The sequence below is a fragment of the Haemorhous mexicanus genome, chromosome 2, assembly GCF_027477595.1.
Source record: "Haemorhous mexicanus isolate bHaeMex1 chromosome 2, bHaeMex1.pri, whole genome shotgun sequence".
In the NCBI taxonomy this organism is placed as follows: domain Eukaryota; kingdom Metazoa; phylum Chordata; class Aves; order Passeriformes; family Fringillidae; genus Haemorhous; species Haemorhous mexicanus.
In genome coordinates, this window is record NC_082342.1 from 61650881 (window position 1) to 61894673 (window position 243793).

The window sequence follows — 243793 nt, forward strand, 5'->3', positions numbered from 1 at the left end:
AGACAACCTCTCAGGGACAGAGATTTATCAAAATCTCAAAGGGTAACTTGAAATATGAGCCTTTTGTAAAACTCTTGGCAGCAGATCCCTGGTTGATGAAGGAGTAGAACCCACGATGTTAACTCTTTATCTCCTCCTCAGTGGTGCACACAGCAACCAAATATTTCAAATATGAAAAAAAATTCCTTTTTTTTACCCTAAACAGTGTAAGCAAAAAAATTATAAAGAATTGGTTTGCATACACACACACAGAACTACTGGGCTCTAAATACTGCTCTCTAAGCAAGAAGTAAGATCATCTGAAGCACACACATGATCACAACTGTGGAAAAATGCAAAACTTAAGGAAGCTAGAATAAAAATTATGTATTTTTTTTACAAAAAAAGCTATTCACAGCAGTTGCATTTACCTGGCAACAGCAGGTAACATGAGATAATTCACAAAAGCACTTTTAAAAGACAGGTCTTTAAACATACAGCTTGACATTGCCAGCACATTTAATAGCTTGCTTTTGACAGGAGCTCGTCAGAAGTTCTGTACTTTACTAGTATCTTCAGTTCCTTTGAAATACTGTAGAAGAAGCAGAACAGAGTCTTGCAATGCAGCATGAGCAGCACAGATAGAAACCTGACAAGCTCAGAAGCCTGAAGGATTCTTTTAATGCCTTTTATAGAATTACCAAGTTGGGCAAGGGAAAAACTTGTCATCTAGTGGACAGGATACACACACAGACCCTAACTTGTGCAACCTGCCTTTAAATTTCTGAAAGATTATTTGCCAGTGGATTGGGGAGGGTTGGAAACCACCAGCCTAAGCAGCAAACCATCTCACGTATAAATTTCATCTTACATGCACATAGTTTTGAGGCACATTTTGGTCAATGTTCTCTCTACAAAATGTTAACCAGTGGTCTCTGTACAAGTTCTTTCTATGCTTCCAGAAGCACCACAGACTCATGTTTATTAGCCCAACATTCATTTATAACCAAATTTTAAAAAACAAGCAAACAAACATACAAAAAATCCAAGAGTCCACTGAGCCACACAAAGAGGTTTTCCTAAATTCTGGTTTCCCCCTATAAAACCCTCATAATGCAAACTTCTAGGTTGTATGAAGGTTTGCTTGAACAACTTCACTCAGGGGAAAGAAAATCAAGTTTACCATCAGATAGATGGTTCTGAAAGTTATTCCTGGTTTTGTCTGTAATGAGAAGCTGTGTAAATGGGGAAAATATTTTTTACTTCCTTGAAAGTTCAGATTTAATCAGAAACATTGGTTCTTCATCTCACACCCAAGTAACTCACTCATCTCACTTCATCTCACACCCAAGTAACTCACTGTCACACTAGCTACCCATTACAGATCTGCATCCCCTCTGCATTCATCCCAGGCAGAATCCACATATTATAAATGCATCATTATATACAATAATAAAAAAAAAATACTGTTTGCACCATGAACACTATATTCTTTCAGATTCTTGACTCACAAACCCTTTTACCCTTTGTGCTCTCTTTTATTCACTTTAATAGATCTCTGAGACTGAGGCCAATCAATGTTTGTCTAGAGAGCAACTCATGTGAAGCTCCCTGACGCTTCAGGCAAAAAATGACAATAGCTGAAAAATCAGCAAAAAGGGTGCATTAATTTTCAAGTCAATAGCTCCACAGTGAACCATCTGCTCCCAGGACTGATCAGTACCACTGAAGAAGGAGGCAGTGAAGGGTGAAACTATTAAAAGAAGCAAACTCATATATCTGCACCCTCTCCAAGACTCCACACCCAAACAAACTTCATGGTCTTTGGCAGTTACTCCCCTTATGGGAACTATTGGGAAAAATCTTGCAGAGGCATAGACTAAAAGGAAAAGGGATGTCACCCCTTCTCTGTTCAAATTCCTGAAGAAACCATGACAGCAGCAGGCAGGGAAGGAGGGAGAGAGCACAAAGCAAGATGTCTCTATGGGATCGTTAAAACAAACACAGAAGTATGTATGTGCCCATCCTCACGGTCAACAGAGTATACACAGGGAGGAAAAGTCTCTGCCTGATGCACATCTGGGCCTGCTGGACAGCTATGCTGATCCTCTCCAACATCCTTAGCTGAAGCAGAGCAAGCCACCCTTCTTACAAGCAGAGATGCCACTGACCTTCCTCTCACTCCAGAGGATCACAGCAGCAGTAAAAACTACCAGCAGTCAAACTGAAGCCGTTCAAACTCAGTTACTAAATTTAAGCAACCACACAACAGGACATAACTGACCAGAGCAGCATGACAGTCCTTTAGAACCACTTAAATCTCTGCAGGCATGAAAAACCTCAGCAGATCTTCCCAGCATGGAACTATGCCAGAAGTGCAAAATGACACTGAGGGCATAGCCGGCTCTCCTCAGCGAGCACATCTAGAAAGACCCTGGCAAGCTCAGGACACACACCCTCCTGGGGGCTGCCCACAGAGGGGCTCCTGTTGCTTCCCACCTGGGAAATATATAGGGAGACTTGCCACCCACAAGCTACTACTCACTTTCAAAACCCTATTCAGGTTGCTAAGTGACAATAAAGTAGTGCAATCTCACACAATTTGCAAACCCCAAGCGCTTAAAGGCAAGGAAATGAATTGTCCAGATCACCATAAATCTCATGCTGCCCATCTAATAAACAAATAAATTCTCATCAAATGTAAAAGCTTGCTGAATTCATTACAATAATGCTAACTCTCCCAAGAGTACAAGCTCAGGTTTTGTTAATGGGCTTTCAGTATCCAAGTGGTGAAATATTCCTAAACAGGGATATTATGCAAACAAAAAACTTAGCTAGAAAAATATTTTTTTTACTCTTTCTTCTTAATTTGGCAATATACTGTGGTAATTCCTACATGGTAAAAGTTTTTTACGTCAACTATGATCTGACTTTATATACAAAATTTTTATGACCCACATCTGACGAGCACTTAAGCACCAGATTAACTTAAAGAAGTAATTAGTCACATAGAAGTGTACAGGGTGACTGAAGTGTTTCAGTATGTGCACAAATGGTGCACTAGAATAAATCTCTTAATTCATTTTAAATAGCATCTAATGCGGTGGTCTTATTTTTAGCCTATCAATGCAATATTTATTTTGGGTCAGCATATTAAGTTTGTTTGCAGTGATAAATGCAGTGTTTAGATTAAGAAAGAATGAGGCTTCTTTTCAGTATGATATAGAGAATATAATTTAAGGATGCCCCCAAGCCAGACTTCTTTTTTTTTTTTTTTTTTTTTTTTTTTTTTTTTTTTTTTTTTGTGCCATTGCTAGCAAATTGAGAGGCATGTCTTGAATTTAGTATTATACAGCTATGGTTACTGCATGTATTTAGTACCCTGTTCTTAGGTTTTTAAAAGAAGATTTTGGAAAATGCAACTGATTTTTTCAAAGCCAGAGGGGAAAGGATAGAACAGCAATGTAAAAAGGTGGCAAACACAAAGGTGAAAGAAAGAGTTCTCTCTCTTGATAAAAGCAAAGTTCAGATACCAAAGTATCAGACCAAACAAAAAGTCCAAACAAAACTAGCCATGCTGTCAACAACTTCAAGCAATGGCTGACATCATTCCTCCTTACTTTACAAATAATAAAAAAATCCCAAAAATTTAATGGCCAACCAGAACAAAATACTGGTCTTGTGGTTCCCTTGCAAGTAAGCTACTGAAGTGCTCTCACAAGACATCAAACTATGTCTTAATTATCCCTGTCAGAGGAAAACAGCCAAAACAGCATGACTACAGAGCATTCTTTTATACCCAAAACTCCATATTCTGAGCATCAATGAATCCACACATTACCTTCTTGCTTTGCTAAGATTCTGAGGTCTACAAACTGGATATACTCTTCTATAGATCCCTTACCAGAAGCATGGCTGGTCAGAGTTCAAAGAAAATGAGAGGAACATTGTTTTAAAAGAAATATATATATATATATATATATATATATATAGCCTTTTAGAGTGTTCCAGAGCAAGAACATTGGTCTAAGCTGCCTTTTACTGTATTCAGCTAGTCAAGAGAATTTCAACACTTCTCTCCAGAAAAAGGCTTTGTGATAGCCAGACAGACTGCTCTTTTAATCACTACTCCAAATACAAAACCACTTTTGGTTTTGTAATTCTAGGTACTCTGCTTTAGATATCCAAAGTAATTTGGCCAGTCCAGCTAGTCATCCAGTAGTCATACAGCAGTCATACAACAGTGTTGCATCCTGCGTTCTGACGTAACTGCTGGAAACAATTCAAGATGTTTGCAATGATCTATATAGCCTTACATGGATAAAGACCCGGCTATAGAATAGTCCTTTCTTGAGCTCTGGCATGGCTGGTCTGTGTCTCCAGGACTCTGCACATGAAGTCCATAAGATAAGGCATCTCTGAAAGGGATTCCCAGTTATTATTTATTCTTGAATAAGTCTCTTTTTTTGCTTCTTAAAAAACAGAAATTCTCCTTAAAGTACAAAATAAACTCAAAGTGTTTCACCCAATCTTTTTCGCAGAAAAGCATTCTCCAGCTCCTTGGAACAAAACATAAAATAATCAAAATCCTGTATTAAAGATGAAAATGTGATTATCTTTTTTCCACCTTCACAGCTCACCCAGGTAGCTAGGAGGAAAAAAAGGGTAATTCATGTTATCTCACAGAACAAAATAACATTAAAACTTTAAAGATTCCAGGGGAAAAAAAAAAAACCACACCATGGAAACAAACACAAAAAAAAACCCCTCAAAAGCATTCTTTGAAGACCTGCTTGCAAATACCTACTGTAAAATGTTACAAGCTCCTCCTTTCTTGTACTTAGCTAGCAATTTAAGCTTTGCCAATACATGCATCACTAAAATGCCTTAGCAGATTTCATTTCAGTTTTATACAAACATGTGTCAGAATTTGGAGTGGTAATGACCACTGTGCCTTAAATAGTGTAACTCTTTCCATTCTAACCCTGCTTTACTTCTACATAGTGTGTTCAGTCATTTTTAAGTTCCCCAAAGTATCATGTCTTTGCCTAAAATTTTCCTTTAATGGACTCTATTTTCAAAGCTTATATAGACACACAGCAATTATGAGAAGCAAAAATATTTCACACCATCTAATGCTACAAACTGGTTTGCTTTGTCCAGGCATACTCTGGAACAGAATAATATATTTCTATATATACACATATCAAAACTTAAATATATTGCCCTGTGCATACATATGTGTGTTGCACATATCAGGAATGCACATTAATGAATATTTCACTTTAAAAATAGGTTAAAGTCCCCAGGATGTGGTGAGAGAAAAAAACTGGCCAGATTTTACAACAGTTGAGGGAAAAAAAAAAGTTGCTGAGATTTACTAAGGATGGATATACAGTACATAAATTTAATTGCAGAATTAAAATAATGGAAAATACGAATACTGAAGAGAGATATCCTGTAGCACCCTTCAGTCTGTTCTGTGAACACTACCAGGTGCCAAGAACTTGAGGACAATTGCTGTGCATTTCCTTGCTAGTGACACTATTCATATTACTGCAGTTGCAGAATTAGTTGCAAAATTACAGCGCATTTTGAAGCTGTGCAGAGTCACACAATCCTAATGCATATAAAGGATCTCCACTGGGGTAAACTTAGCTACCATGGCATTTTCCTGAGAACTTCTAGTGCATTAAAAAAAATCATGTTTCCTTAACCAGACAGGAATGAACCACTACTTAGTTGAGTAAATTGGGAACCATTAAAACAAGGAAAAACAGATCACATTGCAAAGAATGATGCTCATGCATTTGACCACTGGTATCACTCACAGCACTTTACACTTAGGTGAATTAACAAGCTATGGTAAACTGAGAGAAATGTATACCAGAAACAAACAGGAAGTGACTGCTGGGACTTGGCACTGTCAAATGTCACCATATGGAAAAGGTTACAAACTTTTTGAAGGCTCAGTTCCTAAATGGCTGGTGTGAAGGCATATAAAACCACATTGGGGAATTTAATTAATTTACTTTTATTACTCCATAATGATTTAAAATCTCAAAAATATATATATTAATAACTCAGATAAGAAAATTCAAGTAATAATTCTTGCCATTTAACTAAACAACACTATATTATTCCACTAATTATAAGACAGTCTTGCTTCAGAATATCTCCCATGTTACAGCAATTTCATTACTAACAAAAACCACTGGGGGTGAAGGAGAGGAAGAAAGCTTTGTCCCACATACCTTGCAAGTGTATTTATCTTACTCAATACACCACATTTTCTTGCATTTCCTAAATTGTACTTTCTGCTCCAGAATGTCTGCTTCATGCAAAAATAAACACAGGCCAGAGACTTAATGTAGATTTGAGGGCAAAACACATATCCAACAGAGGTTTTGCATTAACTGGATATGGAGCCATCAAAATAGGAAGCTAGGTCAGTGATAAAAGTGCTACTCTTCATATGCAGTTTTTTGCAGAGTACTCAAGACAAGAGTAGGAGCTCTAACCGCGCTCATCTGACAACTATACTTCCAAGTATCCAGGGACTGTTTCATTTATTAATCTTCTGCTGATCCTCAAGGTGAGGAGAATTCAAAGAGAAAAAGTGTGAGCTCTAATTTGAACTTCCCCTTCTTGACACATTTCTGCTGTAAAGAACTGAAGAAAGGCCATCTTTTTAAGGAATGTGCTTTGCACTACAGCAATTAACTTTAAAGCAACTAGAAGCCAGCTGATGACAGGCAGTTTTCAGGCTGTAGCCCCAAGAACTGAAGTCATCTGTTTAAGGAAGGCACTGACTCTGCCTGTCTTAACCAACATCTTTAAAAATGAAGAAGCCAAATTTAACACACACATGGAGAACTTTCCATTACTTCAATCTCCACTGTAACCCTGCTTGTAACCCAGTATCATATATACTACTTCAAAACTGTCTGACTACAGTTTTCCATTGTTATCAAAAATCCAAAATGTATATTCTTAAAATGTTTGTTGGTTTTTTGTTTTTTGTTTTTTTTTTTTTACCGAGATACGTTTTATGAGCTAAATATTCAGGTCTCCCAAAATGAGGGGGAAGGATAAGTAGACATTACAAAACCAAGAGTTGTTTCCATTAGGGATTTTGGCTCAAAAGTGCTCAAACTTCACAAGGGAACCTGTCACCTATTTATTCACTAGTGTTTCCTCCATGGAACACATACAAACCCCACAGATGCAAAAGCTTCCAGGATGACATTTAAAGATACTGGCTTTAATCTCACAGAAGTCCTAATCAGTTTTGGTCCTGATTTCCCTAAAGGTACCTACTGCTACACCCTACAGCCAAGTATGGGGCTTTAGGAAGCAGTTCCTAGTGACAAACAACATGTTGGCCTAAAGAACAGTCCTTTCATCCTTTACACCACTACTTGTTCCCTCCTCCTCAAGTTGGCAGACACAAACTCATGTTGATCTTCAAGTTTTCTGTTTGGGGTAATTAATAGTGGACACATTTTGACACAGATATGCTTTAAAGTATTCTAAAAATTTAAGAGATAGATATGCATAAACTAAAACTGCACCCATAACAGAAGTTACAGTGATTTCCAGCCGCATCACCAGTCTGTTTTTCTTAGCAACTGACTGTAAAAGTAGTTCCACTGAAATCAAGTTAACAGCTTGCTAAGGAAGTTGCTATTCAGGGTGAGTAAGCTATGACAAAACTGGACAACAGTCTTCTAAATAGTCTCCTAAAAAGTTTAAAGAGTCCTCTAAACTGTGAACCAATCATTAGCATATCACAAACAAACAATAAACTTTGGTGTAATTACATCTGCCAATATAGCAGTCTGGCTTTTCATCTTCTCATTCTCTTATTTACCCCCTGTCCTCAGTTAATTATTTAATTGGTTTTATTTAGGAAGAAAAGAGCAAAGAGTAAAAACTGCCTTTGAGAACTACAGATGTTAGAAGTTTTTAGGCTTCTGTTTGTGCTAGTGAAAGGGGTTTGTTCTTGTACATATATTTCATAAATCTTGTTAAACACACATTAAAAAAAATCCACTCCTGAGTGATTCTGTCTGCAAAGTATCACCATATGGTAGCTTTCACAAATGATCAACTGTACCAAAACATCTAAAAATAACATCTTCCTTAACTAAAACAAAAACAATTACCAGCGGAGACTTTTGGGTATAGTTCTGAGCTAAGGAATCGATACCACGTCGCTGAAATGCTTCAAGTAAGTAAATAAGCAACCTCTGGAGAAAAATAGCACAGTCCTAAATGGCCCACAAGCATCAATGATAAATGCAATATACATGCTTTGGGTTCTTTCAAAAGTCTATTCTTAGATGTAAGACAAACCCAATCCATTTAATTAAAACCTTAGCTTACAAACACATCCACCAAGTAAGTGAAGCTTAACAAATCTAATTTGAATGAAAGGGACTAGCTGGGTAAAAGAGCAGCTCCCTGATGTTCCTTGCTCTAGTGGTTTCATGTAACCACTGATCACCAACTACTACAACAGCAAACATACAACACCCTTAAACTAAATGGGAGTTGTCTGTCTAAATATAGCTACTTTTAAATAATGCATTGTGCGTTATAAAATAAAGTGCTACTGAATTATTTAACATGGGTCTCATCTTTAACAATGATATATCACTTTTAATTAAATTGAAAGGAAGATGCTTGTATTTTGAGTTGCATATTATTGTAAATTGCAACCAGTAAAGCAACATTTTAACTCCAATTATGTCAGCAGTCAGTTTTTCCTATATATATCTGATTCACAGAAATAGAACTGGGACTCAAGCTAAGATAAGCAAAAGCAAGACTTGCAGAGCTGTCTTAAATCTTCAGGCGATCCCAGATCAGCATTCATTCACAACCTTCAGATACAGAATATCCCACCCGTCTGTAACAGCTGGCAAGAAGTGGCTGGGATTCCAATCTCACCAACCTGTGTCGATAACATTCATAACAGGCATGTTTTCCTTATGCAAGTATCAAGCTCTTTGACAGCAAACACTCAAATGCACTTAATGTCACTACAGCTAATAAAGGCATAGTGCCCTGTAACTTTTAAAACGTTCCGAAGACACAAAGGGTGTTAAAGCTGAAAGTTTGTGTAGAACTACGTCTCCAACACAAGGCAACAGTTGTATATTATTTACTATAGTAACCTTTCAACCAGGCCTAACATCTGTAAATGCAAAATTAACATTTAGCAACAAAAGGGAATGACACATCTTGCTTAGGAGGTTTCAGGAAAAAACTGCTTTCCACCTCACATAACGGAGTAACATTACTGTTTAATAATCACTGTTTAAAGGTGGCTGCCTTTTGCACGTAGTGCATGGAGCTAAAGCCCAAGGGAAGAACTGCATCAACCGGACAGGACTTCACTAACTACTAACTTTAATGGGTGCTCTGGAGAGGAAACAACACCACATGACCTATTGTGTAGAAATCAAACCCTAAGTGTGATCAGTTCAGGCCTGCATGGAGTCACTTTGCCCTCAAAACAGACACTTACAAGAAAAACCCTGATCGTCACGTCATTGCATCAATAAGCTCTCCCCAAGGGGGTTTTGTGCAGACCCCATCACTGACTGTGGACCACGCTTTGTAGAAAGTCATGGGATCCTTCTACACAGCAAGTCTATTTCATTATGTTTATGCTTTCAAATGTCTGCTTGTTGATTTTACAAGGGGGGGGGGGGAGGAAATTAAATAAATACACCATCCATGAAAAAAGTTAATTCCACTGGGACAACTTCGACAGCCCGAGACTGCCAAAAAAACTGCAATAACCTAAAATTTTGACAGCTGCTTTACGCATCTAGTGCCACGAGCGAGGATGTATAGAAGTTTACTTCTCTTTCCGCGAGGTGCCTTTCAAAGTGGAAGCCGCCTTTCCCTCCTTGGCGGCACACCCGAAGAGGAGCCCGAAGTGCCACCGCGGGCTCGGTGCCTGCCTCTCTGGCGGGGCGCACGGCAGCGGTCCCCGGGACCGGCGGTGAAGTAAAAGGGTGGGCGGCGGGTATGGAAAGTGGTGAGGAAGGGCTCGCTGAGCCAGCCCACCCGCGCCGCAGGGTGGCAGGGCGGGATCCCCGCGGCAGCGGTGCCCGCCGCCGAGGAAGAGGAGCCGGAGGGAAGGAGGGAGGGAGGCAGCCCGCCGCTTCCCCCACACCCAGGACGCCCGGCAGGGCAGGGCGGCTGCCGGGGCAGGCAGCTTCCCCTCCGGCCAAGCGGAGCGCCGCAGCCCCGGGGGGCTCTTCCTGCCAGCCGGGGACAGATGTGGACGCAACAGCTGGACGGGGAGGAGGGGAGAGGAAAGGAAGGAAGAGGCACGGTTGTCTCACAACCCCCCCCTACCGCCACCACCCCCCGCCGCCGCTCCCGGGGATGCGGGCGGGATGCAGCGACCGTCCCCAGCTCCGGGTTAGCCCCGCTTTGGGATGGGGATGGAGAAACCGGCCGTGAAGGCGGCGGGGCTGGCCGGCTCCTGCCCTCCTTACCTTGCTGCGGATCTGGCCCGAGGTGGACACTTTCCGGATGAGTTTCTGGGGGCCCTCGTGCTCCCCTTCGCTGTCCGACGACTCGTCCGCCGGCCCCGCCGCCGCCGCCGGGGGTTGGGGCTGGGGCTGCAGCGGGATCCCGGCGCCGCTCATCCCCGACTCGGCCCCGGCCATCTTCCCGGACTCCTACCGAGAGAAAGCACACGAGCCCGGCTCAGCCAGGGCAGCCGCTGCCGCTCCCCTCCCCGGGGAGGAGGAGGAGGCGGTGCGGGAGGGTGGGGAAAGAGGCGGTGCGGGGGGGCGGGACGGGGGCGGTGGCGGCCGCGACTCTGGCGGAGCGGAGCGGGGCCGCCCGCCTGGCCGCCATCTTCCGCCGCCCCCTCCCACGGGCAGGGGCTGCGGGCCGCGCCGCCCGCCCCCGCCCGCTCCTAGCGACCGGGGCACGGCCACCCGCCGGCGGGCGGAGCCGGGCGGACGGGCCCGGCCCCCTGCGCCCCTGCCGACCGGGAGCGGCCCGGGGCGGCCGCCGGCTGCAGGGGGCGCCGGTGCCGGCCGGGCCGCCCCCGGCAGGAGGGTGCCCGCCCGCAGGTGAGCGCCGGGGCCGGTCCGGCCGGCGAAACAAGAGACGGGGAGCGGGGAGGGTGGCCGGCGTCCCCGCACCTGCCAGGGTTTCCTGGAGTGTCCCGGCGTGGCCGAGAGCGAGCACCGCCCGCCCCCGCCGGGCACCCCCCGTGCGCGCTGTGCCGCACGGTGACACTCGGAGGGTGGCAACGCCGAGTTCCGAGCGCAAGGACGGCGAAAGCGCGCGGGTGGCGTGCGGCACCTTGCCCTGCGCCGGCCGAGGGCTCTGCCCCTCTCTCTTGGGAGCGCAGGGTGTCTCTTCGGGACTTGGACGGACAGCATATGATGCGATGGGCTCCTTATCTGTGTGCTATTCCTCCAGCCAGTCAACCCCATGGTAACTATCCATCAGCGCCGAAGCCTTGGACAGTTTTAGTAAATGCGTCTATCGCTTTCCAGTGATTTTCTCATAATAGCCTAATTTTCTTGTTATTCTGTTCATTTTTGTCTTTGTGGAAGAGCAGCCCTTACTTCTGGGGAAAGAAAGGGTCAGTTTTCCTTTTTCATCTCAGATCTGGCAGCTCACACAATCTCGAAATGTCACCACATGTTCTGAATTGTGGGACTTAGAAATTATTGTGGCTTGTATGTAGTCAGTGTTCAAAATAAGTGTTTAAATCACAGCAATACTAAATAAAACACACAAATCCTAGCTGCATGGACCGGATTAAGCATAAGAAAGCAATCAGTGCTTGTGGCTTCTATATTCCCACAATTCTATTTATATTTCCAGAAAGGGAACTAACATCTCTTAACGTGCTAATATAATGCCGCAGTACCTAAATACAAAGCATTTAATGAGGAAAAGTAAACAACTGTATAACCTATCCTACACTGCAGGCACCTTGCCACAGACTGAATTTCAAATAGTCCAGAGTTTTTATAGTCCAGCCCATTTCTTTTATTGGGGTTTTTATTTCTAGTAGTGTAGGGGAAAGCAATATTTCCATGAAGACTTGGAGTTCTTGTGGCTTAGTTCTGTGTTACTGCAGCAGATACTTCAAATACAGTTCTACTACCCACCTCCACATAGGACGAATTATGGAGTTTATATTTTAAAAAATATCAAAAGTAACATTTAAAATTCAAAATATTGAATTTTAAGGATTCAAAAGTTCTATTTTAAAGGCATTTTGATCAAATTACCTAAATGCTCTGTCAAAATATTAATAAGGCCTAAATCCTAACATTAATACCTCATCTCAAAATGATTGTGAAACTAAGGACTAATTCTGTCTTATCTCACTCTTCACCTGAGAGGGAGTTCTCCATTTTTCAAAACATGCGATCAAACTTGAGCAGGTTCAAGTATGCATTGCTCTCAGTAGGTAAGTTTAGGGCACAGCTAGGAAGAAAGATATTCAAAGCAATGTTTACGGATACTGTGTCTTTCCACCCTCCTTTCTTCCTCTTCCCCATCTGAATTTCGGGAATAGCAAATTATGCCAGAAAATGTCTCACTGTAATTCCTTAATTCTTTTGAAGGTAAATGTCACTTGAATATTGCAAGGGGACAACAAGACATAGTTTCCTAACATATTGCACATAATAGTAACTTGAGAAACGCTTGGTGCTAAAAGGACACAAGCAAGACTGGCTACATTTAATTCAACTGAATTAAATAGTGCTGGCTGAACAATAGTAGTTACTGTTAGAAAAAATACATTTTTTTCAACTTCATTTTTAGAGCTTAACTGTGAGCACTAGTGGCTTCACACTTTCTGCACCATGCAGAAGGCACCATGCATCTTCACCTGGGCTACCTCAGTGTGCTCTTCCTCACTCCTGACTATCCAAACACAGAAGTATGGTTACCAGAAAGAAAGCATTAGCCTTTCACTTCCAAGCAAGTCTCTTTCCTCATGTCTTGGTAAACTTCAGAGTGCTATGAAAAAAACAAAAAGTACTAGGATTGTTCTCTCAGGTTCCTTAATGTGAAGATTTTAGTAGCTATAACCCAAGTCTGCAAATGATAGGAAATGTCCCATGAGAACACTTCAACAAGAATATGAGAACATGGTTTCTGTGAAGCACATGGTAGATTCTGTGAAATTATAGGCTCTAAAGTCTGCAGTTGTTTAATCTGTACAGAGTTCTCCAAAATGGAGACACCAAGTATTAAGCATTGTTGAAAATACACAAGTTACTCACTCATGTTAGCATAGAAAGTTGTTTCTACAAATATATACATTGCCCAGGCACAAAGACAGTTTTAAAGATATCACTATTTCCACTTGTTCTTCTTTTCAAAGGCATTAATCAGGGTCCAGTTCCAGCCTTTACCCAGCTAAAGCTGCCTAAGGTGGCAGTGAAGTTCGCCTCAAGAAGAATTTGCAACTTGACTTCTATCTCTTCATCTCACAGCTGGATTTCTCCCTGGTGATCTGTGTCAGACTCAATATGTGAAATATTGGATAGCACCTTTCAGCCCAGTGACCAAGGCTACAAATACTCTGGCACAAATGGTACCACTTTGGTACCACAAATGGCAAGTTGGACTCGAACAATGTGGGTCTATCTGCAGCCATTAAAAATGCATACAGTATTTGCACGTGCTCTGTCTTTCAGTTAACAGTTTCACACTTCTTAGTAATGACCTTAAATTTCCTAACTGAAGCAAGGGAGTAAAAAGCATAAAGGTTGGCATTTAAAGGAAGATACTCAAACAACAAAAACCAGCTCTGCTGACATCATTTGTGCTACGGCAATTAATATCAGCTGATAAACTGCCCTTTATGCAATACATACACATTTACACTGTGATACTGTATACATTTAATACACATACATACACTGTGAGAACATTTTGACTCAACCACATTGAGCCCCAATAGGACATGTGTCGCTAAAATGCGTATGCAATATAGAAAAAAATCTCAATACACATGCACTCTAGCTGCACTGAAGATTATAGCTTATAATACAGATTACTGCACTATTTGGTTTCAGCCCTAAAACTCATTCCCTTTGTAACAAGCATTTTCACATTCTTTTTTTCTAAGTCACTTTGGCATCTATAAACCGAAGGGTAAGACTTTTCTGTCCTTCATCTCAGAAAGTTTTTCTGAGGGAATTTGAATCAATAGTGTGTCAGGTTAACAATGCATTATTCACCATGTTTAAAAGATTTTATTGAATATTTCCTAATTTTGGTGGTTAGTGATAGTTGATAGCTATGGTTTTTCACTGGGCTTCCTACTCTGAACAAGTTTATTTCAGACCTGCCTGTCTGAACTCCCTCTGCAGATCGAATTAGTGATACTATTCTTTCTTGACTTCCTTACTTAACAAAGAGGAAGCCAAAATATAACAACATGTATCCATACCACTGTTAAAGAAAGTAACTACATCACTTGTGGCTGGTTTGGGATTAGCCCAGAGAATTTTGTAACCTGTAGATTACAATATTAAGGAAACTACTAAACTGTGTTGTATGCTTGGAAGTGAAAAGGTCCAAACCAGGGCAGGTAATAAAAGTGAACAGATGCTTTGTGAATGTGTTAGGACTTATGTATGCATTTCAAAAGGAAGGTAAAGCCAAGACTCAGGTCTCATATAAAATAGGAAAATTGTGTCCAGAACTTTGTAAGTAATGTGTTAAGCCCATTTTTACTACAAAGCCACCAAACCTCCCTTGCAAGAATGCAGGGTGCGCCTTACATTTGAAGTCACTTTTACTTATCTCTGTCATGGGGTTTTACACAACTTATACTGGATTCAGGAAGAGCTTTTCCATTAAAAACAGTGATGTGAGTTAAGGAAAGGACTTCATAGAAATTTGAAGTAGTACACAGACAAATCCAACCCTGATTGGCAAAGGACTTGTCACTGCATTTAATGTCCATAACTTATTTCTCAGAATAGCTATAGGAAGAGCATTTCCCAATAATCTGACAATTTGCATAGGTTATTAACTTGCACAGATTCAAAACCTGCAAAAAATGGTTTTCCCTATCTTATTGCTCTTTGTTTCATGTTTTAAGAGCAGGGGAGAGAGTATACTGTGTTCTCCCTTTCATCATTCAGTTCTTCACCTAAATCTCTCTTCGCTCCCATTATCATAAAATGCCTGCTTATGAGCAGATGGAAAGAACAATGTGGCTCTTGCCACAAAGACCGTGTATTTTACCAGCAGGTTACCAGGTAAAGGATTGAGTGGATCAGCTGAAATTAGAGTCTTGTAAAGGAAATCGGTGGTTAACCTTAAAACTGCATTCATGGATGTACTCTATAACAAATGCAGCAATGAAATGATAAACATGACCCAAATCCTGGCCCTTACTGGGGGAGGGGGGAATGGAGAAAAAAATAAAGATGTGCTCCTTGTTTATCTAAGCCGTGTGCACAGAAGGAAACGGGCTTGGATGCTTCAACCAGGACTCCACATTTCCAAGCGGAGAGGGGCTGCAACCCATCTGCCTCCCGAGTTTCAGCTGAGTTTTGGATGACGGCAGCAATTTAAATGTCACTGTTTAATAGGATAACGCATTCACAGGAATTGACTTCGCTGCCTTCCTCCCACGATGTCTTCATCTCTCCAGGCAAAAATCTCGGGTTTCCCTTGCCTGATCCTTTCAATGTCAGCTCCATGTTACCGGAACACACATACAGCTGTTTTCCCTATCACAGCTGCATCTCCGGCAACAGTTTCGGGGCTTGAGACTGCAGAGGGCAGTGAAGGGGGATGTTCAATTTAACAACAAATATTAGGACTGTAAAAATATATTTGTGAGGGCTGCAAATCCTAGCAAGGAAGGGAGTGAACTTAGTTTGTTGTGGGTATCTCCAGGGCTCCGCTGCTGCTATCCTGAGGGTGCACACACCAAGCCACGCAAAGAATGGGTCTCCCCCGTTTGCTCTTTAAAACTGGGTTTACAAGTAAAACCTGGACCAACCAAACGAGTTAGCAAAACATGGTAGAGCCATCTAAAGGGGAGCTTGGCAGAGGCACAGGTCCATGCTTCATATTGCCTCATCAAGTTCAGGGCCAGAGGCAGCCTAGCCTTGACCTCTTAGATAGCCTGAAATCTCCCAAGCAGCTACCCAAAGCCTATTTTTAGCCCTCCCTGCCTGATGTGTGTGTGTGTGTTTGCACAATGGAGAAAAGCCCAGGAGCGGGACCACACTGCCCTGAAAAGGGAAATCTGATTTTATCGCCTGCTGAGGATGCCGGTGACATGATTTCCTTTGGTTGGAAGGAGGGTCTTAAACAGTTGCTTAAACAAACCGCAAAGGCACCTCACCGCAGCTTTCCTCCTGGCCAGTTTGAGCACTCCCCTCCCTTCGCAGCGACCCAACTTTCCCCACACGGCAGGGTGACAGCAGGGTACCCTCAGCCCCGTCCCGCTTTGCCGCTGCGATGGGAGCAGTTCCCAGCCTAGCTCCAGAAGAAGAAGGGGGGAAAAGTGTGCGTTTCTTTCTGAAAGCTGCCTCCCAACGCTGCTTGGACACGTTGCTTTTGCTGTGCTAAGACAAGGAGTTTAACGGCTTCTACATCCAACCCACTCCCCTCGGCAAAGTTGAAGGCAAGGCTCTCGGTGCTAATCCCAGGCTTTCCACCCGGGCAGTGAAACTCAGAAAGGGCAATGAACTCCCCGTCTCCCAGAGGGACGAGCTCGTCAGCAAATGGCCAGACACGGCGGGGGCGAAAGGCTCCCACCCCCCGCTCCCCGCGGGGAGGGGACGAGCGCCGGCGACAGGGCTCTGTCGTGGAGCGGGGTCGGAAGAAGGGAAGGGGGGGCTGGAGGGCACAGATAAGGATGATAGCCCGACCCCCGGCTGAACAATACAGGCAGGAAAAAGGGTAGGAAACGCCTGTGCAACTGCGAGGCACGCATGTACCTACCAGCTCCTCCCAGGCGGGGCTGCGGGCGCTATAGGAAGGGTACCCATGCTCCTCCATCACCCCGCAGCAGGTCCCCAACCTCCGCGGGGACAGCGCCGACGGGCAGCGGAGCTGGATCCGCCGGGCTGCGCCTCCCTCCCGCCGCTGCCGCTGCTCCGGCTGGCAGCGCTTCCCCGGCGCCGCTCGTCCTCCCCCCACCCCGGCCCCGCTCCTCCCTTTTCTCCCCCGGCTATGTCCAGGCCCCCTCCTCCCTCCCCCCGCCCGGCTCCTTTCCCTCCCACGGCCACCGGGCTCAGCCCCGGCTCCCGGGGGAGCCGGCCTGCAGCTGCCGCGCCGCTCACATCATCGCCGCCCCCCGCACGCCCGCCCGCCGCGCTGTCCCGGCCGCCCGCACGCCCGGCCCCCTCCCGCCCGGGAAGCCCAGCGGATCACGGGCAAATCGCCTTGGGCGTAAGCCGGTGTACGGCCGGCGGGGCCGGCGGGCGAGGGTGCGCTCCGCGGCGAGGGGAGAAAGCCCCTCGGTGCGCGGGGAGCCGCTCCTGCCCCGCGGGGACACGCCGCCTCCCCGGCCCCCCGGCGGCCCCGCGGCCTCGGTGCGGGCCCGGGGCGCGGGGTCTGCGGCCCCCACGGGCCCGGCTGCGTGTTGCGCGTCCCCCGGAGGGAGCATCGCTGCTCCCGCGTCACCCTGCCCCGAGCCGAGCCAGGAGGGGACCGGGGCCAAGGCCCTGGTGCTGGGACAGCCCTCTGGCCCCACTGCTCCGCAAGGGCTCCGAGAGCGCAGTACTGGGCTTTTGACACCCTTTGGATGTTAAATTGAGGGTGAAACGGCACCTCGTTCCCCCTCAGCGGCTCCGGGTCGTCCCACGGGCACGTTAAGACAAACTCCCAGGAGCTGGGACATGGTATAGCCACTGTGGAACAGGCAGCACGTATGTGTAGGCCCAGTCCAACACAGTGGGGTGCTAATCTCCAGGGCCACCACGCCAACCTGATGGAGCAGCAGGATTTCTCTGCCCTCCATTACAGCTTTTTTAATACACAGTGTGTATTCTTCAGCCTTCTCGGTTTACTAGATTCCAGCATCCCCTTGAACACCAATCAAAGCATTACAACCCTTTAAGTGGATGTTGTACCTCCTTTGAACTCACCACTTTCACTCATTTCTTTTCCTCCCTGTTGTTGTGGAATAGCGTGATATGTGAAAAAGTAGAACTGGAGAAGAGAGAAAAAAATGAAGCTTAGTCACCATCCAAAATAATGGTGTTCTTCACTCTGCTTTCAGCCTGCCCTTTTGAATTTGCAGCTACCATGTTTGATTACAACAAGTTATCTCCAGATCATCTACTTGGTAAGTGCAAAAATCGACAAGAAATTGTATTTCACAAGAAAAAATAAAGGAATTTGTATTTGTAGTAGGTTATTTTATGTATTCACATTTTCTTTGTGTTGTAAAGCTTTTTCATACAAAAAAAAAGCACACTGACATCTGAGCTTTAGCTTTTGCAAAATCCATCTATTTACAAAGATGTAGGAGTACTATTGGTGCAAAAAAGATGAATCTACTTATTTACTTATTTAACTAAGGCTATAAAATACTCCCATGAAGTTAAGATGGTGCCACTAAGCCAGGCCCAAAGAGTTGCCAGAGCAGCTCACCTCATTTGAGGAACCAAAACTGCTGCACTTCTTCTAGATGCAGGAAAAGGAACTATTTTTGTTGATAATAAGTTTATCAGCAGTGAGTTGATGAACTGCCTTGATGGTAAGAGCGTAACCTCAAAAGGAGGAAAACAAGATGACTTAGAGCGTTTTGGTTTTTGGAAGGCAGCTTTCTGAAGCTAATGGTGAGCAACAGTTACTCAAGGATGTCTGGTCTCCTTCCCTTTGTTCCCTGAGTGTGAGAGACTGCTGAGGAATGTCATGTTATAAAGGGCTTTACCCTAAGAAGGAGTGTCAAAGTAAGATTAGTCAGCTCCCCTCCTTCCCTCATGATGCACCCATATGATGGTTGTTTACACCTCATGACATCTGGCCTCTTTAGCCTTTGTCATGCTTGAGCTTTGTGGCCAAAGTCACCTGCCATGAAATATATGTCATATATAGTCTCTCACAATCCCTTGCTCACTGAACCACAAAAATCAAGTCTCTTAAAACTCTACGAGTCTTGAAGTTACTTCTTCAGTTCACACACTGTGAACTTACTTACTTCTTCAGTTCACACCCTTTTGCCCTGAAATTCAGATTCTCACTGTGCCTCCAGCCCCCTTTTCTATTTCTTCTGCCCTGAATCTTATACCTGTGACTAGATATGCAATTGTGCTCACCTCATTTCATTCCCTGGAGTTCAAACCTTGGTTTCCAGAAGTGGAAAGCTAGTATAGGCCCCAGAAGATTATAACAACCTATTTAGGTTGGAGGTATATTTCAAGGTCTTGTTGAATACGGACAGGCATCAGTTGCTGCACAGATCCTGCTGGGTCTAAGTGCAACCTATGCAATGCAGTTCAGCACAGCCCTGCCCTTTTGGGCTCCTGAATGCCAAATGTGATTTTTCAGTTCTTTCTGTCAGGGTGACAGATTGCTGTCTTTGCTAAGGAGACCTGCCCTGTGTGATTTCCCTCTGCTCACTGAGTCGAAGAGCACAGTTCCTGATGAGACCGAGGTCTCTCTGCTGCTTGACTGAACTGGTTGAAAATTACAGGCCAAGGATTTTGCTGGAAAATGTAATTCTGTCAAAGCCAACAAAGAACCTAAAGACAGATGTCAGAATCACAGGATCATTGGGGTACTTTTCTTTGTGGGCACACTGCTGCATTTACAGAGGGCCAAGGGAACTGAAGTCAGGCCCAAGGCAAGGATGTGATGACTAATCCTTATGGGGAAGAAAATACCTAAGATGTGTTAGTAAGGGGTAGAGGAGCTGCCTGCTAGAACAAGGAGTGACAACTGTTTCCTTTCCTTCTCCTTGGACTGGGAGAAGAACCCATTGGAGGCAGTTGGAGCAGGAGCAGTGGTTCTCCTCTCAGGTCTACCAAACTGCATCAAAACATCTCCAACATAGCCTGGGGGTCAGGGTCAATTTCATTTCATTCTGATTTTTTGATTTTGTTCCAAGTCATGTTGTTTATTTGGACTATTCGGGTTTTTTTAAAATCTTTTCCAATTTTTTCAACTCAGTCTAGACATTAGGGGTTTGATTTCTGGGTAGTAGTCTACTCTATCTACTGTGTTCAAAGTTGCCTCCTCTCCATCTGTCTCTTTTGTTCCCTGCCCTCACTGACACAGTGAAAACTTGAACAACAAATCAAATGTTTCATTATTAACTTTTTTTTACATGAAGTGAATTGAAAATAGCCTGCATTTTCTAAGCAAAATATTTTGGATATATTGGACACACTTAAATATATGAACTTCAATTCCAGCACTGTGGTTGGAGATTCTCAAGAAGGTCCCCACCACTTAAAGCATTTCCTTTCTCTGGGGGTGGAAAAAGGAGCTTTCAATTTTTTTCCTAAGCTGAGGTAGAGAGACACTAAAATAATGAGCTTTTAAATTTTTTTTTTTGTACTTTCCCACCAGCATTGCATTTAGCATATACAACATAGCAAATATGCACTAATTCTCATCAATTTATGCTAACATGAAACTTTCATCTTTACTTGGCATATAGTATCAAACCTAATTGGAGTAAATTCTTCAACGAAATGTTGTTCTTCATTCTCTTCACTGTAAACATGCCAGGTGGCCTTTTTTTATAATAATTTTGCCAAATATTTGAGGGTATGATTTCATCAACATAGTAGTTGGGTAGTTCCTGCCAGCCAGACAGATAGTAACAACCTGCCCTGGGTCATTAAAATGAAAAATGTATTAAAAGCAGAGCAAAATGTACATACCTCTCTGGTAATCCTTCAGATAGAACTGAAGTTACCAAATGGGTCATTTAAAAAATAAAGGTATATTTTTTCAGTAACATTCTAATAGTTACCTTGAAACCCACTACTTTCTGTTTGTAAGAGCATCTAAACTATCAAACAAATTCTGCATTTCTCCCAGTTTACAGGGCCTACTGCCTAGAACTCACAGTGGCACCTGAGAAAATTTTTCAGCCTACAGTTTTCTTTCATGGACTTCCTCCAAAATGTGCATTCTTCTTCTTAATTATTATTACTCTCATTAATCTAACAACTGCTTCAGCACATAGCTACCTAAAAGCAACAGGATGGTTTTAAACGATTCCCTTGATTTTTGGTTTTTACAAGTGGAAAATTATTTATTCAGCTGGAAGAATTACTTTCTAAATGAAGTGCTTCAGAAAAAAAGAAGTCACTGAGAAAAAAGCCTTGGGAAAAAGTGTTTTACTGGGGCAGCAGCAGAGCCGTGGAAGGGCAATCCACTGTCCCTTCATTTTCCTCCCATTATTTTTATTTCCCCTTCTAAATTCCCCATCCCCCCAACCAGTGTCAGCACCTCCTGCTTGTTCTGCTGGCATGGAGAACCACCTCAACACCTCCTTCTGAGTGCCAGCATCAGGGATTAATGTTGTTGAATGGTATTTTCCTTATGGACTTTATTCTGAGACATCTGGCGGGGGGGCAGAGGGTGTTTTTGTCATCCCACCTCTCTGACTGCTCTGACTTTCTGCTGAAGTCAACAGATACCTTGAAAGCCAAAAGGAAAATTATATGAAAGCACAGATGGCTGTAGGTAGTGCTTGCTCAAACCACTGCTAACCTTCACTAATCACCTCTGTCAGTACTCCTGGCTGAGGCCATGTACTAATTCATTTATTTAAGGATATTGGTGAACCAATATTTTTTTTTCATAAAAACACCTTTGGAAAGAGAATTTCACTCCAATCTCTTAGACCCCTGATGACCAGGACTTTAGATTCTTCCTAGAGGATGTAGTTAGTAAATGACCTAAACCTGCTGCCTGTAATTTGTATCTCATTCCCCATAAATATGTGAAAACCATTCCATGGGTCTTCACTAATAACTTTGGTGGGTTTAAAGGTCATTGTCACACACTTCTACTCTCAACCAACATAGTTTCATTCTCATCATTGACCTCTCAGCTCACACTTCAGAGATGTTGCTTGTGGCTTGTTTGAAATGCAGTGCCCATTGGACATCATGCTCCAGCTGAGGCCTCACCTTAAATAACATCAGCCTGGGTTTGCCCAGGTGTGATGGACGTACTCCTCGATTGATCATCCTGACCATTGATGAGGGCATTCAGACATCCTTCCTGTTTGTGTGTAAAGCAGGACTTCCTCCTGGTGGCATCTTTTTAGATCTGTGAGCACCAGGGAATATTTCAGGTGAAACAGGGTTTCCTAGGAAAATATCACATCAGTTTCAAAAGTTTCAGTGAGTCTATTCCATCCACAGGCCTGATTTGTTTGACATTATTTGTCCTTGAAAAGCCTGTATTAGTTACACCCCTCCCTGTTATCTTTTAAGTAATTAGAAACATTTTATTTTTATTTTGTGGGGAATAGAAGTTTATGTGATGGATCAGTAACTCCCAAGTTCCTTCTTTTGATCCTTTTTTAAAGTTTCATTTCCAAATACAAGACCTGAAATGATTAAACACAGGATGTGTTCTAACCTTGTTTTTACATATGAGCCAAACACCTCTGATGGAGCTTTGCATTTGTGGTTGCCCACTTTGGGATGCCTGGCACAAACTTTTGTATCTGTTACTTTGAACTCATTCAGACCTTGCAGATACAACTTTTTGACAAACATTTATTCTAAAAGAAATAAATAATACTTTAAAATCACGGAAAAATTAATAAATACTACTTCTGAAATGCTCAGAACTAAAGTAGAGGTTTTACTTAAATAATCTCTAAAAAACTAAAGAAAAACAGGAATGGGAGAAAAGAGCTTTGCTTCTAACACTGAAAAAGGAGAAAACAGATGGCAAAATTATTTGTTTGGAAAAAGGAAAGAATTTATCTCACCCAATGGCCTGGCACTTAGATAGAGCCATTTATTTATTGTGTTCTAATAAGCACAGTATTGCTTTCCAATTACAGCAAATCAGTATGTAATGTTCCTACTTTGGTTATTTTTCTTTTATAAGTGTATCAAAGTATATATTGAAATAAAAATTAAAACAAATCTTTTTTTTCTCCAACTCCCCTGCTTAATAGAGGAAAGAGGCAGAATTTTCCCAGAGGAGTTTTATTGCTGGCACAAATCAAAGGAAGAGGCAACTAGATGTGTGAATGTTGTGGGTGAGTATGAATGCATTCATGTAGCCAGTCTGAATAACTAACATGATGGACTCACATCCATGGTCCTGGTCCTCTTTGGAGATTAACTAGGGTACACTGAGACAAATATCATTGTCCTAGCAGAAAAGAAAAAACCTAGAAAACTAGTTCCCCCAAGAGTTGGTGGATGGAGTGCTGAAAACCAGAGTATTTCTGTGGCCAAGCCAGTGAGGTATATGTTTACTTTTAAGGATGCAGTTTGTCCCATTTATTTCACTTCTAGCACATGCTGGAAGAACACAGCCTCAGTGGGGAACCTTGCAAATTGACAGATTTTAGAGGAGAAATATCTGCTCTATAAAGAGGGTATGAAAGAAAGGAAGGAAGGAAGATGACTATGAGAAACAGTAGAGAATGAAGGATGTGCCTGTTTACTTTTCTAAAGTGATACATTTTTCTGACAGTAACAAATAAAATATGTTAGTAACTCCACAAAGACCAATATTAAGCAAAACAGATGCTTTTAGCAATTGAGTCAAGTATAACAAGATTAAAGTGATTCTTACTATAAATCCTGTAATTTAAATTCAATTATCTCAGGACAAATCGCTCCACAAAGTTTTTCATAGATTCTATTAACTTAATGTGGATTTGAAATTCTGGCATTGCTCTAATGGTCTTCCCACATTACTTTCAAGGGATCCCATCCGATGGTTTGTACAGCTATTTTTGCTTTCTAATAAAGAGAGGGTGTAACATGACTTACCAGAAAAGAAAATGAATTTTTGTTACTTTAGCCTTATTTATAAGTTATATTTCTAATTTAAAGAAATAGACTTAATCCACAAAATAGCCAGAGGGAATGGGAGAGAACTCCAAATTAACCTTGGTTAGATATAACCAAACCTAGTTTAGATAAATGAAAAACTAAACAAAAAGCATATTTCTGAATGTTTTAGATTAGAAAAGCTGAAATGTGCGGGGGTGAAGACTGCACATTTAATGGGTCCTGAACATGGACATCATTGTGTCATTAACCACAGACTTTGCATGTGAATAATGTTTGGTTTTAGGGAAAAACATTTTATTGCCTTAGTGAAGATTTGCACAGTTAAATTTTTTTATATTGTTATTACTACAGTGAGGTGTAATGAGCAAGTATGTGCTACTATTAGGGACTTGCAGCTTTAAGGAGTTTATTAATAGAATTTACCAATCTCCATTACTGCCAAATAAAAGCATATTCAGGCATGCAAACTTCTACCCCCACGTTGATATTTTAGGACCAACCATATTCCCTAGGACCTAGTTGGTCCTAAAATCTTACTTCAGAGTGTGGTGAAATAAGACTAGTGAGATTTTTCCGACAGTCGTGGAAATCTCTCGTCACTGGATGGAAGAATTGTGACTGCTGGTGGGTTCTGCCAGCCCAGTCCACAGAGGATGTGGGGCACTGGGAAAGGCAGGTTTGTCCATCCTGCTGGGATGCTGTGCAGCTTGTGAGACAGATCTGTTTGCTCATGTCACTGTGAACAGATCCACCAGGCTGTGAAATACCTGAGGAGCTAAATCTTCCCTTGTGAGGAATGGTGGAGTGAGGCAATGGGGACTAGCAAATACATTTTGACCAGGTGAGTAGCAAAAGGGTAAATTGAGGACAAAGTTGGAAGATGCTTTATGCTCTATGTTCTTCTGTACTACTACAATTTACAAGCAGGTTTTTTTCCTGTGTGAGGTTTGTGAAACTTAGAGGGGGTTTCATGTTTGTGACCTGGTGGGTGAAACTATGCCAGGTGGGAATGTTTGTGGTTTGGATGGAAAAGTACCAGTCTGATGAACCTAGAAGAGACTGAGCAGCTCCTGGTCAGCCAGATTTATTAGGCAACAGTTTCTAAGATGAAAGCATCTGAATCCCATGGAAACAAGCAGAGAAGGAGTTAGAGACAGGCAGGCTTTAAATGATAATACTTGTAGATGTCATGAAGACCAAAGGGATGATAAACCATGAAAATGGCAAATCATTGAAACAAATTTTTTGGATTGGCTTGTGAGGTGAACATAAGCAAATATATTTCTAAACAGAAAAATGCAAAACTTTTTACTGAAATAAAAATTTTGTAGGAAATATACATCTTTATCTGTGGAAGAGTGACCCACATTTCAGCAGTTTGTAGAGAACTGTTTCCCATGGGATGGACTCACGTTGAGGAGTCAGTGGAGAACTGTCTTCTGTGAGGGGCACCTCACACTGGAGCAGAGGAAGAACTCTCCCTGAGCCGTAGCAGGAGCAACATGTGATAAACTGACCCTAATCCCTACTACCTGTCTCTTTGAGTCATTGGGAGAGGAGATAGAACTAGAAAGGAGGGAGGAATGGGAGTAAGGTGTTTTCAAGGTTTATTTTACTTCTTGCTATCTTGCTCTGATTTTGCTAGTAATAAATTAAATTAATATTCCCAATTCAGGTCTGTTTTGCCCATGATGGTATATGGTGAGCAATCTCTCCCTATCCTTACATCAAACCATGAATCCTTCATTATATATATTCTCTCCCTTGCCAAGCTGCAGAGGAGAGTGAGAGTGGCATTGGTGAGTGTCTGGCATCCAGCCAGGGTCAACCCACCATAGCAAGTAAAATGTCCTGTAGCATACATGGTGTTTAATCTTTTCTGACCAGATAATCAGCAGGGAATCTTTTCAGTTTATAATCACAGAAATATGATATATTTTCTCTAGGTTTGGGGAAAAAAATCCATTTTATTAGAGCAAATAAGGGCATACAAATATCCTTATCCTGTCACAAAAGCAATATATTTTATCATTAAAGGAGGTCTGGGTCACAATAAATACCTGAGTACTAAGAATTCTACAGTTGATGCACATTTTCTGCATCTTTCATCTTATTCTCCCAATGATCTCCTAGATAGCAATGATTGAAGCTGTCTTTTTATTAGACATGACAGCTTCCACTGATGAGGGTGTTTGTAATTCTCAGTGAAGAGCAGATGTTAAGATGAAATGTCTTCAGTTCTCTAACCGCAGAGTTGTGGTTTTTGGTAGACTACTCAGACAGTGGTTCTGAGATCATTAAATACCAGCTCTACACAGTTGTACATCATTTAGCAGTACAAATTTGACAAAAATCAGGCAGGATATGATTGCATTTTAGTTGGTTTAGCCAGAGCATACAGCACAGTGTTTATGTTTACTTGACAATTTTATGTTTATTTTATGCTGGCTTCAGGAAAACAGCATGAAGTTAAAGTTGCCTGGACAGAGAATTACTTTCTCCACATTAAATCTACATTAATCTGCTAAGACAAAATTCTCTCTTCAATTTATTGTTAACAAATCAGTGGAATGACTCTGCACCCACATAATGCATTCTTACGATTACAGTGGCTTTGAGATTTGACACTAAATTCCCAAAAAACAGATTCACCGTGTTGTTAAAGCACTGCTTGAGAGCTAAGTTGAACTGAGAGTATAAAGAGAGATACCAAAGAGCAATCTCATTGTGCCTTTACTCCAACAACAAATGGCAAGTCCTGGGATACCTTTGAATTTGCCAGTGATTTCTGAAAAGAAAAAAAGTGGAAAGGAAATTCTTCAGCCATAACAGGAACACTTTCAGGAAAAGAACTAGAGGTAAGAATGATTTACTTTGAACTTGTTCTTTCAAAGTCGTGTGTCTTTAGATGTAGAGCATTATTTGGAAGTGGTTAAATTCCCTCCAGTTTGACCTACATTGAGTTCTGTGGTTTGGGATGGTGCTGTGTGAGCTGGGCACACCAATTAATTTAAAGGATGGTAGTAGTCTTAGTAAATGAATGATGTAAAAGAATGAATAACTTCTTTGTCAACTGGATGAAAAATTTCAGAAACCATAAAGGTGAGTTGGTTGGATGTTGGGTCACAATGTTGATACTATTATTAAAAGCCAAAAGAAGCCGTGGTGACAGAGACCTGCTTTGAAATTAGCTTGGGAGGGAGTGTTCTATAACACCCAGGCAATACAAACACCAGTGCGGTCAGTGTAGGAATGGATTTTGGTGGACTGATTTTTAAGAAAGAATGCTTTGGCCAGTCTGGGATTACAGTATTAGAATTTATCATGTAGGAAACATGAGAAACAAGGACTTAAAAAAGACTGGGCAGATAATGAGCACAGTCTTTGTGGTATAATTCTGGAATGAGACCCCCTTACCTTCATGGAGGCAGATGAACATATCTCCATGATAGCCAGATCAGGTTCTATGTCATTACTCTACATTTTGAAAATTAATTTTAAAAACCTGTTTCAGGGCATGGAATAGCCCAGAAATGGGAGCTTCACCCCTGATTTGCTGAACTTCACACATCTTTTATTATGTGAATCAACAAATGTTGATGTCTTTATGAAGAGTCATTAACCTCAAGGTAGATAGAACAGTAGCATCCCAACTCCTCAAAGCACAAAATTCAGTGCTACTAGATAATCTTTGAAGACCCTTGAAAGCACCACCTAACAAAAATATGCAGGAAGTTTGATGGTCTTTTTCTTCTTTTACTTGAAGATTAAAGAGCTCCATTCTCTTGTAGTTTTGAATGCAGAGTCTCTCATACACTCAAACAGTTCATAGGATAAATCTTGCCTGGTTTTTTTTTGGCTTATTTTCATCCTACATTGAGAAAATACATAGCTAAAAATACTTCAGGATGCTTTCCAGGGAATACCACCCATGTGTCCCTCAAGAGACTCTTCTTTAATGTTCCTTAACCCACATGGTATTCAACATTTCCTGTGACAGACTGTGCCTCCACAAATAAGCTGCACAAGTTCCTAGTATGAGCTGTGCACTGCATACAGTGGAATAATTGCCTTAAAAGAATGTTGAGGCTACAAAACGAAGCAGTCATAGAGGTAGGCAATGCCAAAATTAAGGCAGTCTGTGCAAACTCAATATGGTCCTGTTGTGCAAAAGCTTAGTCTGAGCCAGTGTCTCATCACATGTTTTTATCTCCTGATTCATTCCAGCTACAGGTACATCCAGCTATTCAGTGGATGAGAAACCACTTGGTATTTCTTGATATTAATAATTTTCATCACTCTTCTTAGTGGCTTAATACCTTATACTTGCCATCCAAAAAAACAAAAAAAGAAAAGTCAGTCAGAATGAACATGTGTCACTTGACAAACAAAATTGGCTCTGGTCTTCTCTGCATACTTTCCCTCACTGGTGTGGCAAAGCTGTGTTCAGATCATCTACACTTTAAGGAATTCCCCTGCTGTGTTTTTAAACAACTCCCTTCAAACAAGGCCCTGGTATCCCTAACAGTGGAAAGCATTATTCAACCCGAGCTACAGATGCTACCAGCTGTTTTTCTGCCTCATGAAGTATGCCCGTCACAACTGCCATAGGAAGGAAAACTTGATCCTTACATCAGCAATATCTGTTCTAGAGCTGCATGCCTTAAACTACCAGGTGGAGTTATTTTCTTGGGTGAAGCACAAGAATCACAACACAAATCTTGCTTCTCAATGCATCAAAGCTCTTCAGTGAATGTCCCTCCTTCCATCATCCTTCTTGGCTTCAGACAGCCAAATCCTATAGCACGGGTCCCAGGGAGAAGCAGACTTTCATCTAAATTAAAGTCTGTGTTTTTTCTATGAGCCAGCAACTATCGGTACCAGGATGCAGAAAAACATCCCAACACCCAAACCCTTTGAACAGGGCATGAAAGACATTCTGTTTGAGAAATCAATGGAAAAACAGATGCCTAAATGGGTGCAAAGCAGTGTTGCTGCTATTAATGATGCAATGATTAATGATTCCAAGTATTTGGGATACAGTTAACCCTTTTCATAGACTCATCTAGGCATATAAATAGAACTTGTATGATTTGACTTCCTCCTATGCCACACAAATAGCCTATTTTACATTGGGTTACAACAGATTCAGGGACAAACAAGGCACTGACATGCAGAACTTTGCAGAACCTCCCTTAGCATTAAAATAGGCAAAACATCCCTTCCCCCCTCTCCCAAACCTGCTAGGCTAATGGCAAAAAAAAAAAAAAAAAAAAAAAATAAAATAGCACCATAGCTTCAAGAAGCCTCAGAAACCCTGCTCTGGTTGTTGCAATCTTTCTGTTGGCCTTCGAAGGAGTGAAGCAGCCCTTTCACATGTCTTCTGTGGGAGTGTGAAGAATTCGAGCCCTACCAGCCTATTTTAAGTCCTGTGTCTTTGAGAGAGAGGAAACTTTTTGGAGTTGGGAAGGAGAGCTGTGGGCTTTGCCCTGACCTGGTGTTCTCTACCTAATGAAATTGAATGGGCCTTCTTACTGCAGAAGCTGTAAAATGGTTTCCCTCCCCACCACTATTTTCATAAGCTGGTTGTTTACTATGAGATCAAACATGTTGCTTATTTGTGTCATACTATCTCAGCTCCAACTCCTTTGAAGGTTTACAAAGGTTATCCGCAGTAGTCTGTAGCCTCCACTTTCTTCAGGAGCCTGAGTAATCTGCAGTTACAGGGATAAGACGCCTGATAATTCTCCCACCAAAAAGACAGGGTAAAAGCATGCAGAGCCTGCCTAGTGCTGATAGCAATTTTACACGTTGAATCGTTGAAGCTGAGGAAGCTGCAGCTGCCAAAAAAATGGGAACATTTTTAAATTAAGACACCACACAGACCCAGGAAAATTCTCACTTAGCAAATGAAATGAGGACAAATAGCAAAAGAGAGGTACTTCATCGCTGATTTTAGCAGCTAACTTTCCCTCAAGAGTGCATCAGGCTTCTTTTTTATTTTCTAATCTACTCTCCTGCTGGGTGTAGAAGGGGGAGAGGTGCAAGACCTCAATCATCCATTCAAATCTGGTTCACACCATAGGTGTGCATGGGAAGATCAGTCCCATCACTCCGACCCTTGTTTTGCCATAAAAAGGCAAGATTTCAGCACTCTTCCCCTTCTGTACTCAGGCAGAGCGGCGTCTCCTTTCACACTTCCTCCTGCTTCCATGTAGCTGGTGCTTTTGAATTCTCCAGAGCACAGTATATGACTGAGCTGCTGAGAGTTATCACAGGGGACTGGTACTGCAGTGTAAAAGTGGCCGAGGCATGCAGTTATTCAGCTATATTTATCCGGATGGGAAGGGAAGTGGAAGCAATGAGGAGAGGTATGTTGGCAGAACTGAGCAGCAGGAAGGACACGACATTTCAAAGGAGGCAAAATGCAAATGAGAACCTACTGAAGGCTAGTTAGAGAGAAGGGAAAACAGGACTGAACAGAGAAGGAGTGCATGTATCCAACAGAGACAGTACTGTGGTGCTGTGCTCTGTGCTTCTGCATAGCTTTCCCATCAACAAAGAATTGAAAAGAGTATGTAGGTTTCTTTTTCACATACAGCTTTCTAATTCACTCAACCATACTATTCCTTTCCACCTCAAGTAAAGAAGAGAGTACAAGAAGACCAAAATAAATAAGAAAATAAGAAAGACACACTCTTTCACACTCTAAGGATCGTCAGATGAAATGTATCATTTCTGCAGCTCCATAGAAGGCAATGAAGCTGAAATAACTTCTTCATGCATGGATTACAGTATTGAGTAGTGATTTTTCGGCATCCATAAAATGCAGTGTAAATAGTTTGTGCTTAGTCCTAAGGGTGAGGTGCATTGTTTGTTTACTTCTATTAGATCATGGTTATTCTGAAAACTCAAGGAAATATATTGAAAATTTTAGTACAAATGAGGGAATAATTTTGGGGAAAAAAAAAGTGGAAAAGATTTGCAGAGTGATAAAATGAAAGTTTAAAATTACCTCCATCTGAAGAAAACAGGAAAAATAGTTTAGAAATACACAGTAGAATTGTGCAAGCTCAGGCAGTACAGGAAGAACAAAAAAAAGTTATTATACCCATTTTTATTTGTTCAAGACAGGAGTAAATCAGAGAGACATGAAAGGCAGAAGAGACGTCATGCCAGACAAGTTTCTGATAGATAATGGGCAATCCAAACTTGCTATCTTGTTTTCTTTCTTAGCTTATGTCTAACATCCATCTGCTAGGTTTTCCTGTACATCACACCTACATGGACTCAGTTCTTAGATTTTCTTCCTGAAGGAATAAAAAAAGTTCATTGGGGTGGAGGACAAATGAAAGCCAGTAATCTTTAATATGGAACAGACTTCATATTCAGGTTGTTTCATACAAAGTATCCAAAACAAAAAAAATGAAAAAAATCGGATTAGCAGGATAGAAACATAAACATTGAACACAATAATAACAGATTTAAATTAAACACAAGTGCATAAGGAGGCTAAACCTTTCAGTCACAATCTGTTGCGTTAGTGTAGATACACAGACTGATAAATTCTGTGGTGTCTGGTTCTTAAGGAATAAACGTCACTTTGTGTCCTCTGACAGCATCTGAAGTCAATAAATCCATCTGCTGCCTTTCACGCATGTAGAATGCGTTTTCATCCCCTTCAAGCTATGTTTGTTGGCCAGCTTGCTATAAATAAATGACCTGCACATCAAATTCATATCCTTGAATTTCAGCCACTAATTTAAGTATGCATATTGCAGTTTCTCCCAGGTACAGGAGGAAAGGGGAGCACAAACAGTAGTAGTCCTAAGGTGCTTCCCTTGCCATTATAGGTTGTCAAATGCGATTTTAAATTATTTGACAAATGATAAATAAAGACTGTAGGAGGATACAGTATGGGTAAATGAAGGTGGCATAGAAGGTAATCTTATGCCCCAATGAGTTGCAGCTGGACCAATTACTAAAGATTAGAAGCAGGCCTGATCTTAGCAGGCCACACCTGTAGCCAATAAGAGCAAGTGGTATAAAAGAGTGGATTGGCAGGATCTGGAGTCAGATGACTGCTGTAGGGACCAGGAACAGGCAGTGCTTAGAGCTGCCTGCAGGAAGTATCAAGGAGGTATGAACCTCTGGCGATATGAAGTTCTTGCACTATAATGACATTAGAACACATGCTATCTAAAACAACAAAAGACAGCAGGTAATTTCAACAAGAGCAGTCTATTTTAATTTCTTTTTCATGATACCTTCTCTCAGAGTTCTTGGTAGCACCTCTGTAGACTGAGGGAAATATGGAGAATAACATACTTCTTCTTCCATTAAATTAATGCAACACCTTTATTTCATAAGAGCATGTTAGCTTGTTAAAACTCATCATCATCACACTACACAATAAAACACTTCTTGATGCAGCACAGTACTGTGTTGTCACCCAGCTCACCTAGAAGACAAATTCCATATAAACTCTTTTGTACCTTTTCTTGCTTTGCCTCATCAAAGTTTCCCTTTAAAGATAATACCTGTGAGATGTTAATTGACATATTGTTTCAAAAAATTCTGAAGAAACCTCTTCCATTGAATCAGTCTGAACATACTAAACTATTTTTTTATTATTACCTGTTTGCTTTTTTTCTTTTGATACAAATCATATTTTCTCCCTTTTTTATCTCAGGGAAACTTGAATTTCATTCCAATTTTGAAAAAATTGAAGCCAACCAGATGTCAATAAAGAATGTCCCATCTCATTAAAGACCAAAACTAAGCAGAATTTGTGGTCTTTAATATTTCTCCCTCATGTAATAAGGTTGCTTTTCATCACTTGATGTGAGCATGATTTCCTTTTTAGAATAATGCTATTGCTAAGACACCCACACAACTCCCCTCTTGACTTGCTAAATTTCTAACTTATGTTTTATATCAGGTTGTTTGGCATAGAATCAGACTGTGGAGAGAATATTTTTAAGAGGAAAAAGTGGTCTTCTCAATCAGAAGTACAAGGGCAGTCTGGGTAGACTTGTGCTGCATGACTGAAGTTTTGTCTCTTTGTTTGCATTTTTGGTGAGAACTGAAATATCCTCCACAAGAAATTGTGGATCTCAAGGGAGAAGAGAAGGGAAGAGACTGCAAGCTACTATTCACCAGGATGTTACAAAAATAACTTTCATGTGTTAAGTGGTACGGTGTAGGTGGTGCAATTTGGCATTATCTCGCATTACTACTCGTCTATCACCACACTTTTAAAAACTATCCCTGCCCTTGTCATGGTGTTCACACACAAAGTGATTTCACTTTTTAGTTTCCTGCAAAACAAATCCAGATTTCAAAACAATAGAAGCAGCAGGAGGATTGGACTAACTAATCTTTACAAAATTTGTATACTTTATATATATACATATAAAATGGGATTTCCAAGTTTTTATTTCATAGACACTGATAGAGAATTTCCTATTTTAATAACCTAAAGAATGGATTTGCAAATCTTTACAACAAGGATTTCAAGAAAAGGTAGTAATACAGAACTGAATTTGGAGGTTTAAATTAGATTATTCACAGAATTGGCTATTTTACAAGCTACTCCAGAAAGCAGTAGGCAAAAAGCTCTCATGGAACTTTGTCCTTCCATGACTGGTGTAGCAATATGGGCTCTGGTTACCCAAGCAACTGATCAACAACTGCACCTTGGCTGTAAATGAAATGTTGGGAAGAGATTAAAAAAAGGAAACAGGAAGCAGGGAGATAATTTGAATAGAAAAAAAAAGCCTAGGATCATGAGCAGGCAAGTAGTTTTAGTTTTTCATCAGTACAAGAAAAAGGACTGTATTCTTACAACATGACAGTATAAAGTGGCCTTTAAAGAGATGCCAAGAGAGTTTCAAAGCCCTTACCTATTGAGCCTTACTGAAAATAGCAGTTTCAAGTTATGAAGAGAATATTTTATACAAAACAAAACATGCAGACATTATCCTCTTCTGGCAGTCGGGAAGCTTTTAACCTGAGAAAGTCTAGATTGGTTATCTAGGGCACAGCATACTACTGTGAAAATATAGAGTATTTATTTTAACACTACTGGATAGCACTGGAGTAAAACCTAGGGGTTTTCAACCTTATAATAGTGACTCTCTGATTCAAAAAGACTGGATATACACAATACATTTACTTGAATGTTGTCAAAGGTACAAAGGTTAGGGATACAATTCTATTCTCATTTTACATTCTATTTTGTTTCCAGGGCACAAAGTCTGGATTGATTCTTTTTTTAAACCCTTTTACAGCAGTAAAGTCCATGGGAAACTGTTTTTTACCTTCCACAGTAGAGATCCTCTCACCACTAGGGCTGAGAGATGTAATCCTAGGAAGAGCAAGGTCAGTATGAATCCAACTCCCCAGCACTCCAAGGAGACTAGAGTGGGAAACAAGATAATAACTGAGCAGGTGTGCTGCTTGTGCTGGAGGGTCATGCAGGATGGGAGGCTGGTGAGGGGCTTGGAAGCCCTGTGAGGAATGACTGAGGGCACTGGGGTTGTTTAGCCTGGAGAAAAGGAGACTCAGGGGTGACTTTATCACTCTTTTCAACTTCCTGTAAGGTGGCTGTAGTCAGGTGGGGGTTGGTCTCTCTCTCCAGGCAGCAACTGACAGAATGAGAGGACACGGTCTCAAGCTGTGCCAAGGGAAATATAGGCTGGGTATTAGGAAAAAAATTTTCACAGAAAGAGTCATAAAGTTCTGGAATGGCCTGCCCGGGGAGGTGATGGAGTCACCATCCTTGGATGTGTTCAAAAAAAGCCTGGCTATGGCACTTGGTGCCATAGTTTAGTTGAGGTGTTAGGGCATAGGTTAGACTCGGTGATCTTTAAGGTCCCTTCTAACCTAGTCATTCTGTGACTTCTGTGATTTCTATGAATTTTGTGAATTCTATGAACTGCAAGTAGTGTGGGATGAAGTCTTTAAACTAAAAGCTCACAGAGCAAGTGCAGATATGTGTGCATATTCTATAAGGCATCTGATCCATACCTCCTGGCATGGTAACTGAGAAGTTAGAACAATAAAAAATTAAGATAATAATCAGGGGTTTAAAACTCCACTGATTGAAAGGTGCCTTATCTTTAAAGGGTAGCTTCAGGTCCTAAAGGGATTTGCTGTTATTCTCAAATATCATCACAAATTCCAAAGCAAGCAAGCATACTGTGTTATAACTGTTTTCAGATGACATAAATTTTGCAGGAATGGCAAATACTGCAGAATACAGGTGAGTGAGCCCTCTCAGCTATTTGATAAGCTAACTATGAAAGTTTCAGGGCAGCCATGTGCTAAACAATACTTTGAAGAAAGATGGAAAGCAACTGAGGTCATGGAAGCTAGAGACTCAACATATGCTCTCAGCCTGATCCTCTTAGTAAGGCTGGACACAATCTTTGCTGTATAATAGGAAACTGTATCATCTCTGACACTCGTGCAGCACTCACTACAATATAGCAGCCAGCATTGACGCTGTCCTGAACACTGAATGTCCACTAGACTCACAAAAAAATAATCAAAAGGTTACAAAACAATCAGAATTATTTGTTCCACCATTGAAGTTAGCCTTTATTTCTGCTCATTGGAATTCCTGGCACATTTCTGTGTAGGAAGAAAGACTCCTCTTCAACTAAATCACTATTCCATGTACTGAGAATTAGAAATTGGGATCAAGATACATCAAACTTTTTGTTAGGCAACACTTTAAGAAGATTGAGCGCACTGTGTTATTATTTTACAGTAATGCCTGTTTTTTAGTCTCTTGACTAATATAGGCTCCTGCTATATAGTGGTTTTTTTTTTTTTTGGGGGGGGGGGGTTTTCCCCCTTGTGGGAGGTAGAAGGACCAAGGGGCTCTTTTCTGATAATTTTGTTTTGGTTACAGTTAATGCAAAAGGATCTCCTTGTGTCCCTCTGTGACAAAAAGGTGGGGCCTGTTCCTGAAATTAGTGCTTGTGTGTTTCTTTCCACTTTCATTAATCCAATTATTTTAGTGTGTGTACTTGCAGGCACGTAACCTCAGACTAAGGATTGTCCTGTGAAGGTTTTTGCACAAATTTGACCTGATGCACTGCAAATTCAGAGACAAGAGTTTCCTGCTGAGTATCACTAACCAATTGTCAATTCTTCGATCCAAGACTTCCCATTGTCTCTCTGTAGAACCTAGAATGCTGTTGCAAATCTGATATTAACATTAAAAAGCTGACAATGCCTCAAAGTTAGCCTTGTCCCTTCTGTGAAGATTAGTTCAGAAGTTTTCTTGGGGTTTGGGGGGGGTTTGTTTTCAAACTAAGCACTGAAGGCAAAACTCTCTTCCTTTAAGGAACCCAAAACATGGACCAGACTTCTGCAGATTGTCTGCTCTGAAACTGAGGAAACCTCAGTGCACACACACAAAGTATTGTCAGCTGAGAGCTTGTTTGCAGGATCGTCTGTCCTTTTTAACTCCACTTAATTCTATCACTAAAATAAGGACAACTGGGTCTATTTTTGGGTTTAAATGTAATTTATTATGTAATTGTTGCTCGGTAAATGAGTTTACGTGGGATACAATAATACAGAATTTCAACTGTACTTTAAAGGCTGTCTTGCAAATCACTGTCATGTTTCTACTCGTTTAGGATCAGTGCTGTCAAATATTAACAATATACAGGAAACATGTCCTCCTTTTTCAGGAAATGCTTGTATCATTGAGTCAGTAAAACTTTTTCAGCTTAAGAGAATCAGATTTAAATACCACTTAGAGACATGCCTAACATTTATAAAAACAATAAATATTAGTGGCATATTAAGTGTTTGCTTAAATTCAGAAGCTAACAAATTAACTGCCTCTGTGTTAGTCTTTTTCTTTCCATATACAACATGATATAACAGTTTGATGAAAAATTTGCTATTAAACATTTCTGAAAATATTTTCAGGACATGTATGTTCTGTACAATACAGCAGTTTTGGGTCTTGTGCAATACTGCACATAATATATATCTGTATGTTCTTTGTATATTATGGATGTGCACTCCTTGACAGCGGAGGGAGAAAAAACAACAAATAAAGCTTCTGAAGATAAACAGCATTATTTAATTTTCACCAGCAGAGATCATATTATCTAGTTTTGAATCTTAAACCACTTTATTTAAAATTTAAATTTATTTAAACTGAAAATATATGTGGTATCACTAAACTGATGAAACTTCTGACAGTAACCCTATATCTCCAATTGTCCCCTTTTCCTGCCTTGTAACTAGAGACAGGCTATAGGGTGCAGGCTAGATTCTTTATTACAATTCAGTTTTGCTGGAAGGAAGAGGCTAATGGGAATGTCACACTATTAGGTCCACATGCTGTTCACTCTAGCTGCTTCTTTACCTGTCCTTCTTGATGATTCTGGTCCCATTTTCCACTGACAGTATTCAGTCCATTTATGCTTAGGAAATGATACAAAAAAGAAATAAATAATAACAGTGTTGGATCTAAGGCAGCCAGGGAGCTTTATTTATACTCCTGCCACAGTCTGATGATTGGTGCAATCACATTTATTGCTCTAGCAGGTATTTTCCAGATCTAAACCAGAATATTTTGTGTCCCTGTCTTGCTTTGTAGAATCCCAGCAGTAATTTTCCAGACATTATTTCCATCTTGCATTTTTCTGTCATTTTGCTTCTCTCTCTTCCAGATTATTTCACATATTCTGACATAACCCAAGAAAACAACAGATGGCAACTTCATCCAAGTGGGTGTTATCCACTGGGACTGCAAAACAGGAGCTTGTTTTTCAGTAACTTCCTGCCTTTCAGGTTAAAAGTTGCAGAACTTACTGCGGTGCTCTAATGTGAGTCTCAAATGTGGGTTAGGGTTGGATTGTCTTAGGCAGAGTTAAGTCCGCTGTTTTCAGTAAGATGAGATGGAGCCCTGCCCTCAATCAAGATTTTGAATCCAAACTCACTGTTTAGAAGTGGGATTTCTAATGTGCAATGCATGAGTAGCAGTGATAATGCAGTCCAGCAGAAGAAACAGAGGTAGTATAAAGAAAAGTAGAATGTTGAGAAGTTGTGTGGTTATGTGGGAAACAAAAAACAGTTGGCAGATTAAAAGGCTTGGAAGAGCAGCAGTAAGAGGAGGAAGGGAAGAGAGAAGGAATAAAGAAGGAAAGGAAGGAGGATCAGATAAAGGAGAAAAGTGGTAGAGAGAGAAGGAAGGAAGGAGAGAAGGATGGATATAAAATATAGGTCATATTTAGCCATGCAGTGGTGTCACTGGACTCCTGAGCAAAGTTCTATTTCTTCAAAACTTTAGGTCTTCCAGTTGTGCCAAAAAAACCCAATGAAAAGAAATACTCTAAAAGTTTCAAACAATGAGACACATTTATATTGGATTTCTTTGGATAGAAGTGGGGCAGTTTCTGTATCTTGTCCTGACAAACAAGGAAAGTTTTCCTTCTGCTCCTCAACAAAAAAAATCCTTTTCATCAACAAAGGGAGAGGAGTGCAAGTACTTAGAGCTACATATAGTGATTAGCTATGAATTGGGAAAGTAAGCATAGAAGCATGAGAAAATTTAGCTCAGGTCACAGATGAATTTTCAGCTTTTTTTCTTTTGCTGGGCCTTCTCAGCCCACAGCTTAACCAGGAGACAGCTAATATATGTAATAACTGCTACCAAAGAGAGAGGTATGTATTGTTAAAAATAGTGTCAGAACACAGGAAAAAAACATTGAGAACATAAAAGCAAAAGTAGGGGATAATCTTTAATTCTGTGATAAGGGGGAACTAGAATACAGGGCATGTCTATTGTCACAACTGAAGAGGTTTCAAATGCGTACAAAAAAGACCAAATCAGACAAAGATGTAGGTAGTTAATTGGCTTCACCTCACCTGCCTTTGGGTGTCTAAAGAAACTCATTTGACCTGAGCTAGTGAGGCAAAGTTCCCACTGGAAGGAAACAGATGTTTCAAAGAAACAATTCATCTGAACCATACCTGCCTTAGGTTAAGAGGAAGTGAGTGTCCTTTCAGGCTGTCTGGTTTTTTTCTCTGAGTATAATGTGGAGCTTCTGCTCAAACTTTGGTGATGTTTCTATTTCCTCCAGTTAGAGCAGCACTGGGCAACCCAGGATATGCACTGTCACCGCAGAAAGCATCAATACCTTGTTGAGATGAGGAAGGCTTTTGTACCAGATCCAGGAGGATTGTGGTGAGTGACCCCCAGCCAACACCTGAACACCCACACAGCAACTCATTTATCCCCCTCTCACATGAAACAGGAAATAAACAAGCATCTCTGTAGGTATTGGCACTTGGCCAAGGTTAATCCACCACATAAAGTGGGACTAACCAACTTGGTCAGTCTTGTACTAAAATCCTGTATTTCACCTACTTGTCAGGAGGACTTTGTATGTTGATCAACCTGTTGAATTAAAAGATTGCTAAACAATTGTTTACAAACCCTGGGAGCTATAAAAGCAATCTGAAATACTGCTATCATTAAAGATATTTTGGACTACTCATTTCTTCCATCAAGAAACAGAAAGAATATAAATGATGGCTCTTTCTCATGGGCTTTTTAATAATTAGAAATCTTTACAGAACCAAGCAATAGGGTTGGTAAAATACAGATGTCATATTTTTAGTGGCACAAGTGGTAACACACTTGGCAAGAAACCAAAATTAAATTCCGCATTTCCTGATACTGACAAGGAAGTAGGAGAAGTAAAAATGCCTATTTACTTACACACACACACACACAAAAAAAAAAGTTCGCTATGTTTAGTTGTCTAAACACTTTCCCTGTTTGTTCCACCTAATTTCTTTGATGATTTCAACTGCAATAGTTTCTTCAGTTTGTCTCCCTCTAGTGGATCACCCCTTTTTGTGTGTCAGCAGATACTTTATTTTCAATTTTTAATTTTTCCATCACTGGTATTGTGTGGCTATAATGTTATTATAATAATTGAATAATCTATACACAGCAATTACTCTATTTCATTCCTGATGACTGCATCATTTAAACTTATATTTCTTCCTATTGCCCCAGGTATCAGCTGTCTGGGCTACAATTCATGCAAAGTATTCTCAATTCTCTTCTCATCTTAAAAAATACAATTATACTGTATTGCTTTTTGGTCATTCTTCTGTCTTCTAGATGATTTCAGGCACTGGACAAGTAGAGGCCTATGTAAAGCAGCCTTTTAAGTGGTCTAAATTAAGACCTGGTGAAACAAAATAAAGCTAGGCACAGTTAACTCATGTCACAAATATGGAATGCCTTGTCTAAGCCTCTAGCAAGTATCATCTTTCAGCAACATAGATATATTCTATTGCTTGATGAATATAAGACAATGTGGCCTAGTCTTATTTTTCAAAGAATCCATATGTAATTAGGGGAAGAATATATTTAATTATACCAACATAGAATCTCTCTTGGGCTTATTTGTATCATCTGCAGCATGATCTTAGTGTTTCTGTGGTGGATCAGAGCCCTTCTGTGTTCAACATCTATAAACCACAGCAAAAAGGCTTATTTCCTGCCTCAAAGATCTTACACTACAAAAGAGTGTAAGGGCAGCCAAAAAAGTGGACTTGGCAAAGAGAAGGTGGGAATGGAAGAAGCAAATAAGACCCGATAGTTGAACTATTGCTGAATATTATTAGTGTTAGCACAGGCTGCCAAACATCTTTGTGACTGCTGCATTTTATAGGCAAGGAAAAGGTTTCAGGTTTGCAAACACAGATCTGAAGAAGGAAAATCTCAGGACCACTGGTACTGCTACGTCTGAAGGGGCACAACTCTTCCAGAGTAGAAGTTTCTCCCTGTGAATACATTCAAATTATACTGTTGATTTTCTTTCCTTTTGTCCTCAACCCAGATAATACTGCTGTTCAAGTAGGACATAAAATAGATTTTGTTGTAATTAAGCAATTAGCTGCACAATTAAATCTGAAGTTAGATAAGTTGTGTGAGCTGCTCTTTAAACTACTTGTGAAGTTACACCCAGGTTTATTTGTTCCCTGTTCACTGAACTCCCACCTCCCCTTCTTCAAATTCCTTCTAATACTTATGGGAATAAAAATTAAGAACAATAGCAAGAAATCTCACTGTAAGTTCATGCATACTGAGATACTAAGCCACCACATTTTTACTTGGGCCTGTTCCCTCACATGGCAGTGAGCTGATTCATCTTGCACCAGCTTAGAGAGTGGAGAGAGGAGCTCATACCCATTCCCACTCCCTTTTTTTGTCTACTTGGGAAGGGATTTCAGGGGCTGATCTGGAATGAAAAGCTGCATAAGAGGGCATTAGTACCTTCCCTTCTTACCTGCTGTACTCTCTGCTTCCACAGCACACAACATAGTGGTAATTAGATTGTCAGCTACTGTTTGTGCAATAGAAAACACAGCCAAAGCACTCTCAAGTTTTAACAAAAAAATCCTCTCTCCTGTGAACTTGTGTAATTGTTCTCCTTGGACCGATTCTGCTAACGCCTACCCACTTGAATAACTGTACTCATTCTTTGAAATCAAAGTATGACTGACTAATTGCATGCAAACTGGCTTAAGCCCTTAAATTCTGAGCTTTTGAAGACAAAACTGCATCTGACATGCTTTGTGCTACTCTTGAACTACTTCAGCACACTATGAAGCAAGGAAATAAAAGTAGAAATGGAGGCAAGGCTTTTAAGATGTCCTTAAACTGACCTTCAGAAAGAACCAACAATGAACACTGAGAGAAAATTTGTCAATGAAGAGGAATATTGTCCCAAGTGTAAACAAAAGCTTCAAAATCCCATTTAAGCATTCTTAGAACATTAATCCATTTAAGATATTAGGACAGAAAAAGACCATTGCTGAGGACAGCAAGTGAAATTTTAGATGGGTTTGGTATATCTGTCCTACTCAGACAGATATCATATTTCAATTCTGAAAATAAATTCAGAGGAACTTGAGGTCTTTTCTTATTTAAAAGGCTCCATTGTGGACTTTAAAAGTGTTAATTTTACCATACAGCCACTTATAAAACAAAGGAAAAAATCCACCTCCTAATGTATGAGCTAACAGTGTACAGTTAATCTCCTCATAATTACCATTTTCACATTTCTTTCACTTGTCATAAAATTGAATCTCCCCAGACAGACTGTCTGATAAAATTATATAGCTAGCTACAGTACTTCAAAAAGAACAAGTGAAAGTTTCATAGTCACACACACTGAAATTCTGGTTGACCTAAAAAGAAAGAGGTTTTTGTATCTCCTGCCTCTTCTTTTGGAATCTATCCTTGGTTCATGCGGTAAATGTCTCTAACTTTCAGTTTGAACTATTTCATCTGAACGTAACAGAAAAGTAAAAAAAGAGCTGAAACAACAATCAGATTGTTAAAGGTTTGTCTTTGCCTATTGTATAAAAGATAATGCTGCTGTATTAAAAACACTAAGAGAATTCTAGTGAAGTTGGAGTTTCCCGGGAGGACCTGTGTTAAATAGTCTTGTCCTAAGAAAGTAAAGATCATGCTTCACTTCAGATGTAGACTTAAGAGATGAATGACAAACATCTTCAAGGTCCTTTCTTTTAGAAAGAAAATCCTATCAAGACTGCATGACAGCTGGCTTTTTTTTTTTTTTTTAATTTTTTTCAAAATTTTTAGGCCATTCTTTAAAAAAAGATTTAATCAATTTTCAGTTTAAAATTCCCAAAAAAAGAGTAATGTCATTAATTCTAATTTATATTACACACAAGATATTATATTAATACAACTCTGTGGGATTTCAAATCTCAGACCAGGTCATTTAGAGCTATTTTAAATCTGCATTTTTGTACATGTATAGCCTGTGAAGGTTTTCATTCTGTGTTCATGTAATGCTAATGCAGTCATGACGTGTGGGCCACAATGCCTCATCCCACAGATGACAGCACAGAAGGCACAATTTTGTGTATTTTATTTACATTGACAAGGTCAAAGGGTCAGGGTGCTGACTATGAACTCTTCTGTTAGATGGACCCAGAACATATGCCAGCAGGGAATTCATTGGCAGCTCCCTTAAGCAAGGACTTGGAATATTAATGTCTAAGTGGAACAGTTGGATGCTCACCTCAGCTTTCCTTCTGAAGTAAATATTTCACTGTGTGCCACTCATAGCTCTGCCCTGTGGCCAGCCAGATGTGCTGACAATTTTACATAAAAGTAATGACTACAGAGAGGTGAAAGGTTCAGAAATGAGGCAATAAGTATTTTCACCTTTTGGGAATATGTAAATCCAATAAAAGGCCTCAGGCTCTACTGCACTATTGTAACTTCAGCAGCTGGAGTATGGCAAAGCTGTATTCATTAACAGAAAATATGAGCTTGTGAGATTGCCTCACAGTTTATTGAAACTTAACCTTTGTGATACATGGAATTAGCCTGTGCTTCACAGGGATTATGCTGAATTATAGAGGAGCAACATTATTCCTGCCTTTAGGAAATCTGGCATTTTACTGATGATGTTGGATCAATGGCACATGCCACCAGTGACACTTTGAAGGTTATTCTGTGCAATCTTCTCTAGACAGCAAAAGGCAGTCCATTGAGACATAATCATTAGGAAAAGCAAGTTGTTTATAACTTAGGGGAAAAGGAAACCTACTATTTCAACATGAAAAGGGATAAAGATTTCAGGTAATCATTGATCAGATTTTGCTTAGCTCTTAAGGAATTAACAGCTCTACCAACATTTTGTGGCTGTTTTTGAGCTGTGGGCTGCATCTGGAAAAGCTTTAGAATATAGGCACATAAGACTGGGATGGAACTAGTGTATTTTACCAGATACTACCTGCCCATTATACTAACCAGCTAGGTGTAGAGTTGCATAACACTCCAGTTATAAATTCAAACACTAAATACAAACCAGTGAGGTTTGTTTGACAGATATTTTACACCAGTGTTGAGGTGGGTGAAGAGGATACCAGATTTGTTTTAGAGGATCATGACAGCCAGAAGGACACAGGAAGGACAACAGTAAACATCCATCTGATGCAAGTACAGATAAATCAAGTAAAATATAAGTGAGCTGATACCCTACATTGATGATTAATGTGTATCAGAATAGTGTGGCCAGCAGGACCAGGGCAGGGATTGTCCCTTGTACTCGGCACTGGTGAGGCTGCACCTTGAATCCTGTGTTCAGCTTCAGGCATCCCAGTACAAGAAGGACATTGAGCGTGTCCAGACAAGGGCAACAAAGCTAGTGAAGGGTCTGGAGCAGATGTCTTAGGAGGAGCAGCTGGGGAATATGGGGTTGTTCAGCCCAGAGAAAAGGAAGCTCACGAGTGACCTTATTGCTCTCTACAACTGCCTGAGAGGAGGCCATAGACACATGGGGGCTGGACTGTTCTCCCATGTAACCAGTGATAGAACAAGAGGAAATAGCCTCAGGTTGTGACAGAGGAGGTTTAGTTTGAAAATTAAAAAAAAAAATTCTTTCACAAAGAGCTGACAAGCATTGGAAAAAGCTGTCCAGGGAGGTAGAGGTACTCAAAAGACATGTAGGTGTGGTGCTTAGGGACACAGTTTAATGCTGGACTTGGCAGAGTTGTGTTAACAGATGGATTCAATCCAAAGGTCTTTTCCATCCTAAATTAGTCTATAATTCTAAACACACATCCCTGAGTTCCTCAGACTGTAGTATTCAGCATCCAGGTACTGTCTTCTTCAGGAGGTGAGACAGCAGCAGGATCTCAATGTGTGGATTTTCAGTCTCTCTCTTTTTGAAGGGGTCATTGTCTTTGCTGAAGTGCTAACACCTGAAGTGTTAACACTATGCTAGGTATTCCCTAAATCCATTAGCTCATACATGAGCATTGTTAACGCATGCTAGGCTTTGCCAATCTAAAACCTGTGAAGCCAGTGAAACCCCACTGTCTGGTCATCTTACTAATTCTGTAAGAAAATTTTGTATCAATAGCAACGATAACAATATAGTTATATTAGACACATATTGTTATACATCAACAATTTTGTTATACTTAATGTAACAATACCATTTTAGTATTTAATTCCTGAACATTTGACTTCATGCAGTTCATGCAATTCTGCCATATTAGTTTACTGCAGCATTTTCAGTTTTTCTAGAAGAAAGAAATAACAAAAAGAAATAAAAATTACAGAAATAAAAATTATTAAAAGAAATAACAAGTACAGAAATCAAATAAAAACAACCCTCCTGCCTCAAAGTCCAAGCAACACATCATCAGAAGAGCAGAGATGCCCCTACCACTCAGACAAACACCATGAGTGAACCAGTTGAGTATATTTTCAGTGGATTTCACAACTATTTTTGTAAGCAGAAGAATACTGGGGGTTCCAGTGGTGCTCAGGAGATGTAAAACAGTGGTCACGGTCCTTTCAACCTCTGTCTTAACCTCATCCCTCGTTACTATTGAAAAACACCTGAAAGACAATGCAGTCATTGGTCACAGCCAGCATGGCTTCATGAGAGAAAAGTCCCATTTATAAGACCTAATTTCCTTTCATGACAAGTTAACTCACCTGATTGATCAAGTGAAGCAAGTTGATGTAATATTTTTTTATTTAAGTAAAGCTTTTAATACTGTCTCTCACAGGGTCCTGCTGGATAAAATGTCCAGCTCGCATCTGGATAAACACATCATGCAGTGGGTGAGCAACTGGCTCACAGGCTGGGCACAAAGGGTTGTAGTGAATGGGGTGACATCAGAGTGGTGTCACTAGGGAGGTTCCACAGGGCTCCATCCTTGCCCTCTTCAACTTCTTCACAAATGACTTGGACACAGGACTAGAAGGGATACTAGGCAAGCTCCCAGATGATAAAAAACTGGGAAGAGCTGTTAACTCCCTTGAGGGCAGGGAGGCCCTGCAGAGAGACCTGGACAAATCAGAGGGCTGGGGAATCATCACCCATATTAAGTTTAATAAAGACAGGTGCTGGATTCTGCACGTGGAATGGGGCAACCCTGGATGTACTGACAGACTGGAAAATGAGAGGCTGGAGAGCAGTGCCATGGAAAGGGACATGGGGGTCTTGGTCCATGGCAAGTTGAACATGACTCAGCAGCGCCCTGGCAGCCAGGAGGGCCAACCGTGCCCCGGGGGTATCAGGCACAGCATCACCAGCAGGCAAAGGAGGGGATTGTCCTGCTCTGCTCTGAGCTGGGGTGGCCTCATCTCAAGCGCTGTGTGCAGTTTGGGGTTCCACAATATGTGAGAAACATTAAACACTCTCACATTGGGAGTGTCCAAAGAAGGGTGATAAGGATGGTGAAGGGCCTTGAGGGGAAAATGTATGAGAAGCAGCTGAGGTCACTTGGTCTGTTCAGCCTGGAGGAGACTGAGGGGAGCCCTCGCTGCAGTTACAGCTTCCTCATGAGGAGAAGAGGAAGGACAGGCACTGATCTCTGCTCTGTGGTGACAGTGACAGGACCCCAGGGAATGGCCTGTAGCTGTGTCAGAGGAGGTTTAGGTTGGATATCAGGAAAAGGTTCTTCAGCCAGACAGTTGTTGGGCACTGAACAGGCTCCCCAGAGAAGTGATCACAGCCTGACAGTTAAAAAGTGTCTGGACAACCCTCTCAGGCACATGGGGTGACACGTGGGAATGTCCTGTGTAGGGCAGGTAGTTGGACTTGATGATCCCTGAGAGTCCTTTCCAACTTCGCTTATTTTGTGATTCTGTGATAACTTTTTACTCTCACCCAACATCCATGTAATGGTTTCATGCTCCCCTGCCCCCTTCCCCTTCAGGTTCCTTGCACTTAATTCACCATTTTCTAACTGTCCCTTTAGGCTTGGTTCCTGATCCATCTGCTCTGAAGAAGCACAGAACGTACATCAGTGTCTTTGAAGTGCTCTCTGGTCATGAAGGAGAAATAAAGAGGGGAAAGTCTGGCTCAACCACTGCAGTCTTCTAGAAGATCATCCTTCATATAAACAGAGTATGTTGACCTACCTGTTAAACTATTATATATTTCCCCAGTTTTCAGAAACCCATGATTCACACATACAAAAAAATAAAAAAAGTGTCATGAAAAAGCATCTTTCTGAAACCAGAATGACTCTCTTCGCATCTTAGCAGAACTCTACTCCTTGATCTAAAAGCGAAGTATGGTGAAGTACCTAATTTTAGAACGATTTTCAGGTGGCTAAAACCAGATGTAGATTTATCAGGCAGGACAAAGGTTTTAATCTTTACTCTCCCCTCCACTTTCCAGTAACAACAGGGAAAGCAGTAAGCATTTCCTTCATGTGATGTGGCTGTTCAGCCATGCACCCTTCCCAGTCACGTAGGGGTTAGAGCTGCTCCTGAGTAAAACATTTCTCTTTTCTTTTTTGAAAAGTTGCTAAGCTATTTTTGTTCAAGTTTTCAAAAGAAGTGTTCTGCCTGCGGCAGAAATCCAGCATGAAAAATTTCTGCCCAAATTATTAAAGAATGGTGGAGTAACAAACTACTGAAAACAGATGGAATTTGGCATAAGAAATTACAGATGCCATCACTCATGGCCTTTATACTCTCTAAGCATTTATACTGTAACACATATTCAAATGTGCACTGCCAGTCAGAAGAGTTCTCACTTCTCTTACCTTGCGTTCCTTAAAAAAAACCAAAAAACCAACAGACTTCTGGCTGTAATACTGATCTTCAAGAAATGTACTTCCAAGTAGCTAGAGGCTTTTATGTCAACCTTCCACTCAGCCATCAGGTGGCAAGAACCTCCGTACTTTAATGTTATTATTTCTTACAAAAATCAGTAATGATTTTAACCTTACTCACTGTTTTAGTTCAGTGTAACAGTGCAAACAGCAAAGAAAAAGTCAGAGACAGAGGGGCCTGAACAGATACCAAGAAAGCTAATAGAGTGGATTTTAATAGAGTGGATTTTAATTTCTTGAAGGAAGTTGCCATACAAAGAGATAGCAAAAATCTTTCAACCCTTAACAAGAAAGGTAGTAATGATACACTCTGGGGTGGGAAATCTATCATAAACACCACTTGTAGAATGAATTATAGCACTGACTCTTGCTTATATTATAAGAGTGCAGAGGAAAAAGGTGGATAGTCTAATAATGGATTGGATACAGAGAAAGACATAATGAATGAAAGTCAGTTTAGCAAGAACTAGATGAGACATTTTACATTAGAACCTGCATATATTACTGGTGGACTCATTTATTTTTTATATCAACTTGGATTAAACAAGGGGACAAATTTAGGATTCAAGTCAACAAAGAAACAGCTGTGTATTTCCATTTCTATTTGATTTATATAGTTACAAATCAATGTCATACAAGAGAAGCACCTTCTGGTATATCAAAGACTCACTGGAGTGAATTAGAGTGGCTCCATGGAAATAACAGTTATATTTGTTCAAAATTGATACACAACAAGTCTGTCTCTCTCTACATCTACTATTTAAGGCAGCTACAGCTAATTTGGGAGAACAACTCTAAGTTTTAATCCGAGGAAGCTAATTTTGCCTAACTGAAAAGAAATTATACAGAAGTATCCTCTTGATCTCAGGAAAATTAATGGTAAGGAAGGCCTGCATCCATTAATGGCATGACTTTCTCTGTTAGTATCACCAGATGGAATCCACATCACTAGGGAATTGTATGAATTCTAAGAGACTTCCCTTTTTTATTTCTTCACATTCTCATAGTTTCAAAGGAGTTTAATGTTAGACCTACCCTCTAGACAAAGCTTTAACAGTAAATGAAGACTGACTTACTCCTATTATTGTAGTCCAGCCAGACCATTTCAGTAAAATTCAGGCCTCAGTGCATTCAGTGGGAGATTTCCTACGAAGTTCAGATGAAGCCAGGATTTCATCTCAGCTTCTCTCTTCTGGTGTAGGAGAACTGACTACAACTAGGCAGAGATGATGCATTGTTCTTTATAGTCTGCACCTGTGTCTAATTTAGTCTTGCAGCTAGAACTACTTGACAGCTACTAGAAAGAATAGTCTGGAAACTGTCAACTCAGAGGGATGCTTTTAGAGCTCTCACTCTTTGGAGTAAGTTCTTTTCTGTTTATCAAAGGAAAAGTATTTTTGTTAAGAAACTTGACATTCCAAATAAGAGTGCTGTTAAGTCAGGGAACGAAAATATGAAATTGCTGTTTGTTACCAGTGCTGTAAATCTTGCTGAAAGCCTTCACAAACACACCAGATGCAGACTGCTAAATCCTTCCACTTCATGACAGCATCGAACCACTGACAGAATCACGCTTTCCACAGAGAGGACTGAGCAAGTACCAGATATGCAAATCCTGTATGCATCACTTATGATTAGCAAGTGAGGCGGATGCCATACTCCAGCAATAATTTCATATTGTACAGCCAGATAAAAATTTCACACCTATACAAGAAAAAGCTTGATTCTATGCATCCACACAATTACATTAAATTTTGAGTGCTGTAAGGACTGAGTGTATAACCTAAAAACAGTGCAACATTCAAGTTGTGCATCTAAGTGTTTGTGTACACATGTATACATGCAACAAAATTACCATATCCACAATTATGCACAGAGATAACTATGTTTCCATTATATCTTTCACAGCAACGGTTTGAAAATCAGTAAGTATAGTTTTCTCTAGCTGCAGATGGAAAGTTGGAGGCTGAACTTCAAGCTGAATTTGAAGTTTTGGAAAAGTTGATTAATTCAGAATTTTAAGACAATGCTTTAAAAAGTAAAACATTTTATAGATACATGACTCAGAAAGGGCTGAAATTTAAAGCATTTAGCTTGACAGGTGCATCTACATAAACACACACAGAGGTAAAAGGAGGCTTTGTACATTCACAGTGTGAAATCACTGTAAAAACACTGTGAATCTGTACAAAACTGAAATGTCTCCTTATTTTCAGCATAGGACAAAACCTATTCAGCATTCAGGTGATGCATTTAATCGCTTGCGTATCTGTTGCTATTTATTCTTCTTTATGTAGCTATGACAAAGAGGAAAAATGTAGTCTTCTAATTTAATATCCCAGATTGCTAAGATATATTCATAAACCATTCCATTGTAATTTTGCCTCACTGGCCTTCTAGTCTGTTCCAACAGACCTTCTTGTTATTTAGCCTATCTTTAGCCTCCAGCATTTGTGATCTTCAGCTTAAAGAAATTAGGGCAATATCCATAAAAGGATGTTTCAATTTAGTTTATCCTGCCTTAGACCCAGAAAACAGGTTCACAGACCTATATTAGGTACTAAGAATAGAAATTAGACCTAACCAATACCCTAGCCAACAGGAAATGCTGAAGAGTTGAAATTTTACATCTCATAAGTGTTTAATGCACCTAACATTGAGCTGCAGAAACGTCTAGGACAAGGCAACATTCCTAGTTCCTAATATCTTATGGGGGCTTAGAAGTCTAGGTTGTCTATGTTTAAATTGATGCTTAGCTCCCACTTTAATGACTTTCCTTTGGAATAATTATTCAGTGCTGGAAACATGCAGGAAATGGGAGGTTTACAAGAGAAAAATCCTCCTGGTTGAGAGAGAGCCAAAACCTGAAGTACAGCTAAAGGTGGTGGCTTCATTCTGGCTTCTACTTCCACAAAGGTCCCTCACCATCTTTCTACTGGCGCTGAGAACCAAGTCTCAAATGGATTTTCCTTGGAATTAGGCTTAGTTATCGTGAAAGCTTCAGCCTTCCACAAATTATTCTAAAATTTACTCCTGAGCTTTCACTTAAATCCAAGAGCATTACCTTTAGCTGGAATAAGTCAGTTTTGAAGTCTATTTCTGCAACGTGACCTTTTACAAAAATCTCACATCTAAGCCAAACGTCACTCCAGAGTAACCCAAATTCCTCCTGAAGTACGAAATGCCTGGATCCCGAGAAGGCAGGCGAGGGGAAGCACTGGGGCAGGAGGGCCGTCAGAGACCAGAGGTAGAAAACCTTCGGCGCACGAATCCACCTCGGCCGCCGCTGCCCGCGCCCGGCTCTCCGGGCTGTTTCAAACCTTCCCAGCTGCGGAGTTCAGCCCCCTCGTATAAAAAGAAAACATTCTGTTCTCGCACCCTCCCGAGGGGCCGCCCCGGGCTGTGGGGCCATGGCCCCGCTCCACCAGGTCCCCGCACCCCGCGGCACCGGCCCGCGCCCGCCCGGCCCCGGTTTCCGGCGGGACTTTGTGCGGCTGCGCTTCCCTTCCCCCGCGCTCGGCCGGGCCGCGGCGGTCCCGGTCTCTGTGCCCGGGCTGTGCCCGTCTCCCCGCGGTCTCTATGCCGTCGCGGGTGCTGTGCCTGGGCGGCGGGGCCGGGGGGCCCGCTGCGCGCAGGGTCCGCCTGCTCCTGCGGCAGGTGGTGGGCGGCGGCGCGGCCGCGGCGCGGTACGGCCGCTCCGAGGTCAGGGCGCTGCACAGCTCAGGTAACCCACCCCGGCCCCGGTGTCTCGGCCCCCGCTGCCTCTCCCGGCTGCCCCTGTTCTGGCCACAGCCCCGGCGCTGCCACCGCGCCGTGGGGAGGCCTGGGCAGGTACCAGCCTGGGCTGCGGGCTTGTCCTTGTCAAGGCTGCGCTGCCGCCCCTGTGTCTCATGTTCGTGAGTGCCAGGGCTCCGGAGATGGGCAAGGGAGCTGGCGAAAGGTTTGGATAGCAGGTCCCATGAGGCGTGTCTGAGGGCGCTGGGGCTGTTTAGCTTGGAGAAAAGGAGGCTCGGGGGGAACCTTATCTCTCTCTATAACTCCCTGGAAGGAGGGTGTAGCCAGGTGGGGGTCGATCTCTTCTCCCAAGTAACAACTGACAGGATAAGAGGGCATAGCCTCACGCTGCACCAGGGGTGATTTAGACTGGACTTTAGAAAAGATTTCTTCGCAGGAGGTGTGATTAAGTGTTGTAATGGACTTTTCAGGGACGTGGTGGATTCACCATCCCTGGAGGTGTTTAAGGAGCGTGCCCTCGGTGCCATGGTCAGGTTGGCATGGTGGTGCTTGGTCATAGGTTGGACTCGATGATCTCAGAAGTCTTTTCCAACCTGGCGTGAGGGGAAAGGGCAGAGTTCAGTCACAGGCTTGCAGGGACGCTTACTGTGGCTCGTGATAGTTCCTGGTCCAAGCCCTTCAGCCGCAGTGAGGCAAGGGGCAGCCCTGCAGCTGGTGCCTGTGAGAGCCACCCTGCCCTGCAGAGCGTGTGTCCCATCTCGCCGTGCTTTCTGTTCCTGCCTCGCACGGCTTCCTCTTCCCGCTGGGACAGAGCCGCAGGGCTTGTCTGACTGTGCCGGCAGCGTATGGTAATGAGATAGAGAGTTCACCTTGGGCCTGCAATGACCTGAAATGCCCTGGAATATCCTCTGGTGACCTTTGAGACAGGTGATGGGCCTGTGCCGAGTAGAGGCGGTGTCGGGAAAGGGTGACATATGCTTGTGATAAGTGACACTTCTCAGGATGAATGCCAAAAGCAACAAAACTCCTAAGTACAGAGTGAGTGATGAGTAGTGACCGGCAAGTGATTCTGCTGGGGGAGTACTTGCTCTAGCTCTTAATTACACCCCTTTAATCCCATTTCTCTTCATGTTAATATTTTAAAATCTGTTTAGTAGTTAACCAGTTCATTTCTTTGTTTAGTTTCTGAAAAGTTACTCAAGAAGGAAGTCTTTGAGGGATGGATAGCGATAAAATTCCTTCAAGAATTTGTGAATAGATAATATCTTATTTGTGAAAGGTACTAAAAAGACTAGAGTTATTTTCCATCAAAAAAATTAGCATGAAAGAAAACAAGTTAATAATGATGTGAGTCAAGTAGAACAAACACCTGAAGAAGATAGCTCAGCACTTTTCAGCCCTTTGTCGGGATAAGTAACCTTAAGAAGAAAAAGAAATTTAGCAGTGTAAAATGGTAGCAAATGCAGCTATCATTTCATCACTTTAAATGTGTTGTGGAATGCAGCTGAGTTTAACTCAGTGATATTTGTGAATACACTCTGTATATATGTGAATAATAGGAGTATCCCCAGTTACAATCAATGATGGTAGGAGTTTTGGTAGAAAGATTCTCAAAGCACTAGAGAATCTTGTAGATAATATTAGGGATATTTGCCCTCCCAACACCTGAGACATCTCATTCTTTGTAGTGCTTCCCATTTTGTCTGTGAATTTGGATCAGAAGCTGATTTTATTGAGAATATGAAGCATTTATATACGGTTTACCTGTATGACACTTCTATAGTATTCTATTTTTGGTCACAATTTCACATTGATAACGCATTCTTCATGATCCCAGTTACCTGGTAATCATTACAAGGTTTCATAACATATCTCTTAATCACTTCTACCCCAGGGAGCAGTTATCTGTGTCTGTTTCTCCAATGGTTTCTGCTTGATTACACCTAAGATATCAGGCTCCATTATCAGTTCCATTGTACTCTCTGTCTTACTCTCCATATTTGGGACCTTGATGTTTAGAATACTGGGTTTTTTATTTTGTGGGTGTTTTTTAAATGAATTTTTAAATGCTTGCATGTCGTCTTACAGACCCTAGTATTTTTTAGAGGATACTGAAGTTACAAAGGATGATCTGAAATTTTTTGTGCCATATGTGTTTTGCTATTTCCGTGCAGCTGCTGTAATTACAGTTCTTGTTGTAAGTGGTGTTGAGATTGCATAAATAAATAAACAAAATGTGTCTTAAAAGGCTGGAAGCTGTTAGGAGTCAACTAAACAGCAAATTGTTGTGTAGGCAGTAATTTGGATGTGACATCCCTGCCAGGTCAGGTTTGAAATCCCAAACAGGATTTACTGTCTGTCTTGGTACCTTTTGAGTGTAAGGGAGGAACTGTTGCCTGATGCTGTGCTGGTACATGTGAAGAAGCCATCTTTCTTAGCTTTTCAGCTCAGTCTTTGCAAAGTGAATGTGGCTTGTTGGTTCACTGAGGGCTATGGAGGAGTTGCTAAAGCTGTCAAGTGGTAAAGCTTAAGAGAAGTCTCAAAGTGAAAGAGACTGCAGGACACAAGGGTAATGGGAATGTCTAGGAAGGGTTTGGGGTTGCACAACTTTATTAACGAGAGAAGCAGTTTATAGTAGCAAGTGTTGTAGAAGGCTGTCAGAATAATTTTTAATGTGGGTTTCATGTTTCCTTCTAAAAGACTAAAAAGTATCAAATTTTTGTAGACTTGTGGTGAATTAGTTTAAATGCACTGGATAAAATGGAGCTGGATAAAATGGAGTTCTGTGAAACTCAGTTCACATTCATTTATTTTAATCTATATGTAATATTAATGTTTTTAAAAAGTTGACAGAATACACAATATTGGAGTTGCTGTAAGGGATGACAGGGAACAAAAGCTGAATTGGATGTAAACTGAAGAGCTGGAAAAATAAAAAACATTGCTATTTAGATAGTACAGGCAAAGGAAGGTCTCTTGTGTGCTTTGGGCTCAGTGTACATAAAATAACTTATGCTTTGTCACTTATGTCCACCAATATATGTACTAGCTACATTTGCTGTTTTTCTGTAGCACTGCCTGTTCACTTCCTCTACTTTCCTTATATGAAATTTTTGGTCAGTTCCCCTTCCTAATCAAACTCGTGTTTCTGGCCTAAAAGATCTGAGTAGTACATACAAGTGTATCTGTTAAGTAAAATACAGTCACTTGTGAAAATTGCATCACACTTCAGAATCCTGTAATGTTCATCATTGGTGTACAGGATCTAAAAGATTGGTAAAAGATCTATAATCTGAAAGAAAGCTCTGAATTTGACTGTGTGTTTGTAAGTGTTTTGGGTTTTTTTCCAGGTTTATCATTGTCAAAAGACTAAAGATCTCATTAATGATGGATGTAAATGCTTTCTGGCACATTGCCTTTTCCAATTTTACCTGTGTCATTATCTTTGTTGAGGTTCACTTGTTGACAGCTGAGAGTGTGTTTCTGACAATATTTTTTTTCGCTGGCAAAACCTATTTTTAGAGAGACTTCATTCTTTCTTCTTTCTCATGACATTCCTATAATTGTTCATTGCCTCCGTAGCTGTACTTAGGGGACTGCATTGTGGTGACTGAAATGATTCCAGGGATTTGATTTATGGTGAGCCTTGTGTACGGTTGTTGCGTCAGCACAACTCAGAAGGCAGCAAATGGGGATGGGAATTTTCAAAGCCAGTTGTCTGAAAGTTTGCAGAGTTATGCCTGGGTTATTTCAAATTATTCTAACGTTTAGAAAAGAAAAGGTTCATGGTAAAAAAATAGTGTATTTTATTAGACATGCTGATGTAGCTGGAACAAAGGGGTAAAATGTCAGGTCAGCTTCTGCTGGGCTTCACTTTTGGTATATAGCTGGATGTCAGTAAATAGTTTGAGTGTTAATATTTGCCTGTTGTTTGAAATTTAATTTTTTCTGTTAAACAACTCTTACAGGCCTGATATGTGTTGATGTGTTCTACAAGTTGTGCCCAGCCTAATGTGTAAGATTGAAGTTGTAGCTGCTTGGCATACTCAGGGACTCAGGATAGTTGTAGGGAATGCCATAGCTAATTTTAAAGCTGTTTTGTCAATTTTGGATAGCTTTTCAGTAAATGTGAAATTTCAAAAACATTTATTTTTATTTTCAGTTGCAGATTCTTTTTGACTGAAATTAATTTTTGAAATTATGCTGATGTACTTGTTATCTAAGCTCAGTTTAGAGTAGATAGTCTGTTTTTTTTCCACTGAGCAAAATGTACTTCAGAAACCTTTGTACAGTTTGAAAACACTCTGAGCTAATTTTTCACAAAAGTGGCATTGGCTACAGAAGATTTGAAAGGGAGCACTGGTGATATGGTGGGCATCTGTTACTGTGTGACTAAGAGGAGCTGGTGGATATCACTTTCTACAGACAGCTAGCAGTAACCTCCCACTCATGAGCTTTCATGCTCACAGGGGATTTCAGCCATGCAGACCTCAGCTAGGAGGGCAGTCTGTTATTGTGTGTGCACTCTTGGTACTTCCTAGGCTGTGTTGGTAAAAATTTTGTAACTCAGATGCCAGGGTTAGGGTTATCTCTTCACTTTGTCTGCTGCTTTCAAGTAGGGAAGAGCTGTGACCAGTTTGGTCGCAGGTGGCAGCCTGGATCTCAGTGACTGGAACGTGACTGAGTTTCACGTCTGGAGGAAGGCTGGGAAAGTGAGCAGCAGAATTAGGATCTTGGACTTGAGGACCGCAAACTTTCACTTATTCAGGAGATTGGTAGGTAGAATCCTTTGGATAACAGCCATGAAGATGGAAGGTGCACAGGAGAGCTTGAAAATTTTTAAAGAAAACTGATGGCAGCTCGGAAATGAACCATTCAGCAGTAGCAGAAGGCCTTTTTGGCCAAGCAGGGAACTTCTCAATGACCTAAAACACAAAAGGGGAACATACAAAAGTGCAAGTAAGGACAGACAGCAGGAGTTTTAATAAAAGTGCAATTTGGTATGTAGGGACAAAATCCCTACCATCTTACCAGAGTGCAGACATTTAGTCCAGAAGAACCCTGATAAGCCTGAGAACTGGGACAACAGAAACCTCAGAAAGTTTAAGTCTGAAGATCTGCTAGTGGACTAAAGTGTTTCTAGGAAGAGTCTGGCTGAGTAACAGCTTTGGTGAAAAGGCTGTGGGGTTGCAGTGATGTCTGGTTGAATGCAGCAGGGGAAGAGTTTGACTAGAGTGGCTGTGCAACATCCATCCTTGAAGGTTTTGCGATTCAGTCAGACAGAGCCACAGCTCATCAGGTCTCAACTTGGTAGTAAACTGATGTTGAGGTTGAAGATGACCAGTGTTTCTGCAGTGTTCTGATATTTGATGAAATGGGCAGCTTAACCCCTCTCTCACATAGTAAATGTATTAAGAAGGGATATTCTGGAATTTATCAAGTCTGTGTAAGACCATCATGGTAGGAAACATTTAAAATTGACTTTTTGCCTCATAAGACTTTTGTAATTGAGCAATATCAGACTCCCTACTTTCAGGGTAAACAAATAATAGCTTTTGCTAAATAAAGATTGTATGCTTCCTGCATGGCTGGGTCATAGAATCATAGAACATGCTGAGTTGGAAGGGACCCTCAAGGTTCATTGCATCCAACTCCTGGCCCTGTGCAGGACATCAAAAGAGTCCCACCACATGCTTGAGAGTGTTGTCCAAATGCTTCTTGAGCTCTGTCAACCTTGGTGTTGTGACCACTTCCCTGGTAAGCCTGTTCCAGGATTCGACCACCCTCTGGGTGAAAAGCCTTTTCCTAATATCCAGCATAAATCTCCCTGACACAGCTTCAGGCTATTTCCCCAAGTCTTATCACTGGTCACCAGAGAGCAGAGATCAATGTCAGATAAGATTTCAAATTCATTTTGTTGATCTTTTACTAATGCAGAAAAATGAGTAAAAATGTTTCTCGAGTAAACATTTTGGTTTCATGACACCTTGGACTGTAACCAGTAAAGACACTCATTAGCCAGCCCAAAATAGACAATTGAAAAATCTAATGTTGGCTTCAAACCTGAAAATTAAACAAATAGAAGGTTTAAGAAGAAGGCTGAGTAGAGATTGAATAATATTCAAATTTTAAGTTTGGAACAGTTGTTTTTGGTTTTTTAGAGGGAAAGATTTCTTTTTGCCTATAAAAAACCAGAACTTTACTGGATTTTTTTGGGTAGCTCAGATAGGTTTTGTTGTGTAAACATTTCATCTATTTCAGTCAGCAGCAGCTGTCAGACAGCAGCATCCTGTTGACAGGAGCTGAGCTCCACCTCTACTATGTGTGAAGGCACTGGTGGTCAAGGAACAAACTTAAACCTTGTGAGTGCAGGGAATAGGTTTCTGTCCCTCATATTCATGTCTTTGAGCTTTGAGAGGTTTCCAATACTGATGTGAGGTGCAGAATAGGTAACAGTGTTGCTCAGTGAATGTAATATTTGCAGCCATAAAGACGGCCAATAAGAGCTGCTATGAAATGTAAAAAATAAATAAGTTATAGGGCTGCCTTTTTTTTCCCTCCCCTTAATAGTGTATTTGGCAAAGTTAAGGAAAAAGAATAAACCTGGAAAGTATCATTTCTGTTTCTTCAAAATAAGTCAGCTCTTCAAGGATTAGTAAAAGCTGACACTCTTGTCTGTTTCTTTATGGAAGTGTGCTGGATAAATACCAGTTCAAAGCACATTTTTTTTCCCCTCCTTCACATTAGAATGAAATTAAGACCTGGAAATATACATTTGAATATGATATAGATTTCAGACTTTACTTTAACAGGTGTGTTTTCTCACATGGAAATTATTATTAGCAGAGCTTAGCACCTTCACAGTTTTAATATGTTCTTGCTGTTGCAGGCTCTTGAAACCAGATGGTCTGTGTACAAGTGAATGTGCAGTATACTAAGGAGAGTGTGTTAATCTCGCCTATTTTCAGGACTAAAGAGGCCAGAAGGCAATAAATTCAGCAACCTAAAAACATAATGTTCCTGAAGCTTCATTGTAGTGTCTTACAAAAAAGATAATACAAATATGATTTACATGTGAGATTGGAACTGTTTGTGTTGTATACTCAAAAACCTAAATACAGGTATAGATCTCTTCGGGTTGTTTTCTTTTACAGTAGGATTTCTTAATTTCTTTATTTCAAAATAGCCTTTTAAATGTATTAATTTTATTCTTTTTATATTCATGAGGTTTTTTTACCAGAAAAATGGCAAGTAGAATAAAACTTCTTTCTACTTTCTAAGTTCTTAATGTGTGGTTCTTGATGTGCAGTCTGACCAGTGTTGCTGTAAATAATTTAAACAGCAGTGCCTTTTTCTTTTCAGCATAGAGGAATAAATAGTAGGATTAAGGAATAGTCTCTTCTTGGGAGGTAGAGAGGTGAGGAAGGATAGTTGGTGTGGTACTTACTAGCTGTTAAGATCAGTCAAACCTGCCAAGTGCGTAGTGAGACTGCATGTTCAGGAAGCCTTCTCGCTGAGATTGTAACATCACATCATCCACAGTGGGTCAGAACAAAGGTCTGTCAAACCTACTGTTCCATATTGGCCAACAGTGAGTAGGAGATGCTGGGGGAGAATAAAAGCACAGGGTGTTCTTGCAGGGGTGCCCTGCCAAAGTGCCTTCCCAGCCTCCAGCTGCCTCCTCTGCAGCTCGGGGGCTTGGAGCTGGAGGTGCTGCCTTTCTATTCAGACTGAGTAGAAGAAATAGGCCTGCTTGTCTGAAGAGCTCTTCTCAGTTACTGTAAGAAACAGATACAGACAATAATATTGATTAATAATATTGCTTAATAAAATCTAGGTCTAAAGAAGAGAGCATATCATTCAGTGCTCTGCAATTCCTGGGTAGCTATATGTCCATGTATGCATTTCTGTATTGCCAGAGGTGCAATTCAGACCTGTCTTTTTCAGATGCAGTAGAAAGATCTCATTGCACGTATTGGGGCTTTTTCATATCTCTTTTTTTCCAGACAGTCTCTTCAGGATCGTGTTACTGGTTTCAATCTTTATGTGCTGCCAATTTTTTACCGCTATTGCACAGGCTCTCAAAAGACCTCCTGTGTCTGTATCCTATCTGCCCTGTGAATGGGATGTCCCCTTTACCTTTTGGGTTCTGACCAATGTGGCTCTTGTTTTGTTTCAGCAGCCATGTTTCTTTGTGTATATTATGCACTACTTGTATCCCACTGTTTTCCCCAAAGACTGTGGTATCTAAGGTTACTTTTTTCTCTGTGGGAGACAGGAAAGCAGAAGCACATCTTCATTGCTTGCCCAAGCAAGCCTGATACAGCCTACAAAGTCTCCATCACAAAATCCTGTGGATATAGCTCTTGTCCACAATAGTGTGGGAGTAGCTTGTGGAATGGGTTGGAGTATATGTGGGCAGTTCCATAATTTGCCATGTAGTCAAACAATTTGGGATACATGTGCTCAAATTACGGGTTTTGCTGATTTAACATCACCATTTAACCAAAAAGGCTGTTATCAGTTCCTTGCCAGCTGGTGAAATGCTAGAAAGAGCCTGTCCAGAATGACATCTCTGTTCAAAGGGTTTGGAAATGCAGTGGAAATGGAGTAACAAAACATGAGTTTTTAAACAACAACAGAAGAAACAAATTGAGATGAGAAAATGTAGCCCAGGTGGACGGGCATGATAAGATTAGTGGGCTAATCCTCCCTGTGCTCGTTTAGCTAGGAAAATGGACTTTGCTGTCTTGGTTTATTATTGCTTAAGGTTCTATTAAGCACTGCTAATATTTTTGCTTTTTGGACAGATGCAAGCTGGAGGCAACATTTGTCTCCAGGTAGCAACAAACAATTAAAAGCTGAATACCCTATGTGCTTGGCTCTCACCACATCTTACATATAGTTCTCTCCCAGTCCATTTTTCATGAAAGGGTCCATTTTTTGTAGGGTCCATTGATGTCTGGAATACTTGTGGGATTTTTGAACATGGTTAGATGTGTTGATCAAGAGTTAGCATGATATGGACTGACATAAACACCATGAGAAGTGATGCATTTTTCATTTTTCACCTAGTCAAAACTTGGTTTTGATTTGTTTGATTTTTTTTTTTTTTTCAAGAGAGTGTAGGAAATCAATGAAGGCTTTTCAGTACTGTGCTAATAAACTAGGTAATTGAAATTCTATCCTGTAGGTGATATTATCATCCCAATGTATTGAAAAAGTTTGACATCTTGTTGTTTTGGCATCTTGGCCCTACTGGGTTTTAGAAGACTGTGTATGCATGAAATACTATTTACTATTGAGCTGAGGTGATTTTAGCTAGGAACTAATTAATCATATACTCTTGTCTCATTGCATGTTGGCTGGGGAATTCTGAGAAAATAAACTGTCACTAATTTCTTAGGGATTTGTAAGGCAACCTGCTCTTTTTAGAATGTTATATTGTTCCAGGCTGAGCTAATGAGAAAGATGTCAACTTTTGCAGGAAGCAGTGGGCTCCAAGGGTGTTTTCATCAACATGGAGGTATTTTCATAGAACCATAGATGAATAGAATATACTGAGCTGGAAGGAACCCACAATGATCATCAGCTCTTGGCCCTGCACAGGAATTTGCCCCAAGAATCCCATCACATGCTTGAGAGCATTATGCAAACACTTCCTGAGTTCTGTCAGGCTGTGACCACTTCCCTGGGGAGCCTGTTCCAGTTCCCAGTCATACTCTCAGTTGAAGAGCCTTTCCCTAAATCTCCCAACACAGCTTCATGCCTCCCTGGTCACCAGAGAGAAGAGATCAGTTCTTGACCCTGCCCTTCCCCTCATGAGGAAGCTGCAATGAGGTCTCCTCTCAGTCTCCTCTTTTCCAGGCTGAGCAAGCCATGTGACCTCAGCCACTCTTCATATGGCTTCCCCTCATCCCATCACCATGGGTAGCCCAGATTAAAAAGGTGTGATGGCAAAAACTTGGTGCCCTGCTATGATCCCTATTAGCTGTTCCCCAGTGAGAAAGGGTGAGCTTGGAACTGCAGTAGAAGAAAGGGAGAGGGAGATGATGCTTAGTCAGTAAAATAGTTTTCCTTACTTTAAAACTCAAAGAAATGGGCAAAAACACCGGGATAGCCAAAGACTAGATTTTAGTCCCTGCAGTTCTTGTGTCTATTTTTCAATGACTTTAATTTATGTAAGAGTTCCCAGAGTCAGGACCAGGGCTCTAAAATATTGCAGGACTTTCTTTTGGACTGTGTTTGAATGCTTGAGGCTGGAGAGGGCACAGTGCTCTTTGGTGCATTTGAAATGAAAATTCAGCAAGGGCCAGAAAAGGACAGCTAGACAGCTGCCTAATTCTTAGCTTAGCCCAGCTCTGTTTGGAATCATTCCACTTCTGGGCTCTTGCACAATCAAAGTGTGCTTAGTTCTAGCATGATGAGTGGGAACTGCTTATTTCTGCTTGCCCTGAGAACCAGGGATGGATCCTTGTCTGCCTTTTATATGGCAGTATTGTGTCCCACTTTCTGGCAAGCTGTTGGAGCACTGTATTGCTCCAACTGTATTGTTGCATGAAATTTATTATATTGTATTGCATAAAATGTGGGAACAATCACCAGCTTTGCCAATATTTTAGGGAAGAATAGAGGGCTGATTATTTAGACTCCAGAAGCAATGTAAAGACTCATGTGCAGGCATGTATGTCAGGCTGTGAATCCCAGTCTCTGAATTCTAGTGAAGCCCTTCAATTTAGCAGGAAATCAGCTATAAGCCTTTCTTCATTGCTTCCTGTTTGTTACTGTAGGTGATTCTACTCTGGCTGTTATAAATCTAGTAATTTCCCATGAATTGTATGAGCCATGTCAGAACCTGGGAGGTCTCAGTCCTGTGAGATGAGCAGTAACATTTGGGTATGCTGGAAGAGTACTGCATTTGAGTGTAAAACTAGAGTCACGGCTGACTGAAAGGAGCACTACTGCATGTGTGGGAAGAGTTTTAGTTGCCTCTTTTAATTTGGGCAGGCTGCTTCTCCATCATCTCCATTTCTGCTTCCAGCATTGGTCTTCCAAACTGTTTGGCTTCTTTCATGGTGCTGGCAATAGGCATCTGTAGATTAGGTCCTCTTGGACAGAAGAGGACAAGAGGCAGGTAGGTCTACAAGAGGATTGGATCCCTGTTTGATTTTGTTTGTGGGCTCTGTACTTTCTGCATCTCACTCCTGAGAAAAGCATAAACACCTGAGATAGTTCCAAAACTTGGCCTCAGTTCATGGAAAGGAGACGTAATCAGTGTTGTGGCAAAACTATGCCTCTGTGCAGCAGTCTTACTCCAGCAATCCTCTTCATCCTCACTCATGCACTACAGTGCAGTGGCGGTGGTTTTATCTTCAGCAACAGTAATGGGAAAAATGCCATTTTGCTGGAGTTGTCCTTTTTTCATCATCTTAATACTTGTGAACTCATTTGTGGGACCCAAACTGTTGAAAGAAAATAAACTTTGGTGTTCTTACTAGTCCAAACCTCATTTTCCTGGGTTTTGGGCATTATGCTGTTTTTCAGCGTGACTGCTGCTGTGTCAGTACCTGCCCATTTCTGTACTGCAAACTAGATTTCACTTTTGATTTCCATGAGAAAGTGCACAGGACATGCCCTGCAATTTAATTCAAGCCTGTGGTTGCAGACAGATAGATAAGACAGGCAGGTCCTAGTGAAGAGACCATTATGTAAAATGGCCAGATGCTTTATGTTTGTTGAAACCCAGAGCAAGAAGTGCTTGAGACCCCTCAAACTTTGGAAGGGTGCCAGGTTCTGCAGCCATATAGTCAGAGAGTGCAGGAAGGGCCCACTGGCATGAATATGTTACTTTGTACCTCCAACAAATACTGTTCCAGGCTGCTTAAAAACTCAGGAAAATCATAATTCCTGCAAGTGTTTGTCAGTGATAGCTCTACAGGCAAACATGCTAAAGTTTTAATTTCAGTAAGTCAACAATGGTAGCTGGAATTGTGTTCTACACTGGGCTTGATTTCCATAGCTCCCAACAGCTGCTTAAGGTTCTAAGAGCAGCAATAAAAGAAAAAACAGGAAAAGGTAATATTAATTAAATGTGAATTGTCCAGGTACATGATGTACTGAAAAGCATTAGAGCCTAATTAGTAAACAAAAACACATTGATGCTGCTTTGTGAATGCCTAGTCAGCCTCACCACAGCAGGCCTAAGATTTAAATTTTAAGGACATTAAATATTTAAAAGTATCTAAGTATGTAAGAACTAAAAGACTTATTTTCTTTATTTTAGGTGATACTGTCACTATTGGAGATGTGTCTTTTAAACTCAAAACACCGAAGAACCCAGAACTTGTTCCACAGAACTACAGTAAGGATCTGCTTTCCTTTTGAAGGAGTTTAAAGGCTTTATTAAAAAAAAATTCTATTCCCTCAGTCACCTCCCTGACTTTATTGAAATGATCTAAGAAATATATTTTGAGGAAGCATGCAATTTGGGGGAGGCTGTCTTTTTCATTACTTTATCTCTGGTTCAGCTGGTTGTATAGGAATCTTAACTTTGAATATAACTTATCCCATTGGTCAATGAGACAGTAAGAGAATAATTTCTGCATGTTTAATTATTTTGTTAAAAAAGGTTCTTATTCAGGGATTACTTCTAAAAATAATCTCAAGTTGTTTGGTCATTAACTGTGGCCATTTAGAATTGCCATTCAATTTGATATGATTATACATCCTAGCAGTTTGCAGATGTATGGTGGTTTTTTGCTGTGATATTTAGTATTCCCAGATTATCACATAATTGTTGTCAGCAAACATACAGGTCTTTGTGATCCGTCAAGTTAATGAGAAGTCAGTTGCATAGTCATGAAAAACGCTGTCAAATGGAAAATATGCAGACGACCATGCACGTTAACAACATGCGCACATGTACCTAAAATTGATTCACATTATCTTTTGATACCTTATTACAGACAGCACTGGTTTGCAGCCATCCTTATTTCCTGAGTATTCATGGAGAATACATGCTTCTTGAGCTTTTCCTTTTGCGCCATGGATCACAAGTGAATCACATTTGCATTGTGGCTTTTCTCAGTAGCAGCCAGATGTTTCCTGAAGATCCAAAATGATCAGTTGCCATTTGTTCAGTACTTTCATATTTAGGCTGCTGGATATCCAGAATGCGAGTTAAAAAACATCCATTAACAACTCATTTTTCCATTCAGATAAATCTGCAGACCAAAACTAAGCACGTGTAGCATTTTAAAAGGGTATGCAAGTCTTATACGACTGTTTACACAGAGACAAGCACTGAGAACTAATGACTGTCATTGCACAGTTCTACAGGTGGAAAGGGGGTGTAATCATTGACTTCAAGTGAATTTGCTTTCCAGAATCTTGTCTAAATTCATTACATGGTATTTTGAATCAAGCAAACTCCTGGAGCACTGGTCTTTTTCTTTGTTTTGTTTTGTTTATTTTTCAGAAGGATGGCATTGATGATATCAACAATAGACTTGCCACTGCACAGCTGGCAATATAAAAAGTTTATATTGTTTTTTTAGGTAATAGTGCTGCAGTTCATCAGACAGGCTTTACGTGGTCCTGCTTGAGCAGGAAGGTCGGACGAGCTGACATCAAGAGGTCCCTTCACACCTCAACTGTTTTGTGTTTCTGTGATTTCTGATTTTGTAATAACTGGGGTAGTAGACTCTTAATATCAACATGTTTAGTTAATTGTTTCTTACCTTTATTTTGTCACATAACATTTTGTCTAAAATATTTTCCCTTGGAAAGGTGTAACAGAAATACAGAAACATAGAACAGTTTTGGTTGAAGGTTACATTTAAAGGTCATTTAGTCCAACCCCCCCTGCAAAGAGCAGGGACATCTTCAGCTAGATCAAGTTCTTGAGGGGGCAATATTAAGGGGAAGATTTTGCTTGCTTTGACCATTTACTGGTGTGAAATCTGCCAGTAGTCTGTTGGGCCAGATCACTGATCTGCCTCTGGACTGTGGGCTGATGAATTCACATAACTCAGTAGGCATCAGACTGTCATTTTCCTACCAGGTGATCTGAGGTACCTGAAGTTTCCAGTGTCCTGTGCCAGCCCCTGTTACAGGGTAGCCTATGAGGAAAAGGTTTCTGTTTTAGAGTGTAATGACACATCCCATTCCTCATGAGTTCCCTGGGAATGCAGCCAAACAGTTGAGAAATGTTGCACAGTATTATTACTTTTTACAGCTCCTTAAATAATAGATTTTTGCTTTTCACCGTTTATTTTGTATGCCTTTTCTCTCATTTTGATCATCAAGGACATCAGTTGTCCATGCTAACCCATTTCCTTATTTATAATTTTGGTAGATTGATTTTCTTTCTCATTTTCTGTGCTGTAGCAAATGTGTTAATTATATCAATGCTTTACCACATTTAACAATTTAACAATGTTTTTTCACTATTACATATTTTGTTCAACCTGCACTTTTCAGCAAGTTAAATGTTAGCTCTATGTTACTTTAACATCTCTTTCAGTTCTTTGGACTGAGAATTATGAAAGCATTTGGTAGAACCAAAGGAGAGATTTTTCTATTTAATGACTATAAGAAAAAGTGGTTGAAAACTGATAGTGAAAAAGTTATTAAGCATGGAATTGTACAGAATAATGAGATCTTAGCTAAAATCTGACACCACGTAATAATAATGTTTTTATTACTAACATAAGTCTGATACCAAGTAACAGTAACACTTATTAGAACATATGTATTATTAGTTGTTTCTCTCTCTAAAAAAAAAAAAATTAATAATCTTGACTGAAAGGAGTCTGTGTCATGCTTGAGGTACTGTTGTTACTTAATAATCATGTACTGTAAATAGGCTTACTTAAGGTACAAAATTTTGCTTGTAAACCTAAGTATCAAATGAGTTAAAATTAAGTAAGGTGGAATACTAAGGTATTTCATAGCAGAAAATCTATTTTAAATACTTGAGTGCAGTTTGTTTGTATATTTAAACTTTGGAATCTTTTTAACCCTCAGTGTGTAAGTTCTTTGGTTATCTTACTATGGAGAAGAAAGATATTTTCTGTAGTGGAGTTAAGTAGATTGTATTGACTTCATCATGTGAGATATTTAGAGAGTGTATGTGCATTACTTAACAGATTCTCTTCTTCTTTTAAGAGTACTTCTATTTTTGCTGTGTGAAATGACTGCTGTAGATACAAGTTGTTTTGGTGTAAACCAAATGGAAGTAATTGCATGTTTATATTAATTTATAAACTGAAACATCATCTATTTGGAAAATTTATTGTAGTAGTTAATATTAAATTTAAATTGAAAATGTGCTTACATGATTTCTTTTAAACTAAGTCTAGAAATAAATAGATAATTTGCTTAAGTGGGAAATATCCATGAGAAAGTCTCTGCCATTGTAACTTTTGTAGAGGAGTAAGAGCTAGCAGGAAGTTCATTTACTAGTATTGCATATGATATTGTTTCCTAGCTTATCATTTGTGTGAAGTAAAATGTTTCTTCTTTTGTTCTTCTGCCAGATAAAAGCCTTTTAAAAATGTGGTGATATTGAAAGTGCATATCTATAATTTGCAGCAAATTTTAGATTTATTATAATATATGCTAAACTCAGTATTGTTTTCTAGGCTCAAAAATAGCCTTAAAAATTTGAAAAAATCATTACGCAGTAAAGAATGTAAATGAATTAAGTACTTACAAAACTTTACATTTGTTATTTTGTCACATAACTGATACCAAAATATATTTTTGTGGTACCAAATTAGACTGATTTTTAGCTTCTTTATTGCACCTTATTACATTTTGCAGAAATGGATAGGGTAGGTATTGCTGCTTGCCCTATGTTTCCATGTCTTTGTTTTTCAGGTGTTTTGCTAGGTCCCTAGCAAGTTCTCTACGAAATGCTCCATTTTGTGTGTTAATGTGAAATATTAATTTGTTTTGCTGTTGTTGGCAAATTGCTTTTTCTTGGAAGACTATAATTAAAGGTACATAAAATCTGAGTTCTTTTTCTAAGTGACAAGTAAAAATGAGTCATGCACAGGGGAATTTTATTAATGGGATTTCTGTCATAACTGTGTCTGACACCTTCTAGAAAGAGGGCACTTATTTTTGCACTGCTTGTTCTTTTATCAGTAAAAATAAGCCCTACATTTTGAGAGTCTCACCATGTCTGAAAGCATGATTGTTTTTTTAATTATATTTTGGAGAAACTTTATATGACTTTCTGTGATAGTTTAAACCTAAAATTGAATTGCAAGAGTGCCCTCTTTTTTTGTTAGGGGGGTGGTTCATGGCAGTGTACTGCTTTCCTTAATGGTTTCTGGAAATGTTATGAAAATGACAATGTACTTGACATTTTAGCTATTTATTAATCTTGACAAAACGATTCCCAACAAAGCTCTTCCAGGACATTTTGTTCAATGATGGCAAATACTCATTAGGGCAGGAAAAGGGATGTTCTTCTGCAACAGGGCTTTGCTGCTCTGTGAAGGTGCGAGTGCATTTGAGAGAGTTTACATGCAACTGCATTGAATGTGGAAGATTAATTTCAGTGTAATTTTTGCCAGATGTCCTCAATCTGAGCACCCCCACAGTGTGTGATCAGAAATGATATGTGTGTATACAAGGGATTAAGTCATTAATTTTGTTTGTTGTGATATTTTGAGAAATTATTGTGAGGAATTCAAACAGAATGTTTGTGCGTGTAATAGTCTCTGTCCTCACAGGATTGTATGTGCCACATATTGAAGCTGGGACTGATGTATGTTCAATTTTGCTCTAAGTAGGCTCAGCTTTTCCCTGGAATGTGTGCTCACTCTTTTTTGTGTTAACTTTACATCTGAGTGTCAGAGTGCAACACTTTCTAGAGACAGGTTGTATTGCAGGATCACTGTAATTTCATGCTAACAAACACTTCATTCATTGCATTTCTTCATTCCTAGCCTCAGGGAAGGTGTCTGCTGTCAGAGATGATGACCATTTCAACAGTTTGAGTTTTCATGTAGGCTTCCAACTGTTCTGCTGTTTGGATGTTGCCACCCCATTCTGAAATAGTGGGAATCTGAAATAGTGGGCTTTTTGTCAGTAGAGCTCTGGACATTTTAGATTATTATCCCTATTTTGTCTGTACTGAGTGAGGCACAGGCAAACATGGGGACATGGAAGCCTACAGAGAAGGTCTAGATGGAGCTCAGGGAATTGTTTCCACTGTTCCTTGTGCTTCAAAGCTAGGTCAGCTGACTCCAAACCACTCCTGAGAGATGTTTGTCCTCCTTGTTCTTAAAATGTGTTCATGATGTAGATTTCAGAACTTCTCTGCACATTTTTCTCCAGTAATTAAGGATTCTTTTGTGAAAAAAGCTTGTTGGAATGCTTCATTTAAGTTTTTTTGGGCACGCTTTTAGTTGCCAGGGGTTTATTCTATCTAGCATAGCCTTGATGCAGAGAACTTTTTTTCTTCATGGTGGTTCTGTCTTGCATATTGGAAAACAGTTATTTCTTTTCTAGACTCAATTCAAATATCTTATGATAACTTTTCTTGGTTTTTATCCTAGATTCTCTCATACTTTTTGGTGCTGGCCTGAGCTGTTGTGCTCAAAAGCAGACATGCTATGTCCCTCCAGTTGGAGTCTGAGCTATGGATAACTGCTCTGACTATGTATTTTTCTGAGTAGTACATCCACCTAGGAATATTTTCACTTATTCCATGTTTGTGTCACAGGGAGAAACTTAGTCTTCAGGATCCCATTCAGGGTTTCTTCCAGAAAGCTATTTGGTTTTACATGTTTCCTTTATATTATCTTTTAATTTCTACTCACATGGAGAATATGATTTATCTGTGTAGAATAACACCTTATGTGTAGAACTAACACCTGCCTGTAAAGTAATCAATTCAAAGGAATTGATAAATGAGTTCACAGTCTCATCCAAGAAGTAACTTCCCCTTTTCTAAGCCCCTGCAAAAACTTGCAATTTGTTTCCTTAACACCGCAAGACCAAAATTTTTGGAATGAAGAGTGTTCACATGAAAAATTTATGAGGAAAAATAGTATTCCAGTGAAAACTGTCTGTGGTGTAACCACATTTATAAGACTGAAAACTCTTTGGGTTCTGTGCATCAGCATTAAATGGGAAGAACAGCAATGTTTTATTTGCTAAATGGCAGTAGCTGAAAGCAGACCACATAGCAGTGCCTCCCCTCTGCCTTGGCCATGCTGCCTCTTTCACTCTGTCCTGGCCAACTCACTCTCTTTGCTCATTGTCTTCCAGCCTGAACAAGCTGTGAAATAAGTCTCAGTGAGTTCATTTAAAAAGTAAAATAAAAATTCCCTTTTTGAAATGTATTTATGGTTTTAGACAAAGACCTCCTTCCTTGTCCCTTCTCCCTTAGCTGTGTTTTACAGGTGCTGCTCCCTGTGTTGGATGTACTGCAGACAGCCATGGACAGCTACAGGACCCCTTGGTATTCAGATGAGAGGGACATCTTGTTCCTGTCATTAATTTTTAGCTCTCCTGAAACAAGGAGCCATTTTCAGAATTGGAGCATGCCTTGTAGTGAAAGTTCAGTGAATGCAGAGGTCTTTTTTATTCTGCTGAAATTATGTATATTGATGTTTTTAAGTGCCTGTTGGTTATTACGTGATCAACCAGAGTCATATGGGGACAGGAGTTCTGCTGTATTTTGTACCACATCTGGAATAGGTGTTCTTGGGAAGAATCAGTTCACCCAACTGTCTGAATAGTGGGAAGAGTTACACATCTCCTTCATTTATGAGATTTCTTCTGTAGGTGGGACACAAGGACTTGCCAGCAGATAATGTCTGGTATCTCCAACGAATCTTACAGCTTCAGTGAGTGTGCCAAGAATTCAAGTATGAATGAACTGGAATATTTCTGAGGCTAGCATAGCCATTTCAGTCTTGGCTTTATCAAAAGCTGATTTGTGGATCAAACAAGAGCAGCTGCTGCGTTTGCTTCAAAATCTATCTAAAACATTTTCTACTTTTCTTTTTTTGGGGATTTCTCTGTTCAGCTTCAGCTGCTCACTTTACAGAATGCTTGTGCAGATTCTGCTAGGTGCTGTTCTGCTTATCATTTATTACAAATCAATAGAATGCAATTTTGCTGTCCTTGGTACACAGGAATAGCAAATTGTAGCACCAGCTACTCTCCTGCATGGGCCAGATGATGTCTTAGAGAACCCACTGCAGAGGCTTGCTATGCACCATCCTGCAGATTAAGAATATAGGGCCTGCTATTTAACTGCTGCAAATCAGCAGAGTGCCACTAAACAGATTGTGCAATCCCGATCTGCATTAGATGCTATCTGACTCATCAGGTAATTAATAGAAATTGTTGTAATATACTTGCTGATGCTTTCTTCAAATTTGCCCTGTCTTCTAAAAATGTCGTAAAAAATATTATATGGTACTTGTGGTAAAGTTGATATACAGCTCTTGAATAGAGAGGATTTTTTTTCAAGTCATATTAGAGAAAACCTAAAAGCCTTGCAATGCTGAGAACACAGTACAAGTAGTTCAAAATTATACAATTATATACAAGATACTGTGTTTGTGCATCTGATGTTGCTTTTGAAAAGCATACTGTGCTTTGGAAACTGCAGCACTGACTGCATGTACAAGAAAATGCTACATTATTCTAATTTTAAAAAGACAGCTGGGAAGGTGAAGTAGGTTTAGTATCTGAACAATGTACAGATATTACATGTTAGAACTGAAGGAACTGACAAGTGGAAGCTGCCCTCTTGACAGTTCACCATAGAGAATGCTAGCTTGGAATTGTTGGCATCATTTATAACAGGCTTTCTTTGAGTGAGTTTGCAGATGTCAATGTGCTACTTTGTGATGGAAAACATGTATTATAATTGATCGAGCTGTAATCTGTTTGTGAGGAGAATGATGTGAATGGGGAAGCAAGGACGCCTTTTTCTATGAAATGTATCAATAAGAAATTGTCTTTTGTGACCTTTTCTCAAAAAAAGCAGGACATTCTCACTAAGTTGTATTTTTTATATTGCTATTGCAGAATATATTTGGACTGTTTAAACACAATGATAATATAAGTGCCCTTAAATTCCTTTAGGTTTTTCATGGAGATCACATTCTAAGATTTTACATTTTTTTGAATGTTGTGCACTCGTGTTCTCTTTTACATGATAGCTTTTCTTGCAGATGCTGCTGAACATTCTAAAGTCCTGTTGCTATTTATGGTACTGTTTTGAAGTGTGAGCCAAGTTTTTTTCTTGAGACCATCCTAAAAATGAAAAAGATAGCTACACGTATTAATGAGAATTATGCCAGAGGCATTTGTAGTCAGGCTGTGTCAAAGCTGATTTTGCTGTGCTTCTAGTGCATAAATTTTGACATGAAAGAGTTCCAAGCTTTTTTTTTCCTCTGCAAGCAAAGTATTTTTCTTCTTTTGAGACCAGCTATTGTAGAAATACACTAGAGGCACATTGGCTTCATCCAGGTAGAAGTAAAATCAATGTGAGATCTGTCCTAAAATTTTAATTCTACCTTTAAGATAATTATTTTTCTTTGTGTGGTGCTTTTCAAATTTCCATACCTGTCCAGTAGAAAAGTTTGGACACAGCAGTTATTCTGCTGTTATCTATTACCCTTTATTTCCCAAAGAATATATCTAGTAGGAATTTCCCTAATTTCCTTGAAAATCTTGTAGATAGGAACATGTTATTTGCTGTGAGGAACTGATTTGCACTTGCCCAGCTGTGTGTGGTACAATGTGCATTGCTTTTGGAATACAGTACTTCAGCAATGAAGAAGAAAACATTTTACATTCATATGATCTCACCACACCATATGTGAAAGCTAATCCTGGACACACTAATGACAGTTGTTCAGAAAACAAAACTAGAAAATAAGGAAACCTGAAATGTTGGTTTAACAATTAATCTGACAATCCTAATGCATAGATTGCCCACCTGCATGTGTATACTATTTCTGTTCACATTGGTAGTAAGGATATTGTAAATTTCTGTGGAAGCAGATGATTTCAAATGGATTCCCTGAGTGCCAGAGCAAAAACCAAAACCTTCAGTTAGTTTTTATTAAAATTTTCCTTAATCTCCCTTATGCTTAAACAAAATCTTCCTTGATTCCCACACAGTCCTTTAGTGCTGTTTCTGTAGTCTTACAAAAATGGATTTTAATTGTGGTTTGCAAAGATTCAGCAGTGAACTGAACTCCTTCAGAACCGAGTGGCACTATTGCCTGCCGTCCTTAACTCTGCCCTGCACATGCTGGTTCCTCTGTGTCAGATGTAACACCAGGGCTTGTTTTTGTAAATGTTAGCTTCTAATTGCACCCAGTAATCACACTGAAAAAAGGTGAATAACCAAGTATTAGTTTGGAGATTTCATGGCCTCTTACTCCTTTCTTACTGCATTTCAGCAACCCAGTCACTGCCCTTGAGCCTCCAGTTCAAGCCTTGTCATTGGTCTTGTCACACTGTTCTGAAAGCCGCCATACACACCCATGCATACATAAATCCCCCTCCTGACTTGCCTATGTTCCCCTTCCCTTCCTGCACTAGTGCTTTTTCTCGTGGCTGAGAAAGAGCCAGGCTTTGTTGGGGGAGTATGTGAAGGACTTTTCTGAGGATAGGGTGACGTATGGCAATGAGTGTGGTGTATGGCTCCTTCAGTGTGCTGTTTCTGCATGATACTTTCCAGTGCTGCCAACATTTGTATACATGTGGTAAAAGTGTTAGTTTCATTATCATCAGGTTATTGTTTTTTAAATTAATGCATATGATATTTCTTAATAGAAGTAAATAGATCTGCTTTGATTTTTTTTTTTAATTGTGGTTTTGGAAGCTGTATGGTATAAATGTGGAGATAGGACAAAGTTTGGGTTTGCTTGATAATTTAATTCTGTGATTTATTGTGTCAAAATATAAACAAGAATGCAGTTATCTTTAAAACAAGTAGCAAATTAGGCTTGTCCCTGAACACTAACCTTAGTCTGATGTGATCAGAGTTTTTTGGGGTTTATTTGAGCTTCACAATTTGCAGAAACATTGGGATATAGGCTGGATAAGTATTTCACAAATTATATTTTGGAAATATATTATGTAACTGTATAATGTATTTATATTATATTAACTGATGCTGGGGAGTCCACTCAACATTGAGTAATAAAAACCAGTTTTTATGTTGATCAGTTTAATGTGAAATATAAATCCACAACCTGTTTTTCTGGTTTATGTTGGTTGTTGTTTTTTTGAAGGATGAAGTTGTGCAGAGAAAAAAGAAATAGGTAAGATAGATGTATAAACTTTTATATGTAAGTTAAGTGGTCTAATATAAACTCAGTGTGGAATTCTCTGCTTTTCAGCTGTCCAGATAGGGCAGTATAGCTTTGTGTATTTTCATTTTGGAGATAAGCTCAAAGAAAGTGTTGAATGGCCGGGTATCTAACAGTTCAAAATTAATAACGTGCTCTTATCTTTGTGTTTCAAAGTGACAGAGTCTCTGGCCCAGTCTGTAGTCCACCATTTAAGATGGATAATGCAGAAAGATCTTCTTGGCCAAGATGTCTTTCTTATTGGGCCTCCTGGGCCTCTCCGGAGATCAATTGCCATGCAGTACCTGGTGAGTATGTTGGTTTAAATGTGTTGGAAATATTGTTATTAATGTCAGCCATTCTTATACTAGACAAATGGTAAAAGGTAGTCCTAGAGAATCTTACAGCAAGCTACTTAGGAAGTAAATAGGTTTTTTCATAAACGTGCTTTCCAAAGCTCTGTTTTTGTTGCAGACAAATAGAAAGTACAGACATTTTAATACATGTTTTTCTGCTTAAACTCCAGGGGGAAAAAAAGAGTTGGAAAACTGTGTTACCATATGCTATCACAAATGGAGAAACAGTTTGTTCTCGGCATTATGTATATTAGAAGATTAAGATATCTGCCTTGTGCTATGGACAACAAATCGTTTTTGCTTCATTACATAAAAAAAGAAATGAAGGGAAGGATTTGGGAGAGAAGTGTTCTAAGTAACATTTAGAAGCAGTTGTTCTGAGTGTTTAGAAAGAGTAGATGCGTGTGTGATCCTTTCTTGGAATGTGGGAAGGACTTGCCTACAGCCATCTGCATGAACCATGGCAGCATCATGTATAAAATTTCACATTTGAAAAGTAACTGCCCTTAAATGATCAGGAGGGGGGCAGACATACAAACGATTTGTATGTCTGCCCCAAAAAGTTATGTAGGTAGGACTAGGTCTGCCATGAGCTGTATCTGGAATCAGGTTGAGCAGAGGAAACACAAATGGAGGTGTATAAACAGTTGTCATAAAGATCAGGCATTCCTTTAAAGATCAAAAGATACTAATTCAAAGGCTACCTCCCTGAGGTAAAGTGTAGAGGGGAAAGCTACATGATTCTGAACTTTGTCAAGGAGAGAAAAGGTTTTTTAAGTCAGCAAACCAGATGTGCTACTTGACAGTTTGATGTATTCCTTAAAATAAATGATAATGAGTTTGGAATACCCTAAAAAAAAAAGACTTGGAAAAACACCTGATATTCAGGCATAGGATAGCGAACGTGCCTTGTTATTTATGCCACAGACTCTATGCACTTGAGATCTATTAGAAAGACTGCAGCTTATTGATTCGATGCCAAGCCAAAAATTTATGTGAAGGCTCGTCTTTCCATGTGAGCTGATACATGCTGTGGTGCCTTTAATGAAAATATATAAGCCTGGAAAACTTGTATTTGCTGCTGCTGAAAGCTACCATGCATTCCTTCACAGGGCTAGTTGTTGAAAAATACTCTTTTTTCCCCCTTTAATGAAAAGTAAGTGCAACTATATCTACCTGCAACATAAAGGAATTGGTGGCTTTTGGTAACCCAATAGGCACTGCAAAAGTGGAAAGAAAATCGTTTTAATTGGGTTTTATATCTTTGCTTTATTTTTTTTCATACAACTGTAGTTAAAAGCTGCCTGTTAAGAGGTGTTTTTTAAATCAATGACATCTTTAATTGAGAAATAAGGACTAAGAGCATTTCATTATGAATTTGTTTCCTAAGCAGAATGCAGGATAACCCAGATATGGAAGTAGCAGAAATATATCTGTTATAAATGCATGGGGGAATCGTTTTTATTCCTTTAAGATAGCAAATTCTAAGTATTTCTCACATTGAATCAAAATAAGAAAAACGATAACCCAAGAGTTATCCTATTTTAAATAGCCTATAGTTTTACAGATGCAAAGTGCATCTCATGACAGCCAGGGAAGAGAGGGTAAGAGTAATACAGTTCATCAGTGTACTGGCAGAACATGTGCAGGTAATAAACACAGCTGCATCGCACTATAAGTGTTACTGAACTGTGAGAGTTGAACATTTCAATCTTTTACAGAAAATTTCTGATTTTTATTTGTCATTTGTAGATGTTGGCTGTTTTTCAGAGTCTGGAACCAGAAGATTAACCTACAGGATGTTACAGATGTTCAATGGAAAGAGTATATAGCTCTTTTAGAATAGGTTTGGGGAAAATAAAAGTTTATTGAGCAGAAATTCAAACGATTTGTTTGAGGCAGAACACACTGTTAACATTTTAAAAATCGGAGATATTAGATTTTGTTCAGAGTTATTTCAGATCACTGTGCCGCTGCCTAGAGCTTTTTTGTACAATTATACCATTAGGTGTATTCTTAAAGTTCAGTCACTCGGGTTATAGTGCTATTTTTGCAATAACTTTAGGCTGTTGTCCTCAGGAGCTGACAAAGCGGGAGGTTGAATATATCGCACTGTCAAGGGACACCACAGAAACTGACCTCAAACAGCGCCGAGAGATCCGGGATGGCAGCGCTTTTTATCTTGACCAGGCAAGTTGCAGTCACACACCACCTAGTCATTATTCACAAGTAGTTTGAAGGAAGTCATGGTTTATATTATGAAAAATCAATGTGTTGGATTGTCATGTTTCTAATCCAAGTAGAAAGTCTCATGCACAATGATCTCATTATTGTCATAAATGTTATCTTTACCCAAATCTAAGACTACTTTGTCTCTTAAGAGTACTACAGGGTTGATTTAGACAGACCGTTTTTGGTAAGAGTAAGGTCCATTCTGTGCAAGTTTGATAAGCACTTCCCTTGCTATGTCTTTTCCTCAACATTTTCAGCACATCAGGTGTATTCCCGAAATGAATCTTCTGATCTAGTTTAATTGTGAAAGCATCTAGTTCATGTGTTTTATGACTGCTCTGTGTTGTGAAACCCAAGCACAGTAAAGGGAGACAATTGGGAGATTTGATTTGAAACCTCTCTGCTAACCTGGAATAAAATAATGATTTAAACACTCTTGCCATCTGTATTGCCCCAGTAGCTGATTTGGCACAGCCATAGAGTGACTTGTGTGAGGTAAGATTTCTCTTCATATCAGTGGCATGTTTCCTTTCTGATTATGCAGATAATTACACTCTTCATGTGAAATGTCTGTTTTCATAGACACCTAAAATTTTTGCAGAAGTTAGGTTTCTGGCTAGATTGGATGGGCCAGTTCCTGTGATGTAGTACAAACTTAAAGGAGTTATCTAAAAGAGTTTTTGGTTGGTGATGCTATAGAGGTTAATGATATCACTATCATAAAGGTGTTTCACGAGAGAAAACCGAAAACTTTGTTCTCTCTTTTACAGAAACATTTTTCTCTTTTTTTTTCTTAAATTCCCAATGATCACTTTTTCAGCTTCCAAATTTTCAAGAAACCTTTAAGCAGATTTTCTTGAAACCACAATAAATGGCTTTGAGCAGTGGACAATTCTCAGAATGAAGAATTAACAATTAATCTAAATGTATTTTATTTCAGTTACTTCTAGGACTTCAAATTATTTCATGCTTATCTGGAAATGCAAGGATTGCACAATAGGAGATAATTTGAGCCACTGTACTGTGTTTTAGGGCTGTAAGTGGCTTCTCATTTACCAGAGGACAAGAGCATTTGTGTAGGTTCTGGATTAATTCATGGTCTAATATCACTTCCACACCTGTCTGCTGTTGTGGGCAGCCTTATCCTCACACTTGGTATGGGATAGTCAAGGTAATTGACCCATGGTGTAATAGCACTAGTTAGCTAACATTTGTAAGAGCCACTGCATCAAGGACTGTAAGAAGCTCACTGAGATGTGAGATGGCTTGTTGCTTCTGTATTTGTCTGTAGACTTGGATCCCAGACTTTGATTTGTACAAAGTGAGGCTGTCTCACTCTGTTTTGAGTCATCTCACTCCAGCATGAACACTCTGGGAAGATTTGCTTCTTAAGATCAAGGTCTAAGATAACCACCTTCCTCAGTTAGTTAGAAATTTTCAGTTGAAAGGTTTTTGCCAGAATCCAGCACAGCAGTACTTCAGACCAAGACTTTGCTTTAGCAAAGTATCAAAATACTAAAATCTGTCGGAATCTGTTGCATCTTTCCTGAGTTCATGTTTTACTCATCACATTTATAACCAATGTGTGTTTAAGCTTTGAATGGAACTTAGGAAAAGAAATACTGGGTATTTAGATGAACGCTTTTAAAATACTGGAAATATGAAAGATGAATCTCCTAGATAGTGATGTTCCAGCTGAGGCTTTCTCATCCCGCATTTTTGTTAGATGCATAAAATATGGTACATAGTTACGTTTAGAACCATCATAGCTCTATTTATTCCCTTCTATTATTGAGCTATAAAGTTTTACAGATTACACTGGTGCCTGAATTTCAATGAGTTAATTTAATGATTTTGAAGTTTGCAAATGCTTTACTAATTCAGAGCATTACAGAAGCCTGACACTACTCTTCTTTAAACTGCAAACTATTAACTGAGAACAGTAGGAAGCCCTAACAAAATATTCCCTAAGGACCTTGCTTCAGTTGGCATAGCTGAGACAAAGAAAAGGTGAATTCATGTGAGGGACTGAAGATAGTAGACTCTGCTTTTCAGATTTTTGTACCAGTTTCTTTCCTGTAGAATCTCATGCTTGCTCTTCATGTCACCCCAGAGAAGACAGCAGAGCTTGAAAGTCTGGTTTCCAGGATATCCCATGTCTGAATTCTACAGCTTCAATAAAATCTATCTGTAGTTTAAGATTTATGAGGCTCTTTGTAAGCAATTCATAATATAGTAATGTAGTTATTTTACACTTTGAATAATAATACACTGTAACAAAATCTGGCATCTTGTGACCAGAAAGAACTTTAATTTGGGGGCTCATTGGGTTTGCAGACACAGAAAGGTTTGCAAAGTTGTCTCTGAGTGACTATTAAGATGTTGTAGTTGTTTATAGCTCCACATTTAATAGTGACAGATTAAGTGCTGTAAATTATTATCTCAGAGGTTTCTAAACATCTGCTATATTTTAATATGAAGTTATGGAATATGATTGCAGATAATTAAAATATATTGGAGAAGCAGTCATTTGGAAGCAGTCGTTGAAATTCCATATTGAAATATATATTGAAAGACCAGCATATCAAATATTCTTGCATATCAGTATTTCTTAGTACTTGAGTGAATCAAGTGGGAGAGTTGGAGTTAGGTAGTTAGAAGAGATATCTGATGAAGGCTGAAAAAAAGGGGTTTATTTACCTCAGAAATAGATCATTAAAATAAAGGTAAACATTGAATTGTGAAATTCACTGCCAATTAAAATAATGTAAAATATAGAACTTATGATGAGGTAATGGGAAATCATTTATTTTAATTCATGTACCGACAGCAGAAAATCCTGTTTGCTTGTCTTTACTTTGGGCCATTGATTTTGGCTTTCAGCTGTTAAATCACTGTTAAAAGCCTCAAAATTGTCATTATTGCTGTTACCAGCTAATTAAGTATCCTACGGGTTTTATTCTCTAATTTATTGCATGGGTTAATTATATTGTATATCAAGTAATTAGTTAGAATTATTTTATATTACATAAGTATTCAAATGGCACCTTCAGATTTTACTTTTATTGAGAGAAGACTTGTCTTGCAAAGTGGTTTTCTGCCTCTATAACTCTGACAGTTAAGCTGTCAACTTCATTGAACCAGTAAGATGATTCTAATAGCCTATTGTATTTCCAAAAATTAGGGAACTAGATTTGGTTTGTTTTTTTTTTTTCCCCATTTCTATATAGTTCTGCTTTTTATTTTGTGCGTACAAGTACATAAGTCACATTCCTAGTTGAAATTCTTATTACTGCAGCCTCTTACATTAATAATTATTATATCTAAGGAACTCCTACATTATTTTAATGTAGCAGGTGAATTTGGGAGAGCAGCTAGTCTACTTTGTTAGTGCTTGAGAGGTGTATTGCTCCAGGATTGTGTTGCAAACCACATTGTCCAGAATGCCCGTTTTTGTTTACTCTATATCTTCCAGCATTTACATGAAATGAAGGAAGCTTCCCAGACACAAACCATGTAAGAAAGTGTACAGTCTTTTCTGTTCAAGACACTCAGCTGAGGCTGCAATTAGTAGAAAGATGTCATAAGGTTATGTGCTGAATAATTGAAAGTATGATGTAATGTTTTTGAAGATTTGCTGATTAAGCTGCATCCACTGAGTGGATATATATGTATTTCACTGTCGTTTCTGTCTGTACAAAATTAGACTCTGTTTTGCAGTGTCTTTGAACTATGTGAACATACTCATTTTAGTACAATACTTTTACGTCCCTAACTTCACCAGCATCATAAGTTATACAATGGTAAAATGTAAAATTGATTGTCAAGATACCAGAAGAATAATCTTCTGACATGGCTTGAAACACTTCATGTAGTAAACAATTAAACACCCAAAGTAACAAAAATGACTTCTTAAACTATACTGTCTGTAAAATGAACATAATATGAAATCCCCTGCAGTAGCACTACCCAGTCTGGAGTTTGGCTTCTTTTAATCAAGGCAGATTAGAAAGGGAATTATAAAATAAGATGTGAGATTAATTGAACGAGATGATAATCATATTGGAGAGAGAGACTGTAATATTTGAGAGTGTGTGTGTATACACATATGTATGTCTGTTTGTGTATACGGATAAAAAGCTTTCTATATTTTCTTAAAGACATGTAAGAATGATTCAGCTTTTAACAAAAATTACCCACTGAGTGAAAATTGTGTGATTCTGTGATTTATTAACTTACTGCCTTGGAGGTGGCAGTGGGTTTTTGATGTGCTGGGAGGTTAGCCACAGCCACGTTGTCACAAAGTGTAATTTCATGGACTGACTAATACTGCAGTGTCTGTGTACCTAGAGTAAGAGGTTAGATAGTGAAGTCTGAGGAAAGAAGAGGCAAGCAAGGCACTAAAAGTGTGAGTGTTCCTATTCATTTTCTCAGTTTCTCCTATGAAGAGAAGACAAAGAGGGAAATATTAGGTAGAAATCAACAGTATTAGGATTAAATGAATCTTTGTTGATGTTGACATAATATATCTTATATCTAAAAGAAAAATGCATGTTAAGGAGCTCTGTATGGCAGCCTTTTAACTTGTAGATGTGATTTTGGTGTAATCATTTGCAATACTTCATGCTTCTTAAAGTGTCAACATTCAACTGGATTTGTTAGGCTAGCAGCTCAGACTCTGGTATCTTGTGCAGGGCATATAGATGAATGTCTGTGATGTAATGTGAGGAATATTAGGATCATGTATTTATAATTCCTTATAAAAAGTGTGAGGTTCTTTTTTTTAATTTTTGTATCTGTTACATGTATATTCCACTTCCTTTTCAGCTGTTATTTCCTACTATGGGGAAAGGAGCAATAGTTTGTAATATGTGGGATCATAATATCCATAGGCAATATGGATTTGATGGATGGTGCTCTGCGTCAAAGTGATTTGAGAGTGATACCTAAAAATTATGAAATTAGTTATCTGTCAAGTATTTTTCTTTTTATTTTGCTGCTCATCAGGACAAAAAATTTAAATTGCTCTCCTCCCTTACTCCTGTACAGAAGGTAAACCTTGCCTAGGTTTATTTCTATGTAGGTTTTTTTACTGATAAATCTGTTAAGAACCTCAGTTTGCCTTCTGCTGGGCCTGGTTTCTGGCCATGAGGCAAAACGTTTCACATGCCTGATGTAGCTGTGCTCTCGTACTAAGTTCTTTGGTGTAAAGCAGCTAAAATAGCTGGACTCTGCCAAGGCAGGGACGTAATTCCTTGTAAATAGTTTGCAGGCACTGTTGCAAAAACACCTGACTGTTGTGTTAGGGTAAGGGGTAATGGAAGTAAAACCAGATCGCTTGACATGTGGTACTTCAAAAATGGAAATAAAATTGTGTGGAGGAAGGTGAAATCAGTGACTGGGGAAACAAAAATCAATTACTGAAATGGACTGTTCCAGTTCTTGTCACATTTACATATTTATGCTCTCATCATATGTTCATGCACTTCCTAGGGTTAACTTTTCTAGCCAAGTTTTCTGATTCGAAACTCAAATAAATTGAGGAGTTTGTTTCTTTAGCTGCTTTTCATTCTATGCCATGGTATAGCATCATGAAATAGATGCTCACCAGTTCAGGCTGTTCATCCTCACTGAAACACTAATTCACTATCCTCACAACTGACACTATCCTCACTAATAGTGTTGCTACTGCAGACTGCTGGATTCCCTCTTTGGATTCTAGCTAGCCTGGCTGACAGTACTCCAGTATACTGCAATTTCTCTGTCATTTGTGGGAATTTAAATAAAAAAGGGAGTGGAAAACAGTATCTGCTCTGTAATTTTGCTAAACTCACAAGAGAAAAATAGCTATAAAACATACCCAGGAAACACTTGATTAACTCAGTGGGGAGGTAGGCTGAATAGTGACAATGTAGCCCCCTGGTCCATTACTGAGGGTCTTGAATTAGTTCTTAAGTAACCTTTTTAATTTGACTAATCATTTTAGTTACTATTATATGTCTTTTCATTAAATTTGAACATCACATTTGGAATAAGTGTAACTCAGTATATTTGTGGCCTAAGTTCAAAAATGCAAAACTGTAGCTTATCATCATCTACAAAGTGAAAAATTTTTTTTACAAAAGATAGAATACACTTTTTTGATGGATGGTAGGCCTGTTTGTTGTCTCCTCTTGGAATGGCATTATACATTCATAACTTTTTTATTAAACACATTTTATTTTAAAGAACTAGCATAAGATTTTCAAAATATTTAAGGAAAAAGATATCATTAAGTTTTCATTAATACGTGACATTTTAGCTTTTAAAGTGGCTGAATGTGGCTTTAGTAGACCTTTATCTTACTGCAGTTTTTGCTGATACTTCTGCTTTGGAGAAAGCCTGTTCTCATATTCAGTGATTTACTGGCTGTCCCCGTGGAAGTCCCAGGTGACTGGAAATCGGCAGGTGTGACACCTATCTCTAAGAACAGCGAGTGCAAACTTGTGATTGTAGGATTCTATTACTTCAGTCCAGTAAGTAGTCATCTATTTTAGTGTGGTTCAACAGGCTTCTAGTTTGCTCAACTCATGGGAGAAAACAATAGCTGGGGGATTAAGAAGCTTTAAAGCTGAACAAATACCTTGCAATATAGTCTTTGGTAGAGACATACATATGTGTGTGAATGACATTAGACATATGTAAAAGACAGTAGACGTGTGTTTTACACATATCTTGAAAGTCTAACAAATTAGTTTCCTCAGCAGGGGACAGTAAAAGCTCCTAATATTCCATTCTGCTTCTCTGTCATTTTTTTTCCTGTTATCTTTTACTTATTGGGTAGTTTTAACAATTTAAATTTTAGAGGTTGGATTAATTGTATTTGGCTCATGGCAATGAACTTAGAAGATATCCATTTCCTTTGGGTTTTGTGATATTTGTTAGCATGGTAGGTTACAGGCACTCAAACCTCTCATCTATGGAAGATAGACTGTACCACGTATTTATTAGTTCAAGTTTTGTCAGCCTGCTGCAGCCAGTCACCATTTTGTTAGCTCCAAACCAGCCCAAGTTTTGTGTTGTCTTTACCAGATGGTTGTTCAGGATCTCCTTTCATCATAAGTGACATCTGGACATTAGATTGTTGTGATGTTTATGAGCTACAGAAATTATTGGAAAGAATTGGGTGGATGAGTTTGTGTGGGATATTGTGTGGGTGGTGGGAACAAGATATTCCATTGGAAGGGACATCTGAAACGTAGGCTGCAGATGTAGAGAGTCCTTACCTCATTAGTTCTTGTGTTCACTGAGTTGCTTGTACTGTTGTTTTTCTATGTTCTTATGGTTGCTGTGCATGAGATGTCATTACAGGGATCCAGATTTCAGAGCCAGGGGCAAATCATCATCTAAAAAAACCCTAAAATGTACCTTGAGGTAGCTCCTGTGAAAGACAAAGCCGTTGATTACTGTTGAGCAATTTCCAGCCTTTTAATTATAAAACAATTCTAAAACGTAGTCTGTCCAGCATATTCTGAATGATGCCCAGATTTCAAAAAATGTCCTTTGGAGTTCCCCAAAAACCTCCCTCATAGATTTCAGGACAACCAGAATGTTCTGGTGTGCAATAAGCATTTTCCTGAGAGAAAAGAGCTACCACTTCAGTTCTGGTATGTGAAAACTATACTGTTAAAATTCTTGTGGCTTTACAAACTATTTTGGTAAGCTATGTAAAAATGTCTTCTTTCTCCGATGTTTTTGCATTTCAGCATGTGCATTGTGGTGAGCTTTTTTCTGTCCTTCCTGTTCTGACACTATGTAACTTCATCCATATGTTTGTACACTGTGATTTTTGTCAAAATTGGGGTTTACAGCTTCCTGCATTTGTTGTATTTCGCTCTGCTCACCATAATTCAGCACAGTACAGGAAAGTCAATGAAAAGCTGCCTAGGGTTGTCTTGTTCCTAAGGTGGTTTTTGCCTTTAAACATAATTTTTTTTTTTGGTAGGTGCAATGTGAAACCATTGTAAGGATTCTGCGTAATGTATTTGTTGCATAAAGCCACAACAGACTTTAAAGGAGAGCAGTGCTCTGTGAAGTGTTTCTGCTCCCAGCCTCTGGTAGCTGCAGGTATTCCCTGGAGCAGGTATCCAGGTTACCAGCTTTCCAGAGCTCTGGCAGCACAGGTGGGAGGCAGCAGCATCTGTCCTCTGATGAGCAAAATAGTCCCTTTGCTGCAGTGACAATAAATCTGAAAGTAAACTTAACAAATCCTTCTTGACCTTTTAGCAAGAATTTAATATGTTTAATCTCAGATTTAGCAACAAGGTTACATGATATAAACCCCCCCGTCGAATTTGTGGTTTATGTTAGACATTTAGAGTGAACAAAACTAATGAGAGATGGGGTCAATGCAACTCTCTCTGGGATCTCATTATAGAGTTATGAAGATTTGTTTCTTGGAAGCATTTTTAAAAATATTTTCAGTGACAGATTGCAAACTTATTTTCCTTCCTCTGATTTTTTAAATGCATTTTAGCTCCCATACCAATCCATCAATACACAGCTAAAACTGATGTTTTCAGAGGTTGCCTTATAGTATGCCTTGTTTATTGGAAAAAGTTACTACTCATTACCAACCAGAATGCAGAAATAGTATAAATCAGAGACAGATATTTCAGCTCTTCTGGTCTTAAGTGCAGACTTTATGCTACTTAACGCAAGAACTTCAGAGGCAGATGAAGTGTGCACTTACTTCATTGTATTCTAGAGTACAATTTCCAGTATTCAGGTGTGCTTTGAAGATGGAAGAAAGCACATTAGAGTAAATTAGTGCCCAGGGTGGGTGGTAGTGGTGGTGGTATCATTGTTATGAGGTGTCTTTGATTAAGAAATAAAAAACCATGATTGTGCATTCAACCTTTCCTGAATCTGATTTTTAAGGGTGCATATAGGTAGGCACAGATCAGTTGAAATTTTATTTTCCTGAGAAATAGAATTTCGAATGAAAATTTTGAACAGTTTCCAAGTTCTGTACTTTTTAAAGTTTGATCCCATAAGCTGATGATCAGCAGTCAGCCCAGTGTATGTAGTAAGCTGCTTCTCAGGATTGCAATGCTAATAAAGAGCATTCTCTTTCTCAAAATTAATGATTGTTATACATTTCCTTATATTTGCTGTCTACCCCTACAGCAGATTTTCTTCATATACCAGTTCAAGAGAGAGGTTTTTGTTAGTACTGGAAGCCTGTTACTTCAACACATCCATAGTGTGTGTGTGTGTCTCAACATGAGTCAACAAGATTCTATGGATACTCAAAATATTTTGAAACCATATGAACAGAATGTGTATTTTCCTCTGGCTAGTAAAAATCAGTCATAAACTCTTCATAGACTTATAATATGCAGAATCCAACCAGCTTGGCAAATAAATTGTTTGTTAAAACAAGTTCTGGCTATGTCTCCAAGCTGCATTTAGACAAAATAGCATTTTGTTCATGCCAGGTACTGGACTGTCTGCTGGAGACTCAGGTTTTCTATTCAAGCAGGTTGGAGCAGATTTTTGACATGACCAATGACCTTCCTTGGGAAGAATGTTAGTAGAAAATTTGTTATTTGTACACATTTTATGGGATGAGGAGAGAGGTGATTTTATGTTGCCTTTTAGGTAGTGCATGATGTCCTGAATGAAGAAAAAAATTCATCACTTTTTTTGAAGAATCAGTGGTTCAGTGGAAGAGAAATAATCTGAGGTTTAGTCCTTGTTTAATGAGTTTATTCTAGGTTCCTCGGATACTGATTATGAGGCTAAATATAAAAGTGTTGTCTTTTTAAGAAGGGAACTTGATCTGGAGATCTGTACCAGGATTTACGAATGCTTTTTTTCAGTAATGTTTGCCTGAGTCCAGATTAGATGCATTAATAATTAGGAATTGTTTCCATCATAATAGTGATGTGAAAAGTTTAGTCCCTTTCTAATTTGGCAGTTGTTAGTTATGCTTCTAAATTGCACAGAATCATCTTGATTAGTCTTAATGTTTAGTGTTGTGGTGGTTCAACACCAGACAGAAATTAAACTGCAAATAAGCCTCTCCCCTTTCCCCCTTCCCCCCTCTGGTGAGAGAGGAACAAAGTCCAAGATGTGGGTTGAGATAGCAATTTACAGAAAGCAAACAGCAATGGAGTAAGAAATGCACAGTCAAAGCAGCAATATTAGCAACAAAGGTATAAAAAAAATAAAAAATAGGTGCTTTACACACCAAAGGTTTTCACCACCTCAGCTTAGTTCTGGCTTCCCCAGACAAAGACGAGATGGTGGGTGCTCCCACAGTCAGTGCTTCTTGTCCCTAGCTCCAAGACAATTAAAAGCAGTGATGGACAACCCCCTGAAAACCAGGTCACACTATGCCATGCCACCTGTTCCTAGACAGTTCTGCTGGGACTCTGTTCCATGTGGCACTGCTGCTTTTGGCCAGTCCCTGCCTCTGGGGCTTGGATTGGGCTGAGCTCCTCTCGTCCTAGTTTTTCTGCCACTTCGTTCCCCACGGCCACTTCCCACACTGGCACCACACCTCGCTGGCTCTGCTGAGGTTTGGGTCTGTGCCAGCTCCACTTCCAGACTGCTTTGCCAGGCTCCACTGCACTCAGCTGCTTTCATCACCCAGAGCCACACTCTCCTAAGGGGTGGGAAGGGGAGGGCAGGGTCCTCATGGCCGGTCCTGGCACCCTCTCCTAGAGAGAGAGTGGAGACAGTGTCCCACCCGTGGTGTGTGCTCACCCTTTGCTTCCTCTGAAGCTGCACCTCGTGATGACTCTGTGGTATAGAGCAGCAGCCTGGCCAGCCCGTGTCTCTCTGAGCTCTGACCCCTCTCCGAAACCAGGGCAGGTGTCTTCTGTATCTCCTCAGATGGGTGTCTGAGTCAGTTGTGTGCTTTCAACCCATGCAGCAATTAATTTGTTGTGCTGAACTCATCTTTGTTCCTACTTTATCCATATGCATTTGTCTTTTATATGTCTGCTTTCATATGTAATTTTTTGCCGAGTTATTTTTGTATTCTGGTGCTTCTTCATTATTCTTTTTCATATCTTCCTTCTTTCTCACTGACCTATTTTTTGGCATCTATTGTATTCATCAGCGATTTTCATCTAGCATTATATGACAGGTTCTTCTGTAGGAGTTTATAGGAGACATGCTGGGAAAAGATTTCATTTGTTCTCCCTTTGCAACTGTGCTTGTGTCTGAAATTGTGTTTAGATGTGATAGGAATGCAAAGAAAGGCTCTGGTGCCTCTAAATGTTGCCTGTGCCCAAACCTGCCACATTATTATCAGCTTAAATTTCTGCAAATCAGAAGAAGACTAGAATGCATTGTATTGCAGAGTCTTTTAGTGGGCAGTAATTATGAATATTAGGTATCAAGTGTACTACATGTACTCGAGTTAATGTCATTGTAACAAAGTTGCACAAAATCATCAGCACCAGAGGTTAGTTTTAAATTTTGGCTCCATGTTAAGAAGCAGCCATATAACAATACTGATTATAATATAATCAACCAATAAAGTAGAAAATAAACCATTTTCTAACCCTAAGTTTTCAAAGGATTGTCAAGTTAATGGCTGCATTTTTATTCTGGTTTTGTAGAACACCATACTCAGTCAGGGAATATAATTTTTAATTAAATGAATCCTTTAAATTTTATCACTCTTTAAAAAATCTAATTATTTGTTGCAGTATTTTGCTTTCATCATCCATGTTTGGTTTCAGCACACATTCTCATCAAACTAAACTGATGTACTGAGGATGAATTATGCTGATGCTTATTCAGAAAAATATAAAGGAATACTGGACTTTTTTCTAAATGTCTTAATATGATTGTAAATAGGTAAAGCCCACTTGATTGTATGTTTCCTGTTAAAAATGCTATTCCAGAATTGTTTGGTGGTGTTAAACTACACAAAAAATATTATGTGACATCAACAAGAAAGGATGCGACATATAAATATGTATACAGTGTTTGGTCTAAAATTCTGTAAGGTTTTATATCTTATTCTGTTGGTACAAAATACTGGAACTTCTGTCAGTCCCCATAATAGTTAAGCATTAAAACTCCAGCTCATGAATGTTTTAAAGGTGGTCACACATCACCCTTCCTGATCACTGCTAATGAGAGTCATGTTGATTCTTACAGAAATAAATGTTGTTTTGGGAAAGTTCTTGGAAGAACTTGGATGTTCTTTTTCCACAAAAGAATTGTTTGAATTCGTTATGCAAAGTTTATTTCTATTAAAATGTTGTGGGACTTTATATTTTTTTTGAAGTGTGCAGTTCGTGCAGCTACTGAAGGCAGAATCCTCGTTCTGGAAGGCTTGGAGAAGGCTGAGCGGAATGTCCTGCCAGTGTTGAACAATTTGCTGGAGAATAGGGAAATGCAGCTTGAAGATGGTCGTTTTCTCATGTCTGCAGATCGTTATGACAAACTTTTGCAGGTATGGAAATGCTATTTGAATTTTTTTTTTTTCCTTGTCTTCTTGGTAATGCTGGAATATTGTGAAGGAGAGAGTACTTAGGGAGAAATTGGGGGAAATTTCACCAAGGGGGGAAATTTCACCAAGGTTTCAGTATTTTTTTCCTATGTTGTCTACATATGAAAAAGAGTAGTCCATGTTTACCTTGTATGTTTCTAAAATGTGAAAGCCACAATGTGAGAGCAACTAAAATGTCCTTGTGAAAAGATATTTAAGTTGAAATTGTTGCCATGAAGTTCAGATAATGCTTCAGCATGGCAGTAGCCTTGTTGCAAAACTTTTAAAATATTAGGATACCGAAAGAATGAGGTCAAGATGAATATCTCTATATTCAGTCGGTATATTGGTGCTGTTTTGCCTTTAATTTACAAAAGTATATGAAAACAGCAGTCTAAACTATAGAAAATGGTTAGAGGCTTTTCATTTGATTGGAAATGGATTTCAGTGTCTGCTGTCATTACTGCTTTAAACCATTTTCATTTCTTTGGGCTTTGAGTCCCACTGCTTGGAGGCATACTCTTCAGGCTTTTTTTTTTTTTTTTTGACAGTTTCAGTAGTACTTTGCATCTTAGTTCCATGTACTGTAGTTTCCAGTCACATACCTGTCAGTCTGATACCTGCTTCCTCACCTGCTTCTTCATGTTTCTATTCTGTCACACCTGTGGTTAGGTGTATGATTCAAATCCATGTGGCACAGCAAGAAAATTTACAATAAGCCTTCAGACACTGATGTCCATTGTATTAGGTTGCCAGTTGTGCTGAAGTACCATAAAAAAAAATTTGTAATATTTAATTAGTAGATGCAATTACTGGAAGCATTATTACTATATTTGAAAAACAAGCTTTTAAAATGTAATTGTATTTAAAGAATGAAAATGAGAATTCAAACTAAGATTTGGTTGTAAAACATCTCTCTTCCTTTTAAGCACTTTTCTGATGATTAAATGTTTCAAAATGACTGCCTCAGGCACACTGATAATAGTATATGAATTAAATAAATCTCTTTCTACAACACTAAATCTAATATTGTTGTTTTGTTGTTTGGGGACTATTGTATTATATAAACTAATGTTCAATTTTGCTTCTCCTGTGTGAATAATTACTGAGCATTTAGGTCTGAAGAAAATGTATTCATGTATATTTTCAGGGAGGACTTAACGGTGATGTTGATAGAGAACATTTTTTTTATGTCAAGAATCTTTTGCTTGACATAATACAACATTTAATGTCCTCATGAAGGAGACTAATTCTTTATTATTTCATATAATATAGTAATTTGTGAATGAAGCTTCTAAAATGGAGATTTTAGTTGCCTTTACACTTATAAGATAGGGAAATAAAGAAGAAAAAACCTTGTTCCTTTTAGCACAAAAAACCTTGTTCCTTTTAACACGCTTCTAATGTTTTAGAATAAAATATATGTTGTGGTCAGTTTATTTTCCGTTCTTTGTAAAAAGATTGTTGTATTTGTACATTTTCAGGAGATGTAATGTAAGGTAACATTACAACAGGCACCATCATTTCTAGGGTTTTTGTCACAATGCTACGGGTCTGAAAGCTATACCTAATTAATCATTTTTTCTGTGTTCACTTTGGGAAAACTTATTTTCATCATCCACAGATTTGACCAGTTCAAATCTTTCTACTGAGTGCGTGAAAGACGAGAATGTTCGAGAAATTACCACGTTTAGGCTGAAGGGCTGGGGCTTTTAGTTGAGCTGGAGCTTAGTCATCATAAGTATTTAATGACACAATGTGGGGTTTTTTTCCTCCTATTGCTTTTTTTTAATATATTTAGGAGCATACCAAGTCAGAGTTAGATGCATGGAAGATTGTTCGGGTTAGTGAAGATTTTCGAGTGATAGCCTTGGGCCTGCCAGTGCCTAAATACTCTGGTAACCCTTTGGATCCACCCCTCCGCTCTCGATTTCAAGCAAGAGATGTTTATCATCTGCCCTTTAAGGTGAGTGTGGTAGACTGGATCATTTGTATTGAGTAGAGATAATATTCTGATGTTATGTTTTACTTACTGAAAAAAATTCTTGGGTAACAAATTTATTTTAAGGTGCATTTTTCATATTTTTGTGTCACCTAATAAATTCCTGATATGCAGTCTTATACTTGCCATGGAATGTTGCAGCAGAAAAGTAACTTCCATAGCACAGCCCTAAAAGAAAGAATTTGGTCTTTTTTTTACTCTTTAATAAAATTAATTCTGTGTCAAGGAGTGGAATCCTCATGTCCAAATTAGAGGGAAAGATAGAGAATGCTTCATAACATGACCTGTGACCCACAATATGATGCCAAAATTAATTTACTCTGTGATTTTATGTTCTATTTCCAGGACCATCTTCAGCTGTTATATTCAATTGGATCAAACATTTCCACAGAGAGGTAATTTTTCATAATTAAAAAAAAAATTGAATGGAGAAGCTATGTCCTTTCAGAATTCCATGCTATTTTTGTGTCTCTATCACTGCATAGAGACCAGAAGTGAAGAAATTTTTAATATGTGTGGGCATATTCTCACACAGCTTTTTGTATGCAGCCTTCATGTAATGAATCCTTAGTGCTTTGGAACTGCGGTCACACCTTACTTGTGTGCACTCAGAAGTAGTTTCACCATCTTTTACTATATTTAGCTTTTTATGCTTTAGTATTTTAAATGCAGATAGCATGTATAAAACTCTGTAATTACTTTTTCATATGCAGAATTTCTCAGCTCCTGTCTTTTGCTACAACTCTCTGCTCTCAAGAATCATCTACATTGGGACTTCCAGATTTTCCTTTAGACAGCTTATCGGCTGCAGTTCAGATTTTGGTATGTGCATACACGTGCTATGAAACCATGTGGGTTTAAAATTGCTCAGAATTAGATTTGGTTTATTCATGTTGTTAGAAGAATATTTGAAAAAAATGAATATTTGAAAGAAAAACCTGAAAACACTAAGAATAGTTTGAGGGAGAAAAGTCTCAGATATCTCTGGATAATACTTTAACCAAACATACAGCATAATACTGAAGAACAAAGTATGGTATGACATAAGATTTGAGTTGGTATTAAATGTATCCAAATTTATTATTTTCCCCCCTCTGGTAAATCACCTTACCAGACTTCAGGGCATCTACAGTTTATCTGATGGCACTAAGATAGCAAGTGTAGAGAAACAAAAACCACAACCTGAAAGTGCTTTGTATTTAATGTTACACATGTAAATCAGATTCATTGCATTACAAAGATACCTATTGCTCTCCACTGATACCTTAAAGGACCCGAAACAATTGTGGGCATAGGAAACAGTTAAATTTTGTGAGAGGAAGCCTACACTAGGTCTTTGGGCTGACTGGTGGATGTAGAAGAAACAGAAATGGAGGATTATGTGAAGATGCAGGCTGTGCACTCTCAAAGATGAAGTGCTTCCTGACAGCTAAGTCCAGAGGGAAATAGGAATTGTATATCCACAGAGTTCACAGGTCACGCAGCTCAGGACTAAAGCTGTGTCAGTCTTTCTGCTTTCCTGGAAAGTCCTTTGCCCCTTGGACTTTATAATTACATGGTAAAAAGTCAAAGACTACATGGAAGGTCCTCCTGATGGAAGTCAGGGACATGAGATCTGTATAAAGAGAGAGCGGTTGGTGCCCTTTGGCATGCAGGAAGGTGTGGTCAACCCAGGCAGGTAAAATGCCAGGAGAGTTTCTCAGACCTACTCTCTCAGGTGCAGGTATCTGTAGAAGGAACTCTAGATAGTTCTCTGTTGTCTCATGTGCAGTCATTTTATCTATGTTACTGCTTAGCAGCAGATCACTTCCTACATATATGATTGTATTATAAACATTAAGGTATATCAATTACTTGTGTTACTGTGGTGCTCAATCCACTCAGTTGTGCTGAATACTTACAGACAGAATTTGTTTTCTGAATTAGGGGTCCTGCATTAGATATTAAGAAGTGATGAATATTCAAGTTCAGTGAAATGAAGTAGTATTTAAAGGGCTTTGGGAAAAAGTACTGTTGGATTTTGAAATAAATTGCAACTTTTTATTCTTTGAGCCGCAAAGTGAAAAATTATTTTTAAATGAATGCCAGATGGCTTTCAGAGTAACAGAAAGAAAATGAGCCCTAAGCTATTATCTAAACTATGAAGTGAAGGAAGCATTTTATTTTACATTAGAGAATGTGAACTGTTACTGTTCTATGACAGTGTCTTTTTTAGGTAAATGGAAACTGTTATTTTTAGAATTAGTTTTAATCACTTGGATTTCTAAGCTGTGCTCAGTGATTTTGAGCTACATCATTTTTCCTTTGTATGTTGGGTCAGTGCCATACTCTGCTTCTAGTTTAGTTAGTTTGTTTGAAAGTGTGAAGAGAGTGCATTGTGATGAGTAGTTTCTTATCTTCTGTCATAGAGTCACACAGTCCCAAAACAAAATTTCTTAGTTTGAGAACTCCTGCCTAACAAAAGGGAAATTTATTGTCGGGTCTTCTTCTGAAGAGGCTTATTTTATACATTCCATTGTAATTATTACTAATTGGAGATAATGTGGAGAAATTACATGGTATGTCTTTATATATAGATGAAGGGCTTTTAAAATGCAATAAAGGGCTCCCTGATCCTTGAAGCTGTACATTTACTATAGTGCAATAAATGGTTTATTTTTACTGGGCTTTTTTAATGTGGAACATTATAAATACTGTTACTGCTTATAAATTGAATTACGCATTTCATAAAATATGCATCTCCTGGTTTCATTTCCAAGGAACTCTTCTTTCAGTTGTGTGCTTATGTAAATCCAAGTGTATAACTAAAAATCAGTTAATTTTATTTGAATTGCTTTATTTGCTTTGATGAAGGCTTAAAAAGATAGTGCCAGTCAAATGACTGTTTTCCACTAATGTTACACACAAATAGTCCTTAAAGATTTGCAATTCAGTTTCGAACAATCAATATTTAATCGAGAGAGAGTTTGAAACACCTTGTTTCCACCAGGAAAGGCTTTATGCATAGTGTCTTCAGTAGTCATAAATGCATTTTTCATTCTTTATTGCTGCAGCAAAATAGTCAAATGTGTTTCTAGTTCAGGCAGCAATTGACAAAAGATTTAGTACTTAAATCTAATAGGGAGATAGTAAAAGTACCAAAACACTGGGGTTTTTTTTCCATAGGAAGTGCAAGCATACTTAGTTATTCTTTTCAAAAGAGCACAATTTTAATTAAACTGTTCAGAAGTTTGTAGTTTAAGAAGTTTGTAGTTTAAACTGTTCAGATTTGTTACGTAGAACTGGTACAATATAATAGAATCAAAATTAAATACTATAAATTGCTGTGAATGTGTAGATTATTATTATTGAAATACAGATTTCTTGTCATATATTTTTTTTTCTAGTAGTGCTGTGAAACTCATTTACCTGTGGTGGGATTTGTCTCTCTTGGCTATATTTGTATTTAGGTATTTGAGCCAGTCACTGTAGCTTTCATTTATGGACAGGAAAGAAAATAGATTTTAGAACACAGTTCTAATCTACTTTGGACACTTATCATAATGAATTATACCTGAGAAGTGCCTGTTTCAACATCTAGTCAAATACTGCTTGTAGTGGTCCTTTGTATATTGCCCTTACAGTCTTATTTTAAGTTCAAACCTGTGTGGAATTTTGGGTTAATGGCTGGTGACAGAATGAGCCAATAATTTTTTCAATTTTTTAAAATTTGAATTAGGATTCCTTTCCTATGATGTCAGTCCAGCATGTTATTGACCGGCTTTACCCCTATCATCTTTTCCTTGGAAAGGAAGGCAGGACTGCAGTCAAAGACATGTTAAAAGTAAGTATTGAACAATATATTTATATTATACTTCTAGGGAGTGATGGGTTTTGGCAGTAGTTCTCCTGATTAATGGCATGTCCTGGTTTAGGGCAAATTTTTTGAGGAAATTTTGGAAGTGGTCTTTTCTAGAAGCAAATTCAAGTGGCCCCTCCCCCAACTGGTTTGGGAGGTAAACCTCTGTTGTGAAAAGTGGAAAAAACTGTTTATTTAACAAGCAAAGTACTCACAAACATGGAGAAACAAAAATATGAAACAAATATTGTTTAATATTTTTCTTGCTGTTCTGAAGAGATGGCAAATTCAGAGTCCTTGTATGGGCTGCAGCTCAGCTTGCTCAGTCTCTTATCAGTCCCTCCTGCACTGGAAAAAAACCACTGTGTCCTGGGCCCTGGTGGGCCACAGGTGTGAGCTCTTGGTGTTTTTCTGGGTTTTCAGTCCAGAGCGGGGCTGAACAGTTCCAAGAAAACAAAAAAAACAAACACAGTCTGGGGAACTTCTCTGCCTCAACTAGCTGAAAACTAACTAAAAGCAAAGGAGAGCCCTGTCCCTCTGTCTGTGGTGCAGACAGTGTGTACTGAGAGAGGGGGGAATGTAGGGAGAGTGAAAATGAAGCTTCTGTGCACCCAAACCGTGTGCCACCGCTACCCTCTCCCTTTGCTCTTGGATCTGGTTTTAAAGGTTTAGAACTTATTTCTGGGCTAATCAGATGAATGGGAATACAATTCAGCATCATAAAGTCACCCCAGGACATGGTACTTCATCACTAATGTATAAAAACAGAATCTTTAATAAATTAAATGGCTACATTATTGCTGATGCTCAAAACTTTCGTAACAGTATTTAAAAAAGCCCTCATAAACTAGTTAAGTTAATTATAGTGGAAGGTGAAACCTCTAGGATCTTTGGAATACTTAGACCTTATATACTCATTATATAATAAGTGGTTAATTAATTTGAAGGTAGTTACTTGTATGGATAAGGTAATCAAATGCTTAAGAAATACCTCTGGCATTTGACGTTTAAGAGAAGATTCTAAAAAGACTGTAAATATCACATGTACAAAGTACATTCACTATTGCATGATTATAGATTGTATTAGTCTCTGGATTTGGTCTGTGTAACTTTTTGTTGCTTCTTGTTGGTCAGATCTGTTTTGTCGGTTTGTCCGTGTTTAACAGTAGCTTACAAAGCCTATAATTATGATGGGTTATTTTATTTATCTTTTAAAACTTAAGCTCAGTATTATCTTTCTTTAACTTTTAATATGTTTTTGCAGTTACATATGTTGCTGAAAATTAGCATTAAAGCATTTTAACTAGCTCTTTCAGTCCTGAAAATGAGATGTTATTTCTACATTCATATTTAGAAATAACCAACTTTGTAGCTAGCGAATATTTGATTTCCCTAAAACCAAGCTTATGTGTCAGGGAAATGTTTGCCTGACATCCCTGCTGACACATTCTTTCCCCCTTCTCCCCCCTCTTTTTTGCATTGGAGTTCAGTCCTGTATTCCCTATGTAACTGGGCTGCTCTGCTCTCCTACTTGTCTTCCTCCTTGTTTTGGGATGGACAGTCCTTGCATTTGATTAGGAGGTTGTCCTGAATGACTTCCTAGCTTCTCTGAACCATCAAAGCTGACCCCTGTGGGGTCCTACCTACCACTTCTCTGAATAAGCCAGTATGGCCTGAAGTCCAGGACCTGAAGTCATTTCTCACTTGCCTTTAACTGCTGCACAGGAATTTCCATCTGAATGTGAGGAAGAGCTTCTTTACTGTGTGGGTAACCCAGCACTGGAACCCTGAGAGGTTGCGGGATCTCTGTCACTGGAGATTTTCAAGAACCATATAGACACAATGCTCTGGGATGATCCTGCTTCAGCAGGGAGGTTGGAGCAGATGACCCTCTATGGTCCCTTCCAAACTGACCATTCAGTGGTTCTGTGTCATGCTTTACTTCTACCACAGTTCGGGGTGGTTAAAGTTGCCAGTAAGAACAATCGTCTGTGTGTAAATAGACTTTTATCTTTTAACACAGCAGTAACGGTCACTTCTATTTTAATGTGCCTTTATTTTAAATACTTGGTCATTTTGTTTATTCCTTCAATTCCAAATGGTGAATGTCTTTGTGTTCTACACCATCAGCTTAATTTTCTATTTCTTTTCGTTAACTTTGCGTTGTGTATGTTTTTGCTTCTTGTATAAAACAGATTGATTTGGCTCATAAAATTTTCTTTCTAAATAATAATCTGCTTTTAAGTACCTCTTTCATAGAATTTTCTGTATTCATTTTCCTCTTTTTAAAGAAAGTCTTCCTCACCACTATCTTCACAAACTTACTATATCAAACAAATACATATAATCTTATTTGGAATTTAATTCTATTTGGGCACCACAAATCTTGTTAAGCAATGAACCTTAAGAAATACAGAAAATAACTGGTTGTATTGAGGAACATCTGTTTATAATGATGTTATAATAATAGCAGTTCCAGAACTGTATAAATTTTAATAAGAGATTATTTTTTGCATTCTATAAGAAGGGGGAGGGAGAGGAGTCTAGCAGAAGCAAGATTCCTCTTTCTTATGGGTTTCGTAAGAGTATCCAGGTAATAACTGCTACTGAATTTTTCTTTCTGTGTAAAAGGAAATGCTAGTCTTAACTAGGTGGTAACAAGAATTGAAAAAAACCAAAATATACTGGAAGTGTTTTGACATTGATGGATTAATTTGTGTATTCAATCACTTCTTAACCTCAGCTAACATTTAAAGAAAAAAACCCCAAATTTCAGATAATGGAATGTAAAGTTTAGGTGTCACACTCAGAGGCAGATATGGTGATGTAGTAATATAGTATAACGTACCCTAATTTCAGGATATTTTCCCTTCCAGTCAGCTGTTGGAGCTGAGAAGGGAGATAGCCTGTGATTATGCCAAACAGGTAGTTTTGGCAGCTGTTAGCCGCTGTGCGTGTTTCCTGAAGAGTTCAAATTTTTTGAGCACTGTCTTCGCAAATGTTATCTTCAACTTGGAGAAATCCTTTCCTTATGCACCTTGCTTACTGAGGCAACACCAAGATGTAGGCATTACTTGTAATTCTTATGCTCAGTAATGAAATAATGTGACATATTGACTTATGCCTTCCCTGGGAGGAAAGGTAGTCCTTGGGAGTGTTTGTGGATGAGAAACCTGACGTGACCCAGCAATGTGAGCTTTGAGCACAGAAAGCCAGATATACCCTGGGCTCCATCAAAAGCAGCTTGGCCAGCAGGCTGAGAGAGATTCTGCCCCTCCATTCCCCTCTGGTGAGACCCCACCTGGATTAATGTTAAAGAAAAAAGGATTTCTATCATGCAACTTTTTAATTTGATTCTAATGTAACTCCTTGTTTCAATCTATTTAGCATAAAAAATGCATTTAAGGATAGTGCACTAATCCAGCATCAGCAGTGGTCTTTAGAGGTGTTTAACATACAAAAGCATTTGTACAAATGCTACAGTTTGTAGCACTCATTAGTTCACTAGCTTGCAACAGTCAGGACAAAAGTACTAAAATAAAGCTGCCAGTGATGTGGCTTTGTTTACCCATATTTGAAGTTTCTGCACTTTGGCAACTGTATCAATTTGTATTCTTATTCTTAAAGATGATCCATAACTCAGATGATCTGACAAAGGAAAATATGAGTTGGTTGGAATTTCGGTCTTCAAAATTATTCTGTACTTTCATGAAATACTGGCATAAGAAATTTTGACTAACAGATGAACATTTGAAATATAATTGTAAAAATTATGTTTAAAAGAATTTGTGGTTTTTCTCTGCAAAACTGAGATATGGAGACATCACTGATTTCAAGGAAAACAGCTTCCAGTTAAACATCATCAAACAATAAGCTTGAGCATGTTTCTCACAGCACTGGAGTTTTCTTTTCTCTGAGAGGCAGAGAGGCTTTTCATTTAGGCTAAGCATTTAGGCTAGGTGGGGAATAAGAGGCTTCATATTTTCTATACTTATTTCTTCATTGTGCCATGAGCTTTTGGTATTTTACTCCAGATTTATTGGTTGTTTTGGGTTTACTCTTTTAATTCTCACATGCCTTTTGTGCTCCTTTTTTCACAGTGTTGGAAACACCAACTCTTTGGTTTTATTACCTTCTAATCAGGAGAATTTTTCCATGAGATTTTAGAAAAATACAGAACAGTTTTGTCTTAATAAATGACCAAGTCACTTTTAGCCTATATCCTTTTTTAGCTTCACTCTCAAGCCCTAGAATTTTTCTACTTTTTTTGTGCTTTGATTAATTCTGTGTTTATTGTCTTGATCTTATATCAAATAAAAGTTTTTTTGTTGCCATTACTCATTTTTGTATTACTTCCACACCCACTTTAATCTTACCTGACCTTCTCAATGAAAACTGCTTCCCTACCTCACAGTACATAGGAACACTTGTAAGACTGGAATTCTATTTTGTGTCTAGACAAGAAAGAATTCTTCAGAATTCTTTTCTCTTCTAAGATATTTATGTTGCAAATTTTGTTCTAAGGAAGGATTTGTTTCTCTCTTACTCCTTCCAAAGTATTTTATAATCTTTGGGGCTTTGCATTAATAAATGCTCTTAGTGCCAATACATACCATTGTAGTGGAATCTGTCAGACTTCATATATCAATCCATCCCATCTTGCATTTGCAGTTCCTATTTTGCTCCTTGTGAAGCAGTTCAGTCCTCTGGTTCTTTGGAAAATTGTCTTTCCTTCCCATGCAGAGAATCTCCCAGCCTTTGTATGTCTCTTTTGAATAGCCTAGCTGCCTTGAGGGTTCAGCTGAGTGGTCATCTGCAGCTCTGGCTCATGTTAGCTCCCTGTTCCTTTGACCAGCTGGATTACTGGTGTATTCTTTCCATTTTCCATTTTGAGATCTTGCCAATTGTTAGATGCTTCCAAGTGGTCAGAATTCCTCTTCCTTTTTTCCCTAACTTTTACAGTTTGCCTTTTCTCGTATGTTCTTAGGCATGCAGAACGTGGCCTGCTGATTATGAGCTGCCAAACCACTTCCCTGGTTTTTGGTGACTGGTCTATTCCTTTTGCTTTCCTCTGAGTCAGTGAGGCTGCCTGCTTCTGGCTTTCCAAGTATCTCTCAAACTTTCTGATACTGAATGTGCTCCGTAGTTGTTCTCTCAAACCACAAATTTTTTTTTTTTTTTGCAGCTATCAGCTCAAACATTTTATAGAGGAAGTTGTTTCTGGCTCAGCAGAAGTGTTTAATGTGTTGTACATCCATTTTATGCCACTCTGATTCCATTTCTGCCTATCATAATTCTAAGTGAAGAACTAAGTCAAAGAGACCTGTCTTGGTCTGAAAGCCACAGGCACTTTTATTTGCTGCTCCTGTTCAGGTGTAAGTGTGGTATTTACTAGAGGTGTGAGGTTGTTTAATTACTAGAGTATTCAGTTCAGCAACATCTATGTAATTGCATGTGATAAATTCAAATTAACTTAGTTGAATTGAGTAAATTGTGGAGATTGTGTAAATTCATTAACAATTTGCACATAGACATTCCTCTTTCACTGTCTTGACTTAAAGTCTAAAATGCTACAGAACCCTCAACAACAACAAAGAACAACAAAGAAAATCCCACCAAAACAAAAAAACCCCAACCAATCAAAACAACACCTTAGAAATTTTAAACTCCTAAGACCTTTGTGTGCAAGTTCTGTTGTTGCTGTCTCTAATTCCTTGTTACCCAGCATCCAGCATCTGCTGGTGCAGGTAATCTTGCTCACTCACAGTTATTTTCTCTTGTTAGTAGGGGCTTTAGTGTGCAAGCAGTTGGCAATTTTGTATATAAGCACCCTTGACTCTGTCCAAAATACCATTAAATTATTAAGAATATTGCAATTTATTAATGAAGATAAGGGTGAGAACATTTGGTAGTTGCATTCACGGAATCATAGTTTGAGTGTTTCTTAGGATCATATTTGGAGATAGTACTCAGCAGGCATTCCTGTCCTCTCTTTTTGCCTAAGAATTCAATGGTATCTGAAGTAGACTCAGCTGTTACAATAAGAATATAATTTGGTGCAGCCCTTAACCAAAGCACATTTATCCTAAATATGCGTTTAAACATAGTATTTTTGTAAGCTTTTGCTCCAGAATGGAAATTTTCAAAGTGAAGAAGAGAAAAAGCTTTTGTAGAAATCTGTCTCAGTTTTGTTTTTGAACTTTAATAAGCAGTGCTATGAATCCTAGTAGTAATAATACTATATGCCTTTTAAGAATGATTTTACATTAATGAATTCTGTTTTAAAAGCTCTGATTTCTAAGAATTCTAATGAGCTGGACATACTTGTTTTTCTTTTGTTTACTCAGCTTTCATTCTGTTGAATGAAATTGCTCTATGAATTCAGTAGTTCCAGTTATTAGCTTTTTTTATGCATAAAGTCCCCAATATGACTCTCATTACTGAAGATTTTTTTAAGGTTTTAGTGCTTTCTATGTACAGCAAAAACAAAGAATATAATGCTCAAAAGAGGATTAAGAAAACATATGTCCTGTTTTGACCTTGATATACCCATAACATGCTGAAGGCTTAATTTGTACAGATTGTCCTCAATTTTCATTATATGAGACAGCTAGGAAACTAAGTAAATGCAATGTTTGCTGGTTATTTTTATTGGTAGTCAGATGTTTAAATCTACAATTAGTTATAATGAGCTGCAGAGATAGGTGATTTATTATTGCACATGCTAAAGGCTATGGTTCATTTCTTGTTTTATTTTAGACTGTCAGGCCAAGGCTTGGCAAAGTCACCATGACATTTTCCATTTACATCTGTCACTACAGTCTGAATCAGTATACAATCTCTCTGCTGTGGTTTTAAATGTAAAACATACAGGCCCTCAGGAATGTGAACACAGGTATCTGCAGTAAAAGTTGAAGTAAATGGATTTAGGATTTTGCAAGCAATTAATCATGAATATGCTTCTGGCATTATTTTAGAAGGAGCAGTTCTAAATACCAGAAAGTTGTATTTAATGATTTATTTCCTCACCTGTGAATTTTACAGCGCTTTGAGCTTCAAGATTCAGAAAAACACTTGTTTCCCAGGAAGATTACCAGAGTAGAAAGTGTACATGGAAACAAGCCCTTTAAGGCTGATGTAACTGTCCAAATTGGTGAAAAAGAAGTGACATTCCAGGTATGAATTTATATATTTATCAAGCTATAGCATGGTTTTAAAAAAATACTAACTTGTTTTCATGTCTTCAAGAAGTTGACACACTTGGTAGTAAAAGTCATTTGCACTTAACTTTTTTTTTTTGTAGAGTAACACATGGTATTTATTGGAGACACATTTAGATACTGGAATATTAGTTGATGGATGCACATGATTTTATTTCTAGATAAAGTCATAGTTTCCTCCGTGTGAATCATTACGGTTTGGATGAAAGAAAAAGCCATTCAATTTCTTTTTTTTTCTTCTTTTTTTTTTGGTTTTATTGGATTAGAATAGCAGAGAGTACTTATGATGTTCTTAATGCTGCTGTCCCTTTTTCTTTTTGTAAAAACAATAGTTTGTCTTTGTTTACACTTCAAATAAAATCTAATGAGTGCTTGGTAATGTTCCGACACAGGATGTTGGGAAAATGGAACAAAGTAATCACATCAAATATGATTAGTTTGAGTTTCTTCCAATGAAGTTTATGACCTGCTAGGTGGTGAAATAAGTTCTTACTCAGGAAACAGATGCTGATCTGAGAATTTGAAGTTAATGTTGAATTTGGAGAGTCTAGAGAGTCTGTAGAGAAGGTGATTTGGTGGGAGTCAGAGAGATTATAATAACATTCGTGTGGAATACCGCAAGAGAGTTTGTACCACAACAAAATGAAGAGGAGAATTACAGCAAATGGGAATTTTTCAGGAAGAGTTGACTCTGTAGGAACTTGATTCAATTGTTTTCTAAGCAAAGATTTTTGTTTTCATTTTACATAAAGGTGATACATTCTGAAAGTACTTCTGCAGAATGCCTCTCTTATACTCTCTGAATAGGAGGGCATAAGAAGTTAGCAGATGAAACAGATTCCAGACTAGAGCAGGAAGTGGAAATGTAGAGCAAGAGCCCTGATGTGGTGAACAATTCAATCTTTCCAAAGTTTGGGTCAAAGTAGTTCCTTCAGATTTTCATAATACTAATTTCTCTATCTCTTCCACGTTTCTCTGATGAGCAGTGAATATTGGTGACTTTTTATTATATGTCTCTTTCATGAACAGCCTGAAGTTTTTGCATACCCCAATGCTTTAATCATATTGATTCACATTTTGTTAATTTTTTTCATGAAGAGTGGGTGAAGGAGTTTGTCTATCAGAAATTATGGGGTTTAGTTTTGTGACAGTGACAGTTTAAAGTTTGATGGATGAGACTTATCAGCGAAATATTACAGTAGTTTTGGACAAGCATAACCTAGTTCACACAAATCTTAGAGTTATCACAGTATAGCTTATTTGGTATTTTGATTTACTTTTTTTTCCTTATAGGTTCCAGCTGGAACTGGAATGTTAAAAAATCATTCTCGATCAGATACTTTCATAAGGACTTCCAGCCATAATCAACTGTTGGCAGAAATGATGCAATCTCATATGGTTAAAGATATGTGTTTAATTGGAGGAAAAGTAAGAATTTAAATTTCTATTCTCCCTTCTTCCCCATGATCTTTAGAATGTAATCTAATTAATATTTTTTAACTTTTTAGGGCTGTGGCAAAACAGTTATTGCCAAGGAGTTTGCTGATATACTGGGATACAGCATTGAACCTATCATGCTATACCAAGTAAGGAAGCTATCTGCTGATGATTATGCTTTAAATATGGTCTTAAATAGAGACTTTCTCACAGCACTAAAGGTGTTGGGTGTTTTTGCAAGCCCCAAGCCCTGTCAAGCTTAAGAGCAATGTCATAACCAGTGGTCACTCGGTACTTGTTTGGAAAGAATTATCTGTTGTCTTAACCTCATGGCATAAGCTGAAAAACTACAAGATTTAAAAGTAGAATTAATAATTTGCTTACTTTTCACACAGAGATCACGTGTAAGGTTGTCTCCATAACCCTGAGGAATTAAAGTGCTTAAATAAAATATAAAGCCAAGGGTCTCCTATGACCTTATGAGTCAAAATATCCAAATAGAACAGGATATACAATTCTAAGTAATAATTGGCAATGCTGCAGGAAAACATTAGCATCAGGTTTAATGCAATATACTGGCTCTCTTTCTTCGATCCCATTTCTGCTTTAATTTTTTCCCAGACACCATGGTGACCTCCAAAGAAAAAAAAAAGCAGTGGCATCTGATTTAAAAGTGTACTGGCATGTGGGGAGAAACACTGACACACATGGGTGGTGAGGTTGAAGGGTTGGAAAAGTGAGAGCAAAATAGAAAAGAGAAATACTGATGATGATAAAAAAGACAGTCCATTTTATGTTCTCCTGCACTGCTGAGAACCTCCCCAGACAGGGTCCCACTGCTTTTCCTTCCCGCCTTGTGTGGCTTCAGCTGATAAGAATGAAGACTTTGAAACTCTGTCTGCGTAACTGGAGTCAGATGGATGACTTCTGCCCTTTTCTTATGCTTTAACGTGGCCAAGTGTGAGCAGATTTGCATTGCAGGGATACATATCCTCATCAGTGTTATGCCATGTTCATAATAATGTACCTGGATTCCCAGCAGTGCCTACTATCTTTTGTCTAGTGAAATATATATCTATATCTGTCTATTTGTATATATCTATACATCTGTTGAAATAGATGTATGGTTTCTGAGCTAGAACTCTGGGTCCAGCTGCTCTGCATACTTCTCTCTGTACTTGTCACTGTAAACATAGTTTTAAATCATCCCAGAAAAATAACTTCTGCAACTTGACAATCCTGCTTAAGGATGAGCATACCCTAACCCTTATATTGTTGAACATGATACAATATTTGGTATTCACTAGAAAAATTAGATAATTATTTACTTAAAAACATGGCCACTGTTTCTCAACTTCCTACCTTTAATTAGTATGGCTTCAATGAATATGAGCAGAAGGCTTCAATTTTGGAGTCACATGAGCAGAGCTGTTAATGGAACTATTTATTTAGTAAACATCTTTCTTTGAAAGGGATATGTAATTCCTATAAAAATAAAATCTAGGAAAGGATTTGAGGTCTCACTGAAGAGCATATTTCCTTTGGTTTCACCAGGGTTTAATCAAGCTCAGAGGGCAAAGAGGTTTTATAGAAAGGCTTTTAGTGATATCAAAACAGTATCAATAAAGCAATTAAATGACTAAGAGCTGCTTGTTCACTGTAAATTCCTGTGTAGGCAAGCCTAGGTAAGATCCACGTATGTATCTATACAGATAAATGTTTCCTAATGTACAGTGTGTTACATAAACTCAGAAGTTTTTACAAAAAGCAGTGTATAAAAATACATGAATGTAGCTGAGCTGTAAATAGAATTTCAGAATGCATTTGTTTTTCTAAAAATATATAGCCTATCAGGGGCTTTGCTTAGCAAAGTAATAGGATAATTTAAAGATGGAACAAATGTTAAATTCATACACTAATTCTGTAGTGAAGACTATAAAAGCTCGATAATGCTGTACATTTAGCATATTTTTTTACTTTCATTCAAAAACGTGTCTTCTGGGATGCTTTTTCTCCAGAGAGACATCATACTGTCCTGAAGCTATTTCTAAAATTAAGGAGGCTTTTCTTAGTTCTATAGTTGCTATTTACTTTCTGATAATTTTTGCAGGCACAAAGATAAGTAGAGAGACATTTACCTTTGGTCTGAAGCAATAGCACCGTTTCTGCTCAGGCTGACTGAAGAAATTAATTCTTGAATTTTTTTAATATAGGTATATATATGTATATGTATGTGTGTGTGTATATATATATATATATATATATGTAGTCTTTACTTTTAGTATTTGCTTCATTGTTCTTTGCAACTGAAGTTGATTGAAGGACTTGAATAGTGTGAAAAGGTGTATTTCTCTATATTGATTTCACAGAAAAAACAACTCTAATAAAAGTTTTTGTGTTGTGAAGTGAGGATCAAATTTACCTAAAGCAAATCTTTTGGGATATAGATCATCTCTTATACTAACAATTGGCTGGAGAGCAGTTCCTGTCTCATTTGTGATATCTGACATCTTTATATGGATTTCTCATTATATGTAGTTCCATGTAGGTAGGTTGCTGAGAAAGGAAACTCATCCTGATTAGGAAAGGTTTGTTTTTAAGTTGTCTCTTAATGCAGTTAAGCAACAGCAAGTGAGAAGCAGTAACCAGCTAGTGCTTTGTGGACTGTAACTAGGGAACTTTTATTCCAAATGCTTAAAATAAAATATTTTCTCCCCCCAGAATTTCAGAGGGGAAAAAAAGTAACAGTCGAAGTCACGTTATAACAGTTTGCCAGAACTTGCTCCTTTTCTTCCCTAGCAAAAACAGTTTTGTAAGCATATCACTAGTGTTTGTGTACTGTGGTGTTTTTGTTTCTAGGACTTTCTTTTTTTTTTTGCCTGACCTCATAATTTTTCTTTACCAAATCCTTCCAGTTTTTTATTTGAGAAATACTAACAAATTATGAGTCCAAATATGCATAAAAAGCAGGAAACATAGATTCTTCACCTCATGATTGCCAAGAACATGATTAGTACTACAAGCCATAAAAAATGGCTAGGTTGGAGGCTTGTGTTGGTATTAGCTGCTCGAGGGAGTGCAAAAGAAGTTACCCTACTTAGTTTTTCTCCGAAACATACTGTTTCCTGTATACAAACTACTTTAGAAAATAAACAATGAAATGTAAAACACATAAGTTATAATGACTGCTACAAATTAAAATAAGCTTTTTGTTTCACAAGGCAATATATTGTTGCCATTGCTTTGCCAAAAATATGAGGAGTAATTCTTACACTTCAGTTACCTCCCCTCCAATGGGAGGCCTTTTTAGCATTAGAGTATTATAAGATTAGTTTTAATGTCATATATTTAGTGATTTGAATAAAACTTATTTAAAATTGAGTTAGAATAAATAAATAAAAACAATAAATCACTGGGCAGGTACTTAGCCATAAAATAAGTTCCTTACAAAAACTGTGCAGGTGTTAGCAATGGTATTCCTTTTTAATCATCTCTTAATTAAATCTCATTCAACCATTTAAATCACAATGTTATATTCATGTTATATTTCAGAAAATATTTGGCACAAGTTACTGTTCTGAGTTTATCTGCAGAAAATGCATGGTTCTCATTGTTGGAATTAGAGATGGACGTGCTGTACAGCACAGCAGGCTCCCAGTCAGTTCGTAGTGTATGTTGTTTCATTTCTATAGAGGTGAATTATCCAAAGGTGTGTTAGTTAAATATTCATTACAGCATTTACTAGCTGCAGAATGCACAGTTCTTAAGAAGTCCTAAGCCCGCATTTTTCTCTTTTATAAAAATGTTTCATGTGTAATTCATTAATAATACTGAAAAGAGTGAACACAGCAATAAAACAAGAGAAATGCAGCAATAAAAATACGGTATGGTTTTGTGGATTTGAATATGAGACTTTAAATTACATAAATGTGGAAGCACAGAAAGAACCAGACTTTGAACTATTATTTTAGGGCTTTTAAGGAAATGTAGAAAAAGGAAATTATTCAGGCCGTATGACATAATATATTCTATTTTTATTCTTTAAAGTTCAAAGGGTTTAGGGTTGTGAAAAAGGCATATGCAAAAGCTACAATTACAACAGAAAATATGTTTTTATCTGATTCTGGCTTGTGCTCACAGCACAGCCTGAGCAAGGAATTTAGTCTTCCAGGTCACAAAATTACTGTTATGTCTTTGTTTCTCTCATTCTTACCTGTTGTAGTGGAACATCTAAAATATATGTGCTGGATGATATGCTAGATTTTGTCTTTGTATTTATTCCTTGAGTATTATTTTGTGCTAGGCTATGTACTTTTGATAAATTCTATGTTATGAGCTTCTTTCTTACCCCGTTCATTATTCTCTGATGCTTCCAGCAATATTTTCCTCCTGAGAGGTGGAATGTCATGCTGGTTTGTGTTCAAGATTAATGTTGAAATCTTTGCTCCTTCAGGTGGCTTCCTAAAAGAAATTATTCTTGTTTGCTCCAGGTGTAAATTGCTGCCCCCTTCTGTGCACAGGGCTGTGTACAAGCTGTCATGTGCTTGTGTTTTGTTAAAGAGGCAGGGGGGAGAAAAGCTTTTGTTCTTGTTTCAAAGGGGTGATATTGGCAAGCCTAAAACTTCCAAAGACTATTTAGCATTTTGTGAGTAGCTTTTTGTGTGTATTGCTAACACTCTTTGGAAAAGTAGTTGACAATTTCCTGCTAATCTTTGTTTATTCTTGGGAAGAACAGAATGCAGTTTTTTAAGGAGAAAGCATGTACTTGTAAATTAAGAGAATAGATCATAATTATATTCTTCTGATGGACTGATACTTCCAGGATATGACAGCTAGAGATTTGCTACAGCAAAGGTACACACTTCCAAATGGAGACACTGCTTGGAGACCATCGCCGCTTGTCACTGCAGCTCTGGAAGGAAAGCTTGTTCTTCTTGACGGCATTCATCGAATTAACCCTGGCACTCTAGCTGTGCTCCAAAGGTCAGGATGGGAGCTTGGATAAGTTGGGTGCACGTGATGTGTGTACTGAGTGCATGCATACTGAGACCTTAAGTTGCTGCTGGTGAATATGGCTTTGGAACTTCAGGAATAATGTAAAGATCAAGCTGAGCACTGAAGTTTTATAGAACATGTAGTGCTCATTTTTTTATTTAAGAGCAGAAGCAATTCTTTAATTTTTTTGCAAACTTAAAATAATACAGGAAATTTCAGGCTGTTGGAAATGTAGTGTAAGTCTGAATTTTGGAATGAGCTAGATTTTACTCTAGAATTATGTAATCTAAAAATTAGTAATATTTGTTTAACAATTTTAAAATGCAAGATGTTAGAAAAAGTTTGAAACACTTTGAGTGCATTCTGCTTCTAAACAAGTAGGTTATAATATATGTTGCACAGCATACGTTATATTGATTGCAAAGATCTCTTTCTAAACATTATTTCATAATTCAATAAAAAATAAATTCAACTTTGCAGAAAGCAGTAATAGCAAATATTATGTTAGTAATTATTCATACTGTTCAGTCATATTTTTATGCCATTTCATGTGCATGCATCATATACTGCCTTTTGCAAATCAGAGGACATAGTGAGCTTTAAAAGCAAGTTATAGCAAAAACATTTTCTTCTTTCTCTTATTATATATATGTGCAGAAGGAGAGAACAGAGATTTATGCTTGCCTGTGTTTTTGCCTTTTCATCTATTTAGTGTTCCTTTCTGATTTTTAGTTTTGACATGTGCATGCATTATAGTTAATCAACTTCTGCATGTGACAAAATAAAACCTGGGCCTGTATGTATATTAATCATTAAAGCCAGCTGAAAGATAGCATTTCAAGAAGTAAAAGTATATTATTTGTTACAAGCATAATAAAAAAGCAGTTTCATGCCATTTATGTACACTCCACTGGTAAGACAGATTATTTTATTTTCCATGTTCTGACCATATGAATTTAAACAAAGTTGATTGACTGTGCACTAAAACTTATGTATATTATTTTGCCTCCTTGCCTGGATGCATCTTGAGTTGGTATCATTTTTTCTTTTTACCAAGGTGTATTTTAACTGAGATAGCTTTTAAAAACACCTTTATGTATTATAAAAATTAATCAAAGTCAAGATAGAGCTTATTCTTTCTTTTCAGACTAATACATGACAGAGAACTGACTCTCTATGATGGCACCAGATTGTTAAGGGAAGATAGATACCAAAACTTAAAAGAAGTATTGCAGCTCTCTGATGAGAAACTACAGGAGAGGTAAAGTATCAGCTACAACTATAGAATGCAAACATTTCAATTTTATAATTTTTTGTCTAATAAAAAAATGCAAAATGCTTTTCTGTTAAACTGATTCCTTCTAATTGCTTAGAGAAACGTCTTTTAACATAAGATTTCTCCTTAGCTCTATTTGTGGTATGGCAAAATTATATCCTGTTTAGAGTGCTTGAACTCAAAGGAAAACATTCAATAACCTTTAAGAGAAGGAGTTAGAAATTGAAAAGAAATTTTAAGTATATACAAAAATAGATATAAAGCTATATAGTACTTAATTTTGGAACATTTTTATTAAAAGTCTTGGAAAATAAAGCTAAATTGAAATTAAATACTACTTGTTACTTTCTTTTGCCTCATGAGCTAGAAAGCTGGTATTTAATTTACAATTAATATGGGGCAGGAAATCCTAAGGATGGGTTGGGACCCATTATGCTTATTCTTTTTGTTCCTTTACTTCCACTTGTCTGCTAGAAACATTCCACAGATGGAAGTGTTATGCTGCAGGGTGTGCGTGTGTCCAAACTTTGAAGAAGCCTGATAGGTTTATGCAGGGGTGCATTCATGCTATGCCACATATTTTCTCTCAATTGTCTTGCTGAATCTGATCTTTTTCTTTGGCCTTCATAGTCCATCCTTTAGAAAAACAGCTTTTCTTTTACTTCCTAGTTGTTTCCATATTTGGGGTTCCCTTTTCAATCAAAATACAGTGGGTTAAAAAAAAAAAATAGGCAAGAACTGCTCCTACAAAACCAACAGAAGACTCAAACTTCATTTTAAGCCTACTTGTTGCAAATTCTGTCCAGTCTGCAGAGGCCATACACCTAGCTAGATGGTCATTTCCTGCATTTGTTTTATTTGTGTGAAGAATTCTATATCAGGGAAATGTTCTGTTTATCAGGAGTTTAAGCACAGACTTTGAAAAGAGCAGCAAAAAAACTCCCAAGGGCCCATCTGCGATGGTATCCCTACTTTTTACTGGATGGCATCACACTTTTTGCTACAAAATGTATCTGTTGTGCCAGTCTCCTCCCTGCTCTGTGTTCAGAGGCTTGCCTAACGTGCTTTCAGACAGAATGGCAGTGGCTGTGCTGTTTTGCCTAGTGCCCTTTAGTTCATTGCCAATGTACTCCAAAAAACCTGGATAGTTCATCACACATTCGTCTTCAGAGCTGCCACTCCTAGTGGATTAAATCTCTCTCACAAGAATAGAAATTTACAATCCTGCACATCCATTTTTGTTCTAACAATGGCTGTTTTGGCAGTGGGCTCCTTTCAATCTTCATTATCTGTTAGACCGTGAGCACTTGTCCAAGCTGTCTTCTTTAATGATTGTTCTGCAGACCCTTCTCCTTAGTGTCACCTGTGTATCTACTTTCCTTCTTTTCAGACTCACTGAGTAACCTTTTGGTTCAGTGGCAATTGTGCATTGTTATGGCTACTTTGAAGGCTCCAAAAGTTGGGGGGTTTTTTGCTGTCCTTGAAAGGCTGTCTCTCTTTCCTTCACATCTCACTGTACTGCTTTTATCTAACTACCTCAATATTTTGTAAGATAATGTTTCTGAGTTGCTAGGCTCTTAATTATGTTTGACTGACAGTGAGCTTTCACTCTCTAATCCATAAGCAAAGTGTGTCTCTTGTACTAGACAAGAATGCATTTCTGATTAGTAATGGGTCTTAGAACAAACAGATAACCCATTGTGTAGTCATTCATATGTCTGGAAGCTCAGTGTGACCATTTAGCACCACCTTGGATGCAGATGAAAATTCTTGTTCCTGCATTATCTGAAGTCCATTTTGCTGAGAATCCTCCTAGGTGAAGATTTCAATCTGCCTTTGTTTCTGTAATGACTTTTTTTCAAAAACTAAGGTAAAATAATGCAAACATGTATCTGCTTCTTTGGTTTTGGCTTTGGGCTTCTTTGGCATCACTTGATGACTCCTCTATATAGAGAAGGTATTGTTCTCATCAGCCCTTGAGGAAATGAAGGTGTTCCAGGACCTCATCCTGGTTTTGGTGACTTCCATATTCCGAAAACATCACTGCCTTTTAACTGACTCCATGGTGCAATGTCAATAATTGCTGTTTGATTTCAGGACTGTATTTGTCCTTGCTATTCATACTTTTCAGCAGTAATCAGTCACTGCAAACTTCAGTCCCTTCCAGTATTGCAGAATCCAGCAGAATTGATCTATCAAATCATATCTGAGGTTCTGACAGCTGATTTAATCACAGATTTTAATCCCAACAGTGCTCACCATCCTTCCTTTGCCTGCAATACATTGTCTTTGGAGAAGCTACATAGAGTATGTTGTAATATGAATTTATTAGCAGATTGGTCGGGCAAATTCTTACCCAAATCACAACTGGGAGATGCTTTCCATATTGATGAGAGACATCTCTCTTGCTGCATGCTAATGACTACTGCCCTTAGCTGGGTTTCTGAAGATAAGACAGCTTTACTTACCCTGATTTGCTGGATTTGACTAAAGTAATTTCAGTGTGACTGCTTTTTGCCAGGCCTGTGGAATAGATGATGTCATTCTCAGTTTTGTTGGTACTGAATCTGTAATGTTTGAGTAACACATTGTCTACCTAATCTTCCAGTAAGGGAATATTAGTATGTTCCTGCAATTTTAGTGCCTTTAATCTTTACTGCTTCAACAGTAAAAATACTCTTACATGTAGTAGAAGAGAAAGAAAAAGAGGATCAAGATGTTTGCTTGTGTTTTTTTACTAAAGGGATGGTGTTTCAGATCATGCTGTGATCTTGAGAAATCACATGCCTCTGTGTACAAATGCAAACAGTATTACAGTAGAGAATGTGAATGTGCTTAAACCATGATGTTGTTATTAGAGGTGCTGGACAAAGAGGAAAGTATGGTTGGTTTTCAGATTGTTTTCAGTTTTTGCAGATTAGAGCAGTATTATTCATATGTTACATATATGACAACATTTCAAAGTTTTATTACTCTTGTAAGACCTAATAAAGTGTATTTTGATTTTAAATTAGGTTAATTAGTGTTATTGAGTAATATGTTCACTATTATTTCATTACATTTCTACATCTGTAGAAAAATTTTCATTTTTCTAAGAAGGGCTTCAGGCTGGTGGGTACAATAGCTCTTTCAGGAGTGGCAAGTGCAAGCAGTGCATTTCCTTTGGGACATTCTGGGATACTCCTTGCCCTGCTGAAAGCCTCTAAGCTGCAAAGTAACTATTGGTGGCCACAGAGTCCTTTTTCCTATATTCTTTAATATGCCAGTTTGGCTGGGAAGTTAAGTTAGCAAATGGTTGCAGAACTCATTTGCTCCTCTAAGGAAACTAAGAATTCATGTTCATGAGTTTAAAGAGAAGAAAAAAGCTGCCCTTGAGAAAGTGACAGATGGTCCTTAAGGATATTTTACATAGAAGGAAATTATAGCTGCTGATAACTTATTCATTTAATGATTGCATGATTCATTTCCCTGAAGAAGTTCAGAGAGTAAAAGAAAGTGTGTCCAAGGAGCGTGCATATCCAAGACTTCTGCGTAGAATTTCTTCTGTAATCATCCATTACTTTACCCAGACAGATACTGTAAAGGTAGCACACAGCCTTTACAAATCCAGCAGTGAAGTGTTTGTTTGTCTCAGGATGCAGTATATAACCTGTTTGTATGAGTATACCCCCTCAGCACACACAGATGCTAAGTTCGTGGTGTGGTGAGCAGAAAGGCAGCTATCATAGGAAAATCTAGGAGTAGGTACATAATAGGATAGTTCAAAAACTTAAAGAAGTCTCTCATAATGCCTGGGTGGTTTTAATACCTTGCAGGCTTTTTAATACCTTGCAGGATTCTTTTCTATGTGGTTAGGTTGAATGGGAATGCACAGTAGATGAGACAAATGTGTGTAATTGTGGCAAGGAGTAAATTTAACAAGTAATAGAATTTTAATTGCTTACATTTTTTAGCTTTACTTCTTTTGTTGTTTAGGGGTTTGACTTTTTTCCAGTTAAGTGAATTTTAAGATAAAGGCATCTGATAATGTTAGACTGTGGTGAAATTTAAAAGAAATAGCAAGAAAATAACAACCGGTCATTTTGGTTCTAGGGTTGGAATAATTCCCAACTTACAAAATTTGATAGAAAATGAGATTTATTAAATCATGTTACAGGAAGAGATAATCAAAAATAGTTTAGTCTTACAAAAAGTGGCATTAGAAATGCCATTCTGCATTTTATTTTCTTCTGTTTTTTTTTTTTTTTATGAGACACTTCAATTACTCATAACCATGGTCAATAACAAGAAAACCTTTCCCTAAAATCGCCCTGATCTCTGTGTGTGATTTTCTTTATAAGAGCAATGGTGGTAATCCTTGGCTGAAAAATTAAACATGATGTTTAATTTTATTAGAAGAGTGCCTTGCTGCTTGTATTATCAGTAAATGTTTAATAGAGAGGATAGACTCTTTGCATGAATCAGTTAACATCACATCTTCCCAGTATGTTTGAGGCTCATTAATTTAAAAGATGCCAAGTTTTTAACAAGTTACACTTACTTTGTCTTCATCTGTAAAGCCCACAAGATTTCTTGTCATGTCAAAGATTTCTTTTCTATGAACTACAGCTCCATGTAAGAGCTCTCCATATTGTGTTCTTTTTGAGACTTGATCTGTAATGTGATGGAACAATTTTGAAGCTCTTCAGTTGTTCTGATGGAAGATGGGAACTTAGAGAGCACTGCAGAACTGAGTCATTCATGGTGTTTGTTTAATAATACGCTTAGCCTGATATTTTCAGAATTGCGAACATCACTTCGAACAATAGGCTTTTGAAATAGCCAAATAGTTTTTTCATGTTTACAACCTGGAAACCTACGGCAGTGATGTTGTCCAAGTTTAGAGAGTACGTCAATGAATTGAACTGATATCACCAGATTAGCTTGCCCTGACTTTGCATCTCCACTCCTCCCACTTTTTTCTGTGCCCACCTCTTTCTGTGGCTGCCCCCACCAAGCCCTTTGAGGGTAGTGACTAGGAGGTGATACAAAAGAAATATGATTCCTTCACCTTAAAAGTTGACTCCTTGTGTACTCTTATGGTGTTGTAGAAGGGCCAGAATTTGATGGCTGTCTGGAGGAGGGTTGCTTTTTTTCCTTTGTAATGTTAGGGAAGGTAAGTCTGAAAGTATATGTATTTATCCTATCTAGGAAATGTTTTCTTCTGTAATAAAGTTGGCTAAGGTTCTCTGACCTTCTTTTATGCTTAGTGACAGTGACATTCCCATTGGTTCCTCTTTCATGTGATGTTTTTGGACATCTATTTCTATTTTTATCAATCAGAGAGTCGCTTCTAGGCTTATGACTTTCAGCTGAGAAAAACTCATACCACCACCTTTGTTTGCTTTGATACAAGACATTGCTGTAATTGCCCTGTTATATCACATGTTTATTGTTGTGATGTACAGATGAGCCAACTATGCAGTAGTTTGTCAGTTTATGTCTTCAGTTATTTGTATGGAAAATGACATGGTATCAGCAATATAAATTGCCTAATCAAATTTCACTTGCTTTTCCCAAATGAACATCCTCTATTTTAAAAAGAGTACTGTAAAATTAGTTAGTGAAAACAGGCCCATCTTGCACAAAATTTGACTGGCTTTTGTATCTGATGTGTTACTCCATTGTTTCTGCTGCTTCTGGAGATCATCTCAGTTGGTCGAAGCATGGTGCTAATAACACCAAGGTCACAGCTCTGATCTCTCTATGGGTCATTCACTTAAGAGCTGGATTTGATGATCCTTCTGGGTTGCTTTCAGCTCAGACTATTCACTGATTCTATGTGATGCTGTGGTGTGCTGTGGCACCAATGAGTGCCCAGTCAGAGGAGGAGAAAATACTACAGAGACAAGGAATACAAAAGATATGAAGGTGGCAAAGATATCAAAATCCAAAGCAGCAGTCTTTTAGTGCCCTAACATAAACATCTAAAAGTTGTATATTTAAGTTAGTGTTGCAACTTCCCATTATCTTCAGTGGAGTCAAGACTGTTAGTTACCAAATCCTCAAGTGAGAACTGGGAAACACTGACTTAGGCTAGGAGGTCAGTCCCATAAAGAATTAAAAACCAGTAATAATAAAAGTACCTTTTACAGCCAGGAACAGTGTGTGTTTTTTTCACAGGAAGCTGTTTAGGCAGATAGGATGAAGAAAGGAAGTTCAGAACAGTATTAGAAAAAAATTTTGGGCAAAGAGAAATTAAACCAAATAAAGTTCTATCCTATGATGCCTTTGAAAATATGGTTGGGGGGTGCTGAAAAAATATGAGAGGGGCAGAGTACTGGTTGTGGCTAGACTTTTGTGCTTGGTTGATTTAAGGAACCAGGACAGCAATTCCAAAGTTCTTGTAAATCTTAATCTTCCACTGGAAAGACCTGTCTCCTCATGCTGACTCTAAAATGAGCCAGGGATAAAGTGACTGGTTTGGTGTTTGAAGCATAACTTTCAGGAGTGTTAAGAAGTTAGACATATTAATCCAGGGACCATAAAGAGCATCTGTAAGGGAATCTTCCTAAACTGTTACTAAATTCTGCTCTTCACAGTATGTAGGCAAATCTCTACAGTGTCATCCTTCCTGTCAGTCTAATTCAGTAAAAGAAGTTACTCATTACTGCAGCTCTGGTAGCTCTTCTTTTGTCCCTGAGTTGCCTGTGAGACACCCTGTTCCAGGTAAAGCACTTGTAAAAGTCCATGAAATTAGTGAGATGTGCCCGTTTCAGACATACAGCACAGTAGACTGTAGCTTGGTGGTATTTGTCCATCTTGAGGCATGCAGGTCCTGTTGCAAATGAAGAGACTTGGGTAGACTTATGAGCATTAAAAGAGCATGTAAATTTTAAAAAATTCAAGTCACTTATGCAGCTTGTGTCTTTTTTTAAAAAAAATAAAATTGCATTGCAAATGATCTGGATATACTATGATAGATTTCAGTACAATAATTTATCTTCTTCTTGTCTATTGTAAAAATTAAATCTGATATTTATTCCTTAAGCCGGGTGATGCATTTTTAAACTCTTGTTTTTGCAGGTCTATCTTTCCTATCCATCCTTCTTTCAGAATAGTGGTCTTAGCAGAACCTCCTGTCATTGGAAGTACTACCCAACAATGGCTGGGTCCAGAGTTTTTGACACTGTTTCTGTTTCATAATGTTCGATCTTTAAGCAAGAGTGAAGAAAGTGAAGTTATTAAACAAATGGTAAGTACATTCAGTACTTTAGGCACTTACTGGCTTACTGAACAGGATTATTTGCTACATATAAAATATATTGCTATTTCAGTGTAGCATAAAGGAGCTGATTTTTGAAGTTTGTCAAAACAACATACCTGCTTCTCTTTTAATGGCATAATTCTTATTTTAATATCAAATGCTGCTGTAATAAAAATACTATTTGTCATAAAGCAACTGTGGCAACTCTATGGTTATTGCATACATGGAATTTGGATATCATGCAATAAAATTAATACTGTTTTCTCTTTTAACCAGATTCCAAATGTACCCAGTGTTGCTGTGGAAAAGTTGTTGTCAGTAACACACAAGCTTCGGGAAACAAATGATGCCACTGTGAGCCCTTTTTCTTCTTCTTTTCTCTTTGAATTTACTGTCTCCTGCTGTGACTGTCTTTACAAAGGCTAGGTCAGATGTGCTAGGCTATAGTGTTATTTCAAAAGCTGCCTGATTGGAAAACCAGCCCCAGAAAGCTATTGCTGGCAATTACTGTGCTGCGTACTACAAACTTCTTTGATTTATGATGTATGTATTTGGAATCTCCATAAGTTTTAGGAATTTGCACAAATCCCAGAGAATCAAAAACAGAACACAGTGAGTTTAGGTATGTGGCTTTCAGTGGAACATGCTGAGGTGTCTTTTGAATGTGTATGGATATAATCACGGGTTCAGGTATTTTTTTATTACTTTGCTTAAATAATTGGAAAATTGGTAGCTGAATTTATTGGGGCTTTTTGGGCAACAGGAGCTATGCAGTCTTTATAAAATGACAGCGGGCAGCAGCAGCGATTCAGAAAATAGAATGCTCCAGGACTCCTGGCTGCATTGCTGCTATAGGCTATTCTATTAACGAAGTAATGTCAGGAAAAATAAGTTCTGCTGACAAAGTGACCACAGAATTCTTTAAAAATACAGTTAAATCATGGTGAAAAGAAAAAGAAATTATTGTAGCTGCTATGGCAGCTAAAACACAGCATGCCTTTGATGTAAGTAAAATGTAAAACATTTTTAGTGGAATCCAGCAGTACCAGCTTAACTGGTACTTAACAAATTTAATTAGTTGTCCTTAGTTTTCACTATTTTAACATTGATTATAGTTTTTATAGTTTTACTATTTGAGAAGCTGAGAGAGGCTGTTACATTCTTTGGAGCTTAAAAAAGTAAGTAAAAAACTAACTTAACTTTTAGGTATACTGTTAGGACAGTTATAATCATTGGTTGAGCTTCCTACATCTAATGTATAAATGTATCAGTTTTGACATACTTGGAGACGTACCATGCCTGAATAGAGCATCACAAAAATCTTTTCCAAATATGTGGATATCTGTAGCATTGTGAAATATCTAAATTAATTATGTGATGCTGAATGAAAAGTGAGTCACAGTATGATTTGAGAGAGTATTCTTGTAGATCAGCGGAGACATGAGACTTATTGGGAACACCACACCTGTGCAGAGAGATGAAATGTGTGCCTAATGTACATTAGGCTATTTATAGAGTTGTCTAAGTAAATAAGTCTCTGCCAGAGATTATACTGAAATATTAACCATTGTTTAAAGTGGTTTTGTTAACAATAGAATACCTGTAAACTGTTCACTCTGTGGGCGTTGTCCACATCATTGTAATTGTTTGCTTGATTTACAATAGAATCTGGAGGCCACAATCAAGACCCTGTTGAATTAGATGCCTCATAGATACATATTTAAAAAATTGTCACTAACACAATTTTATGTTTGCAGTTGTTCAATATAAAATAACCGAAACAAATCAGGTAATAGAGGAGGAAATTTTGTTGACATTACTTTCAACTACCAGTTGGAAATACTCAGAAGATGTGATACAACTTTTCCTCAATGGTCCTATCCTCTATGGATAGTAAGGATAGAACATTTACCCTTGCCCTTACAGCTGAGTAGGTCTTGAAGTAACTCATGAAATGCCATTATTTACATCACAGTGTACACAGTGCTTGCTTGTAAATGATGTTCACAGTCTTCTGTCAGTGAAAGCAGGAGGAACAGGAGTAGTAATCTTTGCAGTTAGCCCAATCTAAATAATTTTTGCTCATTGCTCAGAGGTATTCTAAAAAGCATTATTCTTTCCTTTCTCATAATTTGAGTTTTGTGTGATTTCATAAAACTGATTTTTTTTTAATTTAAATGCGTTTTTGTCAAAACTGCTGTTTTTCAGAGGAAGGGATTGGTGTTAAGATATCTCTTATGCTTAAAAATTAATAAAGGGAAAAAAAGGCTCTGAAATAATTAAGTGTTGTTTTTTCTCTATTTTTTCCCCTAGATTTCAAATGTCAAGATTTATTTTTTCCAGTTGAAACCGCATCGTATGTTAAGACAATTTTAGTGCAGTTAGAATTTTATATAAACTTGTGTATACCCAAACAAAATATTTTGAAATTACCTAATTAAAATATTTCACTTGACCCAGGCAAAACATGGCGTGACTTATCAGATCACACTCATTGTTGTGTGTTTCCTGCTAAAATAAGGAACCTATTTGTATTAGATACCTTCATCCGGTAGATATAATTATAGAATGATTTCTTTCTCAGTCTTTGGATCCTTCTTTAAATACGTGGTTGCTTGCTTTGTGGTTCTTTCTGTTTGGTTTTTTAAATTTTGCTGTGTTTGTTTGAGGTCTGCCTTCCCAAGCATTGAATAATTTCTGTAAATCTTTGCTGGTTCATGTCCAGTTTTTAGCATTTGTTTTAACATGTGGACAACAGCAAAGGACACAGTGTTCCAGTAATGGCCCGCCCAGAAGGCGTGTGCAGAGGTGATACAAATCTCCGTACTGCTGCCCAGTGTTGTCTTGTTTATATGTCTAAGAATCCTGCCAGACCTTTTTGCCAGAGCATTACATGTGCAGCTCATATTTAGTTTGTGAAGAGCAGATGACTTTTTAGCACATTGATCCTTTCACAGTAGCTAACCTGCTTTTTTATTGCTGATAATAATGTTAGGGTTTATATTGCACATAAAATTCAGTTCACAGCACATTTTTCTTCCTGTTGCTTATCAAGTGATATTTTAAGACTAATATTTTGGTGACATAATGATTTCCATGACAGTGACTTACTGCAAAAAATCCAGAATTACAAACCTGCCTAATAAAGTGCGCAAGTTGCTGTAGAAGGCACAAAGCATCTCTGAATCAGGAGAAAAGTTGAAATTATTCCTTTTGGATTGCGTTTTTCTCCTGACTTGTTTGCTCTAAATCCCTCACACGGATTAAATAATTAAACTACCCTGTATTTTTTGACAGGCACAGTCACTGGCATCGTTTTTATCTACTCGACAACTGTTGCGAATTTGCCGTCGACTCTCACACCATCCAGATGAAAGCCTTTATGATGCTGTTAACAAAGCCTGCCTTTCCAGGTAGAACTGCTAGTTTTGGTGGAAGTTCCAAGAGCTTCTTGGTCAGTTGCTAACGTGCAAGATAGCTTTTAATGTGTCTTAGTAAATAATGCAATTGCTGTCTTGCTCCTTGAAGTTGGTAATTTCTTTAAGAATATTTCTGAGCTATTCTCAAACCTGGAAGGTAAGTAGAAAGGAGTCGGTACACTTTTCCCATCTTTATGAAGATACATCATTACGTTATATAAATTAGGTCACCATTATCAGCATAGCTTCACTGTCTAAAAACACTCAAAGCAGAGCCATATTAATGCCTAGTTTGACTTATGTTTCATGGACACTTGGTTTCAGTTCTAAAAGCTGTATCTAGAAGAGTTAAGAGGGTTTTGTTTGCTTTGGGATTTTGTTTGTGGGTTTTGGTCTGTTTGGGGATTTTTTGGGGTTTTTTCCTCTTCAAAAGAAAGCAAGTTTTTATTATCAAAAGGTTTGGAAAACTGAAAGGGTCTAGTTCTAGACACCTCAGAGCTTACTCTTTCTCTCTGGAACCTGAGATCCAAGTGAATCGAGTAATGAGAAAAGGTATTTCCAAAAAACAATTGTTTCTGTTGTGGCTCTTACTTGTAATGGAATGAGGATATTACATGCCTCCAGTTCTAAACCACCCCACCCTCCATTACAACCCTCTTGCAATATTTGATAACACTGAAGCCTTTAAAAAAGAGTGCACTGCCACAAGTGTAGTTCATTGCCTATGAAAGAAGCTCAGTTGCTCTCCTTGGGGATAGGTGAAATGTATAAGGCTTTTTTGTGAAAGGAATAGACATTCAGGGTTTGGAGTTGCAAATAAATCTTCGTTTTAGATTACAGATTATGTTAGATTTAGAATTTTAGATTACAGAAAATACTGAAAACTTTTAAAAAGGAAAACCCTTAAAATACAGCCTCCCTATTATTCTCCTTTTTTTAGATTTTTACCAAACCTCGCCAGATCAGCTTTACACAAAAATCTGCAGGATTCTGGTATTGAAACAAGTCCAGATGACACAGAGAAACTAGAGAGAAAGGATTACACATGTAAGCTTCTGCTATTTTTTTTTTCCTGCTCTGCAGGAATGTTACTCACATTGCTGAATGTATAAAGGTGTACTAGTTATCCTCAAAATTTAATGTAATTTGCTTCAGTTGTATCTCTGACTTTGTTGTATCAGAATGCGTTACTGCTCTCACTATGTTGTATTGTCTGCTGAGTTCCGTGCTCATGGAATTTTGTTTTCCATCATGTTTAAGTGTTTCTCAGTCCACAAGATCCACAGTCTCAGGCTTTTAGTACTGCTTTTTCATTTTTCATCACTGATAGCTGGTCCTCTGTAGAGTTACAGCCTTAGTTTGAACTTAACATTTCTCTGTTCTGTTTTTTTACCACTGCTTCTTTCTCTCCCCTGTTAAAATCACCTTTTTTTCTTTTTTGAGATTCTTATAGAAGTATTGTGCTATCATTTGCTTTCATTCTTGCACACACTTCTTTGCTAGTCTCTTTATTCTCTTTAAATTGCTGTAGTAGTTGCATGCCACCTTTATTGAGCAGGTCTTAGTTTCTTTGGCTTATCCAACTCGTAATCATTTGTAGTTGCTTTCAGGGCTATGCCTATATTTCTGCTTCTGCCATTTTTCTCACTTCTGCTTTCTCATTCCTGTATGACTCCCTTCATGCTAGCTGTATATCTTTTCATATCCTCTGTCAGGCAGCATACTGTGAGCAATTTGCTGTTTTCCATTCACTACGTTTTTCCTGTTCTCTGCCTCACCAGTGTTATCTCTGCTCTTGTTCTTCTGTATGTTCGTTCCCAGTTTTGTGATGTATTAGATTGCTGTATTTTTACTGTTAGATCTGTGCAGTGGTAAACACATTTTTCATTTTAATTCATGTGGATTCTATTTTTATGAATTTATTAATGCCTGTGTATATAGAAGTACATATGTAGATAGTGATATATTAATGGATATATAGTTTCTATTATATGCAGTACAAAATATATGTGTAACTATATACAAATATCTATGCAGACATATGTATATACATATACATCTGCAACCATCTATGTATTATTATATCTCTTATTCACATTATATATATATTATATATATATACACATATATATAAAACTATGTATACAAAATAATTTGAACTCTTGCTAGTTCTGTGATACTACCTGCTTACTTTTTTTTATTAAATCTGGATACATTCCTTGAATTTTCTGTTTCTCTGTTTCATGCTATAAGGGCAAACAACTATTTCTGTCTAGAAATAAGGGTATTTTCAATTTTATACCATGCTAGATTAAGAAATTACTAGCAAAAATTTTAATTTTTATTGCATTTGTTATTAATTACACTTATTTGTTATTTTCCTAAGTACTGAATTTTTGGTTCTTATGATCTAAGAAAGGTTTTTAATGTAATTTTCTCTCAGAGCTGTAGTTGAGGTTTAGTTTCAACTATGAGTGCTGAAAGGGAGAATCAGCAGTGGCTCTGTACTGTTGTGATGGGTGTGCTTCCCCTCTCAGCTGAGCACCCACACAGTCGCTTGTTACCTCACCTCTGTGCCTCACTACACGGTGGGACAGGGGAAGACAGCAGAAGAATGGAAGTGTGAAACCTTGTGGATTGAGGAAATATAACCTAAAATTTTTGGTGATGTTTCAGTAATAAAATGAGAGTGTCAAATTAGACCAAGGCAGTGGTCACAACTTCTGGTGTTTCTTATGGTCCTTTTTCTGTAAGATCACCTTTTTGTCATTTATTGTAATACACTTCTTTACAGTTTTAAAGAGAATTCAAATTCATGATAATGCAGCCTTTTGTAAATTGATACTCTTCCAAATGTTTTCTTTCTTTAGATAGAAATAATGTACTGCAAACAAGAGCCTTGTTAGAACCTGTAAATCGTTACTTGTGAATGTTAGGTATTGATTGCATTGTCTGCTTAGAAGATGTTGTAAGAAATACATTTGCTTGTTTTCTGAAAAATGACTAGGTGAAATAAACAACGGGATTCTGAAGATAGGGTCTGTGACCATGCCAATTTATAACCCAGCTGAGAAAATGAAAGTGCCAGATGTTTTGTTTTATGAAAATGCACAAGTAAGTACAAATCTCTGACCTCTGAGTTAGAAAAGTTTGTTAAATGTGTACCAATGGGTATGCTCCTATGTGTAGTAAATAATGTACTAACTAAATTTAAGGATATAGTTCTGAAGTAATTTCCTTAGTCTTAAATTTTTCTCATGGCATTTGGTGGTCATTTTAGACATATCTTCATCCCCATGTGAAGAGATTAAAACAATTCTGTTGAACATTTTGTTTATGTTTACTGCTGCTGGACTGATCCACCCTTCGGGCTGGATTGTAGATTGCATCCTGAGACTGTGTTTTACAGGCCTGTTGCATAAAGTTGTACCTCCCTGGAGTGGGTTGACCTTGGCTGAACTCCATGTGCCCACCAAGCCACTATCATTCCCCCTTCCCAGGTGGAGAGGGGAGAGAAAACAGGCTGGAAAAAAACTCATGGGTTGAGATAAGGCAGTTTATTAAGCAAAAGCAAAAATTTCTGTGTGCACAATCAAAAAGAAAAACCAACAATTTAAATCTCTACTTCCCACTAGCAAGTGATATTTAGCCCCTTTACAGGAAGCTGTGGGCTTCAAGTGCATGTGGTGGTTGGTTGGGAAGACAAACACTGTAAATAACAAATGCCCCCACTCCTACTCCTTTTCTTAACTTTTGTGTCTGAGCTGATGTCATATGGTATGGAATATACCTGTGATTACTTTGGGTCAGTTGGTGTAGGTGTGTGCTGTCCCAGGATCTTGCCTACCCCAGAGTACTGCTGGGGGGGAAATACTGGGGAGACAGTGCTGATGCTGTGCCAGCCCTGCTCAGCAGGAGCTAAAGCACTGATAAGGCTGCCCCAACTCAGGTCAGAGTGGGACAGTCCCCTCCTTTGCCCGCTGGTGATGCTGTGCCTGATGTCCCCAGGACAGGGCTGGCCCTCCTGGCTGCCAGGGCGCTGCTGAGTCATGTTCAACTTGCCATGGACCAAGTCCCCCATGGCACTGCTCTCCAGCCTCTCATTCCCCAGTCTGTCTGTACATCCAGGGTTGCCCCATTCAGGGGCATATGAAGTGCAGAATCCAGCACCTGTCTTTATTAAACTTAATATGGGTGATGATTCCCCAGCCTTCTGATTTGTCCAGGTCTCTCTGCAGAGCCTCCCTGTCCTCAAGGAAGTCTGGCTCTTCCCAGTTTTGTGTCATCTGAAAACTTGCTTAGTATCCCTTCCCATTCTTTAGTACCCCTTCCAAGACATTTATGAAGATGATGAAGAGCAGACGGCTGAAGTTGGAGCCCTGTGGAACCCCACTACTGACTTATGTCACCCCATTCACTACAACCCTTCATGCCCAACCAGATCCATCTCAGCCAGACCCAATACACTCCTTTACATTAGAATTAATACTGCATATTTGCAAAGCAAGGAGAATAGTACTTAGAAAATTAGTTATTAGAGTTATTAATTATTCTTTTAAATAGTTTAGCTTATTAATTAGACATTCATGTCAGTTAGTTCATAGTAGTAGTAAAGAGTGGTTAATGAATTCAAGGAAAAGGAAGGGCTTTGTTACTGTAGGCTTTTTGGTTTCTGTTTCTCCAGCACCCTATTTTGTAGAGCAGTTTTCTTCTCTGTCTAGCATAAAAACCTCAAAACTGTCAGACAGAGGTATCCTTAGGAAAAGATTTACTCTCTTGGTTACCTTTCAAATATTTTGCTACTGAAAGGCAATACTGATAGCATGATCTTGTGAAATACTTTGCTTTTAGGGGCCTGGTATGGGTTTCCATACATAATTTTCTTAGTCTTTTTTGTACCTCATTTATAATTTTCCCCCAGAAAGACTATGCTACATGGGTATCACCTGTTGAAGGTGATGACAAGCCATGCAAGGGGAGCAGATGACAGATTTCATCTTCCCTACTAAAATTTCATGTGAGATTTTGTTCTCTGTTGCCATTTTGATAAAGCACATTATTTGTGTCTGTTGGAAAGGAAGTCCCGAGTTCCTCTAGGATTTAACACTTGCTTTGCTTTTTCTACCTTCTTGCTTATAGGTTCAGAAAACTGTAGACAAAACCATGTTCAGATTTTATTCAGGGAACCTCTGTTAAAATTGCTGCAGAAAATGACCTGCTCTGTATCTTTCTTTGAATAGCTATGCCTGCTAAATGCTGAAGGAAACAGCAACCAAATACCGGTCAGGATAGGTGTTCCAATTTCTAAATGAATTCTACTCTTATTTTCTGTATTGCTACTTGCAGTTTGATGATTCAAGTGCTGTAATGATCATTTAACAAAAACTGCTGGAGAACAAATTTGATTTGAGTTTAGTGCAGTGCTTCATTGCCTAGAAGCTACAGAAATAAACTGAAAACAGAGGAAAGATATGTCCTCAGCCCTTTGTAGTGCTGCACAGTGTAATGAAACACATAGATTTTTGCCTTTGTATGTTTGGTCTTGAAACAATTCACATTACAGTGAAATTTAATATTGCCATGAAACATTGCTGTTGGTCCACAACGGGTGTCATAGGGATGGGAATAATTTTTTGAGGTAATATGCTAAATGCAATTTTCAGACAAGGCACTGGGGAGCATGGATTGATAAAGGTGACAGATGTGTCTACTTACAACTCCTTTGTCTAAACAGGTAATATTAAATGTCTACATGTATCATAATACAATGCTAATTTAAGTCCTGGTGCAAAAAAAAGAACCAACAAAAGAAGAAATATCAATATGTAGTATTTCTTGTGGGTACACTGCTTTGCAGGGGAACCATAATGTATGTATATTTGTTCAATCTAGGATTAAAAATAAGCCATCAAAAGGATGTGTTTGTTCCTTAGAAATAAAATTTAAAATTGTTATCAGTGTGTGTTGTAAACTGACTTCCTAGAATTTCTCCTATATCCAGTCAAATGTATTTTCCTCAGTTATAAATTTCTAGTGTATACACATGCGAAAAAATAGAATAATTTGCCTTGAAGTGCTCTCCTTAAATTGTGTGTTGAGCATTCAGTAGTCTTTTGAAATGCCTGGTTAGGATTTCATGGTATTAAGTTGTGTTTACAAGAGTTTCTTTCCCCACCCCCAGCCTGTGTTCTAGACAGATTTGGAAATTTAAAATATCCTTCACACAGAAATGAAGGGTTTTTATACTCAGAAATTATAAGCAAGCTGCTGATTTTTAATTTTTATATTAATCAAGTCCTAAAGAGGAGATGATAATGTATTTATTTAAAAACAATCATTCATTTCTCTAAGTAGGTTGACTGACCTACTTACAGATGACCTATTTTTACTAGATACAGTGGAGAAATATACACGACTTCATTGCGAGTAAAGTAGTCTGCTTTGCTACTTTATCCTGAAATCCTTTCTATCCTTTTAAACAAATCATTTGTGAGAAGCAAGATAAGGTTAAATGATTTACAGCGTATGTTACGTGTTATGATACTGTATATATGTAAAAATATACCTCCAGCATTTTGGCTTGAATTAGGCCCATATGAACTAATAATTAGTAAAAATTGTATAGTTAGGTACATATTGTAAGTTACATATAGACACTTTCAGACTTGAACATGCGGATTCCTATCTTTATTTTCCTTTAAAATCAAGTTTGATTAGAACAGAAAAAGTATATTTGTTATTAAGTTAGGCCTGGTGTTTAAAGTTCAATAATATATATGTGTGTAGTTAACATATGTCTTTTATTCTCGCTATTTGGTTTCTGTAATGTTCTTACTAGGAGATTGCTGGAAAGCTGACACAAACTAAAGAAAGTTCTTACACTCTGGGTAACAAGCATTCATTCAACTAGGCTAAAAGGAAACATACAAGGAATGACTACAGAGAATTAAAAGTATTTAGGGAAATCAGGCTCCCACAATGAGTTTGAGCAGAGGATGTAAATGCTTCCTTGTTCTAATCACTGGATATATTGCCTCTGCTATTATTGGCTGAGAGGCTATTGCTATAAAATAAGTAGGTATAAGTAAGTATAAAGTTCAAAAATATCTGGCCCCAAATCTTTGAAGTTAGTTTCCTGTTGTACCACTGTCATTAGTGAATGCATAAACATAAAATCAAGTAAAAATTTTGGCTTTTTTTTTTCTCTAGCATATGATGGTAATGGAAGATATGCTCAAGGACTTTCTGCTGGGAGAGCATCTTCTTTTAGTTGGCAACCAGGTGAGTTAAATATTTCTTGCAATGCGTGGAACAAACTCATTATTCAATAATATAATTGAATCTCTGTTTTGCCTCTTTGTAATTGCATTCATTTCTATTAGTGAGGTATTTGGCCCATTTTTCAATTCCTTGTTTAACATTGTCCAGGGGTTTTATAGGCACATATTTGTGGAAAATGTATATGCCGTAAATGTGTTGTATGTGGCTGTCAGAGTAAAAAGTCAAGGCATTAATCACAGAATATTCTGAGTTGGAAGGGACCCACAAGGATTATCAAAGTACAACTCCTGGTCCTGCAAAGGACTGTTCTCAAGAGTCACATGCTGTGCCTGAGGATGTTGACCAAATGCTTCTAAAACTCTGTCAAGCCTGACCGCTTCCCTGGGGAGCCTGTTCCAGTGCCTAAACACCCTCTGGGTGAAAAACCTTTTTCTGATATCCAATCTAAACCTCTCTTGACATAGTAATAGTTGTATGTAACATCATTAGCATTAAAATCTTCAGTTAATGGCTTTGGTTATCCTTCTTGACTATGTATCGGACCACTCCTTTAAAATCTCCAGGGGTAGGTAAGAGGTATACACTTCAGTATTACCAAATCCTATTGAATGCTAAATATAAATTTTCTCTAAAAGAGTAATAGATTTGTATAGTTCTTTGACTAGTATCTTTGCTTATCAATACTTCATTGTTGAGGTTGGTTTTTCCCTCAAAAAGTAATCCTCCTTTAGTTTAGCTGTCTCTTAGCAAGGGTACAATAATTTTTAGCAGATGTTTCTCTTTTTGTTTTACAGTTGTCTGTAGAACATATCTAACACAAAGCACTAAAGATCTAACCAACATGGCAATGAATATAAAATGCTAATTATTATTAATGTGCATATATTGAAGTATAGTCTCATCTGTTTAGCATTCTTGTTATCAAGTGGAATTTACAAAGATGGTTTATTTGAAACCTCTGTAGACATGATGGATAATGCCAGCTTCTCCAAAAGATTTAATCTCTTCATAAATAAAAATTGATCTATTTCATAAATGAAACAGGATCTATTTATTGTATTTCATAAACAGTGCTATGCCTGCTTCCAAGCTGGTATTGGAAATGTTATGTAGTACAGATTGCCTGCAGCAACTCCTGGCAAGGAATAGCAGGAGCAGGCTGAACCACAAGAAAGTAGAGGCAGGGACAGAGTCCTCAATGATAATTTTTGCAGTCCCTTAGTGCCAAAGCAAGAGTAGCAGGTCTGGGGACAGCCCCCATGGTCACGCAAGTGCTCAGTGGCTGCCAGATAGGTCCATGGTGAATGGGGAAAGTCTGAGATCAAGCTGGGAAGTCAAGTCAGCAGGTCCAGGCTGGGATCGGCAAGATACAGGGCCAAGCACAGCATCGCCACAGTGCAGGTTGGGAAGGAACCAAGGAAAGGGCTTGAAGGTAAATGCAGCTCCCATAGCATTGAGGATGAAAGGAACCCTGGCAAAGCTGGAAAAGCATGTCAGAGCTGACCTTTAATACCAACAAGTAAAACCCTAGGTGTGGGGAAAGAGCTTGTGTATACCAGTGGTAAATCAAAGCTCTGACATGTGCCTCATTTGGCAGAAAAGTTTTGAAGACTGTACAAGTACAATTATTAGGATTTAATGTATTTTTCCAGCAGTTGTATTCTCATCTCTAATAATTTAAAGCATATCACATTTTCTTCCATCTTTTGAGTCTCTGATTGAAGACAGCATTTAAAAGAGTTGACTGGATTGAAGTATTGGAACATATTGCTTTGATTCCAGACATCAGCTCAGCTGTACCATTAAGTTGGAAAATGAGTTGATTTGCTGCGCTTTCTCTTTGGCAGATCAGCAATACAGTTTTTTGGTTTTTTGTTTTTTTTTTTTAATTGCTAACATACTTTTGAGTACTTCCAGGTTTACTCTTTGTAATTTGTTCCACAGTTTTTATATGTGACTAAGAAAAGGCCAAAAGGCCTTTTCCTTTCAAAATACTGTTTTTAAGTTTGAAGTGCTGTATTTGCCATTCTGCAGTCTTTTCAGTACCACAGCAATCATTCTTCATTTCTCAGGAATGATCACTAACCACTTAGAAATTCATTGGCTAATTCCTTAAATATTTTACTGTAAATTTGTGCAGCTTGTGATGAATCATGTTCAAGTACTTTAAAAGCAATACATTGCATCAATTGTGCTTTCATGCAGTATAGACAGATGCTTTCATACTGTGTAGATACCTCAATGAAAATATTAATGTTTTCATCCATTTTTTGTAAGGAAAGTTATTTTTAAAAAACATTATTTTATTTCTGTTCAGTTACTTTTATCAGTTCAGTCTGTATAAGAAGCTAGGGTTTTGTAATGTCTTCAAACATGCATCAGTGTGTACCTGTATTTCCCATTTGGAAAAAACAGATAATGATTTTAAGGAGATACAAGATACTGCTTTGAGTTCCTTTCCCTTAAGTGTCTTATTAGTGAATGAGTGAATCATGCAAATTCGGTGTAATAACTGAAAAGTCAAATTTTCTGAACCTGAGTATTTCAAAACATAGGACTAACATCCCTTTGAATGCTTGTGTCATTTCCTAGATATTTAATTGAGTTGGCATTTTCCTTAGGACATAATTTGGTCTTTCAAAATGATGACTGTGTAAGTATCTCCATTCAGCTGTGATTTAATTGCTAGGCTTGACCTGTAATCTTTCTTTTAGAGTCTGGATTTGGTTTTGGTTGGTTGACTAAATGTGGTTTTCCACCTCTGCCTCATCTATTTGCACAACACATGTACACACACAAGATTCCTGTTAGCTTAAGACCTCTGTCTTTTCAAACTCTGTAAATGTGGTTTCTTCTATAACTCTAAGAGCTGACTGATGGAAACCCTTTTACCAAGACTGTTTTCAAGATACAGGCTCTGATGATTAGTATCAGTAAATTATAATTAAATTATCTTGGTGGATGTTAGGAACTGGCTTTCTTAATGGAACTGACGAGAGTTTGAAGATAACTGTCAGCTGCCAACAGATATTTTTAGAAGCACTCGGCTTCTGAAGTAAACTGCTTTACAACACTCCATTCATGTTTGTTCCCTGGGGCTTATATGGCCTAGGATTTCACAGCATAAATGTTTTACATGAAATATAAATATTTTTTTGCAGTGGTTGATGATTTACTTTGGATGTTAACTGGAATGTGTTTCCATTTTGTATACAAACAAACAGGTTTCTTTGAGTTTATATGATATGATAGATATGAATTTTCAGCTATGAAATAGCTTCCAAGTAAAGGACATGCCAGTGCCTTAAATATGGGTTCTGCTACTGCTTCCTGAATAAGCCTGTAGTCTGAGCATGAATGAATCCATCTATGACCCTCTACACTTTTTCAAAGCACCTGCAAAGCAGTTTCTTCTTTGGCTGAGAGAAAGAAGCTGCATATTACTCTCACACCAGCAGGCGAAGAACAGCAAGAGCCCCCAGTTATTTCAAGTGTTGCAATGACTGTTTATGTACTCATTAAATACAGGTCTTGCAGTAGCTTTTGAGCTTAATGAGACAGACTGTAATAGTGGTTCTTACTACCTAGGAAAATTTTAGACTGCCTTTTTATGATATTTTTCCTGATGGACAATGTGCAGTTCATGGATTGGCCACTACTTGCTATCTTTTAGTGTCTCCTTGGATTTTCTTTGGCAAATGCAAGAGAAACTATGTTAATAAATAGAATTTTTTTATGTGGAAAACCTTGTGGAAGTAGCATTGGCTGAAATGATTTTATTTTGTCTCACAATTTTAAATGTTAAATATAACATTTCCCAAATTGTTGCATTTGGATGTTATGTGAAGAGATGTGTTGGATGCTTTCACCTTTATTAGTCATAGGTGAGGTCTTGGCAGCCATCATCTGTCTTTGAAGATACCACACATAGTATTTATAGTTACATAGGATCTGTGGCTTTCTGGATGGAGAAGGCTCACAACCCTCTCACTTCTGAATTGTTTTATTGCCATGAAATTCTATAACACCCAGCAGCATGTTAAGTAAAATTGAGGTTATTTTATTTGGCATCACTCTGTTGCCAGGAGTTATTGAGTGAGCTGTTCAGAAGTAGAATGAAGAATTCTATGAAGGTGCTAAATGTTGTAAGCAATCTAAAAGAAACTCTGGCAACACTTGTTAAAAGTGTTGATGTGAACCCACAGTAAGCATACTATCATAAGCATACTATCACACTAAGCATACATGAATTATGAGTTCTGTCCAGCCTATGAAGGCTGTGAGTGTCCTATGGGTGGACTGGAGCATCTCTCTTACATGGAAAGGTTGAGGGAACAGGGCCTGTTGGCTTGGAGAAGGGCATCTTGTCAAATCTTGGCTATCTTGTATACAAGTACCTTAAGGGTGGGTGTCAAGACAACGGGGCCCAGTTCTTTTCAGTGGTGCTCAGCAATTGGACAAGGGCAATGGGCACAAACTGAAACACAGGAAGTTCAATCTGAATATGAGGAAAAACTTCTTTACTGTGAAAGTGAAAGAGCATTGGAACGTGCTGCCCAAGGCTGTGAAGTCTCCTTCCCTGGAGATTCTCAAAACCCTCCTGAATGCAATCCTCTGCAACCTGCTGTAGGTGAACCTGCTTTAGGATGGATTAGATGATCTCCAGAGTTCCCTTTCAACCCCAGCTATTCTGTGATTAAAAGGACTTAGAAATGTAATGGCATTCTGGTACATTTGCTAATATATTTCCCTGACAATGTAATTTCATCTTTTCTGCTGCCTTTCTTTAACTGGGAGATCAACTTACATGAATTCTTGAGCTCACACTAGGAATTTATTTTATTCTTGAAGAATTTAGTAGGACAAATGATTAAGTCTTTCTTAAAGATATTTAAAATGACATGCTTGATTAGATCTTTTCTTCTAATATAATATTTTTATTTCTAACTCATTGTGAAATTGAATTAAGTGCAAACTGAGAATGTAATAATATCAGTCATCAAAAAACTTGAAATAGCAAATGCTTGGCATTTCAACTTTTCTAGAAATAAGCCTTGTTTTCCAGCTTAAACTTGTTTAAAAATAGACAGTTTCTTCTGCAAGTCAAGAATGTACTATCTTAATCCAATTTTTTTATTATTATTGTGAGCATGAAGAAACTGAGCTCCAAATGAGCTAAATTAGGCCAAATACTATGATATTTCTTGTCTAGGGAATTAGGTATGACAGTTGTGGAAAACTCGGAAAATATTCACTTTGACTTGGTACAGTCAGTGTGTACACATAAGAGAATTGGCATGCTTTTAAAATGTGTCTCTGCTCACAGTATTGCTTTCTGCCTTTACACATTAAGCTGAAGAACCAGAATTAAAAAATAAACAATGAATTGATTTTTCTTTTGGATACTTCTCACAGATTCTTTCCATCATAAACTTTTCATATGCTTCTCTCCATTGGACCACAGTTGTCTTACCTCACTGGAAATGCAATGATTGTATTTAGCCTGACAGGGCTCTGGTTCTACTTAAAGTCAGAAAAAGGCATCAACTATACAAGCTTATCTAGAACTGCAGTCAGAGATGCATCCAAAGCATTCCATTCATGATTCCTAACAGGGAATTAAGTTGACTCTTACGGTGAAATTTTCTTCTTTTGCTGTCACTATAATTTTTTTGTGCCCCAGATGATAAACTTGTAATAAAAAAAAAAAGAGATACTAAACCACAGAACGCTTACTTTTGCAACTGATGAATATGTAGATTGCATCTGGGGCAGGAGTTAAAATCACCACTGCTTTTACATTTAAATTTGTTGCTAACATTCAAGCAAGGTATCCGTGATAGGGTCAATTGCAGAGATCCTCTGGTAGCAATGTCTGAAGTCTGCTGGTGGCACACCTTCTGCAGTTATTAAAATGCATTATTCACTTTTGGTCCAAGCAGGGCTTCTCAACACCTGGAGTGTGTGAAATAATTCTGCATAGGTACTGCAAGTTGCTTTGCTGATAATAGTACATTTTTTTAGAAAGCCAGAGACACATCCTCTGGTGTAAAAATCCCAGCCTCGGCCATAATTGCCCCAGCAATACATGCATTGCAAATGTCTTGGTTGAAAGAAACACAACAGCTCTGGCCATGAACGGTGGTTTGGTGCCAGACCCAGGGTTAGAAACGGAGCGTCATGAAAAGTGTTTTAATTTTCTTCATTTTCATAGTTCAGTGAAAAGTTTTTGTGATAATGATAATACAACACTTTCTGTGACATTAGAAACTGAGAACTCTGACATGAGGCCTCTGTGTGCTAAAATTGTTAACTCAAATTTGTCTTTCATTCTCTAATCATGCAATTTTAAAATTAATTATAAAATGAAACTTCATGAGGTGAGAAAGTGATAAACTGCTTTTTTACCAGTTTCAAAATTTGTTTCATTCTTTTGTAATGAAGCAGGTGCTCTAATGTGGAGAAGGTGTGATTGCAGTGTTTCAGCTGAAGGGCAGTACTGAAGAGCACAACATGGCAACCTCTTCAGCTGGTTCAGTATGATCTGCAAATCATTTGAAAGAAAATAAAAAAGAGACAGCCTGGTTTATATATATATATTTTTTTTTTTTTTTTTTTTTTTTTTTTTTTTTTTTTTTTTTTTTTTTTGCTAAGAGGCAGACTGTTAATTTCAAAAACTTGGGTCCATTTCCTTTGGACTATAACTTTATTGTCTTTATTTGGGCTGTGCAAGGGACAAATTTCAGTTGACAGTTCTGCATCCTGAATTGCAAAATGTCTCCTGGGACTTATAACAACCTTGTTTATATTTGAAACTGCAGCTTCTGCTAGGAAATAAAGCCATTTCATCCTTGGTAGCCAGTGTTTACAGTGTCAGTTAGAAGGATTTTTAACTAAGGGATTATTTTGCCTTCTAATTGCATAATTTCTTGTTTGTTATTCATTAGTGCAGATATTTACTTCCCGTTTTTCTATTTCAGTTGTCCCATATGTCTGATGGAGTAAAAATTGTCTAATATTTGCTTTCTGAAGTATTTTTATTCTCTTCAGCTGAAACACCAACACAGATGTTCTTTCTCTCTAATTAGCATATGTTTATATTTCTGTTAAATTAAGTAACTGCAATAGTGTGTATATAAATAGCACACAGCAAGTGTTAATGGCACACTGGCTTGTCCTCTGAATATTACCTTAGCCTGCAATAATTGCAAAATTATATGAGATTATGTTTTGAATCCATTCCAAGTTCCACTCAATCTTTTAGTATGTTCATATGAAAGATAGTTTAGGTTATTCCTGTTTAAATGGTTTACTGCTAGCTGTGTAGGTGTCCAGAAGATCCAGCTTGATCTTCGGCAGTCAGGGCAAAGGAGGGTGACTTTGTTGCCATTTTTGTAATTTCTTGTTTCTTGGGTGCCTGTAACTAGAGTTGGCTTGCTTTTTATTTTTCCAAAATGTGTTAGCATTTTCCACATTTCTTGTTCACTTGAAGAAGATTGCTGACGTGTTTTTTATCCCATGGAGGTAAGGTAAATTTGGAACAAACCTGCTTTTTTTGGCCTTACACTAATGCATATTACTAAAGGAACAAACTCATCCAAACTCTTGTTTTTTGGAGTTTCTTAATGGTGCTGAAGAGCTTTCCAAATATCTTTGGTCTCTTCCTTCCTTTCTATTATATTGTGACTTCTCAGTGGAGTAGCTGAGACCTAGAGGAATGGTAACTTGTCATGAAGTAGGAATGTAGAGGGACGGAATCAAAAAGCTTTGAGGAAAACTTTGCTGCAGCTACTGTTGCCAACCAAAGATTTTATGTGGTACACCACAGCCTCTGTGAAGGCACACAATGTACCCTCTGAAGCAGTTTAGTCTAGAAGTTAGGCAATGTTAACTTGTTTATAATAGCTGAAACCTGGTGGGAATGCCTTTTGGCTTTTAAATACTGCATGCACCTTTTTAAAAATGTATGATGTTCTGAAATTGAAGTATACTTAAATAAAAGGAAATAGGCGGAGAGTGTGGTGAGATGCACAGATAAAAATGAAGAAAGGGTGAAATGTGGTCACAGCACAGCCCCCATTGACTTCACTGGATTACTTTGGTAACTGTATTTTTATTTTTAATTACAGTAACCACTTTATGTAATATTAAGTATGTTTTACATTGATTCAGTATGTTGATGTATTTCATCATCTTTGTACTTGCCACAGCTGGCTGGAGTCCCACTCTGCACTCAAACAGGATACGCAATCTGCTTGGGATCAGTGCAAAAACTGTGTGCAGACATCTGCCCAGCCATCTTTAGCTCTCTTAGGAAAGGAAGCTGCTTTCAGCATGGGTGTTTTGTGCTTGACATTAGAAATATTCCTGTTTATTCACCCATTTATGATCTGACTGAAAGTAGCAGGAAACATATGTGAATAAAACTGTCTGTGTGCACCACTAGGGGATTCTTAGCCTTTTTCTGGTTACTTTGAATGTCACTGCTAAAATTTCTGAACTTGAATATTTTCCCCCAAACGGATATGTCCTATAAGTTTCTGCAAGAACCTGTGAGCAGAATTTCATCCCCTTTCACAGCAGTGGTGAACTGTTTCAGGTGGCAGTTTTCAGAAACTACTGTGAAACATGTTTAGTGTGTTGCACCTTCTTACTACACCTCTCTAAAGCTGTAGATTCTTCTGAAGTAGATTTGTGAGGAGGTGTGTTGCAGAGCACTGACAGAGTTGGCTCTTTTGTGTGGGAGTCAAGTCTGCAGTGGAATATAGGTAGTTCTATTTTTGTCTTCTCTGCAGTATTTTTTCCTCTGCTTTCATGGTGAGAACTCTCCTCCTGTGATTTCATTATACATATGTGCATGATTCTCTATTCTTACAAACGTAGCAGAGGAGTGAGAGACTGTGGTCCCATTTTAAGATGCTTAAACAGTTTGCAATTCTGCAGCTGGCAGTTACCATCACTCAGCTAGAACTTACAATCATAAATGTCATAACTTGCTGCTCTGAAGGCTCCTATTCTGTTTCAATGCCAAGTGAAACAGATTAGTGAAACTCAAATTGGTTTAATCTAATCTCTTTAATCTTTCTTTGGGTTATGTTTATCTTCTTTACACTGGTGTGGACTACTAGATACATTCATGCAGTCAGAGTGAGAATCTCAGCAGAGGGATAGTGTCTTGTCAAACAGCTTTTGGCTGGTCTATGATCGAGCTTTTCTTTCTACTATTTCCTTTTTCTTTGCAACCTGTAGCACTCTCACTGGCATTTTGAGCTTCCTGCAGCCACCTCCTTGCAGGAGGGATAAGAATTTCTGCATGTGAGCTATCACCTTGGTCTGCATCTACATTAGCATTTCAGACCAGATCTAGAATATACTTTTGAAGGGAATTTCCTTATTGCATACTCATTTCCATATTACATACTCATCTCTCTTAGGATGAGAGGGAAGTGAATGTTCCCCAGCAGCCCACCTAATTTGTGCTCTTTGATAATTCCTTCCCTGAGTCTAGGTTAGACTTGGACTGAAATACCAGTTCCTAAAACGCTTAGGACAGGATGCACCAGGGTGTTTGCAACACCTAATTCACTGTCATCATTTTCTACAGCTTGCTAATGCAGACATCCTTCAATAGAGTTAGAGATTAGTTTTATCTCCAGCTGAATTCTGATTCCATCTGAGCCTTTTTTTTTAACTTCAGTGGAATGTGATCAGCAGCTATTACCAATGCTGTGCCCAAATTCTATGTGACAGTTACAGGATATGTCCTATGACCACCAAGAATTAACTTTGCCTATTAAGTGCAAGACAACTTCCTAGCATTGACATTGCAATATCTTTGTGAAATAAAAGGGCTGGAAAAACTTGTGTTACTTAAAGGATGCATAGCATGTGTGACATAACTCTAGGGGCACAATCCTATTTCTGGTTATTTCTAGTAAGACAGATAAGTATTTTGTGAATATATATATAAAATAAAATACTTATAATAAACTTGTGTTCAGAATTTTCTGAAATAGTTTGGAGTTGTATTTACCTATGAAGGAGTATGGAGAGTATTTTAAACATTTTGGCAAGTTATCTTTTCTGTCTTTATAACTCATAAGTATGTACATCTGTATTATGTCTTAATATTATATTTGTTTACTGCAGGGAGTTGGGAAAAACAAGGTTGTTGACAGATTCCTTCACCTTTTAAACAGACCCCGAGAGTATTTACAGCTGCATAGGTAAGAATGTGTTAGATTTCCATACTTTTTGGTTTTAATAAAATTTCTCATGTTATTTAAACTCATGTTTCTGAAATTAATGTGTTTTTACTCTTTGAACAAAGGCCCCCTAAGTGGCACACAGACCACAGGAATGTGTCTGGCAGAGGCAAGAAGCTGACAGGTTGAGGAGTGGGTACAAAAATGTGATGCAATCATCTTGTTTGATACATGAGGAAGTAGAAGTAAAAGTGTGCTGATGCTAAACTTTGTTCAAAAAACAAGTTATATTTTGCTGTCATTTCTGGAAAGATTACTGTAGCATGAGGTATTGTGTGAGGGAAAAGTTGTTTGAATATATCACTCATCAGACAAGAAACATTCTGCACAGTAAAGGTTTTTTGGCTTTTTTCCTTTGGCACTCCTGCTAAGTGCATGTATTTCTTTCTCACTCATAAGAGTTTGGATTAGAAAATTACATCATAAGCTAAAAGACAGACTTCAAGACAACAAACCAACTGAAAACAATTCAAAAGCTGAAATTATAGGAAATTATCTGCCTGCTTTTTAGAACGTGAACTTGAAACTAATAAATGGAAATAAAAAATAAATATATCTAAAAGACTTATTTTCAATGGAACTGAATCCCATTTCAGTTTCGTTCCTAATCTTTTTCTCTTTGTCTTTAACTTCCTAGCTTCATCACCCTGTCTCCTTCCATAATCACTGTTTTTTAAATAGTCCTAATGAAAATGTGGATCTTTGGTATTTTGCCTTTTAACAGCATAGTCTCTGTAACACTTCTTCTCTCACTTTCTCACCCAGATTTTTGTCTTCAAATGTCTTGTATTCCTGATACTTGGATAGCTCTATCTCATTACTTTTCTACTGCTGTTCTCCTTAATTCTACTTATTCTAGATTTCTATCACTTCTATATGAAGTACTGCTTTTGTGACCTCCTACTTTCAGCTTTGCATTAACTTTCCTGCTTGGAACAGCTACCCACTTTGTCTGAATAAAAGACACTGTGATTTTTGCAAATCCCAATTATGTCACAAAGTACTGCACTATTTCTGTCCTTTTGTGTGTTCTCCAGTGCTGAAGCAGAACAGTGCTTAATGTGAATTCATATAGCTCAGGAGAACATTGTATAAGCACCACGTTTGGGGTTTTCATGCAGAAATGAAAGAATGTAGACTTACATGTAGAATGTATAAATTACAGCATGCTAATTGAGACATAACTAAGAAGAAAAATGTACATTTATTGTCTTGCCAATGCAGTGTTCTACAGTCTCTATAAGGTACTGCTTATGAATACAGGGTTTTGGAGAGAGGTTGAAGCAGAGAATGATGAGCAGTCCTATGCAATTTTAGAAAAATAATTTGTGAATATAGCAAAATCAGAAATTTCTACTTCCTGGGAAGTATTTTGAAATGCTATGTGAAGAACTCAGTCTATATAATATTTTGGTTATACTTTACAGGGTGTTTAAACAAGGATTAGAGTATTGTTAGTGCACTCTTCTGGATTCAAAACAAAGTAAGAGCAAGTTTACAAAAAAACCAAACAGTTTCCTAGTAAGCTTTTACATGCTTTGTGGGGGAGATTCAGTCAGTAGCTTATGGCTACTGTACTAAGTACTGATGTACTTTATTAGAAAATATTCTAGCATGTGCACTTCATCTTTGATAGTCCTGTGTGTTTCTTCAGATTTCCTAGCTAGCTGCTCTAAGTACCTTTAAGCATGCCAAGGAAAGTATTTCTAAATATAATGCTTTTAATGGTGCTTGTATACCTGAATTACAGATTTTGACAAATTTGTTAGGGTGGGGTTTTTTGTTGGTTTGGGGTTTTTTTGTCTTGATGAAAGAGTGGAAGGAGTTCTGCTGTTCTAACTCTACATACGTTCAATGACATTCAAGCAGGGAGTATTTGCCTTAGAGGCAATAAGCTATTACCAGGAGTCATTTTAAGATCTCACATTTTATGTCTTGTACTTCAAGAGGACGAAAGGTGATAAAAGACAGAAAAGGGGATGTCTGTATTTACTTGCTCTGCAGCTGATTCGCATGGGAAGGGTCAGACTGACCTAAAGGTTTTGATTGCTTATGGAGGCTATAAATCCTTTCTCTTAATGTTTCCTACAGAATCTCATTGAGAAGTTTTATATTCTTGAGCTTTGTAAGTCTTATCAATCATATCAATACCATAAAGCAGAAAATCTTAATGGAAGGAAGCTGCAATTAGATTCAATAATGGCAGAAATTAAGAAAAATGTGTGCTTATGAATTATTCAAAAAGTTCCCTGCTTTCTCCTGCATACTTCCTAATATTAGCAGCTGATCAGGAGTTGACCAGCTCTCTCATTGCCTTAATTGTGGGGTTATGGAAATACAGGTAATATGGCACAGACTCATCGCAGCCTCTTCCTAGGACTGCAATTATGAAGCATTTTACTGCTTTTCTGTGTTAAGGAAGAACTTCCATCTGCCAGGATTTCCCTGTCCCTCCTTTCCTACAAGAGTAAGTTTCAGCAGAGAAATCCCAAATTTTGTTTACCCTCCTGGTATGGTTCTCTCCATTTTGTTCACCTGAGACACCGGCTACATGTTACAGAATAAACAACAGCTTTATTTTGTCTAATATCAAAGAACTTTTAAGGGTTCTTATAGAAATTAAACATATTTTACAGACAGTAACTAAGAAACTGGCTGTAAGAAAATTTTATGTTCTCCAAGCTAATGTAATGAGCATTTGTGTTGCTCCTAAATTAATGAACTCTGGAAAGCCTCATTATTTTATGAACCTTTCTGTTACTACTTTTGCTGTCTTTCCTGTGCGTGATGTGGAAAGAATTTTCCAGAGGTTCTACACAAAAATCTGAAGTTAAATTTGATAGACTAAATTAGTATTTCATCAAATCAGGGAAATCATTTTCATGGAAACTGATAGTCATAGAATGTGGTGAGTTGGAAGGGAACCACAAGGATCCTCAAAGTCCAGCTGCTGGCCCTATGCAGGACCAAGAGTCACATATGTGCCCGAGAGCATTGTCCAAACGCTTCTTGAACTCAGACATGCTGTGACCACTTCCATGGGGAAGCTGTTCCACTGCCCAACCACTGGGTGAAGAACCTTTTTCTGATATCCAACCTAAACCTCCCCTGACACAACTTCAGGCCGTTCCCTGGGGTCACTGGTCACCACAGAGAAGAGTTCAGGGCATGCTCCTCTGCTTCTCCTCACTAGGATATCATGCTTTATTATTCTTTATTGTATATTTATGTTTCATTATATCTTGCTTTTTTTATTCCCTCATGATATCTTGCTTTGAATTTCAAAGTCTCTAAAATCAAGAAGATTCCACAGAAAGAAGGAAAAAAAAAAGTAAAACTTTAGAGAAGACTCAGGCAAGAAAATATGCCCTGTTAAGACTGTAAAATCCTTCCTAGCATTGATGGGAGCAATAGATAAGTATAAAATTGTAAGCTCCCATCTCTCCTACATAAAAATGTCAGAAGAAAGTATCATGGACTCTAAATAGTTGTCTCCTTTGATATGATCAAAGAAAAAAGAGATTAATTTTACTTCTCTTATCCTCAAAATTGCTAACTAATTTTACACAAAGAATGATTTTGCTGGAATAAGATGTTTTTTAGCTGTGATTGAAACATATAAGTTTGCATCTATTTGGAATTAAGTCATACTCTCAAGCTGTGTTTTATATTTCAATTAGAATGATTTCTCCTCCTTGCAATTACTGTTTTTGTGATGACTATATACAGAACTACAGCATTTATCCTTCTGTTTTCAGTTCAAGCTTGATTTATTGTTCCAGTTTGGGGATTTTGGAAGGGTTTTTTTTGTTTGTTTGGGGTTTTTTTTGGTTTTGTTGGGATTTTGGGGATTATGAAAAGACTTTTGATAGAAAGCTTCCTAAAAGCCAAGGTTCTGACTAGGAAGATGTAAACTTTAGTGACACAATTTTTATGGTAGATTCTGGTGGTATAAATTAGGTGCTAAATGTGGAGAGGCATGTGGATTAATATATATGCATAGAGTTTTTTGGAGTCATATGTTGTTATCTGATCTTAGCTTTTATCAAAATAAACTGCTATGCTTAGTACAAAAGCATAAAAAATAAAAGACATATTTAAATGTAGTTTATTCTCATATACTAATTTAGGCAGCTAAAAACAACCAAAAAGAATATTGGGGAGAACAAGCCCTGGGAAAGCTGTCACTGCTGTTCTGATGGTGTTGGATTTGCTTTAAGTCACATAGCCAAAAAGAGCTACTGGTAACATGAAATCTCTCAAATTACCATCTGCCATCATGAATTGTGCTCTTAATTGCTCTGATAGCAAACAAAAACCTCTCTGTCTTGATGATGCCATTACAAAAAATTAATTGCAGATCATCTGTCTCAGAAACATATTTCTTAGGTTCAGGAAGGCATGAAGTTCATTTTTGTATACCAAAACCGTTTCTTTAAAACTCGGTGTGCATTGTGCTCCTTGATTTTTTGAGATATTAGAAATCTGGATGCTGGACACTGTCTTGAGTATTTTGACTCCACGAGGCCCTCTTTAGCAGAGGGGTTGGACTAAATGACCTCCAGAGGTGCCTTCCAACCTCAACCTCAAACCATTCTGATTCTGTAATTTAGCAATTTCTGCAAGATAGCAGCTGGATGACCCCTAGCTCTTGTTCTAGGTGTGCTGTAGTAATGTTGTAGTCTTCCAAAAAAAAAAAAAAAAAAGTAAAAATTAGTTTATCTTATCTTCATAAAATGGTATAATCCAGCAGTGGTTGTTGCATGGGAGGAAGCCACCTGCACTGTCCTTAGCTGATGCTCAAATGTGTTAGTATGAACAGTAGTTAAAGTTGTGAGAATTAAGAAACAGCTTCAGACTCAATATTGTTTTCAGAACACAGTGTGTTAATGAGATTAAATTTGATAACTTCTAGATTATTTATTTATTGTTATGGTATGCAAATAAATAATGAGTGGTCGTTAAGCAGAAGTTTTTTCGTTATGTTTCCAGCTTCATGCTGTGTCAGCGACAGATTAGCTGTAGCAAATGCAAAATTTGGAGCCCACAGTCTCCTCTGCCATCTGTCTATCACAGACATTCCTCTATACAATTGAAAATGATCAGGAGTAAAGAGTATCGATGCTTTTCTGTTGTGATGGGAACTTGGGAACTAGTGGGAGAATTGGTATCCCTCCTCTGAGCTACTAAAGATGTGGCCACTGAAGTAATGATAAGTAAAGCTAGTCAACTTCAACTCTAATGTTTTCAGTGTATAGATCTGCATAAGAACATCAACATCACTTACAGAAATAGAAGCTTTTGATGTGTAGACTGCAGTGTAATCTACATCAATACTTTTTTGACGGCTATGAATGGATTTTCTGCTGCTCAGAACCTCAGGGAATCTGTAGATGTGAAATGATTAGTTTTGTTCCATGGTTCTTCTTCTGTGTATCAAGAAAATAATCTTCTAGGAAATTAGTTTATTGTGAAAAAATATAATATGAATCTTCATAGAGTCATATGACAAAAAGAGGGAATGTTTTTTAGTGTGTGAGGGCTGTTCTCCATGTAGTCAAAAATGTTTGAACAGCTAGTAAATATGATGTGATGCCTTTTCTTGAAATAGAGAATGCAGGAAGTTTTCTTCTTTAGCTTACCCCTAAATTAGCCATGTTAAGTCTTACTTCTCCATTTGATATCTTTTTCTTACAAGTTGAGAAAACTTATTTTTCTAAGCATTTACATGTACACTACAGCAATTTCTTTGTTGTAAATGTGACGTTTGACACTGTCAATGGAATACCAACTGCTATTGAAATTCTATTTTGTATCTGATGATCTTACTATCCTCTTTCAAGATAAAACACTAACTAGTTCTATGTGTCCCAATGCATTTCCTTGCAAAGAATTTGCTTAAAACATCTTGATTTGACATCACATCTTCCTTCAGAGTTACTATATTTATTCTAGTGACTGATGATTGGAAAGTGTGATACAGGGTTCATTTTAAAAATCTACTACATTTTGTGTTGTGCCTTTTCTAGTTCCTTAATAAATTACAGTAATCTGATGATCTTTTTTCCAAAACTTACCTGAGTTTGCATATGTTATCCTTTTCAAAACAAACGTAATTTTGCTGTGATCTTTAACAATCCAATTAATGGGGAGTTTGAGGTAGGAAAATGAGCTTATGGTGTCCCTGCAAGCAATACTTACTACAAACTGTGCATTAATCTTTAGATCTTAATTTTCTTTCCCTCTTTTTCAGCACATGTAATAAGTATAAAATCTAATTATCTGTTTCCTTTATTGAGATAATTTAAAACTACCCTTTTAGCTTTATTGACTTCAGATTTTTTAAATTCTAATTTAAAGAGCTGTTTCAGAAGAAACAGCTTCCTTTGCCCAAAATACAGGTAGATACTAGAATTGTATAGTGCTTGTTTTCAGAATTGCATTTGATTATCATCTCTTGAAAGAACATAGGACCACATGAAAGAAGTTAAATGCTGATATAGCTCTGCAGGTCTCTTTTTAAACATGAACAATACAGAAAAGCTATCTCCGTAGTGGGCTGTTGAAGGAAGTGTTCTATAGCTGCCCTGGTTTATTTCAGCTGAACACAGCATAGGCAGGGGAGATGCTGTGTTGTGGTTTTGTTTGTTGGCAGCCTTTGTTGGCAGCCACAAAACAAAAGTCTAGGTAATTTTTCCTCATGATTCATGAGTCATTAATGTTTAGATTATAAGGTACATATTAAAAGAAAATATTGTGTGCTTTATTCTTTATGTAGGTCATGTTAGGAAATAAGTAATAAGATGATACATTTTTGTCATGAAGATTTATGTTGTGAAGTGCTGAGTGCATTGACTATATAATAGGTGTCTTTATAGTTTTTTACTTGTTTTTTTCCTGTTTTCTTAAATACATTTTCAGCCAATACAGAGTTGCAATACAAAGCTTCCAAGATTTCATGCCAGCCGATGGTCCCTGTTTCCAATGTTAGCTTTTCAAAAGCTGGCTGACTAGCTCTGTTATTGTCAGATTCCAGGTGTTAGAAAGCTACTTCGTTTTTCTTTTTTATAGGAATTGAATTCAGCTTTAATATCCTGCTGCATGGCTGTTACAGGGAAATAGCTCAGGTTAGAAGACCCTGTTGTTTCATTTTCCTCTAAAGCTGAAGTAAGAGTTTCTCACTGTTTACTCAATTAAATGTATTCTTACAAGCAATAAGGGAAGCTGCAGGGTGTCGTGTTTCCCCATTTATGGATTTTACAATTAGGGTGAGTGAATTTTGCATCTTGTTTTGTCAGATGGATCACATACAAGTAATTGTGTAGCTTCAGATTTTAGCACATAACATGAATTAAACATAATTCCCTTTGACCTTTCTTCTGCCACCTGCAATCATACTGAGTAATGAGTACCTTTATAGTCAAAATAATTTCTTGCATTTTAAACAAACTTATGTCCTGCTGAGTAGCTGTAACAGCCTAGCAGGAAAAAAAAGGTGGATTTAATTATCTGTTCATACATATAAATCAAAAAGCCTTTACAGGGTCATTTTTAACAGAGCAATGAGACATCTGGTTGGCTTTTCAGATATTTCAGAATTTCCTAAACATAGCAGTCAGGTCATGCAATGCAGTGGCTCTGTGATGGGTTGACTAAAGAAATTAATTTGTAAATGTCAGAATCATGCAGATTGATTCTTTGTGTTGGGATTGCCTGCTCTTCATCAGGATAATCCATGAGTGGATTAACTGACCAATTAACAGCTTCAAATGGCCTTTGGACTAATTATTTTTCATATACTCTTTCAAATTGGGTCACAGCAGATGGGTATATTCATGTCTGATTGACATGTAATCGAGAAGAAATATGTGTCTATGTACATAGCTATTTAGATAATTGATGCCTCACAGAAGTGAAGGAGAATTTCTAGAGCATACACTCTACGTCTCTGAATTTTCCTTTCAACTACCATGAAGTTCTGTGTGGTGAATCAGAAGGCGGCCAAATCCGAGCTTAGTTTATATAACCTTGTTACCATGAGCAGGGACCCCTAGAACACAAGGTTGCCTTGCACAAATAATCTCTTACTCTTTTAGCCTCAGTGTAAGTACATACAGAACCCAGGACTGTATTCTTCTGCACTTGTCAAGATGGAGTAATTCCAGGGAATGTGTTTGTGATGTCAGCTGGGTCCTGTATTAGGGGACAAGCCTTCCTGGGGGACTCAAATCTTCAATTAAAGCATTGGAGCACCTTTTGTTAAACTAGAGGATAGCAACTAGCTCTCTGAGGTTGATGGAAATTTCTCCTGACACAGTTCATAGTTGTTCTCCAGAAGGAAGGCATTGCTGTCAGTGAAACAGAAACTGTTGCAGCAGTATGTTTGAGTCAGTCTGCAGACTTCAGAAATAGCTGCCTTTAGGGTAAATAATGCAGCAGTAGCGAAAAATAAATAAAAGACAGCAATAGGAGCTAATAAAAAACATGAGAAGAATTCTCAGAAGTCCAACTATGAATTGAGTGGTCCTGTCAGAAAAGCTGCTATTTTTCAGTAGTAAATATTTCTTCTCTTTTTTTCCCCTTTTCTTTTTTTTTTCTTTTTGAATTGAGCACTTGTGAGAAGGGCTTCCTTGATAAAAGTACATTCTTAGGAAAGATATCAGTGAGCTTTTCCTATTTTTCGTTTACAATCAGATAAAGCTAAAATCAGTTCAGTTGAGTAAAATGACAGTATGTCAGATAGTTTTTCTTACTCTACATTCCTAGTGTCTTGCTTCTTTGTGTCAGACCTATTTTCATTGCTGAATGTGATGAAATTGGGGGGTTTTGGTATTCATGTCTTTGTTAGAGCCTGTTAGTTATTACTAAGGTGCTATTGTTACTAAGTGAAAGTGAATTGGAGCTTTTAGTTCCTTTCCTGTGGGAATTTTGAGTGCCAGATATATTTTGCATTTAGGAATTGCTGCTTGCTTTTTGTTGTTCAAAAATATTTCAGACTTAATGTGTTTTTATTTTTCTATTTCAGTACCTTTACATTTATGTAATTCACTAAAAAGTGGAAATTTAAGAAAAAACCCTAAGGAGACAATTTCTTTTTAGCCATTCTTTACTGTGTTTGGGTCATGGTAGGTTTCTGAAGAACAAAAATTATTGATATATAATTGTATAGCATATGATTCTGAAAGGAAAATAACATTGATCTGTCATGTCCCTTGTAAAATCATTCATACCTGTCTGAATGTAATAGCCTAAGCAAATACAGGAGTTTCACATACACTTAAATTATCAAGCCAATGGAATTAGTATCTGACTTACATTTAATTTCTGTAATACATTGCAAATCCCCCAGTGTATTTCCTTAAATACTAAGGCCAACTCTCAACAAAGCAGAAGAAAGATAAAATAAGAAAAAAATTAGAAGATAGATTCAGAATGTCAATTTTTATTTTATTTTGATACCTTCTGTATTTTTTCTGATTATGCTACTTTTGTAATAGCCCTGAAATGAACAGTAAACTCTTGTAGTGTTTATTTTCCCCAAAAATGTGTCAATTCTGTCTTCTCTGAAGAATGAGATCATCCTAAGGATTTATGTGGGCTGCTGATTATTGTGGAATACTAAGCACAATTTAGTATTCCGTATTAGGGGGTTGTAAGTAATCTCTGCAGAGCCAGAGGATTAACTCGCTCAGCAAAAGTATAATACCGTTTCATGTTACAGTAGAACATCATCTGACATTTTTGTCTTTTCTTGTGTCATCAGCTGTGACAGCACATCACTAGAGATCTTCATTTCCTGATGTGTTTTGTTCACTTTATTGTTTTTCATTCATTATCTCCTAAGTGCCAAGTTATGATCTGTAAAGTGTCCTCTAATTCATCTTCCTTTATTTTATTCTTGGCCTATCCTCATTTTCTCACCTTTCTATTACTTTAAAGAGATCACAGTGCAAATTTGACAAATTCTTCCCCTTTTTACCTTGTATTAATTCCTCAGAGCATTTTTCCTTGAGGTTTTTCTGACTAATTAGTACCTGTGACTGTGACCTTCAAATACTCTAGCATTTGGTTTACGCATTTTAAAATTCTTCTGCGTCTGCAACTATATAGGCTTGAACCAGAAATGTTAACTGATAGTGGAGGTAGGCTGATACATACAATCTGAGAATTTAGTCCCTAAATAATGTGTGTTCAAGAAACAAAAATCATTGGTTTGTTGTTATTTTTGGATCCATTATTGATTTCTCTGCCCAGCGTATAAATTGCTTAGACACACAGGATGATGGTAGAAGCTTTGTTTTTGTGTCCACAGTAGGATTTCTAAAATAGCAGATTAGTGCTACTGCTTATTTTAATGATTTAAAAAATTATATGTTGCAAGTGAATACAATGTTAATATAACTATTTGTGGCAGGGTTGCCTACTTGTAACAGGGTTAAATGAATTGAATGTGGTCCCATCTTTGTAACCTTTCCCTTTCTGGATTAAAGTTCAGATCAAGTAGCTAAACATTTGAAGTCTCTCTTTCTTCCCTCTGCTTTATTTCTGTGCATGGAAACTATGGGATAAATCAATTGTGGACTTCAAAATAAACAAGAAATTATTAGTGATTAGAGACAGAAATCCTGCTGACAGCAGTTTCAAATAAAGGAAATGTGCAAGTTATCCTCTCAGTTTAAAACTGTGTTTGGAAGCTGGCCACTTAATAGTGTGCTAACAGAACTGTTTGATTTCCTGTACCCATGGAGCTTTATCAGAATTGTTGATTTTTACAAGGTGTTGCAAAATTAAAGATAGAACTAAGTGGATATTTGAAAGAGTGAGTCAGCTAGGCTTAAACAAACAGTTTTGTTACACAGCACAGCTGTGAAAGGTAAGAGATTTTTGTTGTATCAAATGTTACATACAGTGCAAAGGTTACCAACCTTACCAATGGACCAGTATGTGGATCTCAAGCAGTATTAAAAAAGGTTTTCCTGATGGGTTTTGTCCTGCGATCAGCCCATCATTGTTTTGACACAGACTAATCCAAATTTTGAAATACAAGAGGAAAGGCATGGCAAAACCAACTTGCCCTAAGATTGAATTGCCTGTTGCCTATGAAAGTGTGGGAGTCATGGGGACATTCTGTCATGACCCAGGTCTGGATTGCTCATTGGTCCATCTGAACCCCAAAGTAAATGGGTTGGTTATACAGATAATGACAAAGGTCTGGGCAAGTATTTTATACAATCAGGAGGGGCTTTCCCTAGGTTATGGACATAATTTATGTAGGTGAAGCCATTGTGGTGATGTCTGTTGCTTCACCTTTCTGAGTTGCAACTGTTTTTTATTTATCTGTACATTCAGTGGTAAATAGTGAAGATTAACAAAGATTAAGGAATATTCTCATTACAGATTTTAATTAGCACTATTTTAAATTTGAAGAAAAAGCAATTGAGCAATTCAAAGACAAATAACATTTCAGAAAGAAACTGCTACTGAAGCCTCTGTCCCGTCTAAGAGCTTATACTGTTCATAATATAAAATGTAGCAAGACAGTAGGGCTTAAAAGAAAAATAATTGATTTTAAGGATTCCACATGATAGGTTGTTGGATTTGTTTGTTTGTAGGTTTTTTTGCATGATGGTATGTGGAGAAGAAAGCTAGAACAGTAACAATTCCTGTTTGTCACGTAAATGACAGTTTCAGCATACTTAACTAGAAACAGTAACATCAGTAATGTGCCTGCATACAAAAAAATACTGATTCTCTTCTCAAGGGTTTTCTTTTCAGGGTTTATGAGAAATGGAGAACTACTGTGAAAGTCCTGGCAGAGGCAGGGATATTCACATTTGACCACTAAGCGGGCACACTGCTCTCAGTTATTCAAATAGACTAAAAAATAATTTTTTTTCCTCTTAGAAAGAGACTAATCAGTTTTTCATTTATTCATTTTGCATTTTATTGTAACTAACATTCCTGTGTATTTTTAATTAATGCCATCTGTTTTTCCACATTTCAGGGATACCACTGTACAAAGCCTTACCCTACAACCTTCTGTAAAGGATGGTCTTATTATATATGAAGATTCACCACTGGTCAGTAGTAGCATTTGAATTTTATATTTGGAATTTTTTTTTATTTACACTGTTGGTGATTTGATTTTTCATGGCATAGTGAGTGAGTATAGTAACAAACATTTTAATAATTTTAATTTGGTCACATTTGTCACATTTGCTGTGCCAATTGTGAATAAGAAGATGATCTTGGGAGTCCCCACATACAAAATGAGTATGGAAAATATTTAGTATTAACCTGACACATTCTAACAGGTAGAGTGGTATTTGCCTTCTTGTCCTTTGTAGCACCTCACACCTACATACTAAGTTGGGCTCCAAACAGCTGTTGCAGCTGTTCTTCAGTTCTTTCAGCTACATGTTGACAGTCTAGATGCAAACTGGCTTTGCACGTCTCTGTCTGCACTCCAAGTTGTTCAGTCAGGCTGCTCACTTCCCTCCCTTTCCATCCCTGTCCAGGAGAAATGGAAACACCCAACTTTCTTGTCTCACCTGCCTTCTGTTCCTTCTATTGTAGTTTGGTCACAGCTTATCCTTGTTCTGAGTCTCTTTCTTGTCTCAGTGCCACTGAGGTGTCACTGCTGCTCACTGAGAAATCAGTACTGCAGCTCCTAGCAGGGTTTTGGCCAGGAGTGATGTTATGATTCCTTTCTCTTCTAGGTGAAAGCAGTGAGGTTCGGACATATTTTGGTAATTGATGAGGCGGACAAAGCACCAACAAACGTTACCTGTATCTTAAAAACTTTAGTAGAAAGTGGGGAGATGGTTTTGTCAGACGGAAGGCGAATTGTTGCCAGTAAGTAGAGCAAAAGCGTTTTCATCATTTACAGTAAAATGTAACATTTTGCTCGTTTTCAGTTGCTCAGTAGCAACACAGACCATTCCAAATGGATAAATTGTTTGTTGCTAAGAAGTTAACAATTAAAGAATTTACAGTAATTTTCTCTACTCCTTTTGCAATAGCCACTAAGGTTTTTTAAAATTAGCATTCTTGTGAATTTTGCTGAAGAATTAAAAAGAGCCTTAAACCTAGAAAGTGTAAATTGACCTCTCTGCTTCTCATTTGCCCTAAGAAATAAAGATCTAGTTGAGAAAATTATTATCTTGGATATGCCCATCTGGACATTTAGGGTATCATTGGACCAGGTCTAGAAGGAAGATATGAGTATATCTAGGGTCAAATTGTCAAGGGTTTTATCTAATCAAATATTGCATATGCTTACTTGATGATGTGCTTACTTCATTATTTAAATATATCCGGCTATCTGTAATTTGATGGAATTTATACCATCTGAGTTCCAGGAAATAAATATTTTTCATTGTTTTTGAAAAAAAGGCTATGTTTGAAGGTATCTCTTGATGCTACTTGATGCTAAACTTTATATAATTAATTTCTTTTTAACAATATTAAGAAAAATGTTTGAGTGTAGCAATCATTCAGTACTCACATGGCACACCTGAGTTTTGCTTGTCATTATAAACACAAGGTGGGCTTATTCTAAAATATTCTGCTAGCCAGTCCTAATTATCACTGTAGTTTTTTAGAGGCATTTAAAGGATTCCCAGACACCATGTGCCACTGGAATAATGCTGAAAGGGAACAAGGTTCTGAATGGGGCCAGTCTGAGTAGTTTTTGACACCCACAGTCTTCACATGTGTTAAATAATGTATCTCTGTCTTCTTACAAATTTTGTAGTAACCAGGAGGAATTTTGGTCCTGTCTTCCCAGATCAAATAATGTCAGACCTATATAAAATCACGTTTTATTCACCATTGGCTTCACCATTTTAGTGAAATTAAATGTAAAGTAAACAGGAAGTCCACACCCCAAGAACAGTGGATGCATTTTTATGTTTTTTCAGTTAAACACTTAGGTTAAATTTTTGTGAAACAAACTACAAAACTTTAAAATGAATGCTAGAAAACTCAGTTGAATGATGTGTAAGAAGCTATTGAGCTCTTTTTTTGTAACTGTTCTTCTAATTCTAAGAAGAATGTAATTAAATTAGAAGAATTTTTCTTCTAATTCTAAGAATTCTTCACCTAATCTAATTATGTTCATTCATTCAGTATTGCAAAGCTTAAATATTCAAGTAATAAATTTTATTTCTTTTCCAGATCATGCTCATGTAGAAGGGAGAAAAAACGTAATAGTTATTCATCCTGATTTTAGAATGATAGTTCTGGCTAATAGGCCTGGATTTCCTTTCTTGGGTAATGACTTTTTTGGCACATTAGGTAAGTGATTCATATGAATTTATGATCTTTAATAGACTTGACTAATAGAATATCTGTCTTAATCAATTAGATTTCATGAGAAGGGACCTTATGCATATTGATACTTTGTTTCATGTAAGACATTAAGACTATAATGTAAATTTATGTATCTTAATGAAAGTGCCCAAACTTGCCCTGAATGGAAAAGCTGTGTGTGATCATCTTTGTTAGAACTATTTTGTTTTATGGGATCTGGATTGACATTGCAGACACAAGATTATGGAAATCTTTGTTAATGAGTGCATAGCGTATTCAAATTCTGCAAACAAATTAACTGTAAGCTTGACACCTTACAACTCTCAAGTGCTCACTATTTTTTTTTTCCCATAGCAAACAAGCCACAGCTTGGGTACTGTCCTGTTTGGTACAAGAGATAGTAGCTTCATGGATGGTTCTTTGCTTTCAGTAGTAAAGGCTACTGAATGTTTTGCTGCTAGCATTGTGCTACCTACTTCTTAATCCGTATTTGCTTCTCCATGCATATGGTCTTAGTAAAATACGTATGTTTGACAAGATACTGAATTTATCTCAGTATCAGGTAAAGCTGTCCAAATTTCACATCAACGATTTTCATATCAACAGAAGCCTTATTTTAGAAAGCTCTTGGTAGGTCCCAGAAATTCTGTGTATCAGCAAAGATTCACTAGAGCTTCATCTCACAGCCAAAACAAGAAATTAAGTTGCATGGGGCAAGTGGTGAAGAATTCTTTGGCCTTTCTAGGCCACTGTTAGTCTAAGTGGGCCTCTAGCAAGGTTTGGCATTGTTGCTACATGATGGCTGTGAACTGAATACCCTCCAGACTCCACTGACTGTCTTATCTATGTTAGCTTGGCCATTTATATGCAGGAACCTTAATTTAGGTGGTTTTGCCTGTAACTTTGGCCATAATTCTTAATCTGCAAGAAATAACATACTCAGAATATACTCAAAAAAGCAGTTGCAAACCCAATTCCATATTGCCTTGTAGTTCTTAGTTTTTCAGGTGAGGTTCCCACTGACTGGACATTCTCTGTCTGAAACTCATTGACTCTGAATTTCACCAAGCTATGTTGCCCCAAAAGAATTTATTGTTGTGTTTATTTTTCATAGCCTAGCTTCCTTCCTTACATGGACCCTTTAAACAAACCAATCATCCCAGTGTTACTGCTCTTGATGCACATGGCAGAGGTGTGGTTGAGTCTTTGGGGTTCTTTATTGCTATTATTTTTCCAACTTAGGGTTTCTTCTGCGTTTAGTTCATCCTTTTTCTGCAGGATCTGATCATGCTTCTTCAACGTTTTGTACAACTGTTCAGAGACTTTTTATGAATAAACTCGATTTATAGATTATATGTTTGGTATCAGTATAATGCCAATGTATGGAAATAATATCTTGCTAAATTTCTTACCATACTTTAAGACAGGCAGGGAGAAAAGATAAGCTAAATTCAGTATTTCCTCTAGACCTTTTCATTTGGTTTGCATTAGGGCCTTCCTGCATTTTAAGATTTCCCTGCACTCTGTGGTATTTCGAAGGAGTTGAAAAATGGGTTCCATTCAGCCAGTTATGTTTTCTTAAAATCTTTTTTCTCTTACTTCTTCCTGCATTCATTTGACTCGTGTTTCTTCTGGAAGTTGATTTCTCCCTCATGATATCAGCTTCATTTAAATGACAGGCAAGATCTTTGTGTTTCCCAAAACCTCAATGTTCCTCATAGCTTGTACTTCACATTTTTCACAGTTTTAGCAACTTGGTACTCAGCATTCTTTTGAGTTGTATCTTTTCTATTAAAGGTCCAGTATTAAACTTAAAGGGGCTGCTGTGATGCTATTTCTTTATAAATTATCTAACTTTGTGCTTTTTCTGTTTTCTTTGTAGGGGACATTTTTAGTTGCCATGCTGTTGATAATCCCAAGCCACAGTCAGAGCTGGCAATGCTTAAACAATATGGTCCCGATGTTCCAGAGGCGATTCTGCAGAAACTGGTAGCTGCTTTTGGAGAGCTCAGGAGCTTAGCTGACCAAGGAACTATTAACTACCCCTATTCAACTAGAGAAGTTGTGAACATTGTAAAACATTTACAGGTACAGTACCTCACATTTAATTGAAAGCTTGAGTTCATCAATACTAATTTTTTAATGCCTGAAGGTTTCAGAAAGAAGATGCCATTATTGTTCATGCATTTTTAATTCTTGTGAAACACTTTACATTTTGAAAGAAGCATAATATTAAAGATGCTCAGATAGTCAGAGGGTAAGGATCACAGATGTACACGGGCAGATATTTTTTCTGCATATTTATTTATCGATAGGAAAAAAAGCCTGTAAATCTGTTATTTTACTGTGTGAGGAAAAAGTTGCATACTGTGAATACTGTGTGCAATGTTCATACTGGCCCTCATTATAAAACTCTATATTCAACATACAATACTTCCGGGACAGTGCAACTGTTCATTTTATTCTGCTATAAAATTTGTGGATTTAATCCTTTCCTGTGGAAAAAAAAAATTCCTGCTGCATAACAATAATGCATCTGTAGTGGATTTTTTTAAAGTAAAATGCTAGATAGGTAACAACTCACCAAGGGAATATATAGGATTCATGATTACTTCCTACACATGCTTAACTGCAAAATTTTGAATTCTGATTTAGTGACGTTTTTTAAATATTATGGTAAAGTCTGACTTCTGTCTTTGTAAAGTGAAGGATTTTTTTTTTCCTGAAGTATTTGAAATATAAAGTGTCTTAATGCTCTTTGAAATAGCAGTGCTTTTATTATTTTCTGTTTATAGTTCTAAAATTGGTAGTTTGTTAATTTATAGGCCATTTCTTGAATTATTGAGTCCCATATTTTTTTTTAAAACAGTGGAAATTAATGTCATTAATACAATTAGAACATAATTTCTCACAAATTTGGATCTACTGCTTCTGTGTTTTATACTGTATAGTGTAGCAGGATTGCGTGATAGTTTTATGTTTGTGGTCATGTACATATTCACACACATTCAGCCATATACACAGACATTCAGATCCTGCAGGGTGGAATTGCTACTTTTAAAAATCTTCATCTAGATTACTGGGGAGGATAGATTTTTGTGTTCTGTAGTCTCTAGAGTGCAAGACGATCTCAAGAAGAGCTGGTGCTACTATGTTAGCAATAATAGAAAGAAAAATAAGGGTTAAGAAGATTCAGACCAAAAGGCTGAGGAATCCAGATAAACACATAAGCAGAGCAGTCTATTAGGATCCATTACCAGCTGATAGGTATTTGTTTACCAAGCTGATAGAACATGTACATGCTGATCTCTAAAGACACAGTTACATTCAAAATGACAGTGAAAAAATTACGGACTTGAGGAATATTAGCTGCTGAGAAGCTAATTTTTAGGCTGTTTGTTAAATTAACTCTTTTTTGTCTTCATACCATTCTGCTCTTCCTACCTTCCTTCCTAGCTTCTTTCCTTCATCATCTGTTAGTGATCAGTGCAGAAACATAAGACTTAATTCTTGTTTTATTTGAGTGTGAACAGCATCTAATTGGAGATTCAAAGAGCTGCATTGCTAATTGTCTTAAGGACTCTTACTGTCTGCTTCTGTCTCCTTCACTTAAGCAGATGAGTCCGGTCACTTCAACCGGGACATTGGGTGCAGTTCAGTGGCAAAGTTTCCCATCTGCTAAGCTTTCACCTCTTTCAAAGTGTAAATATCCAAATACTTCTCCAACATGCATCTTTGACTTGTTTTGTAACATTTATTTTCAAGATCCCAGTCTCCTAGCAAGAATGCAACATTTTGTTTACTGTAACTTGGTTTTCAATCTGAATAATAAAAAACCTGCGAGTAGCCAAATGTAAACAATGAATATAAACATAATGGTTATTCCAAAGTAAGAAACTTTTAGGTCTTCAGGTAGAGAAGAAAGAGGAAGGAGGGAAATGAGTCAATAAAATTGCTGGTCCTTAGGAAGGAAGGAGGGAAGTTAGTCATGTTGTTAAACAGTTTCCCTTACAGCACAGCACTGCTCTCTTTGTACTATTGTGTTGATTTCTTTCACATAATTTTGGAATTTTTTGCTTGTGTAAAAAAAGATTGGATGTTTTGGAGGAAAAAAGTGCTTTTGATTACTGTTGTCTGAGAGCACATCTGATCATCAGGACTAGTCAGTTAAAAATATACTGATTGCTATGGTATCAGCATATTGTTAGGCTAATCTCTGACTAATTGTGATCTTCAGCATTTAGGATACACGTAGGGAGTACAGTTACAAGCTTATCCTCCACTAAAGATTATGCAACTAGGGAACATGTAGTAATTTAGTTGTAGATTAGACTTTGTGTTCAGCGCTAGGTTGCCTCTATACTAGCTTTTTCTTAGGGAAAGGTTTTTTTGGTGATGCTTGAGACACAAAACTATTTTGAAGACCCAAAACTGCAGGCATAGAGAGAGCTGTCTAATGCAGGTGCCTAACTTGATTGCTGCAACTTTTTCTTCTCACATTCTGTATCAGGAATCTGGGTCTTGCAGCTCTAGTTCGCAGGTGACTTGGATACAGCCTTTTTGTCTTGCTCGCCTCCAGTTTTCAGACTGCCAAATGTCAAAAGTCTTTATGTTAACAGTAGCTTATGGGCAAGCTCAGAAGCTCTGTCCATGCTCTATTGGGTTACCATAAGTTGCCTGTAACCAGGGTAAGCTGTGACTGCTTCTCTGCAATCTAATATGCTAATTTTTTATGAGACTTTGGTAGATGTTAATCAGGAAAGCCACATTGGTCTAGATAAAATGCAATAGCTTTTTTACTAACTCTTCTTTCATTTCAGAAAGCTGAGACTTTTTCTTCTTGGTCATCTTTCTTGTTTACATCTGAGATTGCTTCCCAATAGTAGGCACTAGTATAACAGTTTTCAAACAGTAAATGCCTAAGAAACCTTCTGGCCCCAAAGTCTACTCATCATCAGGTGTTAAGGCCTATTCAGTTAGCTTTTGTGGTAAGATAGTGTCTTTTTTAAATGTTCAGCCTAATCTCAAAAGGAAACTAGGCTTATCAAAAAACAGTTTATATCCCCTTCCCACTTTGCTGCCTAATAACCTTTTACCCTTTTGGCCAGTCACAATGGATCTCAGTTATCAGTTTTCAAAGATAATTATGTTTCTGCTGGTTTCACCAAAATCAGTGCTATATGACAGAGAGGAACTGATTGAAATTGCAGGGGGAGAATTCAGCTATTTCGTTTGGCAGTAGATAATGCCCACTAAAGACACGAGTACTGGTTAATCCATTAGTATGTCTGTCACTCGGGATGAGCCATAGACATGGTGCTTCTGGCCCTGCTGAAGGACAACTGAGGAGGCACAGAGAGAACTGGCAACATTCAGTAGAAGAGTATTGGGGTGGGTGCAGGGGGAAACCAAGAGCACAGAGGAATGAACACATATCTGAAGACACAAAGATACATCGGGAAATGAGTATTAGTGAGAATGCAAGGCAGAAGTCTAAAACAAAAAGTCTGGACTCATTATAGACTGAATACCAGTTAATTTATCACTTTCATTTCAGGACAGTGGTAGAAGTACAGTAGACCTCAATGGTTATAGCATATTTGAGTTAAGATTCTTGGTTTCTACTGGAAATTACAATTTTGCTCATAGATTTTACGCAGACTGTAGCAATACATACCCTCATGGAATGTTAGATCCAAAAATATATGGCTTTTTCACCAAGTCAAATTCTCTATCAAATAAAGCATACAATATATAAATAAAAATATACAGTTGTTGAAAGCAAAAAACTATGTCACTTACTATTTTAAGGAATGGCCAAGAATCTAAGTTGTGAAAATAATCTAAGGTACACTCAGAAGTGTTAGTTGTAAGGGGAAGAATCAGTGAAGGACAACCAGTCAGACTGATAAGAGATCAATATTTTCTCTAGTAATCTCATTTTAAAAATCAATAGAAACCAAATGATTTTTTTTTTTTGATGTTCAGTTCAAGCCCCAAACAGTCACCTCTTTTTGGGTTTTCTTGTCTTTTTCTTTTTTTCCTTTAAGTGAACTGTCATTTCCTTTCTTCAGTAAGCAGTTGTCCAAGCAGTTATTAAAAGGGATTGGATTTGTTCTGGTTGAAACAGGAGAGTTGTGATTTTTTTTTTTTTTTTTTAATTTTAAATTACTGAAGTTAGAGGACCTTTGTACAAGTGGCTTGTGTTCCCAGAAGCCATCTGTTGTACCTCAGGAAATTTTTTATGATGTCCAGCTGACACAAGAGGCATGGACTGTTGAGGCAGTTCATTGCAGAAAAGCGTATTGATGACAGAAGCTATGCAGTGATTCAGAGAACTGCAGACATACTTGGAGACTTCTAGGGAAAACTGGATATTATTTGAAGTACTTGACCAAGGTTTCTGCAGTACCTAATGCAGGGAGGTGAAAGCATAGTTCATGAGTGAATTAGATAGCTAGGTGCCGGTGTGTTGGTTGTGCTTTCACTGAGAAGAACACAGAAATTGCAGTATTCATCCTATAAATGTTTTTTCAGGATGATTCTCTACTTTTTACTGGTGCAATTAAGCCAAGGTGCAATTAAAAATGTAGAAGTTAGCACTTTCACTACTAAACATTATCCTGAACTTTCCAATTCACCTTATGTGTGAAATGTTTATATATTTAGTGTTTAGTTAGAATAGATGATGGGAGAATGGGTTTTGTACCTCTTTCATTGTACTTGTTTCTTTGTTAGAACTGGATGTTGTAACAAGGATGGCACAGGCTGTAGAACAATTTTATATCATCCCATAATAACTTGTATTTTGCTAAGCTGTAATGATGCAGAACTTCTAGTAGGTCCCTCATAGACAGATTTAAAAAGCAGAACATAGTTTAGTATGCTTTTATAGCAACACTAGTATTAAAATATTCTGTGCCATGTACACCACAGATAAAAAAAGGTTTATACAAGCTTAATTTAGCAGTGGTATTTAGTCTATCACAGTGATTAGCTAATTTTAGTATTGCTTGTGTCACAGGTATTTTATTACCAAGATCAGATATTTATAAAGTCGGGAAAATATTAAACTTCTAATGCTGATATTTGATTAAGAGTATAGGTCAAAGCATTTCTGAAATTCTTCTGTTTTCTTCTGTTTTAATTTTTAATCAGGATTCAAATATCTTTATTTTTAATACATTTATAAACTTCTCTGACACTTGTCTGTTTTTCAAGTGCTCTGTACTAGCCTAGCTCACTAATGGGGAAGAAACAATTAAAATTACAACTTCCTAAAATATCTCTCCACAAATTTATGTTCATCACTGTAAATGTGCCATACTGAGATGGAAGTGTCTAGGTCCTTGTCTGAAAAATCTAGTATTTGAATGAAAGGCCTGTGGAGAAAAAGTGAGACGTTTTTAAATAGAAAGATTCTCACTCCAATCTCTTGCCAAAAAAAAAAAAAAAGGATTAAATAAATCAGTTAGGCAGTTAAGTTCCAAGATATACAGGAGGTTGATAATTATTTTTTAAAATTATTTTTATTTGGTTTGCTCCATTTACATCTGTGGTTGACTGACCCTGCTGGATGCCAGATACCCACCAAATATATTCTGTCACCTCCTTCCTCAGCTGGGAAGAGGAAATATAATGAAATCCCTATAGAACAAGATAAAGTCAGTGAGGGATCACTCACCAGTTACTGTCACAGGCAAAACAGACTTGACTTGAAGAAATTAGTTTAATTTATAGCAAATCAAATCAGAGTAGGAAGATGAGAAATAAACACAGATCTTAAAACACCTTCCTCCTACTCCTCCCTTATTCCCAAGCTTAGTTTCACTCCTGCCTTTCTCTACCTCCTCCCCTTTAGCAGCACAAGAGGATGGGGAAAGGGAGCTGTGATCAGTTCTTCACACATTGTCTCTGCCACCACTTTCTCCTCAGGGGGAGGACTCCTCACTGACTTCCCCCCATGCTCCAGCGTGGGGGCCCTCCCATAGGAGACAGTCCTCCATGAGCTTCTGTATTGTGAGTCTTTCCCACTGCCTGCAGTTCTGGGGGAAAGAACTGGGGCCCTTCCACAGGGTCACAAATTCTGCCAGCAGTGTGGCCTCCTCTCCCCACAGGGCTACAAGTCCTGCCAGGAGCCTGCATAGTGTGGGCTTCTCACAGCCAGAGATCACAGCCTCCTTTTGGTATATACCTGCTCCAGCTTGGGGTCCTCTACCTCAGTGGCTTCCTTTATCAATGACATCAGTTTCTCTGAGTGGTTTTCTGATATTAAAAATTCTTCATTTCTCCTATTTTAACTTATAGAATCCTGGGATAGTTTTGGCTGGAAAGCACCTAAAAGATATTCTAGTTCCCTGTAGCTGTGGGAAGGGACACCTTCCACTAGACCAGGTTGCTCAAAGTCCCATCCAACCTGACCTTGAGCTCTTCAGGAATGAGGCATCCACAACTTCTCTGGGCAGCCTATGCCAGTAACTCACCACCCTCATAGTAATGAATTTCTTTCTAATCCCTGATCTAAATCTGCCCTTTTTCTGTTTAAAGCAATTCCCCCTTGTCCTATCACTGCATGCTCTTCCAGTCCCTCTCCATCTCTCTTATAATCCTTTTTAGGCACTGGAAGGTGTTATAAGGTCTCCTTAGAGTTTTCTCCAGGCTGAGCAACTCTCTCAGCCTATGTGTTCACAGGAGAGGTGCTCCAGCCCTCTGATCATCTTTGAGGCCCTTCTATGGACTCAATCCAGCAGGTCTGTGTCTTTCTTATGTTGAGAACCCCAGAGCTGGAGGCAGCACTGCAGGTGGGGTCTCACCAGAGCAGAGCAGAGGGGCAGAATCCCCTCCCTTGCCCTGTGCTGCTTTCAGTGCAGCCCAGGACACATTTGGCTTTCTGGGCTGCAAGTGCACATTGCCAGGTCATGTCCAATTTCTCACCTTCCAGCACTCCCAAGTCCTTGTCAGAGCTGCTCTCGATCTCTTCATCCTCCAGCTTGTGCTGATTCAAGTGGTTACCCCAACCCAGGTGCAGGACAATGCATACAGCCTTGTTAAACCTCATGAAACTCCTTTGGCCCCACTTCTCCACTTGTCTAGGTCCCAACAGACAGCATTCCACCCCACAAGCATGTATCAGTCAGCTTGGTATCATCTGCACATTTTCTGAGTGCACTCGGTCCTGCTCTGTCATTGAAGATAGTAAGCAGTCCTGGTCCCAGTACAGGCCCCCGAGGTTTGTACTGACACTTGTCACACATCTCCATTAGGACCTTGAGCCATTGACCACTACCCTCTAGATGCAGCCATCCACTCATTTAATTCTTCATCCAGAATAATCAGTCCAGCACAGTAAAAAAACTTTAATTTCTACTAAAGATACTAATGGAAGTCTTATAAATCTTTGGGGTTTTTAAATGTACATAGCAACACATTTCAACTAGTATTTTTCCTGAAAAAAAAAAGAATTGTGAATCTTAAGTGAATTTCTGTGTCTACTAAAATCCATCATGACCTAAAATAGTTTTTGTTAACCAATCAGTGTATTATTTGCTTCTCTAAATTAAACATTAGAGTCAGAATTCTTAAATTAATTGTGTGGGTGAATTATAGAATGTGTGTCTTTGTATCAGATCTTTGTGGTTTACAGAAAGCAAATTTTAAGAATACAGGCTAGTATTAATTATATTCTCCAATGATTACACCATCTTGTTGTGTGAATAATGAAAGTAGTTCTTTAAACCATTAATGGTGTTTAGTGTTAAATAACTGTCACATGCTTTTTTTGTTTAAATCTAATTTAGTGTCAGTTGAGTTTAGTGTTTTGAGTCAGTAATTTCATTCTGACTTGAAATGATGTCCTGGAAATGAAAAGTAAAAATTACTTCAGAACTTGTCTGCCAATCAAAGTTACAATTGTTCATTTTAGAAGTACATAAGGATGTGCTGTACCTTAATAGATAGTCATTAAAAGAAATTTGGCGGTCTGTTTCTTTACAGAAGTTTCCATCTGAAGGACTCACAAATGTTGTTCGAAATGTGTTTGACTTTGATTCCTACAACAATGAAGTGCGTGAAATTTTATACAAAACTTTGCACAAATATGGGATACCTATTGGAGCAAAACCGACCAATGTACAGCTGGCCAAGGAGTAAGAATAACATAAGATATATATTAAGAAGACATATTTCTCATGATCACTTTATAAGTGTGTTATCTTGCTGCTAATTGATTTTTAAATAACCTGGAATTCTTGGAAGTCAATCCTCCACTGGTTCATATTTATAATCTTCCCAATAAGTTACAACAATATAAATTACTTCATTATTGAGTATTTGCTTATTATTAATATTTAATCTATAACAGCCATGTACATATTAATAGCTTGTAAGGTAAACAGGTATATCTTAATAAAGGGAAATACTTGTTTCTTCGCCTGTGTTTTTAATTCAATTGCAATACACTTGTGTCCCGTTATTTATCACCTGAGTCTGCAGAAAAAAAAGTTGTCTTCAGTGGTAGCTGGTTTTGTCTTTGTTGCTCACAGAGGGCTCTACAAAAGTATTTCTCCTGAATGGAGCAGTGCACGTAAGCTTGAAGAACAGCTTTTGTATGTGTCTGTAAATCACTGTTATTCTTTAATTATATTATTAGTTGATGTATTACACCATATACTTCTTTTGCTGAGGTTAGAATCAAACCAGCTGCATTATGTAATGCCCTCCCATCTTCAAGCCACCCCCCACTCTCTGAAGTGACCTTACCAGAAAGCTGGAGAGATACTTTTTGCCAGGGCCTTTATTGACAGAACAAGGCGGAATGGTTTTAAACGGAAAGAGGGTATGTTTAGATGAGATATTAGGAAGAAATTCTTTACTGTAAGGCTGGTGAGGCACTGGAACAGGTTGCTCAGAAAAGTTGTGGATGTCCCTTCCCTCCAAGATTTCAAGGCCACGTTGGGCAGGGCTTTGAGCAACCTGGTCCAGTGGAAGGTGTCCCTTCCCATGGCAGGGGGTGTTGATCATAAAGGTCCTTTACAACAAGGACTACATACAAACTATTCTATGATTCTCTGAAACAAATGTAATACATTCTTCTTCCAAAATTCACAGAAAACAGTCTTATGCAGATCATATTCAAAAACAATTAGAAAACTTACTCTGTCTTGAGCTGTAATACATAATTTCTTTACGAAGAAACAAATATTTCCCTTTCACGGAGAAAGCGTTATGGATATGTGGAAAATTGAGTTTGCCACATGACATACATAGTTTATATTTGCTAAGGAGGGACTGATTTTTATGGCATGATGTATGGATAGTGATTCTGGTGCGGGTGAATGAGCACTGGAACAAATTGCCCAGAGAGGTTGTGGAGTGTCTCTTACTGGAGATATTCAAGAACCTTTGGATGCAACCCTGTGCTCTGGGTGACCCTGCTTAAACAGAGAGGTTGGAGCAGATGACCACTGTGGTCCTTTCTAGCCTTACATATTCTATGGTGTTGTGTCTGTATGTAGGTTTCTCCATGTGCTGCAGCACCACTGTTATCATATCTAATACATATAATTTTTAAAAAAGATTGGCAGAGTAGTGCCTGTGGTGTACCTTATAATTTTGATGACAGGACTATTACATGCCTGGGGAACCAGTACTTGAGCAATGACAAAGTCTGTCAAATTGACAGAACACACTTGAAACTCTTGCCATAATTTCTTTGCTGAACATCACTTGGTAATTTCTATTTTAACTAATTACAATGTTTGTTATAGTTTTTGAGAAATTTGGTCTTTGTATAATTTTTAGATGTATTAGATGTGGGAGAGGATTCTTTAGTAATGAGACAATCGGAGGTTTAGGAAACATAACAGAAAGATTGCAGTAATTGGGGACTGCTCAGTCTAGAAGTGAGAATATAAAAGAAAAATGTAATTATATTGAATTAAAGATAAACACCTGATGATTTTGTACACTCAAGGCCCAGGGGAGGAGAAGCTATAGAAGTAGTTCACACACAGCCGATAAAAACAACTTTTTCTTAGATCTCACTGTGCTGGGCTGAGCACTTGGCTTTGATGGTCTGTCCAACCTACCTGTCTTGGTCTCAATCCCTCACTCTCATCCACTACAGCTGGCATTTCAGGTTCTTACCCCTCCATTGTAAGACAACCTTGGTTTTGGTCATGAGATTCACTCCTAAGTAAGCCACGGGTAGATCACCTTGAATTGCAGCCACATCTTTCATGTCTGGGCACAGTTGATTCTGTCTTGAGGTTAAAGAACATTGAGATAATTTCTCCAAATCTGTTCCAGCCTATATTGCAATCTCCCATGATGGACAGACACATTGAGATAATTTGGTATATGTTGTTTGGACTGCTGCAGAAAAGATACTGGAGTACTGATCTCTTTTGGTTTTCATTAATCTGAGAGTGGGATAATGGTGTTAATCTAGTCCGGCCCACCTCCTTCAGAAAAGATGCAGATTATTCTAAAACCTTAGCTCATTTTTTCATGGTTCATGCCTGAAGACTTTCAGAGATGAAGTTCTATAACCTCCCAAGGCAAGTCAGTCTTGTTTCTAAATAGCCTTGGCACTAGAAAGTCACCTCTCAATCTTCCCTGTTTTTAAGGCCTCTGTTTGGTTTTATTTTTCTCTTATGCTCCCTGTTTCACTTGATGTGTGTCCATTGTTAAGAATTGGGTGTGAAACTGGTCAAGTTCATTTTTGCAGGAGCCAAGTACATTAGTATGAGAGTACAGAATAGAAATATATTGACATTTTAAAAGCCCAGTATGTTTGCATTTCATGCCATATTTAACTCATCTCTGGTTTTCTAAACAAAAATCTCCACATCCTTTTTGCAAAACCCTTCATAGCACTTACCCCATCTACATTTTATGTGGTCAACTTTCTTGACACTTACATTATTCTTACTGTATTGGGTTTTTTCAGATTGGTTTTATGACATGTCAATATCACTTTCTGTTTTAAGCTAGTTTTCTGCTACCTGCTTGCTCTCTCACAAGCTGGCAATATGAAGGTGTGATTTCTAGGTGTGATTTCTATGTTGTTCCAGCGACAACAGCATATCCTCGCTGATGACTTCTGTGCCCCAGTCTTTTTTTGGTAGACTTTAAGGACTTACTAGCTATCATAATAAATTGCTCAGCAGTTCTATTAAGTAACATAAAAACTGGGATAATAGTCCAAACCATTTCTTCCTGAGGATGTTAGTCGTACAACAGCGAAATTGTTGTATAAGAATACAAATTCTGTACAATTAAATTTTGTGATACAGAAGCATCTCCAGGAGATTCTGAGGCAGGAAAATTGTTACAGTGAAATGCTGACTCCTTAACACAGGTGGTCTCTGGCATGTCTTGAATCAAATGATTTGTGGATTCTTATTTTAATAAGCTTTGGAGAAGTCTGTCGCCTATTACTGAATAGAAAAGAAAACTTGCATAAAGCAGAATTATTTAAACTGCTGCTGCAACATAACTGCTGTAAATATAGCAAGAAAAAAACATGAGACACAGAAGCAACACACTAAAATCCAGGGTCTCAATAGAAGAATTATTTAGGTATGTATCCAGCTGAAATTGCTGAAATCCAAGGAAAATTGAACAGATGCTTGCAGTGACCCTTACGGGAATTTTAGATTAAATTCTGGAATTAATATACCTAGTCTTGGAAGGGAAGACTAGATGGTATATAATGACCATTTACAGAATGATTCTTGCAGTAGTTGTTTTTTCAAGAGAGAAATTAATTTGTTGATACTAATTTATTTATTAGCAAAATTAATATCATGTGTTAGACCTGTAAAGGAATGGTTTACTTGGTCTTTTTGCTTTCTTCAGTTTCCAGGTAGGATAACCATTCTTCAAGGTACTGACATGTTCAGTATTGTCAGGTGTTAAAATACTGTCTCTCCTGGTACCACCTGTCCACTAGTTTATAATTTGTATCAGTATTGTATGTAAAGCAGATGGATTGTCTATGATGGTTTGCCAAGACATAGTAGGTAACATGAATTATTCATGGTACTAACTCATTATCTTTCTTTATGTGTACAATTACATTTTGTTTTTCCCATTGACATCTGTTATGTCATATTTTTCTAAATTCATGTTAATCTGCCATTTCAGTGCACAGTTCAGGCCATCTGCAATTTCTAGGTAAAACAGCATTTAATCCTAATTCTGACATTTATCCTTGATGAAATTGCCATTCCATATTTTTCTTCCTGTCACTATTCACTTCCAGGTGCTTCCTATAAATTCAATAATTGTTTTATATGAACTGGGGTTTTTATATGTAATGGAAATATGTACATTTTAACAGCTTTGTTTTTCTCTTGAGACTGTTCTTTCATGTGTCTTTTTTTCCCCTGGGTAATCTGTAGTTAATTATTGGGTATGTCTCCTATCATACATGTCTGTTGCCAACCCTGTGTGTTGCAGGGCCAGCCGAGGAAGGGGAATTGTCAGGGAACAGGAGTTTTAACATACAACTGTTCTGAAGGTCTACTTCAGAATGTCTGCTGAATGTTTTCAAATCAAAATATGTTTGGATAAATTATGGAGAACTGGTTGGCAAGGAATTTTCCTGATTTCAAGCTGTATCTTACTTAAGTCCAAAAAGGTTACGTGGGATGGAAATCTTTTCAGCTAGATGGAGCACAGGCTGTTACTGGAGACCTTGAATAATACATTCTGTGCCAGCACTGAGCTGGTTTACAAGATCATATATTAAGCAGCTTTGTTGTATGTCATAGTTCATCTCCACAGCTGTACTAATACGATGCCTGGCAGTGAAGAATTTGTTTTCAGTGGAATTTTACAACATTCATATCCATCTTGTAGTATGTTCTCTGAAAGCTAAACAAATAACTTTATAAGCAGGTTCTGTTGACTTTTTAACACAGTTGTTTGGAAATTTAGGTTTTTCGTTGTTTGATCATTTTTTTAAATACCCTAAAATGAATTTATTTTCATAAATCAAAAATATAAAATGGAAAGAAATTGTGTTCTATAGGTGTCACTTTTAAAAGTTTTCTAGCAGCACAAGAGAATTATGTTTTGACAGATCATTTTCCCTTTGATGGCTATGCATGCAGAAATTCAGGATAAACAGTAATTTCTTGTAGAAGTGCCCCATCAACTGTAGGTCTCATGCAATCACTTTTCTGAACCCTGCCTATATATATATTTCATGGAAAGCAGTCATGTAGAAAACCAGGATCTAAAATTAAGGGTGAATAAACAGAAAAACAATTTTGAATTTTCCTTAAGCAACAGGCTTTGACACATCCATAATCAAACAACTGATCAGGAATAAATCCTTAGAAATTGCTGTTAAATCCTGGATTTCTTACCAGATTAATGCAGTCTGCCTGTAGTTTTTCTGTTCTAGAAACCCTTTCCAGCTTTTGACAAAGGCAAAAATCATGGATTGGATTGTACACCCCAGGCTGGAGAGACCAGTGAAGTTTTAGTACCATTCTTACTCAGCCACTGCCCTTTTTATACCTTTCAGATCTCTTTGCCTTACAGATTTTTGCCAGTGTTGACATTTCCATTGTTTTCTATCTGCCTTTTATGTAAATGCTGTTTGATTTGCAATACAGAAGTGTGGCAGGAGCATCTAGTGAAGTTTTACTAGTTCTGTCACTTCGAGTTATTTTCAAAATTTGCTTATTATAAGTCCTGGGAAAATAAGGTAGTTTCCTTACGTTGATGTGTATCATATGTATTCACTAGGGGAAGGCTGTTAAGATGTATACACATTTTTAGTGTGGATATGTTGTTCCAGTTCTTCTGCACCCTCACTCCCTCCTGAAACTCGTTCAGCAGACTGATTGTAAGACCTTAATGCCACCAGCTTCATCAATACTCTTACTCTTTCTTAGACCAGATTTACATGAGAGAGCAGTGGGACAGCAAAGAAAAAAAATATTACTATTGACAAAGAGCTTTGTATTGTGAACTCTGGTTTCTGTATTATTCTGAAATTCAGATCTACATTTCCCTCCTTTTTGCTATTTATGATGACTAGCTCGCTGCCTCAGAGAAACTAAATCATTCAGAAACAGGGAAGAGAACAAAACCTCAAAAATCTAAAGAGAAAGTTGAAATCATTTTTCCTGAGGAAAGAGAGGGGCTATTAGCAAAGAAAATCTCCAGAAAGCTGAAAGAGAGTGGAAATGTTTATTTGGGAATGCAATCTGTAATTCTGTTCCTATAAAAAGCAGGGTATTTGGTTAAAGACGGTTATTAACATGTTTTGTTTCAAGTTTTAATAGCTATTCATGATCATTAGTAAAGTTCTTCACTTCTAGGATATTGTCCATGGAAGTAATGTGTAAGGAATTAAAACTTAAGTCCAAATCCTTGTGAGAGCTGATGTTCCACTGAGCTAACGGGAAATAACTATTGCTGATTATAGGCATATCAGAGATTATGCTATTCAGAGTCATAGAGCAAAAAGAAGTCTCCAGGGGTTTTTTGCACACAGGACAGCTTGTGGCTCGAGACATAAACAATGCTTTGCCAACAAATCATTTAGAAACCCAAATGGAAGCCTGAAGTAAAATTCTATTTCATAGATCTCTAAACTGACATTTAATCTAGTGACTTGACTGTTTGCTTGTTTTTCTGGTTGCATGAATAAATGTATCTTAGAATTTTGTGTTGAAATACTGCATTGTGAATGTTTTTTCCTAGTGGTGTTGAATGTTGCCATGTAAAAACACAGCCCCATGTACTTGAGGGTTTTTGTTTTTGTTTTTTTTTTAATCAGGCTCAATTTCTCTTCTTCATTTGGGAAGAATTTTGGCTATACTAGCTAGCTGTAAGAATGGAAAAATGCAGAATGAAGTGAGGAAAAATGCAAAATTAATTACTCTGCAAACAATGATGTCTATTGATATTTTTAGTCAGGCAACAAACAGGCTATGAAGACTCTCCTGGTTCTTTGACTAAGAGAGGGAATTAATGAGATACTCATTCCTCATTACATGCCCCAATGGCACATTGCTGGCAGCTAGCCATTTATTTATCTGTGAGCACCAACGATCAATAGCATCCAAACCATTTTCTGTTTGCAAAGCAGTGTCTTTGGCTGTCTGACTGCCTTGGCAGATGGTCCAAACACAGAATGGTGATGGAGGCTGAGTAAATGCCAGTGACTTCTGGCTTCTGGTTGCTTGAGGTTTGGTATCAATATATCATTAGAAATTCAAAGACATCTTTCCTGAATGAGTAGGAAAAATTAAGGGATGTCTGTATTCATCCCCTGACTTTTCCCATAAGTTCTTAGGGGAAAAATAGAATAAAACTAAAATTCTCTAAGTTTTATATATAGCCCAAGTGATATTTTAATTTGGGATTTTTATTTTATTTGGGATCCCTTCTTATTCTGAAAAAATTATAGAGAAGAAATTAAACAGTCCTCTAATATCTAAAAGTGCCAGGTTGGTTGGTGAGGAGAGGGAAAATAATTGTAAGAGTAGGAACAAGCATCATGAGATAGGAAAGAAGAGACCGAGCAGATACTTTTAACAAACAGTCTAAGAGAACTTCCTTAAAATAGACTTTGAAGATATTTATAGAAACTGGGAGAAGGAATGTCTTCTATTCCCTTGCCAAGTCCTGTAGCTGTGCAATAATGTGCAACACAGAATGCTGTTTTGATAGGAGGTCTCTTTAGGAGTGACTGGTCCTAAAAAAAAGAGAGGCCAAAAGTGATCAGTTCATTAGCTTGAAGGTATCTGTGCTAATTAATGAAGTCAAACTGCTTTCAGTGTCTGTAAATCACTTCATAGGAAAGAAAGAAAAATTGCACTGTCTGTATTTTGCTGTGATGCTAGATTGTCACACATCAGCATTTTCTTTTCCTGTATAAATGAGTTTTGCTGTGGTCCACATATTTCTTCCTTAGATAAAAGATACAGAAATGAGGAAATTATACCAAGGCAAGCAAATGTGGCTTTTGAAGATGTCCCTATCCTTTCTGTAGATTGTACTGGCCAGAAGGCAGTGGGATACTCTCATGTCTGTATTCCTTTGCCTTTTTTCATGTGAGCAGTGGTAAAATAAACAGAAATAATTTTTCTTTCATGGTTAACGAGCCTCAGAGCTAACTGTGCTTATTCTGCTGGTCTTTTAGAAGAGTGAGCTACTGACAGGAGTTCCTTTAAGGGGTGCTGGCACAACCTGATCCAAATACAGCAAAGCAAGAGATGGTTTGGATATATCTCACATAATTCAGACGGGAAAACTTTTCCTTTTGAGACCAATACATTGCTGCTTCTTTTATGATACTGCTTAGATTGTGTCTATATTAGTAGTCCAGAAGGCTAAATTTTTTGTGATTTAAAATGTAAAAGGAATAAAATATTTTAGCAAGGAAACACTTTCTGCAAGAGAGTCTTCAGATATATTTTGTTGGGAAAATGCAGTTGTCTAAATTATTTATTCCATATCACTTACTGGTTAATAAATGTAAAAATTTATTTGTTCCTACATTATTTGACAGACTGCCATTACCAGATCATAAATTTATGGGCTACTGGAAGGTCGATCAGCCAGGAAATGCACAAAAGAAAATGCTGTGTCCATCAGAAACTCAAAAAATAGAAGTAAAGGTTTGTCTTTTAAATTATTTTTTTATTCATAGAATAATGGTTTTATTTATTGGGTTATGACGAGTCTAAAATGTGATCAATTTCTTCAGGAAAAAGAGTGTGTACAAGGCATGGTCCTTGTCACTTTTTTCTTGGAGTTTTTACACTGACTAGAAAAATATACCTATCTGTCACAGTGTAAGATGTGCTTGATAGCCAGTAAGCTTGTCCAGAAGTTCTTGAAAAGAAGTATTTATAAGGATATTGAAAATACCTTATCTGAAGAAACTTTGTAGTTGTCTTGGATGTTTGGGGGTGGCCAGTTACAGGCCCCAGATCTCAATTTTTGGCTATGATCAGTGACTGAAAAGAAAGCTGCTTGCTGTTTCTATTTTGCCTGCAGCTGAAGTCTTGCAGGTCTTTGGCACTGACAAGTTTGAATCTGAACCTTTGGTACCATTTGGTCTGCAGCCAAAGTTTCTAAGTCCTTTTCAGCTCTGAGTTCTTGGCTTAACTTCAATAATTATTACTCCAGTGAGTAAGAAAAAACCTGTACTGCTAATGTGCTGTATGGGTGAGATTTAAACTTTATATAAGAAGAAATTGCCATATAATTTCTTTGAAACAGAAATATTCTGGTATTTTCCTTATATAAACTGTGTTTCATCAGTACATGATTTCTCCTCATGCTGCTAAGTGATAATGGTTCCAAACCATGAAAAGATTGAAGAGGAGAGGCACGAGGTTTCTATACCATAAGTGAAACGGTAGTGTGGACATTCAGAGAGTTTATATAAAAGGCATTTCCTTTTCCCTTTAATTTGCTTAGTAATAAATATAACATTATTTAGGGTTTTTTATTGTTAATAGTATTACAGCTTTAAGACTTCTGTATTTTCATAAAGAATGGGGAGTGGAATATTTTAGGAAGCCCTCATGGTTATTATTTGTTTTAGGGCCCTGTGTACTTAAATATTCAAGGCTTTCCACTGGAACGACATGAAGCCAGGTCCATCAGTTTCACAGAAGAACTTGCTTTTTGGACACTGCCTTTAGATGAAATTAACTTAGTTTGTGACGTCACGGTAACAAAAGGTACAGTAAGAAAAGCTACTGACTTTTGTAATGATCTGCAGCATTACAAAGAGGTGAAATGTCCTGGAGATGAGGAAGGACTGGGCTGTTGACTTCTTAAGTGCTTGCCAATAGTCAGTGGCAGAATATAAAAGGGCAGTATGAGGGATTTCAGGTGTAGTAACAGCTCCAGTGCATTTACAGTAGTGTGTATTTCTAGATATGCTTGCAGTAGAGTATAGGAATGATACTAGGAATTGTAATATGAGAATTAAAAATTTAGAGTATGTGATTGAACTATAGGAATGCTATCTTAACTTGTATCACTTTTTTTTTTTTAATAGTAGGTGAAATACAAAAATAATCCACTGAAATCAGTGCATAATTTCACTGAGTCATTGTGGTCATTGCAAGGATCTGCATCTTTCTCAAAGATCTTTCTCTAAGAGAAAGATGTGTAATTAGAGTACAGCCACAAAATTGCAAGTTTGTTAAATTTGTGTGTTCAACCCTGCATTGCTTGACAAAAACAATTCTTTGACTTTTCCTCTCTCAATTCAGTTTTAATAGAAATCTTTAAACTTGGAGAGTGCTGTGTTTTTTTCATCTGTGCTCATGCTGATTATTTCTCAGTGGACCAAACCTGCCTTAGTTACCTCTACAGCTTATGTCTCAGAGGGAATTGTGCCGTTGGGAATATTCATAAATGTTTTTAGGGTTCATCATTAAGCATGTCTTGATGCCTTAAGTTTTTAGCTTTTATGATTTTCAGATCCTGTACCGCACTGGTATAAAACTCTGAACTCCATACAGAGTGCTAGTAAGCTCTCACATTTTAGACAAACAGAACAGCAGGTCTTCCAGGCCTGGAACCAAGGTCACAGCCTTAGGCCCTGAAAAGTGTAAGAAAAAGTACATGGGGGAGCAAACATGACTTTATTCCCTCGAGCTATAATTGGACAATTAACCTCTGATATGCAAATAGACAAAACATATCTGCTTGAAAATCACATGACCATTGTCCATCTTGGGTGTAGCCTCTGCAAGGCTTTTGCACTGCCCAAGGTGTATCTGTTAAAGGCCTTTAATAAATACCTGCTTTATTCTCTAACTCTGTCTAGCCTCTGTTCTAGGAAACCATTCCAAGGCATCAGTCTAGACATTATAATGTATTATATACAGATCTTTAATGATCAATACTGGAATGCTGCTCTTTCTACTTGCAGTCTAATTTACAGGTACATTAGCAGGCTTTCATGGAAGCGAAACAGAAATTAGGTAGCTTTTTATTGGTTTCAAGAATTTCTAAAATTATTCAGGAAGGTGGTTTATGTGAAAAGTTCTGTGCATTGTTTGTACAATGTACTAATTTTATGTTTAATTATTAACACATGAATTTAAAGGGAGGATAAGATAGAGAAGGAAGAAGAAATAAGATTATAAACCAGCAAAATCAGAGGAACATCCTAACAGCTGGCAGACACTGCAGTCATGCCTATGCAAATGTGCCTTGGACTACTTGTTTAGAGTTAATGGTGTTGTGGCAAGGTTCTGCCTGTTAACATTTAGTTAATATCAAGAGATCATTTCTCTTTATCTCCCTTGTCAACAGTGGTATTTTTTCAGTACTTTTTGCTCTATCATCTGCCAAGTTTTTGACATATCTATTTCCAGAAGAGAAATGCACAATGTCAGTAGCCTTTCACTGTTTTGTTTTCTTATTTCAGAAGAGGAACATAAAAATGTTCTTTATGTTACTACATGCAATCCTGTTTCCTTGTACTTCATGAACATTTCTAGTAAGACTGGATACTTTGTGGATCTTTATGACCTCTTCCCAAGAACAGTTGGAAGTGTCTGGCAACCTTTTGTGACTACAGCACCACTGGGAAATCCACTTAAAGGTCAAGTGGTTCTACATGAAGAGGAGGTAAAAAAATTAAATTCCAGCTAAATGTTTAGTCATTAGCAAAGTTGTATCATGAGGGTGTGTCACTGGGGACTCTACCTCTATAGACTGGACAAGGCTACCTCCTGCTGTATGTTCTCTCTTTTACTCTACTTGCAGCTTGGGAGTTGCCTTCAGCTTTAGTTTTTAAATGGAGATTTTCCTCTTGCACTCTTTAGCTGGACAATGTCCTCTTCCATTCTTGAAGCTGAGTTCTACCTGCTTATCTTCTCTTATTGATAGAGGGAGATTGAGCTTATGGGAGAAAGGGGGAGAGTGGGTCAAGTTCAGGAGTCTCAGTCAAACAGATGAACTTATGTTCTTTGCATATGTTTGTAGAGAACATAAGTTCACATAAAATGTTTTATGTTAAATTCTGCTCCAATCTTGTCCCCCTTTTACTTTTCAACTAGTATATAAAAGAGACATTTTCTGAGTCACTGAGTAAAATGTTGCTTGTATTTGCTCCATATTTGTTTTGTAAATCCTTGTATTTCTTCTTCTGTAACCTGTGAAGTGTTGAGACTAGAAGGAAGACTAAGTAAGCCTTGATGTCCACAATGCAAATTGAGAACCACTAACAATTTCAGTGTTGGTTTGACTCGAATGCTTTTTAAAAGACAACTTTTGCATACTTTGCACTTTCCCTTACTATCTGTGATCCGATTGTAACATTTCCAATTGAAAATTTCTTTGCCCACGAGTGGGAAGAGGCAACAGTATATACCTGTTGCTGCTGTTCATTTCTTAACATTAAAAATAGTTTATTAGGCTACCTAGCACTCACTGTGGTTTGACATGGGCATTAAATCAGTCATTATTGTTGGCTCTTTTTTCCTTTCTTTGAATTTCTTCTGTCAATGTTTCAGTAGGTGAGAGGCTTCAACCTAGAAGAACTTTTCCTACATTGAGTTGGGGTGTTAATAGTTTTTAGTCATTTCTAGTGTTTCTGTAATGCTGTTGTTCCAGGAACATTTGTCAAGTGTTGCTGCTACTTTCTGGTGTCAGATGCTGCTGTTAAGCTCGGTGCCTTGTGAGAAACACAATTCTTCTGCCTTTGGTAGAACTGCCTATGCAGGTGCAGCTGCCTATTGGGTACTTTGCAATGCAGACTGGAAACAATGTGATTCTGAGGTTACCTGCTTGTTGAACAGCTATAGAAATACCATTGGGGCTATTTTGAGGTGCACATAGCACATTTTTTTTGTTCTAAATAATTCTTGGCTTCCTTTGGAGAAGTTGATGCAGGAAACTAAAACAGATGGCAGTCTGTCTTGTATCTAAGAATGTTTAGAACGTCTCACACTTTTTAATATAAAGCCAGCAATATTCTTTGCATTCCAAATCTCCAAAATTCCAACCATTTTGTTTTTAACTAAATCCCACAAGCATCCGGTGTCAGAAACGAATGGTTCTGTGAACCATTAGGTAGAGTCTGGTTTTGGCTGTCCTCATGGAATATACCTTTTAGTGATGGTAGGATAGATACATTTTCAGACTCTGAAATAAAATTTGTGACATAGAGAGGCTGTGGTAGTTCAGTGTCTCTTTCCAGATGACTTCAGTCCTGCTAGAACCTCATGATTTTCTCTAACAAAACTTAAATATTGCCAGTTTCAGACTTGCCTTTCTTGGCAAGTGCTACAGGTGAATACATCCTGTCTGTAAATAAGCCTTTTTTAAACTGGAAAATAATACAGAATTTAAATATTCTGAATGTTTTGCATTATCTTAGAACTTTTTACATATTTTTACCATTAAGGTGGACCTTATTCGCTGTTTGTGAAAATATGTTTCATTTAATTACAAACTTGTTTGCAAAAAGTCCTATTCTTAGGACACCATTCAAAAGTAATTTTAGACTTCTTGAGAACTTAAGCAAGCAACTTAGAAAACAAAAGAAGAAGGAAGATTATTCTCTTGTATATTGCATGCTCATATCCATGGACTACATTGGTAATTTCTTTGGGGTTGATTCTTAAGTAAGCCATTAAAACAAAGGTTAGAGGAGTGCTGCTGTTGTAGTCTTCACAGCCACTGCTATCCTTCCTTATGTTGGGGTTCAAGTGCTGGGATCTCTAGTTCCCCCTGAACCACAAGAGGGATTCTCAAGCAGTGTAATTTTTCCACATAGAGCTTAGGTTTTATTCCTTATTCTTCCTACAATGGAGCCATAGAAAAATCATGTGCTCTGTGCACCTGTGAAATGAGGTGGATGTTGCTGTGTATGAAATTTAATCCATTATTACTGATCTTAGCAGGTGAGCATATGGCCTAAAATAATCAACGAAGTACTTTTTATATTTGCTGTGAGAACAGAGATGACCTGAAGAGCATTTCTTCTCAGCTCAAGTAGAACGTGTTTAATTACCCTCTGGAAGTTCCTCTCTCTTTCCACTGGCTACAGAAAGAGGCTTGACATATAGTCAAGGTGCCTACATTTTAGGTGTACTAAGATCATGGGCAGGCATAAACTCAGAACTTGCAGCATTCACATGTTAAGAAAAGTAGATTAGTGGCGTTTTGAGCAAGGCTACAGGAGTTAGCTAGTTGTGCCACAGTGCATCAAACAAAACAAGAAAAACAAATAATATAAATAACATACTTGATGCTTTAGAGATTCATCTGTGTTTAGTTGCAAAAAGACTAAGAAGTATTAACAATATTTGTAAAAAAAAATAACTTGCATCTATTAAATAAAGTGGCCACTTGAAACTGCTATTTCATAATAATCAATATCATCCATTAATTAGACAATACCAAAAGCAGCTTTTTCATTTTTTTTTCTTTTAATAAAGGTCTTTGGAGATTAATGTTTCTGACTAAGTTATAAAAAAGAACAATTTTAAATGGAGGATAATCTTATTGGAAAAGATGACATTATTATATTGTGGCTCTTCAAATAAGCTTGTGGGTTTTATCTTGTTCCCAGATAACATCCATCTAGATTCTATAGAGCCCTCCAGTGAAATAAAATGAAAAATCACCATTTCTTCCTGTCCTTTTAAATAAAAATTTACTGAAAGTAAACTCCTCAGGGATTTAACTTAATGGCACAAGTGGGAGATTTATCTGATTTTAAGCCATATTTACATCTTCTTGGAAGAAAGGGTAGATGATTTTATTCCTCATGGTGGCCAGTGGTCTCAGTGAGTGCAAGCTGTTTTGACTCTGTCTTTTTGTTCAGACTAAACTCATAGACTTTGAAAGGACTCTGCAGAAGTCTCAAGTAACTTTGTAAGAAGGGAATTGCATTCATCTCTTCAAAGCAGCAATGCCTCTGCCATCTGTCCTCCCCACAAATACTTCAGGCCCTACTCTTATTTCCTGCTAGAGCTTTGTGCCCTCCGTATGCACTTTTCTTTCTGCATCTCTCACATCTACTGCTCAGAATGAGAACAAATACAGACAGAAAAGAGTTTTGATAACTTTTATGCATGACTTTATATGGGGTTTTAGGAGCAAAATGCACATAGAGAATTGATTTGCTCATAAATTAACAGCACACTTCCAGGATTTTTTTCAAGCACTTTACTGTGTTGAAAGGCTACAACTGGACAAACAGAGTAACCTACAGGCTACCTCAGGGAGCAAACAAGCTTTGTTGAGGCAGTGTCCTGCTGGCATCCTTTAACTCTGCTTTTATCTTTCTTGGTCAGGAAGTGGGGTGGGGGGGAAGGAAATGCTTTTCCCTGTCCCACTTGCTGCTGCAGTTCTGTCAAAGCTCTCTGATAACAAGGGAGTGAGAGAGTCTGCAGCAAGAAAACTGACACAGAGATCCACCTCACTCACATGTAGGAGATGATGACAACCATTTTTGAAAAGAAGACTTCTTTTAACAGTTTGTGATCTGGCCTGTAGCACAAGTGAGGATATGAATATGAAAGCAGCAGTAACATTGTAACTTCTGTAATCTCTAGTCCCCATAATATTCTGATGTATGTCTTCAGAACAAAGGATGTATTTTCTTATTTTCTCCAAAAACTAGTTCTTTTTTTTATATATATATTATATAAGACTTTCCTTTTCTATGAGTACACCTCATAGTAAAGGTCTGTGTGAACCTTCTGTAGAATGGGAGAAGGCTCATTTGCCATAAGCACAAAGCTTATACCACTACTTGTTGTTCTCAGTTCACTAAAATCTTGAATACAGTCTCCCAAATCATCTGAAAGACACAACTTGCATTAATTAGAACACCAGTAATCTACTTGCAAACGTTTCCCTACCTCTGAAGATGTGGTTTGAGCCCCAAGCTATAAATTTTTTTCACAGACTTTTTCCAATTGAACCTGATGAACAGTGTGTTCATGTTTGTTCCTATTATTTACAGTGTGAGGATTGTAATGTTTCCATCACTCAAGGGATCCTTGAGTACCTCTAAGAAAAAAGGGGGACCAGGAGGCAAGAGGATGTATGATTTCCCTGCCAAGCTAAGGATCAGTCTCAGTCTGAAGCAGACTGTGTATGCAAGCCTACTCACTGAGGACATGAACATTGAGGGCAGAACAGATCAAAACTGACAGTGAATTTGGGGAGAAGAATACAAGAATATTAAACTGCGTTATTTGCACTGTCCCACTCTGAAACTTCCCCAAGCTCTCCCCTCTCTCTGCAAAACCATAAGGAACAACTTCCCATACCAGCAAAATGAAGTCACAGCCCTGTTTGGTTTAAGAACTTTTTAGAGGAAAATGCTGGCTAAAATAAAAACAGCAGTAAGGAAAGGGAAACTTAGCAGTAACTAAAAATAAAGGCACACCACTCCACAAGATTGGTTATTGCATCTGTCCAGAGTTTGGAATTCCAGACATTGGGGTCGGGAGGTCACCCAAAGGTTACTTTTCTCCCAGTCAAGAACAAACAGAGCGGAATTGCACACCAACGTCTTCTCCCAGCCCACTTGAAGGGTTGCCAGAGCTGCTCTTGGATGTGTTCACAAGTGACGCAAAAATCTATTCTTGAACACAGACAGAATATACATCAGGCACTTAGCACAGAAGGAAGCCATTAACATCAAAAGGGGTGGAGTAGAGAAGCTTTTTATACTACCAACTGCTCTCATAAATTTAACACTAAGTGGAAGAATGTAATTGATTTGTATGTGTTCTTTATCTCACGTGGAAGACTAATGCTGTTTCAGAATTGTATAAATGAAATATGGCAGAAAATCAAAATCCAAAGCAAATGTCCCATTTTTTTTCCTGAAGAAAAAATATTCTATAAAAACATTCTCATTTCTATAATTTTAGTTTGTAATACATAAGCAAGCATCTTTTTTTAGAAATATTGAACTTGAACTGAAATTCCCAAATGCTCCAAATAACAGGATAATATTTTAAATACTTCACCATATTTAGCTTCAAATTACTGCCATTATTAAAGCTAACTCTCACAAATATTTCTAGTGAAAGTATGAAGAGTACCGAAAGAGAACAAAACTGCTGTGACTCAGATTGTTCATATTTGTTTTATTTAGGGGAATTCGTGGGAATTTACGTTTTACTTCCTTAACGTCTATTGTGCGTTATTGCACATGTTGTACGTAGGCAGTTTACTTTTAGTAAGTCCTTGCAGAACCTAATGTCCTTGCAGAAGTGAATGTTTCCTTGAATGGCAAACAAAAAATTGAGCCCAAGGCTTAATTAACTTATTCCTTTGTACCTTTTGAATTTCATTTGATGCAGATAAGGTTGGCCCTGAATAACTGTTGTCTTGAATTCTTAGTTAAACACATTAGGAGCGGCTATAGTGCTTAGCAAAAAGAAATGTTTAAAAAGCCCCCATCATTTGATAGCATGTGTGACCCTTGGGCATCAAGTAACAAATGAGAAATCTGAAGAAGTTAAAAATTTAGCACACCACTTTTTCATGTGATGGAGATTTGCACCATCCCATCTGCCTCTAGTCTCCATCCTTTTGAGTCATCCCGCTGTCCTCCAACAGCTGTCCTACCTCTGACACTATAAGCTGTCAGAGAGTGCAGGTCACAGAAGGATTGTCACATCCTGGGATATTTAATATCCACAGGCTCCACAGTATCAGAAGTATGAACTTGGAGAGAAAGTACTAAGCCATTTCTTCTTTCACCAGTTTGTCACCTTCAGTGGGACTTAAGCAATAGGTACAACAGAAAAATGGTAAGAAAACAAAAAAACTGAAATGAAGTATTTTAGTGACTTGACAGAACTTATTGGTATGTCTCTTATCTGTAGCTGCATCTTAGACACGTAAGCCATACTAATCCAGTTCCTAGATGTTATCCAGAAGTGAATATGAGATGTATAGATGAAATGCTGTGGAAAAACTGTAGTATCATTCCAGCACTTGCATGTACTTAACCTCTTCAGTTTCTCCGTGAACTTCAAAATGAACCAAGAAAATCCAGCTTACATTTTGCAACAAAATGTAAATCATCTTTTCAAAATGCCATAAGTGGCTCAAATTGCAAAAGTGCTTCAGATAGATTTGTTGTAGTCTCTTAAACAAGCTTGAGATGTGCATGGATCTGCTTTTCATTTACAGAGCAATGTTGTGTTGTTGCTGGATACAAGCAACGGTGCCCTTCGCCGACTTTTGCTCTCACCAGAAGCTCAAAACTCTCCTAAGAGAACATCTTGGTGGAGCAGCAAGGAACAGAAGGTGAGGAATAGCACCTGCCCTTATTATACTAAGTTTTTTAAAAAGCAAATGTCAATATTGGAAAAACAGGATCATTAAGTTTTTCCTGGTTTTACAGCCCAAGAATTTATTTAATTGTTTACTCTTATGTATGTTTAAATGTCTTATACATAAAATAACATTGTTATGGAATATTGATATAAAAATGATAAATAAATTTTCTGAATATATGTGTCTTTAAAATATCCCTCTTTAGGGCTAGAACTGGAAATAATGGAACATTTTGTTACAATGAATTATGTCCAAAATAATGAATGCAGTTATGATACAATTTATGACTCGGAACAAGGCAAGCTAGATAGCATTTTGAGAGGTAATTAAAGCTGTGTATTCTTCTAAATGAATGAAAAAAACTAGTACACTTTCAGAAGAGTCAGGGAAACTCGCTGGGACAAATCTAACAAACACTGATTGTCCTATGATGTGTGTTTATACAGAGCAACTACAAAATGTGCCGAGAGTTTTCACACAAAAACTGGCTGGTGTTCTACAAAGAAGCAGGGTAAGAGTAAATTATATCCTTATATTAAATTGATTTAAATCAGATCTCCTTGTGTATATCCCTATCTGATTATTCTTTTCTTGACTTCCAATTTTATAGAAACCACCTTATTGTACTGGATGTATTGGAGGGTCAAACTCACACCATCTCACTTCCAATCAGTCTGAAATCTGTTTTCCTGGTGGCTGAAGACCGGTGGCTCTTGGTGGAAAACGAAACAAATAAGTTAGTTCAGCCTAGTTTTCTCAGTGGCATTATTTCTTGTTTGTGTCTCATTTGTCTTCAGGAGTTTTACTCCTGGTCTCAAACTCTTTTTTTTCTGTTTGTGAAACTGGCTGGACTTAAAAAGATGCAGATTTGCTGTGGTGAAAATGTAAGTAGACTTTTAGAGTAAGAAATGAAGAGAGTATTCCAGCCTCTGAAAGTCTAAACTAGCTTTGATCATATGTGTGTTAATATTAATTTTACTAAGGCGATATTGTCCTTTAGAAATGAGAATGTTGGTGGACCTACCTCTGGAAATCCAGACACGTAGTCCAGAGTTAGCACCTACTTCCTTTACTTTCATTGTCACATGAAAGCAACATTACTCTGCTGACTCATTTTTATAAATGCACAGCAAATGAAAGTGTGTAAATAGTTACCAGAAGACAAATCTACTATTTGCTGGCTTACCCTTTCCTATCCCACAGATGTTTGGGAAATTGTGTTTAGTTTTAGCAAAAGGTGTTGATAAACCTTGTTTATATAAATGTAGAATGTTTTCACTGTTCCAGAAGATAGAAGTCCTTGTTTAGAGTGACAAGTTTAATCAGGAATTATTATAAATGTGTATCTTTTACAGGAAATTTCTTTTAACCAAGCATGCCCATATGGAAGCTCAAGGCAGTGAGGTTTGCCAGCTGCATGCATTGAGTGAAGAGCCAGCTGACATGGGATTTGGCTTAACAACAGGTACTGAATGCAAGCTTGGCTAGTTCTTTTTTTTTTTTGTTCTTTTTGTCATTTCTGTTTGCAGCTGCACAAACAAGACTCTTTAAAGGTCTGGGTAACCATCTCTCCTATTCTGTTTTTGCCCCCTTATTGTGTTTGGTTAATAATAACAGCTTTTCTCAAGGCATGGTGCATTCCATGCTCAAACTTCAAGTGGTTTGAATAAAGCATTTTGGTTTCATTCAAGCATTCAAGACCCTCAGTCATGGACTTTCAGCAAACAGACAAACGCATAGAATAGAAAAGGAAGAAAGATGACTAGGCAGGTATTAAAACAGGAAAAGAAGGGAACAAATATACTAATGATTCCAGGCTGTAGACTGTAGCAGGTCTGCTACTCACACTCAGATGAGGTAAAAAACATTTCCCAGCCCTCAGAAAAATACAATCCACCTACTGTTAAAACAGAGCAGGAGTCACAGGTTCTATGGTTCTGTTGAAAGTGTGTAGGAGGCCATTGGGGCCATCACACCTGTGTTAAAAGATATGGGGAATTTGATCACTAAAATTCCCAGATGATGTTAGGCCTTGAGACATGTCTTAGTTACACAGTAAGGCAGAAATCTGCAATGGTCATCATTCTGCCTGGTAAGATCTGTCTGTCTTCAAATCCAATAACATTTTCAACCCTGAACATTTGATCACAGTGCATAAAATCTTTAGTATACTTGGTTTAAATAAGACTGGAAGTACATGTGCATCCCACCTAACACTTCATAGGTTTTGGTCATTTTATATCAGAGAGACAGAGGAAACAAACAGAGAACACACTTTATATCTCGTAAGAAGGAACAAGTTTTGTTTTGGTTCTTGTGGCTAGCATAAATAAGAAAAATGAGATTAACACAGTGTAAGCATGATACAAACAAATGTTATTGACAAATAAAAGGGCTTAATTTACATAAACAGCAATCAGGTGGATACCAAAAACTAACCATAGCCTAAATATCCAGAATCCTTTTTAACTCTTGAACAGTTTACTCTACCAACTTATCAAGTGCTATCAGAGCACAGTAGTTTCCTTCCTCTTACTACCTTATTTAGAAACCATTCTGGAGTATCATTCCTCAGATGGATAGAAATGTTATTATAATTTCCAGTCTCAAACTATTTGTGGGCAGTTTATTGCTGCATGCTTTCTGTGCTATTTTTATCCTTTGTTATCTTGTTTCTTCTCTTCCACTCTGAAATGTTATCATATCCCCTGTCCACCTTTTTCCAAATCATCCAGCGAAGTCCAAATGTAACATCTTCAGTCTGTTCTTGTTCTTTGAAGCAGGATCTGTGGCAGGAGAGCTAAAAAAAGGTAGACCAGTGTGGGTTTAATGCTGACCCAGACCATTTATCCTTTGAGGGAGGAAAGATGTTCTCCCACTGCCATGTAAACAAGACAGTCTTGTGCCCATCGAAGTGGAAACAGTGCAGAACTAAAGATAGCAGGTTCTGTTGGACTGTGTCGGTAATTTGAGGCAAGGTTAAGGGCTCTCACAGATGCACTGAATAAAATTAAGCTTTTCTTAGCTTAAATACAAAAAAACCAAACCATTATTTAACAGAAACGCATTACAAATAATATTATTTAAATTACAAAGGCAGCAAGAGAGTCACCAAAAAATGTCACATTGACACTTACCTGTGCAAACCTATGTTTTGCCTTCTGGTGCATTTGCATCATAACAATTTTCAATGAGAACACATGCTGTTTTGTTCTATTCCATAGGCTTCCTGCCTCATTTGTACAGTAGAGAGGGCAAAATTTAGTGGTACAAGCAACTATAAAGCTAGTATTTCTTGATTTTAAGTACTTGATTTAACAAAAATAGGATTATTTCCTTCTCCTCTGTGTTATAGTATAGTATAATCAGATCTTCTGCTTTTTAGTAATTTTATGCTCAAAGTAATAGTCAATGTTGAGTGCTCAGCACTCTTACAGTTAATGTCATTTCCTATTGCACATCTGGATTTAATGACTTTCATTTTGTTGAATTTTCCTGTTTAGTGTCAGAACTGTGTGTGCCTCATGCAGTTTCAACTGACCAGCTATCTTCAGAAAACCTCAGTGCAGCTGTGGGACAAAAGATCAGCTCCCCCAACAGGATCTTCTCAGATGAGCATAATTATGCTACTATTGTCATTGGTTTCCCAGACCTCTTGGTAAATACTCAGCATTATTGTACAGTGAAATAATACATTCTCATTTATTCTGTAACCCGTTAAGTACCTGTTTACCAAATGATTTGGAAAAAGAAGGGAATGACAACAAGGGAATGACATTCATGTAGTGTACACCATTTGTTGTGGTAGTCTAATCTAAAGGGATATAGGTGCTTTTTCAGGTAATAAGAAATGGGACAATACAATGTCTAGCACAGACAAAATGCATTTTCAGTAAGCTCTGAACAGTGCTGGCTAGAATAATATTTTCTAAATAATGTCTTTTTACAGTTTTTTAATTAAGCATAACCTCTGAGAAAAAGGATATCCAGATAATTTTGAACTGTTCAGTGTGAACTTCTTGCCCAGTGTACAGCAGGTAGCAAGACTAGATCAGGGAAAAGGAAAAAAAATTCCAGAAAATTATAGCGAAACTATAAAGCCCCTTCACTACTGAATAATGTAGTTACGTGTAAACACGACATGTAAGTGTTCTCACTGCCATGACACAGTTAGAAAAGGACCAGAAAAGAAAATGAAACTTAGCAGTCTAATGGCAAGGGCTGTTGCAAAGAGTAAAGGCAAACACAAGGAAAATACAAGCAGTGTGTTTGATTCTTTGGACTTTTTTTATATTTGCCACCTAATGCTACATAAAAAGGGTAGTGGTTATGGAATAAATAATTTTATGTCATGTTTGTTTGATAAATTGGTGCAAATTATAAAGTGTAACTGTTAACAGACATGAATAAGCCAAATGACAGAAGAAAATTCTTTGCAATCCAGAATGATACAAAAATATGTTTTTATCAATAAGACAGTCTTTGCAATTTGCTTTTGAGTTTTCCCTGGTTTGGTTTTATATTATCAGATGGTTTATTCAAGCTGTTCATATTACTTACAGTAGATGTGATTTTATTGTTAGAAAAGGGAGGTGGTCTGGAGGAGGGAGTACTAAAGAAGCTGCACGTTTCAATACTAACACACCAGTGCGAGTGGTGAAGCATTTTTGGCTCTGCCTGATTTAGAAAGAGGTACCATCTTTCCTCATACATCGTTTTAGAAATCCATGTGAATTTCAAAGAGGGAGTGCTAAGGGTTGATGTAGGAGTGATGGGGCAAAACTTCAGGTTCAGTGTTTAGTGCTGGTGTGTAGGTGTTTAGTATGAACAAGGTGTCTGAGCTCTTATTTGTAATAGCAGTGCTCAGTTGACCGAACACTGAGACCTTGGAGATGATTTTTTCACCAGACTCTTTCAACCATAGTGGGAGATGAAGCCACTGGCTTTCATGTAGAGACCTACGCTTAAATCTCTGAACCTGGAGCTAAGTCCCAGCCTTATTGCCTATCTTTGAATCAATTACTGCATATCTGTTTGCATTTATCTATATTAGTGGAAACCTAACAGTTTTTTACATAGTTTGGTTCCAAATCAGGTTATTTCAATGCTTTCTGTTACTGGTTCAAGTAAAAAAAAAAAAAAAGTAGATTCAACTTCAGATCTTCAGAGCATCTTGATGCCTAAAACTCATGTAGATGGTTTGCTGGTTTTCACCCCCTGTAGGAGTTTTTGATGTCAGAATAATCCAGGTCATTCCTTGTCATGCAATAGCATAAGAAGTAACCACAATAACCACATTTGATTGGAAATTAAATGAGAAGTGTAACTTATCAAGAAGTGTTTGTTCTGAGATTTAATAATAGGAATGTTTTCTTCAGTAAACACCTTCTCTTTTGCAGTCTCCCAGTGAAGTATATAGCTGGAAGAGAAGCTCCTCTCTGAGTCACAAACGTGCTTCTCCTTCTGATCCACTTTATTACGGAGCTCAGAGGAAAACAGGAGCTGCAAAACAAACCAATTGTGTTATGTTATTGGCTTCTAATCAGATAGTCCGAATTTTAGCACCTGGAGATGTGCCCCTGAAAGACATTTACCCAAAAGGTAAGAGGTTCATATACCTGTGCTGCAACACACTTGTGTTTTGTTTTGTAATCTGCTATCACTCATTAATTTTTCCAGAATGTTCTTAAATAATCACAGAGCAAGCATTTGAGAAGGAAGGAGTGTAGTTGCACTTAGTTTTAAAATTAATTTGAATCTAATTAGCATGCTGAATTATACTTCTGAGGAATTAACAGGGTGTCTACACTGTGAATATCTCAGTAGATGGGATTCCCTCTGTCTGCAGAGGAAACCCGGTAAAAGAAGATAATCATTCCAGTTCAGCAGTTGGTCTTCACCAGTATTTCTAGCTTCTGCTCAGCATCACACAGACATGCAGTGATAAATTTGTTGTATGACTAACTCAGTATTCCATCCCCAGCAGGGACAATAGGAGAGGTTATTTTGGGAATGCATGTGAGCCTGTCTACTTCTTTGTCTTTCTCTTCATACTTTCTCAATATTTGCACTTGTTTTGCTGGGGATGTTGCAGAGACCAACTCTGCCTCAGGCTTTAAATCTCATTTTATGGATCTGTTGTCCACAAGTTTATCTGGTTCCCCTTTGAACCTGTGCATCTCTCCAGCAAACTCACAAGTTCATGATGTTTTGTGAACTGATCTCTTACCAGGTTTATCTGGTGCCCCTTGTTCTTATTCTAGCATTGCAGGCTTCAGTGAGTAACAGTTCTGCATTCACCTTAACCATTACCTTCATGACTAGGCAAACTTCAGTCACTCCTGCCTTCTCTCCAAACTGAGGAGACCCAGACTGTTTAGTTCTTCTCCTGTCCAAGAGAATCTTGCATGAACAACATTCACATGCAGCAAAACCATCCTCCTTTCTGACACTAATAAAGCAGGTGTAAACTACAGATCTTCAGACATTTTTGTGCTGCCATGACAAGCTTTCTGCTGTCATTATAACTTTAACTTCTTCAACCAATAACTGAAAATACACCAATTAGTACTAAATAACAGCATTTGTGAGTTTTGCATTAATTACCTTAAGGAATCTCCAAAGTTTACTATCAAAAGAGAAAATGCCCAAAATATTTGTGTATAGTAGAATGGCTTGATTTCATCAGCAGAAGAAGCTATTCCTGATTTAGTCCCTGTGTGAACTTTCTGACCCAGACTAAACATTTTATTCCAAATTAACTCAAACAGAATGAATGATCTCATCTGCCTGTCCTCATTTAATACAGATCAATTTCCCTATGCAGAGAGACCCTTTTATTTATTACCAAGAGGATAAAACATTTTCTTGACTAAAGAAGCCAAGTCAAGGATATCAACAAGGTAGAAAACTTCAGTTACCTCCTTTTGTAACTGACGGAAAGATTACCTCTTAAAAAGATTAAAGTTAATAAAATTAGTTGGAGTTAGAATCTTGGAACTAATTATACAACGTCAGGCTGTAATCTTCTCATACTTTATAAAATGCAGAAGGGTCAGACTGGGTCACTTTTTTTTCAGGCTTTCACAGAAAAAAATTAATCTGAATCTGAAGTAGATGTTTTAGAAGGTAAATCTTCTAAACTTTTGTTAAAATTAGTTTACTAATTTGGGAGTGAGGGAGGTATCTTTCCTCAGTGCTTTCAAATGATACCTAAATTGAGATCTTGACTACTATTTCTAAAAGCCTTTTAGTTGCTGTGCTATATAATACCTTGTATTGCAAGGTTATTATAATTAAAAACCAGGAGACATTTTTCATTAATTCAGGATACCAGTAACCTGAGCATATTATCAGTCTGAGAATTGGCTGACCAAGCAGTTTAATTTTTTTCTCAGCTGTGATGAAATATATTTATGAATAGGGATTGATAGCTTTAAATGTATAGAAAATTGTATGAGGTTTACACAGTGCTTTATGGCCATTTAAGTTGAAAGATTTCATGCTTTGAAGATCATTATCATTGATTTTTCTTTTCTGAATGATGTTTTAATTTATGAATGAAAAGTTAATTTTAACTGAATCATGTTTAATGTAACCTTACTGATTCAGTTAAATAGGGCCTGAGCAAGACTCTAGGTTTTGTGTTCCATAGCCTTTTTCAGGACTTTTTCAAGACATTTCCATTTATCAGTTAATGGCTGGATTTTCTAGTGGAGGGGGAACTATGAGGGAAATCCTGTGGCAACCTGTGCTACTCAGCATGTGATGAAAAAATAAAAAAATTAATTACACAGAGGTAACAGTGCTGATGATAGTGGTTATTATTCATGGTAAGAAGGATTTACCATGGGGAATTATGAGAAGGACTACAATTCTGAATGCAATAGAAATAACAGGTGAAATTCAGTATAAATGAATATGTGGAGGAAGAAAAAAATCCTAATTTTACATCAAAAAAGATGGGGATGATGAGAACATCTTACACGCATTATTTTGCTGTCACAATAGATGGTTTCATTAAAATAGCAGTTCAAAGCTCAGTAGCACTTGAAAAAAGCAAATCAAATGTTAAGAATTACTAGGGAAGAAACAGAAAAAAGCCGAGAACTTCTTTGTGCTGTTGTACAAATCCACATGTCCTTAATACTGTTCAGTTTTGGTCCTCCATCTCAAGGCGGGAGAAGGCTTAACTGGGATAAGTTCAGAAAAAGACAACAAGAATAAGCAACATTGCATTGGCTAACCCTCCAATGTATGAAGACAAGATCAGGAAAGGAACATATGGTAGAGTTCTACAAAAACATATATGGCATGGAGATGTGGAAAAAACCAACAGTTTTGCACTCAGTACAAGAGTTAGAGAGCAGCTAATAAAGCTATTATGAACTTCATCAAAACAAGCAAGACAGAGTTCTTCATAGAGTACTAACCTGTGAAACCGCTTCCCAAAGGATGTTGTGAATGTTTCTTTTTCCAAAGGAAAACTGGACAAACTCCTGGAAAGTTAACTAAATATATAGATGTTTAAGAAGCCCCTAGATTGGAAAATACCATGTGGATTTGTCTGTTCTTACACATTTCAAGCACCTAACTACTGTTGGAGACAGGATACTAGATTGAGGGACCTAGTATTGCCCATGTTATGGCACAAATCAAAAATATTTCCAAGTGAAAAAGGGAAGACAGGAAAAGAGCAGCATGTGTGTCTTTGTTCTCACTTGGAAGGTGAAATAATAAGGAAGTAGCCCTTTTTATGCCCATTTGAGATTCTGTTTTTGCAACCTTCTTTGATGGGCTGTTGTTTCTTTTGGAGTTTGCCTCTCAGTCTCACTAATGGACAGAGTATTTGATTGAATACACATTACCTGCTACTAATTGCTGCTTAACAGTCTCGGTCCCTTGAAATACAGTGCTGCTTATTCCTATTTGTGCTCCATTGTTTCTGTATTGGAAACCTGTAGTTACTTACCTATAAAAGTTGTATCCTTCCCAGGAAAATGGTAAAGGGAAGCAAAGGCATCCTGCTATGTGAAATCAAGTATGTGTCTGTCCATTGAAGTTCTTGCACTATTGTCTTCTGTTGCCTTTGAGAAGTTGTTTTATATTTTTGATTTTGTTTCCATATCTATCAGATTTTCTTTCTCATCTTCTTGGACAACTGGTCAGTGCTGGCATACAGCCTTCCATTTCTATTAATAATTCAAAGTACTCAGCCAAACTCAAGCATGCTCCAATGTGTATTAGTGAAGCTGTTCCAGGAACAATAAGCAAAGAAATATTTGTCTGTATGTTTTATTGGAACTGTAAACCAAATGATAGTTATTTTTGAAAAGAAATTATAACAAGTAATAATTTCCCCAAAGACTGCCAAATAGATGTATGGACACAAATATAAACTCGGACAAGAGATCATGGCAAAATCCAGCAAAGAAGAATCAATGTTTATTCTAAAAACAAGACTGTAAAGACGAGGGACTGCTTGAGATCAAATATTTACTTGGATTCTCAGCACTTTCTATAGATGAACATAAAACAACAGCCTATTACTGAGTGTGTATCTCTGTGAGTATGACAGTAACTGGAACATGTAGTATAACATAATGTTACCAAAATAGCCTTGACACATCATCTGGTCCACCTGTTTATATACATGTGACAGGATGACGTGTAGTCTCTTCTTAACTGAGGTTGGTCAAACAATTGGCCTATTGCATTGCTTCATTCTCCTTGTATAACAAAAGCTTTTCATGGTATCCATCCTTTCTTTCTCTAAACAAAACTGAATACCTTCATGTCACCTTCACTCACTCAGGGTATCACTCTCTTTATAATGATCTTCTCAACAGGATTGGATGTGTTTTTTAAAAAAACCCCTCTGTTTAGACAAGAAAAAAAATCTTTGCATTTGTCTTTATAACCCATCTGTTTTTCTGACCACTTTGTCATCCTCGAGACTATTTCATGTCACAGAATGATGGAATGGGTAAGGTTGGAAAGGACAACTTGAGGTCATGTAATCCAATCTCCCTGCTTAGCAGGGTCCTCTAGAGTATGTTACTCAGGATTAGGTCAAAACAGTTCCTCTCCAGGGAAGGAAACTCTACAATCTCTCTGGGCATCCAGTTCCAGTGCTCAGTCACCATCATAGTAAAGTGTTTTTCATGTTCAGGTGCAACTTTCTGTGCATCATTTTCCATCTGTTGCCTCTTGTCCTATTGCTTGGCACCAGAGAGCAGAGTCTGGTCCATCCTCTAACACCCTCCCTTTAGATACTGACAGACATTGATGAGGTCCCTTCTCAGTTTTCTCTTCTTGAGGCTGAGCAGGCCTCAGTCCCTCAGCCTTTCCTCATAAAAGAGTTACTTCAATCTCCTCGTTGTCTTTGTAGCCCTCCACTGGACCTGCTCCAGGAGCTCCACATCTCCCTTGTACTGAGGAGCCCAGATCTGAACATTGTGTCTGTTTTCCTTAAAGCTTCATGTCTGGAGCTGTGCATAGCTCTTCTTCTCCGTCAGGCTTTGGCAAAAGAAGAACAAACTGCACTTGTTCGTGTCTTATGTTCACATTTCATCGTCAGGATTCTTGACTGCAGTTTGGGGCCTAGCCAGCAGTTCTTGTGTAGCATTTAAACATTTGATGGCCTTTTTGTTAGCTTCCTACTCTGCAATCCTTTGTCTTTTTATTGTCTTTAATTTGTTTGATTTGCATTCTTTCTCTAATTTATTAACTTAATTTTTAATTCTTATTCCACAGTTCTACCTTTCTAGTTCAGTATCTGCCCTTGTTTTAGATCTTCATCAGAATTTTTAATGTGTATCTTACTCTTCATTACTAACAAAAGAGAGCACATTTTAAAATAGTAACAAAATCTAGAGGAAACCAAAAGTGGTCTTTGTCCCACAAATCTGCATTTTTCCAGACCTTTTTCCCCTCTTTCTGATGTGTTTGATAGTCCCATTTTTATGAAGATGAGTAAAGTCCATAGATGTGCTGCTGTAGGCATGTATCCTATAGATATATAAATACATTGGATATGCATAAGGTGCTGCTGTGAGTTATGCTGTGTGCTGCTTTGAATACTAGATCTCCTTATTATGCTGATCATGTTGGTCTTTTCTGTGTGTGCTCTATGCAAGCATCAACAGTTCTGCAGGTAAGGTCATACTCCTTCAGGTCAAGGAGGTGAAAGATACATTACTTCAGAGGAAAATCTGCACTTGATTTCATCTTGTGACAATGACATTCTGTATCCATACTGGGCAGTATGATTCAGTCTTGTGGTTTCTTTTCTGAAAACTGCCTCAATTTACTCCACATAGATGAAAGTCAGCCCCTAACTGGAAGCCACTTCTGAGGCCAGGCACAGTGTACTCATAAGCTGGCAAAAGCCAGTGTAGGCACACAAACACAAATTTATTTCTGAGGGAAGGACCATATATTAGCTGTATTCATTAAACTGTCCATAAACAGAATATTTAATGCATGATAGTCTAGGGCCTGTAAGTTATAAAATCTTTGCATACTGAGAATCTGCCTCCAAAGAGCGGTTCAATTTCAGGGAACAGTGTTTAGGTTAGTATTATTGAGAATTTTTCAAGTGGAACTCATAAACACAATGTTTTGAAATGTTCCACAATATACTATTAAAGTCAGATATACAAATGACATTATCTTCAGTGACAGATCAAAGCAGCAAGGTAGGGACTGCAGTAATGCTTGAATAGTGCTTTTGTGAGCAGAGCTATATTTGTGACTAATTTTGACATTTGCCATATAAATACATTGTTCTTTTGTAACTGTGACTGTCTGATTACTCACTGTCGTAATAATAAAACGATTCCTTATTTGCAAGTTATATTCCTGTGTTGAATATGAAAGGTTATCATTTTCTGACAGGTACTGTATAATAAAATGTTTAAATTTAATCTGCTAAATGCAAATGCAATAACCAGTTAATCATGCAGCTGGAAAATAACATGTTTGTTTGTTTTCAGATGTCACTCCTCCACCAGCTGCTGGATACTTGGAAGTAACAGATCTTAATTCAAAGAAAATCAAATACATTGCAATTCCCAGGTAACTGATTTTATTGATTAGAGCAGTGTCATGTTAGAAGAAGAGTAAAGAGAATTTAGTATGTAATATTACTTTATGATAAGTAAATATTTCTTTTGATGTGGAAAGTAAGACTGATTCATACCTAGTGTAAAATTCTACAAACATTGCAGTGTATTTTTGTCAACATAACTTATCTGTTTTTACTAAGTAATACTGATGAAAATGTAACAATTAATTAGTAAATATGAAAGGTAGCTTTATCTTCTGATTTTCATTCCCTTTGTTCCTTCCCCCTCTTCCATCCACTGTATTCTCAACCCTCTTTCATTATGGTTTACAGTCTTTATTTTCTTTTCCTTTTTCCCTGTCTTTAGGATCTGAGAAAGACAGGCAAAATGATCCAGTGCTAGGTGTTAGAAAACTGGGAATCAAGTTCTGGTCCAATATAAAGTTTATTTTGAAAATAGCTTGAGCTTTTCTGTGGTTCTCCCTTTGGAAAGTATTCATTCCCAAGTATCTTGCATGATACACAAGTATCTTGTATGATAAATTAGCACAGCCAGATTCTATGGCTTCTCTTTGATTTTAACATCTGTCTCTCACAACTGTAGAGAGTGTTTGCAAGTGTTTTATTGAATAAAGATATATTTTGGTCACAAATTGTAATTTTCTACTGTAGTAATAATAATAAAAAACATTTTTGTTTTAAATGGCACTCTCTCCACTTTCATATTTGAATAGCACAGGTATGAAACTCACCAAGAAATGTTTATTTTTTTTTTATTCTATTCATGAGATGCTGATTTTGACAGTACTTATTCTCATTTAAATTTATCCTGGTTTGTTAATAATCTAGGGAATTTTTAATTAATAGAGAATTATTTTTGCACTGTTGACCATTTATAATTGGTCTATTGGCCTACATCTTACACAGTCATTCAAAAATGAAAAACATTACCATAAAAATAGTAAGGAATCACTTTATTTTTCACTAGGATTTTATAGGAAATAACAGAAATTGCAAAGTCATTTTTCAACATTAGCACCCTTAAACTAGCATTAGGATTTAAGCTGTGTATGGCAGATCTGAGCAGAAGTCCAGATTTAAAAATGTACTCCAGTAAGAACTGATGAGTAAAGTAAGTTTTCATCATATAAGTATGAGTAGTTCTCTGTTAAATTCTAACAACCTTTCTTCCTTCTGGCAAAGTTAGCCCAGTTAAATGCTGAGATAACTCTTTCAGCTGGTTTCAGTCATAGGTAGAAGCATATGTGTTGCTCCTTCTTACATTTTTGAAAATTATTAATTTTGCTATCAGTGCAGGTTACCAAGTCATTTATGCATGTAATTAGCAGTACTGAAAAATGTATAGATTCTTCCCTGCATTGTCTAAATTTCCCTTCATGTTCCATACTTATTAGGCCCTGTCTTTCAGCAGTAAATTTTTGTCAGCAAGCTGACTGTTCAAAAAAATGCTACAATTCTCTGTACATAAAGCTGTGTCATTGTTAAATGAGTATATAAATCATAATATTTAATTAAAGCACTAGAGAAAGGTGTTACTCTAAGTTGATGGAAGTGTATTTTCCTCAGCACTTGCATCATGTTCTCTCTATTTCTATTTAATATTTTTCAGTAGCATTTGTTTAAATTTTTTATATTCTTAATAGTTCTTTTGCTAAAGATGGACTACTTTTAGATAGATTAGATACAGCAGTGTATCTAAACTACAGCAGTGGTTTTGGCAACATGTTCAACCTAGTCTTTTATTCTGCTTCTTATACAGTCAGGTGTCCTTTGGTTTTGTCCAGTTTCAGTAGGTGGAAAGTTTCAGACAAAAATAGTGGGTCCACAGGGCTGAGTTATAATCTCTCATGAAATGAGGATGTAATTTCATTGAATTGTCACCTTAACTGCAGAAATACTCATCCCCCTTTTAATTGCAGCTTCAAAAAAAAATCATATTAATTCCTGTTTTTCAGGTCACAGTCTCTCTCTCCATATACATCTTGGCTCTCTATGATCTCAGATGCTGATGCCCTGCTGGCACCACTGGGCAAAGTGGGTTTGGTTACTGTGGACATGGGAGGAGGTGTGAGGCTTTGGGAGACTGGGCTGGACAGCCTCCAGCAGTCACTGCAGGATTGGAGGAACATGATTGGCCAAGAAGATGGTCGTCCTGTGCAGGTAGGGCTTCATAAAGCTGAACTGGAAAGCATAACAAAATAAGCTATGCATAGAGGAGTTTTCAGCTGGGAAAGGAGTGGAGGGGAGGGCTGTTGAAAAACACTATGAAATAGAAGTGCACCTGTGAGAAAAATTTAATAGACTTCTTCCCTGAAAAAAGAGGCACAGTAGCTTAATTTGAAAACATTTTGTAGCTCCTGTAATTATGGTTACTGACAGACTCTTTGTCTTACACTGTTTGTATTTTTGCCAAATTCCAGTGCAATTAAATGCAAATAAATCCTTTATCTCCTTCTGATTTTTAACTGTAACTTTCAGAATGTAGAATAATGAAATTATTTTTAAAGAAAATTATATACTTTTCCAGAGTTCAAATTCTTGAAAAAAGATATTGGGGTTTTACTTTGAAAAAGAAACTTGAAACCTAGGTGAAAAATGCCTTGAATTCACAGTAGAGCCTTGGGCTAATCTTGATAATTTTCCCAGCTGAGCAGAGTTGCAAGGATCACCATACGGCCATGTTCTCATATGGAATGTTTAGGTAGATGCTGAAAATACACAGCGTATACATGTATGGTGTGTGTGCATGTATGTATGAGTGTTAATGTACTGGCGAACATGTGTGATCACCATTGCAACACAGAGGGAACATTCAGGGCTGTTCAGTTGCATCTTTAATTAGAATGGGAAAACAGAATGAGTCTGTTCTTAATTGGATCTCTCTCTGGTTTTGGTTGGGGTTTTTTTGTGAATAAGATATATTTGGCCAAAATGGCTTTTACTTTTTTTCCCACTCTTAGCTCCCTTTCTACAAGATGTTCTGTCGTTACAGAGACTTGGGCAAGAACTAACATGTTCTTGTCACTGGACCTCAGCAAATGCCATAAAAATCATGAGAAAAGGAAGCACCTCCATGCTCCACACGTGTGGCTTTGCCAGTGCCATATTCATTACCAGTGCAGTAGCACTAGCACCATCTTATGGTCAGATATAGTCAGTTTACACCAGCTCTGGGGATTTGACTAGTTTTAATAGTTATTTTTAACTTTTTCCTTTTTTAAAATTACTTATTTTATTATTCGACAATATTACTATATTGCCAATAATAGCCAACAAATTATTAGACAATACTGGCTTGGAAAGTGCACTCCATAAGAAAATTTAAGTCATTGAACTAGAAATCTCTAGTAGCTATTTTAAAGAAGGCTAAGAAGTTTCCCACAGTCACAAAGCAGTTTTCAAAATCTGCTGTAGAAATCCTCTCCACTGACAGCCTGCCTCACTACTAGGCACACTCCAGGGTAAAGCCTCCTTAGAAAATCTTTTTTTCCCCGTTAAACCGGTGGTTTGTCAGAACTGAAATAACGTGCTCTTTTGTTGCCACATTGTATCACAGTACAAGCTGGCTTGACTGGGCAAATTAATTCAGCTAGCCAGCCAGCTCCATAAACCAGCCCATGGGTTGACTGACAAGAACTCCAACCAATTATGTTCCTTCCTAAGCTGCAAGGATATCACTGGTCCAGGATCTTGGGGTGGTAAAAGATCAGACCAACGAGCTATCCAGACTGGGTGTTTCAAATGCCCATTATAAAGAAGGGCTGAAGAATAATTCTTTCTGTTGCCACATGAACACCGGGTGAGTGGTTCTCTTTGTGTCCGACCCACTCCCCCCCCACATTCACAGTCTTTGATTTGTGATAAAGGACTGGAACAAAACCTCCAATGTGATCTTCTGACTTGCATGATTATCACTAACTTCTGTTTCCCTACTTCACTTTTTTGCTTTACTTTGAATGGAAAGAGAACGAGGCCTAAGAAGCCTTGTTTACAAAGGCATTGCAAAGCAATAAGAAATAAATTAGGTCCTTTATTTTATGTAATTTCCAATAAGATAATAGATACGTAGTTGCTATGTAAACTCTGTACTTTGCTAATTGGAAATGAAGGCTTTCTCCTTTCCTACTTAATTTCTCAGTAGGCCTAGACATAAAAGCAGTACTTTATTAAGGCACTCATTTCTGGAAATGAAAGGATCCTATTACCTTAAAAACATATCCATGCAACTTCCCTGTGTAATTGAGCATAGCAAGAACATGTCTCCTGATCCAGGGACAATTAGTTTGCTAAGAATGCTGCAGCTAAGCATTTCCTGATACCTGTTTTTGCAAAATTGGACATATTTTGCAGCCATGTGTTGATCTGATCATTCAAGTGTATGAAAATTACCTCCATTTGTATAATGTTGCATGCGCATGTTAAGTAAGATTTCAAGTTTAATGAGGTTTCTCTAGTTCTTTGACTATAAACCCATCATTCCCAATCATCCTGTAGCAGAAACTCACTTTAAGAGAAATGACAGTGTTCCACATATCACTCACCCACCTCCAATCTCCCCTTCCCTTAAAACTGCCATTTTTGCATCCCACAAAACTGCGACAGGCTTAGCAAAGCTTATTATCCCTTCGTGGTGATGTTCTTAGACCAATCCAAGACTTGTCTATGTGGTTGGGAACCACTGATCTGCAGAAACACAAACTCTTTGAATCTTCCTGACCCTTAAGAGAAAAAATAATTAGAGGGCTTTCAATATAAATATAGTTTCAAAGGATTGGAATCAAATCTTCAAGCAGGCTTCAGTTGGAACTATCTTCTAGGGCTGCATTTTTGCTTTCACAAACACGTTAGCTCTGAGAGGGAGGCTGGATATACATAAGCAATGAAACAGAGGAAAACAAACAGCTGTTCCACTTGTAATCAGTAATTAGGCTCCCTTGATATAATTTGTGGCAATCTTCATAACAGTCAACATTTGTTTTGTATTGTTGACATACTCAGCAGAGTTCAAACTGCTGAAGTCTTGAGGCTACCAAATTAGTTCATCAAAATATGGTATGTGATTAGAGAAGCCTACATTTATACAGGCAGGTCAGAATTTTTTATAATTTATTGCAGTTTTAAACTCAAAATAATACTACAGTATTTTGAAATTATTAAATTGGAGTGTCGAAAATACAACGTCTAAACAAAATGCTGTATTTTCTAAAGCTGTGAGCTCTACTCCAAAAACCATCGAGCTTTTTCACTGTTTGGTGTCTCCAAGCAAAAGGTCACTTCATTATCAAATACAGGAAGAGAATTTGAAGGACAATTTATTTTTAAAATCTTGCCCTTAAGTTTTGTGGCAATAGGCAGACATTGATAAGCTTGTGTTTCTTTTTTCATCCAAGGGTTATCGATGGAAATTAAATAGAACAGCACTGATTACATTCTGATTCAGTTCAGATATTGTCTTTTAGTAAGCATTATTTAGTGATATATCTCATTTAGATAAAGTACAATGCTTACATAACAAAAATTAAAAGGTGCATCATTAAGAGGTATTTCAGTAGATGTTAAGGCATTTATCTGTGACTATTAGAAAAAGCATTTAGTTCTGTATTCACTCTACTTAAAGTTCTCCTGCTGTAGACTGTTGTCCAAAATGTGTCATGCTATGTATTCAGTATGCCATTGTTTTCAGAAATCCCTGGACATATTCAAACCTGTAGAGGGCATAAAAATGTACTTAGTCAAAGATTGCAAAAGCTTTGCCGTATTAGTTGATGCTAGTATGTATCTGAACTCAAAATCAGATCCACAACATTTTTTAAAATCCAAATATAGTCTTGATCTAGGTAATATCACCATGCAAACTGACATCCCGAAGCTGAGGATAGTCTCTTTGTCATTTCAGTACCAAGATTATCCAAAGAAGCGATCTGATTGATTTAAAAAAAAACCTTGTAAACTAAGACTTTTTAGGGGTTTATTTGAGTGGGGTATATTTTTTTCAGTGTCTGTTGTTTAATGTATTAATGTATTTGTGGAATTTGCAGTAGTTGTATCATCTCCTGCGTATATGAGATAGGTTTTTGAAATTGCAGTAGTGCCCTCTGTTTGAGGCTGTATATAGAGGCCTAATGAGTTAAGACGTTGTGATTGTAACTATTTTGATTTCCTATGGACTGATCTCTCTCATTTTCAGTATAGGAAGCCTCCCTCATAAGCATTCAGGTTCTTAGTTGGAAATTAATTAATATTTACATCTAAGTGAATAGTTAGCAAGAAAAAAAAAACACTTCTTTCCATTTTCCCATCTTTCTGCTGTCCTAAAACAGGGTCACAATTTCCTGGTACATCCCAGATGTTAAAGGTCAAGGCCTGCTTGTTTTATGCTACACTTCTTCAAGGATGGATATTGCTTGTGTCTCTGGCCTGTGACAGAGCCCCACTCTAACATAAGTGTTCTGTGTAATGTGTGGTTTTCCTCAGCAAATAGCTGAAACTTTTGACTCAGGTTATGTCTCCTATAACTCTAGGAAACTCAGGTGGGTTTCCTAGATGATTCAGGTTCAGCCAATATGATGTCAAGACAACATAGTGTAGGACTGAGCAGAGCAAAGATGTAGCACGTATGAACTGTGGGCACCAGCTGTGTAAAAATAGATAAAGAACATTTACCCATAAGCAAGTGCATGTGCTGTGTAGAACCTGAATAATACAACAGCTACATCATCCCACCTCTCTAGTCTGAAGACTGATGGGCAACACTCAGCTTAAAAAATGACCTACCTCTTCGTAGGTGTGTCAGTCCTAAAGAAATGTGTAAGAGAGACACTGACACCTTAGTATGAAACCAGGCCCTTCCACAGAAAAGGATCAGCCTGGAAACGTTTTCTCCCATTTTTTCTGCACTTTGCTTTTGTGACTTCACCTGATGTAAAGGTTGAACTGGAGACAAAGTTGAGTACACTCCTGAAGTATTCATAATGCCAAAAATCTCACATTTCCTGTTGAAGGTAAAAGAAGCCCAGATTGAATTAGGTGAGGGGTGTGCAAATGTAGCTGGGTATGTGTATCTTATGTATTCACACACAAGTACATGTATATATTTGCACACACACACACTAATGCTCATTTTTCCCCCAGCTGTCATACCTAGACGTTGGTTGTCTTGAATTAGAATTACCTGAAGAGATCATCATAACTTTGCAGGTAGTCAGTCCCACAGGGACTGTATTTCATAATGAGCAAGAATTGAAAGTCAATTTGGATAATGATCGTCTTACTCCCTTCCTTGAATAGTCTCATATATTCCATTTGTATTCCATGCAGCTAATCCTGTAAGACTCTACATGAAGTATTCACCCCTTAAGTTAATTCATATTTTTTTATTTCATTGAATGCATCCTTTTTTTCTCTTGTTATTTTCTGAAGCTGTACTTTAAAGTTCAGGTTAATGTGAGTTCACCTGATGAAATTTAATTTTTTAGGTTGTATATTTGTCTAAAGAATAATTCAGGAGTTTCAGTGATTCCAACTTGCTTATGTTTACTGCTCAGAATCTACTCTAATCTATACTGATAGTTTGGGGGTTTTCTTCCTTTATAAAAAGTGACATTATACTTTATAATGTAACAAAAATCTAGCCTTTTCCTGATGTTAAAACTGAACTGGGCAAAGCTGCACTTCTTGAATCGAGACAAAAGCATGACCTTTAGCAAGGGTGGCTGGTTCTTCTCCCCACCACCCTCCGGTTCTCTATTTTCTGCTTTGTACCAAGCAGTCTTTCTGACCACATGAGGGCATCAGAGGGCTAATAACAGCGATTTCCCTCTGCTTTTACATACTGTCTGTACAAACCCCATAAATTGTGAGAAATACATGCAGTGGAGGCTTCTTGCAAGTTTGGAATAACCATATGATAGCATTCTGTAGACCTGTGTAGGATCCCGAAAATCTTGAAATACTGCAGATTGCAGAGTTATCTAGTCAATAGGTGGATTCTGAGATATAGTTTGATAGCACTTCCAGTTCTAAGATCCATGAGCCCCAAATCCACAGTTTAGTTCTGTGATCTCTTCCCAGGCCATATAATTTATTCAGCAGAGGACTAGCAGCTGTGTACCAGCTCTTGAATGAAGGCATCAGAGTATGGGGAAGCATGAGACTAGAAAGCTGTGAACTCACAGAGCTAAATAAATGCATATCTCTAAAGTATTTGTGGGATAAAGTAACTCAGATAAAGATCACTGGCTCTCTGTCAGATACCTTTCATATAAATTTCCTCAGCTTGAGTGAGGCCCTCGTTAGAAGCACAGTACAAACACGTCTAAAATACGTTCTCTTTCCTAAGGAGACCTTCCAGTCTAATTGGAGCAGACAGACAGAGCAGGAGGGAAATAACCTTAACTTTCTATTAGAGCAGTCTGATGCAGCACAAAGTTCCCTTTCTTTCTCTGACCTTCCTGTGGATGCCCAAAGCCTCATGAGAAAAAATGTTACTACCTCAACACACTGTCTTGAAGATCTCAAAAAGTCTGCAGCAGTGCACATTGCTGGCGTAAAGGCTGGAGCTCCTAACACCAGTGAAATCCTGCTGTCCCAGCAAGACAAATGCATACTAATAATTATGACTTTATGTAAGTGGTTCCCTGATTAGTGAAAGGACAAGCATAGGGAAAATTTAAATAATCTGATATGTTACACTAATGCCAATTCTAAGAGGCTTTCCTTTAGAGAAGAAAACAATGTAGTAGATATTAAATAACTTCTGCCTCTGCTTCTTAAGGACAGCATTGACAAGGTCCTAGGTGTACAGAAAATCAGGTTTTTCTCCTTCCACATGTAATTTTTTTCAATTTTCATTTTACCCTGTGGTTTTCAGTCTGGACCATTCCAAACTGACATCATGTGTTCACTTATCCCATGTTTCTAGCTTGTCTAGGAGGACGTGTCGTAGTCATGATAAATAACCAAGCTAGATGTTATCTGTCTCCTCTGATAATATTTTGTAGTGGATTAGAATACTAAAAAGATGATGACCTCACGTCTTATAGTTGAATAGAACTGACCAGGGACTTTCAAATAATGACACACGAAAATGGACTTTATGTAGGTATTTGCATAACAGAGGATCCATTAGATTAAATAACTATCTTATTACTTTATTTAGTTTTCCGGCTTTTTAGCCACACACTGTATATTTGTGGGCAAAATACTCTAATGCATCTGCTGTGCAGTTTCTGAGTTGGTTCTTCAAGTGACAGCATTTAGTTCAAAAAAGAGGCCACCGCAGAATTTTGTACAGTGGTTTGGTTTTTTTAGTTGGTTTATATAAGCTTCATTTGTAAGCCAGATACAGCTTTTTATAAGTTTCACTCCAAATCTCCACGTCTTCCCCATCCAGATTCACTTTTCTAAAATGCCATCAAGGTTTGATGATGCTTTCAACAATTCTGGTATTCAAGACAAAAGCTTAATGCCTGCATGGGTTTTAAAGGCTACTTTTAGAATTAAATATTCACCCAAGTCAGATGATGCACAAGCTTTATTAGTTCAGTTTGAGCTCTTGGAAAGTTTTACAGACAAGACAGAAAATCAAAATAAAGTCAAATGAAAAAAAATATTAAAAGTTTTATACTGCAGTGCGATAATTTTTTTTCATTTCAGGATACAAGTGAAGAAACAGGATGTATTTCACACATTTTTATTGTCTTAGCTAAGATTAAGTAGCTTTTCTGTGGAAAAATTCCCAGTGGACTCAATTTTGTGCTGTCATGAACAGAAATTATGCTATTAATTTTTAGTACATAAAAAAAAGCTGTACATGATACAGTACAAGTGAACAAAATAGAAACCATAGAGGGGTTTTTTTGCCTGTTTATGCCTTTCTCTCACTAGTTAGTGTAAGTAGATTATAAAAAGTTTTCTTTCTCTCTTTAGTAGAATCAGTTTTATGGTAGAGTGTAAAACCATTGTGGAACAGGCAGGTTAGCCTGTGATCTGCCTGATGTGGAACTTCTTTGTTCTTTGAGAATGTAATGCATATATTCATGCTGCTGATAATGACTGTGTTAGAGGAAGGTATGTTCTTGTGACCTGTAAAATGCAGCCTAGGATAATATTGGGGGTTTAAGGTTGGAGACGCTTGGAAATAAAGCAAAAACAATTATTTGTTTCAGGGAAGCATCAGTCTTTTGCACATCTGCAGAAGTAGATTCTGCATTCCATGGAATACATTTCCTAATCCTTTGTGCCACTGTGGGATGGATTACTTAATGCATTTTTCACATGGAGTACAGTTGTGTTTTGTTACAGTCAGAGTCAATCTTTTTTCATAATAATGTATGAGAGTGACAGCAGATTTTGTACTGATTTTGATAATGAAATTACCATCTCCCAAATCACCCATAAGGCAAAAATCTACAACCTTATCCCTTCTTTTTCCTGCAATATTCTTCTGATACATGCTCAATCTTTGTCTACAGCACTAATGAGGACAGCAAGTTTATAGTGTTTTTAGTGGGTTTATATTCACATAACTAATATTTTTCAGCAATAATTTAGTGCCTTTCATGGAAAATAACCCATTTTCTTCATTGACTATAAACTGCCCTGTTTAATATGTTTTGTGTTAATGAAAAGGCAAAATATCAGATTAATTTTTTCCCTCTGCATCTCAGATATGTTATGAAAGGAGCAGATATCTTCTAATTGGATCTTGGAAGAGTTCTTTCCTTTATGATAAAAAAGTAAATGAAGAATGGGATCTTGCCAGCCTACATCTGCCTACTTTCCAGGACTGTCTAATCATGCAACAAATTAAGCTAATCAACACCTCCTTAATTTATATTGAACTGAGCACCTGAATCATATGGATTATATTCTGCCTCAAATCTTAGTGCACACATTCTTTTCCCTCTTTTCTTCTGATCAACAGTAAGAAACAACCAATAAACCAGTATTATTACTAGTAGTAGAATAAGTGCATGTGAAAACAATATTTGGACACCCTAAAATTTTCTTTTTAAAGATTTTCCTCCATAAATATCAGCTGTAAATACTGCAACTGTGTCCCTGTTTGCTTGTATAATTTGTATGCATTTCTTCAGTTGTGACACATGAAATCATGCCGGTTGCATCCTTAGTAAATGTGCTCTATGTGGAATGATCCACTGAATGCTTAAAAGGGCTTAGTAGAGAGGTTGATTCCTTGTCACCACATGCAACAAGGAGGAATTCCATTTATTTCTATTATGGAGATGTAAAAGCCTGTAAGGAATGCCCAGCTCTGCTTAAACATTCCCAAAAGGATAAGAAATACTTGGTTTGGGGAGGTTGGAAGAAAAGAAATACAGACTATTTTTAAAGTAAAAATTTCATCTTTTTACACCTGCAGGATGTTAGCCTGGAATCAAAGTGGTTTTTTCTGTTTTTTCCACCTTTTTGTACCTGGAGTATTAAAATAAGCATTGTGTTTTATGTGAGAGGATTAGATATGAGTTCAGCCTGTCAGGGCCAGAGATAATTAAAACGAAGAGGTGAAAGGTCTGTTCCCCTGTACATGAGGCAGCTCACCCCAATCGGAAACCAGAGTTTCTTTGCCATTCCTGAGGCAGAAATTTGCTTTTGTTGCTGTGAGCCCCACAAAGGAGCTTTCTGGCAAGCAGTCCTGAATGGGGGACACTGACACCTCCTGCGCCCTTCAGGAATTTTAATGAAGTTAACCCTGTCAGGAAACAAAAGTAAGCTGCTGTATTAAAAGACCATCCACTCTCTAGCCAATTTGCAGTGTTGCAGTGTCAGTTACAGGGCAGAATGGCAGGAATATCTACAACAAAAAAATGTATCTGCATCCCAGTCAGTATTAAGGAGAAAGCCCTTCACATTTTTATGGTAGCTAACACTCATTAATTACTTTTCTGTTCAAAGCTAGAAATATTTTCAAGCTTGCTGACTTCTGCTTACAAATTCTAGAAGATATTTCCTAACCTGTAACCATGAGTTCCCTATCTGCCAGCTGTTAAGTCTGAGTACATGTTCTGCCCCTTGTTTTAGAGAGCCAGCTTTTCACAAAACTGTAATCGAGATTTGGACAGTGAAAGCTGTTGGCTCAATCTCTTGCATAAACCTGCCAGGAAAAAATAAAATTTCAAGTGGGACAAGACAGGAGGAGATGAAATTCTGTCTCTTTCCCTGTCTCCACAATAAATACAACTTCAGGAATTTTAGTCTTAAGTTAGTTGTAATAGACTTGAAGAATGAGGAGCTGATGTATGACTTAACATAACTTAACTTGGGGGAATGTTGTTAATAATCTGAAACATGAATGAATAATAGATCTTCTAAAATGTTCATTTCATTTGACTTTGCTGAATGTCTTTTACTCATTACACTGGATATTATTATAAACATGTTAATAATAGAGCTATTAATGTACATTCAATGCAGATGTACTTTGAACAGTACTTGCTTAGATACAGAAGTGCACAGTTGTGCTGCTTGGGACTCTCTTTAAATGGTGAATCTTCTTTTTAAAGATTTTTCTTCTCAGTTTTGCTGCAATGTGGGGTTAAGATTTACTGGATGCTAAAATGTCAATAAGGTCACCTGCACAAAATCAGTTGAAGCTAAATTTGATAATGCTTTTGGTCAGTTTTACTCAGAGAGCCAGAGAGATTTGTTTTGAAATGCATTAGAAGCAAATTAATTCTGAAATCAAAAGGGAAGTACTGTATTGTGAAAATTACTCATGTTAGAATGAAATACGGGTGTGTATGGGGCATCAATCATTTTAATAATAGAGTACAGTATCTGTCTTCATAATTCCCACGCTTTTATTGTGGGTTATTTTCTAATGGGTTCATGTAAACTCTTTTCTTCCCATAGCTGTGACAGTGTCCTGTAGTAGTGGCAAGGCACAGTGTATCTGGGTCAGCTGTGTGATCCTCAGTACAGCCTCTGTCTCTTACTGAGGGATTGTGAAAGTGTCAAAAGTATGCCAGTGACTCCTTACTCTCCAGGGGTTAATGTTATTAAATTAAATGATTTCACATCAGAATTCAATAGAATTAAATCCCACATTCACTTAACTGGCACGAATGTGGTTCTAGGTCCACTTGCAAAATAGTTAAGATTTATTTAGTATACAAAATGCCATAGTTTGTCTGACCAGCTGAAGTCTAGACAAAACTACCAGCCTTTGACTCATCTTCGCAGTGGCCACTATTACAGATTGGTATGTGTTTAATGGCTGTTTGGCATAAGTATGGCACAGATGTGAAACACCTGGTTTCACTGTGGTGTTGAGTGCAGTAAATCATGTAATGGACTTCGTTCAGCCTCTTTATGTTCTTCATGAAGGGTAATAAGATCACTTAGTTTCCAAATGGAATATTTTGTATCAGTTTTCCCTCTGCAGTTTGCTCTTAGAATCCCAGTGTTGTCAGGATAAAGGGGAAAAAAAAAAAAAGTGGAGGCATATAAAAGCATTTTGTCATACATTCATATTTTTCAGAAGAAAATTATCTAGAGCAAGTTGTTCAGATGCCATGTATCTCCCACTGAAAGTAAAATCAGTGTTTAGTTCTATTCCTGCCTGGCCACCCTTACTGTCAGGAGTTAATGGATGTGTAAGAGGCAGGACCAGACAATTAAGTCAAAGCATTAGCAAGTCATGGTTTTTGTTGTTGTTTCTAAATTTCCCTTTTTCTTAAGCCTTTCATGCCATTGGCTCTTAAGAAAAGCACATTCCTTTGGCATCCTTCTGACCTGAACTGTTCATATTCTCGCATGCAAAATTTTTGTTTGTTTCATTGAATTTGAAAGACCTGCAGAGCTTGCATCACAAAATCCTTATGAATGTACATGTTGCCTATTGCTGTAATTGCTTGAGAATATAGAAAGAAAATGAGAGAACAAAAGTATTTGAAATCAGAGAGTAAGACATTGAGGATTACTGACAATTAGGACTCTACAGAGAATAAAATAAGAATTGTGTATTCCAGTGAGGATGGTAGTTGTGCTACTTGTGTGATGAAGACTTTGAAAAAAATCCTTCCCAAATATCTCAAATAGGGAGTGGAAAAGTGTTTTCATACTCTGATTATGAATCACCAATATATATAAACAAGTTTAGATAATTTACGATTGAAATGTCTGCCTTGAATGTTTTGGAAATAGTGATTCTTTTGGAAATCAAAAGGAAATTTCAGAGGGAAAAATTCAGTTTTTCCAGCTATTCTTCTCTGACCTGTGCCTCACAGCTCAAGGCTGCAAGACTGAATTTGTGTGTTGTTTCACACAGCCATAATATGCACACCAGGCAGTATGGAATCTGCACAATGATGCAGTAATGAATAGTGCCTTTCAGTGCATGTATAGCTAGGAAGAGCACATATTTCTCTCAAGAAGGGGTGATTAATCAAAACTTTTTGGAAGGAAAAAAGTTCCTAGAAGTCTTGCAATTAGATTCAAATGGAAAATAATCAGGAGAGGAAGGTCAACTTTTAAGCAAGGAAATAATTTATATATTTGAAAAATACCCATCATAACAGTAATAAAAAACTCATTGTAGAAATTACAGTGAGACAAACTTGGCAAAGCTAGTGTGGATTTTAGGTTTGGTTGAGTCCTTTCTCTGCTTTTAGTGTTTGTTTTTCTTGTCTTTCTTCTCACTCTAGACAAACTAGGTATTTCCAGCTGAGTGTTCTTCAGTTTCTCAGGTTCCTAATCCATCCAGTTTTGGATTCTGACCCTTAAATCTACCTTTCCAATAGTTTCTAATGTCAAGAATTCCTCCAGTCCTCAGAGGGGTGACTTACCTGTAGCTCTTCCATCTCTTTATATTTGACATGCTGAAGAATGTATCGTTATCCAGAAGTTTTTCTCTTTGTTTTTTTTCCTGATCCTCCCTCTGATTTCATGTCAAGGCCCATTGATTAACAGTTTATTTATTTGTAAAATATATCTTCATTTCTAATATAGGTATTTGGTAGTCTAACTTCTAGTTTATAGAGGTGCTTTCAGAGTAGAGACAATTTGTTGGCTGTGAAATTACTCTGAAACTTATAAAATTACCTTCCATAGATATGGGAATGGGAAGGGGAAAAGTCTGACAAGTCACTGAGGGAATGATCTAAGAGCTCATAGAAAAAACAGGGAAGTATGTCCAGAAGATTCTCTTCAGAGGATTCTAGGATTCTATGATGTGCTAATATAATGCAGTTTCTAAGTATATGGTAAATTTGAAAAATAATTACCCCAGCAAACCAGTGCTAATAAAAATTGGTTGTTAAAGTATTCAGTTTGCAAAATTCTAGTACCTTTTGTCTGCATAGGTGATACTTTGAAAGAAAAGTAGATGAAACTGCTGCAATTTGCTGGCATGACATTTACACATCTGCTGGTGGTGTTCCATTCCAGTATCATTGAATTTTCAATTATTGTATCCATTCAGCTATTAACTATACATAAAAAGAAAAATAGCAAACAACTCACATTCTGAAGCTATGATAGATTGTAGCCCTTGGTTCATTTCTTCTTTCTCAAGCAATTTTTTTCAAAGTTTTAACAGAAATTAAATGTTGGATGTTTGCTGTCCTTTCAAGAAGAGAAAGCAAAAAAATCATTATAAGATTGAAGATTTTCTATTAACCACGTGCCATTTCAAAGTTACAAATACCTGCTTTAATCAGATTCAATCAGATCAATATTGTTGTAAAATAAGTTTATACTAGAAACTTTTCTAGTGCATGTGTACTAGAGCCACTATTTGTGAACAACTTAGACTTGATAAAGATATGTGAGCACCAAAGCTCTTTTGTCTACAGACTGTTTCACTGAAGATTTAAAAAATGCTTGAATTTCAAAGTGTTTAGTGGAATTTTTCAGTGGAAAAACTTGACAAAAATAGAATATTTTACATTTGCATCACTGGTTATAGTTATGTTTGTTTCATAGAGCTTTCTTTTGAAGAAGTAATATTTTTCTATAAAAAATACATAAACATGAGCATATAAAACTTTTGCCTGATTTCATGTTTCTCATTATAGAATAATATTTTGTTTCATGGGGCTGAAACTGTCATTTTGGGTTTATAATTTTGTTTTAAACTAAATTCAGCAATTTTTGTTAACCAGTGTTTTTGATAGTTTTTTAATCTACCAGTTTTACAAAAAAGAATGGTTTATTTTAGGGGAAATCTCTTAAACCAAAAAAAGTATATAACCCTAAGGGTAGCATGCTGTTGTGGTTACATGTTTCTCCCTATACAAATGTTAAATGGATGTAATTTAGCAGATTAGATCTTGATTTTACACTAATGACATGGTTCACAGAGGATGTATTGTACCTCTTTGAATTGATATAAATTCTGTAAAGAGAAAGAAAATGATGTTTTGAATAGCTGCCAGGACGGTGTTGTTAGAGCACATGTTTTCAGTTCAAAAACATGTGTGGAATTCATGTCAGCATGAAGTTGAGTCTGCAAGACAGTGAATTCACTACTCTACAGTGAAAACCCTGATAATGCCAGTGAACTTCTGAGAAGGCAATAAATCATAGTTGTTGGGACATCTAAATTTGTTGGAGAATTAAATGTATTATGGTAGATAAGAGGAAAGTTAATTTTAAGTAGTTAGAGACATTAATTTTCTATCTCAGTCACTGGGTTTCGTTAAAAAAAATATCAAGTGGCACTAAATTACAGAAGATTAGTAAGGGGCAGTTCACACATGATTCACTGATTTACTGCATGACTCAGAGCTCATAACGGGAAGGAGTATTTTTGCCTTCAGTCACCCACTTAAGTCCAGCCCCAGCCTAAAGTGACTCAGCCCTGACCATCTGGCAGCTGTTGGGCGTTCAGCTGTGCCGTGAGTCAGCGGACAGGTCTGGAAAACCCAGCATGGCAGAACTTCTGGGGTCCAGACAGCATTGTTGAGAATTCCACAAGCCTGTCATTTAAACTGGCCCATTTGCTGGCCAGTCTCATCTCTTTAGTCACTGTTCATGAAAGGAACATCAATCTCCCCGTCCAGAGGGAATGTGGGGCTGCAGTTGGGTGCACATGAAATGTGTAAATGGATGTGCAGTGGTGTGGATATACAATACTCTGAGAAGTGTTTGAACTGCCAGTGATTCTGTCTCCAGGGGGATTTTGAGTTATGTTGGGCAGTTATCAGGAAGCAATTTCTGGTGTGGATATGAACAGAATGTAGAGGGGTTCAGATGTGGCAGTAGCCTTAGTTCAGGTGTGAGTCTAATGTGCCACTCAGGAGCCCTGTTTTTCTCTGCTCTGTTCTGAGGTGGAATGTTGCATTTATTGGACTAATTCTGGTCCTACAGCTGCTCAGCACACCTAGTAGTTATTATTAGGTGGTTAGGGTATTTTCTCTACTATAAGAGATATTTACATCTCTCTCTTTTACAGATAACCATTGAGAGGGAAAGTGGTTTGGATGTCAGCTCCCCCAAACATGGAAAAGTGGATCCAGACAACATGCCACATGTTGGTGGAAATACCTGGGCTGGTGGAACAGGTTTCTCTTTGTTTTTGTTTGTTTGTGGTTTTTTTTTTAATTCATCATTGACAGATATCTAAGAGAGATGCTGTGCCAGTCAAAAATGGTTTTATGCAAAGTTGTCCTCTGCTTAGAACTATTTTACCCAATGCATGGTTGCTTTATTGCCATTAAAAGAAGAGAAAAGAAGGATTTGCAATGTCTAACTTAAACTGTATGTAGCAGATCTCTTCTTCAATTATAATTTTTTTATTTGCTTTTATTGGCCATACAGAGAACAAGAAGCTTACAGCCACAGAAACTAGGCCGAGTCATTCTCTTAGATGTCCCTGTAGCTGCAAAAATTTAGATAGTGTAGGCAAGAGGTACACAGAACAGGCAAAGTACCTCCTAATTCTAACAGGTCATGGTAGTGGCTACAAGATAATGTGGTTTGGAAGCAGTGTAAACCAACAAATTCTAGGGAGAAGACAGAGTCTGAGACCAGGAGCTCTGAAGAGATGTTCAAGATTTATATGTTCTATGGTCCCCTTTGTACCTTGTGGAAACCATTATGAATCAAGTCTCAAGGAGCTATAAACACAAGTATTCTATGGGAGTTCTTGTTTACCATGATAGCTGTTAGCTTTTGAAAACCTTTGGCAATAAATATTTCAGCTGGGGATTGTTAACAACATTTTTGGAACATGTGTAGATGACAATGGAAGCTTTAAAGAAAATTTGTTCTTATTTTTTTATCAAGTGTATATTCATAATGTTTTTTTTATCTCAACCATCTTAGGTGGGAGAGACACTGCTGGGTTGGGTGGCAAAGGCGGGCCGTATCGACTGGACGCTGGCCACAGGGTTTACCAAGTGTCCCAAGCTGAAAAGGATGCTGTTCCTGAGGAAGTTAAGAGAGCTGCTCGAGAGATGGCTGAAAAGGCCTTCAAACAGAGGTAATGTGAAAGTCTTTCTTTGCTTTTCTGTTTTCCAGAAGCTGAAAAGAATTTTCTTTCTTAACTGCATTTATCAGCACCCTTACCCTGTTCATTATCACTTAACAGAGATTACCAGCACATGTTTTTTAGCTGTTCTGGATAAGATGTATGGAATGTTTTATTGAATTAAGCCACAATGTTAAAATTACTGTGTGATTTGGTAGAGTAAAACATAGCTAGATGGAGAAGGAAGTAAATATTTATCTTTTTTAAAAGAAATAGATTATATGAAAATTTCTTCAAATCATGATGAATCCAGGTTGTATGTTGTTAGGAATTAATCACTTAATAAGTGTCTTTCAAAATGGACCACTTCAAGCAAATTGCTTCTGTTTGAAAGTTCTATAGCCAGATGGTTAGAGCATGGTGCTAATAATATTGTGGGTTTGATCCCTGTATGGGTCATACACTTAAGAATTGGACTTGATGATCCATGTGGGTCACTTCCACCTCAGAATATTCTGTGATTCTGTAATTTGAACTATTAAGCTTCAGCAGCTAATTAACACCAACAGCAGGTCTTCTCAGCATGAGTGTGATGTGTGATTACTGATCAACTCTTTCCCAGAATGTGCACAGATATTCAGATTTCTTCTACCAACTGAACTCTCAAGTCAATCTCTGGTATTTTGTGTTAAAAAAAGCAGCCCACCTCTTCAAAATTGCTTCTGAGCTGCTTCATAATAGAAACTATGGATATGTGTGGTCTTGGATATTGTACATCTGTCTGTGCAAATGTCCACCTGGCATGCTTTGATGAGTTTCTACTGCCTGTGTGGTGATTTACTAAAGTAGAGAAAAGGGGAAATTCCTGGCTACTGCTACGTGCTGTGGAAACAGTACAGCTATGCCCTGTAAAATCTGGGTATCTGTTCATGAGGTAACAATTCCTGTCCTGCAAAACCCAAGTGGGCTGGCATGTACCAGCTGCAAATGTAGCCTATTATGAAACCACATTTGACTTGGATCATTATTCTTTATCACTTGTATAGTTGTGGGAACTAACACATAAAAATAGGGAGGTTGGAGTCCTCAGGCTGACAGAAAAAAAGAAAAAGGAAATTGCAGATTTCACTGCTTTGTTTATACAGGATTATTTGGAGAGGAGAAATTTCATATAAAAGTTATTGATGCTTTCCTGGCTAGATAGTATTTCTAGTGGTAAATATTTTAAATTGTCCTATTTGACGAAAATGAAATTAACAACTATTCTGGAATAGATGCAGTAATTTTCATTATATTTTTCTGAACTATCTTTCACTTTGGATTTATGTAGAGTGCAACAAAGTAAAACGGCATGTGAGGTTCTTTTTTGTTTCTTTTATAGATCTGAAGATACTGAACTCTATTGGCAGAATTCATGAAATTAAATGTGCAGCACTGAAAGTTACTTTTTCCTGCCTCTAATGAATAAGAGTTGCCTATAGTGACTATATGTATGCAAAACTTCAAATAGAAAAAGACATCATGATAGAGACAACAAAGATTTGATGTTTGATTTTAATACTATTTTCAAAGGGTTGGTCTAAACAGCAGTTCTCAAGTATACTTCATGATCCAGGCAATTAACATGTGATAGTGTTATAAAAACTTGCCATTAGAAATAAAATTAGCCTATACATAGCTTTACTATCCATTTATAGTTCAGTGAAAAACACTGTATTTTTTTAAACATTGTGAGTGAGATTATGCTGTTAGGAAGTGCTTGTTTGAAATGGGCTGGGCACAAACAGGCCAATATGTTTTAGCTGAGGTCTGAACCCAGCCACATGCTGGGGGTGGGATGGGCAGGTACACAGCTGCTGCCTCTCTGAGTGATGTTGGGTCACAGCGAGTACTGAGCAGTGAGCACTCCCAGCATATCTGCCTGTTCCCTAGCTCGTTCTTCACTGCTGGACCTCTGTAATTACATTCCAATGGTGAATTTCACCTGTTCTGCTAAGCTATGCTGTTCAAAAGGTGGTACAGAACTTGAAATGGACACATCTTTGCTTATAAAGAAAGCATGTATCTGTTTTCATGGTGCAGGTGTACTCTCTGTTACAGGCCTCTGGACAGGATAGTGCATGACTCATTTTCTATGGGGGGAGCACGTTTTTGTTAATGTTCATTTAAAACTTCTTGGTTTCAAGGTTTCTTCATTTAAAGAAGCACAGAGATAAGTATTTGAAACAGATACTATTTTCAAGTCTTCCAGGACAGATTTTATAGTATTTTACTTAACCTTTGTGTTGAAGCAGGAATCAGCATATGTTTAAAATACTCCGACAGTGAAGTAATGAACTTGTGATCCTTTTTTGTACAGATAGCAACACCTGAGCCAACAAAACCTTTCAAATTTGATCACATTTTTCAGAACCTCTGATTTACTTCTCAAACTTTAAAGCATATTAGGAGAGAGTCATATATTAGTAACTTCAATAAGTTTTAATGTGATAGTCCCTGTAGACATTAGTGAACATCTGCCATATCAAAAATTCACAAGAGCAGCTGCCACTTCTCTGGCTCGTCTCTTCTGTGTGCTTCTTGCAGTCTAAATTTCCCTGTTACCAAGTAAATAAACTTTTAGTTTACGTTAGTAAATGGAAGATATGCATGTTTCCTAAACTGTTCTTAGCTCCTTGTTCTTTCCTTTAGATTGAAAGAGATTCAGATGAGTGAATATGATGCATCCACTTACGAAAGGTTCTCTGGAGCAGTCCGACGTCAAGTTCAGTCACTCCGCATCATCTTGGACAATCTGCAGGTAGTCTTAGATTCTTTGATAAAGGAACACAGGGAGGTCATTACATCAGCCCCAAATACTATCCTACTAATATCCTGTTAACATCTGGTAGTGATACTTTTGTAGGCTAAAACCAAGTTTGGGTTATAATCAGTTAGAGAAAACAATTTCATATTACTGTTTTAAAAGGCAGCCTACATGTGAATCCCAGTGCTCATCTCTACACGTTCCATTATTCCCATTCCACACCTTACATAGATTACTTACTCAGGAGCACAGTTTTGTGACAGAAAATACTACTACACATTATGAAAAGAATTTGTGACGGTGTGTAGAGCCCAGTCTTTGTCTTTACCTCCAGTCCAAGAGTATTTTTTAGCTGTGAAGTGCAAATGCTACAGATGTTAAAAGAGACACCCACTCCAGGTAGGAGCTTTACTATATATGCAGCTGAAAACATGGATTTTTTTTCTCGGGTTTTTTTATCTCTTTGTGATAGAAATAGGTATAGCCCAAATCTCCTAAGTGGAAACTCACTGAAACCACCAGTTTGCCTTTCTTCTGGTAACTGGCGTGGTTGTCGTTCTGGGGTTTTTTAATACTAATGTTCATATACAGGGTAAATAAAATTGTAATTGCATTGTTTCTAGGAGGCACCTGCTAATCTTCAGTGAAAATTATAGGAAAAGTGATTTACTCCTTACAAGATATATTTGACTATAAGTATTTCTTTTGAGGGCTGCTAACCACTAGTGTATATATACACCTTAGTTTATTACTCACTGTGCTGTGTCTTAAGCAATAAAACTGAAATACAGAAAGTAATCCGTCTGTATGATAAACAGCCTCCTCCTGGACAAAGAAATTCAATCCCCTGGTATTGCAAGTAAGAAGGGTCACATTTCTTTGCATTATTTTTACCTTTAAACCTTTGTAGCTACAACAGCATTACTATAATCACATATATACCCAAAGAACCCTTAGCCAGTTTTGTTATGAATGAACCAATTCAGAGAACTCCTCCTGTAATGAACACTTAAGTTGGGCATAATTAGGCGATTCATGCAGTTAATATGTGTTTCACTTCAGGACACAGACTTTTGGCTTATAAAGACAGGTCTCTGTTGAAAAAAAATTGGGTGTAAATCTCAGTTTTGTCTACAACATTTATATCTAGGTGGGTTTTTAGCACACATGCTATTGGAAGCACACTCTGGGTATGAAGTCAATAAGTAAATCTTCAGTTTGAAGCATTTTTTTAAGTCTGTCTTACCTGTCCCTTGGAGTCAAAATTCTTACATTCAGAGGTCATGTTAATCATAATAAAAAAATAACATATTTTAATATAAGGAGGGATATCCTCTTGCTTTTTTCAAAAAGGTCATTTTAATATCAAGGCAAAGTCTTATAAGCTGCTGTGTTTTATGAGACGTTGATGACTTCCTGCCAAAACCTGTAACAGCTAACCACAAAGTTAGGAAATGTAATTTATGATGAATAAAACAAATTACTGAATTTGAAAAAGCTAGGCAAAGAATAAGAGCAATAGTGAAAAAAAAATTTTAACTTTATAAAATTTATATAGATTTCGGTAAGGATTTTATTAGAAGATGAACTAGAAAAATGAAGATAAATTGTGATAGGAGTTAAATAGTTGCAAAATGCCTTTTGTTAATAAGGAAGCTGAGTACAAACACATTTCATGTGATGTTTTTGAGAGGGAAAAAAAGTTGTTTGAATTCTTCAGCACTGTAATTCATCTGGCCCTCACGAAGAGCTGTGCATCTGTCTCCCATTATTTTCTGTATAGTCCTGGGTGCACCCTGAGTTCTCAAGTAGAACAGTTTTCTTTCTGTTGTCAGTCAGTCATTCCTCATACCTCAATTAAGAAACCAATGGCAAAGTTCATTGCAGTAAAAATTTGCAACTCTGATTGTCTATGTGTTTTTAACTTTGTGAAAATCCCAAATTACCAACTCAGTATGGAACATATTTGGCTTTTGAAAAATGTTTGAGTTTGCTTTGTTTCAAACTGTGTTCACATAATCAAAATATGTTACCCATGTTCGTTTAACCTGGTTTTTCTCTTTAATATATGCCTTTTTATTGTTATTTTTGTGGGTTTGTTTAAAATATAATAATTGGATTAAATTTTATCTCCCTAGAATCAAGAGGCTGGGATATGGTTCCAGTTGTCTGTGGCTTGCCAAAAGTTAGTAGTCACAGAAAGAAATTTTTGGAATAGGCAGATCCTTCAAAGTGATACATAAACATAGTCTGAGAATGTAATTTCATTGTTCATTTTGCTTTTTATAACTTGCTGATCTCTGTCAGCTCTTTGAACAACATTATCAAAACATAATGAGTTTTTGTTTATCTTCTGTAGAAGTAGCAAAGCCAGAAGTCCAGGAAATCCTGTCACTGATGGGCTCTTTCTTCTCTCCCCTGAAGCTTGTCTGTCTGAACTCCAAATTCAAAAGGTTATGGTCAGTCAGTCACTCAGAAAGACCTTCTTTATTGTGAGGTGACTTGCTCTCCAAAAGTACTTCTCTTATTATTGATGATTGCAGAGAGAACTGGGGCAGCTGTCCCTGTAGCTTCTGAGCATCATTTAGGCTCCTACGTTTAAACTGGGCAATCCTGAGCCTGAGTTACTGACCTTGCTGGGCAGGGTCTGGTCATTGCAGCAAGAGTAAAATAGTAGCAGTCCTGTAATAAGCATGGCTTGGAAAGCTGTGCCCTGTCAGTAGTATTTTCATGATTTCAGCAGCTAAGGGAACTTTTGTGTAATGTTTTCCCAGAAACAAATGCAGACCACAACTGGCTGTGTTTAATACATTGTCTGCCATTACAAGCTACATATTTAGAGGTGAAAACTTCACATACACAACTTTTTCTCTGACATTTACAGACCAAGGAGTGTATATATGTTATCAAAACAATGTGTGTATATATATTAGTGATGGTTTTCTCTTAAAATTGTAAATGCTTTTAAACTAAAGGGTGTTGTTGGTGGGACATGTAGAGGTCACTGGGAACTCACAAGTGAATGCTATGCAACTCTGAAGGCAACAAAGGGTAAGTGATTCTGTGGAAGAAGGGATTTAACTTTCATCCCAGGCATATTTAATGACAGTAGAAGTTCCTAGCTGGTGGTACAAACAAACTCATGGGTGCCCCACTGCCAAAGTGGCTTAAAGCTCAGCTGACTGCAGCACCATGGAAATGTATCAGAAAACACAATTGGCTGAATTCACAACCTCGGAAATATTTTCAACTTTCCCTTCCGTGATTTACTAAAAGGTTGAGGTTTCTATGTTTTTTGGGAACATTGTTTTTCCTTCCCATCAGGAAGCATCTGTAAAGCTTTTGATTTTGTTAATCAAAACACTTTTCTGTGGCTTTGTAGTCTCTCTGCCCACTTATTTTCATGGGCAAGTAGTCCAATAATCTTGAGTAATTATAGGTAGTAGTCTGAAGTCCAGAACTCCTTCTCTACACACTGAAACAAAACCTCATACATTTAGTCCAAAGCAAAATCAAAGATTCTCTGAACCTGAAGAAGTCATTACCTGCCTGTACAGAGCTATAAAGATTCATCCTTTCAAATCCCAGGCCTGCAGTTTACTGAGGATTTGTAATGTAATGCTTCCTGCTCATCAGAGAAGAATTGATTTTCATTCCTAAAAGTCAATGTTTAAGGCAGTTTGAGTCCTGTTGGATATTTGATTTTCCTCCAGTTGCTAGCCAACAATTTGCTGAGAGGGCAAAAGCATTGTATGTAGACAAATTCAAAATTGTCTTTCCTTGTTGGGCTTACTACTAGGATGAGCAATTTTAACACGAAGATTTAAACAAATTATATAGACCATAAACCCCATATATACAGACTTTGCTGTCTTTAGGAGATCTTATGTATTATAAACCTATTCTGCCTTATGTATGATGAAGCTAACCTTTGAAAACATGCTTAAATATGTTGCTTATAATATTATAACACTTGAGTCTTCAATCTTAACTGCATGCTCTGCGTACAGGTGTTCCATGAATGTTTGAGTTCATAGATTGTAATGTATTTTCATCAAGTCAGGCTGTAGATAACCAATGTCCTTTCAACTAAAACAAAGGAAGTGCTTATTGGACTATCTCTTGAGTATCACAATTTTAAAAGTAGGGGTTTTTTTAATAATTAGTTTATACTGTTAATACTGTTTTAAAATCAACCATTTACCATTGCCTAAAGTGGATAAAATGGATGCTGTTTAGTTTTTCAAGTCACCCCATGACTTTTTCTTGTTCTGTGTGGATTGGTAACACATAACAAATGGTCAGGTTGTGTGTCCCTTCAATTGTATGTGTCTCTGAACAGGCCTTCCACACACATTTTCAGCATATTTGTAAGAGGAAGGGTTAACATTTTTTGCAGTTCCCAGTTATACTCCCATAAATGAAACTACTGAAAAAAGAGGGAACATGGTATTTGTCAGTGTTGATTTTTCTTTCAGAGAAGACCAGGACAGCTGTGAACATGTGTTTGGATTTCTTTGACTTATGCCAAAACTGTCTCATCATTACAAAGAAATTAATGTGTATGTCATGTGCAGTAGGCCGTACATTGTCTGACACACACTCACATCACATCTTTTCTGTTGTAGGCCAAGGGTAAAGAAAGACAGTGGCTAAGACACCAAGCTGTTGGAGAGCTAGATGATGCCAAAATCATTGATGGGCTGACAGGAGAAAAAGCCATATATAAACGACGTGGAGAACTTGAGCCACAAGTAAGTATCCAACAGGAACCAGGGAAAGGTGGAGAAGAGCTTAACCAGTTTGCTGATTTCATAGTGGCTGTACAGTGCATCTTTTTGGAGTTTGAGTAGTTTATACGGATGAGAAACTCAGAAAAATATGTCTGGCTTGGTATGTCCCTGGCACAGAGGCAGCCACTTATGGAAAATTTTCTGTACCTCTTCTTAGAGTCTTGCATAAATATTTCCTGTTAGCCACCCTCAGAAAGATCTAGGCAGAGCTAAGTTTTGATCCAATGCAACAGTTTTTTATGTTCTTATTTCATATTTTAATGGTCAGAAGGCAATTAGAAGAAAACATTTATTTAGTTTGCTTTTATAGAAAAAAGAAATATATTTTCTCATTAACTTAATTTTTGTTAACAAATATGCTGATCCCCTTGGAAGTTTAACAAAAAGTGCTTTACAAATGTGTTTTCCTTATTCTGTGGTATGAAAATAATTTCAACTTCCACAGATACTTGGATTTAAAGTAATGAAAATTATGATAGAAAAAAAAGTGTGAGTAAAAGCCATTAAGATATGATAAAGTTGACTGTCCTATGGCCCAATTCAGCCATTCCTTAGCAGCCTTTACAGTTAGACCTATGTGAGTCAGCCACAGAGAAACCACTTGAATCAGACCAACTAAACCTGGCCAAACCTAGTGGAGTTACTCCATAATACTTAACAGTAATACTTAATGACAGATTGCAATTTTTAAGTACACTAAGTTGGTTTTTTTAAATGGCTGAGCACAGCATCTTTTTGCATGTCAGCTACCCACATGTGATAAATCCCTGGTATTATTTTTTTATGCTGTTTGGTCCTTAGGTGGCTTTGAATGATTTATGGAATTTGCCACTGCTCGTGTGAAAGATCAGTAAGGGAAAAGTGATTGAATCATCAATTCTCATTTTTTCAAAATGTGTTTACTCAATATATCAGTTTTAAGGCTTTGTAAAAATAATTCTATTAGGGAAAAAAGTGTAGGATTTAATGGGCCTTCTTCTGTTTTGTTTCTGGGAGGGCAGGGATGCCACAGTCTATTAAAAAAATAAAGTACAGAAATCCTTTACAGGTAAAAGGAACATTTTAGCTATTTGTTTATATTGTGACTGGGGTTTTTTTGTCAGGTCATATATAATGGCCTCATACTTGAATCCAGACCCATCTCATTGCATGCTAAATAAAACACCTCCCTTGAATGTACTATGCCAAAAATTGTTAGAACAGATGGAATTTGTTTTCAGAAAAAAGTAGTGGTTTCAGCATTAGAATGAAGATGGAACTAGTAGTTAATCAGAACAAGATTTCAAACATTTTTGGAATGTTATTAACCTCAGCAGACAAGTTTTTACAGTCATATTCAGTCACTGTTAGTACTGCATGCCAAGGAAAAGCATTTCCATTATGAAATGGCAGAAAAGAGCAGAAAGAGCTCTTTCTGCCAAATTTGAGAGTTTCTTTATTGAAATAAAATGTTAAGAATCAAAACTGAAACAGAAAATGTTTTTTCCTGACAAGCATGTGTGGAATGTTTTGAGGTATTTTGTTTCCAGTCATTGAAGGTGAGAGGAAGCAATGAGCTGAGTTATCTGTCAAATAACTGGTTTGAAATAGAAAAATGTTTGTGTTTTTTGTTCTTGAAAAAAAAACTACAACAGCAAAACCAAACAATGTTTACTGGATAAAATTTTCTTGATTTGCAAAGTGCATTAGGTTTCCTTTTGGAATATTTTAATTTTACTGATGTTTAGCATTTGCATTTCTTGTGGGTTGAGTTCTGTTGTGTTTCCCTGGCAGCCGGGGAGCCCCCAGCAGAAGCCCAAGCGCCTGCGCCTGGTGGTGGATGTTTCCGGCAGCATGTACCGCTTCAACGGCGTGGATGGGCGCCTGGAGCGCTCCATGGAGGCCGTCTGCATGGTCATGGAAGCTTTTGAGAATTATGAGCACAAATTCAAGGTAATTGCAGCTGGGCTGGGAGCTCTGGGGTTATTGCACAGCCTGTGTGCAGCACTGGAAAAAGTGTTTCAGCAGTCAGTCTAGCCAAAGAATATTATTCATTCCCACAAGGATATAAAGACATTAATCTATTTCTAACAACCTGAAAAATAATACTAGTGAGAGGGTAAGAAGCATTACACGTTTCAGCAGGGGAGTATTCAGTCTAAGACTTTGATTTAGTGAGATTTGCTGAGGTTTTTTTCTGGTTTTATCTGTTTCTTTGAGAAGAAACACTTAAGCCTACAAAACACAAGTAAATATGAGCTTCAGGTCATGCAGAGATGCCGCGTCCCACCATCCGCCCAGAGAGCACACAGCAGTACTTGGTCATGGGAAGAGACCAGACTTCTTTGTCCCTTCTCTCTTCTAGTTAATTGAAAGCACAAAATAATTTCTTGTACTGAAGCATACTAGATTCCAAATGTTACTTAATTGTAGCCTGCAAATGAAATGTAAATAAATATAATGCTCTTTTTGTCTCAGTAAGCCTAAACAAGGTCTAGGCCATGTTTCTTTAGCCATAAGGAAGATAGGATAGTCTCCAGTTAATTCTGGACATAGACTGTGTTTAATGGAATAATAGAAATGTCCACTACCTTTACTGAAGAGCATATCAAACACAAGAATTAAAATATATCTAAACAAAACATAAAATCTCCTAAAGAAAGTTAATAGAAACTTAGTCCAGATCAATTCAGCTAGGTCTGCTTCACCTTGTTCCTTCAACAACGTGATTCTACAGGTTTCTGTTCTTCCACAGAATCTCACGTACAAAATCAGGCATGTGCTTTTAGAATGTCTTCTAAAGCCTAATAATGCACACTTCTATTTTTCAAGAGAAAAGTCTATAAGAGGAGACAGGCATTATGTTTTTTCCTAAGAAAACAGGGCATGTGCTACCATCTTCTTCGGCAGTAATGCTTTCTTGTCCTTAAACTTCATTAAATGGAGCATGTTGCAGAATTTCAGACAAATTTGAAACTATGGTTTGGCTCCCAAAGTCACTACGTTCCTGAAAACATAATGAAAATAGGCTGGGTAGAGAGTGATGCTGTGTAATCCAGTTGGAGAAAAATGCTGAAACCATAAACTTCTACCTTAGCCCAGAGAAACCGTATAGGAACTAAAACGTAATTAAAAAAATAATTGGAAATCAGGGCTTTATTGGTTCTGCTGTTCATGTAACTCCTGCTCACTGATAATAGAAAAGTTAAGGACAAATATTTACAGTGACAGTGCAATTATGCAGTGCGATGATTTCTGTAACTCGGTAAATCAGGCATATCTGAGCAACACAGATAAGAGTATGGCAAAATACAGGATCATCCATACAGAAAAGTAGTGAGCCTAAGGATAAATATCATATACTGTGGTGTAGTCAACATGGTTTTGTAAAGGGAAGTAAGGTATCTATGTGTGTTACAGACAAGGTTGGTTGGTTGGTTGGTTGGTTGGTTGGTTGGTTGGTTGGTTGGTTGGTTGGTTGGTTGGTAGGTAGGTAGAGTCTCCTTAGCCAAAAGCAATTGACAAAGTCCTTTCCAGAGGCTTTTGGGGATAAAAGAGGAATCCCTTAGATAAACAAAATACTGCTAAAAATACAAGAAACAGCCCAAATGGTCATTTTTAGTGGGTCAGTGGTAGAGCTGTGGTGGGATGTGTGCCAGAGTCCATGCTGTTCTTTTGTTCTGTATATACATGTGATCTGTTAAAAGGAATGAAAAGGTGACAAAAGTTGCTAATTATATGAAGTTATTTGAGAAAGTAACAGGGGAAATCCAGCTACAAGAAGTTGGATAAGGACCTAGCCATAAATGCTGACGAGGAAGTAAAATGATAGGTGATGTTTAGTGATTTTCAATGTAAAGTACTGCAGGTGGAAGAAAAAAATTTAGATCTTAAGTACACAGTGAGAAAGTCTCAGCTTTCTGTTAGTCCTCACTCCCAGCTATAGACTGGTGCCCAACAAAGATGTCTTGTAATTATGTTGTGTGGTTCTTTGAACACTCTGTTCTCACCAGCTGTCAAAAAAGCTAATGGAAAGTTCTAAACTGTTAAGAAGAGAGAATAAAGGAAAATACATGAGAAAGTTTCTATAAACATCCATGGTGCATTCACTTTAGGAGTAATGTGTGCAGTTTTGCTCCCCCATCTCACAAAAGTTCTTGGAGAGATGAAAAACAAAAGAGGGTAACAAAGATTGCAAAGGGTATGGAAGTGTCCCCATACAAGGAATGACTAAATAACTAAGCAAGTTACTTAGTAAGAACTGCTCAGTGTGGAAGAGATAAAAATCAAAAAGCTGATAAAGTCTTGACTTAAACAGAAATGGTGACCAGGAGACAATTGTTCATTCAGCTCTTATTTTGAACAGTAAATTATGTTACATTCACACAGCTGAAGACAATGGCTTAGAAAGTGATAACACTAGAGAAGGTTGTAACACAATGACAGATAACCATTTGTCCTTATTTCCAGTGCAGCTCTAAAGCTGAGAACCCAGAACCCTCAAGTGCATGCTAAAGAAATGAATGACATGTAGAACTTGACATGCAGCCAGGACACTGTGGAGAATTAGTTAAGATCATTACAAACTCACTTCAGTTCTGTGATTTTAAAATCTATGGGTCAGGCTTCAGAGAGCAGGAGAGGCAGTGATTTTTTTTCAAAATATCACTGACTCTGTTCTGTTCAACACTTGACACTTTGCATGATGCTGCTGATTTTTCTCAGGACAAAGCTGAAGGTTTGGTATGTCTGCAAAAGTAGCATACATTTCTCATATCTAAGAGAGGAACCCTTTGAAAAAGAAGAATACACAACTCTGTAGTGTTAATTAAAAATCTGCAGTTGATCACTTCTTTCTTTCTTTCTTTCTTCCTTTTCCTTATGCTCTTCTTCCCTGGTTTTATAAAAATAGACTTTTTTGGCCTTCAGATACGCCTGCTGTTATCTGTTCCTGTTGTAGCCCCATCTGCACTGGCTCACAACAACATATGCTGCAAATTTGAGGGGTATCTTGTAAAACATGTGTTGAACCTAGGGGTTCATCTAGCTTGTTAAGCAAAGGGGATTTACATAGTAAAGTTCTCTTCAGCTATCTAACTGCAGTGCAGACTTTGGAAAGCAATTCCTGGCTTTTGCTCAGGATGACCTTTCTGATGGTGCTTGGTTTACTTCTCTGCTACATACAGTTTTGAATTAATCAGATTGGCTTTTCCTTGGCTGTTTTACCCTACCCAGCTAAGCTTTGCCCATGGGTGGTACCCCTTGGTATCAAGGATGATGTTGATTGTCTGATGATCTTAACAGCACTGAGTGAAGGTAGAAAATGGTTTCTTCTTGCCTTCTTATACAGAAGAGCTGAGTATTGGGTATGTGACTGCACCAAGCAGGTAATGAAGTTACCATTTATAAAGTCAGACAAGTGCAGCAGGTATTTTTCAGCTTTTTATGCTCACATGGGATATCCTCCCTACTTCCAGTTCCCGTAAGTGCAGGTAGTGAATCATTCTTTGTCAAGGGGAAAACAGGAGGCCCATCTTCTGAACATCCCGTTTTAGGTGCCAGTTGTTTGACAATGCACAGAAGGGCAGTTTGTTCTCTTTCTTATCTGAGGTAGTACTATGTCTGTCACAAACTGTATGTTTTTATATCATCCCCAGTTACTGTGATTTGCACACATAATGGCAGATTGAGGAGGCATGTCCACTAAATTATCCAACAGCAATTTTATGAAGCCTTAAAAACATTGTGACTCAGTAAATACCATATTATGTAACTGGTAGGAAAAGCCTGAATTGTTATTTATAGCTATATTAAAGGGATATTGAAGATTTTATGTGCCTCTTCCAGCATTCTGTTTTTGTAAAATTTACTGTGGAGGCAGCATTGCTAATTCAGAAAAAGAAGAAATGGTCCACATGTTTGGCAGAATAGTTTATTTTAAATAATAAACAAAAGGTTTAAAATAAATTCAGAAAAATAGAATATTCAGTGTTGTCCAAAGAAGAGATTTATAAAGATCTAGCCCTCCAGCAGAGTCTAATTCACACTGCCTTTTACATTCAGCACACTTCTTCTTTCAGCTTTTTAAATGCCTTCAGAAATGAAACCTTTTGGCATGGCAGCTGCAGAAGACAAAGTCTTCCATTTTACCCATTTTAGGCAGCAGCAACTATCCATTCAGTGCAAAATGTGGCAGTGGAACAGAGATTGTTTTAACCTTTTCCTATGGAAAGAAACCAACAAAATGGTGCTATTTTGAGATACATGTTTACATGTTGTGTACCCTGAATAGAGCAGTCCTTGTCTCAGTGTACCTGAGGCTATTAGAAAACAAGCTCTGGTGTACCACAATAATATATTATTTCAATTAAGCTGCACTATGGCAAATGTATTTTGCTGCTGGATTTGTCCTGAGAGCCTTTGCTTGCAATTTTGTAAAAGAAAACCGAAGTCAGTTTCAAGTAAGATTGTATCACAGCTTTTCTCTCACCTGTAACTCCATCCACATAAATCCTCCTTAGGGAATTTATGGGGTAAAAGCATTAGATTGGATCCCTGCTTTTCAAAGGTCCTTCTTCTGTGCTCGTCTTTAGCTACTGCAAAGGAAGGAAACTGGTTTTGACAGAGTCTGCATGTGCCTGCATGTGTTGGGCTTCCCAGTTGACCAGGGCTGAGGAGCTGTCTGCACCTTTTCTTTACAATGAGTGCACCAAGGTAACATGAAATCACTAAGGGTTAATTTACTAGAACACAGATCAGGAGGAGGTAGTAACTTCCTGCAGGGGAGTTTTTCATTCTTTGCCATTTCAGAGTGAACTTCTTTGCTCCAGTTTTGGTCCTCTCCCAGACTCTGTTTTCCTAAATTGTGACAGATTCCATACATTCCCCTGGGCAAACACCTCTCTTCTGTCACCTCTAGAACTTTGCTGTAAGCCTCCCTCCTCCCAGGGAGAGGATCCCAGCCTGCAGTCTTATGTTGATTTAAGTCAATCCAAGTCAGTGCAGCTACATTCCCTTGCTATGAACTCATCCAGCCTCACAGTTTGGGGAGCTGAGCTTCCCAAAACCAAACTCACACTCATTAGATTTTGGCTACTCCTGGTTCTTGGCTTGGCTTCCAGAGAGATCAGAGGACCAGGAGGACCAGCGCGTGGGGGCTGTTGACCACAACTCCTCTTTTCCCCAGCGCAGCAGGGTCTCCCTCTGTTGTTCAGGAGGCCCTACTTGACCCAGAATGCAGCAGTCAGGATGAATCAAATTGCCACTTCTTCCCTGCTGCCTCGCCAAACGTTCTTAAATCACAAATAGCATAGTAAGTTGTCAGCAAAGAAACAAGGAAACTGATAACATCTGCTAAAGATAAGCACACGTATCGTATCGGGTGCATGCATGGGCACACACAAAGAATAATAAGCAGCTCTCTGAGCAGGGAGCAGACAGGACATGATGTTCCCAGGTGGATGCCTTTCCATGCCTGCAATAGTTTGTTCAGATCATTTCAGCCTCGCCTTGCCTGTAACCAGGTTGTCTGTTCTTGCCTTGTGCAAGAATGTGGAGGGGGCCCTGCTGTAGGGTCAACATCTAGTGTTTCATCAGGAGCTACAGCAATTCCCCTTACACAGGCTGTCACACTGAGTTTAAACTCAGACTGTTTGAGATGAAAGCTTGGTCTCTTACTGGAGTATGTCAAGAACCACAATGATATTCCCAAACAGCAAAGTTTGGGCTATTCCCATGAACTCAGTATGGCAGAGCTGACACAAGGACAACCAGTGGGAGACATCCAGGAAGCCAGGAAGGGGCCCTCTACAAAGGGATCAGCCTTTTTACACAGGAGAATGGCAGTATTTTGCTTTACATAGTTAGGTTGTTGATTTAAAAGTGATACAGAATGCAAAACTGCTCAGTAGAGAATGTGCATGGTTTCATAATTAAGAGCCTACCCTGAAGATGTGTGGGCATTTCTGACATTGCATAGGAACCACGAGCACTGTATATTTTCTGCTCCATTAAACCTCTGCTTTATTTAGTTCCTCTGATTTGAATAGTCTCTAATTTTTTAAACAGAAGTCATGCACACATTCCTGTTTGTGGTTCAGATTTTATTAAACAGGATATATTCCTGTTTTATTTAGGAAGTATGCTGAATGTAATCCCAGCATTACTCTCAACATTTGTATATTTTCATTTGCCATGTCTTCATATCCATCAAGAGAGAGTCTGAATCATTATTGGTAATAAGAAATAGGTTTTGAAGAGAAAGCATGTGGCAGACAGAAAGCTTTACGTGAGGCTTGGTAGCAAATACTAGGCATGTAAGAGTTGAGGAGAGCAGAAATGGGAAAAGCCAACGGAGCAGAAAGAAACGGGATTGTGTGGGGACTAGATTATATAAAGATTTCCTAGGGGAAGGAAGTCTGGTTTACGTGGGGCTGTCATAAAATGGTCTGACCTTGGGTGAAATAATCTGCAGTATGTGGTACATTTGCTCTTTAAAAGAGTGAGGTGTCACCTTTAAAAGTGTTGTTTCAGCTGCTCTAGCTTTCTTTTGATACATTGTTAAGCAAATTAGTGATGTGGAAACAAAAAGAGCTTTGTCTGTAAAGACTACCATTTCTCCTCTCTCTAGGACCTGACTTACACCAAATGAAGTATCTTTCAATAGGAAAGAAAAGACAGAAAAACTATGATGAATAGACCTGCCTTTAACCAAATGATTATGTGGGAATTAGGGATGGTGAACCCAGCAGGAGCCTGTAACAGTACTTGAAAAAAAGAAAACAGAAAGGTAAAATACTGCTCCTTGTCAAGTAAAGGCAGGTGTGTGCCAGCTAGGCAGGGGGTTATACAGGCATGTTCATGCTGAGGAACTGCCAGTTCAGTCTCTCTGGGCTCAGATTCCATACACTGTGCTCTCTTGCTTGGTGTAGGCAACTCTTAAATCCATTTTTGTCCTGCTCATGAATTCTCCCTGGGGTGACTGCCACATCCACAACACAAAGGGCAGGTCAGGACCTTGCCATAACTCAGCTTGTCTTGGTTTTCATGTAACAATGAAGCTCTCACATGAAACAGAGGCCTTCGAATATTGCTTTATTTGTTCATCTGGATATTTGATCTATTGCAGTTCTATGTGTCAGTTTTGCAGCGTCTCACAGGAGAATGATGTGCACACCATCTCCTTTGAAAACATACAGGGGCTCTTGGAATTCACTTCTCCACATACTTTCAGCAATGGCTTTGATCAGTTATGCACAAAAATAAGGAGTGCTGATTTTCAAGAAAGGGGATTTGTAATACTTTTTTTTTTTTTTCAGAGCAGAATGAGGTCACCAAAAAGATTCATCAAACATAGGACCTACTCTCAAACAATGTGCTTCTTGTTTGTCAGACTCAAGAGGATGGAAATTGCTGCTTTAAAAGAAATAGGTGGACAATGTGAGAGGACAAGGTCTTGATCTTACACATCACCACTCTGCAGTTGGTGGGATGATGTGAAAAACAGATCATGGAAATAAGGAACTGTTCCTTAATTTCTTTATTTAGCAATGCTTTCCTATGTTTTTGTGTCAGTGAGAAATTGCAAGTAGTTCCCTTAAACAGTTCATAAACAGAAACAGGGAACAGCACTTGGGGTCTTCTGTTGAAAATTGCAAATTGCCTTTGATCTGTCTTATTTCATTGTGAGCCAAGGGCCATTTGTGACGAACAGGTGACTGATGATGTTTCTTTCTTGTAGTACGACATTGTTGGACATTCGGGAGATGGCTTCAACATCGCCTTGGTTGGGAGTGACAAAGTTCCCAAGAACAATAAGCAAAGATTAGAGATTCTTAAGGTAAAAGTGATGCTGGTAATTAGGGATTTTATGACTGCAAAGATAAAATTGTTGGCAGGTCCCAGAATACAAAACATGAGGATAGTAAAATAAAGACAAGAAAGCAAAAATCTGTATATTTCCTTAAATTTAAACAGGACCTTACAGAGACATGGCAGAAGACAAATTGTGCCAAAATAGTAGAAGCTGGGTATGCCTTATTCTGGACTTCTACGCCCTAAATGTGTCATTTTGACTTCCTGTCAAAGGATAGGGGAAGTTCCAGAGATTATACAGTGATATAGATAGCTCTGCCCAAATCATGTGATATTATTAGTGCACAAGTGACTCATTCAAAACTGTAGAGGGATCCCAGGTCAGTGATTTAGCGTGGTACCTTCAAGAAGTAATGCATCACAGTAGCATTGGGAAAATGTGTCAATGCTAAAGTGAAAACATGTTGAATCACAATGGCAGAGTGTATTCACCAAAAGTTTTCCATAGTGGCATGAAGAAAAATTAAGTATATTGTAATATTTACATGGTTGGCAGCTTGATAGGCGGAAGCATGTACCTGAGCTTCCTTTAAAAACTATTTTTAAAATAGCTCCTCTGATTGGAAGAACCTGATTTAGTAACATCTAAAATTCCTGGCCTTCTACATAGGTAACAGCTTCATCAATGAATATGTTGTGTTTCTTTTGTAACAGCTCAAACAAAATGTTTTATCATTTTTAAATGTGACTGCCACTGTCAGGAATCAGATATTTGGTAATAACTAAGACACTACTAGGATTTGGCAGACCAGTGCAAATTATGAACATGCAGAAGCTGTTCACAGCATTAGGAACCTGTTTTCTTCTTAAAATACATAGGAATGTGTCCACTCAAACTGCAGCTGACCAAAGTATTTTACCTTCCCTAAGACCCAGTCTAATTAGGTCCCTGTGTGGGTTTTAATTGTTTGACCAACCGTGTTTTTAAGTGCTGCTGTCTTAAAATATGACATATTAAGTACAAAAAGCTGCATCTTCTTTTCTATCTGGAGCATTGTCTGCATTTCTGATGGATCCCCTAATACAGCAGTACTGAAAATTTACTCCCTCCTGTGCTAGCTGAAATGAATGCTTGTTCCTAAAGTCATCTTATATGTTTCCACGTGGTTATGCTGTGCACACAGACTATGCATGCCCACGCTCAGTTCTGCATGAGTGGAGACCATACCTTGGAAGGGACAGAGCATGCCATTCGGGAAATCGCCAAGGAGGAGGCAGACGAGTATTTTGTTATCGTCCTAAGTGACGCGAATCTGGAGCGTTATGGAATTCCACCAGCGAGGTTTGCACAGGTCTTGACCACCAACTCTCAAGTCAATGCTTTCGCCATATTTATAGGATCCTTAGGAGACCAGGCAGATAGGTAAGTGTTTGCTTTGTGCCTAGTACTGCTTGCTTTCATTCAGCATAAATCTAAATTATGCTTTTATTGCAGTGAGTTGCCCATGCTGTTGTTCTGCACCGAGGTTTTGGTCATAGTATCATAAAATCATTGAATGGTTTGGGTTGGAAGGGACCCTAAATATCATCTGTTCCAACCCTCCTGCCATGAGCAGGGACATCTTTCACAACTTCTCTGGATGACTTGTGCCAGTGCATCATCATTCTCATTGTAAAAATTTCTTCCGTATCTCCAGTCTAAATCTACCCTCTTCCAGTTTAACACCTTATCCTGTCATTACAGGCCCTGGTAAAAACTCTCACTATGTCTTTATGAGACCTTTTTATTTATTGAAAGGCCTCAATAAGGCCTCCCTGGACTTCCCTCTCCAGACTGAACAACCCCAACTCTCTCAGCCTGTCTTCATAGCAGAGGTGCTCCATCCTGCTGACCGTTTTTGTGGCCTTCCTCTGACCACTCCAACAGGTCCATGTCTTTCCTATGCTGAGGACCACAGAGCTGTACACAGCACTCCAGGTGGGGTCTCATCAGAGTGGAGTAGAGGGGCAGAATCAGTTCACTCACCCTGCTCCCTGTGCTGCTTTTGATGAAGGAAAACCAGGGTACAATTGGCTTTCTGTGCTGCAAGTGCGCATTGACAGGTCATATCCGAGTTTTCATGCATCTATGTTTTACTATTTTCATTATTAATGTACTGCCGAGAAGCTGTAGCTCCTGAGTTATGGCAGGGATGAGACTGCCTTGTGGATCCTGCAGAAATCCCTTACAGCCAGCAACTTCAGAGCATCCTGTGCACCCAAAGAGCAGCTGATGCCATCCTCCTGCTGCTGGATGTGCACTATACCCTTATGTAATGTCACCATATAATCATAGTAGTGCCTTTGTTATTGCCTAGTGTATGGTTCCAGTGTGTACAGGCCTAAGAGATTAAAACAAAAGATGCTGGACTTAATTTGTCTTCCAAACAGCCAAAGGTTTGACTCAGATACACCCCTTGTGTTAGAGATACAAATTCTTTGGAGTGTCTGAGACAATATGCCTGGGTTAATTCTACTACATAATTTCACTTTAAAATGTTTGGGCACAAGGGGAAAAAAACAAAATTCTGTCCCAGGTGTTCTTTCAGGTTCCACATCCACTGAGGACCAGTACCTGCGGCAAAAAGCTGGTATAGCCAAAAATATCAACAGTGTCTTTTCTGTTTGAGTCTTCAACTAGAGGAAAATGAGAGCAATCTGAAAGGATGTTGGCCCTCAGTGGATAATTTTAAGCAGTAAAGGGCTGAAAGATACAATTGCACAGACACCATGAGTTGTGGCTGCGGGTCTGTACGTTAGAGCTGTATTAATCATCAAAACAGAATCAATTCTGATTATAGATTATAATTACAGAAAGTCCATTTACTTTTGCTAGGAATTAAAAAAAGGAAAAAAAAATCTTTGACCATGTTCTGCTGTGTAAGAGATCTTATAATGGCCTAGTTCACTGGGTATGGAAAATGCACACAGTGCTGTTGCTGAAATGCATTTTTATGTATGTGAAGTGCAGAATTAGACAAAGCCTTCCTATAACTGCTGTGGGGGAAGGAGAAGGGAATTCTCTGTTGCGGGGTTTTTTTTTTACTAATTTTAAAAGTGAGAGTTTACTCACTTTTACTCACTTGGAGGAATAGTATAGAGCAAAATCTCCTGTAAAAAGCAGAGAAAAAATAAATTCCAAGCCTGCTAACTGGACATGAGGGAGATGGGACATGTATCTAGTTTGACTTTTAAGGGTGGGTTAAGGTGTGAATAAAAATGTGTCAGGTTAATATTGGCAGAAGAATACATTTCCATGTAACCTGCAGTGATGTCTATGAAATACAAAGAGCGCAGTTAGAATCACTGAACTTGTTGAACTGAAAGAGCTGTGGGTTCATGGCAGTCAAATTACAATAAGTATCTTCATTTCCAGTGTAAATCTGTAGCTGTCCTCAGCAAACCAGTTGTGGTGACGCCTCATGGGATCACTGGTACCTAAATCAAAATGGAGTTCTGGCATGTCAGAAAGAGGACATGGATAGAAATCTCTGGAAATACTCTTGTTTGTGTTGCTGAAAGGAACTCTCTGCCCTACCTGCTCTCAGTGTTTTCTCCCTCTGTTGCTTTCCCCAACCTTTAATTGTATGGTGACAGCAATGTGAGGAATCCTGCCTTGTGGTAGGGAAGATAATTTGAGGTATTAATTGTGTTTTCTCCCTCATTCTGCTCCTTAGGCTGCAGAGGACACTGCCAGCAGGTCGGTCTTTCATTGCCATGGATACCAAAGAGATCCCTCAGATTTTGCAGCAGATCTTCACATCTACCCTGTTGTCAAGTGCCTAAGCATCACTGGTGTTACCTGGTGTGAACTCAAAGAGGAAACCCACTCCTGCTGGAGGTAGAAACCCTAAAGTTGAGGATAAACACAACTATTAAGAAAATACATACCCTTCTTTAATCAGCCAAGCAACCATAATCTACATGACAGCCAGGCTGTAAATTTTCCCCCAGAATCTCTCAAGCAACTCAGCACATTCAGAGGGCTGCAGCAGGGCAGAGGATGGCGACAGAATGGATGTTTTTCCGGAGGGACAAACAAACAAAGGACAGTCTGTGATCATTCCTCTGCCTGCCGTGTTGCCAGCACTACGGAATCATCTCATCCTGTTTCATTAAACACAGTTCACTGGGATTTGGTAATCCTGTGCAAGGCAGATCCAGGCAATCTGTGTCAGTGTTTCATGTGCATTTGTTTGAATGGGTGCTTAACTCCATCTCTGATTTAAACAGGGCTGCTCTTGCCAGGCAGGAAATCCTTCCTTCCTCTCCTGTTGCTTTCTTGTCTTGATGGGCATCAGGGCTTCACCCCGAGGCTGGGAACAATGGAGCAGTTTGGAAACACTGACCATCACATGTAAACATTCATTATCTGATCAGGCACCGTGCTCCGAGTTGTCAGAGCTAGAGAAAGTGGCTGTTAAGAAGTAAAAGAAAACAGAAATAAATTGCTTCAGTTCTGCCTATGAAAAGTAAGGGGAAAGGGTCAAAACACTTTTAAGAACCCAAGAGGCAGCGTTTCCAAGAAAGAAACTTTGCACAACTCCTTTGCACATCTGATGATGCTGCACCCACTGCACTGTTACACAGAGTCACTGAGATGGCCTCAGCACATGGGAGTGACTCTTCAATCAGGAGACAAAAAGCTTACTAATGCTTTGCTAGAGCACGTTCACCATCTGTTTTTCTTGGGTGAGTTGAAGGTTAAACTGGAGGAGAGATTTAGGCACACAAAAATAAATTATTTTTTATAAAAGAAGAGGGAAAAGTATTTTAGCAAGATTCCTGTGTTAGAATGTATTTAATATCCAAGTTAGTTGTAAAGACTTGCTTTATGATTCAATCAGTTGGTGTTTGGCTTGTCCCATGAGGTGATTATTCCTCTTTATCTACTAAAGACGAGCTATTTTGTAGTTCTTTGGGAACAGTGGAATATTCGATGAATTGAATGTATGATTTAATTAAGCTGGTGCGGGGGATGTACATCATAACTGATACTAATTAGAGAATAACTGAATAAAAGAACATTCAGGAAGAGTGCTTATAGAAATCTGAAGGAGGAATTGCAATTCTTTTAATTTTTCTCTTAGTCCTGCAGTTTTAAAGGGTGTTTTAAAGGGTCCAGGTTATGGTGGTCATTCTGTAGTCCATCAGTCCTGCAGCAAAAATCTTTACCAGAGCATCAAAAATGTCCCTTGTTTAGGATGAGTTTAAGCCTGGTCAGCTTTCAAATTCTTTATGACAAGAGGGGACGGAAGACATTTTTCAAAGTCTTGTTAGCATTGTTATGATAACTATATATGTGAAAACAAAGAGATTGAAGATGCAGTTCCTGTTTGGAATGGGAGGAGAAGGTTGAGAAGGTTATCCCTGGTTGGGACAAATGCACGTGTATGCACATACAAACAGATGCTGCTTCTAAGGGGAAATGTGCTTCAAAATAAAAATATCTTGGTCCTGTAAACATATGATGAGATACTAAATTCAATAAATAATTGAAATATTGATAAGGCTCTTAATAAATGTGTGTTTACATGGAAATTCCTTTAGCCAAGTCCTGAAAAAAAGAACCTTTTTCTTGCAGTTAATTAGCAGATGCACTGTACACTTTCTGCATTACTTATGTGGATAAACTTTCTCACCTCAGATTTAAATGCAGTAAAATACTGTTATCTTTATAATCAAAAAAATTAATGCTATTTTAAGGAAAAACTATGATAAATCCAGTTTTTAATCTTTTGTTTGATTATGCCTCTAAATTATACTTCATATATAAGTATCATTTACAGTTACCTTTTTGTAGTGTTTGGTTTTATCTTTGTTCCAGGAGATATCTGTTGAGTTTCAGTTCTTGTTCCTTGGACCCGTAGGATACAGCCATGTCCAGGGCCAGGTGTGGTCATGAGGGTGGGTGGGAGTGGGTGGAAGTTCTAAACCTGCCCTCTTTCAGTTTCAGGCCATTGCTCCTTGTCCTGTTGCTACATGCCCTTGTAAAAAGTCCCTCTCCAGCTCTCCTGAGCCCCTTTTAGATACTGGAAGGTGCTGTAAGGTATCCCTGGAGCTTTTTCTTCTCCAGGCTGAGCAGCCCCAGCTCTCTCTGGCTGTCTCCACAGGAGAGGTGCTCCAGCCCCTTCCCATCTTTCTGTCCATCCTCTGGACTCACTCCCACAGTCAGTGTCCTTACTGTGCTGGGGCCAGAGCTGGATGCAGCACTGCAGGTGGGCTCTGTCACAAGTGGAGGGGAAGAGACCCTGCAGAAGATTTTGAAAGAAAGGGAGAAGAAATGAGTGATTTTTTTTTTTTAATTTTCAGTTCAGAAGGAAAGGGTTTGGGTTTTGGCTTTAATAACATTTCATTGCAGAGCATATTTGACCCGACAGTGTCTCTCTAAATCATAAAAATTCAGGGCAAAATTTTCCCCAGGCTGTACATCTCACCTGCTTTAATGCCCATCGCTACCCCAGGGCAATCAAAGCAGCAACTGTGCTTTTCCCTGTCTCACCAGGACTTGCAGTGTTATTTCACTGCTCAAAAATTCAGCAAACACTCCTCCTTCACATTCCTGGAATTTGCAGAGCTTCCTAATATGCATTTATTTTTAATTAGTGGAATGCTTAAGAGTAACACGGCTTTGTCTGCCTAACAGCAGCACCAGTGGCTGCTCTCACTGCAATGCAGGCACCAGCTTTGTGTGTCACTCATCAATTCTGAAAGCGTGTTAAGGTATTTTTCATCTCTTCTCACAGTTTAATAAGGCACTTTTGCACTCATCAGTTTTTATGGAAAGGCCCTGTTTCAGCAAATGAATAGAGCTGCCAGTTGGAGCAGGGCCTGACCTATCACTAATGCTTTAATAGCATTAGTCACATCAGCAGTAGTTATTTTAATTACCTCTTGTAATGCAGATTTCGGTCTTATTCTGTATCTATATGTAATGTGTTCATACCCACTAGCCAGCTAGTTACACTACACCGTCATTTTTGCCATTATTATTTAGCTTTGGTGCAAAAATTTAATTAAAAAAAAATAAAAAAAGAAAACCAGAAAGTCCAGCCAGATGAGATTTCAATGAGAGCAAATGCGGGCAATGTCTCACCCAGGCATGTCAGATTGTTTACAACAATTTGTAGCAAACAAATTCCTCTACAAAAAATAGCTTGCAAACTGTTCAGGTGAAGGATTTCCTCTTCTGGGAGACAGGCTTTACACCACCAAAATAAACAGGTAATAAATTGCCTCATTCAGAAGTGGTTTTGTTTTTGAGATTGCTGCATCAATGTGAACAGCATTATCACTGAATAAAATGTTTTAAAGTCAATTGTGTTTTCTGGGAAATAAGTGTGTGTGGGAAGATTACAGAAGAGATTCAGCAATTCTTCAGGATGAAAGTGATGGTGGGTTTTTTCCAAAGACAAGGACAAAATTATAAAAATTTAATAACTTAATTTTCATGACCATCTATTCTCCATCTTTTAACAGGACAATTAAACATATGAAATGAAAATCTATTTTTAGAAACTAGATACTTTAACATTACTCATAACATCCTTAGTTTGAACATCTGGCGTGACTGCATGCAGAAAAATTCTGTGTATCAGAACAGAGATCTTCTACTATACTTGTAGTGTGATTGTAGTCAAGATAAACCTCATGGCAGTAAATGTACTGAGAGTTGGAAAGGTAAAAAAAAAAAAAATCACAGCTATTGACCATCACATACAGTTTTTCTTTGGACAGGCTGAGCTGTGCAAATCCAGGTAGGGCTGGAAACTAGACCCTGACTCTGGTTGCCTGAGTCTGTGGATCCCTACAATCTCGGTGTAACCTGGCACCAGAGTTCCCTCAGTTCCAAAAGAAACATAAGGAGAGAGAGCAAACAGAGGAAAAAAAGGACAAATTCCTCATTTTCAACCTGCTCAGCTTTCTGAACTGGCTTGACTTGAGCAGCAAAGCAGGTGTGATCAGTATGGAGGTGAGAAAAGCAGATGAAGTAGCCAGAAAGATCCACCAGGCACAGCCTCAGCAGCAGACCACCCCGGTGCAAGCCCCGGTGAGAGGCCAGGAGAGGGTGCCCAGGGGAGGCACACTGGGCTCACAGAGCAGCAGGGAGGTGTGCCATGCCCTGGCCAAGGCCAGCTGTGGGCACCAAGCAGCACAAAGCCAGCCTGGCTGAGGATGGGCAGGCCCAGAGATGGAGCTCAGCTACCAAGGTCAGCACCCCATCAGAGCCATGAGCCTTCAGTTCTCGTGCAAAGGCCTCCTCCTCAGCACCAGGCATCAAATAAACTTCCCAGGCACGTGCTCAGAATGAATTGAGGCTTGTTAACCTCATGGAACAGCGGCATGGGGACTAGGATACAACATCTCTGTTCCCTGCATACAATTGCAGGAGCTTGCTTGCTTTTTAAATATGTACAAGTTCATTCTAGCACAAGCCAAAATTTACTGGTCCCTGGAACCTCTTACTGAGGGTGGAAATATTCACTCAGCACCTATAAACTAAACACATCTCACAAATATGAAGGAAAAAAGGTTCTTTTTATATCAGGACTTGATAGAAAGCCCATTCTTAGCAACAGCCTTTTCAGTTCAAATCATTAAATGAATATTTTATATGAGCTTCCCTGGCCAGGCTGAGTAGGATGACAATATTATATGCAGACTGTGGTCTGGAAGAAGTCCACAAATAACATTCATGGTTAGGAAAATGTGTTATACTGCAGGGTGATATGAGGAATGGTGTCCCACATATTTTTGCTGTCGTCATGGCTAAATCATGCTCCATACCATCTGCACCAACATCTGCATTTCAGCTTGGTTCAACATCTGCAAGGTCACCTACTTCGGTTTCCAAATTTATAATTATGAATAAGTTTGAGGTTTTTAAAGAAATGCAGTTTGTTGGAAGCAAGGATGCTCCCCTTGAGTGCTGCATTCAGCAGCAGGAAGTGTGGTTGAATTTTGATGCACCAAAATGACCACCTTTTTTTTTCCATCAGAATTATCTGAAACTGCTCTGCAGGTCTCGTGCTGTCTCCAGCTCCCTTGGGATTCTTCAGGAGGGTACAAGGGAACACTGAAACTGTTCTCCTTCTCTGCTGTACTGAGGACTGAGTACCTCACTGCATCCCTTTAGAAAGAAATCATATAATGTGACCAAAACAGCAAAATCAGAGTAGTGATACAGCTGCCATAGTCCTCAGTTTTCTGACATGACCCATTTTCAGGGTGGCACAGTTCCAGAGAGCAAGCCAGGTGCAAGAGGAAAAGCAACCTCCCTCCCACTAATACATTTGCAGTTATTACTCTGGAGAAGGACCATATTTATGCTTAAGCACAGATTTCATGGAGCAAGGACTGAGCAAGGGACAAGAGCAGGCACAGATTGGCAAGCAAGCCCCTAGTGAGGAGATGCTGCAAACTGGCTGCCAGCTTGGTGTGTGAGGGCAGCAATCGTGTTAGGAAGAGCAAAGAGTGGAGCCCACGCTGGCCCAGGGCCATGCTGACCTGCAGCACATGGGTCTGCCACTCTGCAGCTGCTCCCTGTGTCATCACTGACCTCCTCTGCTGCTGTCTTCTCTGTTGAAGAGGCCAGAGATTGCTTCCTGCTCCTGCTGTGATTTCAAAAATATTGCTGCAAAGGTTGTAGCTGAGCACTGAACATGCACTGAACTGATGGAGCAGTGAAGTGGGGGCAGTCACTGGAAGTGCCACTGAAAACATTTTTTAAGAAGTTGCCTTATTCTCCCTCATTCTTACATTTAAGTCCCCTCAATTGCCATTGCACTCAAGAAGGTCTTCATGCCCACTAAACAGCAGATTTCCCTCTGTGTCATAGTGCATTGAGGACCTCAAAATTCTCATCTCCTCTAGCACCAGCTCAGAAAAAGAATACCATCATCATCCCCTCAAATCACTCCTCTCTCTGCTGCAAATAGCACTATAAGATCAAGGAGCCTGTGGGCTCTGGTCTTTTGCAGGCAGGACAGGTTGGAAGCAGAAGGTCTTAAAATCCCCAGGATCTGGATTAACACAGCAGAAGCCCCCACACCCCAACATTCTGGAGCAAAGCCCTGAACTGCTGCATCCATACCCAAACATGGGCCAACATTAATGCTGCTTGTGCACTGGGTGCAGAAAAGTATGAATTGTTTTATTAAAGCTTTAATTATGTGGTTTTAAAGCTCTGAAGTCACTAAGAAGTTTATCATGTAATGAAAACATGTCCTTTTCTCCTCTGCTTTTTAATTCATCAACTGTGAGTTCTTATCCACATGCATATCACAGATAAATCACTCAGTTAGAACTAGATAGTGACAAAGGCCAAAACATCATTTAAAATTAGCATCTTAGAGTGTTAATCCTATACTTGGAATCACAAAATATGAGCAAAACATTTCTATAAATGCATCTGAATGATTTACAAAGCAGCTGAAAGATCCTGGTGTTTGGTCAAAAGCAGCTCACAGCCCATTAGCCTTTATCTTGTTTTAATCATCCTTCCTGTTAGTGCAGCTCCGGAGGGGGTCTCAGGATTGACAGGCAGATGCACAGTCACTTAACACAAGTTAACTCTCACCCACTGGCACCTGCAAGTCCCCTCCACGAGACCCTCCACTCCCTTCTCAGCCTCATCCAGATGGTTTGGCTAAAAGACTGCACAAGTGGTTTGCTAAAGCAGGACACCATAATGTAGAGCAAGCATCTGCAGCAGGTGTCAGCACTGACACCTAAGCATGACCCCTGCAGAGAACTGTCACATGAGCCTTTTGAGGCCTTGTTTGCACCCTCCACACCTGCCCCAAAACCCGTTACCCAAATCAGAGCCAGTGGGGGGGGGGAGGTTTAAAAGCTTCCTATTTCTTGAGCACTGGTGTGTGCACTCATTAGTGTGCCTCATTTGCAGGATGGAAAAAAAAACCAGGAAGTAGTAGTGAATCTCTGTAAAAACAGAAAGGGAAAAGATCCTCCCTTTCACCACCAGCAAAAATGAAGAGGGAAACCAGGAGAGAAGTAACTTTTCTAAAATAAATGAGAGCATAAATAGATGCAAGGAGCTGGCTAGAAAGAGGCAGGAAACAAGCCAAAGCCAAGCTGACACAAACAAAAGCAAATAGCCAAAAACAAGTGTGCCCAGGCACAGATTGAGGCAGAGGAGCCCTAAAAAGAGCTCTTTTCTATGCTCTGTTCCTCTCGAGTGCTGTGGACAGTGGCTCTGAGTAGGTGTCAGACTCCAGACTTGGTGTCTCCTCATCCCACCCAGCAGCTCCTCCCTGCCACCCTTTGGAGGCCCAGGCTTGGCAGGGCAGCTCCTCCACGGCCTTGGAGCTGAGACCTGCTCAGTGCAAGCTTCAGAAAACAAACACACCTCTTCAGAAGGCTTGGGGCCTCCTGTCTGTCAGCTCACAGCCTGCAAAGCCCAGCCTAACCTGAGGAAATGGGAGACAGCAAACCAAAAGGGCACTGAGCTCTTTCCGTGCCGGGGAGGGATCTGAAAGCAGCATTATTGAACTGAGCCGGCTGCTCCTAACAAAAGGCACGTTGTTCCTCCGGATGACTTCTTCTAGGAAAAGCATGTGTGTGAATGTGGGAAACTTGGACTGGCAAAGCAATGAAGGTCAAAGCTTAGTCAATTTTTCCTCAAAACAGGAATTCAGCACTTCATGGCTTTAAAAAGAACCCTAACCAACCCCCTTGGAATCACTCAAGTTTCACACTCTGTCCAAAACTAGGTAAGCATCATTTGTTCAGTCCTCTCCAGAGTTTTGGGTGGGTCTGGACCCAAACCACAAGGGACCATCCTGGAGCCTGAATCTCCAGTTCCTTCCAGGCTGCAATACTCACTGCTGCTGACTTTCCACCGTGTCCCTAATGAATGATGTAGCCACTGATGTTCTCCTTCACTGCCTCAGGGTGACAGCTCCCATCCTACACCATTCCTCCCCATTTCTTATCTCCTGCTTCAGCAGGATCACTGCAGCTGGGAAGAATTTGCTGGTTTTAACCTTATTGACGATTGATTAATTGATATTTTCATGTGAGTGCTAATCAGCCAGTTTTGTCCACGCCAAGGAGGATGTGCCAGTGTGCACCCAAGCACCTGTAAGGCCAGCACGCATCCTACAGGAAAGAGTGGTGGAAAATGGAACAGGGAGAGGCTTTCTCAGCATTAAGGTATTATGGTACAGGATTACATTAAGTCATGACAGGAATTAAGATTCTTGCAACAAACCCATGATTAAAACAGTTTTAATTTAACAAGGGCTAATGCATACAAATATTTAAGTATTTGAGTATCCATTTCTAGTAACTAAAACTCCTGAGTATCCATCAGTCATGGAGCCTTGGTTAACACTGAAAAATGCCAAGATGAAGCAAACTCCTCAGGGAGTCACAGACACAAGTTCTATGCATAGGCATAAAAGTAACTTGTTCCATTACAGATGGCATTTGAACATTACTTCTGCAGTTCAGATACTGTGGTGTTTGTGAAGACACAGCTGGTAGTGTGGTTTAACCCTTTTCTGAAGAGCTAAATATTTTATTAATATTTATTTGATCTGTTGGCGATTGCTGCAAAGCATGCCAAGAGATTTGCAATGATCATTTGCTTATGGAAAAAACTTAAAGGCATGAGACATTCCATGAATCACATTAACCCTTGCCCAGCCAGAGGCAATGGTACATGCTCGTACCAGGTTTGACGCTATCTAATTGTAACAAGGTGCGCTAGGAAAAGTCCAGCTCCATCTTGCAGGCCCACCTGAAGATCTCTCTTCATTTAGGCTGATGGGCTTTGTTAATTTATGCTATTTTTATCTTGTGCATATTTTTAAAAAATAACAAGAAGAGAGCAACCAGAGGATTTTGGGGGTTCTCTTACCTCTCCTAGTGGGCATGGCAAACATGTTGGCTCCCAGGCCAGGGACCACCATGCCCCAAAGGGCAGCCCAATGGCAGTTCTCTGGTGGGATCTGAGAGGGTCAGCTCCAGCCCCAGCACGCAGGTGCACAGGAGGAGCCTAAGGGCACAGACAAGTAAGAAGCTCAATGAAATGGCTAATCCATCATCATCCAAGCTCCTGCTGGCTGTTCAGCAGGGTGCCAGCACACACTGACCATTTCTGCTTGGACTTAGAGCTCACAGCCAGTGGTCAATTCATTTTTATGCAATCCTCCTTTTCACCACAGCACTGTTGGAAAACCCTTACAATGAAAAACCTTCTCTATGGCTTCTCCAAATGCAAGGGCAGAGTTTGGCATTAAACCCCCAAGAGATTCAATTTGTAAGCAGACACCTCATTGTGCTCTTGTGGTCTGGTTTTTGTGAATTTTGTCCCTGAAAAGCACAACCTCTTTTGTCCAAACAATGGGACATAATAAAAATAGCTGAAAGACCCCGTGCCTTGGAGGTAACTCCCTCCTTCTCTGGGTACAGACCACCAGCTGCTGCCCCATGGCTGTCAAGTGCCGGGCCAAATGGGGCAGCTCACCCTTCCCTCGTCTTTGGGAACACCAATGTGACACGGATCCTGCCAGGCACCTCCTTCTGCAGGGCACTGGGCCAGGGGAGGCTGGTTGCTGGCACAGAGCAGCCCCTGAGCCCACTTTCCCAAGGCCAGCCTTCCACATCCATGTTTCTAGTATTTCCTAAGCCTCAGGAGTCCAGGAAATCCCAATCACTAACCAATCTCTCATTATCTTAAAACCAAAAATCCTGTTAATGGCTTTACCTCATACTCTGCAGCTCTGGAAACTTGCCCAGCTCCTTCTTGAGTTACTTACTTCAGCTGATGATCTTGGCAGGTTTTTCCCCCAGATCTTGGCTACTGTTCCTTGGTGAAACTGTGCCTAACCCTCCTGTTTTGTGGTTGTCTGTCCTCAGGCTTGACTCCATGGGACATTCATTCCTGGAGCCATTCAGAGACTAAAAGCTGAGCAGGCAATCAATCAGGGCAATGTATGGAGGCTCCCAGGCACCTACAATCAATTAACCACTTCACCATGTGTTCATTAGTTAAGAAAACGTTTCCATGCATACACATGTGATAAAGTCACTCTGAGTGGTTAAACCTGCTTTCCATAGCCTAATTTAAAAACTAAGCTTTAACGCAGGGGTTCTCCCATGGAAAGGCTGAAAGGTGCAGCCCTCGCTCCTGTGACTCCTTTAATAAAGTTTAATAAAGTTCCCATTTACAAGCCTCTCTTGTGCCATTATCTGGCATGAGGTGCATGAGACAAAACCCTTCAGAGCCAGCACCTTTATTAAAAACAATGTTAGGGTTTCATTTGGGGCTCTTTTGAAGGTCAGTGGGATTTAATGACCCTCCTTGCTTTCAACACTGAAAGCTGAGCAGGGGCTGTGCAAAGCTGAGGCCCAGCCACGGACAACTGGTGGAAGAAAATAGCTCCAAGTTTCAAGACGAGACACCATCCATCCAGAAATCGGACAGGGGTGTAGGATGGGGTCTAAATTCCCCAAAGACATGCATTTGCACCAGGCAAAACATAACGGGCTCCTACAGCTGTCTTGTGTGTTTGGGCTCAGCTCAACCATCTCTTATTAGGTGACACTTTTGGGGAGCTGTGTCCAAAGTACCCTGTGATTCCCCTTGGGGTGTATCCACGGAGAGGTTTCAGCCAGGTTCAGGACTAACCCCATCAGTGCCTGTTGCTTCCTCAGCTGCGTTTTAAGCCAAACTGCTCAAACAGTGCACTGGAATGCTGAGCTGTATCTCCTAAAAGAAAGAACTGGGATTTCTTTATCCCTTCCAAGACAAAACAGAAACAATTATCTCTGATAATTTGAGCAAATTTTGCCTGCAGACCGGTTCTTTACCCTACCACGTGTATCCACAGAAGACCATTGCCCCATTGAGCCAGGTGGGTTGAAGGACTTAGAGCTCTCTTGGCCACCACTCCCAGGCAGCCACTGCCTCTTTGTCCTGAGTTAGCAGCACAAGCAAATCTGGGAGTCGTGCTCAGCGCACGCCAGCTGCTGCATAATGACGCACGGACAAAGGAAAGCCGTGTTCCCAGGCCTGGCATCTCCCAGCAGAACAGTCTCCTCTTTGTGGCTTCAAAGATCCCAGCACTATTTACAGCACTTCAGTTTCTGTTCTTCAGCAGTTTCATGTTCATTGGAAAACAACTTTCTAATTTTGTAATGCCGACAGAAAGCACAGACGGGATGGATTTGTCAGCTGCTCCTGCATGTAAAAAAATAATAATTTTTCCACCAAGTCTTCCTTCACCAGACTCTTTCCACGCTTTCCCCAATATTCTCTCCCACCAAGAGCTTTTTCAGCTTCTGTCTTTGCAGGTGGACGAGTACCTCACCTCCGGCAGAGCACTTCGTCAAGGCAAAGGTAACACTGCAAAGAAATGCACAGGACAGGACTCACAG

General features: G+C 38.1%; 2 protein-coding genes and 2 long non-coding RNA genes across 6 annotated transcripts in view; 2 read left to right on the top strand and 2 right to left on the bottom strand.

Annotated features, from left to right (window-relative positions):
* The window catches only part of DGKH (diacylglycerol kinase eta), a 162764-nt gene extending 145648 nt beyond the window's left edge, over positions 1–17116 (bottom strand). Inside the window, exons 1-2 of one of the 2 annotated variants that reach the window (XM_059839088.1) lie at positions 16966–17116; positions 10500–10685 (exon numbers count right to left, since the gene is read on the bottom strand). In XM_059839088.1, coding sequence (XP_059695071.1) covers positions 10500–10685; positions 16966–17022 — 243 coding nt within the window. In that variant the 5' untranslated portion in view covers positions 17023–17116. The remainder of the gene's footprint in view (positions 1–10499; positions 10686–16965) is intronic. The other variant, XM_059839089.1, reaches the window with a different exon arrangement.
* Positions 17117–37667: 20551 nt separating this feature from the next.
* LOC132323641 (uncharacterized) lies at positions 37668–46909 on the top strand. Its single transcript, XR_009485394.1, has 3 exons — positions 37668–37843; positions 39101–39204; positions 46800–46909. It is a non-coding gene; the product is annotated as an uncharacterized LOC132323641 (long non-coding RNA).
* On the bottom strand, positions 44531–51132 carry LOC132323640 (uncharacterized). The gene is made up of 2 exons (XR_009485393.1): positions 50728–51132; positions 44531–45429 (listed from the first exon to the last, which is right to left on the bottom strand). It is a non-coding gene; the product is annotated as an uncharacterized LOC132323640 (long non-coding RNA).
* Positions 51133–51178: 46 nt separating this feature from the next.
* Positions 51179–233911, top strand: VWA8 (von Willebrand factor A domain containing 8). 2 transcript variants are annotated; one of them, XM_059839092.1, is made up of 45 exons: positions 51179–51387; positions 63682–63759; positions 73919–74049; positions 76177–76287; positions 88622–88789; positions 90627–90791; positions 91173–91222; positions 91541–91649; positions 94546–94650; positions 101710–101841; positions 103179–103313; positions 103394–103471; positions 108145–108305; positions 109465–109578; positions 116659–116827; positions 117116–117193; positions 120137–120252; positions 121199–121305; positions 123266–123372; positions 127468–127539; positions 137689–137765; positions 149809–149884; positions 150524–150659; positions 151983–152102; positions 154000–154205; positions 162111–162262; positions 170656–170764; positions 171700–171838; positions 173545–173747; positions 180291–180407; positions 180884–180948; positions 181048–181173; positions 181793–181902; positions 183941–184095; positions 185837–186038; positions 192434–192515; positions 194481–194685; positions 209942–210050; positions 210814–210970; positions 213650–213758; positions 218393–218518; positions 220331–220489; positions 228276–228374; positions 229534–229772; positions 232066–233911. In XM_059839092.1, the coding sequence occupies exons 1-45, from the start codon at positions 51243–51245 to the stop codon at positions 232172–232174; spliced, it is 5718 nt and encodes a 1905-aa protein (XP_059695075.1). In that variant the 5' UTR covers positions 51179–51242; the 3' UTR covers positions 232175–233911. The 2 variants fall into 2 exon arrangements, with proteins under 2 accessions (XP_059695075.1, XP_059695076.1); XM_059839093.1 differs by lacking the exons at positions 229534–229772; positions 232066–233911 and having other exon boundaries at positions 227166–228357.
* The last annotated feature ends 9882 nt before the right edge of the window (positions 233912–243793 follow it).

Excerpts from the sequence above, each read along its gene's own strand:
- VWA8 (XM_059839092.1), top strand. The coding sequence starts at position 51,243 with ATGCCGTCGCGGGTGCTGTGCCTGGGCGGCGGGGCCGGGGGGCCCGCT. Across the intron at positions 108,306-109,464 it reads ACTCTAGCTGTGCTCCAAAG|ACTAATACATGACAGAGAAC; the intron begins GTCAGGATGGGA and ends CTTTCTTTTCAG. Across the intron at positions 117,194-120,136 it reads GGGAAACAAATGATGCCACT|GCACAGTCACTGGCATCGTT; the intron begins GTGAGCCCTTTT and ends ATTTTTTGACAG.